Here is a 262,031-nt window from a genome sequence, read left to right as displayed (position 1 = left end):
GACGCGGAGAGGGAGGCGGGGATGATGGAGAATGACGAGATTTTGATGGCGTATGCGGCGTCTTCTTCGTCTTCGTCTAGGCCCAGCAGCCAGATGGAAGAAGTGGATTACGACCGAGAGGACGATCGGCTCGAGCTCAATTTGGCTTGGGACCTGCCCGAGGATGAGAACGAAGCATCGCCGACGAGTCCCATCAGCAAGGCGACGTTCTTCTACGACCAGAACAACCAGTCCCAAGTAAACATCAGCGGCAGTGGCAGCAACAGCAGTGCTAGTAGCAGTAAAGCGCCCGTCATCATCCCCGGCCTGACCTCCCCACCCGCCGTCGACGCGACCAAGCTGACCCACGACGAGCTCTTCGCCCTCATCGACGAGGACGACGACATGATGGCGTACGAGGACAGCCGGGCTGGGAAACGGGAGGGCGCCGGCAGCCGGCTGTCGGTGCGGCGGGATCCCAACCACAACCAGACCGAGCTGGTGAACTGGGCCGACTTGGACGAAAGCAGCAGTGACAGCGAGGGCGAGGAACACTATTTCGAGTGTCGTGAGAAGCCTCGGCGGCCTAGCTCTAGCGTCTCCGACTCGTCTACGTCATCGACGGAGTGGGAGGATGTGGATGAAGACGAGGAAATGGTGGACACTGCCGCCGCGGAGGAAGAGGCGGCGCTGCGGGACTTTAGGCGGGTGAGGCACACGTTCATGATCGAGGCGTAAGCCTCGAGGGTTGGGATTGGATGGTCTGCGACCTCTTTGTTTGATTAATACTTAATTATCTTGATATATACTTTTGTGCTTTGTAAGGCGTTAATGTAGCATTGTCTTCACTGGTCACTTCCATCTCAGATGTCTTGAAGAGTGTATTGGTCCCGCGAGCCAGCATTACGGTTTACAATGAAACTCATTGAACAACGCGCAATGTCTAGGTGTCACCTATGAAGATATGAGATACGGCGAATAAAAGAAACCTAGGATATCGATATCGCTGACTGGCAAACGCTGAAACCATCCCATCGCAGAACTCCGACATGTTCCACCGACCTTTTCCAAACTTTTCCCCATATCATAATTCATAAGTGCCCTAATTGCATACTCCCATCTCTGACCGACGACCTCCAACTACTAGCAGTATGTGAACATATCTACTGAGATCACATGGGCCCAATGTCCAATGCCCGCAGAGGGCCGGATACCATCTCCCCTCCCACCACCACGTAGAGACGCCATCCCTTGCCACACCATCTTCATTTCACCACTGCCGGCCTATGAAGCCCCGTCCGTTTCCCTCGCGCCTCCAGATGCTCGACCTGACTAGCCTGCAGCACCGGCCGAAGGTTATTATCGATCTTGTCCCTTAGTATCCCGTCCACATGGCGACTCAAATCGCTCATCTTGACGGTGAGCTGGCTGTAGTGGTGCTGCTGGTCGCTGCTCAGCGACTCGCTGACGGCGCGCAGGGTGGCGACGAGCTGGTAGACGGACCCGGCGTAGGTGTCGCGGTTGGGCATCGGCCAGAGCCGGAACTTCTTCATGCTCCGCAAGGTGGCGCCCAGCATGGCGTCGACGTTGGACGTGTCGGAGCGCAGCTCGTGCGCGACGTCGGGGATCAGGGTCTCGACCCAGCTGAGGAGCGGCGTCAGGAGGCGCGAGACCACCTTTTGGCGCGTGGCGTGGATGGTTTCTGTCGTTGGGTCAGTGATGATATTCTTCGTGTAACTTTCAGCTTCAAGCTGTTATTGCCCACTAACCAAAGGCCTCTTCGGGCTCAAAAGACTCGTTGAAGAGCACCGCCTTGGTGCCGTGTGCCGTCACTGGAGACCACAGGCTGCCGTTGTCGTCCAGGCGACTACACCAGGCTAATTCAACAATGATCCTCTCGAACTCGGCCAGGTTGCCCAGCTCCCACGTGATCCAGAGGCACTTCTGCAGTCCCACATAGCTCGACGCGTTATGCGCGCCCGGCTGCTTCCGGTTGTTGAGCTCGGTGACCTGCTGCAGCCGCAGGGCGCTCCACAGATGGGCCCAGGGCCGGAGGCAGTGGGTCAGGTCGTACTTGTCGGTGGTGATGGCGAGGTCATAAATCAACTGGATGCGCGACCCTTTCAGCTCGTCCTGTGGCACCTTCTCGAACTGCGTGTGGAAGATGCTCAGCAGGATGTAGAAGGTGCTGGGCGAGTCCTCGGGCAGGCGGACGACCCAGTCGCCCCGCGCGGGCCGGTGCGATTCGGCGAAGCCGCCGTGGAGCATCTGCCGGAAGACGGTCGAGGGGCGCGTGAGGGCACGCGAGTCGACCCGGAAGGTGGCCGGGGTGGCGCCTGGGTACTCCTCGCCGATGGCCAGCAGCAGGTCGCCATCGGGGTCGATGTCGAAGCGCCGTTCCGGGAGGGCCTGGTGGACTTGGGCTGGAGCTTGGATCTCGGTTTCAGCTACGGGTTCGGCTGCTTCTGGTTCAGAGCCCTGCGCAGGGACAGGGGGCGGTGACCACGATTCCAGGGATTGTAGTAGTGGTGGTGGCGGCGGCGGGTTCAGTGCGCAAGGCCGGCGCGGGCCTTTCAGAGCCCGATTCGGAGGCTGAGCGGCTCCGCGGGCGCTTGGTACCCGAGGCGCTCGCCTGTGCCTGTGAGCCAGTCCTGTTGCGCAATTCCATCTTCAAATGTGTGGCTACCAGTTGCGAAGATGATTACGATTAGAGAAGAAATAACATTATTTCCGGCAATGCGCAACGGGCAGGGCTGCGAAGTATTGATGAGATGAGATGAGATGGAACGTTCGGCGTCTGCTGCCTGAGCAGCGCAGTGAGTGCAGGTGTACCTAGTAGTAGGCGTGCTACTGTGCCAGCGAGGGGCAGCTACCTAATGTGCCAATGCGCCTGGCTTGGGGGCCCAAGCACTTGACCATCCATTGCCCACCACCCAATTAGCAGACTGCCTGTCCGACATGTCGTCCGACCTCTCTGCTTGAACGGAAGTCAGAATCACCGACATGCTTCGCGCAAACCTTTTGTGGCAAGCTGACTTCAAATAAAAATAGGAAGGAAGTCCGCAATAAATTGCAAATGGCTTTTAAACATAGGGAAGATTACGATGCCTTCGCGACGGGGGAAAACGTTTCTATGTTGCACTTGACGTGGTGCCCACTTGCTTCAAGTGCCGCGACTAACATCCAGTAGCATTAGCATGGCGATGAAGGCACCCGTACCTGATATACTGGAGATCGCGGAAAGCCCGGGTATCAATGCCGACATGCAAGCAAGCTCTCGTGTTTGATGCGCATCGTCGCAATGAGGCTATTCACCGTATGCAAGCCACCGAGTTTGTCAGCAACCACCCCCATGCTTCGTTCCTTACTCCGCACCCCAATAACCGTATGATGTCACCGATCTGGCAGGTCGTATTAAACGTCACAACCTCCACCGTGACATCGTCCATTTTCATTACAAATTGAGGGGGAAACCACATGGGAACATCTCGTCGTATTCCTCACCATTCATCTGAATCTGTTCTGTGACGGAAGATAATCAACCATCCCGTCCACTGAGAGAGTGAGACACAACATCATGTCGTACGTCGACGGCGCCGGTCGCTATCTCGGCCAGGTGGGCAACGAGTCCGGCCGCATTCTGGACTCGTCCCCGATCCCCTCGGCCGTGAAGTACCACCACGGCCTGCGGCGCGAGCTCCTCGACGTCGGAATATTACGAGACACCATCCTGCCCAGCCTGCAGGTGCACGGCTCGCTGGCCCTGCTCGCGTACGGCGTCGCCCGCGCCACCGACAGCGTCGAGGGCAAGGACTTTCTCTGGCCCGTAGCGCCCATGGTGAACGGCTGGTGGAGCGCCGTCGGCCGCAAGGTCTACGCCAGGGCCTGACCCTCCCGCAGGCCTTCGCGACGCTCTCGCGGCCCGAGCGGCTGCTGCTCGCGGGCGTCACGCTCTGGGGCGGCCGCCTCTTCTACCGTATTGCCAGCCGCTCCGCCCGCCGACGCAAAGGCGGCGCCCGGCTCCGACGACGCGCGCTACGAGGAGGCCAAGAAGGAGCCCGGGTTCTGGAACAAGGCGCTCTTTACCCTGTTCGTCCCCGAGGCCCTCATCCAGACTGTCATCTCCCTTCCGTTCACAGCGCCGTTCCATCACCAGGGCGCGGTCCTCACTGGCTATCACCCCGTCATCCAGGCTGTTGCCGTCGGTCTCTTCTCTGCCGGGTTCGCGCTCGAGGTTCTTGCGGATAAGCAATTGGAGGGGTTCAAGCAGGACGACAAGAACAAGAACGCCGTTTGCAAGGAGGGAGTCTGGAGCCTCGTCCGACACCCCAAGTAAGTCACCGTCTTCTCAAACGCCCCTTTCGAAGGCATGACAGCAAGCTAACCTCGTGTTACAGCTACCTGGGCGACTCTCTGGTCCACTTCTCGTTCCCGCTGCTGCTGTACGGCTCGGACATGCTGGCCCCGATCGAGATCCTCGGCTGCCTCGCCAACTACGCCTTCCTGCGCTACATTGGCGGCGACAAGCAGACGGAACAGCACCAGGAGCGCCGCTACTCGCAGACCAACCTCGAGAAGCACGCCGATTTCAAGAAGTTCAAGGAGACGCACAACTCCGTCTGGCCCCGCGTCGAGGTCGTCAAGAATAAGTGGCTGTGGTATGTGCTGGGTGCGGGTGTTGTCGGTGCGGCTGTCGAGCAGGCTGTTCACCAGCTCTTTTAAGGGGTGGTGATTCTAGTATGAACCATTTATCGATGTACACCAATGTGCGTTTTCGTTAGGTATGGCGTTATTGGCTTGGTCCGGGAACAAATTTGCACAGTCTAGTTATATCAATGATAACAATCCTTATACGCAGAACAACGAGCCCTTAAATTTGCCCGTGGGACTTGATAACAATACCTATCTGAATGCATATCCTGGTCTGAACTATTGTGAAGTACCTGTACGGAGGGGTCTCACTCCTGCCCGGTACGGAGCTGGTGTTGAGAAGCTGAACCCCCGAAACACGGGGCCCGGCATGCTGTGGCCGTGAAATTGACCCCCGTGGTGTCGAGCCCGGGCCGCCCTTTTTAAGGGAGTTTAGGCACCGGTGGTATCTCCTACCTGCTCGGCGTTCCTTTCCAGCCGCATCGCCCCTCATCGCCCCTCCGTCCTCCGTTTGTCACGCAGGGACCCGTGTTGCTGCGGCTGCCGAGCAAAAAAAAAAAAAAAAAAAACGCACACCACCCCAGGCAACGGTGAGCTGAGGCACCCACCTTTGGACTTTTCTTTGATTCCATCCCGAAATTTCCGCTGTCAATGACTTCCCATTGACACTGGGATTCGACCATCACTCACTCGCAACCATCAGATTGCCTCCCTCCTTCCGGGATCCGGTCCTTGAATCCCTAACAGAGATTCCATCCCTAATTCTATCCACTGGCCATTCATTCCATCACCTTCTTCGGTCACTGCAGTTTGATCTTCAAGATGTCTTCGGCCAACAGATTTGACTACTACGCTGAGCTGCGCATCGAGCCTACCGCTACGTCGCAGGAGATCACGGCGGCCTACCGTCGCCTGGCCCTGCTTTGCCACCCTGATCGAAACCCCGATGATCCCACGGCCACTGCTTCCTTCCAGCGTGTAAGTTGTCTCTTTGTTCTCTCATTCCCATAAGTATTTACCATGTTGTATCGTGGTACTGACTCGGAGACATCGGAAAACAGCTTCAAGAGGCATACGAGACCCTCGGAGACTTTGACAGAAAGGCTTCCTACGACGCCTCTCGCCTCCGCCCCGGCCAGCGGCCCGCTGCATTCTACGAAGACGACGACCACGAGAGCTTCGTCGACTCCATCATCCAACGCTACTTCGCTGGCGTCCAAGAGGCCATGGCCCGAGAGCGGGCCGCCTTCGAGGCAGCCACCAGATTGTACGAGGCCGAGACCGAGGCCCAGCGCCGCCGCGAGGAGGAGGAGCGGCGCACCGCCGACCGGATTCTCCGCGAGGGACGGGCACGCCTCGCGGCCGAGCAGCAGCGCGCCGCCGAGAGGAAGGTGCGCGCCGAGAAGAGGAAGGAGGCGGAGCGCGAGGCGGCGGCCCGGATGGCGGAGCAGGCGCGGCAGCATGCGGATGAGCGGGCGCAGCAGGAGCACCGATGGGCCCTGCACAAGGCCGTCACGAGGCCGGACAAGAAGAAGGCCTGCCTGCATTCGCAGTTTGATGGCTGGGTCAAGCACGGCCACCGGCGCAAGCCCCGTTGCGAGGAGTGCGGTGAGAAGCGCAGCATGACCACGTTCGGCTGCCCCTACTGCGACATCATGGTCTGTCCTATGTGCCGCGATAAGCTGGTTAAGGCGAAGCGGGACTCCAAGGAGTAAACTGCTGCTGGAGATGAATGCACTGAGACTGAGGGAATGGGATGGATATACCATTGGAATGGATGGTGGGAACCACTGATCGATTGCCTCTGACTACATACTTGCTAGGACCTAAGGCTGAGGCAATCCGAGTAGGATGAGTTGATCAGAAAGACTGATGTAATTCTGCCATAGGCCGATCAACATGAACTGAGAGAAATTCGCTATAGGAATCATTGAAGGACATGATGAAAAACGACACCTACAACTTCTGTAGAATTGACAATGAGGTTCTGATGTATCATACACGGTATCTGGTGAAAGGTTGGGAGACAGGCACTGAAGCCACAGAACCCCGCTGCTGCTGCTGCTGCTGCTGCTGGCTGCCCGCTAAACTAAAGCGATGTCCAGCCACGGGCGCCCAAAACGCGTCACTAAATCAATTTACGCGTCTTCTCGCCAAAGCTGCCCGGCAAAATAATTGATTGCATTGCCAACCCAATCGTCTCCCATTCGTCCCGACGTCACGAGCACTGCGACAGCCACATCGCCTTCAACTACGTGAAAGACCTCTTTTTTGAAAACCCATCGCATCCATCAATTGCCCAGCATGTCCGACTTCGAAGATGAGATGGACGTGGATGCTCCTCCCTCCAAGGAAATCATGTTCTCGTCCGACAACACCACCAAGGGCAAACGCAGCGCCGCCAACCTGCCCGTCGAAGCCGAAGACTCTCTGCCCTGGGTCGAGAAGTACCGACCCGAGACCCTCGACGACGTGTCCGGCCACCAAGACATCCTAGCCACCATCAACAAGTTTGTCGACTCGAACCGGCTGCCGCATCTGCTCCTCTACGGGCCCCCGGGCACCGGCAAGACCTCGACCATCCTGGCGCTGGCCCGGCGCATATACGGCGAACAGAACGTGCGGCAGATGGTGCTCGAGCTCAACGCGTCCGACGACCGCGGCATCGACGTGGTGCGCGAGCAGATCAAGACCTTCGCCTCGACCAAGCAGATCTTCACCATGGGCGGCGGCGCTCTAGGTCGGGCGGCATGGCCAGCTTCAAGCTGATTATTCTCGACGAGGCCGACGCCATGACCAACACGGCCCAGATGGCCCTGCGCCGCATCATGGAGAAGTACACGGCCAACACGCGCTTCTGCATCATCGCCAACTACACCCACAAGCTGTCCCCGGCGCTGCTGTCGCGGTGCACGCGCTTCCGTTTCAGCCCGCTGAAAGAGAACGACATCCGCGTCCTGGTGGACAAGGTCATTGTGGAGGAGAACGTCAAGATCTCGGCCGACGCCACGGATGCGCTCGTCCGGCTGAGCAAGGGCGACATGCGAAGGGCATTGAACGTTCTGCAAGCATGCCAGGCATCAAGTAGGTTATTTGATCAGTTTTCTCCTGTTACTGCTACGCTTTTCTTCCAAGTAAACTAACATGCTCGAACAGGTACCCCGCTACGACTAAAGGACGAGCCCAAACCCCAAGAAAAGGACATTGTGCGAGAAAACATCACGACCGAGTCCATCTACAACTGCATCGCCGCGCCCCCGCCCGAGGCGATCGAGAAGATTGTGCAGACCCTTCTCAACACGAGCGACGTGACGTCGTGCCTGTCGACCATCAACACCCTCAAGGTGGCCAACGGCCTGGCCCTGGCCGATATTATTACTGCCCTCGCCGAGACGCTGTCGACGCTCGAGGTCAAGCCCGAGGCCATGATCCGCTGGCTCGACGGGCTGGCCGAGATCGAGTACAGGGTTTCCGGGGGCGGGAGTGAGGCGATTCAGACTGGCGCGGTGGTTGGGGTCATTCGGGAGGGGTGCGAGTTGACGGGTTGAAGAGTTCATGCAGTTCACAACCAACACTCTGTTCCGTTACTGGTAAGCCCGATACGAGATGCAGCCAGTTCTGGAGGTTACAAAGAAAGGCAAACGGCCAAGGTTGCTGCAGCTACCTGCCACACAGGCGTTTGAAAGGCTGGGACGGGCAGCAGTAACGAGCACACGGTTTAGGTGCATTGGCGGCATGCGACACCCAGTTGCTTACTGCTGTTACTTGGCGATCTGCCCTGGATTGGGCCAATAGATTTAGCCTTAAACTGAAGCTTCGTAGCTGGATGGCTGTGCATCCGACTGCAGGTGCCAGCCTCTTGTTTGCTGCCCTGCAGAATCGGATAGAATCAGTCCATCAATGATAAATGAAACTACTATTCATCTTCCATCCGTATTCTTTTTCGACTGTTGCATCGTGGCCTGGCTTTCATGGACTAATTTGGACGTTGGTTTTACATTGCGCAGGCACGGCGTTTCATGCCCCGCTATGTCAATTAATTGCGCTTGCCAACGCAGTAACCGTAATAGCTGAAGGCGAATCGAATTGAAACCTCCACTTCCGAAAGTCGGTTCAACATCGTCGGCCATCCCACTTTCCTCACTAATTGCCCATCCACTACGTCGTCGACATCAGTCGCAGCACCCAAAAATAACAGTTAGAATTGCGTGACCTGACCAGAGGCACACCAGTCTCGTTGGCGCCCCGTCAATTGCCCAACATGTCTGTGCATAGCGCCCTAGCTACACCCGAGATCCTGCATATCATATGCGACTTCTTAGAGACCAAGGACCTCTACTCATTCCGTCGTGTTTGCAGCAAATTCGCAGATGTCGGCGCCTGCTACGCCTTCCAGGAACTCACCATCCACTTCCACAAGGATGATTTTGACATGCTGCGGCACTTCGCAGAGTACGAGGCTGTTGCGCGGAATGTGCGGTCCCTCATCTACATTGGCGACACCTTGCAGGACGACACTACCATCAACTTCCCGGAGTTTGCGGCGCACTACATGTTCTCCCAGATCAGCAACGACGCCATCTCCGCCATTACTGGCGGCCGTGGAATTTCATCCCTCATGAACATTGACGGCCTCAAGCCGTCCTACGACTGCTACGAGGAACTGCTGGCCACGCAGAAGCGCATGCTCCAGGACGACGTGGACAACGCCGTCATCAAGTACGCCATCTCCAAGTTCCCGCGACTGCGCGACATCACCATGTCGCTGGGCGGCGACACGTACGAGATTGACTACGTCAAGGGCAAGACGCCCTTCAAGAATTCGCTGGTGAAGCCGGGGACCTCGCCCGAGCCCGTGGGCTGCCGCCAGCTGGGCACGCTGCTGTCGGCCATCGGGGACAAGGACATCAAACTGAAATCGCTGACGGCCGGCCACTTCAGCTGGAAGTTCTTCGAGAACAACCCGATGACGGTGCTGAGCGGCGCGCTGGCCCCTGCGCGGGGCTGACGTACCTGGAGCTGCTGATCGACACGGGCGTCGAGGACGCGCACGAGGAGGAGCCGAACCTGGGAAGCGAGGTGCACAAGTGCCGGCCCGTCATGGAGCGGGGCCTGCTGCGGGACTTTATCGCGTCGCTGACGCAGCTCAAGACACTGTCGGTCATGTTCAATTTTCATTCCTACGAGCACGGGTTCCCGGCCGCGCTCGAGGACGTCATCAAGCCGAAGCACAAGTGGGAGCATCTGGAAGACCTGAGCCTGGGCAACATCGAGTGCGAGCGGCAGGAGCTCATGTCGGTCCTCAAACGGCACAAGGACACGCTGGACTCGCTGGAGCTGCAGGACATCCGGCTCAAGAGCACGTCGTGGCTGGCGCTGCAGTCGTCAATCCGCAAGCACTTGAATTTAGTTGATGCCATGGTCACGGGCGAGCTGTACGGCGTCGACGAGGAGATGATGATGGATGAGCTGTTCATGCTGGAGCCAGCGGATCTGCGGGACGAGCTGCGGGACGATTTGTGCGATTATCTTTGTGGAAAGAGGCGGCGGGGGGTTGACGCGGGATGATAATAACTTTTTGCTGTGAGGGCAACTCAAGGCGGTCTTGCTACGTGGACGACATTGATCTATGATGCAGATCGGGGTGTTGCGTTCGGTAGACGGTTCATCAGCATCACATAGTACGAAGCGCTGCACGCTGGGAGGTGTTATTCGGCCGGGAGGAAAGGCTTGGCCGAATCGATTGCGGAACGAATACAACGGATTACGAGTTATTCACCGACATGAGTACAGGATATAGGACTCTATCAGCTCTGACGGATCTGAGATAGGGTAACATCGAATGCGAATACCCGACTCCGAGATTCTGGCCCACCTGGGACCGGTCAGCAATTGGAGTGAGATCAGAGTCTAGATTCGAATGTTCCGGTGCTTTCCAAGGGAGATTTACGTGCTACGTTCATCCAGGGGGGCGATAGATTAACTGGTCTCATTCTCATTTGCACGCCTGTGGCACAACTCTCATTTAGCCGCAGAAGCGACCTGGACTAGCTGGGGCTTTTCTTTCTCTGGCGACAGCATTGCCTAATCTAGAACATTTTCTCACGGGATACGATCAATTGCATTGGTTGCCGTCGTGCTTCTAAAAACAGCGACACGATGTACGTAGGTGTCCATCTCCGTCCTCTTTTCGTATTTGAACTGTTCGTCTGCCACTTGTGACTTGTTCGACGTATCCGACTAGATCTGTTGATCCGGCCTGCTGTGACAGGCATCCTACGATGAAGCCCATCTTGGTTCTCTTTTATTCTCTTGCACTGTTCATCTCTGCGGTCTCTTTGACACCGCTCCATCATCATGGCTTAGATAGTCCCGGCCCCGATTTCTCCTCGTCGACCAAACGGGCGATTCCGGATGATCATGTGAAGCATGAGAAGCGAACCGTTGAACAGGGGCGGCGATGGGTCAAGCTGAAGAGGGCGGACGCGCGGGCGACGCTACCTATGCGGATTGGCTTGAAACAGCATAACCTTGAGAAGGGGCACGATCTGTTGATGGATATGTATGTGTATTGGCTGCTTGCTTCCTTGTATCAACTTTGCTAGCATATGAGCAATCCGTTGACCAACCAGGTAGGTCGGACCCTGCATCGAAGAACTACGGCAAGCACCTCACTTCAGCCGAGGTGGCTGACTTATTCGCCCCGTCCGATGCGAGCGTCGCGGCGGTCAAGGGCTGGCTGGTTGGAGCTGGCATCCCGGCGTCGGCCATAGGTCGGTCTCTGAATAGGCAATGGATCCAGTTCGATGTGCCGGTCCGTCAGGCTGGGGACCTCCTCGCGGCCGATTACCACGTCTATGAGCATGAAGACAGTGGGGCCCAGACTGTCGCTTGTGAGGAGTGAGTACAGGAGCTTTCTCTTGAGAGGGTGGTAGAGCCAAAGTCGTTCAACTGCTGACTTTTTCGTAAGATACCATGTCCCCAAGCATATCCAGGAGCACATTGACTATGTCACTCCTGGCATCAAGCTCATGAGCCTAGGCGAGAGCCATGAGCCACGCGGCCAGGCCAAGAAGCGAAGTACTTATCGAGGGGCCGAAGGTATCGACAGGTTCATATTGCCCGTAAAGATGACTGATCCCGCGAAGAAGTTGAAAATCACGGCGAACCAAACGACCTCGCCCAACGACGGGCCAAGCATCCCCCTGGAACATCCCGTTTCCGCTGGATGGCGACTGCGATAAGTATATGACGCCCGAGTGCATCCGACGTAAAGTTTTCTACACCCTAACTCATCTCTGAATACAGGCGCTGACAAGTGATAAGGGCTCTATCGTGTACCTAAAGGCACGAAAGCGCACCCCGGTAACAAGATGGGCATATTCCAAGGGCTGGGGCAGAAATATACGCAGCACGACCTCGATACGTTTTTTACGGGATTCATGAAGTAAGACAAACCCTTAAGAAAAAAAAAAAGGAGAAAGCAAACCGACTAACAACTCCGGCGTAGTGGAATCATCCCAAACGGAACGCACCCCGAGCTCCGGTCCATCAACGGCGGCCGCGGCGTGACGACGGATCTGAGGCTCGCAGGAACGGAAGCCAACCTCGACTTCCAGATGGCGTACGGGCTGATCTGGCCGCAGCAGACGGTGCTCTACTCGGTCGACGACGAGTACTACCAAAAGAACCAGGCGGGGGCTGATTCCCCTTATAAGGGCTTCTTCAATAGTATGCATGCGCCCACTTCTTCCTAACCTACCAATATTGGGAAGACTAAAATTATCATGGGCAGACCTCTGGAACGCCATCGACGGTAGCTACTGCACATCCTCCGCCTTCGGCGAGACCGGCAACTGCGCCCGCCCCGAGTGCCTGGACCCCTCCTTACCCGGACACCCACGCCGACGACGGCTACCGGGCCCCCTCATGTGCGGCGCCCACGCCCGCACCAACGTCATCGCCATCTCCTACAGCGGCGGCGAGGCCGACCTGCCGTACTCGTACCAGCGGCGCCAGTGCGCCGAGATCCTGAAGCTGGCGCTGCAGGGGACGACGGTGCTGGTGGGCTCGGGCGACGACGGCGTCGCGAGCGCGGGCAACGATCCGGCGCCGAATGGGTGTTTGGGTAGGGACCATGAGGTGTTTCATCCGCAGTTCCTCTCGACTTGTCCGTATGTGCTTTCGGTAGGATCGACGCTGCTGCCGCCGGGACGGAAACCCGACGGCGACGATGGCGGCGACGACGATGACGATGATGGATCGGCGTCATCATCGGCGCCAAGCGGTTGCGGTGCGGAGAAGATCAAGAGGAAGGAGAAAAGCAATGCGAACCCGGAAACCCCGACTGTTCGCTTCCCTTCCGGCGGCGGCTTCTCCAACATCTACCCCCGGCCGCCCTGGCAGGACCGCCACGTCGAGGGTTACTTCGCTCAAGTCAATCTCTCCTTCACGGGCTATAACGGCGGCCGGCCGCGCGAGGGCTTCTTCATCGGCGACCCCAGCAACCTGATGACTTTCAATAACACCGACGATGCCAGTGCCCATAACAGCAGTGCTGCTCCCGGAGGCATCACCGCCCCCGGCCGCTTCAACCGCCTCGGTCGCGCCTACCCCGACGTCGCCGCCAACGGCGACAACTTCGTCATCTCGCACCGGGGCGCCCTGGCGCGCATCGGCGGCACGTCGGCGTCGTGTCCGCTGTTCGGCAGCCTGCTGAACCTGATCAACGAGGAGCGGCTCGCGGCGGGGAAGCGGGGGCCCGTGGGGTTCGTGAACCCGGTGCTGTATGCGCACCCGGAGGTGTTTCGGGATGTTAGTACGGGCGGGAATCGGGGGTGTGGCGCTGGGGTAGAGGGGCGGCAGGGGACGATGAAGAAGCCGATGGCGTTTCCGGCGGCGCCGGGGTGGGATCCTGTTTCGGGGCTGGGGACGCCGGATTTTCCGAGGTTGTTGGAGTTGTTTATGAGTTTGCCGTAGTCGGCGAGGTGTGTTGTGTGTGGGTGGCCGGTTGTGTCGTCAAGTTGGCGGGTCTCTTTATACTGCATCTCATGAGTTCCAATGGACCAAGTACTATCCTTTATTTGATCTTCTATGTTGTCTGTCCAATGCTACATGATGCTTAAATCATTGCTTTACAACTCGTCATGTGTACTTCCCCCATTCTCCTTATGCTTCCCCTCCGCCTCTGATTCCATCGGAGAAGATGAAGCAGTCGATCCAGCGGCCACCGGCGGCGGCGGCGTCCCGTCCCAGGGCTTCACCTTGCCCGACGCGATCTGCGTGACGAACTGCTCGATGGCCTGGGCCGAGAGCTCCTTCTCCTGGTCGAAGGGGAAGACCTGGCCGTACATGGGGTTCTGCACCGCCACCGCGGGCAGGACCTCGGGCCGCAGCCCGAGCATGGAGACCATGTCGGCGTACTCCTCCGCGTCCACCGTCACGAACAGCAGGTACTCCTCGTACTTGCGCGCGACGGCCCGCATGGAGGCGGCGTACTCTTCGCGCTCGAGGGCGTCGGGCGAGAAGTAGTAGACTAGGGATTTCCCCGGACTGTACATGTCAGTAAGCCATTGCCAGTCTAAAGGCTATATTGAAAGGGAATGAGAGATTACTCACCTGCAAGTACTTCCCCTCCGTCTTGCGCGTCAACTCGCCGATCAGAGGCGTCATGCACTTCTCGACGAACTTCTGAATCGCGTCAACGGCCGTCATGTCCGAGAGAACCGACGGCGGCTCCCCGGCGCGGTCGCGGTTGCTGTAACACACTATAGCGGCCGGGCTGATGCTGGCGATGGACCCGAAGGAGGCACGGTCCCAGTACCGGTCCGCGACGGCCGCGAACAGGGTCTGCAGGTGCGCGTCACGGGTCGGGTGCAGCTGCGCCATGACCACGACGTCGTCGACGGACTGGAAGGCGGTCACGGCCTGTTCGTCTTCCAACTTGGTGACGGCGGGGCGCGAAGCGCGTTTGAGGTAGGATATGATTCTGCGTGGGGATGTGTGAGTGGCCAAGGTCAGGCGTGGGAGGATTGCGGATGTCCAAGTACTTACGCATTAGATGTCCTTGGGCCCCGGTACGGCGTCATCTTGCCTTCGCTGTCGAGGAGCCGTATCGCCGGATAGGAGATGACGCCGTAGTCTTTGCACATCTGCTGGTCTCTCACGCAGTTGATGCTGATAGCCCAGTTCGAGGCTTCTTCGACGCGCTCCCATACTAGCCTCAGGGCGTCGCATGCCGCTCTGAGTAAGTTGTCAATCGTCTGTCTTCTTGTCCACGGCAAGCTGGAGAAGGGAACTCACGTTGTTGGCTGTGGTCATTATGAGTGACATGTCAGTTTTCAACTATCCCAAACCCGGAAATCTTATAAGAGGCAATATACCATACCTCTATAACTGTTGCGGTGGAATGTTAGCAAATGCGTATAATAATATTGTCGATGCCTGGCTCTTTGGCTTTGGCCGGGCTCACTTACATGCTACCAGCATATTCTGGCCCTGAGATTGCCTCTTCCCTTCCCAATTTGAAGTCCTTCTCCGAGATATGGCTCCAGCCGTGTCTCCGGCCCATCGTCGCCGACGCCACCGACAAGGCGCATAACGAAACTAATAGCTTCATTTTCGGAAGGCTATACTATTGGCATATGCCTTCTTTTCTTCAAATTTTTGAGGAAAATATCACAGTATGGTATACTTCTACGTAGACAATGTGAACAGCTAGCAACGCGGGAAAAGTTGCTGAAGCTCGCTAATGACTAGCTTGCAGGCAGGGTCCCAGTTTAGAGCTGGTGAGCTTGGCGAGGTGCCATTGCCGATCAGGGACGAGCTGCAGGGGCTTGCAGCTTGATGGTCCGACGAGAAGAGCGCTAACGATCCCTACCTCTGCCCAGAACTGCCAGAATTGCCCCTCGCTAGCCCTCCATCTTTCCCAAGCTCCCCGCTGAAACTCGAGCCGGACACCTGTGCGCAGACAACTCGCGTTTCAATCCTGCAGTCGTGGAACCTGTAGCCTCAAGGTCATGACAATGGGGAAAGGAATGGATTGTCCCGATACCTTCATCAGGTGATCATTGGTCTACCTGGCTCTCTAGATAGAGAGAATGCCTTTGTCAGTACTGTTCTCCGGCTGCTGATATTGATGCAACCACCATAATCCTACCTATCAATACTATGGCGCCATTCAAGGACCTGCTCCTTTTCGCGATCGCGACAGCGACCTGCTTCGCTCAAAGCTCCGGAAACGGCGGTGCCCAGCAGCCGCTGGTATCGAGCGATGAATGCAGCCATCCGGCCTACCAAGTTCATATTCTATCCAAGTCGCCCTTGGTCATCTACCTGGAAGGCTTCCTGACCCCCGAGGAGCGGGCGCATTTGACAGAAGTCACGTAAGTGGACGCAGACCGAGACAGGGCACCAATTACCATGTATTTCTCTTGCTCTCGAAATACTGACCTTTGCCGCCACGAACTACAGAAAAGACACATTCACCCACTCCGCCGTCGCCGACGGCGGCTCCGAAGGCCTCCGCAAGACGCGCACCTCGCAATCGACCAACGTGCCCCGCGACGCCGCCGTCCGCTGCATAGAAGACCGCGCCCTGCGCTTCCAGGGCTTCGACGTGCCGCGCGCGCACCTCGAGCCGGTCCAGCTCGTGAAATACGGCGCCGGCGAGCACTACCACTTCCACACCGACTGGTACACGGACGGCGCGGCGCACGCGCGGACGGCCGCGACGGGCGGGAACCGGCTCAGCTCGTTCTTCGCGTACGTCGCGGCGTCGGACGACATCACGGGCGGCGGCACCAACTTCCCGATGCTGGACGCGCCGCGCGACGAGCGCTGGTGCAAGTTTATCGACTGCGACGAGCCGTGGGATCGTGGGGTTACGTTTCGTCCGGTGGTGGGGAATGCGGTGTACTGGGAGAACCTGCACCCGGACGGCACCGGCGACGAGCGCAACTTGCACGCGGGCCTGCCCGTCACGAGCGGCTGGAAGATTGGCATGAATATTTGGACGAGACAGGGCCCTCTGGGCGAGGATATCCGAGGTCCTGACGTCTAGATACATGCAATTGGATATCAATAATACAGCAAGTCTTTTAAACACTTTGACAACTTTTGGGATTGGTCTGCTAGTGCTCGTGTGTCTACTCGCAGCCCCCGTAGATCTCCGTCCAAAGCTGCTCTCCCGGGTCTTCGCCCAGGTCCGCGACCGCTTCTTCACCGCAAGGCCGGTAGTTCGCGAGCCAGACGGCGTCGTAGTATTGGTCAAACACGACTGTATCTCTGATTAGAAAAGGGAGTAGAGCAGATGCCACTGATGCCAAGACGAAGACTGGGTAGGACAAGGAATAGTGTGACGTACTGTAAGCTCCCCGGATGAAGGTGTCCCCCAGGACCCAAGTCGCCGCCCCCACGTCCGCCGGCTGCACCCCCAGCGCGCACCGGCCGCCGAGGTCGATGATGAAGTCCTCGTACTTGACGTCGATGACCACGCCGCCCTGGTTGAAGCCAAAGTGGACGTACCCGCCCCCGCCATCGTTGAGGTAGGAGCAGGATACGTAGTAGACGCCCTGCTCGTCGTCCAGGGTCGCGTCGAACTGCTGGGCCAGCGCCGCGACGATGTCCGAGTCCATGTAGCTGAAGGTCGAGCCCGTGTCGAGGAGCATTATCTGCGTGAACCCGGTTGGAGTGAGCTGCTCGGTGGCTTGTTGGTCGGGGCGGGTGTGGCCTAGGGAGGTTAGGTTCACCCAGTACCTAGCATTAAACCAGTTGTGTCAGTATCATACCTCATGAATTAACATACCTAAAACGATGTAGGTGTTGCATACCCGACTTGGCCGAATTGCTCCATTTGTTCCGCCGGCGAGGGCCAGATCTCGACGGGCTCCATCCAGCCCTCGAACTTGTGGTAGTCCACGCCACCGAAGATGATATCGCCTAAGATTTAGTCTCAGCTTATGTGTATCTCCTCAACCTAGGTACTGCGAGTCCTCAAGACTTACTGTTGCCGCTACCCTCACCTCCCAGTCCCACGCTGAACACTCGCTGGCTTATGTATCCGTCATCCACGAGACGGTCCAGCATCGTGGAGTACGGCGTATTGTACCCCTCGCCGTACCCGAGACCCATCATGCCGGCCCAGACGTAGGCGCTGGCGGTGGCGACCCCGAACTGCTGACTAGTAACTGGCCAGTCTGGAGGGCACGACAAAGTCAGTGTCACAACACGCGGAAAATGTAACTGGTACCTCTTGCAGAGGCTCCTCGGTCAGCCTTACGTCCCCATTGGGATGCACTTACAGTCGTCCCCAAGCGTCAGCACGTCGCTAAAGTACGTCCCCGCGTACCCGCCCGTCCCGAACGAGACGCCGAACCGCGTCGTCAGGTTCGCCGACGTGCCGGACTCCAACGCGTCGTACCGGCCCGCCGACGCGCAGAAGGTCGGGTTCGCGGCGCGCGCGCAGTCTGGGTTCACGTACAGCTCGTACGAGGCCGTGTCGATGACGACCTCGATGATCTGGCCGGGGCTTCCGAGGTTCACTGAGTATGCGAACTGGTTAATCTTTGAAAATCATGTTTCATATGCTTGATTGGCTAGACTGGACTTGCCGTCCATGAGGTAGACGATGCCGCCTTCGTAAAGGGAGAGCGGGAGCCGGCCCCAGCGCCGAGATAGAGAGGTTGCCGTGGTCACATTGCTGGTGCTGGTTACGTTGTTGGTTATCTGCACTTGCTCCTTCCGGAGGGCCGCCTTGATGTAGTTTCCCTGGCCTTGGTGTCGAAGTCGGCCGCGGTGGTCTTTCCTGCCCGCTTGTTGGGACTACGCCGTCGGGCCGCACCAGGTCCGCCAGCGAGGCGGCAAGACCCAGTCCTGGGAGCAGCAAAGCAAAAAGGACTCCGCACACCATCGTTCTACTCAGCGTGTTGCAGTCAAAAGGATTTTGCAATGAGTGACCGTGCCGTTTCGACAGTGTTGATACTGGAGGCCCACCGGACTTCCGGCTCTTGTCTCAGCATTGCCGGTTGGATCCTAACGGTTGAAATGAGACAACAACGTAAACCTCCAAAAGAGACGGGGTTGTTACATGTCAACATGGTTGCTGGGGCTTTGGCTTCAATCGTCATTCCTCCGCCAATCCAATTCGCCTCTACCCCCTCTCCGTGCTCTCCATCAAACCCGATCTTCTCCATGATGATACATTTGCTGGCAATCAAATGCAAAGTGCCGTTATGAAAATCTCGGTGAGTACGCTTTTGCCCACTGTGGGTATTGGAAAAAAGCAAAATCCATCCTGCGTGGTCTATGTCCGAGTATCGGCGGTGTCCTGAGAGGGTTGGGGGAAGGACGCCACATGATACAAATAAACAGGTTGTCCCAGAGTGCGGCAGGCTATAGAGAGGGAGTAGAGAGGGCACTTTATCCGTCACAAGAGCGTAAGGGGTCTCGACGTGGTTGGAGCAAAATCCGTCGCGGGTAAATGGCAGTACTCCAACGAGCGATATATCGCGGAGCGGGTAGCAACGTCAAGGTTGTTCCCGAGGACCCGGCCAGCCGACGGTCGGACGCCGGAGCAAGTCCCTATTCGGACGAGGGTTGAGTATAGGCGCGGTAACGTTACAAGGAGATACATTGCGTGATCTCGCATCAATTTTTGTCCTTATCGTAGGAAGAACGGCAAACCGTCATTCTCTGTCTCGTATTCACTCTTCTCCAGGCTTAGGGGCTACGGACTCTTTTGGTGGGTGTTTCCTGGACTCCGTGGAGTTTCCATTGAGACTATAGAGACTATGTGGCCGGCTGAAGATAATATAGAGAGGGAAAGGTTAGGATGTTGTAAAGATCTCAAATCTGGTTTGATTATATTACCAAACTCGTGATTCTTTCGCTGTCCCAATTTGCAATATGAGAGTTCATATGAAGCTCATTGACTAATTCAAAGTGACCACCTCCATTTTCGTCGCAGAATTGTGAAAAGATCTGTCACACCTAACACCCAGCGTTTTGCTTCATGGTATTTTATGCTGCAACCCCTGATCAGAGACAGCACGTACGTCATGAGCTAAATAAGAAACTGCACCCGAGCAGCAGTATATATCCGAGGCAGCTTGCTTGCGGCCGTAATTTATCTGTACAAGCCTCTGTATCCCATTTCCGCTACGTATCATCAAAAGGTTTTGATGAGCAGCATCCAGGGCGGAGTCTCTTTAGTTAGGGGTACTTTTGCAATACCACGGGTGCTGTCTCGGTTTATTCAGTTATATTATTGAGTTGCTAATTAGGTAGCTGTAATCAAAGCTTGAAAGTAATGGCTATTAATTTATAGAACAAATCAAGGATAGTCAGTAGTATCACAAGAGAGCATGTTCAGTGAAAGAGGAGAGAAGTCTTGATAATATATACGAAGAAACATATTTGAAGCACACCCTTATTCTTTCTCGCAACTATCCCAAACCTCCATATGAGCGGCAGATCTACGAGTTGGGAATAAGCTGACTAGGTAGCTTACCACGCTTCGAGCATCAGTATCATGAATAGCTTTTCAAACTCCATACCGTGGAATTTGCTTCATTAGTATTTCTCAAATTTGTGTCTCCTTCTTTCCCAGTGAGGCTGGTACATGCTTTAGATAACAGCATGAGAAACCATCACGGTGCTTCCTGCGACGGAAGCATCCTCCGGTTGTCATCGACATCAAGATTCGTACATTTCGCCGCTATGACGTTGGCAGTGCGATGGACTTAATGCAGGGACCGAAATTCCCGCCCGATTCGGGGAGTTTGGCGCTGCATATGCAGCGGGAATAACTGGCAATTAGGTTAACGTTCACTAGTCCTGCCGCTTGATGGGCTCCAATGGCCGTTGGGATGACACTAGTTTAGAAGCAAGCCTCATCGTTACGCATGGCCGGCATGGGTTTTGAGGTAGCATGTTCGCGCATCGACTCACGTCCAATCGCCGCCACGTATCTGCCACTAGAATCAGTGTTTCTCGCTGTCACGTCACTAAGCATGACAACTTCGGAAGACTGTCTAGGGTAACCAAACAGGCCACTTTCCACCCCGCCTTGCCGCTTGGCAACGTGAAGCTTTCTGCAGGCAGGCGATCATGGTGGTATTCCGTACCACTCGAACCACGAGCAAAGCGGGGTTCATCTGCAAACACTCTGTGTGCCACTCGACCATTGGCTGCTCACCTGGGCTACGCCTGGAGCGAACACTAACAACAGCATGGGGAAGCTCTGGAAGGACAGGGATAAGGAGCTGATATCGGGATCAGCTTACCTTCAGCTTATCCCCAGCTCCATCTCTAAGTCGCGTGGGAAGCTGCCCATCCCCTCCCCCGCCTTTCGCGGGCAGTAGATGCGCTTCTTCCTGAGCGCGGTCCCAAAGCAACATCAGTGTTCCGTCACACGTCAAATTTGAGAGCTGCATGCAAGCCAAGCCCAGCCATGATAGGCTCTGCCCCTCTTTCTGGGTGCACAGCCAGAACGTTCGACGGGTTTGCGAGCTGTCATCGGAAGAATGACATCTAGGTAAGGCTGTCATGCTGCATGCATTTTGGAAAGGTAAGTAAAGTAGAGACGGTTCGTCGCTGATGTAACCTTCCTCACTGGTATTTCATATATGCCCATCAAGTTGCTGCGCTTCTTGCATGTGTTCGCACTCTCTGATCTCCCCCTTCTTCTACGGTCGCCTGAGCTCCTTCATCTAGCGATGAACCATATAGGCACATCCCGCTTAGAAGCAGTAACCATATCACCATGGCTTTCAAGAATACTTATGCTCTAGCAGCATTGCTGCTGCTGGGGCTGGAAGGGGTAGAGGCAGAGCAGATTGTCTGGTCCTCTTTTGCTTACATCCTCCATGGCGAGACCACCCCCCTCTCCACCAGCTCGCTCAGTTCTAGCCTCACCGCATACGGCGCCCAACAGATGTTTGCCCAGGGACAGATGTTCAGATACCGCTACTTGACAACGGCTAACACCGGCGATGCAAGCGATGACGACGCCACAGGCAGTTTTCCCATCGTCGGTCTATCGCAGAGGGCTTTGGATAACAGCCAGCTTGACATTGTCACCAACGCCGACACCTACAATGTGGCCTCCGCTATGGCCTTCTTGCAGGGACTGTACCCGCCAACACCAGGGGCGTTTGTTGAGAACGATGGCGACCTGAACGCCTCGACTCTATCCAACGGCTCGATGGTCGAGTTCCCGCTGGACGGCTACCAATACCCCAACATCCAAGCAACTTCCATACTAGATGAGAAATCCTACCAGTAAGCATAATAAAAAGGCCCAAGACATCACACTGCGAGTTCAGTTGCTGACTGAGAAGCAGGATCCAGGGGCACGTCTCGTGCTCCACCTACATGGGCTCGCAGCTCGAAGCCGACTCCGACGAAATCATCCGCCGGAACCACGACGAGAGCCGAGAGCTGTACGGCAAGCTCAGCAACTCGTCCGTTTTGGCCGGCACCGAGCCCTTCCAGCCGCGCCGGGCCAGCTTCGACCACGCCTACGAGCTTTGGGACTACGCCGCGTACCAGTACAGCCACAACGCCACGGTCCGGGACGCGCTCGGGGCCGAGACCTTGGGCCGGCTGGGCCAGCTGGCGAGCGACCAGCAGTTCGACTACAACGGCAACCTCTCAGCTTCGGGGCTCCAGAAGGGCGACATGATCCGCGCCATCGCGGGGCGGACTTTGGCCGGTCGCGTATTGGCGCAGCTGCGCTCGCAGATCGCGGGAGAATACCCGCAAAAACTGACCTTGATGGTCGGGTCGTTCGAGCCGATGCTCGCCTTCTTCGCGTTATCGCAGCTATCTGACGGCCCATCCGCACTGCGGTTCCGGAACCATCCCCGAGCCCGGGTCAGCCATGGTCTTCGAGCTCTTCAGCGTCTCCTCCTCTTCCGACAATGACAACAGCGGCAACGACAACTCCTCCTCCCACGGCGATAGTGACAGCAGCAGCATCAGCAAACGCCAGCAGCAATACCCCACCGAAGACGACCTCTGGGTCCGCTTCCTGTACCGGTCCGGCACCAACGCCAGCAGCGAGCCGTCCCTGACCGAGTACCCCCTCTTCGGCCGCGGCAACTCCCAGTCGAGCATGAAGTGGCAGGCCTTCCACGACGCCGTGTCCGACATCGCGGTCGCGGGCCTTTCGGACTGGTGCCGCCTCTGCAGCGCGCCGACGCTGTACTGCATGGCCGCCGAAGCCAACAACAACGACGGCTATGGTGGTAGCAGCCCCTCCTCCTCGTGGCCCAGTACCTTTGGCGGTAGCTTCCGCAGGCGCATGTCGCCCACCCTCGCCGGCGTCATCGGCGCGCTCGTGACCCTGGCCGCCGTCGCGCTCGCGGGGATCGCAGCCTTTGTTATTGGTGGTCTCCGGGTCCGGCGTCGTCGTAACGAACGTCGCGATGCCGCCGTGCAGCGGAGCAACAGCCTCGGCGGGGGCGGCTTCAAGGGGGCCGAGAAGATGGCTTCGGATCGGGATCTGGCCGTGGCCCGGGGCGGCGGCCGGCACGAGCGCGTCGGCAGCTGGGAGATGGGCGCGCCCGCGACGCCGCCGAACGTGGCCAGGCGTGGAGAGGCCGCGTTCGGCGCGATGGTGGTGCGGGAGCTGGATGATGATGGCGTCAGTATCCTGGAGGAAGAGCCTGTGAAGCCTCGCGAGACGGTCTAGCGACAGCATTGCTTCGACGATCGGATCATAGGCGCAACCCAGTTTGACTCGGATACTGGGGTCGGGGCCATTCACTCGAGTAGATCTGTATTGGGGATCATCATTTTGAGGGATTTCCATGGTGCTTGGGATTCGATAGCCTCTCGTTTCTACAATCGCCCCCAGTTAGCCGTTCTTGGTAGCAAGGCTTAACTTGAGAGAGGGCAAGGCCGACAACTCTTTGAGGTGTATATGAAATATGAACACATATAGACGAATGATAAGATGCAGCCATAAGTCCATCTACTCTCTCGAGACATCTCAGACACACTCCTACCAATATTGTACTTTAAGCTCCAGATCATGAGCCCTCGCAAATGCGCTGCCCCAACATGGCTCCCGCGATCCCGTAGCCGCTCGCGTGGATGCGCGCAACCATGTCGTCGATCCCGGCGATCTCGCGCGCCGCCAGAACCCCCGCACCCACTTCAGCGGCGGCAGCACGCTCGCGGGACCGAGCCTCCGGGCCGTGTCCAGCAAGAAGCACTCGGCGGAGTGGCAGACATTACAGGCGGTCGTTCGAGGCCACGCGGATCGTCGCTCGAGGTGGGGCAGCCGGTTCGGGAGCAAATGCCGCAAGCAGCGGGCGGCAGATCCGGTGGCTGCCGTGGCGGCTGTCTTCGTTGCCACCGCTGGCTTCGGACTCAGGACTGGATGGCGCTCTTCCTGTCTTGTTTCCAAGCTCACGTGGCAGCTCTTATCGTAACCACACGTGCAAGGCCACTTCTCGGCCGCCGAAGCTCTGGTACGCTTTGCTGGTCTATCCTCCGCTGACGGGAACATCGTTCTCGACCATCAAGGATACGAAGCGGCTCCTGTAAACCTGGTGAGTGGACACTTCATGGGGCAGACGCACGGGCATAGCCGCCATCTCCGGCATCAGATCAGGGGGCTCCTTTTCCGGTCCCTCGGGGGAAGGACTCGCTCTTCTCTGCACGCCACCGGGAGATCATGACCGATCCTGAGCCCGGCTCGAACAGCAATAGTACCGATTGATCATCCGACGGGGTGCGCCCATTCTCTAAGATGAGTGCATGCTGGCGCTGGTACAATTCCGGCATGCGGGAGAGGAGAGCGATGAACTGGATGTTATGAGCAAAGCTCCTGGCTACAACCCAAGAAACCGGTGCAGTATATGGTGTTACTACCTGTCAGCTCGGGTTCGCGCTCGGTTTCGTTCCTGCTGGCGAGCTGCGTTGGCACTATCCCGCTTCGGGTCAGAATCCGCGAAAGCAGCTGCCTGGCGTTCACATGCTCATTGGTCCAAGTCAACGAAATACTCGAACTCGCTCAAGATAAATCGGTTGGTTGGATATAACGCAAATCAGGTGAGGTATTTTGATATGTCATGTTTAGAAGCGATACCGAAATTTCGCGGATTCTGATCATAAACGGCATGGAGACATCGTGGCCACTCCCAACTTGCGTCTCTGGGCAATTGTTTGATTTTGGACACTGACGAGCTCGCGCCAAGAGCATATATAAAGTGATGGGGCTCCCACACCAGCTATGATGAAGAGTCGACGAGAGCAAGACGGGTTAAGCACTTGATCGCTTGTCTGATTGTCGCTCTCCCCTTTCACTCTTGACCATCCTCGTTCTGTCGCACCTACCCAAGCGGCTTTACGGACCAAGCCACAGCACCTGCTATGGATAACGCACACAAGGCATCTGCCATTGCGCAGATCGTCTTCTACGCACCCATAGTGCCCATCACGCTCTACGTCGGAGTCCGCGCTTGGAAGTACGGGCCCCGCCTGGCGTGGTATCCCGCCATGGCGTTCGCCTGTGGTGAGCATGGCCCGCCTTGCGATGGTCATGAAGCAGTAGCTGACCGGCACACACAGTTCGGCTCGTCGGTGGCGCCCTTGCCCTCGCGAGCCTGATCGATCCCAAAAATATGAGCCTGATCATGGCCACCATCGTCCTACTGAACATTGGCCTCGTCCCGCTCATCATGCCGTTCCACGCGCTCACCCGCATCGTGTCAGTCATGCCCCTGCAACGCTTTCCCGGTCTTGACATGCTTCACACCTCAAATAAGACCCGCTAACAGGTCTTGGCCTTCTGAAGATTGGAGGAGAGCTTCCTGGAAAGCAAGAGGAAGAAATGGTTCATCACCGTTACCAGGTGGCTACTTTTGGTTGCGGTCGCACTCCTCAGTACCGCAGGAGGCCTCACAGGCAATCCCGAGATGGCCCCGACCCAGTCGATCCTCTCCAAGGTCGCATACTTTTAGTTCGTCGTGGTTCTTCTATCGCTGGTCGCGATGGCGGTATGGTTGAACTTTTGGCGGCCTGACCAGATCAAGAACGGCCAGCTTGTTGTGAGTAGCCAGTGATTTTCCTCCTGTTCCATATATATCCCACCTCTTGCCGTTTTGGGCACAGGCTGCGTTTTACTTGGTCTCGAACCCGCCGACGGAGGCGGGGGCTCGAACTGCTGCTCCATGGTTGTTTGGAGCCCAAATACCGGATGCTGGTATCCTCCTTCCCTTCGACTGAGCATCGCTGTGTTGGGTTTCAGACCTGGCAGCGGGATTCGGTGTCTGTAGCCTTTGCTTCTTGGCTCCTGGGGCTCGTCGCTGAGCAGCAGTCCCATCCTCACCTCTGTCGTGTATGGACCTCCTCCTCTTTCTGCTGCGCTCAACCACTGAGTCATGATGGGCGGGGCGTGATTGATCTTGTTCGGCCTTCACCAATGCATATTGCTTTTCAGCCCAATCCAGTTGTCTCCGGAGCCGTCCCACATCATCTCGAGTGCTCTCGTAATCCCGGGTCGCCTGATAGAATTTCGCGTAGTGCCCGTCTCGCTCTTTTGCTTGCACCAAAGCCGCTTGGGCCTCCTTTACTCGCTTTACAGCGGCTGCCAACAGTCGACGCTTTGGCGGCGGTGCGCGCAATCTCGACGCTTCCAGATCCGACGGGTCGAAGTCTGACGGGACCAGCTTGCTCAAATCCATCTTCGCTGCCTCGAAAGCCGCTGCCGCGTCGCGTACTGCAGCAGTCTGTCGGAGCTTAGCATCCCTGGAGGAAACATAATCTCGGGTCTCGAACGGTTTCAGCTTGACCGATGATTCGAAACTATGCCACGCTGCGTCGAGTTTTATTTGAAGATTTTGGGAAGTAGTGGCGCAATGAGTGTAGAGACTTCTCGCATAGACGAGGTACTCGGTCCAAGTAGACAGCTGATCCTGTTCCTCCGTGTTCGGCCGAAGCTCGAAGGGAATAAAGGGTGTTGTCGTTTCCATGAGCTTCTGCGCAGCCACAACGTAGCTTGAGAAGCCAGGCTTCCGACGGCGATTGAAATCGCTCAGTGCTACTCTTACAGCCCGGAGGCTCGACTCCCAACTCTCATCTCTGATTGCCTTCTGCCAGTCACGGAAGCCTTCCCAGTTCGAAAGCTGCCTTTGAAATACCTCCCATTCGGATGGGTTCATGTCCTCGTGGTACACCCAGGGACGCAGCACATCGCGGTATGCGTGAGGATCGTTCATGACATCGTCGAGCTCCTCAATTGGGTAACACGGCCGGCCACCCGCGCGAACCAGCGCCTCGTAGTGTCTCCTCTCGGAGGAGCCGGTTGGGGATAGCGGCGCAGTAGGGGAGCGATCGCGTTGCGCCGTGTCGGTCTCGGCGGATGCTGCGAGTAGTCGAGTGGTGACTTGGTCCAGGTCGATAGCCTGGGAGCGGGCAGGCGCATTTGCGCGATCCCTATTATGTCCCGATTAAATCATTGAAAACATAGAGAAACGAGTTGAAAGGACCCATACCTGAGGCGAGTGATGAATTCGTCGGGGATATTCTCCGGGTCTGCTACGTCGACCACATACGCGCCGTGCCTGCGTTTGCTTTCCTCGAGAAAGGCGTCCAGCTCAGCATCATTGTACGCGGCAACGTCGCGTGCGAGCGGCGCCTGCCATTGTTCTGCACTGGGCGCCATCTTGTAGGTGGACTAAATGGTGGGAATGGCGATGGCGATGATGGACGCCTTACATCCATGTTTATAAAAGGGGCATCGTTACGATATTGGACGAGTGGCCCGTATCAGCAAAGAGGAAGGAATGTACTGTAGGGCTGTACGGAGTAGGCGCCGCGTCGCCAGTTCGTAGAGGATGCGGGGTAGGAAGACGTTGGTTGAAACATGCTGCACAAAGGATGTGATAGGCAGCAAAAAGGGAAAAGTTTGGGATGAGAACAATCTAAATAGATATATACATGATGAAACAAACGATGATAATTTTGCTTGCCGGCCAGTCTCTTGACATCTGCCAATATATACTTACATGTAAAATTAAGTAAACTCGGGTAACGATGGAGCCGATGGACGACCCGGACCTGATCGCCCGCATCTACCCCGGAGACTACCCCAGCAACACCGACAGCAACTGAATTAGCCCACCACCGCGAACGCACGCTGTAATAGTCCAGGCCGCTCCATCCCGCTCCCAGAACCCACCAATAACGACAGCCTGGCCACTCCCACCGTGGCACGAGCTGAATACGAGCCCTATCTCGAATTCCGCTCTAACCACGGACTGGCCCCCCAGGGCTGCTTCGTGGCGGGACGCGATGCGAACCAGTGCCATTTCCTGATCCTATCCTCGCCATTTCCTGATCCTATCCTCGCCATTTCCTGATCCTATCCTCGCCAGTCAGCAGTCGCCGTTTCGCCCCTCACGGTCAAGTAGATCGGCGACTACTACCGCCTCGTCACCCAAGACCTGAACCGCACCCACGGCACCAGCATCTCGTACGACGCAGAAGAAGGGGGCGATGATCCCGCGCAGCTGCGACAAGACCGTAGTTGACGGGCTGGGACCGGAGACCGCCCGCAAGAAAGCCCGGGAGGTCCTGGTCCAGCTCCGGCGTTTGCCCGCAGTTCCGCATCGTGCCCGCGCGGCACTATGTCGCCTCGCCGGCCTCGGCACGGAGCTCAACACGAATGATGGAGGTGGATGGGCTCACCGTCATGGGGCTGCGACGCCCCTGGACGACGATCTCGTCGAGTTCATACCAAACCAGATTTCAGAATTTCGAGGCGCGATTTCAAACTATGTACTTCTTGCGAAAAAAAAGAAAAAAGAATATGATTTAGCAAGTGTTTCTATCAGCTCCGAATGTCAGGACGGTCGGGGGGATCCAGGGAAGGAAGTTGCTCCACGGAGACAGGGTTCTGGGGATGCCCTTCCTTTGGCAGTGGACGGCTGGAGCCCTGGGGGAACTCGCCATCTTTTGTGGTATTCAGCTGCTTCTTGGCCTTTATTACAGCTTCATGGGTCTCATCTTCCTGCCGATTGTTTCGGCAGCCTCTTATCCTCACGGCTTTGCGAGCGCTGCCAGTGTCGCCTTGGGGCAACACTTTGAGAAAGGCATCGAGGTCGTCACTCGGCTTTGGCGCGCTCCCTCGCAGCTGGCAAAATGTCCGTTTCTTCCCTACCCATGTGAGCATGACCACGGCTGTGTTATCCTTCCGCGGCGCTTAGTGAGCCTGGTCGTTCAAGAAGTGACTCGTACGGTATCGCAGTCGAAGACATCAACGCCAGTGAAGCTAGAGCGCGATGCCGGGTTCTAGCTTGCTTACACGCCGCAAGATCGCTGGCGAGTTGTGACTTTCATTCGTCTCGGCCGAGACCGTCCCCATCGCGAACTCGAATGCCGGGCTTGGCATATTTCAAGGTATGAGCCCAGGTCGGTGTGGATGGTGCGTTCGTCCAGAATGGGTTGCTTCTTTGTCCGCCGGGGCTCTACGAAGCTGGGTGCGTGGGGTCTTGACCACCCCGCACTTTGGCCAAAGCTCCCCAATCTGCTCTTCTACTGTTTACTTAGACAGAGGCTGTGTTGGGTTTGCAGTGCTCGCTTTACAGTCCTCGTCATCTTTCCTAGATTCGAGTCAGGATGAAGAGAGGGAGGCAGATGGAACACTCCTTTTTGTCATGGATGCCTGAATGGCTGCAAACGCTGAACAAAGGCCTGTCGTGGTTGGGGTCTTGGGGTCTTGGGGTCTCACCCCGAACATCTTCGCGCGTTCGAGAACAGGGGTATGGATTCAATATTTCTGGGCAACGGAATACCTAGGAACGAGTCATGGAATCGGATGACGGGCGTTTCCATCCATTCGGATTCAGCAGCCCTTACTGACTCGCTTGGATATGCTCGTTGCCCTGTTTGTGATGTGCGTAGCGTAACCAAGGAACCGGGTAACTCTGAATAGCCAATAACTACCACATTTGGACACGGTCGGCCAAAAGAGCGCCGGGGAGCTCTTGGCTCCCATTTCTCCCCGGGCCCCCTTCGAAATATATCCGGTACGTTTCGGGCAATTGATTGCAGCGCGATAACAGGTCCCAGCTGTCTGTAACCGCTGGAGTAAGCTCGGCAACGGTCAACGGTCAACACGGGCACTGATCGCCAGGGTCCGGCTCTCGCCCGGATCTACCCGGCTGGAACAGACCGCTACAAGGGATGACAGACAGCCAGCCAGCCCTGCTGCTGCGGCGCAAGAAATTTGGTACTCCTCCTTCATGGCGATTGCCATCACGACCCCCGGCTCGCGACCCCAGCTGCACACTGGGGACCCCAAAGTTGGATCATCAGGGGGAAGTATGAAGAGCGGCCTCTTGACGAGTAGGACGAGAATTCAATAGTATCGCGATATCACAATTGAGCGAGCCCACGGGTCAGACGAACTCTACTGTTCCTGCGTGTTGGGCGGGATGCGGTGCCGGGCCAATCCCAGTTCCAGTCGCTTGGTTGATGCGTGCCACGTCACGTCACACTGGCTGCCACAGGCGCATAACAAGCATTGACTGCATGTAGATTGCCGACTGTACGACCCGGCGGACTGGACGGCTCCCGCAGGTCAGCGATGACAAACATTTGCCGATGCAACTTGGACATGACCTAAGGCACATTACATAAGTTTGGTAGACTTCCCGAGGAATAGTTCCCGAGGAAGTGCGAACGATCGTGTCATGTTGCCTGTCGATAAGAAACCGAGACGAAAAAAACAGCACTGGACCGACCCACTGAACCGCTTCCAACGGTGAGGGTCCGGCAGCAAGTTTTCTCGTTTTGCCGTTTTACTAGCAACGACAACTAACTCGCCCTGGCCATTGCTGCCCTGGCCATTGCCGCCCTGTCCTGGGCAGAACTAGGCCTGCCCCTGAGCCTAGCGGACCCGGCAATTATCGTTAGCGACCGAGCCTCGGCAAATTCCATCGCATCGTTCGTCTTTTGTTGTGGGCGACGTTCGAACAGGTCCCACGAACCTACTGAAACAGCACCGCGAGCGCCGCCCCGAAGTCGCATTATTGTCGAATGATCGTCGCCGTTGAGCCAGATTAAAGGGGAACTTAAATTAGTTCCCGTCACAATGGCACGAGAGGAAGCCGGCCTGTTATCGCATTATCTGGATAGAAGATAGATAAATAAGTAGCCGGCCAGCGCGCGCTCTCAACCAGCCGCAAAGCCCAAAGCCAAAGCGCAGAAAGACGACGAGCCTGTATTTTCTTTTTCGACAACAGTTTTTCTTCTCAATACCGCCCAAAATGCCGCACAAGAAGGCCGACGTCGCCCAATTCGATTGGAGAATGGACCCCAAGGCGACAGTGGAGGAGAGGGTTCAGAAGATCAGAGACTACCTCGAATGGGGGCGCGGACATCCCAGAGACCCTAAGGTAAGCCAGAAGAAGTCGCGGTGCGCAACTCGCGAGATCCGGAAGCGCGTTTTGCCCTCGCGCACCGCTCGCCGCCGTCCCCGGACCCGACAGGCCGACTAACCCTCCGCGCAGGACTGGCAAACCTTCATCGAGCCGTACCTGACGGTGCACTCGTACGCGACGACGCCCTACCCCTCCATCACCTTCCGCCTGGCGACGCAGCCCGTGCACGCCAACGGCAGCGGCAACCTGCACGGCGGCTGCACGGCCACCCTGTACGACTTCTGCACCAGCTGGCCCCTGCACATCATCGCCAAGCCGGGCTTCTGGCAGCACCTCGGCGTCAGCCGCACCCTCAACTGCACCTACCTCCGGCCCATCCCCATCGGGACCGTCGTCGACATCCACTGCGAGGTCATCCAGGCCGGCGCCAAGATGGGCGTCACGCGCGGCGTCATGCGGCGCGTCGAGAAGGACGGGTCGCTGGGGCCGGTCCTGACGATCTGCGAGCACGGCAAGTTCAACTCGGACCCGCCGGCGCCTAAGTTGTAAGGCAGTGTCGACTTTGGAAACCGAATTTAGACAATGGCTGCCGGACGTTTATTAGAGAATACGATAAGCGACTCCGCGGAGCTCAGGATACCCTGTTAGAATAGAGGTCGCATCATTCGGATCGGAGCAGCGACCAGCGTGGGCTTAGATAAAAGGTCCTAGAATCAATCAAGCGTTTTCGCCAATTTCAATAACATCAGACTGAAGTCAGATACCAATGCCGCCGTCTCGCAACCATTTTCATTCGCCCTCGCGAACTGGAGCAAATTGGACTTAGGATACAGCCGGGCCTACGACAAGACCGTCAAATTGCGATTGCGTCGTTCATGGCCACGCTGGCCAAGGTGGGTGTTCCGGGCAGCCGGTATCTGGCTCGAGTATCGGTAGAGTGCGGATGGCGGGATGAGAGGAAGGCCAAGAAGACGTCGAACGATATGGGATTTACGGGCGTGTGTCGAAACGTGTCAAATGGGTTGAACAGCTACCCAAACAGCGTTTCGGGGTGCGCGGTTCAGTCAATCTGCCCATGGATAGTCTTGATTGGTATCCCTTAGGTGTGTAAGGTTGTTGAGCCACACCGTTACTTCAAGCCCCTTGCTCTCTTGGAGACTTCTCGACTCTTATGTAAGCTTAACCAAACGCCACTTCCAATATGGCTGGAGCCTCTATCCGAATGTACCATTACTGCAACGGGTTTACCGGTGTGACCCGTCAATCCCAATGCGTCTGCGAAGATGATTCCATCAGTGAAAAATGGAAGGGCGGGCTTTTTCTGACAGATGAGAGGCGGGTTAGTTTGAACATGATGCGCCTTCACCGAACAAGCCAAGCTTACTGTGATTGATGAGGGGAAACTGAATGCGATTTACCAGAGGGCGAGACGAGACGGGACTGTCGCCATTTGGTATTTCTCTCTTGAGTTTTCATCCCGCCACGACCCCGAGCGCCCGAAATATGTCAATCGAGCACCAATCCTTACCCGCAGCCTGATGGCCTTGCAGGTTACTAGATGCTTTGGTCCGCACGCAGTACAGTACGAACAGGGCATAATGCGCCACTGGTTACATGGACTAATTGCCACTTGGAATCAAGAAGAGAGCTGTGGTAAGTGTTGGTCGTAAGAATGGATGTTGGGATGCTACATGATGCCGCTCTCTCTGTGTAATCTTTCTCAAAGGTCCGGTGGCGGAACTGAACGAGGCGACCATCAAGAACCAAGTGCGAAGGGGCCAATAGAAAAAACGACAGCCGGTCGCGCGTGTCATCTCGGATATGGGCGGCCGCGCGCGACTGACACTGCTTCCAATGTGAAGTCCTGCTGCTGGCATGGATACTACAGTATCCCCCACCACCCGCCCATAACCACCCAATCAATCTGTCATGCCGTTATTGACCCATCTGACTCCTTTGTCACCAAGTCACTCGTACCGGTAGCGCCATGCCATGCTAGCCTGAAGAGGCGCCACCCTGGCAATTGAGCTTGGCAATGCGGCGAGGGCCAATGGGAACTCTAGGAAGTCGACATCGCTCTCCCAGACGCAACACCACCCGTTCGTTGGAGATTCTGCCTGGCTGCAAAGAATATGCATTGGAGTAGGTGTAAGCATCAGAGAGCATGGAATGGAAGTGAGGAAGAAGCATGGCACACACCAACCAAAAGGTGTTCCCTTCCTCTTACCACCAATCACTGACTGGGGTGGCGTGGCGCAGCTGCCAACAAATGCTGACCCTGATGTGGGAGATTAGGATGATGTGCACCACCACCAAACTGGTGAGAGGAGGGCGCCTATCACATCTTCCCCTGCCCCATGTCTGCTACAAACGTGCTGAGTAAGCTTGTCCAATACACTCAGGCAGATCAGTCCTTTCACCACGATTGGCCGAGCCCGATTTAAGCTTAAATTCTATCAAGTTCGACGGGGTCACTGGAACATGGATCATTGACGGGCCTATCCTATTAGCGTCCTGGCATGCACCGGTGCTGCCGGGCTTCCATCGGCAGCCGTACCCCCCTCGATCGTGATCACTTACAAGAGCGACACTCGATGGTTGACACGTCACTCGTAGGCTGACTTACGTTGATCGGTTAGAGTTACATCAAAGGACTGAAATGTCTGATTTGGTGGTGTCGTGAGCTTTCCCGAACCACGACGCATCCATGTGAAGAAGATCCTAGACTCGCCAAGCTATACGGCAGGTTTGCTATTCGGTTGTGTTCGCGTACGACCAGGCAGCACAGGTGCGAAGGCGGTACATGCCCGTACATATTTAGTCATGCAACTTAAAACATACAAGATCGCTGGGTGGTATATAAGGGTATCCATTGGCATCGTTTCCCAGCAAAACATATAAGTCATAGGAGAGTAGGAGATGCGATAGCAGTCCGGTGCTGGCGGAGTGCTAGCGATAATGGAAATAGTAGTATGATACATTTCATCTGGCTTGTACCTCTGTAACTCGGATAGTTATCTGTTTGCCGAGTCAGCGTGCGGATGTTTTGTACGAGCTGACTATTTCCCATTCGGGATCAAATTAGAAATAAAACGTCCCATCTGATTGGATCGCATTTCCATAAAGTAGTGACATTCTAATTTGTACACACTGGGTCGAATCAGGGGTGTATCTTGGTCGAGGTCTCTTTACAGGTGGTCGCGTTGCACTGCATATCAGTGCCTAATAACACAACCCACAGGCGGCCGCAGGCGGCCTGCACACGGATGACGGACGACGGACAATCTGCCTACACCAACTACTTAGGTGATGCTTAGAGCAAGATCCACCGGATGCCGGGGTCGAAAGATACCTTGTCCAAGTAACGCTTGGTCCAATACGGGGAACAAGAAGAGAGAAGGCCTAGTGCTTCTTGTGTCGTTCGGTAGACAAGACTGTAGGGCGGCAAAGTGCAAGAGCAACCCGCGCTTCAACCACACCTCACCGAGATCATTCTGATCATGCAGCTTTCCCTCGTTGCGTTCAATTTCACTGCGCCGTCTAATGCCCAAACAAAAGGACAGCCAATGCATATATAAGCTCTGACGACTTCCCCAGCTTCTGCTACAGATATCTTCTTGAAATTTTAGTATTGAAAAGTAGAGGGAAACCAAAGTTTCTATCCTTGTTTCTTTCTTGATATTGAAGAATCTTGTCTCCTCTAGCTACTATATACTACAACCACATTGTTCCCTACCTCATACGACAAAGTCGATGATCACAAGTTGCCACACAGCTATATCATCTCGCCTCAAGCTTCCCCTCATCGTTACGAACCCATCATCCCCGGGTCTCCCCTGTCTGGTGCTAATCTGCCTCCACACGCTCTTGCTCTACAGATGTTGACATCCAACTCTGTCGTCCTTGGCCCCAAATTCAAATCGTTGTAATGAGTGGCCAATCTGACCGTTGTGTCTACGGAGGGTATGTTACTTGAATCTTGTCTCTTCGATTATCCACTGCATGGGCCTACTTCCTCCTTCCTTTCCTTTGGGGAAATTGTACTGTAATGCCTTCGCCACGATATGTTCCGAGCAATACAGGTGCCAGATAGCTACTCCGCGACCTCCCGCACTGTGGGCCGTACTTAGTCTTTTGGGTCGCTTACGGGCTACCAACCCTTCATCCTGGAGCTTCACTGATCCTCACCTGGCAATTGGCAATTGGCAATTGGCAATTGCCTTGTAGCATGTTACAACACTCCCCAAGTCGCCATTTCTGTTCCCCTGTCATCCAATACACTGATACTTATAGAAACAGCGAACACCATTCGAAACCCTCCCACTTCGTTTCCGAGAACACCAGATCACCTTCAAAGTCTTCAATATCGCGGAAGCACGTCAATTCGTACATGAAGTCCAAGAACGGCGGCGGTGACCCGGTCACAGCTCTTGCTCTTCGTCCCACTTCATCCCAGAGTGCTGCCGACCGCCAGGCCAAGGTTAAGCGCGAGATGTCAGCTTCACTAGCTGTACTCAACAAAGCCCAGTAAACCCAGTAAACCACGTATATCGAAAGCGTTTCGAACGAGATGTAAGCGGCATTGCCGTAAGTTGAGATCTCAGCTCATCACCTAACACCATTGTTGGCTAATAGAACTAATAGGAATACAGTGCAAAGTCCGTCGAAGCAAGCACAGTCCCCGCACTGAATCATTTCGGTCGGTGCATATCCCCGCTATTTAAAGCTGAGCTTGGTGAGGTCTGTCATCGCGCGACTCAGCGGGAGCAGCCGACGGAGCCTAAGCGAGTGGGTATGCGCTTAGAGACAGGGTCACTAGCGTCGAGGTTCCTGTGTCCGTCAACTACTGCGCAATCCATGTTGTACCTAGTGGATTTAGGATATGAGGAACGCTTTGGCTTACAACCGCGGTGCTTTGCTGGACAGATCATTGTCTGTCTCGGGTCGCCATGAATGCAATCGTACGCGTTTGGGCTCTCCTTTGTTACTTATTGCGGGTTGGGATGGTCAGGTGTTTCGTTACGTTGAAAGGTTGCGGGATCAGTTCGAATATACTCTCTCTTCTATTCGAGCTCAATTGCACCCTCCCAGGTGGCATCCTTACTGCCCTTCGGTATCTTCTTCGGACTCTTTTACTTAGCTTATGATTGCATGGAATGGAAGTCTGCGTTCTCATTTGATTTCCTCTACAGTGCTTAGATACTCACTTTGTGGTGGGGGACGACAGCATTCGTCCCCATGAGTTGGAGGTGTCGATAGCACCCGTTCCTGTGGAGCTGGGTCAAGGCCGAGAGAATTCGTCCCTAGGTTGATGGGTTGGAGGGGTTAAAAGCATTCGACGGTGCTTGGCGGCTTGGCGTCAAAACTCGTCATCGCATGGGTTCTAAACAAGCGACTTCCCGAAATGTATTCCACGATGTTGCCGGGTATTGTTTATTTCCACTCACCAGGCACATCCCTTTAGATATACCAGAGTGGAACTATCCCAAGAGATAGCCATCTTAGAAGCTCCCAGGCCCCCGCCTTAGACAGGGGGAGAAAGACTATAGCCTGATTAATGCGGGCTGGGGTGAATATACATACTGACCAACTAGCAATTAGCACGAAAAACAAATGGGCTAGAACGGATAAACATATATAATATATATTCTTATACTATAATATATATTCTTATACTATAATATTAAATCTTATTTAATTTTTAATACTATACTTTATTATAAATTTTTAAAAAATAAAAATATAACCGAAACGTTATGTCACGGCGAGCATCAGCGCAGACTGGGACATAGCCACAGCGATAGGCATGTGCATCTATTGACGAGAATAACAGAGATAGAGAGGAAAGGAGAGGCTATCTACGGTAGGGACGGAGGCCGCACCTATATAAGGTCCCCGGACGGGGTTCGTGTGACCTGGGGATAGCCGTTGGTCTGTCGCTAGCTGGTGTAAGGCCTAAGCTTCGTGCTTAGCCGTCACACGTATAATCTTTATTGAATATACACGATATAATATAGATTATTTTATAATATTTTTACTTTTATATTATATACCGCCCGTATATAAAAAATTTAATACCCCTAGTAACTTTAATACCCCCGGGGCAACTGTAACCTCGTGGCCTACACGATTAAAAAATTACCTGAGGGGGGGCTAGAAACCTAGCTGGCTGGGATCGGCTGCTACACAGATGTGCCCTGATGCATGATGCAAGCTGCGACGACTTTGCAGGGATCAATAGAAAGGTAGCCAACTCTCCCCGGCTCGCCGTTCGGCCACCCTTATCTATTATTAAAAGTGCGTGCAAGCCGAGTACACGAGTTCGATGTGACGTATGGTGCCAGACCGAAAATGATGGTCTATAAGACCAACGCTCATCCCATGGAAATAAAAAGAGAAAGTAAACAAACAAGGTCAGGCAAGAGTACCTAGCATCTCCTGTTGAGCAAGCTAGCAACTCCTTAGGGAACTCCATATCACCGTCGTTCGATCCATTCTCTCTCACGGGCACCATCTGCTGCTTAAGTACCTGTCCAGCCCAAAAGCACCTAATCATTTCACCTCTTTCCATCACTTCTCTGTCTTGCCGGGGCAAACAATGTCTGGTGCTTCTGAAAAAGTGTTTATGGAGGGTATGTTACATTATCTCGTGGATTCACTATCCTCAACTATGTCATCTCAAATGGTCAAACAGTTTCCCTTTATGGGAAGTCCTGTCATGTCACCAAGCAGACGTCGCATCTATCCCACCATTGACTCAAGTGGTTCGGCCTATATCTCCAATCGGCACACAATGGTGCTAGACCTGCTGCCCGCCCCCTATTCTGTGCCCCTTGGCAGTACGGAAAGCAACCGGCTGCCTTGCCTGATCCTGATTTTGATCAGTTTCTTAGTTTCGCCTTCTCCCCATACTCAGTACCTACCGGGTACAACGGTGGACTTAGAGTCTCACTGTCTAGCCTGGAGGGAATTCTCTTCTTCCACTGGCTAAAAGCCTTGATCTATAGTTCACTCGTCACAATAGAGCTTGTTTATCCAAGTTTACATATTCTTCGTTTCGTTCTTCCTAGGGGTATTCGACCGATTCTTACATGGCACAGTGCGACTCCAAGCAAGCCCTCCCACGCCATCACTCCTCAGACTAGGTCACCTTCAAAGAGGTCGATGGCCGAGAAGCAGACTAGATCATACATGTCAACCAAGAACGGCGGCGGCGACCCGGTAACCGCGCTGGCCCTTCGGCCTGAGACCTCTGCTCAGAGCACTACCCGGAGACTGGAGAGAGTCGCACGCGAGATGAATGAAGCAACTTCCCAGCTGTAGCCACCTCGGAACCATTCAAGCTCTCAAGTGTAAGTGGTTTGGCCATATGTGTTCATGTATGAAAGCATGGCTGATGAGATTGCACATTGTCAGCTTTAACTAACAGTCATCTGTAGTTTAAGCAACCCGAGGCGATCTTGGTTCATCCCACCATTGACGATCTACAAGCACATTAGCGCAATGAAACCCTGCAACAGCCAACCAGGGGCTGACGCCTGCAAAGGCGCGACCCACTGAATGAGCTTAATCCACTCAGTGGTGTCTTGGTTTGACAGCTCTAACAATGGGTATTGTATATAAGAACTATTTCGAATCTGCTTGGCAGATAATCACAGGGATTTGACCATGTACGATTGGTCGAGGGCAAATAGCAATCAGGGGCTGTGCTTCTCCTTTGTCCCAACTGAGGAATGCTGGATCTTCCCGTGCTTCCCAGCCGCTAGATACTTTGCAATGTATATAAGTATGAGCTACGTCGACTTTCATCTACCTACTCTGCTTGACCCCGATTCTTTCCAAGCTATCACATGAGACCGACAACCGGCACTCTCTCAAAGTGAACGCCATAATCCCAACAGCCCACAGTCTGTAATCTCCAAACCATGCCTTCCACCATCTACATCATCATTATCTATTACTTTGCGCCCTTGATCTTGACTGCATCCTCCTATGCTATCAGCTTCAAATTGATTCTGGACTGCTTCGATGGCTGTTCATTACGACCCCCGGCTGCCTTCATGACGTACCCGTGGCTTTTCTCCTGGGTTGGCATATTTCTTATATGCTACTTGGAATCGTACCTTCGACTGTTTGGACGTGGAAGAGCCTCGGCCTCTTCCACAGTCTTCTGACTTGTTGGCCGCCTTTGGCAGGTTACATCGGCGACTGCCAATCGCTTCCCCGTAGTTCGAGGGTTTCCAACGCCTGGTAGACAGCCGCAGCAAGCCGCTCGTTGCGAAAGGAACATTCGAGCTTGTATAATTCTAGACCTAGACGTGCTGCAAGAGCGGAGTGGAGATGCGGTATAATTTCTTTTTGGTACAATTGCCGGCAGCATCTTATCGGAGTGACGGGTGAGAAGCACAAACTCGATTGGGCCTCCGGCGTCGTGGCTTGTCTTTCCGTGCTGAAGCTGCGTGTGGGCCGCGTCCGCTTCGGTAATGCTTGCGGTCGATTCGTCGTGACGAGCCGTGTATGACGTTCTCTGCTTCGTCAGAGTCCCTTTGGCAGAGTCACGATGGACAAGAAGCCTGGATCTGTTCTCCCAAAACTAATTGATAGAATGGACCACGGTATTCGGTGTAGGAGTGCGCAGTCCGACGGTGCTGGTATCCATATATATATGTGGTCTAATACTGCTCCGATACTATTTACTGAGGCCTGACAAGCTCGATTCTCACCTACTACGCCCTTCCGACACTGATCAACAGCTACGATGCACTTCACCAATCATTTCGTGCCCGAAAGCAAGGCTTTGCTCCAGGACATCAGGAAAAGACTGAAAGCTGGGCCATTTGGTTCCTTCTCGACGTCCATATACGACACCGCCTGGCTCGCTCGTGTCCGCCAGCCGGACGACAAGTCCCAATGGCTATTTCCCGAGTGTTTCGCGCACTTGCTCGAGACGCAGAGCGAAGAGGGCGGCTGGACCGTCCATCTCACCGAGGTGGACAGGATCCTGAACACCATGGCGGCCCTCGCGGCCCTACGAGAACACCAGGTCCAGTCGGGCCCGGATGGCGATGATGCCGCCGTCGTCCCTTCCGGCCTCGTCGAGAGGATCGCAAAAGCCGAACAGCTGCTCCGGGCATGGCTGGGGGAGTGGGACGTCGCCTCGGCCGTGCACATCGGGACCGAAATCCTGGTACCGGCGCTGCTGGAATCGTTGGAAAGCGACGGCACCACCAAGTTCGACTTCCCCGGACGCGACCACCTCATGGCCTGCAACCAACTAAAGTTGAGCAAGTTCCGCCCGGAGATGCTTTACGCTCCTCACCAGACCACCCTCGTGTTTTCCCTCGAGGCCCTCATCGGGAAGGTCGACTTCGACCGGGTGTCTCACCATATCGACCAGCGGGGCTCGATGATGGGCTCCCCGGCTGCCACGGCCGCGTATCTCATGCACTGTTCCGTTTGGCATGACAAGGCCGAGGGGTACCTCCGGACCGTCGTCCGAGAAGGCAGCGGGAACGGCGGCGGCGGAGTGCCGTGTGTGTTTCCAACATGGTACTCCGAGATACCATGGGTAAATCCGCCAATCCGTTTTGTTTCCTGTCATGCACACCCCTTCTTTATTATGGCTGGCTGACCGACATCTTTGCCGTGCGTGGCCAGGTCGTATCGACTTTGTTGAGGGCCCACTCGCCCACCGACATCCTCGAGCTGCCCGAAACGGTCGAGATTCGCACCTTCCTGCAGTCGCTGTACGACTCCAACAACGGGGTCATTGGTTTCGGTGAGTATACAGAACGTCCCCCCACGGTGCCTGGCCGGAGAGAGAGAGTGCGTGCTTGACCTGCTCACACGCAAACTCGCAGATTCGGGCAAGTTCGAAGATGCCGATGACACGGCCAAGCTGATCCTGTGCATGAGCCTGCTGGGCGTTCCTGTCAGTCCGGAGCGCATGATCCAGGAGTTTGAGTCGCCCGAGAGTTTCCGGACGTACCGGCACGAGATGAAAGGGTCGTTCAGTGCGAACTGCAATGTCCTCGACGCTCTTGTTCACGTCCCCAGCCCGGGCGCCTGTTCCAGTCAGATTACCAAGGTCGCTCGGTTCCTTTGTCGTGAGCCTGAATCGGGACCAATCCACGACAAATGGGTAGGTGGTCTGATTAGGTTCTGAGATGTCAGAGCTACCTTGCTAATTCCATAGCAGAATCTTTCAGAAAATTACTGTCTACTTTTAGCGACCGGGGCCTTTGTGAAGCTGCTCCAAGTTTGGGGGAACGATAAGCTGGGCGACGAGTTTCCACAAGACCTCGTGTCGGAGCAGATCCCGTTCGTCCTCGTCCAGATCTGCATGCAGACCATGCGGACCCAACGGCGGCACGGCGCTTGGGTTCTCCACGGCGCGTCCCACGAGACGACTGCCTACGGCGTGCTCATACTGAAAGCCCTGGTCTCGCTCCCGTGGCTCGCGCAGTTTCGCCCCAGAATTGAGAAAGCCATTCAAAGGGGCTGCGACTACCTCGTCCTCCGCAAGAGCCGCTGGGACGAGCTCGATCGTATTTGGGTGGCCAAGACAACGTATGCGTGGCCCACGGCGTCGAGAGCTTATGTCATCGCCGTTCTCGCCGCGGACTCGTCCTATGATTGGACCGAGAAGGTGCAAAACCTGGTCGCGGTGCCGCACGACCGGCTTCGATACATGGCCAAGTTCTTCTCCAGCCTGCCCATGTTTGGCCAAGATGACCTGTGGGTGCTGGAAGGGGATATTCTGTTGGGCTGGTTCTATCAGCCCCGACTATCCCGTGCGGCCGCCGACATCTTCCCGCAACATGCCAAGGAGACCGGGAACAAATATCTCGAATACATTCCCTTCACTTGGATAGCCACCAACAGAAGACAGGGAAGTCCCCTATCCAACAAGGCAGTCTTTGATATGATGCTGGTGTCTCTCTACACCTATCAGCTGGATGAATTCATGGAGACTTGCTTCGACAGTCGCGTAGGGTTGGAAGACGACAACGGGGCTAGGAGGATGCTGAAGGAGCTATGCGAGTTTGGCAACGGCCGACAGGAGAATGATGATGTCGGAGGCACATCAAAACAGGAGACGAATGGGCACCAAGCAGGTAATGGCACTTCAGCATCGCCCTCGACGCAAATTCACGAAGTCAGGGCAGTCTTGCACCGCTTCACCTCGTACCTCCTAAACCACCCAGCCGTCGCCCAATCGCCGGCCCACGTCCGCCAGCACCTCCATAGCCAGCTCGCCTCGTGCATGGCTGCCCACATCGACCACGAAGAGGACAGCCGCCGGTTCGCAGAGCAGCAGAAGCGGCAAGCTTGCAGCGCCGCTTTCGAGTCCGCCCGGCACCCGACCTACTACGCGTGGGTGCAGGAGCTAGGGGCCAAGAAGATCGAGGCGCCGTGGGTCTTTCTCGTCTTCTGCTGCTTGGGCGCATTCAGCGCCGGCTCCTCAGGCGGCGAGCCGTTCTTCGTGGGCGCGCGCCAAAACTACCTCGCCAACGCGCTCAGTCAGCATCTCGCGGCGTACTGTCGCCAGTACAACGACTACGGGTCGGTCGCGCGCGATCGCGCCGAAGAGAACCTGAACAGTTTGGACTTTCCCGAGTTCTCGACGTCGCCCCGGGGAGGAAGACGACAAAAATAACAAGGCCGATCTCTTATCCATTGCCGACTACGAGCGTGACTGTGTTGACCACGTCCTGGGTAAGTTGTGTGAGGAGATGCGGCAAGGGGGGCGCAAAGGCGAGGGGAAGATCAAGGCGTTGAATGTGTACGTTGACACGGTCGAGCTGTATCGCCAGATCTATGTTGTGCGGGACATCTCCAACCAGAAGATGAGATAGGCTGGCTCGGTCCCATCAAAAACATATCTTAAAGAAAACGTACAATCTCAAAACAGTAGTCGATGCCATCTGTGCAATTCGAAATCCCCGATGCTGAAGTTGGGTGCAACAAGGTTAGACTTGCTATCCCTGCTAGAACTTCGCAGCAATAGCCGGCGGGATCTAGCAGAGCAAGCACCTAACGGGTACGTCACCACATCTGGGCCATCCCAGAGATGTATGTATGTACCAGCTGAGATACACCTGTCACAAGGGGCCAGGCATATTCGGACATGTATCCGATCCCGCATATGTTTCTTCTGCGGGCCGTCAATTCGGCCGCCTCGCCCAACGTGTCGATGCACGCAAACCTCAATACAAGCCACTCATGCTCTGCAGGTTTGGCGTGCGAAATTACGTGCCGCACCATTCCCTAACCCGGGCCATGTTAAATCGCCAACTACTGCAGAGTACTCAATACAATCGAAGTGTGTCCTTCACAGCCCGTCCGATGCCGGCAACCTGTCACGCTACGACAGAGGTCAGGGCCAGCTCTAGAAACAGTTTTTGACCATCAGCCAAGCTGGGGGAGGGGGTACATGTACTACTACTGCTGTTGGTAGGCAAGTCAAGCTTACGGGATTTGTACCTAATACCACACACGACCTTCCACCCAGGCTCGTCCGAATTGATGCTACTTTCTTCCGAGTAACCATTGGGCACGTTTCTTTTGCTTCCAAACAATCGGTTCTTCATTTCCCTCATGGCCAAGCTTGGGAGTCGAACGTATGAGGCGGGGAGTGCCCGGTCGCTCCAGCATCCGTCTTCCAGACCTCGGTCCTGGAACCGAGAGCCTGGTTCTTCTTAGCCCCAGCCAGTCCCTGTGCCTACTATTGGCTGTGCGGTACAAGTTCAGAGCCGCAATTCCCAGGCTCTCAATAACTGAAGGGATGCACACTTATGGTGGTGACAATATTGAACTGAGGGCGGCTGGCCATGCACCGAAGCTTTCGTCTGCGTCAACCGGGGAGACCACCAACCGGGGTCATGACGTGCAACTGGCAGTACAGCTTTTCTGGCATGGGGTTGACTTGCTGCAGGGGCTGCAGCCAATGGCGACTGGCAAGGAGCTGGGCCCGGACTCTATAGTTCTCCGTTCCCATCGCCTATGAAGTACGCCTTCTGCTTCCCCTGGTGCCTGGCTTTCTCGACGGAGAACTCCGAGGCGGCCTAGATCGCCCCGAACACGCCCATCATTGACAGGGGTCCATGGACACAAAGTGCGCGGTCGCGTTACGTAGCAAAGCCGGCAGCCTGTCGGACTCATTGACGGCGCGGGGTGTTGCCGGTGCGTTAGCACCTGGCAACTGAGAAGGGAAAAAAGCAATTTTTTCCCAACAACGTGACAGCAAGCGAAAGGTGGGCGACTCTCTCGCTCTCAACAAAACGTTCGGATTATTGGTGCCTTCTCAATTGCACCTTTATTTCGTTTCATTCTGAAGTGGTGGTACTCAGCCTTGCCTCTCTGCCTTTCCTCTGACACGACCTCACGGCCCGCCGCCACAGGAGGCCTGGAGCCACTGACGATCCTCCGCTCCCATCTTGGGACGGGCACCAAACTTGCTGAGACAAATGACAAGGGGGTGACGGTGCACAGTTTGACATCTCGTTGACGTGTTCCAGTGGCTGCCGGTACATACTATTAATAAAAAGCATATGGGATAAATTGGCTACTGTTCACTGGAATACGGGATCGAAACAGGGTCCCGCAAATCTGGCAGTCAGCCTGTGGCCGACAGGCCCTCGGCGGCTTGGACGTACATGCAGTGAATCCCCGCGTGGTTTGTGTCATCGATCCAGAACGGCAGGCTTGCCCACACATCCGCCCCCCATGTCGTCAAAATTAGGATTTGTTCCACCGACCTCCAGCTAGCCACCCAACTACTGGATGACAACAGTCCTTGGCGCCAAATGGAATAGAAATGGAAGGACGCCACGGGGCGAGAAAGAGACAAAGCCTAGCTACGGATGTTCGGGCAATAGCCTACTACGGCGGAAACAACTGATTGACTTCATACGATTGACATCCATCATCACGAGTGAGGGGCTAATTGACCTCCAAGCCTGAGATTTCGGGGATGTTGATGCTGTCTTCCGGGCAGATCTTGGTGCCTGGGGGAAATGTAACAAACATACCTTCCACGCAGGCTTGCAGAGTCCTCGACTCTAACAGCCTTCATAAAACAGCTGCCAAGACTTAACAAAGTCACGACGGTCAAGTCGTTCGATTGGCTTTGTTCCTGCATGAGTAGTGCCTTTTCGGTGAAGACCTGTTGAAGACCAAGCGGTGTTTTTGGCAGCCAAGGAAGGGCAGAGGCAGGCAGTAGGTGGAAAGTGACATGGGCTATCCTGGCTGGCTTGGCTGGCCTCGCAGTGCCGGTCGGGGATCTGACTGCAAGCCCGAATAGCGGACATTTGGATCGGATGGTACTTGTCATCGTCAGACTAATTTTGCACCAATGTACCACACGCTTGCGGCTTGCAGGGCAATGGTCTTGGGCCGGGGAGGAGGAAAAAAGAGCAGTACCAGGGGGACCCCTTGCTCCTGTTTTAGCTCAAACCCCGCTGCATGCGCCCGCCTGGCCGCGTTGACTTTGCTCCTTTGCTTGCCAGGTGGTTCCCGGCGCCAGGCAGGGGCTTGTGAAGAATTCAGCGCCTGCGCACATCTCGCATTTTACGATCTTATCTTGTCGTCCCATCAGCCATCATATTGAGCCAGCCTGAGGACGTGCGGACAAACATGAAGTTTCTGGCTACATATTTCGAGCACTATGGCTTGCGCATCTCCCCTCACATTGCATTGGCAAATGCCTACGCTGGAGCTTGCGGGAAGGAGTGTGTGGCCCTCATCTTCCGGAGACAGAACCAACCGGGAGAGCATAGCAGGGCGGGTTGGGCTTCTAGAAGAGGGTGCTAGGGCAAGCTCACAACTGACAATCTTCATTGACTAAGGCCTACCTCTGTCTTCGCCAAGGGCAGACGAGTACATGGCTTTGTGGTGGGGTTAACGGGCCTTGACGTTGACGTTCTGCCGCAAGCCGTCGATCTTCCTTTGGAATCGAACATGGGCTACACGCCACTAGGAGCCAAGCACGCCTTCCCTTGACTGGCAGCTTGTTCGGCAGTGATACGGCGGTGTTAGTGTGGAGGGCATGCATCTTGGCAGCAGCTGGCTACCCTCCTTGGCGGCTTCCAAAGCTCCGGGAAGAAAAAAAGGTACTTAGGGGCTCCTCTGGTACACCGCATCAGACCAACGTTGGCATGTACCGAACGCCCCAAACGACCTAACAGGGGCTACCAATGTACCCGCGGTTGACTTAGCTTGTCAGAGTGCTTCCCTACGCCGGCCAGGTACCTGCTGACTGTCTAATTTACGTGGATGCGGTTTGAAGCCTGGTAAATGAACCACCCTTTTCCCTCCCCTTGGAAACGCACACACACACACACCCGTCAAAGGCCAACGCCATTGTCTACCGGTCCCGCTCCCTTCTCGTATCACAAGGACCAAACCGGACAAGCCAGGACAACACTCTACCCAAAATCAATGGCAGAGATACCCCTCTGATCAAAACAATTATTTGAAATACACCCTGGGAATCTCGACTTTAGCGTGCAACCCCAGGCGGAAGACGACGATCTGCATATATAACCGCCATGCCCTCCCCCGTTCTCAGCAGAGTCGAAGGGCAAGCAAGGTCAGACCAGAGCAAGAACCATTTACTTTGAATCCCGCCCTCAACGCCCTTTTGCGAATCGTCTGTCCTTTGGGGAAAGCCCTTCTTGTCTGCAAGCAACGCATCTCTCTCTGCTATTCGTGCATTCTCCCACCCCCTCTCTTCTTGACCTTTGTTCAAGGCCTGCCTGCCTTACTGCACAGACTCTTTCCTACGTGCCAAGTCCCCTCCTCTATTTCCCGTCCCTCGCACCTTTGTGCTGTTTCTTGATCCAGCTACGGAAGTTGTCTCTCTCCTCTGCGTGTCTCTGTCTCTTGTCGGCACCACGAACCCTTGGCTCATCTCAATACCTCGACCCGGACAGATCAACTCCTTTGACCTTGTTGCTACTAGCTACTTGTCTTCCACCCCGTCGACTTTTTCTACTACATCTGAACTCGAAACGCCTTTACAGCTTAACAATGGCTGGTTCGTCGAAGCAGAATATGTATGAAGGGTACGTTGCATGTTCGTCTTGTCTTCTCACCCTCTTGACCATTTACCTATCCGACCTTTCAGACTGGAAGGCACTTGAGATGCAACTTCGTTCCGTACCCTCCCTGATTATCGCTTATACCGTACTCTTGGAGAGCCATAGGGTCTGCTGGTGTCAACCACCCCATTCGGGACACATTTGAGGTCACCTTGAATATTCCCCACCCAGCACACATACAAAGTGGTGCTTGGTCTATCACCAACTCCTTCTCCTTCTGCGTGCTCTTAGATACCTAAGTATCGAGGAAGGCAATCACACACTACACCTCATCGTTGCCCTCCTGCTTCCTAACCTCCACTCCCTCTTACCCAATGCCTAGGTACCAAGTACCACGGCAATGTTGGGGGTTCAACGTGCGGACCAGGGGCACCCCTCTTACCCTACTGGCCGAAGCTCAGATCCGTCCACCCACGAAGGAAAGCGCACGTTCTTCCTCTTTCGTTTTTCTCTTCCCTTGTTCTTTTGGCATCGTTGACTATCAAACATCTACCTCCACTCATGGAAAGAATGGGGCAGCTCAACAAGTGAACTGCTTCTCCATTCGCTGTGACCCTTGTTGTCAAAACATACTTTACTTTCCCTTCCCTGCCATATTGCCACATAACTTCAATCTCATGCATCACAGGGAAACCCCATCCAAACCCTCCCACGCCCATAGCGAAACGACCAACTCCTCCTCGGACGGGTCAATGTCGGAGCGCAGAGTCGCAGAATTCTTGGTACCTGAGAACGAAGGCCCAATAGCAACCATGGTGGCGGGACCCCAGTCCTCAGCCCAGAGGATCGCCGAGCGACAGGCCAGGGTAGAACGCGAAATGGCCGATGTCTTAGCGAAGTTACGCTAATCCCTGGCATGCCATGTGGGACGCACACACATAATGCAAAGCTGTAAGTACCGTCCGTCGTTCACTTACACAAGTCAGAGTCTCCCACTATATCCATCACACGACAAGCGTACCCTACCGGCGCTATAGTTTAATGTGAACCACGAATGATCTGCCTGTTCTAATCAACTGATACATGTATCTCATGCAGGGAATGCGGTCTCGAACTGCCATTGATCGTCCATCCCATCTTCCCTTGGGAGATAGCGCAGTTCGAAGCTTTGACGACTTGGGTGGGCGGGATTCAGCCCCCACCTGCCTAATATGGAAGGTTTTGGTTTGATTGACGGCTACCCGCTCCATCTGGGCGGGTACGACCTAAATCTGAGATGAGAACCTGGTTCAACCCAGGACAGGCTCTAGAAGAGGTGGGTATTACATGTGGATGGGAAAAGGCGCACTGGTACGGAGTAGAGAGAGACTAAAAGATCCGGGAAACTTCACCTTTGAATTTTATTTCCTTCTTGGTCGGAAAATGGGTATTGTTATAGACTTGACGGAAATCTTCTCAGCTGGATAAACAGGACGCTTGGGCTATGGGTTTAAAATTGGTGTTGGCAATATGCAGAGTGGCGGGGGCATCACTGGCATTGAAGAACAAGAAACCATGGCTATTCTCCAAAAGGTTGCTACTCAAATCCCACGTCGAGCCTCGGATGATAACTCGAAGAAATCGGCGGTACTCCATTAGGTGGACAACGGTCAAGTGTGGTTGGCACCGGCACTGGGTGAGCTGTCGGGCGTTTGTCAGTCTCAACCCACGATCAGTCGCGCGCAAGCTGCCCATGCGACATCACCCCGCATTGACACAAGTTGACAGTTGACAGTTGACAAGTCAATCGCCTGGGGGCAGTGCATACTCCGGTCCCAGTTGACATGGTAAGTGGACCGATGGGACGTCTATCGTAGATCGCATGTGAGTTCGTATCGTTTGATGAGTGGGGTGGGGCATGCCTGGCTGGTTCTGCCCGTAGAAGTCGCCATCACCTTGTGTAAGCACATAAGGTAGGTCGCCCAAACCAAATCCATATCTGCCGAGACACTGGGACCAAGCCTTGCTCATCAAGGTTAAGCTTGTTGGCCCTCCCGACAAAACTTTTGCGCGGCCATGCACTACGCCGAGTTTTTCCTCTTTGGTAGCTGGCATGGGTGCCGAAGAGAGACATTGTGAGCTGTCAGTCGTCCGATCTTGGGTGGGCTGCCCACAGCCCACCAGGACAATGGCATTGGGCGTTTCAGTCCTTCAGGCTACTACATCTTCTTATATAATCTTGGAGTTATAGCAGCCGTACAGGGCCTCAAATTATCATGTTACCCGATGCCCCCAGCTTTGGCTCAAAATAGTGTCTAGACAATGGCGAAATTATTAGCGTTTCCGCCTCGGATCTTAGCGGTACATCCACGGCAGCGCGGTCTGATGATACGGACAGGGCATGCACTTAGTCTTAGTGGCCGCTGGAACAACACTCCTATCACTCGGAGCGGAACACTCTCACCCCTCTGCCAGGGGACAGTGACCGTCACTTGTCGCCTTGTTCTTCGCATCTCTGACCTTTTGAGGACAACTGGACCGAATGCGCCCCACCGAAACGACGAAACCAGTCCACTCTACTTGAGCGAGACGAAGATAGCAACAGGCAATGCGAGAGAAACCTCGACCAGGGTGTTCAAACATTTCGGAAGATTTCCGGGCGCAGACGATCCACATGCGAGATCCGAAGGATGGGTTGCCAGTCTGGCGCATACAATCCGAGCCGAGAAGACAGCCCACTGGGGCGAGGACCAATCAGTGCATGCGTGGAGGTACCGTACATACAAGGCGTTGCCAAGCCTGGCACAGGAACTGCAAGGAACCGAAATGCATGCGACAAGTCGACAGCCAATGGTAGCCCATCCAGCCCGTGAGAGGCTGACCCGTAGCGGGCATGACATGTGTCCCGGCATCGGGTTGATCTCCACTAGGACGCAGCCGTTGCAAGGGGCCCTTGTGTGTACTCACGAGGGCAAATGAGAGAGAGGATCGAGTTTGAGGATCAAGAGGCATGCGGCGTGTAGGAGTTGTTGAAGACTTCAAGGGAGCAGCCTCAGACCGAAAAAAAGCTGATGATGGTTACGTATAAGACCCCCATAGGTTTCCATCTCTCTACCGCCATGTTGCTGGAACCTTTCATCGATTTCAATCGACAGACAAGCAAGGCCAAGCAGCAGCAGCCGGCTTCTCTCCCTAAATATTGCACATCATTCTATATTCTTTCCTTAATACGAGCCCTCTTTTACCTTACGCCAGCACCTCTTGTTCTTTCCGCTTGACTGACTTTGAGCGTCGTGCACATCGCTGGCTTGTCAATCACAACTAACCTCACCTACCCTCGACCTCACCAACGATGGTCGGCTCATCCGATAGAAGCGTTTCTGGAGGGTACGTGTGCATGTTCTCGTGGCCCCTCTCCCCTCGCCTCTCCGCGTGGCCCGTCGTCCAATCTCTCCGAGTCGTCGCCGGTAGAGAAGTTGGTTTCTTGCCCATTACTGCACCGCTACCAGTATTGGCGTTTTCAAAAGCTGTCCATATCCCGCACGATTTTCTTCATGTACCGCAGTCCCGGATGCCTGGTCATACGCCCCTTGACATCTTATTGGTGGGGGGCGGGGTCACTCCCTCCTCCTTCTAAGCAACACACAATCGATTCCTGATTTGTGTTTGCTCGCCCAGTCCCATTCCATCTCCTCCTCTCCTCTCCCTCTTCAGCACCGCAAGCTACGGAGAAGGGCGGCCGATCACTTTGGCTCGTAATTTTTCTTCTTCTCTCCTCTTTTCATATTATCTTGTTATAATGGTGAAGGTAGGACTCTGCGACATTGCTTGGAAGATTCCCTTCCCCTTATCTTGTTGGCTGGAGCCTCAGCCCCTTCCCCAATAGTTACTTCCTTGCCTTTTCTTCTCTTCACCGTTGATATCCCTTCTGGAATACAGAGTACCAACCTATGTAGCCCGCAACCCACCCTTGACCTTGAGACTGTATATTGCATTGAATTCTTATCGTATTACGCCACTTGGGCCTGTCATTTCTAACTTTGCCCAATAGTGCGGCTCCAAGAAAGCCCTCCCACACCGTGAACGACAAAATCAAATCCCCTTCTCGACAGTCGCTGTCCAAAAAGAAAACCGAATCCTACATGTCGGAGATCAACGGCGGCGGGGATCCTGTGACAGCCCTGACTCTCCGGCCGGGATCGCAGAGTGCAGACGAATGACGGGCCAGGGTTGAGCGGGAATTGGTTGCAGCCGCTTTGGCGCAGCTGTAGGCATGGGCTGCAGTCTTGGAGAGCTCTCTCGGGTGTAAGTTTTATCTTTTCCGAGCTGTCAATCGAACTTTGGACCTTTTTCAATCCATCTATGGAGCGATCCATTCAGCCAACCAACATCACGCTGCAGATGCGACCGTCAGCTACTGCAAGTCTGACCTGACTAACACCATCAATGACAGTGCCTGCCACCCTGTCACGTCACTCTCCATCTCAAGTTTGACAACCTTAAGGCGGATTTGGCGTCCATTAAAACTCCGCCAACGACCGGGGGCTCGCAGGTGGCATTGAGGCCCACCGTCTTAAGGCTGAGTCCGCCGCCCCAACGCTCAGCTACGAAGATTAGTGGTCTCGGCACGGCCCCGTCGTCGCCAAAACAAAAAACAGAAGGCTCCAAAACGGCGCAGCTGGGATCGTGGGGGTGGATGCCCGTCCACAAAAGAAGCTGCAGAAGAACAAGAGTTTAGCCAACGGCTTGGCTGGTTCGCATATGGTTCCTTTTTTCATCGCTCTTTCTAGACTCTTCCGACTTTTCTCCCCGAGAAGATAGTCAGACAATCGACGGCACGTGGCAATCAGAGGGCAATAACACTTCTGACCCCGACCCCGACTCTTTTTGTTACTATCCCCTCATCCTGTCACTTTTCTTCTTCTTTTGCTTGATAAAAGCTCTTACCATATTTCACTTCAAAACACCCCCGCAAAGCATTACTGTTGGTCCTCGGCAATTGGACGAAGAAGCGGACACCCTTTCCCCTCTTTTTTTCTTTTTCTTTTGGCTGATATGAAGGGATCACGATATTATAGATTGCATAATGATAATATGGTTCGCATCACGAGATAACGCTGGGTATGAACGAGACCTGTATAGAGGGAGGTACTTATAGAGGGGACGGAAAAGGAACTGCGACTTTAGGGGATTATATAGCTTATTACTTTCAATGCCTGTTAAACGGTAGAACCAATACTGGTCATTTTCAAAATGCACATTCTGTTCCCCAAAGCTGACCGAATCCTCACCATGTCAATCCCGAATGATCTCCGTGGTTCCAGGTCAACAATGGTACAGCGGGACTCGGCAAGGGTCAGCTCGTTGTCGCTTGGCCGACAGTCTCCAGTAGCAGCCGACGGGATCTCGAGAGAGTGGATGTCGCACCTGGCATTCGCTTCTGCGGTGCAGATGGGATGAGGCTACCTGCCGGGATGGGCTGGTTCAGGGCGGAACGTTACCATCTGTGCGGAACCAGAATGGCTGCGTCGCAGCACTACCCTAGCTTATCGCATCCTGTCAGTTGCCCTGAACCTGCCTCGTGGCTCGACCCTTGTCTTCATTTTTGCTATTTATGTATGTTGGACCTTATCTCTAGATAAGGCGTGGCGGTGAAGGTGCCAGTGAACAGAGCAATTTCGTTAGCGCAGAGACAGCTCCGGCTGTTCTGTTTGGGCTGTACGAGCAACACAGGACAGACTGACAGGGAGCCATTGCGTAGAGTCGCAAAGCGATGCTGGGGTCTTGTCCAGTTTCAGGGATTCGCTGTCTAGGGTAGTCTCTTTGCCAGGGCGGCTCTTATCTACATATGCACATGTTATCGCTTGGCCGGCGATGGGTAATCGGCATTCAAGACAGTCTTTCCATGTCAATACTTGTTGAACCCCTAGTCGCACCGACATGCAGTGCCTCATTACCTACCAGGTAGGCAATACCACCTCCCTGCAGCCTACCCACGTGCAGTAAGCGTTCAGAAAGCGTTGTCGTCCCTGGGGCACGGACAACGGTTCTCCAGGCCTCCGCCTCAAAACGACGTCAAAAAGAATCAAGGGGGCTCGGAGCCGACAGGCATGATGCTTATGCCCAGCCGACCATGAAACTAATCGCCATCTCAAAGGACTGCGACCACTCCCCGAATTCTGATTGGTGCCCCACCATTGCGCTTAGCCTGAAGGTGCCCAATTCCCTAATCGAGAGATTCCTTGGGTCCTCAATCAACGTCATTTTGGAGCTGGTCAGGCATTCTGTTTGGGATGCTTGACTTTGCAAATCTCAAATAGGATGACATAAGCATGCCTTGCATAGATAGATCTAACGGGGGCCTGCGCTTAAGAAGCTATAAAAAGAGACTTGCCCCACCAGACAAGGTACGCCTTCGAGCAGTTCCTCTGCCCATTGTCGCGACTCTACTATTCGTATCACCAACTCGCCCTCGAATTGCTTATTGGTCTGATCCTTGTTCAGAGTACTCTTAGATGCTGTGATCTTTGAGGGGGTTTTTGTCGACCAGCCTCAGCCGGCTACGTAAGCAAAGGGAAGCGACGGCGGTGATTGGCCTGGCTCATGATTCTTCTGCTCTGCAGGATCCCGTTCTGTTGCATCTGAGACCCGCTGGGGTCTTTGAATGAACAATGGCAAGGTTTGGTGTGCTCGTCGACCGTAGAGGCAATGCACGACATCAGCAAGCCCGAAACAATGCCCTTTCACGTGGTTCGATATGGTTCGTCCGAGGAATCGTGTACTTCTAGAAATTGCAGGTGTACGTCGTACCAACTGTCAGCTTGGTCCACTAGATGTGGCGGGTGAGATGAAGCTTGCATGTCACGGGAAGCCATGCAAGATATGCCGTTTTTGGTAACTTGAGGGTTGTAGCTATAGATTTGGACGTCACCCATCACTTGTTAGCGACAACGGTCGGCGGTAACCGAGTCCTCGCGAGATACGACTTGACCCAAGTTCTCTGGGCCTCTGCCTCACAGAGAAGAAAGAGAATTTATATTGATGACAGACGGCATTGGTAAGGTAAATTTCGCACCACCGCCAACCCCAGTCCGTTATTCCTCGTCCCAGGCCTGTTGCGACGCCGTATTTTGGAATTCCCATAACGATGCAGTGCTCCAAGGCCTGTTTATCTCAGGTCGGCTATTTGATCGGAGGGCAATTGAGACTACACCACTCCTTCTTCCTATGCTACTACGGAGAGAGGCGACTGGACCGGACAGCGGGGTGGAATGGGGGGTACCATAGCATCACTCCCCCATGCGCCCAGCCCCATTATGATCAGCCCCGTCTATCCCCATTCGGGGTGTTCGCTACTTGTAGATGGTGTGATGCTTGTTCAACTTGAGGTTCATGAGTGGGTGTGCACCTGGCTTCAATATTGCTCTTCTGAGCTCTACTGTAGGTGCCTCTTCTTGCTCGTTACATGGAAGCCTCAATGACAGCGGTTATTCAACTGGGTAGCAGATGGGTCGCAACCCAGCCAAGGGTGCCGACGATCATACGCTAGCTGGCAGTCAATCCAGCCACAATCGGTTCTTTAGAGGACGAAGAGAGGAAAAAAAAAAAAAAAGGCAACGGTGGTTTTATTTGGATTGACTCGGTCTTGGGAAGATGGGATCTGTGGGGATCGCATCGGACCCCACTGAAACGGATGCTCTCTCTGAATAGTCCAATAGTAGACAGTGTTTTCAGTGAACCCCACCTGGGAGGGAGCTGAGAACCTCTAGATGCTCCAATAGGGTAGGGGGTTGAACGGGAAAGGCCTGGCGCGATCGTCGTCATGGCCGGTACGGTTGCTCCTGTTGCTACACAGCGTGCGTCTCTTCTGACATCCGCCTTCCTGTCTCTGCAGCCCCTACAAGGCCGATTACCGGTCCATAGAAGTATCCCTGTTTTGGCCTTGTGTTGGTATCCCCTTACTAGAAGCCCAACCTGCCGCGCTCCCATATCTGGGGATACCCCATATGTTGATATGTTAAAAGTCGACCATCGAGGCTCCAGGCCAAGGACGATGGTGTATAAAGTCACCGTGGCCTCCCCAGGCCTTCTTACTCTATCATTCCTAGATTTCTCATCGAAATCCAAGGAACCACCAGCTTCTTTTGCTACTCTGCCCACCACCCATTATTCAATTACCCAGCGCGTCGAGACCGTAAAAGCTTAGTCCCAGGGCGAGAATACCGAGTTGCATCCATCCGACACTCGTCTCTCTTTCCACTTAGTTCAAGGTGATCTTAACGGTTCTGTACATCGCCTTCCTATTTGCCATAGTCGATCTTAACAATGGCCGGTTCATCTCATCAAAGTGTTTACCGGGGGTACGTTACGTCTTCTTCTTACCTCACGATCTTCCTAAACTTCCATCTACCGTGCCAGTGTCGGAGTCAGCCCGGCTGCGGTCTGTTCACCGTATTTGGGATATTGCCCATACATTAAATGTTCATATGCTCTCTGTTCCTACCATAATCAGATCCCGTTTTCCCATGTCAGTGGTGAGAGGTTGTTGCTCCTTTAGTTTATATGAGTCGGCAATCCCGACCATTGCCCCGAAGTACCCGAGTACCTGTCGCAGTGCCTTATCGATTAACCACTTATACCTTCGCTACGTTATTACATAATCTTCAGCTGCCCCAAGCATCTTCCATACACAAATGACCATGGCAGATATCGTCCAACCACATTACATCCTTTCGATTGCCGAAATGTGTTAAGACTTACACGAAACAGAATGACACCACCCAAGACCCACAACGTTATCACCGCAAGCATCGAGTCCCCTTCAAAGACCGAAACCTCTCGCGACAATACACAGTCGTATATGGCCACCAAGAACGGCGGCGGCGATCCCGTGACCGCCTTGGCTCTGAGATCCGAGTCCGCGTCTCAAAGCACGGCCGAGCGACAGGCCAGGGTTAAACGCGAGGTGACTGCATCATTGAAACAATACAGACCTTCGTGAGCTGTACGCGCAATGTAACTAGAGAGCTCAGTCGTAAGTAGCATCCGTCTGTAGTGGAATGCGAGGCAGAATGATGCAAGGTTTGACTGACACAAAGGATGCAGTGTCGAGACATGATTGCTTGTGCGTCCCATGCTTGACAAGCAGATCGGCGCTACTCAAAAAGTCCCGACGGCGGACAGTGGGATATCCGCTAATTAAGGTTAGCTTCAACGGCGGCCCGCACTGGAACCATCTAGTCGGGTGCCTTAGTGTGGTTCTATTTTCAGGGTCTTCCCTACAGATTGATCCAGGCAGCTGAGTGCTCACAGATAGCTAACAAAGAAGAGTAAGCGGCATTGAACAGTGGGTATAACAGCGCAAGCCAGGAACGTGCCTTTTTTCCTCCTCTCTGATTTCCTGTTTCGAAAGTGGCAGGTCTGGTCTCTCAAGGCACAAGCTACAATCTAACCAATAGATTTTTGCGATGCTTGAACAGTAACTACAGCCAAACACCCTGTCTCACATGTCTGTCGTCAGCGACCTTTCGCCCCCCAACTCGGCTCTGGTCGCCGGGTTTTAATCCCGCGAGCAAATATTTCTGACCCAGATAGCAGAAAGTATCAACATTCCTTCGTGTTACCATTATTGTGCCAACTACGTCAAATATTCCCGGCACATGACCTTGAATTGAAATTCAATCTATCGAGATGGGCGAAATAGATGCCATGCTAGATGCGACCTTGGCTTGTGGTGCGTCGTTCTGGAGTGGTATATTGTGTTTTGCCCTGATCGGGCCACCCATTATCTGACAGTTGTCGGTAACGTTTGGCGCAGTTTAATTAATGGTGACGCACCCCGCTCAGCCATCGGATCGACGGTGCACGCCATGATCTCAGCGGTGCTTTCATCGGCATCGCAAGGAGAACCGGTGGAGCTGGTCTGCAGACGCCGCTATCGGGCGAGGCTACGGAAACCAAAGAAGGAATGCAACATTGTCGTACAATGTCATGCACAGTCGCAGTGACTAAAGCTGTCAATCAACACGCAAATAGGGGTTTTTGCGATGCCATTGGAGGAGATCCTTAGCTCCGGTGGTCATACGATGCGCCCGGCATTGGCCTCTTGTGTTGAAACAAAACCCGATCTTGGGCAGAGGTCCAGATGTCTTGACTTCCAACCCCGGGGAAATGGCTCGGCCCCTCGCCCCAATTCATTGACTGGTACTATCTCTTGCTTGATCCCAAGTGTGTATACACGCAGCTGCAGGCGACAGATATCAACGAAATCCGCGTTCCAATGTACATATGGCAATCGTCGACGACCCATACAAGGGTGTAATCCAGCATGGGGTCCGAGATCGCGCACATGATATCGGAAATGCTGGATCTTCGATTTTTACATGACTTGAGAAGGCCTCGCGCGCCAACCCCGTCCAGTATGGACTATTGACCAGAGTACTAGGGGTCAACATCGTCAGTCACTACCTTCCGGTGAGTGTGTCAACTTCTTCGAGATTGCTGTGCTGGACACATGTATGTCACACCGCGCAGCAACATGCGCAGTATAGATTCCAAAGCAAGGTACACCTACTTACTCTTTGAAGGTCCTAAGTCCATGCGGTCATGTGGGAAAAAGGGTCTTCGGAAAAGAGAAAGCCGATCTGGGTGGGTACTGTAGATTTCGAGTGAGTGCTTGTGTCATCTACCCAAGGGAAGGTCAAAAAGGCGATTACAATTTCTCAGGGTCCTTTACAGATGCAGGGCGCATCGGCATAGCGGGTGATGGGACAATAGGATGGGGGTACCGAGTAGTCCTCCCATCGTGGCCTCGCGGGCACGCTGCACCCGCAGTACCTCCGGGTACATATGTGGGGAAACACGGAACAATATGAAAGTTGAACGGCTGAAAGGCGGTCGGCTCCTGTCAGGCCAAGAAAAGAAACCTGGTCATGCGGGCGATCTAGACCCCTAGAGTCCTCCCAACGCGGAGATGATCTGCCCTGGATCCAATCCACATGGCTGATTAATCGTGTGCTCATCGCAGCGACGCCTGAACCCATCGTCGCATCCATCAACGTGCTGACCTGCTATACCACAAGGGAAAAACAAGCAGCGCCCATAAGTTCGACACGTCGTGGCTTGCACGAGCTTCTTTTTCTTCTTAGCTCGCACTTACCGGGGTATAAGCCGTCGGTATAAACTGAGATTAAGCTCGAGATGGCGTGATGCTATGTCTTCCTTGAGGGCATCGTGTAATGAATGAACTACGATCGTGCGCAAGGCGATTGCAATCGCTGGATATCTCATAAGCATGCGTACGGCGTTGGTATTATTTTCCAGCCAAGCATACATTTCGTGGTGGTTAGGCAGTCAGTGTCGGCCGGTCGGTAGTTTGATACACCGCATGATACGCCCTCCGGGGTGGCACGTTGTGATCTCATTCGGCAAAAAAGAAAGCTGGAGGCAATCTAAAAGTGGCTGCTCCATCCCCAAGGTACTTACATACTTAAGTACCGCGAACGTAATATAGTAACGGGGCCTAAAAGAATGCGCCGACTCTTAACGTGCATCGACTTACAGCCATAATCTTTCGGGAGGCGACTCATGCCTTATGGGTTGCCAAGGTTGCCTAAGTACATACTCCAGCCACACCGAAAATTTTCGTTCGCGAACTGAAGTCATCTACTCTGAGCTCGCCTCCGTTTTCCTATTGTTTCTGTCTTTAATCTTGCTCGCACAGAATATGAATATTCATTAGATAGTCTACGGCCGTATATATATCAGAAGCCATGGGCCTCTCAAGCTTCACCACGAAATACAAGCGAGGATTCTTAGACCTACCAAAGTATTAGCGAATAAACCCTCCTCGACCTCCATTCACCAAGACTGACCCCGCCACTTCATCTCCAGCCAACATTCCCCCCTTGCACCGAACACCGATATCAGCAATCGGTACGATCTGCATTTCAAACCCTTTTCTCTTGCACCAAAACTATATACTAGCTTGTCTATCCTTTCATCGGACCTCTGTTGATTTTCATAAGTCCTGGCCATAAGAGACTCCAGCAATGGCTAGTGCTTCAGACCGTTCCGTATATGACGAGTATGCGTGTACCCTAAGGGACAGGCTTCGTCCCAGCTATCTTCACTCCCTCTTATTCAAAACGATTTATATATCTCCAGACATAATCTCAAAATACTGTCCTTCCTCCCAGTAATGGGTCGCTAGGGCCAGTGGCTCCTAACATTATGTCTGATCTATCCACGTTTTCCCTTAGGGGGTGATGTTGTCTTTGCTGCTTGGACGCCAATGTCTTCCTGACCACCGTTGCTTCCAGAGAAACCCCACATAAGTCTTCGCACGATGTGGCCATGAAGAGCGAGAAGTCGCCATCCAGGTCGGCAATGTCTCGCAAGGCAGTCGGGTCCTACATGTCGACCACGAATGGAGGCGGCGACCCCGTGACTGCCCTAGCCCTCCGTCCTCGCTCATCCTCGAAGAGCAGCAGCGCCGACCGACAGGCCAGAGTTCAGCGCGAGATGAACGCATCCCTGAAGAAGCTATATAAGTATTGATGAGCTGCCGGCGCAGTCCAATGAGCTTATACGTGAGTATCAACCGAGCAGCTTGTCTCAGATGAATGATGCAAGGTTACCTGAATAGGCATGTAGACTAACGCAATGGAAACAGTACGTACTGTACACAAGTTAGTGGGTAGTCCGCTCAATAAGGTTAGTTTCACCGGCGGCCCGCAATACACCAAAACCACCTGATCGGGTGCCCTACAATTAGCTTGTTCTCAGCTCAATCTAGCATCTTCCCTACAAAGTTGGGCGGTCGAGTGCTAAAGACAGGGTTACGAAGGGAAAGGAGAAGAAGAAGTGGCACCGTCAGCCCGTTGTATTAATATCCCAGCTTTGAATTGATTTGCTCCCCTCTGCGTTTGTCTACCTCAAGAGTGACAAGTTGCACACGCGTTGACTCGATTCTCTGAAGATTCACTGTGAGGTATAGCCAGCGAATCTGTAGCAACGACCAATTACCCTGTCGCACCTGGCTGTACATAGCCAGTTACCTCGGCCACTACCGCTCACTCTCCGACTCGGAAAGATCTAGCTGGTTGCACAGCTTGTCGGGTGTTGCCAAGTCCACACTGCTTGCGCCGCATCGTCAATTGAATATAGGGTAAAATAGCACATCTTTGATGCGGCCGATTTGAGCGGTCCGGGCTCTGGATTTCGAGCATGCGCATGCAAGCGATGACTCTCGCAACGCTTTTGGGAATGTAATGCGTGATCTGTGACAGAACGAGAATTGCAGTGAAAACGATGGGCACATCGTGCCTTGTCATCGCAGTTTCCCATGACTGCCAATGACGTACTGTTGATAATGTGTCGTCCTCGAATTATTCCGAAGTCTTGTGCGGCAGTGAATTGCTCCGACTCCGGTATCGCACTTGCATAACTCATAACGGCAATGAGGAAAACACGCCAGGCAGGGAGAGTCTGTGGCACACAAACACCCAGGCCAGCCGAGAACCGGACCATCCAACCATCTTGTCTGAGATGTCCCTGCAACAACTCAGATTTGCATTAAGCTTAGGTATGTAGCCAGCGTTTCGGACAGTCAGTCCCCCGCCCATATGGAAAAACCTGGTGGGAATGCATACGAGCTGTCATCGGCCAGTTGTCGTTTTAAGGCTGCATCATACGATCTGCCATATTCGGTACCCTACATAATCTTGCTCGCTGGATACGTCACTCTATAGATCGCGAGCAGAGAGATGGTTCATGTATCCCTGCGGCGCTGCTCCATATAGGTTGATCCAATGACTGGAATCAACCGTGTATGAACGCCATCCTCTTGAACACGATCTAGTGGGGTTCATTATAGCTCTGTTATATGAAGCCGATGGCATTGGCGATATGGACTGCCAGCCTACTCGTCCGAAATCCAGACGTAGGATAAGGGAACGAAACTAAACAATGTGCTAGAACCCAAGAGGGTGTCACCCTTGAGAGTCAATAGACTGTAGTGCATTATAACACCATCATGTGTCGGCAGCGGCATATCTAAGCCGCATGCATCGGAGTGATTATGAGCCGCATCCGAACTTGTCTCTTCGTCAATCTTTCGAGCGAAGTAACGGAGAACGAGGAGGGAGGGGGAGGGAATAAGATCTGGGGGCGACGAATTGTCTATATCTTCTTGCGGCTCTGTGGTGCGCGCGGGTGGTTCGCCCACAAACCATAGATACTTAGGCAACCGTCACGTAGGTACTCCTAACTTGCGGCGTCGTCGCAATACATTGTGCCATGTGCGGACCACACGTTGGCGAATCGCACCTTGACGGTTTTACGGGAATGTACACATCCAGCAAAATACTCATCCCAAGCAACCCTTCTTAAATATAAATAATTCGTAAGTTCGTCTTCCTACTTCTCAGCATTTCCGTCACAAATATCTTCCTCACAGCTTACAGAGTCTCCTCTATACAGTACAAAGGCTACATTCTATTCACATATATCTACTTCCTGAATACCCAATCCCAGTTTGATACGGGAATGCTCGTCTCTCAGTCCCGACACAGTCATTTCAAGTAAATTTTGTTCTTACCCTCCTCGATACTGCCTCGGCTTTCTCTGCCAGTCTCTCGAATCTACCGACGGAAACTTCGTCAGCCGAACGATTCCCAAAAGCATCGCCGGCAATGGGTGCCTCTTCGGAGCGCAGTGTGTACGGAGGGTACGTATGGTGAATTCGCGTTTCGTTTATTTCTTGTCGAACCTAGTTGGACAATTAGGGTGAGGCTTTACCTCACTTGACTTGACCTGACCCTTCTGCTACCTCGTTGGATATTTAATCTGATACTGCGACCTTTCTTTTTGACAGAGAGACCCCACGCAAGCCATCTTATGCTATCGCAACCTACACCGAATCCCCGTCCAAGGCGTCAATGTCCAAGAAAGCCGTTAAGTCGTACATGTCGAAAAAGGACAACGGCGGAGATCCCGTAACAGCACTTCCACTCCGTCATGGCTCTTCTTCGAAAAGCGTGGCCAAGCGCCGGAGCAAGGTCGAACGTGAGATGGCAGCATCCCTTGCAAAACTGAATGGGAATCCGTGAAATCGAACATCACACCACAAAGTGAACCGAGAAGCCTCAAAATTTGTAAGTTCTATGCCGTAGGGAGAAGCAGTCCACTTCTTCTATGTAGACAGGTGTTACTGACCGTCGCATGCATCGTGTGAGTGGGGATTCGTTATACCAACACTGATACGTCACAGTGCGAAGAAGGATATAGATTCCTGCGCTTTAGTACCATCTTCATGGCACAACTCGAAGCGATTTGGACAGGTGGGGCTTAGCGTCTCAGCCCAACCCATTGAGGACAAGCTCGGACGCCTGACATAGATGACCATACGCTACAGGGCATCATCCTTGGAATGACCCGTCAGCTAACGGTTCACCAACCGAGATTTAGTGCAGTCATCTGCCGCCCCGTTGCAGTTCGTGCCCTGCGACTGTGGGAGAGGCCGCCTCGGTGAACAAAGGCTTAGCGACATGCACAATCTCATCTGTCTCCCCTGTTCTGTTCCTGTTCGCTGGCACCTACTCGGCTGCCTTGGAGAGCTTGTTTGATATGGATGACGAGCAACACTGATTTATGGGGCAAGTCGTTACTATAAGCGCATCCGGTCCCCCCATTCCCCCTCCTATCTTTCCCCTTTTCTCATTTCTTCTCTTCCTGTTTCGCCTTTCCTTACTTTCCTGATTATGTGCAAGAAAATTCTCTGCCGGGTTGGTAGTATACCGAACACAACGTGTATTCGACCTTTCCCCTTTCTCTCCGTCGCCCTCACCTGGCTGCCACATATCACGACCCTCTCAGCATAGGGACCTCTCTTACATCGTCAGTGGATTCTTGATGTTGGGTGCGAGGCGAAAGGCCCATCGGATCCCCGCATTCATGACTTGGTTTTCGTCGATTTTCCTTAGATTTTCGTTCCTTGGCTGCTTAAAAGAGGGCAAGGCATCATGATTCACGTATTGGGAAAACGATGGGAGAATACGACCTATGAGGAAAAGAAGGAAAAGGACTAGATATTTAAGGCATTCCATTTCAACGTTGGGTATGGACGGGTTTCAATGACTCTATTCTTTTCTCGAATCCAGCTCCAGCCGTTCCAATTGCTGCCTCAGACATGAACCCCGCATGACTTGGAAGCTACAGTAACAGGCGGATATGACAAGATGGTTCTGTCGACCGCTGCGGACCAGAACTAATACTTCTCATTCATTATTTTTCTAATAACTCAAACTATTTTAAGTGCCAGTTCTAGAAGTGCATTTTATTCGTGGGTTTGAACACATGCGCCAACATTATCACTTATATGTGCTGCCACGTAGCTCACTTTGAGGATTAGCATCTGTCCTCGTCACATACGACCATGTTGAATAAAGAGTCGACCCTAGGTCACATAGCTCGAAACCGACAGAACACAATGAATCAAAGAGAGAGAGGAGAGAGAGAGAGAGAGAGCGCGCGCGCCTCCGGCACTTGAAAATTGAACCAGCAGATTGTCCACCCAGGGCTACGCAGATGTCTCGCCAAAGGGTGGGAGTACGCCAGCACCCTTGGCAGCCGCACCTTCAGCCACCAGTACGAGAACGGGCGCGCCACGGTCCTCTTTCATTTCTTCGGCGGCCCGCCGTGCATCGCGCCACCGCTACGGCGGTGGACAACTAGTGCGTAACTGAGGAAGACTTTGGAAGAAAATACTCTGTCTGGGGCGCGGCCAAGTTGAATGGGACGGCCAAGTTGAAGCCTTCATCGCCCACAACAAGATCGAGACCATGCCCCGCCAGCCAACAGAACCATTACCGTCGTCAAACAGCTGGTCGGCTCTCCGTACTACTTCTCTGTCCGTTCGATGACTTCAACAAGTTCCCGAGCTAAGATCGCGGACAAGGAGTGCGACGATTATAACATAAGAGCAGTATATCAAGCGACCATCGCTCAGTGCTGTGCGATTCTTATCAATAATGCTCTGCTGGACAATTTTGTGTCCCAGCTCGCAGCATAATGCTCTTGTAGGCAACGGTGAGTTGCTTACGGGCGGCAGGCGCAAGCAAGCAAGCGTATCACTCAAAATGACATATGACTCCGGCAATACTGGCATGTCTTCCGCGCTCCCCACACCCCGAGTTCTGGCCCCCGAATAGGTGGGCATCAGCACTAATAAGAATTACAGACAATGATGCAGGTGCGGCAACGTAGCCGCCGCGTCCAATGATTGTACTGCTTCGTGCCCTGCGTCAGAGCTAATTCAATGATTCGGTGTGAGTTGGGTTAGACCTTTGTTGGTAAATTATTGCCGTTTCCTGGTAGACGGTGTCTTCTTCACCACGTTTTTGCGCATCCAAGTTGGGAAGGACAAGCCCCGCTCCCCGAGGCCAGCTTTCGAGCGTTGCGGGAGCTTCACTCTCCAGCGTGGGCGAGCGTTCGTTAACCTTACAACTCTTTGCCCAGCATCACTTCATTCCGGAGCCGGAGGAGGTGAAGTTGGTGGTTGTCCAGGTAGCATGTAGAACAGTAAGGCATTAATAAAAACTGTAGCTATATTATTGCCACAAACGTGCTGAAGTAAAAGAAGCCCTGATTTATTCTGGTGTTGTGCTAAGGTGCCTTGGACTGGTGTAGCTTCAGGGCTTTCCAACGGGGTTGAAATTTTTATCGGTCCCAGCCCACCGTCCCAGGCTATCGGCCCTTCGCGAGAGCATTTTCTGCCCATGCAACTTGGTATTCGAAGGTACTTACCCAAAGCAGATTTATACCCCTGTATGTGGAAGGTCTACCGAGCCCACTAGATAAACACAGCGGCTGGCGCCGCAGTTATCGGCAAACTTCCGACGACAGGACCCACCTGCTGTTTCCCCGCAATAACCTTGCGCTGACGGGATGTTTGCAAAACGATTAGACGCAGGGATCTAAGGCGAGGACCCGGTCTTGTACCACTCAAAATCGACCGTAGATTCCGTCCTCCTCCTTGACTTGCTCTATTCAACTCACAGTTATATTAAGATGCCATGGGCTGCCATCTTAAACTGTTCCCCTCCCCTTATATCTCATATATTACACGCTCTGAGCTACGCACTGACTAGCGCCCCGGTCCCATCCGTCTTGCGCTCACCAAGGCTCGCCCCGCTACACCACCTACACATTATATCAGGAAGCGATACAGACTGCAACTCAGCCCTTCAACCAAGACCCCTTTCTCAACTCTCTTGTATCTATCCCTGAGTTTCTTGACAGCGGAAACTTCAGCAAGCCATGGATGCCGCTTCGGATCGTTCCGTCTATAACGGGTACGTGTACCATGCGAGTCATATGTCCTACCTATCTTCACCTAGTCTCCTTACAACCCGTGCCACCGCATGCCTCGTCAAGCCCTCCCTGTCCAGTGCACCACAACGAGACTCAACCGTTCAAGCCAGTAGCTTCTATCTATTTGGTTCATCTTTGGTCTGTGAGGTCATGTTTCGTTTGGTACTTCGGTATCACCAGAGCTGCGAATGACACTCCATCTGAAAGTACCCGGAAGTCACCATGTCAAGTGCACCCAAAGTGTCCGACTCTGAAGGGTCCCTATCTGACCACTCTTTCCTTCAGCGAAACCTCCCACAAGTCCTCCTCGGGCTCTGCCGCTGCGAGAATCAAGAAGTCATTATCTCGCAACGCGGTCGCGTCCTACATGTCGACCAAGAACGAAGGCGGCGACCCCGTAACCGCCCTGTCCCTCCGACCTGACTCCCCCACCAAGAGCAGCGCCAACCGGCGGGCTAAAGTTGGGAAAGAGGTTGAGGCAGCGCTCAAGAAACTGAACGGGTCGTCGTAGCTCAAAATGATTACCTGTTGAACCATGTGGAAGTGGTGCCTCGCCCTCTCTGTGTAAGTAACAAGCAGCGTTACTGAAACAAGAATTGTGACCCAGTGCGATGAACCTCGAACGCCCCTTTACCCAAACCGTCGACAAACCCTTGTCTGATTCGTTCCCGCGACCCGACGCTATGGTTACGTGGGGTCAAGTCCCACCGGATAAGGTTAAACTGGGCTTGTTCTCCTCCATCTAACTAGATCGAGTCAAATGGCCCCTCAAGTTCCAACGGCCGGCCGTCAGACACGTTTGTGCCAGGTACATCTCAAATCTGCACTGCGGGAGTCTACTGCATGTCGCTGCCAATACCTTTCAGAACTTCAGGGTGATTGGACGCCATGACCAGACTCGGCAATTGGAGAACCCCCCGCGATTCTTTGCTTTCCTACCATCCTTGGCTGGGTAGACTCTGGAAGATGGGCATTTGAAATTGTTGGTACAAGAGATTTGGAGGGAAAAGAATACATCTGACCCTTCACTTCCCCAATCTCCTTTGTCGTCATAGTTTCCCAATTGCCCCAACTTCTTTTCCCTGCCATGATTTCTCAGTTGCATCCACAAGCACCCGCAGCACTGCACTTCCAACCATTGCCGGCGTCCCCGTTGGTGTTTTTATATGGAGGAAATGGGGCGCATATATGCATCAGTTCCTGTTTTTCCTCGCACACTCCTTCTTTCCCTCTTAGTTTCCTTGCTTTTCCTTGGCCGGGGTTTTTGGAGGAGATTCACGATGTCACGGTTCATGGAAATGGGATGTTTTCGCACAGGAGACCAGTGGCGTTCGAGACGAGCAGGATAGAGATCACCCAGAGACATCTGACTTCCTGTCGGCCGCTTCTCTTCGGCTGAGCCAAAAAGGCCACGATACAACGATATCACGATTCAAACGATGCGAAATGCTGGTACGCATGGGAGTCACGAAGGAAAAGGAAAGGGAGATCCCAAGGATTGAATACATTATTTTATTTCATTTTGTTTCTAAAAGGGGGCCAGACCAACACAGGCCAGTCGGGTGGTTCTCAATATACATTTTCCCCTGTTCCCTCATCCAATTCAAGCCTGAGCCTGTTCCCCAAATATCTTCAACTTCCAAACCCGCACAATCGGGTATATCTGGGGTATCTATCGTATCACCAAAAACGCCATGCCATGCCATGCCATCCAAAGTGCTCTGGTCTTTTTGACAGGCTCATACTGTAGTGCCACTAAAGCCGCCTTTTCCTCCATGGGTATCACAAGGTGTAGCCTTTTCATCGTACACAATATCTCATCTTCGTCAATCTTACAGTAAAATGCTTAAGAGCCTCGAGCCTCATCAAAACGAGTCCCCAATCCGCAGCACATAAGGCAAATCCACCCCATCCTCCCGCCTCGCCAGCCGAATAACGCTCCCTCCGCTCGCCTGGCTCGCCGACCGCCGTAGACTACTCCCACCATCACTCCCATAGCTGCTCGCGCCATTGCCGTTACCGTACACCGGCCGTGTCTGCGCGAAGCTGCCGCCGCTATTACTGTTCGTGCTTGAACTCCGCGCCGAAATGGCCCGGTGTAGTCTTCCACCAACGCCACCACTGCGACCCGTTCCCGGCGTTCGCGGGCCGGGCGTGCGGGTAATCGGCGTCGACGGCGCCGTGCCGTACTGCTGATGCCGCCACGACGAAACTCCTGATGGAGTCCGCTGCAGCATCGCGGGCCGTTTCGACAGGATGCGGCTGGCGGGCGTCCGCAGACTCAAACTGGATGAGCTCGCCAGGCTGTGTATGCTGCCCCCTCGGGCGTCGTCGGGCTCGACTCGCGCGGCGCGTCGTCGTCGATGTTGCTGCGGCTGTCGGTGTACATGCTGTTCATGTCGGCGAGGTCGTGGTCGCGGTCGCTGTCGTTCATCACGTTGAGAGTGGACGGGTTCAGCGGCTGCATAGTACGCAGAACCTCGGCGAACAGGTGCATCAGGTCCCGGAACGCCGCGTTCGACATGGGCCTCGGCGAGAAAGCGGCCCCGCTCGTAGGCGTCGAGGAAGTCGGAGACGGTTCGGCTCGTCGCGGACGGGATGACGCCCAGCGACGTCAGGTGGAGGACGTAGTCGCGCAGGCCCATGTGCGGCGCGCGCTGCAGCATCGAGACGGCCTCCGGGTCGAACGCGGGCTGGTCGGGCGAGGCGTTTCGGTCGACGGGGGCTTGCGAGACGGCTTTCGCCTCGATCAGGTTCGGCAGCTCGGACAGGACGGTGCTGTACTGCAGGTTGGGCAGGTCGGGCGAGTTGGGGCTGCCCCAGCCGTTATGTTCGATCTCGCCCCAGACGGGTTTGGTGGGGGCAGCGCGATGCCCATCTTGCTCTCGACCGTCGGCGACTTCTTAAGCGTGGGCCAGGAGAAGGGCGATCGGCGCAACTTCTCGTCTCCGATCTTCTCGTCCGGCAGGTGTTGCTGTTCGTATTCGTTGTCCTCCTCCGCCACTATGCCGAGGGTATGTGGGTTTGCGTTGGGACCGGTGACCTTCGGCCTCGCCTCCCAGGCGATGGCGGCGCTCCGCCCGAGGTCCTTGGCGATCATCTGGCGGACCTGCTTCTTGACGTCGCCCTTCTTGATCGGGATGGTGCTGCGCGGGATGCCAGCGAGGACGGTCCGGGTGATGTACAGCCTCAAAAAGTAGACGAACAGGACGATGATGACGGACAGCAGATAGACGCCCGAGATGATGATGATGTTGGCGTACTGGAAGGTGTACAGGTAGGCCTGCCGGATGATGTCGCCGGGGACCGCAACCAGCAGGGCCAGCAGGATGAGGTGGAAGAGGAAGTAGACGGAGTTGTAGAAGATGCGGAACGCGGTGTGCAGTTTTGCTTTTGGATGCGCCATGGTTGCGGTGCGAGGCTGGTGGTCGGCGGCGTCGTCAACATATTAAGGTAGGAGGGAGGTATTCGCAAGGTGTGCGTTCGTTGGGTGGTGTGGTGGCAACACTTTGCTTTATTTATCATTAGTAGTAATAGTAGAAGGACTGGACCGGTGGCACGCTGTCAGAGTCAATGGTCGTAATTGAAAGGATGGAAATCATCGCATCCTCTCAATTATGTGAGCGATTAGAACCATGACATTCTGAGCCGCACGCACGAGGTCTCGCTTCAGGCGAAGGCAAAGGGCGATAAGCAAAAGAGGGACAGGAAGGGAAGGGATGACGAAGCCGTGGAAGCAACAGAAGGGAAGGGGGGATCTTGGGCTGGGAAGGGCGCTGGGGGGCTTTAAATTAGATGCTGGGGTGCCCGGAAATACGCGCCCCGCTCAGCATGCAGCACCTATGCAGGATGCCTGCAACTGAGGTCAGACCTGTGCAACCGGTTGCCTTGTCCTTCTGCCTTATCTGCTCGTGTTGTGATGGGTTGGATTTTGCTGTATTTGTGTTGCACTCGCGATCTAATCTAGGAGATAGAATCGATCGGAAGCCTCAGTAATCTTGGCATGGCAGGCGCATAGTTCTAGAAACCGCCTTCTCATATTTGCTTCCCTTAGAAATTATCAAGGAGGCTGCTGTGGCAACCCACTAGAACATGGCTATGAGGGCCATCGTGTTCCACACCTACCGTTCCAGAATTAGAACAACGGCTGCCAACTTGTGCACAAGTATAATTCAGCATTCGGTATTGGGCACCAACAACCTGAGATAACTATTCACTTCAGTCTTCTCATTACGAATCGACAATTTTCGTTCGTTTCACCACCAACTTCGAACTGTAGCCACTAACTATTCCGCGACTATCTGCTGACATGTTACAGAATGCTGCACTCTCGAGGTGGCCATGTACCAAACAAACGCCTCTGCGTTCTGTGTAGCCATCAACCTGGCCTAGTGAATATTTATGCTGCCATTCTATCGGCTACCTGCAACCCGACATATTATGAACCTGATGTTCGACGCCGATACTGAGCCAGCCGGTTGCGGCAGGACTGCTAGATCCTATAGGCAAGCCTCGAAGCAGCATCTCTCTCACTGTCGGGCAGCTCCATCTGCCGGGTCGGCGGAACGCTATTGCTCTGTCGCACGAAGCGCCATAACTCGGGCAAGTGCGGCGATACCGTCGTGTGCCACTAGCCCACTTGCTGCATCTCCGGCTGTTGCTGTACCCTTTCTGCCGCTCGACTCTGCTGCCTCGGCTGCCTCTGTTCTTGTGGCCTCTCTTGCGGCTGCACCTCCGGAACGGGTGCGGCCTTCTTCTTGGCCGCCTCCTTGGCCAGACGGAGATCCGTGCGGCTGAGACGCAGATCCGTGCTGTACTGCTCAAAGGCCATCACGACCCGGTCGAGGGCCTCCTTGAAGGCCTCCAGCAGCTCCTCCACCGGTCCGCATTCCCGGCTGCCTTCCAGGTCGGTCCAGTGGATGGCCAGGTTGTCGCGGAAGATCTCCAGCTTCTTGATCACCGTTGTCAAAGTCCGGATGATGGCCGGCACATCGCGGTGCACGTTTCCATAGTTATCCTCGCTCAAACTCGACACGGCCAGTTGGGATAGCGTGTACGCGGCGTTGACGTAGATGCTGACCTCGCCGTGGGGAGCTCCAAGGACGGCAGTGGCAAGGCGGCGCGAGAAGAACTGCTTGAAAGGCCATCCAATCTGGTATTGCAAAAGCCACAAGAAAATGTTGGTCCACATAGCGGCAATGCCATTGGGGTTTGCGTAAAACTGTTGCTCCTTGGTCAAAGGTGGTCCCGGAGTTCGGTCACCGTCTGCTTGGCCAGGGGCCCGATCTCGGCAGGTTTCCTGCCGGGGGACCTCAACCTGTTGCTAACATAGGTGCCCACAGTGTCCTGGAATGTCTTGGGAGGTGGTGCATCCTGCCAGACCATGGCCGACTCGGGAGGCTCGACAATGCGGGCTCGGGGTTGGACAGCAGCAGCGGCTGCGCTTGCGGCGGCGGCAGGCGGAGCAGGCGGCTTGCCGAACTCGTCGATGCGCTTCTCGATCTGCTTGATGGTGTCGAGGCAGATTACGTAGACCTGCGACCACATGGGGCCATCCTTGCGATCAATGTCCTCGAAGATGCCCTTTCGGCGAGCCTCAAAGTCTCGGGCAATCAGGGCGAGCTCCCACATAGCAAATGCCTAATCATCATGTTAGAACCCGTAGGCAAAACAGTAGTCGCAACATTCGATACATACCTGGTTGCGGGGCTTCTTCGCTTTGAGGCCATTCAACAGACTGCCGTTAGGGTCCTTGGACTCGGCGGTCAAGGGCTGCCCGTTCTTGAGGGCTCCTTGGACAGGCGCAGGGTCAAGGTCGCGTTGCCAAAATTCCACAGCAAACACAGGAGGAAGCCGGCCAGGATGGATCGGAAGAGCATCCAGACGCTCCACGGGCCGCTGGCGGGAGGGATGTTGGTCTTGGGAAGGTTGTAGAGCGGGCGGAAGAAGGTCATGGTCCACCACCACGCGGTACGGCGGAAGAAGAGGCTGTAGAGTGTGAGGTAGTTGGCCAGACAGACGCCAATGGAGGTCGTGAAGGCACGCATGACGAGGCGCGGGGCGCATTTGATCAACTTCTCGAAGGGATCCTCCTTGGATGACTGTTGTGTTGTCCCGTCTTCCTTCTCTTCCGACTTGGCCTTGACGGGCCCCAGCAACAGCCGGTCGTAGTCGAGAGCCGTGTGCATGACGCCTTCAAAGACGCCCAGCAACGTCAGGCTGACGGTGTAGAACAAGGCGCGCTCGTTGAGGCGCGCTCGGCCGCTGTGGTAGGTGATCCATTGGAGCCCGGCATGCTCGCCCACCGAGTACAGGTAGATCTGGCTAAAGAAGAAGGCGGAGATGGCGTAGGTCAGGATGTTCTCGCACGTCTGAAGGCTGAGCGCATACTGGCGGAAGGTGTGGAAGCCCGAGTTGGAGGTACGCAGGCCGATGTGAGGGTGGGCTATCCGCAGAATGACGATGAGGAGCGCCGAGCCGAAGATGGCCAGGGTTCGCAGGCCTGCTATGCCCAGCGGGAACCAGGACCATATGACGGAGTTCCAGCTAGAGAGGGTGAGGGCTTCGGCGTAGGCGACGACAAGCACGACGAGGAGGGTCGAGGCGAATCGTCGTTGCAGGCAGGGCTGCAGGAAGTCCTTGTAGGGCTTCCTTCGCACCACCGGCGCAGGCATGGTGGTAACTGTCTATCTTTCGCGTTCGATTGATTATCGTGGGTTCATATCGGTCGGTCGAGTCGCGTAAGGAATGCAGTAGGGCAGACTGGAAGCCGGGGGTGGTCGAGTCCGGCTGTGGGTTTTTATACAAATCAATCGTTGACAACGGGCAGGCCAAGATGGACAAAGTAAATAAAGATTCCAGCTCCAGCAATGGAGCTTTCAAAATGTTAAGGTGCAGCTGCAGCAACTGCTAAGAACTAGAGCTAAGGCATGAGCGCCTAAGCCATAAACGGTTAGGTCTTTCAATGCTGGCGGGTTTGATGATGTGGCTGACAGCGACAAGGGTCAATTGCAGCTGCCTGGACAGAAGTGCCTCTATCAACATCAAGACTCCGGACTGCCCAGACAGATCTACCATCATATGCTGTTCAATGCGGTAATGCCAACTCTCGCATATACTCGAACTAGAACCACAATCGCATTCCTACACAATCAACAAACAGCCCAATAAACCCTTCAAGTGCAACAGCCGGATTTCGTGGCCGTTGTTCCGACCCTGCTGTTTTGGGTAGTCCGGTGTTGGTCACCAGTGTGGCCGTGCACATTACGTAGCGTTTCACTCTCTCACCTGAGCCAACCCGAAGATAGAACATTGATTGAATCAACTTTCATCAACGACCAGTCCAAAACCCCATCTCTCATTTCTTGATACCCCCTCATTCCACTCACTTTAGCGACGCCTTCCATCGAGATACCCCTCAATTCAGCCAGCCAGCCACCACCACGATGTCCTTCGACCAACTCTCCAACATGGAATCCGGCGGCGGCAGCCGTCGATCCGGCAACAACAGCCGCAACGGCGGCGGCTCTGGCGGCGCCTACAGCGACTCCCCCGAGTTCTCCCGCCTGAACCAGACCCTGACCAACGCCCTCTTCCACCTGCAGGGCAACAACGACAAACTGCGCACCGAGATCGACCGGCTGGGGACCCGACAAGACAAGCCGCGCCTGCGCGAGCGGGTGCAGGCCCTGCTCGAAGAGTCGCGGGACCAGTTCAAGGAAGTCGGCGAGGGCGTGAAAAAACTGCAAACATGGGACGACCCGGCCGGCATCACCCCGACGCAGAAATACCAGCAGCAAAAACTCGCGCGCGACTTCGGCGTTAGCCTCCGCGAGTTCCAGGGCCTGCAGCGCACCGCCCTCGAGAAGCTGAACGCGAGCGTCACCGCCGCCAAGGCCGCGGCGCACGACGAGGCGGCGCAATCACCGAGCGGCGGCGACTACTTCCACGGCGGGGAGCAGCTGCAGCAGCTCCAACAACAAGAGCAGGCGCACCTGGCGGCGCAGGACGAGGTCGACTTCCAGGACGCGCTGATCCAGGAGCGCGAGGATGAGATCCGGCAGATCGAGGAGGGCGTGACGGACCTCAACACGCTCTTCAAGCAGGTCGCCCAGATTGTCGGGGAGCAGGGCGAGCAGCTCGAAACCATCGAGACCAACGCCATCAACGTGCGGGACGACACCCGCGGGGCCGATGTCGAGCTAAGGAGCGCCGCGAGGTACCAGAAGAATGCTCGGAGCAAGGCGTGCTGTTTGTTGCTTATCTTGGCCGTCATCTTGACAATTGTGCTGTTGGCCGTGTTCTTGGGATGAGAGGAGAGAGAAGGGGATGATGGATATTATACCCGCCTAGTGCTGGTTGGACGAGACGGAATGGCATTATGGCATCATCAATAGGGGCGTTTTGGGAGTTCAATCAAGTGTGTGCACTGCGTGTATACAGTGTGGCTGTTTTTATTTTATTTATTTTTTGATACTATCTCGACTAGAACAACTTTTCCCAGTCCTTCTGTCCCGGCTTAGACTTTGGAGATATTACCATGCTCGATATGCCCTTGCACTTCTCTATGGGTTTCTGATCGAGCGGCATCATCCTGTTTAATATCTGTCCAAATACGAAATGTGCCGCCGCCGACGAAAGCCAGTACAGGTGGAGCGCCGCCGGCATGTCCATGAGGACAAACGTCCCGAGCGGCATGACGTAGATGACACCGCGGTACAAGCCTCGGGTCATGAGCCGTGGGTTGAATTTGGTCGTGTCTTCTTCAGGTTGCTGCCGCCACCACTTCCCAAAATGGCGGACCGCGCGGCCTGGTTCTTGGGAATGAGGTTGAGCATCAGCATGCCCACGAGGGCGACGGGCAGGATATGGTAAGGGTCGGCCACCGTCAGGTCTGTGAACCAGAGCATGCCCTCGGTGGCCAGAGAAGGGTCCACGGCGGAGGTGGTAGGTCCAACGGCCGTGGAGGCTGCAGAAGTAATTTCGGGTATAGTTGTATCGACGGCAGCACTGATGCTCTGGGCCACGGGACCTCCTGTGGTCGGTGTTGCGACTGCGGCAGCACTGCTAGCATCAGCACCAGCTTGACCAGCAGCTGATCCTGCCTCAAGACTCTTCTCGCCCGTCAACAGTCCCAGCAGCACACCCTTCTGCCCGCCGCAAACCCTGCGAATCCCATCGAGAGCCAAAAGCCAAACCGGAAAACTGGTCAAACTGAGATAAAACCGCCACTGCCGGAGCCCCAGCGCCGAATACACCCGCCTCTGGATCGTCTTGAGCCGGTCCTCGACTTTAGCCTTGGCCTTGGCGGGGTCCGTTCGCTCGCGGACGACGACGTCTTTAATGACCCGCTCGCGCCATGCCTGCAGCAGCGGCTCGACCCGCTTACGCCGCTGCAGCAGCTTTTGGGAGTAGGCGCTGAAGGGGAGGCGGAAGACGGCATTCACGGACACGGCGATCAGGGGGATGACGGCGGCCCAGGGGAGGCCGGTGGCGGCGTGCGCGCCTAGGATGAGGGCCTGGGAGCCCTGGACGGCGGCCTGGACAGACTCGGTGAAGAGGGTGCGCCTTTGACTGCCATGTTGTTGTTTTTGTTGTAAGTGAGGTTGCAGTCGCTTGAATGATGAGTTTGAGTGTGGATGGATGATGAAGCTGCGCTTGAGCAGGGCAGATGAAGTGGTCGCCTGAGCGAAATGTCGATGGAGATGAAGACTCATGATGCTGCTACATCTTTCGGGGCTGGCCTATCAATCTCACAGGTGCTGCAAGTATTGGCTGATTTTGGGAGCTGGAGGCTCAATTCGTCGTCGTCACAAGCAAGATTGAGGCAGCTGATCCTCCTGCTCCAAGTAATGAGATCCTTGCCCGTCCCAATTGCCAGGGTCCATCCAGCTTGAGGTTGATCTTTGATTGGCCCGAGCTTTCTCGAGTTCACAACCGCATCTCGACATATTGACATGTCCGCCTTTTGGCAGAGATATCTGCACATGCCTCACATAGTAACAAAAGAAGATCTGAAAAGAGAAAACTTCTCACATATACCTGTAACTCCAAGTATGCCGCCGATGGACTACAAATATATCGTCGATGCCCAAAAGACAGTGTCCGTCTTGATAGTTGCAAGGCCAAGTGCATTCAAGCCACAGCCAGCAACCACCCCACCACACACACACCACTGGCAACGCAATTGACATCCATTAGCGAGCAACCTCCCCTGTAGCTCCTGTAGCCCAATCTGCAGCAGGCGCATACGTAGTGGGACTGACAGAAGCCGTGACGTGTGAGTCCAGCGAACAAGAGGTAGAGAATGGGGGCTTTCTTGGGGCAGGCAGTGACACACCATTTTCGTCCGATCCTGGCCCTTCGTTAATGACAGCGTAGACCTCTTTTTTCTACTGACCACTTCCCTACCTACACTCGCTCTCTTTGCGACTTGCCTGTCCACTTCTTCATCTCTTTACTTTTCTTTAAGTGTGCAAGTTTCTTTTTCTTCTTCCCCGGTACACAGCATATCTAATCGATGGGTGACAGCGATCACTGTACCCCAGCCTGAACAGGCACGAGATCCGACCTAATCGTCCACCCCGCCTTTTTTTCCCGTAGGCTGCGCCACGAACGAACCTCACGATCGAGCGAGCGAGCGAGCCGCCACGCACCGACCGCACCGCACAGGATCCATTCGCTAGCAACAAAGGTCATTCCTCCAGAAAACCCCGCCGACAATTCCCCACCGCATGTGGTGGTTAATCAGGTCTACTATACATACCCCGGCAGAAGAAGAAGAAAGCATACAGAAGCAGCAGAAATGGCCCTCGCGACGGCAGTCTACACGCTCCTGGCGCTGGCCTGCACGCCCCTTGCCGCCCTGCTGCTGTGGAACTACGGCGTGCCGGTCCTATTCCACGCCTTCGCCAACACCGTCGGCACGACGCTGGGCTGGTACTTGCGCAAGAAGACGGACGGCCGGCGGAACCTGATAATACGCATCACCGACGAGGACGAGAAGGCCCATGCCGCCAACAAGAACCGGTCGCGGAGCAAGAGCAGCGGCAGCAATGACAGCAGCAACAGCCACGGCAGCAGCAGCCTCGACAACGACTGGGAGAAGCTCGACAAGTCCGTGCTCGGCACCTCCCACAACGGCGAGAAGGGCGAGCAGGACTGGGACGGCATCGTCGGCTTCTTCCACCCCTTCTGCAACGCTGGCGGCGGCGGCGAGCGCGTCCTCTGGGCCGCCATCCGCGCGACGCAGAAGCGCTGGCCCAAGGCCAAGTGTGTCGTCTACACCGGCGACCACGACGTGAACAAGGAGAAGATGCTCATCCGAGTCGAGAACACGTTCAGCATCCACATCCACCCGCCGACCGTCACCTTCCTCTACCTCTCCACACGCCACTGGGTCCTCTCCTCGACGTGGCCGCACTTCACCCTCCTCGGCCAGTCGCTCGGCTCGCTGGTGCTGGGCTGGGACGCCTTCTCCCTGCTCGTGCCCGACATCTTCGTCGACACCATGGGCTACGCCTTCGTCCTCGGCCTCAGCAAGATCCTGTTCCCCCAGATGCCCACGGGCGCCTACGTGCACTACCCGACCATCTCGACCGACATGCTCGACTCGCTCGACCCCACCAAGGCCGCCGGCGACCAGGGCGTTAACGCGGGCCAGGGCGTCGGCTTCCGCGGCCAGGCCAAGATGGTCTACTGGAAGCTGTTCGCCGCCACCTACTCCTGGATGGGCGCCTCGGTCGACGTCGTCATGACCAACTCGACCTGGACCCAGGACCACGTCCAGAAGCTCTGGGGCCCCCGCCGCCAGCACCGCAAACAGAACCACCCCATCGCCGTCGTGTACCCGCCCTGCGCCGTCAGCGAGCTCGCGGCCCAGATCGAAGTCGATGCCAAGAGCGAGAAGCGGCGCGAAAAGGTGCTCGTGTACATTGCGCAGTTCCGGCCCGAGAAGAACCACACCCTCATCCTCAACGCCTTTGCCGAGTTTGTCAACTCGAAAACGAAGGCCTCGGAAGACGCCAAGCTAGTCCTCGTGGGTAGCGTCCGCGACGACACCGACTCGAAGCGCGTCTACCAGCTGCGGCTGCTGGTCAATGAGCTGCAGATCAAGGATCGCGTCATTTTCCAGCTCGACGCGTCGTGGCCCGACATCCTCATGTGGCTGAGCAAGGCCTACGTCGGCGTCAACGGCATGTGGAACGAGCACTTTGGCATCGGCGTCGTGGAGTACCAGGCCGCCGGGCTGATCGCCGTGGTGCACAACAGTGGCGGCCCGAAGCTGGATATCGTCATCAAGGTGGATGGGAGCCTACAGGTACAGTCCTCCCTGCATTCTCTGCATTGATGTCTTTTCTCCTGGAGAATAGCTAACACTGCATACTAGGATTCCACGCCACTACTGCTACTGAGTTTGCCCAAGGTTTCGACAAGGCGCTGTCACTACCGGATCCCCTCTCCGTCCGAAAGAGGGCCCGGATTTCGGCGACCCGGTTCAGCGAGGAGGAGTTTGCGAGGAAGTGGCTCGCGCAGATGAGCCTGCTGGTAGATATCAAGACCAACAAGTCTTGAGTGGGCGAAAGGTAGAAATCATTGCAACGATAAGCAAACAAGCAAGTAAAAGAAGTGTGTTATTTTGATCTGGCCAAATGTGCCTTTTCCCCCAATGCAAAAAGATAGAGGATGGTGCTGGGCATTTTGATACCCCGGGGTTTTGCATCGGCGGAAAATAGATGCAAGAGATGGATGGTTTAGAGGGCGGCGGGCTGCAAGATACATTAGGTCGAAATATAGATCTTTCACAACTCAAACAATTGGCGTTTTCGGAATATGCAACGTGAGACCGATGCTGGCTATTTACCGTGTCGAATTTCTTACATGTATGAGGAGTTTGGGGCTGCTTGGGCCGTGTACGTTGTTGTTGAATTACCCAGTGATGAGCTGGACCTGAATCTATTGTCTCCGAGTTCCAGCGTTTGGCTCAATATGTCAGATGTATATTACGGCACTGGGGACAATGCGGGAGCGCTCGCTATGGACCAGGTATAATGTGTAAGTGTGTACTTAAAGAACTTCCAAGCCAAGGGTGGCAGTAGAGAAGACGACGCCTGTCCCAAAGGGCTTGGGACTTTACTGCGGCCTGCTAGTGAGTCGATTCAGTCTCAGAAGGAGGCATATTGAACGTCTCAAGGTGTTACAAGTGGCGATTGGATCTTACAGTAAAGACATTGGGTGTCACTATGATACGGTACGAGCACAGGGTGGTCTGCTAAATAGTCCTCATTCTTGTTCTAAGCTAGTAGTATGATACTGGCTGGTGTAATTTTCGTGAATGTCCGTAGATAAGAGTCCCTGTGGACGTAATGTGGACGGCTTCGCCATATCGTGCAAGTCTTGCTACTACTCCTCCTGATCCGTATCCTCCTCGGCCAAGGATACCATCGCGGCCTTCATCTTGCGGTATCTCGCCCGGAGCTTGCGGTAGGTCTCCTCCACGACGCCGAGGCGGCAGGTCTTCTGCTCCAACTCGCGGGTTTTGGCGCCGAGCTGGCGCTTCGTTTCCTCCAACGCCTTGGTTCGGTCGGCGAGTAAAAGATTCTTGTCCTCCAGCTCGTTGTCTTTGGCACCGAGCAGGAGTTTGGCCGCCTGCAACTCCTTGGCCCGGTCTTCGAGGAGACAGCCCTCGCTTCCGACTCCTTGGTCTTGGCGGTGAGCAGAGGCTTTCTCTCCCCGAGTTCTTTATCTTTGGCGGCGATGCGCCGGTCCTTCTCCGCCAACTCCCTGGCTCGGTCCTCGAGGAGACGGCCTCGCGACTCCGACTCCTTGGTCTTGGCGGTCAGTTGGCGATTTCTCTCCTCGAGATCCTTGTCCTTGTCCGCGAGGTGTCGGCCCTGCTCCTCCAACTCCCTGACCTTGGTACCCAGGAGACACTTCGTGTTCGTCAACTCCGCGTCTCTGGCCTCGAGAGTCTGTGGCTTCTGGGCAATCTCGACTTTGGCCTTGTCCAAGCTCTCGGAAAAAAGGTACACGACTTTGGCCTGGTACGTCAGGGCGTTGGTCTCGTCCTCGCTGAAGGAGGGGCGGCGGTGGTGGCGGTGGTGGTAGTGGTGCTAGGCTTCGGTTTCTTCGAGGGGGTCGGCTGGGAGGCTGTCGAGGCGATGCTGGGGGCCCGTCTCTTGCGGGTATCTTCCGTCGGGCTGGGAGAAGGGCTTGCGTAGTCGGCCGCCTTCTTCGATAGAGATTTGGCCCACGCGGAGTCCGGACGGGTAGGCAAGCTGTTGGTGGTACTGACTGCGGTGTGAGGGAGGGTAACGTGTCGGTTTCGCGGGCTGCTGGCTGCGAGGGCGTTCTTGACGGGGGCATCGATGGATGGGGCTTCCTTCTTGGCCAAAAGAGCGCCGACGCTGCTGGAGGTGGTTGAACCCATTGCGATTGGGTGACGAAGTGATCGAAGAAAAACGGTTAGGCTGTTTGGGTTGTATCCAAGGGTGACGATACGTTTGGTTGCCGATCGAAGAAAAATGCCTACACGGCCGGCTATGTTGTATCGAAAGGTTACGATACGTGTTTGGGGTTCGGTGTCTGTGGGATGGGCAAGCTCTTTCCTGGGTTTCCAATCGGTCGTTGCAGAGGACATGTCCTGGCTATGCTTCTGGCTGGTTACGGTTAGCAGGCGTCGCGGAATATTGCTTGAGATGGCAGTTTCGAAAGCGGCTTGTGCGGTTGTGGACGTGTCCAATGCAAACCTCAAATCCATCCAGGCAGGACGGTGTATCAAGAGAGCCAGGAGAAGTCACTTACTTGGAGGCTATCTTCCATTGTGCATACCAGTGGAGATACTTGGCTTGGCAACATGAGAGATCCGGCTGTCGGAGCTATAAGAGTGGTGAGAGGACAAGCTCCAAAGACGAGAGGAGAAAGATGAAGAAGTAGAATGCCCAAGGGAAGATATTGCGTGAGGTAGACCTGATGGGGGAGAACCCATCGACAGGACAAGAAGAGAGGGTAATGGATCAATCACAAGAGATTCGCGGAGGAAACTGCAAACATACCTCGAGTTCTGTGGCAAAGATCCGTCTGTCAGCCGAGGAAGATGTGATAAACTCTCGTGAGATAACGAGGTGTCTGGCAAGTGAGACTACCTCAAGATGGTGGGCTGAAGAGGTGATGTTGGAATGCAAGTTGAAAGGTCAATGTTTGATAGCTCCAAGAAATCTCAGAACACCCAACCTCAGTTGGAAGCTTGGATGAAGATTGACGATATGTATGCTGGGCAAGAGATATGTCTTGATTGACGCCGAAGTAGATATGCCACAATCGCGGAGGTAGACAAGAAGATGGTATGGAAGATTAGAAGAAGTGGTTGTTCGTGAGGCACCCGAAAATATGCTGTATTATGGCAATAGGCACAGGAATCGCGGGCTGCCCCTTGCATTTCCGGGTTACGATGTAAGTACCGGGTCGCAAGGAAGGTTCTCACATGAAGAATATGAAGGTGTGAGTAATATGTGAGTGATGCTAGATACCATGGCCTGGAGATATGGGAAAGCGATTGTTACGTGGCTGCCAAATCGAAGTTGTGGGAGTCGGATGCTGTTAGGCATATTGAAGCTGCAAGAAATGAACATCAAGATCAGAAATGGACAAGCTAATAGTATGTAGATGACAGTGATCAATGCCCTGCTTCCTATTCCACAGCATCGATGGTTGTCGGGAGGCTCGTGTACTGACGAAGCCGTAGGCGGCTGGAAGAATCCAGGTACGTGAGGAGTACGTGATTGAATACGCCACAATCAAATGCAACATACCTTGAATGAGCTTCTTAAGATATGGTCCGTCACTCTCTAGTATTCATCAATACTCCTAAGTAGCCTACAAAATGGCAAGAGCAAAACTCGACTTCACCACAATCGGCGGATTCACTCCATTTCTTATTGCATCTGACTTCGAGACATCAGGTAAGACGATGCTCAGGAATGTTCTCGTATCAAGTAGAGGTATCAGCCAAGGTGAGGTTGCGACTTCGAGGCAGGAGAGATGAGTCGTGATGGTACTCGGCAACCTGACACGACATGATATATCGAGGAGTGATCACATTGGGTATAAAAGTCTATGTAACATTCAAATTGCATGCGCGTCAGCCGATACGCAGCAGAGCACCACCTAGTGTACATACACGGGAACCACCCATTGAGGCCTTTTCCAATCAAATCGAGCCCCCCGCAAACTACTTACACTGAATGACTGTAGAGAAGCAAGGTCCGCTTCTTCTTCATCTCCCGCCCTTCTCACATCTCCAGGCCCCAGCGGGGAGCGTTGATGATGAAGCCCATCAAGCAGCCCGAGATGATACCGGCACACGGTAGGGTGATGATCCAACCTCCGTAGATCCAGCCGATCATGCGCCAGTTGAGGGCCCTCCAGTCTCCATTACATAGACCGACACCGACGACGGCACCGGTGATGCACTGGGTAGTCGACACGGGCAGCTCTGTACGTCCAGAGAGTCAGTAAATATTCACATCAGAAGCAGCAGAGGATTAGGGCAAGTGGTCACATACTGAGACGCGTAGCAATAATAATAGTAATGGTGCTGCCGAGCTCCATCGAGAAGCCGCGCGAGGGCGAGTGCAGCGTCAGCTTGTTGCCCAGGTTGGACATGATGCGGTACCCGTATGTCCAGAGCCCGATGGCGATGCCCGCGCCGCCAAAGACAAGGATCCAGACGGGCACGTTGGACTTCTTGCCGGGCACCTCGCCCTCGTTCCAGATCTGGTAGATGGTGGAGTAGGGGCCGATGGCACTTGGAACCAGTGTTAGTCTCGTATACTGGTAACGCTGAAACGGAGAAGAGAGTGAGAATAAAGATCCAGATCAAGGGGTACTCACTTGGACACATCATTAGCCCCGTGCGTAAACGACGCCGCGCACGCCGTCAGGATCTGCAGGAACGTGTACATGAACTCGGCCTTGTTGTTGTAGTGCGCCGAGCGCGCGTGCGTCTCCTCGAGGTCGCCCGACAGCAGGTCCTTCTTGTGCTGCATGCTGACGACGTCGCGGTCGACGCCGTTGAACAGGAGCTTCTTGACCCACCAGAACGCGACGGGCGGCGTGTACCATTTCCCTTCGGGCTTGGGCCCGACCAGGCCCTTCTTCAGCATGGGGTGGTCATCTTGCGAGTGTGTTTCGGAGGTGTCAAGGGCGGTGTCGATGACTTTTTTCTCGGCTTGGGTCTCGCCGGCACGCGTGGGGAGGCGGAGGCGGACTCCTCGTCGCCGTTGGGGGCGCGGTGGGCCATGCGCTTGGCCTCGAGCTCCTCGCGCGTCAGATGGCCCTCGTAGTAATTCTGCACCGGTCCCCCAAACTCAGCTGGGGGCGGGGGCACGGGACCCCGCCGCAGCAGGAGCGGGCCCTGGGGGATATGGTACCAGCGCAGTTGCCAGTCCTCGAGGACGACCACCCTATAAATCCAGGGCAAGATGAAGACGGACGCCAGCACGGCGAACCCGGCCCCCGCGCCGATGATGGTGCCGATGAGCTCCGAATCGGTCAGGTTGATGGTGTAGCCGCCGCCCTTCCACAGCAGCAGCATGCAGATGAGCGACGCCGTCAGCCAGAAGTAGATCGGGATCGCGAACAGCGCCATCTTGACGGGGTCCTTGCGCAGCATGACGCCGAACTTGGTGATGAGGAACATAATGGCGCCGAAGATGCCCGCGATTCCGGGAGCGATGATCCACGCCAGGAACACCTGCACCACGCCGCCGTTGATGACGGCGGTGCCCGAACCCTCTTTGACCCAGATCACGCCGTCAGCCCCCAAGGACGCGACGCCCATGCCGATGACGCCTCCCAAAATGGAATGCGTGGTCGAGACGGGCAGGCCGATGCGGGTCGCGATGGTGAGCCAGATGGACGACCCGATGACGGCACAGGTCATGCCCAGCATCAGCAGGCCCGGGTTGTCGACGAACTGGTCCGTCTCGACGATGCCCGTGCGGATGACGTCGGTGATGCGGGCGCCGACGCCGACGGCGCCGGTGAACTCCATGATGGCGGCCAGGACCATGGCTTGGATCAGGGTCACGGAGCGGGACCCGACCGAGGTGGCCCAGGAGTTGGCGACATCGTTGGCGCCTGGTTCATTGAAGTGGTCTTGTTAGTGGTCGTTTCGACCATTGGGGTTATATGACTTGTACGAAAAGTGAATGGAGGCATACCGATATTCCACGCGTCGAGGAAGGCGAAGATGGTGCCAATGGCAAAGAGGTAGTCGAGCTGATGCAGCACAGGCATCTTGTCGGTGGTGGGTGAGCCAGAAGATCCTAAAGTCTGTAGGGCTGGCGTCTCTTCTTGGACGACAAGTAGTGACACAAGGTCCACTGGCTGAGTTGCGACTGGGGGAGAAGAGCAGAACTCAGCTGCAAAGACAAGGCAACGGGAGAGTTCTTATATACATGCAAGTTTCTACGTACTACTGCACGGGATGGTTACATGCCACGGGTGGACCAGGCTGCCGATCCCAGCGCAGTGGTTCTGGAAGAAGACTTCGGTGCATATTCCTGGGCAGCTTCAACGCAGGTTCAGCAGCGCGTAATTGGCAACGCACGATGGTATGGTTCTGGTTGCATCCTGACCCTCGGTCGTCCCTTTACGGACATGAGTGCACATCAGAAACTTCGACCAATGATACTGATCAACAAGAGGGCGTGCTCGACAGGATCAGTAGTGAATGCTGAAAATCTGCATGTTCTAGAGTCTTGGTGGTTTCTTGGAACATATCAGCCCAGACGTTAGACGAGTGGTCGCACCCGCACTAGGCGTGGACGTTGGATGCAGCTCCAGTGTCCAAGTGTGTAAGTATTGCATCTTGCGGCGGGCTGAAAATCCATGGGGTCTTGGCTCCTAAGAAGGCGAGCTCTTTGGGTTGGTTGCATGCCGTTCTAGCCGTTCATTCGCCAGAGTTCGTATGCATGGTCAAATACCAAGATATCAGATCCGAATGGGTTCCCACAGCCAACCCGCGCATATAACCGCATGCACTGACCGACGGCGATGAAAAGAGTAAAAGGCCCGTTTGGAAGAGAAACATTTTGCAAGGCTTCTTGCATGCAACAGCTTCCAATGGGTCGCGGCGCGGGGTACCGAAAGCGCGGGACACTCATTTCGGCTCATCCTAAGAGGAAACATGACTTCCGGTGCTTTCTGGGCAATGGTCGAAGCATCGTAAAGTGATAGCAAAGAGTCCTTGAACCTGCTGATGGTTCTGGTCTCGTATGCGTTCTTCATAATTCTCCAATGGTCAATCAATACCGTGAGCACATTGAAAGAGCCTGGTCGTTTCCTGGGATGGGGGTCGCTTTCTCATGGATGGTCCCTTTGCTCTGGAAGGTAATATGCCTGTTGCACCTTGGCGCGACCATCTTTCTTCGTTTCCCTCCCGCCGCAAATGGACATAGTCCTCGTCAGCTTGCTTGCTTGCTTGCCTGCTAATGTCGAGCCGAGAGAATTTGAGGAACCTGGGAGCCTTGGCCGGCGGCTTGGCGAATGCCTTTTATATGTGATCGTGTGGTCTTGTTGACGTTGAAGGGCCAGTTGAGGCTCTTGGCGGGTCCATATTGCCCAGACCCGGCACGTACCCTATGAGAGAGCTTGATCCCACCACGTGTGCTCGGAATAAGGTCTCATTAGTGGGCTGCCATCCGTTCATGGTGTGTGTGTAAGCCAAGCGTGGGGAGCGAGCAGCTACGCACGAGGGGCCGGGGGTCAACCTAACCCCTGCCTGTCCTTGTTTTACTCCACTTCCCTCTTCACCCGCGTCTGCGCATCTGCGGATGTTCAGGAACCATTATCAACTCTGCGCAGGGTTGGCTCTCGTGATATTGTCGCTGCCAGACATCAATAATCAGAACTCGATTCATTATACTTTGTTTCATTATTGATCTCGACTTGATGCTAAACGAGAGTCCCCGTGATATTCGTGCCTGACGCATTCCTTGTCTTCTTCACCACCATCGGGAACCCACCAGGCCTCTCCTCCCCCGCTCAGATCAAGATGCTGACCGCATTCCAGCTCGGGCTCAGGACGTCATAGGTAATCGTCTGGTGATCATCCGTAGCCAGCCCATACCCCTTAAACTCCCCCTCCGAGTTCGCCAGCGCCTCGTAGAACCGCGCCGCGGCCACCTTGATCTTCTGCGCCCGGTCGCCCGCCTTGTACTTGTAGACGTGGTACTTGGACGCCGCGTAAATAATCAGGGACTCCTTGTCACCCGGCTTGAAAGACAACAAGTAGGGGATGTGCGACGCCAGCAGCCAGTCCTGCGGGTGGTTCATCGGCAGCGCCGCGACGAGGTCCGACTCTTTGTAATTGAGCAGCTCGTCGATCGACGTCGGCGGCGGCTGGTACAGCGCGGGCGGCTTGTTGACGACGAAGGCTTGGTAGTAGTTTTGCAGGTAGTTGACCGACGTGTGCTGCGGGGACGCGATGTGGATGCACATGGTGACGCAGTCGACGAGGGCCTCGAAGGATTCGAGTTTGGGGAACGTATGGAGGTTCGCCCCTTGCTCCTCGACGGGCGCCCGCATCTCGCGCGACCAGGCCTGGATGTCCTCGTCGGCCCGCACCGCCTGGTCCGCGGCGGCGGCGTCGAGGCCGTACTTGATCACCAGCATGTCCTGGACGTACTGGCGGATCTTGTACCACATGCTGTGGATACAGCGCGCCCAGGCGTAGTTGTGGTACTTGGGGTCGTCGTAGAGCTGCTGCCCGGTCGGGAAGCCGCGGGTCTTGAGGTCCGTGGGGGATGTAGCTGCCCTCGAAGTCGTAGGTCTTGTACTCCGACTGGAGGAACTGGCAAACATGCTCCTTCTTCATTCCCATGATGGGCACGATCACGTTCGGGACGAGAACGGCCCGGGCCGCGGCGTTCAGCGACAGGGTCTTGAGACAGTGCGGGTACAGGAGCTGGTACACGTCGTGGTCTTGGGGCAGGGTCCGGTTCGCGGCCACGATGACGGCCTCTTCGACCAGGTGGGTGCGGCAGAGATGAACCGTGATGTTGTGTTGAATCCAGTCGCTGGCTTGAACACATGTTTTGGCTTTAGGAGATGACGACGATTAGTTTGGTTTGGCAAGGGGATTCTGATGTTAGAAGGAGAGGGGCGGTGAGTTTCTTTCAAGTACTTACCGTATCGCCATGGCCAGTCATACTTCTGCTCCTCTACGGTCAGCTCCTTGTTATAGATGAAGACTCGCTCGTCGTTGTTTTTGACACTGTCGATGAGGATTGCTAGAGGCTCAAGCGTGCCACTGTCTGTCAGATTAAAGAGGCAGACCGAGGCAAGGGCATACCGGAATCCCGCCGGCACATCACCACCCCCGTAGGCACAGCGAAATTCTTGAGTCCCGGCCGCACCGCGAAAGTAAGAATAGTCCTGGACGTAGAGGGAACCTGGCGAGTTCTGTACTCGCTGGCTGATCTTGGCCTTCATCTGGCTGTCTCTAGGATGGGTCGCGGCGTCGATAAAGGTCTGGGCCCACGACCCGGCTTGCCTGATGGTGGTCGGGTTCGTGCCCGTGAAGTACTGCTGGGCGAAGCGGGCGTCCGAGTACCAGTCCGGCAGATTCCCGATGTTGGGCAGGTCGAAGATGTCCTTCTGGTACCAGAACTTGCTGGACTCGTAGTTGTTGTACTCCTCGACCTCGGCCAAGGTGGTTCCCTGATCCGGGCGGCCCATGCTGCCGTACGCAACGTAGGCCGGCCCCCTGGCCAATCTTGGCCTTGGCTTGGTCGATAAAGTCGTCGGGGATCAGGCCCGGGAGCAAGGTGGTCAGTTGGGCCAGGCGCAAGGCGCTGAAGATGTCGTCCTTGTCCAGTCCTGAGCCTTGCTCTTTTGCACCAGCAGAATCTTTGGGCTCGAGCTGGTTGGCGCCGAGATTCAGGTGGGGAGGATAGTTGTCCGACACCGGATCGGTAAAGACGAAGAACATTTTCTTCTGGTTGGGGGTCAGTGGCGAGGGCATCGTCGGCTCGAAGTTGGCCGTGTCCATGAAGGCTCCATACCTGTTTTCTCGTGTCAACATTTATTTATTTATACACCTAATATAGTGGCCGTCAGTCCGTCCAGACACCAAGCCTATACGAACTTACTTCCTCTCAATGAGTTCGTAGACCTTGGTGATCGCAAGCTGAGTTCCGCGGTATGTCCCCTCCTTTAAGGGCTTGGGGCGATTCTCCGCTAGCCTGGCCTTTTCGAGCAGCACCTCCGGGTTGTCGTCGACGGCGGACCGTTCTTCCGCCGTCAACTCGGGTAGCTTCTTGGGCAGGAGTTTCTCGTTGGTGAGCTCGGCGATGAAAACGCCAGTGTCAAAGGCCGGGATGGGAACCTTTTCGACATCAGCCGGCCAGTCGCCCTCGGTCCGCCTTCGCACAACCACGGGCCCTGAGGGGTTCGTGACGACGGCGGAGCCTGGGTTCAGGACGATGGGTATGACTTGGGCAGCCATACTGTCTGTGCTGGGGCTTATGGAATCAAGTATGGGTTCTGGATCAATGGACTGTGGATGTGAGGAGATGGACAAGGTGACTGGTGGGTGATGTAGGTGGTACGAAGACAAGTCTTTTATACTGTGAGACGACCTTGTTCCTTAACGTTCTTCGCAAGAAGACCTGAAGCTTTGGACTCTAGCTGAGAAGATATATTGAACAGGTGCCGAGCAAATGTGCCGCGACCGTTTCAGTTGTCAGAATCCACATCGTGGCTTGCTTAGTGGTATCTTGATTCCTGCCGCGACCCAAAAGCAACTCATAATCTTTGAAGCCTTCAGCCTTGAATCGAAAGATTTGCGCATCGTGGCCAACGATCTAGACTTTCTATACACGAAATGCGGCTGACGCTGTTTCAGCCCTATGGCGTTGCCATGGCGTCGGGTCGCAGAAGAGATCTTGCCCCCAGATCACCCATATTCAACCCAGTTTCCTCATGGCTCGTAGCTGACCATCATGCACCGTAAGCATGTCTCCGCATGTGGCTGAACTGCAATTCACCGGCAGTCAAGCGGTGTGGGCCTCCATGTCTTTGAGCAATGTCTTAGAGACAGACAGCTACTTACTTGGTGGCGCTCAACGTGCGGGATCTCGACGCTGGGTTGGTTCTAGATCTGCCGTGGCAGCAAAAGGAAACCGGCAGATACAAATGTGAGGCTGGGTGGCTTTCTGATATCATTCACCGCCAAACAGACCTTTCTAATTCGGCCTCTTGTCATTGGTTGAATGGCTCAACGCATGCGCATGGAGATCAAGGGGGTAGAACTAAAGCCATCCCGAGATATCATTTTGACGCGGAATGCTACTGCATATGAAACGACAGCCAACTTGACGATTGGTTACGGTTTCTTTCTTCTCAACCCACGCAATATTCATCGACTGGTCGCTAGTACGAAAATGAAGCCCGCCCCCACGTCCACCACGTCAACCTTATCATTAGCCACCCGTATGACCTTTTCGGACAAGTCATCTCCCACAGGCTTCGGGTGATATAGAATAGACCAAGTAATGTATTAACGGTACCCGTTAGGTAAGTTCTAGGTAGTTCGACCTTTTTTTTATCCCGAAGCCCGTATTGACGAGCCCCTGAAACTTCCTCAAGTGGCACCAAGCCTCTGCGATGTGATACAATAGAGATACACTGGGGCGCCGAAAAGATATCGCGCCCTTTCCCAATACCAAGTCCAGCCCCTCCCAAACTCCTTTCGCTTTTCAAAAGGACCAAAGCAATGAACGACCAAATACACACCCGTACCAGGACATGTAAGAACAAAGAAGACGACAACACCATCGCTCATGTCTCGATTTCCGATAGCTCGTCATCCATAAACAACTTAGGAACCCGCATATGCAGCAGCCCATCCTTGACTTCCGTCGTGACATGTCCCTGGTCGACATCGACATGGAAGCTGAACGCGCGAGCAAAGGCGCAGTCGCGGCGCTCTCGCATGAGGAAGTGGAACGGGTGCTTCCAACTGGTGTTGCTGCTCGCGTCGCTGTTGTTGCCGTTGTTGTTATTAGTAAAGGCGAACATGGAGCTCCTCCTCTTGTGAAAGCTTCCGCTGTTGTTGCTGTTGATTTTGTTGCTAATCCCGTTCCCACCACCAAACGCCCCGAAGCTCCCGCTCCGCTTGAACTTGCTGTTGTCCTGCCTCTGCAGCAGGTACTGCTGCTGCCCGATATTGGACGCCGTCCGGTCCTCGGGGTGGTACCGGTGGTGATGGTGCCACTGCTGCGTGCACTGCCGGCAGTTATCGTCGTGCGACCAGACCCGCGTCAGCTTGCCGCCGTCCTCGGCCTCCTCCTCCTCCTCGACCGTCTCGGGCGGGCGCTGGGCGTCGGCCTCGACCAGGAGCACGCGCGAGTTGGTCCAGTTGAGCCGGATGTCGTCCGTCACGACGCCCGGCAGCTCCACGTCGATGAAGTAGGCGTCGTCGCTCTCGCGGATGTCGGTGCAGGGGCTCCGGACCTCGGTGGTGCTGCTGGTGCTCAGGGCGGCGCGGGGGTGCATGAGGTCCTGGAAGAGGTGGTTTACCTTCTGGCTCGCGGACGAGAGAAACGGCATGGTGTTGCTGTGCTGTGATTGCGGGTGGTGAGAGTGGTGGGGTGGCTCGGGGAACGTCTCGGGGACGCCTGTGACTGAGTAGTGGTGCGGCAGTGGTGACAACATGAAGAAGACTGACATAATCTGTCCGAACTCATAAAGTTTTGGGGCCGATATCTGTGGGTTGCAAAGATCAAGAAGATAGCTTTGACAGAAAGACAGAGAAGTCTGTGTAAGTGAAGTACCAAGAGAATCATGTCAGATGGTGGTGGTCAGGCCTCCTACAAATTTATTTGCCGTCATCTCCTCGACTCCGGGGTCACACTGGGGTAGCAGTAGTATCATGTGAAAAATATGGAGGACATATCAGGATTTCCTCCCTCTCACCCCCGCCACCCCTCGTAACCGGAACCGCGATCCATGGCGAGCTATTGGATGGCGGATGGGATGGGTCATTCTTATCATTCTCACTGTGCAGTTTTCTCGTTTACTCATTGCTCTGTTGTCAGTTGTCGGAAGAGTCTCCTGATGGTAGGTTGGGGGATGGGTTCGAATGGCCTGACCAGGATCCGGGAGTGGCACGATGGCCTCCCCGCTAAAACTCCCCAACAGGGTGGTGTGGCCGGACGCCGCCGCGCGCGGGAAGATCCCGGTTGGCGCAGCTGCCAGCACGTCAAACTCGTCTCCTCATCTGGTAGTGCGGTGCCATCTTATGTACGTGCCGTCGTCGTCATTCTATTTCACCCCAATCTATCGTAAATATGGTAACGTTTAATTCGATAGTGATTGCGCTGACTGATGTCAAGATTGCGGCGATCAATCATCAGGGTCTGCCAAGTCGTTTGTGCGGTGGTAACCGGTGCCTGATTATTTCCGCTTGTGGTTCATGCATATGCAGGTTGGGTCAGCATGGCGCAGCCCTCCTACCCAACCCTACAGTACATAAACAAAAACGTGTTCAAGTCTATCTGCCAAAACCAACACGAGCAACTTGGGAAACAAATTCGCAACACAGCCTCAGCATTTGATGAACCGTGATCTGATATTCCTTCGTCTGCGTATCAATCGATGGACCACTTTCTTCTTCACGGCCCCTCTCTCGGTAAATCTAGCCGAAGCGGCCGAGTCAGTGTCAGACAGCGACTCCACCGCTCGATCGTGGTACGGGCCTGTTGGTCGTCTTGACGTCCAAATAAGGTTTCAAAGGGGAAGAAAAACGTTGGTACGATAATGAACAGACCTGGGAAGTGGAGAAACAAAGAGATAAAGAGACAAGCCTGATGTCGCTATTCGCCGAGATATGGGCGAGGCCATTCGGGGACATTCCGGGGTAGCGGCATGTCAGCTATGCCGCATCAGATTGGACGGCGAGAGAGTTGGCTCCGATTCGTTCGTCTTGCGGCAGTCCTGAGGGTAGAGCATAGTTACTGCATTAACAGTACCTGTACACATGAGATTCTACATTTGATTGTACGTCAAAAACGAAAAATAGTCCTGTCGCTTTTCGGGCGTTGCCGCTCAGTCACGGAGTAATGTGATGAACGTTTAACGTTTATCTGGAAAAAGATTGAGGTTCATTCATCATTATCTAAAATCATTACTTTGTGGGATGCCACCACCATTCAATTAAAATCCGGCGGATATTTCTGTTCGACGCACTGCGGATACGTCCAGTATATCAAGCCCGTTATCAGGAAGTTGAGCATGCGCCGCCGCAGTGGTATCTCGGGCATGTAGTGTTTGGTTATATTATACTCGAACATTAGGAGGACGTTGCCGATGCAGTTAAGTAACCGGAACAGCCTGGGCAGTAGAAGTCAGTAAAAGGCTCGTTGAAATGTTTCGCTGGTTGGGCGAAGTGGCTAAGTAGGAAGAGCAAGCCACTGAGAGAGAACTTACATATTTATCGTGAAAAACACCAGTGCCGCAATGGTAGCGGCGCGTATCGGGCTGCGAAGATGGATATCTAGGTCCTTGGCCACCATGTAGAGGGGCGGTATCCATAAGCCGAGGATCGTGAGCTCGACCAGCGCGACCCAGTGATACGTCCTCACGTAGTTGCCCCTGAGCACGAGGAACGCCATGCACACCCACAGCAAAACGAAGTTGATCTGCAAAATCCAAAATCGTCAGTAACAACGTTCCAATCCGGGAGAGAACGACTTGCGACATACCACGGCCGGCACAAACACCACCAAGTCCTGCCGGAAGTACGCCAGGCTCAGCGCCCCCGCCACCACGCCCACCGAGAACTGCGCGAAGCCCAGCAGCAGGAAACACCAGAGCACGCGGTAGTAGCGCTCGTAGCACGCGCCGTGGAACTGCTCGCTGGCCCAGCTGTGGGTGCCGCCGACGACGGGCCAGCCGCACCAGCGGCAGATCCAGGCGCGCCCGGCATTGGCGAGCACGACGGCGTCGCCCACGTGCAGGTCGTGGTTCTGCACGCTGCAGCGGAAGCATTTCGACGCCAGCGGGTGCGACCCCGGTTGCAGGATCAGCGCGGGCGTCGTCTCGTTGGCCTCGTCGTCGGGCATGAGTGGCACACCTGGCAGACGCCCGCGAACTGGCTGGCGAGCGCCTGGGGCCCGCCGAAGAGCTCGCGCACGAAGTCAGGCGTGAGCAGGTCGTGGTAGAAGCGGCACGTGCGCCGCAGGCGCTCGACGTCGCCGAAGCGCAGCTGGTCGATGATCATGTAGTGCAGCTCGAGCGGCAGGGCCATGAGGCGGCTGGGCGCGTTGGGGTCCGCGGCGGCGCCGTTGGCGGCCTCCACTTCTCGCGCATGCGGTCGGCGATGCTCTCGAGCGGAACGATGGCGCTGCGGAGCAGCGGCGACCCGGGCGGCGGCGGGACCAGGTTGCCGTCCTCGTCATAGATGGGCGAGGGGACGCGGTGCAGGCCCTCGACGCCGCGGCGCACGAGGAACTCGAGGCCGCTGGTGGGCGTGATGGAGTTGAGCGAGTTGCGCTTCTCGATGACGCGCAGCTGGTCCCGGAGCTCGACGCGCAACGAGTCCCGCTTGTCGCCGGGCTTGGACTTCCACGAGGCCCGCCGCTCGCTCTTGAGCGAGGTCGGGCGCGAGAGGCGGAAGGAACGGCCATCGTCGTAGTCCATTTCACTGTCCTGTCCTGGGTGGAGGTGGAAATGGTGGAAATGGAGATGGGAAATGGATCACTTAGCGACAGCGACAAGATATCGCGAATTGTCGACAATTCGATCCCCAGTCTCAAATGCGGTTTTGATTGTTTAGGGGATGGGCAGATAGTTAAATGATGGTTTTGTTACCAAACGATTGGTCACGGGGGAGGAGTGTGGGACACTTTGCGGAGGGTTCTAATGCAGGTCAGAGAAATTTAAATTTGAACTGGCTACTTTAGGTTACCATCGCATCGCATGTAACACCATCGCCTCGTTGCGGGTGGTGGTAGTGGTGGTGGTGGGTGGATGGCACAGGGTGTTGGGACTTTTTTTTCTTCCTTTCCCTTTCCCCTGGCAGCTAAACGGCGCCCCCGTGAAACTCCAGATGTAAGAGTGCAAGGGGTGGGGTAGTTGAAACGGGATCGACAGGACGTTAGAGACGCGATCGTAATTTAGGACGTTGTTGTTTCGATGGACGCCCTGTTCTGCCTGTTCATCTGCTTGTCTGGTCTTGGGAATTGATTCACGTTGACGTTGCGTTTGCATACCACCTGCCTCGAGACGACGACGACGACGACGACGACATGTGAAGTGATATGTTCATCTGTTGCCTTTTCATTTAGTCGGTCAGGTGATGACTGGTGCCACGTTTCAGAATATGACCCCGCCATCAGCTCGGGTTTAGGTAGGATTGCTGGTAGGTGGTGGTAGGATACCTATTCATTTCGCCACGGTGAATCCCTCTCCAACCTGGTAAGTGTCCATTATTGGGACGAAATCACAAGCTGAAAATCCGTTTCAATTGGCTCAAGCAGGGAGGTGAAGGCCAGTCCCTCACCGACACATCACTTTATACCTGTCAGCCAACTTATTGATGTCGAATGCTTTGCGAGGAAACGAACGGCCTGCCATCTCAAGGTCGTGATGCTTAGTCATTCGACCGGGATGCTGCTTCATCTCCAACATGGCTAGCTCAATTGGCAAGCCTCATTTACCACACCCCCTGCAATACGCACGTGCAAATGGCCGTGCCGATATATCGGGGGCTGGAGCTGAACAGCTTCAGCTGTCCCGGAGCACACCCCTTGGCACTAATAGCGTCTCTGCCGGCTACTTACTAAAAGCACTCGGCAATGCCAGTAACAGCACGCCGGCCTCGATAGATATAGCCCGGTGGATACAGCTTATTACAGCTCCGTCGCTTTGGATGGCCTGGAAATGAGCTATAGGACAGCAAGCTCTTGCCGGACACTGCAGTCGAGCTACGACATCTCAGTCCTATCTGAATATGAGATCCCTCAAGGTGCTCCGTCTACACTACTCTACATGCCTACATGTACTCAGAAGCTCTTATATGATAGTAATCCGATGTCCCGTCAAGGTATATCTCGGCAATGCCTATCTTGCCAAGTTTCCGGGCGTCTGGTTGAGTTTGTGGTGCATTCTCTAGAACAAGTCGGTCCGAACTCGAAAAAGTCAATTCGGAAGCTTTTGGTTTGCTAGATCGATCGGCACTCATGGTGAAGGTATACTCATGACTTATACATCAAGGATGCTGTCATACTATACAGGTTGGTCTGGGCCAGGGGTGGCTTGAGGGATAGTTCGCGATTCTGGAATGGCGTTTTAGGCCTCATAGAAGAGGAAGATACAGTCAACACGTAGTAAAGGTTGACATTTGATGGAATCGTTCTATATGGGATCGAAAGCAGTACATAAGGGGATCATATCCCGATGATGAATGAATCCTTCCATCTCCTTGACTCATAAGCTCTTGCAGTATCACCCCTGAAGCAGAACAGACAGCAAGCAGTAGCCGCAACCAGCAGAGCACCATGAAGTACCAAGCAACCCTCTCCATCCTCGCAGGGACGGCCGTCCTGGCCAGGACGCCGCCCCCTTGGATGCCAACGGGAAGCCCTTCCCCGCCGTCTGGGTCCAGGTCGCCGAGACCTCGTACTACTGCTACGCCGACAACTGCGCCCGGGCCGTGACGGGCACCCGCACCGCCGCCGACATGCCGAACCAGTCCGTCCGCATGGCCGACTGCTCCAGCTACATGACCACCACGGTGACTCCTCCGCCGACGTAAGGCGATTTCTCTCCTTTCACCCCGTACGTGACAGGATGTTGGTGCACTAACATACGGGATGTAGGACCACGACCACGACCGTCACGGTCACAGCCGCTGCGCAGAACAAGCGAGTCGCCGCCACGGCCGCGGGTCGTGGGGCTCCTCCGGCGATGCAGGCCCGGGCTCCTCCGGCCATGATCCCCACCTACGCGAGCTTCTGCACCGAGTCGTTCCCCGGGGCCACGCCGCACTACTCCTCGGCTTGCAACTGTGAGATCTGGCCCCCTTTTCTTTGCCTTTGTGATAAATATGACCATGCATGTACACACAAGCAGACAAGCTGACTTGACACGCCCACGCACAGGCTGGTCCATCACCGCCAGCACCACGACCCTCCCCTCGAGCACCGTAACCGTCACCAGCACCGCGACCGCGACGCCCTCGCCCCCTGCAAGAACCCGCAGACCTGCCAGACGTTCGGGACCACCTACTGCCCCGGCAGCAGCACCGAGTTCTGCTACTGCGTCAAGGACACGTCGGGCACGCCGACGTGCTACCACTACACCGAGGGCCGGTCCTGCTCGAGCTTCGCCAAGTGCACCTCCAACGCGCAGTGCACGGGAGGCACGTCGTGCAGCACCGACTGGTGCTGCGGGTACGGCATCTGCATGGACCACACGACGTCAGCGTCGTGCCCGAACGGGCAGAGTGCGCGGAGTATTTTTTGCGGCGCGGAGGCAGGGGCGGCGCGTGACGCCGTCGTCGCCGCCGCCGCCGCCGTTGATACTGCTACTACTGCCGAAGAAGATGAGGGCGAGGTGAAGTCGCTGCTGCTGCCAACGTCGAGCCTGCCGTCGTCTCCGTCATCACGTCCGTCATCATGTGCCCCCACGGACCCTGCGGCACCACCACCGTCACCGCCAGCACTACTACCACCACCCCTCCTCCCGCCAAGGCCACGACGCCCATGGCGTTTGCCGCGCGCGGAAGAAGAGGAAACGCCGTCACCGCCGTCGAGGCCGCGGCCATCTCTATTACCACGTCCGTCATCACGTGTCCTCATGGGATTTGTGGCACCACCACCATGACGATGACCACGTCCAAATAAATAAGATATCCTGCATGTCGAGGGGGTGAAGAGGAAGAGGGAGGGAATGCCAGGAAGAGGGGGCAGCTGGTTGAGTGAGTACATCAGAGCAGATTGAAGAGAAAGAGGGATCAACTCAAGGGTTTGATTAATGGATTAATGGGAGGGGGCTTGTATGCCGTCAAGTGGCACCTGAAGATGTAGGCAGAATGAACAACGCAGGGCAGTATATAGATACGTGGGTAACTTGTAACGCCATACGGAACTTTGCACAAACATATACTCACTTGCGTACCACCGCCAACATATCACGATACTGTACTTTGTGACCATAGACTGATCAAGCCTCTCATCACACTTTTCCTTCCAGTTCTGGCGTGGGTGTCAAGATAAGCCGCGAAAAGTCCGGCGCTGGGCAAGATCATGAAACACCTGATGAAGGCAATCATGTTTGCCCAACTTTTGCCTAAATTCAGATATGAGGCCGACGTGTTTCTCATGAATATATGCCGTCATTTCACAATAATCGAGGTTGTACGCGGTCCGATCGACTTGAAGCGAAGCGGGAATAGGTTGAACTGCCTGGTCCTACGACGAGAACATAGATGAGGTAGTAAGTGTGGCCATCGCCAATGCACGTGAAGGTCCGAAACCGCTGAGATAGGTAAGCAATAAGTGTAGATTTATTCAGAAAAGTGCAATACAAGGATCGGATTGCATGCATCACGAGGAAACAGACGCAGGAAAACACAAGAATAAAAGGGCGAAAAGTTACAACACTCGGTCCCATGGCAGCTGAATGTCGTCGTAAATTGATCATGGTGTTGGTATTCTCCACCGGCTTTCTCCTATACATGAAGTTTTTATAAAACCGTTTCGCCAGTGCAAGTAAAGGGAAATCTAAGAGCCACCCGGACCTCCAAGCAAGGCAAATCGTCTGACGATACTGGGTCCATATTCTTGGTACTGTCGTGCGCATGTCAGTAACTGGCCACCAGAAAACACAGATGGAGCAACTTACCTCGGCCTTCGTGTGGCAGTACGAGCGGAACTCGGGCGTCTGTCCCAACAAGCTGCCTCCGAACCAGGGACCGTGTCGTTGACGCTTGTGTGTAATGACCTGCACTTCCAACCCGCCACTCCGCGCGCCACCACTGCGAACCTCGCTAGCACGAATGCGGGCATCGACCAAGTGCTTGATGTCTCGCTGTAATCGGCGACCGAAGTCCTTGTAGAGGGTGCTGCCACCGGACAGCACAATGTTCTTGTAGAGACCCCGACGCACATCGATGGGGCTCTGTTGGATGACCGTGTCCACGACCACGGGCAGAGGGGTCAGGAAATCGGACGAGTAGATCTCGGGGTTGAAGAAGATCTCGGGCGCCAAGAAACGCTCGTAACCGACATCAACCGTCACCTCGCGGCCACCGGGCTGCCTGACGGTGTGCTTGGCGAACTTGGTCGGGTCGCGGTCGTACCGGGAGAACTCCTTGACGATGTCGGGGCAGACGTAGCAGTGCTCCTCCTTGATTTCCTGTGCCGTCTTCAGGGAGCTGTCGGCCTCGCCTCGGTCGCGGAGCAGGGATTGGACGAAATAGGTGATGTCTCGACCGGCGATGGGGATGGACTTTATCGAGGAACCGATGACATAACCCTCGGCGACGGGGATGACGTGGGTGACACCATCACCAGAGTCGATGACGGTACCGGTGAGGGAACGATCCGACACCTTTGCTGACGTCCACGAGGCAGCAAGCGCCAGGACGGCCTGGACGGCAATGTAGAGACCGGCGCAGTTGAAGGATTCGAAGAAGATTTCGGCCGTGTTTTCTCGGTTCTCGGGAGGGTTCAGAGGCTGTGGGGCGGATTGTCAGTACCGCGGTCAGGGGCGACTTTGTTCGAGCATCTGCCAATCTGCTAGCACTCGGGACAGAATGAGGGCTCAACTCACAGGCTCCGTCAGCAGGAAGTAGTGGTCCTCAGGCTCGACTCGTAGGTATTTGAAGATGGAGTTCGACCAAAAGCGCTCCATGTGATCCTGTTCTGGCATCAGTTGTCTCTTCCAGCCCGTTAGTTCGTTGTCAAGGAGCCCATACCCAGTTTTCTATTTGACCGTGTCGGATGGGATAGTGCAGTCCGTATCCTGGGCGCAGTCTGGTTCAGTAACCGTCCTCGTCTTCGTTCTCAATTGGTTGTTGATTATTGGCTCTTACCTGGTCCTCCTGAGGCCGCGATGGCCTCATCGCCAATGAAGAAGTCGAGATCCTCGGTTCCTCGCTTGCCAGACAGATGGCCAGAGGGGCCGGCGCCTCCAGTCAGGAAAGTGGGCTTGTTCGCGACAGCTGGTCGGCCAGAGCCTGTACCACCGCCGCCTCCTCCGGCACTTTTCGTTGCGATGGCGGTCGGGAAGACGAAGGAGGGAGAGTCGTTACCGGCGAAACCTAGAGACGCCCAGGGCGCAAGGTAAGCAAGGGGAGCACGCGCGAGGAAGTGGTCGGATGGGAGAGGATCTCGTACCAAGCTTCGAAAAGCCCGTACCGCTATTGTTCGAAAATCAAGTCAGCACAACACACGGGATTCCAGCTTGGCCGCTGTCGGGATTGCGGGGTTGGGGGAGGTGAAGGTAGAACGTACTTGTCCATGACAACGGCCGGCGTTTGGTTCGCCATCTTGAAGGAGAATACAGCGCTCGGCGATTAAATAGCAATTGTGGAGGGATTGGGTGTTGAGCGCGGAGAGCTGGTCGACTTTTGGGGAGGGTTAGTTGGGAAGCTGGCGTCGTGGTGCTCTCCCAACACTGGGAATAATTACGTTGCCTATCACCAGAGTTGCAGGGAGCAGCACGCAGCTCGACGTTCGGGCTGTGATGTAGGGGGTTGTGGCGGTGCCATGCCCAGGCAGCGGGACCCGCGCTGAAATCGGCGTGGCTGGTGATCTGGTGGGGTTATTTTCTCGGGGGCCAGAGCCTGAAAGCTGCACTGAGCTGCTGCTGGTTGCTGCTGGTTGCTGCAGGCTGCAGGCTGCTGTCCAAACCAAAGAGCTGGGAGCTGGGATCAATTGATGCTCTCTGCCCCACCACGATCAACTGGGCTTAGGTAATGGGAAGTCAATTGCTGTGCATCCTGACAACTGCAGGTGCGTGCGATATATCGTTGAAGCTCAATGAATGCAAGCAGAGCAGGCAACAACAGCTATCTTTTGCAGCACGATCATACATCATCACATGTGAGTTTACGAATTTGACTACTGAGACATGGCCATCAGAGCCTAGGAGCGTCACAAAGTAAATCGCAAGTAGTAACGCCTTTTGTTCGCCAGGTAGTGAAACAATTCTTGTACATGGTGATATCGTCGAGAGTATTGTAGAAACGCCCAAGTAAGGAAGGCACTACATTCAACACCCACTTCCCCGAAAGCGGGATCAAGGAAGGAAGCCACGCCCGACTGACTTGGATTTGAAATCATCCACCCCAGGCCGAGCAGTGAAGTCATCCCATTTTGTGCCGAACCTCTGCCAACCTCTGTTCTTCCTCCATCATCAACTCCGTCTAGGAGTTGGTCCATATCGTTATATCCACTGGGCACCATCCAACGCAGCATTTCTGGTCATCAACGCCTTTACACTGCATCATTCATAGAGGTCTCGTCTCCTCCAGTGCATGGTTCGCACCATTGTCTCCTCCAAATCCAACTCACCTCTCTTCTTCCGTGTGTCAACGGGCGACGATATCCGGCCTCGCTGCAGCTCCGGTCTTTGTTGTTCATCTTCGGCGAAAGGGGCCAGTTGAGCGAGCTGCTTTTCTAGCCTTGATACAGCACTGTACGGCCAAGGGACCCGTTGCCGACGACATTTGACCCGCGTCTCAAGTCTCTGGTGCCATTGCTACCTGCAGCTCTGGTGTTATCAGAAACTCCTTTCGCGATCCCTCGACCAAATCCTGAGCAAGACCTGGAAAGGTTGCTACAGTAGGATCTCGTCCACCACTCCAGTTCGATTATTTTTCGGAGCCCTGGAACTTCCCAACTGCCTTCTCTTGCAATCTCTTCGTCGTTGTTTTGGTTGACAATCCACCACGCGGGTCCCACAAACAGCCACAAATCCTCAACTCCTGCATCAACGTTGCAACAGGGCCCCCAAACCAAACCGATTCAGAGCCATATACATGGTAACTTTTCCGAGAGAATATATCTCTGGCATGCAATAACCTATTCTGCGGTGGAACGATCTTGTTGCTTGACCAACCGCATATTCCAGGCCTCAAGCAGATGTGAAGGAAACCCGCGACATCCCAAAACACAACACAACACTTGGGGTTTCTCATCTCTTGACCACACAAGACGGTTTCTTGCAATTGAAAATCACAAGCTCAACGCTGGCAATCATCTCCATGTCTGACAGCAAGCAACACCTTCCCCAGGAAGGTGGGCAAACTATCAACCATTCTTACCACTTGGGCAAGAGGAAGCTCGGGCAAGACAAGCCTGGGTCTTCCCAGCCGTCTCGCTCACAACGGGTTAGTGGTCCTTCCATCATGAGCTACGACGGAGACTTTGACTTAGATCCTAACGATGAGTTCAAGACCGACATCTTCCCGGAAGGTACTGAGGTACCTGAGTGGCACAATGCCCAACCCGTGTCAGACCCAGCATTGACAGCCTGGCTGGACGGCGCATCGGATCGTAAAGGTAGACGCTGGAAGCCGCCAGTTACCGCCATCTTCATCCATGCCGGCGCTGGTTACCACAGTACTACCAACGAACGAATCCATCTGCAAGCTTGCAGCGAGTAAGTGACCACTGCCCCAACGTGACGGATCATGCTTACACTGACAAATCCAGTGCTGCGCGCGCCGGCATGAGGATTCTCAAGAACGGCCATCCGGCTACTGAAGCGGTTGAAGCAGCCATCAGAGTGCTCGAGGACAAGGAGATCACCAATGCAGGTTATGGCAGCAACCTTTCCATAGATGGCACGGTCGAGTGTGATGCTACTGTTGTTGACCACTACGGCCGAAGTGGTGCTTGTGGTGCTGTTCCCAGTAAGTAAAGGAGTCGTCGATGCTCCCTGTTTCTGCATGAAGCCGACTGACACCCCTCTCAGACATCAAGAACCCAGTCACCCTGGCCAAGATTATCCTCGAAAGTAGCATCGAACCCCTCTCTCTTCGACGAGTTCCTCCCAATCTTCTGGTCGGCAATGGTGCCAAGGACTTTGCGTGGGACAAGAATGTGCCCATCATACCCAACGACCTCCTCATCTCGCGAAATGCTCTGGATCGCTACAATCGCTGGAGAGAGGATCTTGAACGGGCCAAGCTGGGCGAGAAGACTGCTGAGCAGGTCAACGCACGCACCAACAAGAAGGACCAGCGAGATCACACCAACGCCATCATGACAGGAATGTGGAATGAGGGACAGCCAGACTCTCCGGGTCAGCCTAGCACGCCGTCGGAGAATGGACCCTCCTCCTCTCCTAGAAACGCCTCGAACCCCCAATCTCCTCTACCCAGCCCTACTCGACACTTGCCGAAGGAACGCGGTGTCCTGAATCTACACCTCCTTGGTTCCCTGGCAGCACCAAAACCTGTGGCTCCCAACCAGTCCGTGGATGCATCTGTCAACAAGCGACCACGTTTCATAACCCACCACAGCAATACGGGCTCCCAGGACTCCGATGGCCAGGAGGACGACAGAATGGACGTGGATAAGAACCACAACTCTCCACTGCGGGAATCAACGGCATCTCTGACTGGAGATACAGGTTTGCCAAACCAGAATCGGCCTGCCGAGCCTTCCAACAATGTCGGTGCTGAATTCCGAGATGACCTCATTACCGACACGGTCGGCGCCATAGCCATTGACCAGAACGGTTTCATGGCCGCTGCCTCTTCTTCTGGTGGCATTGGTATGAAGTTTCGTGGCCGTGTCGGCCCAGCTGCTCTTGTTGGTATCGGTACCGCTATCGTCCCCGTCAGCGAGGACGACCCTGACGGGATCACGGTGGGTGCTGTGACCAGCGGCACTGGCGAGCACATGGCCACGACTATGGCGGCCCAGAAGTGTGCTGAACGGCTCTATCATGGAACCAGACGAGGACCTAGAGGGGTCGATGTCCCGGAAGACGACGAGAGCGCCATTCTTCAGGGGTTTGTGGTTAATGACTTCGCAGAGCACCCCGGCGTCAAATACTCAACCAGCACTGGAGCGATCGGTGTTATGTCTGTCAAGAAAGCCCCCAGAGGCTACTACCTGTACTTTGCCCACAACACCGACAGCTTCGCTCTGGCAAGCATGAGCAGCTACGACCGCGAGCCATACTGCGTCATGAGCCGACTTCCCGAAGGCAGCTCTAGAGTCGCTCAAGGCGGGAGGAAGATTTCGGTGGATTGACGGAATCCGCCAATCTTTCTTTCCTGTCCTGTAGACTTGGTCTGAGTTCTGTCTATCCGATGATGGAAGACTTTGTTCGGATTGCACTTCAACTTTGACGTGCCCCCGAAGTCCTGAAGGAGTCCCAAGGGTTTCTCGCAGAAAACTCTCTCCGATTCTTCTTCTTCGACGAAATCGTCTCGATTCCGCATTCTCGGCGTTGAACTTGATACCCTAAGATTTTGGTTGTTTGCTATCGCCCTCTTTATTCATATACCTATTTCCTCCGGGGATGGTTTTACATGGCCCAAGCACCCTCTGCAGCTACGAAAGTGTCGATAAGGCCTGTTCGGTCACGATACTGGTTGGTATTCTCGTGGCAGTCGGTCGGGGCGCCAAATGCTGGATATGACAGATGATGGACCCTCTTACCGAGCCTCCAGATTGAGCCTGCACCAGTTCTCGGCATCAAGACCTCACTAGATAGACCCATAGAGCAGTATTCGTAGCATGAATTGTTTTTCCTTTTATTCTCTTCTCTTCTATTCTCTTGCGCCCAGTGCAGTGTTAAACTAGCAAACGATGAAAATGCCATTGCTGAATCCTAGAATGCTTCCGCGTCTCCCTTAAACGCCGAACCCTGGTAAAAAGCCCCATCCTTCCTTATCGTATGACTGACTGCTCAGCCTCTGTGGTGAATCCTATAACACAAACGATCCAATACTACATGCTGCCGCCCCCAACTCAACTCGAGTGAAGGCTCTCAAGGTACCGGAGTACCCGTCGCGCTGCCCGTCTCTTCCCTGCCGCTGACGCCGTTGACGCGCTTCTTCTTCTTCTTCTTGCGGGGCACGACGGCGGGCTTGTTGCCGTAGTTGCCGAGGGCGAGCTTGGTGCCGCAGGTGAGGCAGCCGGCGTCGCCGGGGGGCACCTCGCAGAAGATGGACAGACAGACGCTGCAGACGAAGCCGGTGTCGACGACGTCGCGGTGGCAGAAGCAGGCGGCGCGGAAGTCGACGCGGTCCTGGGTGGCCTGGAGCAGGTGGGCGCGGGCCTCGGCGTCGGGGAGGAAGCCGAGCATGAGGTAGGTCAGGAGGCCGCGCGGGTTCAGGCTGGCGGAGACGTAGCTGCCGCCCGTGATGAAGGCGGCTTGTTGGAGGAAGGTGGGGGAGGCGTGGGGGGAAAGCGACAGAGTGTCGATGGGGATGCGGGCGTGCGAGGCGGCGAAGACGGCGTTCATGGTGGCGATGTACTGGGCGGGTTCCGAGTCCGAGACGGAGAGGACGAGGATCCTCGCGTGCAGGGTCGGGGCTTGTTGGGCGCCGGCTACTGCCGCGGCGGCTGCGCCGCCGCTGCCGTTATTGTTGTTGCCGGTGGTGTTGGCGTTGGGGTCGGTGGAGGAGGGCTTCGCGGGCGCGAAGGAGAGGGCGGTTTTGTTGATGTAGGAGAGGGCCGTGGTGAGGGCGCCGGCGACGAGGGTCGTGTAGGGGATGTCGGCCGCGTCGGTCTCGGCGATGAGGGATTGGAGGGAGGAGAGGATGGAGGACTCGATGGCGGCGAATTGGGGGGTACTTGTTGGCCGAGGTCCCTAAGGGAGCGGCTGTGTTCTTATGACTGTTTCCGTTTCCGTTCACGCCGGACATTTCGACGTCCCCGTCTCCTCCCAGACCGGCCTTCTTCTTAAACGAAGAGACTGCATTCTTGGAACTGTTGTTGGAGTCGCTGCTTGGGGGTTTCGGGTAGAGCCAGACGGCGCGGTGGCTGTGGGCGGCGAGAATGGCGACCTGGTTGTCGTTGCCGAAGGCGAGGTGGGCGTTGACGAAGACGAGGATGTTAGCAAGGGCGGCCGAGATGGACAGGGTCGGGCCGAGGGCCTGCCAGGCGCGCGGGTTGGTGTCGAGGATGATGGTGAGGAGGGAGGGCGTCTGGCCCGTGGCCGTGACCTCGTAGTGGTCGGAGGCGTCGATGCGGTTCATCTTGAGGAGGTCGTGGAGGGTTCAAGAGACTGGAGGGTACGCAGCGCGCAAGAGACTCAGTGACGCATCAAGAGCCGGGGATCGTCGTGCATCCGGCCCAGACTGGACATAATAGCCTGGTGTTTGTGCAAGTCGATCGTGGTGATGTGGTGTTGCGCGCACTTCTTCAACCTCACGTTCAACTTTCGCGTAGCACACTTTCCCACCACACTGTACAACCTCTTGGTGGTTGTTGCCTGACTGACGTCTTCTTCACCGAAAGCTCATCCTAGGTAGGACGAGAGTAGATGTGGTTTGGAATGGTCTTAGCTCTCTGCGACAAGGGAGGCCAGGCATTTGAAGCTTCGATAAATTTAGTGGCCCGCTGGTTGTTTTAGCGGCTTGGCCCCATCAGAAATAGGCACGTCGACGGGCTTCTTCCAGGCCAACCAGACCGGCAGAGCAAGTTGAGCCGTCTGCCTGGCAATTCCGCGGCGGACGTGCCAAGAGCTGGAATGCAACAATGCCAACCCTTGGTGTCGCAAAAGGAAACAAACGTCTGGTTGGAAGAAACCGCCAAAACAGTTGCACCAAGCCCCTCGCGCGTCTCCGTACTCCAATGGCAGGGCGAATCGGGCCTCAACATTCCACGGATCTGGACTCGGATGCGGGAGCGTAGGTTTGAGACAGCAGGTCTTGTCACAACTCAGAGGGCAAGAGGGCCGTGAGGCTCTTGGCATATGGCATTGCTTCTTTTTATTTTGTTCTCGGTTCTCTCCGAGCTTCATCAGTTTATAGGTGGGTGCATTCTCGCATGATTGTGTCCAGTGACCGATTCCAATATATTTGAGCTTCACAATTGAAGGTGAGGTTCATGGGATGCCCCTCCATCAAGTTTTAGGTAGAGGCAGAGGCGGGGCAGGATGCGCCGAAGCCAATTGGTCTCGACTTGACCAGACGGACTTTCCCCGCGACGCAAAGCTCGCTGCTCATGTACTCCAACACACCTGACCAGATATTGGGATTGGAGCTGGCGCCAGCACCGACAATTAGTCAAAACATCGTAAGGCTGAACTGAACGGAACGTCCTCGCCAACGACGACAAGGCAATCAACTCATTCAGACGGGCTGTACAGACCCGGTCCAGACCTTTTACACTTTTCTCCCTGTTCGCTCGCCCTTTCATCCTGATCTTGATCTTGCTCTCTCGATCTTGATCCCAAGCTTGATGCCACCACATCCCATTACGGCATTGTAACAACCCCGCCAAACACCGAGCCGTACGTCCATATCTCGCTTCACATACACATCCCACGCAACCCCCCTCCGAGGCAGCTTATTAGAGCCAACCGCCCGTACCATCCGAGAAGGCTGCACGACGCATGGTGAGCATTGCATTGCCTTGTGCCCTGTGCCGCCCCGGATTCGCCAATGGCGCCCAGCACGAGGGCCATGTGAACAAACAAAGTCATCCCGCGCCCTCTGACTGTACCCAGTACCTGCGACTATTGCCTCATCCATACTAACTCCTAACTCCATCAGGCATACCACAGCCAGTATATCCCGACAAGAAAATAAGGAAAACCCGCGCGCGCGCATACTAGCATACTACGGCTGGCTGGCTCTCGCCCTGCAGGTGAATTGAAGCCAATCCCCTTCTGACTTTGCCTACTGCTCCCCCCTTGTCGCACATCCAGGCAGCCAAGCGGCAAAAGCCCAAGTGTCCCGGATAGGTATTATCTTGGCACTGCTTCTTATTAGACTCGGTCTCTTCTCTTCTCGTCGAGCCTCGCGCCTCTGTTTCCTCCCATCTCCGCCTCCTCTCTCCTCTCCTCTACTCTCCTACCCAATCTGAGTCAAATCTACTTCAGAACTTGGCCCTTCTTCTGTGCGCCACAAGCCGTCTTACAAAGCTCCAGAGGGATAACAAGATTGACAAATACCCCTTCAACTGACGAATACAGTCGACCACAAGCCACCACCACTTCTACTTATTCTTCTTTTATTTCACCATACCTACATCACATCGTCCACGCTCGTCGATTTCACCCAGCCATTCTTGCATACTTGACTCAATCTGCTACTGAGAGGCACTGCCCCCTGTCCGTCCATCATGGAGGAGGCACAAATCGCCATCACCTCCAACAAGGAGGAAATGGCCAAGTACAGCAACTTGGACCAGGCCCAGCTCCTTCTCGCCCGCCTCATGCAGGGCGGCCAAGAAGACGTCGACACCTGCGAAGCTCTGGACCTCCTCACCAAGCTTCTCAACGATGACTTTACCGCTGGCCAAAAGGACAAGTCCCACAAGTCCATATGCAAAATCTTCGACGACGACTGCATCGACAGCGTCTTCAGCTATCTCGACATGAGACAAGCCGAACAAGTCCGTGGCCACGCCATCTTGACCGTTTCTGCTTACCTGAAGGCGGCTGGAGATGACGGGTCCAAGGCTCTGACTCACTTCTTCTTCGACCGCATGAAGCGCGGCACTTACGACGACTACATTGTCGCCTTTTGTGTGGCCGCTGCCGTCTTTCCTATCGCACCGGATATCACTGCCGAGATGTTCCTCAGTGAAGGCTTCCTGGGGAGCCTAGGACCCTTGATGCGCCGCAAGTGGAAGAGTCGAAAGGTCGAGACGGCGTGCCTGGAGATGCTGAACGCCGCGTCCATGAACGCAAGCTGCCGAGAGGCGATTATCAAGTACTGCACGGAATGGCTGGAGGAAGTGGTCGACCAGGACCCGAGCACGATGTCCTCGGCCGTCCACTCGGTCGACACCGAAGTCGAGGGCACCCACGGATCCATCGCGATGCGGCGCCATTCGGAGGCGGTCCAGAACCTGGCGGCGGTTATCCTGGCCAAACTGAGGGTAGGCACTCTGAAGCTCCCGCTCGCTTCGCCCCCGGCGTTCGAACACCTGTACTGGAAGTGAGAAGTGGGGATGATCGTAGGATGGGCTGGCTGACCTGAGGCTTCAGGCGGTACCTTCGGCAGCACAGCCTGCGGGGGAGGGATTGGAGGGTTCGAGGGTCTCGCTGGCCACCACCAGCATCGAGGACCTCGCCACCAAGTTCACGACTATGATACTAACCAATGCAGACCACGGGAAGAACCACGCCGTCGAAGGCCTGGCGTACGCCACAATTCAACCGGCGGTGAAAGAGGAGGTTATCAAGAACACGCCGCTGCTGAAAAGCCTGGTGGATATTTTGAAAGAGGCGACGCCCAAGTCCACCACGACCTACGGCGCGCTCAGCATTTTCGCGAATCTTACAAGGTATCAGCCTACGTTATCAGATGAGGAGAAGAAAATGAACCAGCTGAAGGCGTATGCCAATGCTGGAGGAAAATCGGCGACATCCAACCCACTCAACGACGATGAGCATGTCGCCGGCCGGTGCAAAGCTGTATTCAACGTCGGTCTCGTGCCGGTTCTCGTTACGCATAGCAGGAATGGGTCACTCGCCTCCTTGGCCATCATTATCAACATCATATACGCTCTCTCTGTTTCCGCCCCGCTTCGAGGACAGCTGGCGCAGCAGGGTGCAGTCGTTCTTTTGATCGCGGCGTGGTCTGCCTTGCACACGACTGAAAACTCGGCAAAGAGGACAGCCGCACAGGCTTTGGCCAGGATCCTAATCAGTACAAACCCTGCGCTGGTATTTGGTGGCAGTCGTGCAAGGCCACAGAGCTCGGCCATCCGTCCTTTGGCTTCGATCATCAAGCCAGACCCCGCAGCAGAACGACGCGACCTTCTTCCCACCTTTGAGAGTTTGATGGCCCTGACGAACCTTGCATCCACCGACGATGACACGCGAGTTACCATTATCCGCACCGCCTGGGAACCCATCGAAGAACAGATCCTGAGCTCGAATAGCAAAGTGACCAAGGCCGCGGTGGAACTGGTCTGCAATCTCGTCCAATGCTACGACGGCGTCGAGCTGTACGGCGCCGACAACCCGCGGGCCAAGAACCGGCTGCACATCCTGCTCGCCCTCGCCGACGCCGAAGACGAGGGCACCCGCAGCGCGGCGGGCGGCGCGCTGGCGTCGCTGACGGCGTACGAGCCCGTCATCAAGAACATCCTGAACCGCGAGCGCGGCGTGGACATGATCCTGGGTCTCTGCGCGGACGAGAACGAGGACCTGCGGCACCGGGGCGTATTTGTTATTTATAACATCCTGTCCTGCGAGGGCGAGACGGGCAAGGCGGCGCGCGCGAAGGTGCAGCTGGCGGACGGGTTTGAGATTCTGAAGGAGTGTGCTAAGAAGAGTCGGCGGGCGGAGGTTGTCGAGGTTACGGTCAATGCGTTGAAGATTTTGGTGGAGGATGGGGGGTCGGCTCGGATCGTGGAGGAGGTCGATTGATTGATTGAAAGTCGGCAAAGTTTACTTACGCATATGGCTTCAGCTATGGGGCTGATGAATAAAACAGCGTATATTTTCCTATGCTCAAATGACTGGTTACATTTCAATGTGCTTCGTGGACGTCTCTTTGTATGCTGATGTAAAGGGGTAGCATGTGAGCCGCCGCCATCCTAGACCAATGAAGCAGAGATGCCTAGAGATCCGTCGGCTGTAATTGTGACTTGGATTTCAAGCAAATAAACAAAACTCCATTTCATTTTCACATGCTCGTGCGACTATTTGCCATAGTGATGTTTGAACAAAAGTCTATTTCTTGAACATCATTAAACGAAGAATAAAATCATTCGAGCTGGCCTGATCCATCTATCTATATCTGTACCGCAATTCTCAAAAGTAAACAAGTAACGCCCTCCATCCCTACTCTTCCTCCCCATCTCGCTCACGAAGTCAGCCCGCCACTGTTCTTCTGCCTCGTCTCCCCACGGCCTCGAACCCAGCGATCGAGGTGTTGTCGTCGTCCTCATCATCTCCGTCATCGCCCCGGGACAGGACGCGAATGCCCTGGACGGAGCTCTGGCCCTCGCGGACCCAGGTGACGTTGTGGCCCCGCGCGGCGAGGCCGGCGACGGTGGCGTTGTCGAACGAGTACTCGAACACGGCCGTGTTGGGCATGAGCTGGTCGTGCAGGCGGGGCTCGCGGATGGCTTCGAGCATCGTCGTCGCGTTCTTCTCCTTACTTCCTTGGTTTGCAGCAGAAACGGCGGCGGCCCCCTCGAGCAGGCGCCACGCCACCTGCGCCGTCGAGCTGATGATGCGGCTCCCGCCCGCGGCGCCGAGGACGGCGAAGAGGGCGCCGGTGGAGGCGTGCTCGATGATGACGGGGTTGATGGAGCTCAGGGGCCGCTTGCCGGGCCAAACGAAGTTGGCGGGGCTGGGCGCGTAGCCGAACTCGTTGGAGACGCCCGGGATGCTGAAGTCGTTCATCTCGTTGTTGAGGATGACGCCGGTGGACGGGACCATGAGGAGGTTGCCGAACAGCAGGTTGACGGTCGTGGTCGAGGAGACGGCCATGCCGGAGGCGTCGGCGGCGACGACGTGGGACGTGCCGTGGGAGGCCTGGGCGTAGACCGGGGTCATGGGGACGGGGTTGGGGAGTTGGTGTCGTCGTCGTCGTCGGTCGGGAAGTAGGCCGCGATGGGCTGGGTCGTGTTGTCGAGGATCTTGGACCGGGTCCGCGCGGCGCCGGCGTCGGAGAGGAGGTGGCGCTCGAGCCGGGCCAGGTCGGCGACGGGGAGGAAGTCCGGGTCGCCCAGGAGCTGGTGCGCGGCGTAGCCGAAGCGCATGGCCTCGTCGAGGCGGTGCATGGTCAGGTTGGTGTTATTTACGAGATCGAAGTCGTCGCTGTAGCCCTCCATGGTCTTGAGGGTGCCGAGGCACATGGCCCCGCTCGAGGCGCGCGCCCGTCGAGAAGAGGCGGTGGGCGCCGTACGTGATGTTGATGGGCTCGCGCAGGACGGCGCGGTAGTCGGCCAGGTCGGCGTGCGTCATGGTGCCGTTGGCGGCGCGGAGGGCGGCGATGGTGGCGTCGGCGATGGGACCCTCGTAAAACACGTCGGCGCCGCCCTCGGCCACGGCGTCCAAAGTGTCGGCGTAGCGCTGGCGCGTCATGGTGTCGCCCAGCCTCACGAGGGCGCCGCTCGGCGCGAAGTCCTGCGCCCAGCTCGGGTCCTCGACCAGGAAGTTCCAGCCCGCGTACTCGACGCCGTACTGCATGTACCGCACCATGTCCTCGTTGACCTGGAACCCCTGGCGCGCGACGCGGGCCGCGGGCCGGACCACTTCCCGCCAGGCCAGGCTGCCCAGCCGCCGGTGCGCCGCCTCGAGCCCGCGCAGCTCGCCCGGCACGGCGGCGGCGAGGCCGCCGAAGACGCTGGCGCGCACGTTGTCCTTGAACATGTCCTCGTAGGCGGCCGCGGGGGCCGACTCGCGGTAGTCGATGACGGTATAATTACTGCCCGCGGAGGAGGAGTCACGGACGAGGGCGAAGCCGCCGCCGCCGATGCCCGAGTGGTGCATGCCCGTGACGCCGACGCAGAGCTGGGTGCCGACCCAGGCGTCGACGGCGTTTCCGCCCTGACCCAAAAGGTCGATGCCGATTTCGCTGCAGAGCTTGGACTCGCTGGCTACGGCGCCCTTGGTGCTGTTCAGCTTCTGCTCAGAGGGAGAGGATGACACCAAGTGGTCATGATGAGAGAAGACGGCTTGGCCGGTTTGGTAGTCTGGCTGGTGCCATGATGGTGGTGTGGCAAGGGCAGCAGCTGGAGATGAAGCAGTTAAAAGGAGAGCGACGAGGCTTCCTGGTATGGATTTGAAGATGGCTGTGACGGGTTGTTAGTTTGATGTACTCGGACATTTCTTGAATGCAATATTGAATATGTTGGTTGCAGCAAGCTGATGCGCGCTTAATGTGTTACCGAAAGCATGCATGTACTTACCCATCTCGAAACCCCTGGCAGGCAATCGAGGTCAACTTTCGAAATGTACGGCAAGATGCAACAATAAACGAGAAAGGAAAAAAGAACCGATGCTGACGATTGTTTACCAAACTCCCAACGACCTGCGCTCTTACATTCGGAGATAGATACACCTCACCCTGGGCCAGGTTGAAGATGAGAGCGGATGACAAATAGCTTCCATGCTTCCTTCCCAGGTCCCTTTCCCTTACCACTTGAACGGCAAGTACCATAATCGGAGGTACACCCTGAGGAAGAGAGAGATAAGATAAGCCCCAGTCTCGAAAGCTTGGCCCCCACTAGATTAGCTGTGCTCCAGTTATGCAGGCACCCGCCCAATTACAGCGCCTGCATTGGAAGCATTTTATTTCACTTGTCGCTTCAATACGGTCCAATTTACAATTCAGATCCAGATCCCAGGCTCGGTGAAAAGTGAATGAGATTGACATCGACTTGACAAGACTTGGAGATTCAAGACAAGACAACAACTTGTTGGTAAACAAGACCACCAATCAATGCGAATCTCTCACCAAGGCATATCGCGTCTGTTTCTGGGGGGCCGGTCGCTTCTCACTCCTTTGGCATCTCGGTCATATTCGTTCAAAGTAAGAAGAGTTTGGAACATGTCGGGTTCTCCTGCTGCTGCTGCCCCTGCGGCACCCGCCACTGCTTCTGCGCCGCCACGACAGGCAAACCAAGGGACTGCCGCTGCTGGCGCCGCACCCCGTCAACAGGGTAAGCGGCCCTTTAAGCAGAATGGCGGCGGTCAACAGAAGCACAACAAGAAGATGCGCAAGCGGGAACGCGACATGAAGTCCGGGTCTCACGAAGAAATCCTCGCCCTGGACATCAAGGCCCTGCTGGAGTCGCAAAGGAAAACGAGAGCGAGGATGCTTCAGCCGCCGCGGAAGAACCTCCTCTGCCCGAGCAGGGCAGCCACATCGACGTCGAAGTCGTCGAGCTCTCCTCCACCGGCGACGGCCTGGCCCAGCTCAAGGGCTCCAAGCAGGTCTACGTCGTGCCCTTCAGCGTGCCCGGCGACGTCGTCAAGGTCAAGGCCTACCGCCACATGCAGGAGGGCTACACCATCGCCGACTTCATTTCCATCGTCAAGCCCTCGCCCCTGCGCGACGACTCCCGCATCAGCTGCAAGTACTTCGCCACCTGCTCCGGCTGCCAGTTCCAGATGCTCGACTATGCCGAGCAGCTGCGCCTCAAGCGCCGCATCGTCGAGAAGGCCTACCGCAACTTCTCCGAACTGCCCCCGAGCTCATCCCCACCATCCAGGACACCATCGGCAGCCCGCTCCAGTACGGCTACCGCACCAAGCTCACCCCGCACTTTGACGGGCCCTCGGGCTGGTCCCGGGGCAAGAACCCCTTCACCAGCCGGCCGCCTATTGGGTACATGCCCAAGGGCTCGCGGAAAACCATTGATATCGAGGACTGTCCCATCGGCACCGATGCCGTGCGGGTGGGTATGAAGAAGGAGCGCGAGCGGATGGAGACCGAGTTCGGCAAGTACACTCGTGGCTCCACCATTCTCCTTCGCGAGAGCACCAAGCGCATACCGAAGGATGCCGCCGCTGCTGCTGCCCCTGAGTCTGAGTCCTCCTCCATACCGTCGGATGCGGTCGTAGTCGAGTCGGATCGCCATACGGACTACAAGACTTGCGTGACGGACAACAAGGGCATGTCGACCGAGTACATTGACGACTTCGTCTTCCACAACCCCGCCGGCTCCTTCTTCCAGAACAACAACTCCATCCTGCCCCCTTCACCGACTACATCCGCCAGCACATCCTCCCCAAGTCCAACTCCGACTCTTCCTCCAGTCCCATCAAGTACCTAGTCGACGCCTACTCGGGCTCCGGCCTCTTCACCATCACGCTGTCCTCCCAGTTCAAGCAGAGCGTCGGCATCGACATCGCCGAGCAGTCCATCGAGTACGCGCGCAAGAACGCGACCGCGAACCGCCTTCCGGACTCGCAGGCCAAGTTCATCGCGGCCGACGCCAACGAGCTATTCCAGAGCCTGGGGAGCTACCCGCCCGACGAGACGGTCGTCATGCTCGACCCGCCGCGCAAGGGCTGCGACGCCAACTTCATCAACCAGCTGCTCCGGTTCGGGCCGAAGCGGGTCGTCTATGTGAGCTGCAATGTGCATACGCAGGCGCGGGATGTGGGGCATTTGGTCCGGGGCGAGACGGGCGAGGCGGGTCAGGAGGTTGTTGGTGGCAAGAAGGGTGGGAAGAAGGTGCGGTATGATATCGAGAGTCTGATTGGGTTTGATTTCTTCCCGCAGACGGGGCATGTGGAGGGGTGGCGGTGCTGAACCGGGTGGATGTGGAGGAGGGTCAGACTACTACGGAGGAGATGAAGGATGCGGAAGGCGAGGCTACGGAGGAGGCTACTACGCAGGCATGATGGGATTTGCTTGTGAGTGGCTAGATGAGACATGGTTAAGATGCGACTCAACAGTAATAGAAGTTCCTCGCTACATATGAGTCTTCAGTATCAATGTTTGTTTAAAAGGTGATATTATTGTACTCCTTTTTAATATTCTTTCCCCTCGAGGTTGCTTGCTGGGTACTTCAGCCTGTGACTATACACCGTATTCCTCCCCCCTTGCAAATATTCGTGTATCCAAAGATCGGGCCATGACAGTCAGCCTTGGGACATATTCGTTGACTAAAAAACACGCAACTGGTCAAAAGTGATGTATAATGTTATCCCACTGAGTCACTGTCGAGGAAAACAAAGAACCGATTTCACGTACAATGACCTTGTTTTGAATTTTCCATTATTCGCTTAAATAGGGAATCTCGGCCAGATGTCGCCTCAGGGCTTGGCTGTCCACCCAGCAAGACACAGGAAAATTCCAGCATAGTTAACGCCAAGAAAATGGGGCTCATACGGAATATCTCAAGATACTCCCAGCACACACAGACACACACCAGCCTTTATTCAACTCGCACCAAAAATCACACTCAAACACCGAAGCGATGGTGCCGCCACTCCCAACCACCCTCGCCGTGCTGTGCTTCTTCATTCCCGGGTAGGGGCTTCTTCTCGGCGTAACGAATTGTTCGTGGGTGGAGAGAGCGGGCTCGAGGATAGTGACAGTAGCAACGATGAGTATCTTCATGGGGTTCGGAACTACCACGCCTGGTCCCATTACACGTTGGTGCCGGATACGGATGGGGACAGCTTTTCTAGCGACTCGAGTTAATGGCAGGTAGAAAGGAAACAATGAATTTATCTAGGGAGTTGGAAACCAGAGAAACTTTGAGTTGAGGCTTGATCGGACTTGTTGTACGTAAGACGGTGGAAATAAAAGATATTCGAGAACTGGTTTCCAGACTTCTTTTGAATTTTAGTTGTTTGTTCGGTTCCTTTGCGTGCTGTATACAGTATGTGTTGTATTGCGTTTCTAGCGGGTTGAGTCCCTCCGAACTGAGGAAAGGGGGGATATATGTTCATTCGGCTAGCTGGCAAAACCAAGGATGGCCCTTTTTATAATATCTTGCGCATCAATTATGTCCGCAGAACACATCTACTTCCCGTCGTGTGGCGAGCATCCGTATTCTGTCATGAGCTTTTGCTGTTTATTCTGTCTGCATGGGCTGGGAGAAACAGATGTCGGTGCTGCTGCCCCAGTCCAGTCCAGCATCCGCTTCAGGGCCCGTACCCGCCCCCGAGTATCATGCTGCTGAAATCGTTCCACTGTCCCTCCCGGTACGTCCAGGAGCCGTCCGGGAACCCGAAGTGCGCCGCCATGTCGGCTGGGAACTGCATGTCCGACGGCGTCTCCGCCAGGGTCATGTCGTCACCGACGTCCGGGTGGTGAAGTCCAGTGTCTTCTTGGAAGATCGTCGCGGGGTCGATATCCATTTGGGAAGCTGCCGGATTGCTGCTGTTGGTGTTGTTGGAATCATGCATATCTTTGTGGTGGTGGTTATATGAAGGCTGTCGTTGTTGTTGTTGTTGTTGTTGGTGTTGGCCAACTTCCTCGGCAATCGGAAAGCAGGAAGAAGAGGCTGATGGCGTGTTGGCGGTGGTGGCGGTCGGGTCGCTGGCCACGATACGGTTTCCTACCGCCGTCGGACTCCGGATGAACTCCTCCACCAGCCCGACCAGCTCCCCCACCACGACCGCGAACCGATGAATCGTGCCCGGCACCAGCGGATTTCGCACCACCCGCCCCGCGAGCTCGTCGCAGCTGCGCAGCAGCGCCCGCGACGCGTTGAACCGACCGCTACCGCTGCTGTTGTTATCACCACCACCAGTGGCCTCCTGATTTTGATTTTGACGATCTCCACCGCGCTTCGCGTCGTACATGACCCCCAGGACCAGCACCTGCGCCGCCTGGTACAGGAAGTAGAAGTCCCACCAGGTGACCTGGTCGAAGAGCCCGTCGGCGTCGAGCCGGAGGAGCAGGCGGGCGGACGCCTGCGCCGCGTCGAGGCAGACGTCGGCCAGGAAGGCGTTGCAGCTGCCGCCGCCTTCGGGGACGCCGAGGTTGTTGGGGCGGGGCTGCTTCAGGTCATCGTTCTTGGTATTGGTGGCGGTGTTGTTGTTGTCGAAGAGGCGGCTTGCCAGGGTGAGCATGGGGTTGCGCGTGATGACGCAGAGGATGTGGTGGTATTGGACGTGCATCAGAAGGAGCGTCCTTCTCGACCGCGGCGTCATCAAGTCGCCTGCTTTTTGTTTGTGGACGTTGCTTGCCACGGTGGTGGCAGCCTGCTGGGAAAGCTCACGCGGGAGATTGTCCTTCCACCTCCGCATATCCCGGATAAGACTGGCCGCCGGCGATAGTGGCCCGTTATGTGTATTTTCAGCAATCTCCCCATCAATGGAGCTGCTGCTGTTATGCATGATCCGCACCACCCGACAGGCCTGCGACAGCATCCTCAGCAGGCGCATCGAGCAGTACTCTATCGTCGGATCGGCTCCGGGGTGTTCCCATTAAGAGGCTGGATGGAGGCGCTACTGGTGCTGCACGAGGTGTCGCAAATCGCGCTCGGGCGGTCGAGCGACGCAGCTTGCATCAGCTCGAACTGGTACAACGTCCACCAGAGGCGTATCCGCAGCAGCAGCACCGGGTTCCGGGGCGTTGCTTCTGGTGTTGCTTCCGACGTATGGGAGAGACCATGCTGCCGCCATTGGAACTTGGCGTCGTCGCGGTGCAGGCCGATGGCGACGGCGATGCGCACCGCGGCCCCCGTCAGGGTCCAGCACACGTCCTTGTTGTTGGTGTTGTTCAGGTGCAGCGCGGCGAGGAGCAGGGCCTGCACGGCCGTGACGCACGACGTGAAGATGACGCTGGGGAGGAGGGCCTGCACCTTGCGCCACCAGCGGTCTTCGGCTTCCTGGCCCCGGGCCGTGGACAGGGCGTCATCGGGAGGGACCGTCCGCCGCGCGAGGATGAGGATGCAGAGGAAACTGCAGATCCAGGGTGCGTCGATGTCGGCGCTGTCCAGCTGTGATGGGTTCTGCTGGTGACGGAAGCGCTCATACTTCCGGCGGAAGCATTCCTCAGACAGCACGGGGAAGTCGGGGTGGATGCGCTCGAAAAAGGCGTCGACGAGGCGGCCCGGGATAGTCCCAGATAAGAAACTCTCTTCGGCCTGCACCGACGTATCGCGCTCCTCATCATCGCCCCCATCGCTACTGATGCCATCAATCTTGCTACCATCTTCCGAACCCGGAGACTCCCCCGTCCCCTCCCGTAGGAGTCAACCCAGCACCGTTCATCTCCCGCCCCAGATCCGCCACCCTGCCCACCCAGGCCCTGTCGGCCGCCGCGTTATTGGCGAAGAGGAAGAACTGCCCCTGCTGTTGCTGGCAGCGCGAGTCCCGCCCCGCGAGGAGGGCGCGCATGCGGATCTGGAAGATGTAACTGCTGGCGGGGCCGATGTACTGCATCTGGCCCTGCTGGTCGCGCAGGATGGGCATCTTCTCCGCTTCCTTTTCTTCGTGCGTGGGCTGCGTCGGAACAGCACCCGGTCGCCTACCGCTGCTCTCGTCAATCTCCCCCGACTGGCGGTCTGTTGACGAAGACACCTCCGCGGGCGTGCCTCTGCCGCTGATAACTTGGTGGTTATCAGAATACAATTGGTCCGGGATGGTAATCCCCAGCGCCGCCCCCAGCGCACGCAACCCCTCCACGCTCGACAAGTCGGCGGCGGTGGCCGCCGCGTCGGGCACGAGGCCCCTGACTAGACACTCCAATAGGCCGACGCGCGCCCTCAGGCTCTCCTCGACGCTGGCGAAGACGCGCTTCTTGCGGGCCTGCGTCGTCACGCACGCGAACCCGTGCGTCTGGCAGTACCGGCACGGGGCGCGGCTGTCGTAGTTCCCCCCCATTGGCGTCCTGGCTGCTGCTGCTCAGCGGATCCGACGGCGGCAGCTGCCGGTGGCACTTTTGTTTGCGGGACTTGCATCTGGGGTAGGGTTAGTAAGTACTTATTCGAAAGAAGCAATGCGATGGTGAATAAGATTTGTATATATCACTGCAGGGAGCGGTACAGAGATAGCCATTGTAGAAAGGGGCTGAAGAAGAAAGATAAAAAGCCAAATACGCAACTTGATGAAGCTACTTACTTGTCGCAGCTAATCTCGGTGCGCTTCCGCCGCTCTGGCGGAACACGACGGCTCGGCATCTTCCATAGGGCTGCATCCGAAAAGACACGATCCGATCTGTGCTGTGTTGCTCTACCTATGGTTTCGCCAAGTATGAGCGCAAAAGCCTCTCTCTAGTTTCTTTTTACGTTGGCTGTGGGCGCCGTTTTCTTATTCCCGCGTCGGATGATGGTGTGTCTGTGTGTGTGTGTGTCTGGAGCTAACATTAATGGCAGGACTTCTTCCTTCCAAGATATTTCGCTTGCACCAACACAGCGAGAATTGAGAGAAAAGGCGCATGCAGCTAACCGACAACAAGTACAGTGAGCCGCAGCAGCAGCAGCAACATGCATGATTTGTGCCGCCGGCTGCCGGCTGTCGAGCCCCCAAAACATTTGTGAAGATCCTTGGGGCTTATCATTGCTCGAATGGCACTCACTCACTATCCCCGGACCGTTTCCCCGCATCTCATCGCATCACCAATCGCTGCTTACTTACGTTATCCCACCCGCAAGCAACCCCGCGGAAAGGATGTTGATCACCGACGATCTCTGATCAGTAGATTGTAAAATCCACGACCTATTTCCATCCCCTTTCAAACCAGGGAATCATGGAAATCATTCGTCCGGAGTACCAGGAATAATATGAGAACTTGCCTTTCGGCTACTCAGGTGGAAGCTCATTTGGGTTCCACGGTTGCCATCTTTGCAACATGTTCCATCTCATCACAAGCCGACCATGCTCATAGTAGAGTTGTGCAAGTCACACCATAAACATAGAATCCCCCAGATATATGCTGGTAATTATATAATTCTAGCCAGGAAAGCCAGATCAACAAGTCACATACAGGCGGTGAGAAGACGAGACGTTGAACATCAATTGGTTTATTTGCATTCAAAAGTATCTACCAAAAATGGCCCGATATACAGTTACAGACCCGATGAAAACTAGTATTCTCATCCAAGCTTTAAGAAGTTACAAAATAGGAGTGTACACGAATCGAAAAGAAGAAGGTACTACAATATGCTGCTGGAACATATCGAAAGTGTCCAAGAAGCATTGCTGCTCATTGGGGGTTGCGTTCGGTGCGCGACTGTCAAGAAAGACAAGACAGGATGCTACATTTACTGGCGGGCGGCGCGGGCAGCGCGGGCAGATCGGCGCTTCTTGCAAGGCTTCTTGGCCGGGGCAGAAGGCTTGGCGGCGCCCGAAGAGGCAGCCGGGGCAGCGCTGGAGACGGGAGCAGCGCTGGAGGCGGGAGCAGCGCTCTTGGTGGCGGCAGGGGCGGCAGCGCTGGAAGCGGGAGCCGAAGCCTTGCTAGAGCCGGCCTTGGGGGCGGCGGCGCCGGCAGCGAAGGCGAGCTTGGGGCCGGGGATGGGGTACGAGTCGATCTTCTTGTAGATGTCGAACTTGATGCCGGCGTCGGTGGGGGTGTAGAGCTTGGTGGCGGGGGTGCCCTCGGGCAGGTCGGAGCCGGAGCCGGTGACCTCGAGGTTGATGCACTGGGGGTAGTTCTGCGCGCCGTTCTCCTGGCCGCCGGCGTGGAGGGCGATGATCTCGTGGCGCAGGACGTAGTTGCCGGCCTTGAGGGTGGCGGGGATGGTGGCGACCCAGCTGTTGTTGTTGGCGACGAGGTCGTCCGACGCGAACTTGGCCGGGTTGGACGAGCCGTCGACGAGGCCGGCCTCGGCGATCTTGAAGAAGTTGAGGCCGGCGGCGGTGGCCTTGGAGCAGTCGCCGTCGCAGGCGGCCATGTAGTCGATGACGGGGCCCTTGTGGGACTCGGGCCAGGTGTCCCAGAAGAGCTCGACCTTGTCACCAGCAGCAACCTTGGCGCTCAGGGCACCGGGGGCGCCGCCGCGGTGGCAGGCGATGTCGCTGGTGCCGAAGGCCTCGGGACCGACGAAGCCGTTGTCGGTGGCGGTGTCGGCCCAGGCGATGCGGTCGACCTTGGGGTTCTCATAGGGAGCCGACGAGGCCGGGTAGCCCTGGTAGGACTTGCCGTTGATCTTGATCTCCTGGACGTGGCCGTGGGCGGCGACGAGACCGGCACCGGCAGCAATGGCCAAGGCGAGGGGGTTGAAGGAAGGCATTTTGTTTGTTTTTGATTCGGTAGTAGTCGAAAAGTTGGATAGTGTTGCAAGGGGCTGGTAAGTGAGCAAATTGGGCTGGTTGGCTAGTTGGTAGACAAAGTAATAGGTAGTTTGCTGTCGAAGTTGAGTGGCCGGCTTGCGGGTAAAAGAATGTGAAGTTGACTGCAGTCGATACAGGAGCGAAAGAATGAAGCTCAAGTGAGTGAAAGCGAATGAATGCAAAGGACCAATGATGCTTGTGATGATGAGAGAGAAGGGAAAAAGCTAATGCATCGTGAGGGCATTCCTGCCTTTAAGTACAGACATCTTGGCAACTCATCCCACAACTTGGGTCCAGGCACGACACCCTCTTCGCCATTCTTCCGGTCCTCCTACTGGCACGCTTACGAGGGCAAGGGGAGGCTATCCCGGGACCTTCTTGCGGACGGGACCTGGTCAACCCCCGCTGGCAACCCTAGCCGAGACAGCAGACAGGAGGGCGGAATAGTGGATTCGCTGTCCACCGTCGATGGACCTCGCCGCCTCGAGATGTCAGAAAACGCCAAGGGTTCCGGGGGCGTCAATCAATGTGACGAGACCATGTGGTGGCGGGCGCAGTCGTGTGGGCAGATGGAAATTGAAATGAGCAGGGGGCGGCGGTTGATAGTGTTCGGGAATCCTGTCAGGACTGTTGTGTTTCATCGTGGTGGACTCGCCGTCGAGGAGGGGCCGATGTCAACTCGGACTGGGCCGATAATCATGAGAGTTCAGACGAACACCAGTCCAGAAAAACAATTGACGAAACGCTCGAGCAATTGCTTGTTCCAACTACTGCAACATCTTGGAAGACCGAAGCAGACACACCCCCTACAGAGGATGCCCGAAGTGACTTGCCGGCACCGATGGTATGAATCGTTTGGGTTCAATCATCACACCATTTCCTCCTCTCTTTTGCCATCACTGATGCTTGAGAGCTGGTCATGAATGCACTCTCCACTTCAGCCGGGGCAAAACACGACTGGGTTCCGACAATTGAAAGGATTGATGGCAACGTGCAGACAGAGCGACTAGAGCCTTGGCCGGCCAATCGCAAGTCCCGTCAATATGCGGCGGCATGAAACGGACCAAATGAAGGCATCGTCACCGCTGTGCCAGGGAGCGGGAGATTGTCGAGGGGTGGTCTGGGTAAAGGCAAGCGAAAGGGTTTCCATGGGTTCTACCATGGGATGCTTGCATTTCCAGTGGGCTTCTTCACCGCGTTAGCAGGGTGCAGGCGGCTCAATTGATTCGAGCAGGGGGTCCTACAGGGGCGCTACAGGGGTCCCAGGCGGGAACTTGGGCCGAAGAAGCCTAGAACCGGCCTAGCGCCAACCCGAAGTGCTGGATTTCAGAGGGTCCCCAGGGGCTACGTCGCAGATATATAGCGAATCCTCCAGGATCTTGACACTGGACGAAAAATCTACGAAAGCAAAGCACAACCAGAAGGTCCTCAGATCTCAAGGAGGAGCGGGCCTCTACCAGGAAAATGACTCTCTTTCTCTCGGCATAATCCGCTTCGATCCATTGCGCTTTCGCTGCTGCAAGGCATCTCTCGATCGGAAGCGCCGGGGAACAAAGCAAAGTCGAGGTAGGTACATGTAGACAATGCTGAGGCATTTGGAGGGAGGGTTTTCTTCGGCCTCGATGACGGAAGCTGCCATTGGGAACATGGGCAACGTCCAGAGACCTACCGGAGAAACTCATACGTCGCCGCCAAGACAAGATTAGTACGAATGCTGTGCAATTGGCGACACCCGCCATCTACGTGGGCCTACGATCCTCCTAGAGCAATCGTGAAAATATCGGGCCTGCGATGCCTCGGGATTGATACCTCGGCAGAATCGAGCGCCAACACCTTCATTCACCGTCGAGCCAGGGTCTTTGCATCCACCCAATTTACAGCTGGCCGGGTCGGTGACAGGAACAGGGCTACAGGTACAGAGGTGTGTTGTCGGTGGACCACCGGCTCGTACTTCTTCGCAAACGTTTCCTAATGCTAAACTGCCGGCAAAGCTTGTCTTCGTACTAAATGGAAGGACCCGTTCAAATCCTCGGTTTTCCCACCAGTCGCAGCCGGCAGGAGACCACAGTTGTTCCGTCAGTCGGGGAACCGGAACAACTGAGCACGCAATTTCCATGCCGCATGCATGCGCACGTACGTACTCTGAAGGGATCCAGCAAAGTCCAGGCCCGGGAAGGAGTCTGACGACGACTCTAGCGATAGCCGCCGGAAAAATGCTAGCACTCGCCGTTGACAGTTGTCGCCGGCACAGCTAGCTATTGCCTGACTGCTTCTGCTCTCCGCCCTCTACGACTGCCATCCCGTTGCTGGCCACCTTGGTATATTTGTTGTTGTCATCCACGAAGTCCTTACTCGGCGGTTCCTTCCCCTCGCGCCCCTTCCTGTACGTCGCCATGCCCTTGAGCCGCTCGCACATCTGTCGTCCCGGCGTCGACCTGTCCGGCCCGTCCAGGTCCATCATGTACGCGCCCAGGCCCGACACGTGCGGGCACGCCATCGAGGTCCCGTCCAATAGTCTCGTCTTGTTCCCCGGCCAGGCGGAGAGGACAGCGACGCCTGGCGCGTAAAGATCCTGTGTGGCGGCAACGACTAGGTTAGACTGGACTTACAAGGGGAGGCACAAAACGAACAGGGAGAGGGGAAAAATTAGTTGAACACCTGCGGCTCAAACCACAGCTTCCACTTGCGACTTACCATCCCGGCACCGTAATTGCTGAACCGGGCCACCGCGTCATTCTTGTCGATGGCGCCGATGGTGCAAACCTCCGGCTCGGCCTGGGGCGTGTATAGGTCTACATGCCTCCGATCGTTGCCCGCGGCCGCGACGACAAAGATGCCCTTCTTGGAGGCGATGCGCGACGCCACCATGTTGACGTCGGACCGCCCTTCTTTGAGGAACTCGGCCGCGATCAGGCCGCCGAGCGACATGCTGATGACCGACTTCTCGAGGCCTGCAGATCCCCCCCGACCAACACGTTAGCCTTTTCCAATCTGAGTCTTATTTGTGTCTTCCGACGAGGGTTTGATGGTGGTAAGTGGTGAAGGAAGTGAAGTCCTGTGATTTCTTGGTTTCGGTTTCCCACGTACGGTTATTTGCGGTAGCGTCGTTGATGGCCCATTCCAGGGCCCGGAGGACATTGCTCGGGTGTCCGCTGCCTTTGCGGTTGATCACCTTCAGGGCCACCAGGTTCGCCTCCCGGGCCACGCCCAACGTCGCGCCGCCGATGGTACCTGCGCAGTCTTTTGATAGCGCAGCAAACGCATCCGATTAGCGTGAGATCAACACACATACACACGCATACAGGCGCGATCTGTCGGTTAGAGGTGAAAAGGAGGGGGAAAGGTGAGAAGAACTTACGTGTGCCGTGACCGTTGTCGTCGCCGCCGGCTGGCATCCATGACTGGTCGCTGCTGCGCAATGCATGTCAGTTTAAACAGCGCCCCTTCGCTTGGCAAGACGTGATAGTGTGAAAGCGTGCATATGCCAGTGTATCTGTGTCTGCATGTGATTTCTTCTCTACCACTTACATTCCTTGCAAGAACGAGCCTCCCCACCGGGCCCGCCCGCCGAACTGCGGATGGTCGAGGGTGATGCCCGTGTCCACGACGTAGACGGCAGTGCTGCGGCCCGTGGAGTTGGCTCGGTACTCGAGGGTCGTCGTGTTGGGCGTGAGCGGCCCGTGGGAGATGCGGTGGAGGCCCCACGGCGTACCGTCGGAGCCGAAGGAGGGAGGCGGTCCGGTGATGGTGCCGTTGCTGTTGTACGGGGCGGCGGTCTCGTTGTGGACTTCGAAATCGTCGAGGGTGAAGGGGGTGTCGGGCTGGATGAAGGCGATCTAAAAGAGGCGGGACAGGTAAGTAAGGATGCATGTGTGTGTGTGTGTGTGTGTGTGTGTGTGTGTGTGTTCAGCCAGCTCCAGACTGGCTGCTGCGAAAATACACGGGGTATGACGAAGGAGACAACTCCTTCTCTGCGTAGGTATATGTAGCCTTTACTCACATGCTCCGAATCTGCCATCGACTGCACCGCAATCTCCGACCCTGGCCCTCTCATGACATGCCCCCGCAGCAAACCCTCGCCGAAATCAAAGGTATAGCGCGGTGCCGCACCCGCCGCCATCGCCACGTCGCGCGTGCGCAGGAACTCATGGTGGGGTGCGTCGTCCTTCATGACCACGATCCAGCCATCCTTCGCGGCCTCGGCGGTGAACTGGGTCGATCGGGGGATGAAGGGGGCTGCTAGGGCAGCGCCGGCGAAGGCGGCGGGCACGGGGAGTCTCATCTTGGCGGCGGTGCAGTGGTAATGAGTTGAGAGGTGAAAGATGGAATGAATACTGCTATGGGCCGCCGGAGAATTAGAAAGATGTATCTAAATAAGTGAATTATATAACTGTGTGATATCTAATGTCGTCTTTTGTTTATCTGTCTAGATGGATCTGAAAATTGAGCATGGGTTTTTCTATTCGGGCTGGATCCTGCTCGATCGGGTGTTGAGGACAAGCCAATCCCATCAGATCCACGTCAAGTACCTGGATGGCCTTTTATGGGAGCATGATGCGATATGTGTTCTATTCTCTGTCTCTTTTGTTTAATGATCAGGTTGGGCCTTGGGAACCGAAAATTTTAATAGTGGTTAGAAGTAATTTATTCAATTTGAGCATATAAACCCATCAAGACTCTCTTACATGCTAGAGAAGATTTCAGCGCCAAAGGCTTGATACGTGCTTGAAGTCGAAAATTTCGCTGTTGGCAATTCGCATGATATGCAGTTCCATCTACCTGGTTGTAGGTACGGGCCCTTAGCCTGGGGAGGTCGAATAGTAATCAATCAGGCGTCTTCTTATCACAACTTTATATACGCTTTTCTAGACGCATGGCGAGACACATCTAGCTGCAGCTTCTTATATGCAAAAGAAAGGTTTCAGAATGTGAAGATACCAGTGGCGCTGGTCGGGCTCGAGTCTATCTGCACTTCACCCATTGCGTCTCTCCAATCTACTGGGCTAGTGCAGTCCGCGACCGCGCGTCCCTGGATTGCGCCATCAGGCCCTGAGGAGCGCCTCTGTCGGTTGGTCCTGGAGTCTCACATTGTCTTTTATCTTATACATCCCCCCAACGGACCCCTTATCCGTATCAGCGACACAGACCACTGATTTCCTGCAGCCACTTCCACATCCGAAGTATCCTCGTCCTATCGAGTGGCTGGATGTCCCGCATGGTCCTCGACGCCGCCTGCGTGCGCTCGAGGTCGAAGACGGGCCCAGACTTCTTCGTCGCCGCCGTGGCTGCTTTCGCACGGCCCGAGCCGTCGCCGCCACCCCCGCTGCTGCTCTGCCGGTCTTCGGAGTACTTGCCTTTCCAGAGGTCGAGAAGACCCTGCGAGGAGTGTCCCGACGTTCCGCTGTTCGGACTGGCTTCCAGCCTTTTGACCCAGACCGATGGAGGCACGGTCTCGAAATTAAAAGCTGACTGCTGTGGCTGCCGGCCATCGCTGTCACCACTGGACGAGATAATGTCGAGCATCTCGCGCCATGTAGGCTGGCGATGAGGATTAAGCACATGATAGACCGGGATCCCATCATCGTCGCCACCACCTTCGCGTGACTCCCCGCCATTCGATCGAGAAGGCGCGACAGAGTCGTCCCCCGGCGTCCAAGCGCAATCTCAATGACCGCCTGTGCCGCCAACTCGACCGGGAGCCAATTGAGCGGCGCGTCCCCGAGGTCCGGCAGACAGCCCGTGAAGCTCGCGGTCGACAGCATGAGCGGGTACGCCTCGCTCTCGTTCCAGATGCCCAAGTGGTTCGCGAAGAGCTGGCCGACACGGATGATGGATACTGGGGGCTGACCAGTCCTTCGTTCTTGGTCATCGACCGGATGGTTCCCGCTTTCTCCTGCCTTGGCCTCGGAGATATACCGTTCATGTGCAGCGGCGCATATGTTCTCGGCCACCCACTTGGACTTCGAGTAGCCGAGCGGTGCCGCGTCGGCCGGGTTTACCGATACCTTCTCCGCGATCGTGCCCGAAGATGACGACGCGTTGTGGATGACTGCAGCCGTCGAGCTGACAAAGTAAAACCGCGCCCCAGCCTCAGCAGCGAGCCCGATCAAATTCCGCGTCGCCGCGAAATGCTGCCTGAACGACCCGATGCGCAAGCTGAAATTGACTGTCCAAGCCGAATGAATAACGACCGCCGGTCGAGCCACCCTGATGCTTTCGAGGAACCGCGGCGCGAGCCCGAAGTCCGGCCGGTCCAACTCGCTGGGCAGACAAACGATCCGCCCCTCGAGCCAGTGCGTCTCGTCCCAGGCTTCTTCGAGACCGGCCAGGCCCCGCTTCGACAGCGCCCTGGCGACGCGCCCGTGGGCGGCGGAGGGCGTTGGCGCGCGGAGGAGGCAGTAGACCTGGCGGATGCTGGGGTCTTGCAGGAGGTGGTGCGCGATGTGGGCGCCGAGGGCGCCGGTCGCGCCTGTGAGGATGACGGTGGTACTGCTACTTGTCGTCCCTGGTCTCGGGCGAAAACGCAGGTCAGCAAAGTCGCTGTTCTGTTGCACCAAGTCTCTCATCAATGCCAAGTCGGCATCTCGCTGCTGTTCTTGATTGCGGCCCTGTTCCATTCTGCCGGACGATGCGTCTTCTTGCGACGACTGCTCCCGCCGGGCTCGTAGGATATGATCCACGAGCTCGTGGATGGTGCCGCAGTCGTAGATGACGTTGATGGGCAGAGATCCCGAACTCTCCGGCAGCAGATCGCGTTCGATCGCCTTTCGGATCTGGATGCACGCGATGGAATCCACGCCCTGCCCGTACAGATCCTGGGACGGATTGAGATCCCGACCCAGCAGTTGGGCGAACTTCTCCGCCACAGCTGAAGGGACGTCTGCATCATCCGACACGTATTGCAAATTGCCACTGCCCGATCCTGCCTTGTAAGCCTTTTTAATCAGATCGCCGTATTGTTCCTCGGCCTGGCGGCGCATAATAGTGCCCTTGCTGCTTTTCGGAAGCCCTTTCTCCCCATCTGCCTCCGGCAACACTATTACCAGCATGGCCTTAGTAAGTCCCGCATGGCTCGGCGAATTCTCGTTGAGCTTCTGTATCGACGGCCACACCGCATCAATGACCTCAGACGCCGATGCCCGACCGTCACTCGGGAATAATAGCGCGCCCGGGTAATCTCGCCCTCCCCCAAAGACCAAAACATCGCGCAAGCGCCGCGCCGAGGCCGCCACGATTGCACCTTCGAGCGGCGACGGATCGAACTTCTTCCCGTTCGCCAGCGTGATCTGCGCGTCGGACCGGGAGTGGTACCGCCACGCCCCCAGGATGGACGAATGCGGCACAAAGAGGTCCGCAGTCGCGTACGACCCGTCCGCGCGATTCGTCTTGGCCAGCAGCGGCCACCTGGGGCGCGCGACCAGCTCCGAGAGCCCATCACTTCGAGGTTCAAACGCGAGGATGTTCTCGGAGACCACGCCCGCCGCGGGCCGGAGGAACTGCCACTCCTTGTCGTTCGTGTAGTCGCGGTCCGAGGACAAGAGGAAGCCGCACTCGGCGCTGCCCATGCGCGACACGAGCTTGACATTTTGATCAACTAACTTGTCGCCCACCGCGGCCGGCAGCGCGGCGCCGCCCACGCCGACGAGGTCCATGGACCGCAGCATCCGGATCCCCTCGTCGGACTCGGAGAGCATCTGCAGCACGTACGGCACCGAGGTGAAGTAGCCCACCTTCACTTCTGCTTTGGCCCTGGCGGCCGCCGACGTGGAGGAAGAAGAAGAGGAAGAGGAACACTGGACCCTCGCGCACTCGACCACCTTGACGACGTTGGCCCCCGTGACGGGCGCGGCGCCCTCGGGGAAGAACCAGGCCGCGGCGCCCGCGGCCCAGGCCCGGAAGCAGTCGGCCAGGCCGCCGTGGTAGAGCGGCGTGGTGGAGAAGGTGGAGGGTCTGCGGCCCGTCGGGGGAGGCGGGGGAGGATGCCGACGGCGCCCCAGTGGGATTGGTAGATGGGCTTGGGCAGGCCGGACGAGGTGCCCGATGTATGTCGGAGGTATGCGACGTCCTTGGTCTTGGGAGAGGCCGCGGCCTGCTGGTATGAGGCATCGGAGGAGCTGGCTGATCTGTCGTATGAGGGAATGTCGAGTATCCTCAGAGTTTCCCTCAGACCTTCGACCTTGTCGTGATACATTCGACCCACGAATATGGTATCAGCCCCCGCTGTCGAGCACAGATGGCTGATTGCCTTTTCTTCCAATTGAGGGCTACATTGCATGATTAGAATAGTGAATCATATAGAACTTGTCCGAAGAGGCAAAACTTACGCCAGTAAGAAGACTTTGTAGCCCAGCCGCATAAGACCCAGCCAAGTGAAGAGGAAATCCAGGCTGCTCGCGCACATCAATCCGACAGTCCCCTTCTTCGCCTCCAGATTTCGCGATTGCCTCTGCCTCAAGCAATCGGCCAACGTTATCGATGCGGCTTGTGAGAGCTCTTTCAGTTCCTTGAAGGTCACTTGCAGGGGGCCTGGGGCGGGAGACGGTAAAGTCTCCTGCCCACTCTGAGCTGCTCCTCCATGTTCACGATCATGGCTGAAGTCGGCAAAGCCAATTGCTGGTTCATCTGGAATATCTCTTCCTTGATCGTCTATCAACTCCAGTACGGTGGCGAACTCATTGGGTTGCTGGGCTGATTGGCTCTTCTTCCAGAGCGCTGCTTGCCCGAGGGTGCAGGTGAAGTAGTTGAGGTCCTGGGACTCCATGTCTGCTCACGATATTCACTCAAAAGAGTCAGCGGAGGTTCAAGCTTGGACTTTCGAAAAGCCAATTGATTCACTGGTGATCTGGTTCCATTAAAGATTATCTGGCTGTCGCGCGAGGAGGCGTCGCCATCACTCTTCGTAGTGCTGGTGTGCCTTGGGGCGTATACACCCCACCTGCCACCTGCATCATGGCCTAGACCAGGACTACTTCCGAAGCCACATATGAATTTCCTTTCAAGCCGTCATGTAACCACCAAGATAGGAGCTTGAAGATGGTCTAGAAGGGTAGAGGTTTCCTTCGGCCTAATACGAATGCTGGGCATGGTTATGACGTAATCGACTCGCATGCGGTGCCTCACTCACTCCACCGCACCTTCTGAAGCATGCACATGCAAGCAAGCGCGTACATGCACGGAAACTGAGACACAAAACACTCGGAGAGACGGGAACCGCGACACGAAAGCGTTGGGGGCCTGAAACTGAAATTGGACATATTCATGCCTACGCTGCCAAACTACACCACACCACACCACATCACACACTGACACTAAACCCCAAACCCCTCCACAGCAACGAACCAAAACCACCATGGCCAAACGAACCATCACCGACACGCTCCGCCTGTCGAGCTCCCACCCCATCCCCCAGCTCGGCTTCGGCGTCTACAAGTCCCCGCCCGAGCTGTGCATCCAGTCCTGCCTGACGGCCCTGCGCGCCGGCTACCGCCACATCGACACGGCGCAGTACTACGCCAACGAAGCCGAGGTGGGCGAGGCCATTCGCCAAGCCGCCCCCCAAGTCAGCCGCGCGGACGTCTTCCTCACCACCAAGATCCTCAGCCCGGAGGCGTCGGCCGAGGAGAATTACGCCAAGTGCGTCGAGAGCGTGAAGAAGCTGGATGCCGGGAGCGAGGGAAAGGATGGGTACGTGGACTTGTTCCTGATTCATAGCCCCAACTGCGGCGGCGCGGAGAACCGCAAGATGCTCTGGCAGGCGCTGGAGCGGCTGCATCAGGAGGGCAAGGCGAAGAGTATCGGCGTGAGCAATTTCGGTATCCAGCACATCGAGGAGCTGAAGGCGTTTGCCCAAGTCTGGCCGCCGCACGTCAATCAGATCGAGGTAGGTCCCCAGTGGTTCAACCAACTGCCCCATGATAGTATAAGTACAATAACTAACGCCTCCGCAGCTGCACCCATGGTCCCAACAGACCGAGATCGTCGCGTACTGCGAAAAGCACAACATCGCCATCGAGGCCTACTGCCCGCTGGTCCGCAACACGAAGGCCGCGGACCCGACCCTGGCCAAGGTGGCCGAGAAGCACGGCGTCACGCCGAACCAGGTGCTGGTGCGGTACTGCCTCGAGCGGGGCTGGATCCCGCTCCCCAAGAGCGACAACGAGGGGCGCATCCGGAACAACGCGGATGTCTACGGCTTCGCGCTCGACGAGGGAGACATGGAGAAGCTGAATGGGTTGAACCAGGGGGCGGAGGGGGCGATTGTGCAGGCGGTTGATAACTAAGTAGAAGACAGAAGGCCTTTCGGGGACGCGAGATGAAACCAATCAAACCACTATGAGATATACAATGGTTGATCGTATGGGTTAAGACTGAAGATAATACATGTTCATTCGATACGACTGTATCTACATTACTTTTACTTGCTATGAGGAGTTCTGATTGGTAAACTCAATCAGAGGAGGGAACATGTGGTTCGAATCAGTAACGCGCCGAGCGCGGACGCCATAAAAGTTCTATTTACACTACTGACGACTTTGATATCTGTTTATGGCCGTACACGATTGATGTTTAACAAGTAAATATCTTGGTAGTGCTCACGTTGACCCTGCTCCACCGCTGCCCCTTCCACCAAGCATCAACAATGCTCAGCGGCCAGTATGCATGATACAGTGCGACCGCCGGCCACGGGTCCCAAGTTTCCCACGTCCCTTCCTTCCAAGTAAGAACATGGGTGAAGAAGACAAGAAGACCCGAGAGGAACTCTTGGACGGCGATGCGGCCGGTGGCGACTCGGTACGCCGGATGGACGACGAGGGACACCAGGTCGTGCCCGATCCAGTACCGCGGCTGCGCGTCCGACGGCGGCGGCACGACCAAGTTTCCGTCGTCATCGTTCGCCCGCGACACGGGACTGCCATTGGCGGCGCCCTTGGGCTCGAGAACCGACAGGTACGCGCGCACCATGTCCCGCATCTCCGGCCCCGGCTGCGCGAACAGGACGACGGCGGTGTGGGCGCGGGGATTACACTCGATCGCGTACATGCTCCTCTTGAACCCATTTTCTGTGATCTCCTCATCCTCCACCATGAAATCGAAACTCAAATGCCCCGTCATCCCCTCTCCCCCATCCAAAGAAGAAGACCGCGCCACAAACTCCCGCGTAAACCCCAGCATCGCCCGCGACAAGGCCGAGTCCGCGGGCAGGGGCCGGTAGTGCATCAGCAGCTCCGCGCTCGGACACGCGACGAAGCAGCGGACCTGCCCGCGCACGACGAGGGCGTGGGTGCAGTACTCGGCGCCGCCGGGGATGAACTGCTGCGCGATCCAGGGTTGGGCGGCGGAGATGGCGGGGAGGCGGGACAGGTAGGACTCGGTTTCGGGGCGCGTGGGCAGGGGGAGGAGGGTCATGTTGCCGCGGTTGGCGTCGTCGACGCCGATGGGTTTGAGGATGAATTCCCTCTGTTTCTTCTTCTCCCTCTTCTCCTTCTTATCGCTGTCGGGGTCCGAAGAAGAGGAAGAAGAAGAAGCAGCGTCGTCGAGAATGCGCAAGATCTCTTTCTGGGACGTCACCGTGTGCGTCTCCGGACACGGCAGCCCGAGCCGCGCCGTCTCCGCCATGAACCGGTCCTTCTCGTGCAGCCGCATCGTCGTCGCGAGGTCGAACTGGACGCAGCGGCACCGCGTCCGCCGCTCGATGGCCTCCTTGGCGACGGCGTCCTCGGCCGCGCTGGCGACGCCCGAGCACGAGACCCAGAGATCGACGCCGTCGGTCCGGACGATGTCGACGAGGCACTCGACGTAGGCGTCGGCGGCGCCGTTTGCTTTATAAGGGGTGCTGGAGTTGCTGGAGTTGGAGTGGGAGTGGGAGTTGGAGGAGTGGTCTGGCTTGGGCATGCGGTAGAAGGCCGACAGGCTCGAGGACGAGCGGCCTGAGCACGGGATCCCCGGCGCCTCGAAGTCGGCGCCGATGACGCGGTGGCCCGACAGGTGGAAGGCGCGCGCCAGGGTCAGGCCCTTGGCCATGCCGACGCCCGTCACCAGGATGGTGCGGCGGTCGCGGGCATCTTCGCGGTGGGCGGGAGAGGGAGAGGTGGATTGGGGGAAGAAGTATTGAGACGCATAGCCGAGGGACAGGGTGAGTAGGGATAGAGGTAGGAGTAGGATGCTGAGCATGGTGAGACTGAAGGTCCTGATGATGTCTGAGAGGGGGTATTCCGCCATGGTGGCTGAGGGTGAAGCTATTCCCAGCGATGTTGCTGTGAGTGTCGCAGTTGCTTTGACAAAGTCAAATAATATGCTCAACCACCAAAACCCGTCAATGATGCTAGCAATCTACTCTAGCTTATCTTCCCTACAGCAAGTACCGACCACGTATATCATCCACGAAGGAACGGGCCCCCTTGTTTGGACTAGCCCGTGAAGCTCCACGGGTTCAGGGGTGACAACCGGTCGAGTACCCAGCTTCGAGCTAACAGAATAGTTGTTGGGGTCGCTAGGGAGCGCAATCGTAGAGGCTCTGCAGTATCTCGGAAAAGCTCTAAGCGACAGCTCTAGAGCCGCCTAGTGAATTGCCGGGCCCAAGACGGGGAATAGCGCCCTTCGGATCTGGCCTGATGAATCATTACCGTAGCGGAATCTGCCTGGGCGCGGCCCGCACCAATCGACATTCTTTCGTCAGCCGCAGGAACGGCTCGTGGTCGAATGGTGTACTACTTTGCTGGCACGCTTCTCGGTTAAGAGAAATTGCAGTTATTTTTCAATCAAGGAGAACGACCTGCATAGGTTTGGCTTGGCCGGTTGGGATGTCATGCAGACGCCATGCGTGTGGAATACGTCATGACTTTATTCTCACATGCCAGTCAAGAATGGGGGACTTGGACGCGTGCATCCGGAGCGAAACTTCCTGATCACCACAGAGGGACTTGAGGGGTAACGCATCTGGCCATTGACGAATAATAGGTTGGGTGTTACTTGTTGACATGTGCATATTCACAGAGAATCAGGATTGGAGAGACGGTTGATATGAATGTAGCAAACATTTTTTTATCTAGAATTTCTAGCATCGACCGTGGTCGACGCGACTAACGCTCTAAACACTATGAAAATCGTATCCTAATACTCCAGAAACCGGTATTTCCAAAACCAAAATCATGGTTATGATCGCTATGCCTTTTCATGTGAATACTTCATGTCCATAATAACAAGATTTTATCTACGCCTGCACCTTGATGCCGTTAGAGCCGTTAAGGACCCCATTGATACCGTTCTTCGCTTTCTCCAGCAGCGAATCATTGCCGTTAGTGTGACCATTGGTGTGACCGTTGGTGTGACCATTAGTAGTCTTGCCGTTGGTCACGCCCCGTGACTCGGAGATGACGCCGGCCTGCTTCGCAGCGGCCTCGACGCCAAGCTCCTCAGTCGCGTTGTCGGTGTAGCCAGTATCGCTGCTGTCGACGTAGGCCTCGAGCCCGGCGCCCTCGCGGGGGTAGGTCTTGCACGCCTCTTTGTGCAAGCGCAGCGCCTCCTGGAGCTCCTCTACGGAGACATCGTTCAAGAACGAGCAGCTGCCGAGGGGGTTGGGCACAGCGAGGCGCAGGAGGCCGTCGCGCGTCTTGAGGATGGCGGCGGTGCCCTTGTCGAGCACGTCGTTGTCGAACAGGGGGTGGTCGATGGAGAGGCCGGCCCGCGAGAACAGGGTGAGGAGGCGCGCGTGCTCGGCGCCGGAGAGCAGGCCGCGCTTCTTGGCCAGGGTCGCGGTGAAGGCCATGTCGATGGAGATGGCGTGGCCGTGGCGCAGGGGGTCTCGGGGATCAGCTCGTGCAGGGGGGACCAGGTGTGGCCGTAGGCGATGACGCGGTCGAGTCCGATCTCGTGCAGGTTGGGGGACTCGAGCTTGAGCATCTCGTAGATGGCCTCACGGTTGATCTGAAAAATCGGCCAATTAGCAACGGCAACTTGGATCATAATGAGACATCAATGTAAACTTACAATATCAGCAGCCGTCTTCAGCTCGCGCGTAGCACCATCACCGCGCCCGAACTTGTGCTCAATGAGCTGCTCGCAGAACTTGTCGAGGAGGTCAAAGACCTGGAGGTGGGAGCACGACGAGATCTTGATGAGCTCGGCGAAGCCGTTCCGCACCTGGGCGACGGGCAGGGTGCGCAGGAAGGTGAAGTCGAGGAAGGTGTGCGTGGGGGCGTGGTAGGCGCCGAGGCGGTTCTTGTAATTGCCGTAGTTGACGGCGACCTTGATGGAGACGCTGGCATCGATGAGGCCGATGACGGTGGTGGGCACGCGGATGAAATTGGTGTTGCGGCGGTACGAGGCGCACGCGAAGCCGGCGACGTCGGTCACCAGGCCGCCGCCGACGACGAGGACGGGTTCCTTGCGGATGATGCCGAACTCGGTCATGGAGTCGCAGATGCTGAGGTACGTGTCGATGGTCTTGGCCTTCTCCCCGATGGCGGTCTGGTGGACTTTCAGGGTGAGGCCGTAGTGCTCAAAGTACCGCTCCATCTTCTTGCCGTACATGCTGAAGACGTTCTTGTCCGTCACGGCCAGGACGCGGCCCCATTTCTTGTAGCAGTCGGCGAGCCCCGGGTTGGCGACGTCGAAGACGCCGTCCACGAAGGTGAAGTCGTACTCGATCTTCTCGTAGCCCTCGACGTGGAAACCCGCCTTGGTCTCCGAAACGTTGGCCTTGAGATCAGACATCTTGTGCTTGTGGTGTGTGTGGATGGGGTAAGATGGGGTGGTTTGGGTAGATGGAGGAAGGTAAGAGGAGTGAATGGAGGCTTAGGAGGTTGCTAATACACCCTGTTGTCTATCGTTTTCTTCCCGGTATCCGATAACAAGGGCTGAAGATGAAAATATGACTGGATTGGAACCGGTCAAAAGCCATGTTGGAGATACCGGCCATGGCGGCCTTCAAGTAATGGTAGCCAGGCATCCCAAGAAAGGACCACGTCGACCGAGTCAATTCGTCATGATCTCAAGTCGTTGACATAACGACTTCTTTGTCCTGGACGGGCTGCAAGCAGCTGCAATGGATGGTTAGTGCTACGCGCCGCCAGCGCCGTTGGAAACGATGATCTGATAGGTTCCTGTCACAGTTTCATGCCAGAATAGTGTTGAGACATTGCTTATTTGGCATGGCATTCGCCAATGTAGATATGATATGTATGGGCGCCGCCTCCCTGGCGCTAACATGAATAGGGGCTAGCATTTGGAGGCGGCCAAGGCCAGGCTAGCAATGTGGCCCAAGATCCGGAATGGCACGATGGGAAAGTCGCCCAAATGCCATTTACGAAGCAGATCCAAATTTTTCTCTCTCCGCACCAATGCCAATCGCCCTCGGACCACGCACCGGACCAAGCCCCCGCCATCTCGCCATCTCGCTTATCTGAATGCGTTCCCCTAGACCCGTGGCGCTAACAAGAGCTGGTCATCACGACGTATGGCAGGCTACAGGAAACAGGTGGGTGAGCTAAATTCCACCAGTCAAGGGGCACAGAGTCAATGACTTCAAGACCCCAAAATGGTGACACCCTCGAACCCGTTAGTTGGGAAAAGGAAAGAAGAAGAAAACATACGTTCGACTCCTCGGCTGCAAGCGGGGTCATCTTTCATAGGCAAGCCAAGGGCCTGGATGGTGGTGTAGCTGCCGGGTGCCGAACTGTTGGCTGGGAGACTATGGGCTCGAAGTAGAATAACTAAATCTGCCAGTTCTTTGAGCGTGGAAACCTGGAAGACACGTAGAATCCCTCGTGAAAAGATATCGTCTGCTACCCATCCACCTGGGGATATTTGCAATTCGGTTTCACCATACTCCATCAGACTCTCAAAGAAACCCACAACAGCTCTATCACAATGGGCAGCACACTGAAGCAGTCCGACTTCGAGGGACAGGCGTACCAGCCCCAGGAGGATGTCTACGTCAGTATATCTTACCAATCGCATTGGCGACTTTTCTTTTGGCTTGGCACTCACTGATTCTAATGATGTATCCAGTTCGACGACGGGCGCGAGATCGCGCTGCTGCACTTCATGTACAGCCACCCGAAGCTCGAGGAGCTGCGAGGCAAGCCCCAAAAGGTCCTCGCCGCCATCGACGAGTACGGGCGCACCCAGAAGTACCTCATGAACATTGGCGAGTACAAGTCCAAGACCGTGGTCGAGCTCATCCGGAAAGAAAAGCCCCAGATCATGCTGGAGCTGGGCGGCTACGTCGGCTACTCCGCCATCGCGTTCGGCGCCGCCGTGAAGGAGGCGGGCGGGCAGCGGTACTTCAGCTTGGAGAAGAGCCCCGAGTTCGGCGCGGTCATCGCCATGCTGGTGGACCTCGCGGGGCTCGGCGACGTCGTCAAGGTCGTCGTCGGCGGCAGTTCGGACTCGTTGAGGCGGCTTCACAGGACGGGGAGCTCAAGCGCATCGACCTCCTCTTCCTCGACCACTACAAGCCTCTCTACACCGAAGACCTGAAGCTGTGCGAAGAGCTCGGGCTGGTGGGACCTGGGTCCGTCTACGCGGCCGACAATGGTGAGTGAGACCTTTCTGAAATCTCCCAAGCTACGAGTTGATCTGTGGATGGCTAATGTTGAGTGCGCCCAGTTGTCAAACCCGGAAACCCTCCGTACCTCGAGTACGTTAGAAGCACCGTCGAACAGAAACGCGAGAAGGCGTCCGGCGCAGATGACAACGGCCCCAAGGGACGACCCGAGCTCGTCTACGATAGCAAATTCGTCGAGGGCTGGGAGCCCAGTGGTGTACCGGTAAGACGACGGGACCCGGGTGAACTAGATAACGCGGAATCCTTGCTAACGATTTCACAGGATGCGCTCGAAATCACACGATGCGTGCGGGTGGAGTCATAGTCGACGACGGGCACACGAAATTCATCGGATGAAGGATACTGAGTCTGGTAAAGAATAGTCATTAAGGTTACGATGTGATGATCCCAATGAATCGCGAGTGAATTGGCCACGATAGCTTCAATGGACATTGTTGGCTGTAATGGTGTGTCTTGCTTCGTCCTTGTGTCGGACAGCCTCCGGGACCTGACACCCCAAGCACCCCTGTAAGCAAGTACCTGATGGGCCTGTAAATTAGGCCTGTAACCCCACCACTAGCGCTACAGCTAGCACTGTGCAGGGGGAGCTCAGAGCTGATCTACTTGGGCCGATCTCCCCAAGGCTTCTGTAGATTCATCTCATTTCAGTGGAGCTGGCGATTGAGTCGCGGGAACGAAAATGTCGGATGAACTAGAAGTCTCAGATCAACTAAACTAAATTAGCGTCAACGATTGGCGGCGCAGTTTCGATTACATCTTCCATTTATTCTGGCCAAGCCAGCGTTCTGTTAAACATGAAGCCCAGTTGTAGCCGCATTGTCTACCGAAGTACTTGGACTTGGTGACAGCGGGCTGGAGAAAGAGGGGTACATGAAGAGGCCCAGACTCTCACACCTTCAGGTGTCATGAATCATCATCCCATTGCCACGCTGTCGAGTACAGCGCGGGGATCATGACGTTTCCCTCCCAGATATGATAGATCATTTATCACTTATATTGTCTCCTTTATCCTAGGCGTCGGACTGTTTCCGCCATCGATACTTAGGCAATCAATGCGCTCTCAGGAGAGCTACTTACGGGGCGCCAAGCGCGGCTACTTCATTCCCATCGACCCTGACGACTGTCGCTGCTAGGTCCCGGCAAGTGATGTGTCCGCAAACACCAACATGGCACCTCCTCGGTCATCATCATCATCATCGCCCCAGCGATATGCTTACGTAACCCTCATCACCCGCGCCAGCTACCTGGCCGGCGTGGTGCTCCTGGCCGACACCCTGCGGCGTCACGGCAGCCAGCACCCCCTGATCGTCCTCTACACCCCCAAGCTGTCCCCCGCCGCCGTCCGAGCCCTCGAGCTCGAGGCGCCGCGGCAGAACCTGATCCTGCGGCGGTGCGAGTACCTGCTCCCTCCCGGCGACGCCCCGATCACCCTCATCGCGCAGCGCTTCGAGGACACCTGGACCAAGCTCCGCGTGTTCGAGCTGTGTGACGACGGCTACGACGCGGTCTGCTATCTCGACGCCGACATGGCCGTCTTCCGCAACATGGACGTTATTTTCGACAAGGTCGCGCGCGAGCTGCCGGAGGGCTGGCTCGGCGCCAATCACTGCTGCGTCTGCAATCGGGACCGGGACCCGTGGGCGCCCGCGGACTGGCGCCAGGAGAACTGCGCCTACACGCCCGTCTCGCACCCGGGCGGTCTCATCCATCCCACGCAGCCGCCGAGCGGTAGCGCCTGCGACGGCGCCCCCATCGCGACCCTGGTGCCGGGCCCGTCCCGAACGCACCGCCTCCTCAACGGCGGCATGTTCGTCTTCCGCCCCACCACCGACCTGCGGGACTCTGTATTGTCTTTCTTCTCGGACCCGGACAACGGGCCCCTCCTGTCGACGTTCAAGTTCCCCGACCAGGACTTCCTGGCTCACTACTTCCGCGGCCGGTGGCGCGCGCTGGGCTGGCAGTTCAACGCGCTCAAGACGATGCGGTACTGGCACCCGGCCCTCTGGCGCGATGATGAAGTGGTCTGCCTGCATTATATCGTCGACAAGCCGTGGGCGCGGCGCATGGGACAGGATGGGGTCGCGGGGTATAAGGGACGCGATGGGGTGACGCATCGGTGGTGGTGGGATGCGTACGAGAGGTGGGATGAGGAGCGACTGCGACTGGGCGGAAATGGCGGCACAGCGGACGATGATGTTGGCAAGGAGGTGGTTGCGCTCGTCCGCAGAGGGGTAGCTCCTCCCCTGGGGGCCTCGGACGGTTGGTGCGATGGTGTCGATCCGGATATGCAGGCCATTGGGGCTTCGGCTCAGGGGGTTTGCGAACAACCAGGCCCAAGTCCCCCCCGCCGCCGTCCGAGGTCGAGACCAAGGCATGAACAGCCAGATCCTGGGGTTGCGTGCGGGGATATGGCAGCTTGGGGTCTCGTGGTCTCATGGGCGCGGATAGTGGTAGGGAGTTTGACCTTGTTCAATTCCTGTCCTATGGGTTCCTACTTTGTGTCACGTGTCAGTTCTTATCGGTACTTCCGTGCCGCGAAATCTAGAATAGATATAAAAGAATGGACGAAAGTATACTCTAAAAAGTGTCCAAGGCTGACCAGTTGATCTTCGTATCATTCATCGCCGAGAACATAGGGGTGTCGTCCGGTGAGCTGCGGTGGCCGTGAACTGTAATTGGCGAAGGCATCATCCTGGTATTATTTCAACCTGTCGATGCATGTTCTTGGACTTATATACCGTCCTTGAAGAATTACTTCATCTGGATGTAGGGCCGTGATGTGAATGAGCTTATGCAGGGGAAAACGAAGAATTTCCAGAAGCAACAAACAACGATTTCAATGCCTGCTTCCAATTGGGCCGTAGGCCACTATCGCCGTGGCCACTACTTGCTTTTCCCAATAACCGTGGTTCCTAAGACAGGCGGTCCTGTGCGGGTGGGATTGATGTCTCAGTAACATTGGCCCGCCATGACCTTGGCATCGCGACTACAGTCCAGCGGTGGTTGCAGAGAAAGAAGACGACACACCGAGCCGAAGGAGTTGAACTAACGGCGGGGCATTGCCAGTCGAGGTCCAAAAACAAGGCAGGGCCGTACCAAATCCCAAGTTCTTGTCTCGCAATTTCCGGCTTCGCTAGGACCGCAGGACGGAAACAACACGATGAGACAGCGTCCGTCCGCACTTGCTTATGTTTGTCAGGTGTGAGACGAAGCACTCTCGATCGCGGGAGATGTGATTTATATATATCCCCTGGGAAGAATGAGCCTGGGGAGTTTACCTAGCTGAAACAGCAAGTCCATTCGCTCTCTGGCCGTCAAAATTACCACACTCATTCCGAATCGGCAGGCCGCGCGATAACCCAACCCACGACTCTCCTTTTTCTCGAACGACGACTCGATTCTAAGAGCTCGATACTGCGAACTCGATATACCGAACTAAACAATAATCTAATCTAATACCAACCAAACATCCGTCAATCAAAATGAAGTGCTCCATCCTCCCCCTCGCCCTCCTCGCCAGCCTCAGAGCCGTGTCCGCCCGCACCAGCATCGACAAGCGCACCACCTCGACGACCCTCCCGGCCGCCATGTCCGACGTCCTGGCCGCGGCGCGGACCCTGGACCACGTGGTCGGCGCCTACGCCGGCGGCGAGGCCGAGGACGTCGAGTGCGCCATCAACACCGCGGTCGTCGTCCTGCGCCACGCCACGCAGCTCGCCAACGACCTGCCGGCGGGCCCGATGGGCGCCGAGGACGCGGCCGCGTTCAAGGCTTCGAGCGAGTCGTTGGCGCACGCGGGCGAGGGGCTCGTGAGCTGCTTCGCGGCCAAGATTCCGGCTTTCAACGAGGCGCGGATCTGTAATAGTGTTACGACCCACGTTACTGACCTTGGTAAGTGCTAGAGGGGGCGCCTTTTCATTGGTCCATTGACGATGCAATTCGTCTCTCTATCTCTCTCTCTTTCTCGGACAAATACTTCTCCTGTCATGATGTTACCATTTTGCTGTCCCAATTGCTAATTTCTTTACCAGACGACGGCGTCACCGCCCTGTACAAGGCCGTCGGCTCCAAGCTGCCCGCCGGCAGCGAGGCCATGGTCGCCGACACCCACAAGCCCTTCGGCGACCTGAAGGACAGCATGGGCGATTGCAGCGCGTGCGGCCTCCTGGACGACGCCCCCCGACTCCGGCGTGCCCCTCGGCGGCAACGGCACGTACAATGCCGGAGCCTTCCCGGGCCCCGTCGGCACCAACGGCGCGTCTGCCGCCACCGTGTCCTGCGGCGCCATGTTCGTCGCGGCGGGTGTAGTCGCCTTCTTCATGTAAGGAGGGACCAAGACATCGAATGGGCCGACCTGGCACGCGGTGCTTATCTGTTCAATCTGTATTTATATTATAATGTGTAACATAGGTATGGGAGGCGAGGGGGTGGTAGGCTTGCATGATACCTCGCTCAGGACGAAGCTGGAATCGCTTCACCCCTTACGAGCTTCCGGGCACCCTAGTATCCCAGACTGTAAGATAGCTGTATAACTGCGTATATATTCTAATGGAGAACCGCCCGGTCAGACCCCCGGTCGCCCATACATACCTATGTGCTTTCTACATCCTGCCCTTGTCTGACACGCCTCAATGTCACCGTTACGATTGTGGTGAAGTTGCTGCATATGCAAAACGGTGGATTCCATCAAATGCCATGCCGGACGCTTCTCCCTAAAGATTGTGCGCAGCAAACCTGCGTACGTCAAAATTTACTGGAGCCGAAAGACCGAGTGGCCTGTTTGTTCCAACTCGATAGTTTAACCATCCTGAAGGCCACGATACAGCCTCTACAAATCCAGTCGGCCTTGTACAAGGTGAGCCGATGAGGTCAAACCTCACGCTCTGGATTTGGCATGCGCGCAATTTGAGGCAGAAGTGAAGCACTAAGCAGACACCAGCGACAGCAAGATCGCATTGCTGGACTGGAAGACACGGGAAACCAACCCATAAATTAATAATACTAACTTGCCGCTGATTAATAAGCTATCAAAAGGCATCCCGGACCAATACGGCCTAAGCATAACAACTCTGCAGTTCTCAGCCCAGAACCTTCACGGCACGTTCATCCTCCCAAGGGAACAAGATGCTTCCCGCCAACCCTGGGCGAAGGCCTGGTAAGTCCTCGTCGTACGTAGCTGACCTAACATGGCGTCTGGTAGTCGCCGATGGTCGGGCAGACCCTCGTGGTCTTGCACGCCTGCAATGGCCACTCTGGAAACTTCTCTGCACAGCCCGAGGCCGGGAAGGCTTCGTCCATACGCTCCGACCAGGTAGCAGCGGGGAAGCACTGGGATATGCGAAGCAGTGATTAGTCACGGGCTGGCGATGAAAGGAAGTAATATGGGAGTCTTGGAAAGGACTGATACATACGTATTGCTGGCCGTCGATCTCGATATAGCCTCCGGCGTAGTACAGGCAGATCGAGGGAACATAGGTCTCGCCCGATGCCTTGGCGCAGGCGCATGCTAGCACCTCGTGTCCGCCATCCTGTCTAGCATCGATCGCAGGGGCCGCGAAGGCGGCAGGCAAGGCAGCGAGGATGATGAAAGAGGCCTTCATGTTGGTCTGCTTGGAAAAGTAGAGGCGGCGATGCTGGAAAAGGTTCGACTCAAGATATTGACACTGGGATGGGTGACGGGCAGAGGAAGAAGGATAAGATGCAGAAGCGGAAGAGTGGCAGTTAATATATCGACTTCTGACCTCAGGTGCAGCCTATAATTACGTTACTATAGCCATTGCATAACTTTGAACACCTTCGCAGGAAGCATCACATGTTACTGGTGTAAGCATCAGTCAATCATCAGTAATCATGTCGTAGCAATGCAGGAAACCGGTTGGGCCCTTCATTTGCCGGGACACCTTCCAATCCAGTGTGCTTGGCCCGGATATTTTCTCTCGGCCGAATTGGGCCAGGTCCCTACCACCCTGCGTGCCACACCTCTCCTGAGTCTGGCACCATCTGCCGTCGAGTGTGGGGTCCGGGGTGGTGGCCTATGCGGGGAGACCTTCCAGATCCGTGACCTGCCCGCCGCGACTGCTACCCTGCCGCATCGTAAGGTTTCGTCTTCCCGTGGATGCGCCGAATACGATCTGCGCTGCGGCGGAACCGACCCAAGATGGCTCCGACTGTCATGCGTAGCACGGATGCATTCCTCATCAGTCGCCTGCACCGGCACGATACTATCCAACAGAGGAACCAATCTAGCATAGAGATACCTGCCATGGTTCTCCGCAAATTCCCGTGTATTTTCCGATGTTGCCTTGTCGAAGATCGATGAAGGTTTTAAAGCCAAAATCCCGACCCTACCCAATTGGACAACTTGAAGTTCAGCGATGGGGTTGTGGACGCGGCCGTGGCGCCCGAGAAGAAGTACCTGGCTTGGGGCATCCTCGCCCTCACCGCCATGCTGGCTCTAGTACCCACTTTGGTCCTCCCGTTTCGGCGGAGGGCGTACGAGGCGTTCCTCGCGTCCCACGTCGTGCTGTCGGCCATGGTGCTGATCGGCTCCATCTTGCACATCATCTCGGGGTCTGGGGGTTCGACCGGCTGGTGGCGAGACCGGTTCGGATCGTGAGGGACGGGCTCCGGCGTGAGGCCGAGGTGTCGGTGCTCGATTCCGACTACCTGATGATCCGGGTCCCCGGCGTGAAGGACGCGGAGGGGTATGCGTATCCGTATTTCCCGTCCTTGAGCTGGCGCGTGTGGGAGAATCACCCGTTCTCCGTCGCGGCGGTGGGAGGATACCACCCCGGGAAAACCCGTGCCTCCGCGCTTTCAAACTGGGATTCGGATTCTTCGTTACCTGGGCCCGGAGAGAACAACGGACCCAATGCCGATGAAGCTGCGACAGAACAAACCGACCCACCAAATGAACCTGGCGGCATCGTCTTCTTCGTCCGGAGAAGAGGCGGCCAGCGATTGCGCGTCCTGGTGAAGTCCTCCTACGGCACCACGGCGTCCTCCTCTTCCTCAGGCCCGCGGTTTGGGCTGGGGCTGGGGCAACAGCGCCTCCGAAAGTCTTATCCGAACTTGATCTGCGTCGCGGGCGGGGTGAGGATCACGGCGTTGCTGCCCCTAGTTAAGGGGAGCTCGGCTTCGTCGGGGAATACGGAGCTGTACTAGGGCGTGCGGAGCGCGGCCCTTGTCGAGGCGGTGGCGAGGGTGGTGTTAGGGGAACAGGCCGGAGTAATGCCCACCACCTCGGGAGAGACGGTTTGGGGTCATGCCAATGTGTCCGTCTCCGTGGGCAAACGCTTCGACTTCGGATCTGTCTTGGAAGCGGCTGTGGGACGGATGAGTGGCGGCACGACAGTTGCTGTTTGTGGGCCGCCGGAGTTGGCGGATAAGATTAGATGCATCGTCGTTGGGCTCGGGAAAAGGGGGCTAGTAGTAGATCTTAGGTAAAGAAGCTTCGTATGGTAATGCTAAGATCGTAGAAATAATTTCAATTGTGCCATGAATTAGCTGCATACTTTCTTCAGCTCGGAATACATTTTCCCAGTGACTTGAGCTGTAGCGGTAGCTTCGTGGCCCTTTTCATGTCCTATATGGCCATGTCAACCCCGAATCTACTTTGGGCGGACAAACTGGCTCGTTCCGGCTTTTGGCCCACTCCTCATAAGTTTCGGGATATAAGTTATCAAGTTCTGCCAAGGAGCGCGCTATGCTATTAGACCGTCAGAAAACCATGTTGTCTACTCTGATAGGCCCCCGGCATGCTCCGAGGTCGTCACTTACTCATCTCGGTAAATAGGGTTGTCGATTTTTGTTGCTGCTATCCTTACATTGAATGCCCTAGTACTAGGTTATCGACATTGCATACGACGGCCCTGGGCCATTCATTGAGAAGATTTGGATGACTACTTACAGAGTATATAGCAGAATGCGGCCATATGAGTCTTCCTCCGGTGCTGATCGAGGGAACAGACTGTGGTATTTATTGATGAATGGCATTCCGGTTTTCTGACGGGCATTGTTCCAAACTCCGATGTCCACTGCATGATAATGATTAGCACAGAATGACATCTCCCTCGACACATACCTACTCTCGTTGTGGCCATACATGGACATTGGATCAAAGACGATGGCATCCCCCTCGTCATTGACTCCCAGGTTACCCGTCCAAAGGTCGGTATGAAGGAGTCTGGGGATGAGCTCTCGGCCACCAGTTTCCAGCGGTCTGAGCAGGCGAGGTATGATCCTGTTGAACAGCACCCCTGTAAGACGCTCGATCTCTGGGGTCCGTGGGCCCTGGGTGATTTCCTCCGCACGAAACATGTACCGCATGTATCGAGTAAACAAGTCCTCCCAGGAATGGCTTTTAGCGACTATCACCGGCATCTGGCCGCCGGCGATGGGCACGTGCCAGCCGAAATTTCCGTCTTTGGCGATGGCTCGGTCGTGCAGCTGCGCCATACGGGCTGGCAGCAGATTTATGCTGGGCAAATCGCTGAAGATGTGCACGAAGTGGCACAGCAGGAAGAAGACCGAAGGATCGGATGCGTAGTGACCCCAGCCAATCGGCTCCGGACAAATGCCAGGCACCGCGTCATGGATGGCTTTCAGTGATCCGTACTCACTGTGGTACATGATTCTCCCGGACCTATAGTCCGTGGCCTTAATGAAGTACGAGACGCAATTGCCATCGAGTTCGGTCTGCATATTGGCCGTACGTGACCAGGTACTCTTTTCATGGGGATGGATGGAAATAACTTCAGTTCCAGCCGGCAGTACTGGACAGAGTAACGGTTAGATATATGTCAGCGTCCCCGGAGGAGAAGCCAGTGCAAGTGAGTTAGGTATTTCATACGTGCTAACACATTCTCATCGGCTTGCTCAATGATGTGTTGAGGGATCGAATGGGTGCCCATCATCCACCAAGCCCTTGTGCCGTCGCCGAGAGCGCTGAAGTCATCCTTGGCTGGTACTTCGGCATTGACGATGAAGGCTGTTTGATTCCTGGCAATTAGGGTTCCCGGTGTCGACAACTCGTTCTTTTCTTCTTCGATTTCTTCCTTGGCGCTAGTGAGTTCTTCGCTTGTCAGTGGTTGTAGTCTTGCAGACGGGTTTGCCATCATGAACGAGATAAAAGATAGCAAGCGCTTAATAGTGAAGAAAACTGTATCGGAGCAAGTTGCATCATGATGGAGCAGGTCATCCCTGACCAGAGAGGGGGCTCTTTTTATGATTGGAAGGACTATATTGCAGGCACAGGGGTTCGCACCGTGATGTTGGTTGGTGGTCGAGCCAATGGCAGTGCTTCGCTTAGAATCCGGCATTCGCCAAGATCATGAGAGTTGGATATATCGCGGTGTGAACAAGACGCCGGCTCGGATTGATTCTCCTAGAATATTGTCTGCATGTATCAAGCCTCACCTCTTTACATATTAATCATACCTGATTGCTTTAATCCCCGATAGATTATCAGACGCCAGTCTGTGGGCAACCAGCTGGAAAAGGGGGTTATTGAATTTCACGATAATAATACAAATCAGGGATTTGGTATATACAAGGGCCAATCTAGTCCGGTCGAATTTCTCGTTCGGGCTTTGAACAGCACCCTACAACAATGGAGTCTGCGAGCCCGTCACCTACACCCGGACGAGGACCCTACTCGATTCTCACCTCCAGGCACCGCAAAGTCCTCACCGTTCTCCTCGGACTGGCGAGCGTAACCTCCCCGCTCACCGCCAACATCTACCTGCCCCTACTCCCCCCTTCTCCAAGAGCAATACCACGCCTCGGCCCAAGCTATCAACCTGACCATTACGCTCTACGTGGTGGTCCAAGCCATCATGCCCATATTCTTTGCCCCGACCGCCGACCAGTACGGACGCCGCCTCGTGAGCCTGGCGAACCTTCTAGTGTACACCATTGGAAGTATCGGCTTAGTTGTCAACGACCTCACTGGCAGAAAGTACGCTGCGTTGCTGCTTCTCCGGGCTCTTCAGGCTTTCGGGTCCAGCGCGTGCGCGACGACCATCTGGGGCGTGGTCAGTGATGTGTGCATCCCCGCCGAGCGCGGTGCCATGGTCGGGCCTGTCACCAGCATCCCGAACGTTGGGACCGTCATTGGTCCGGTGGTGGGAGGGCTGGTCGCCTGGCGGACGGGGGATGCCACTTGGGTCTTCGCGTCCATAGCGATCTTCTCGGCCGTGACCCTGGTGTCGATCACGGTATTGCTGCCCGAGACCGCACGCTCAGTTGTGGGTAACGGGGGTCAAGGGAAGAGGCTGACGCGGAAAGGGGGCTCGCGGCTGGCTGACTCTAGGACTACAATGGGCAGTTTCAAGTTCGGAGGGAGCTAGTATTGGCAACAACGATGAGCTACCACCTCGTGAGGTGAAATCCTCAGCCGCGACACCCAGTGAGAAGCCCGGCACCCCATCCAGATTCCGTTTCCCAAACCCCCTTTCCAGTCTCACGATCATCCTCTCGAAAGGCACAGCCCTCATCCTATGGCTCGGCAGCTGCACCTACGCCGAGTGGTACACGATCAACGCCGCCTGGCCCCAGATCTTCAAGCAGAACTACGGCTGGAGCGAGCTCTACATCGGACTCTCGTATCTCCCGTGCGCCGTGACCATCATCCTCGCCGGCTTCGTCGCCGGGCCCTGGATGCGGGCCCGCTACCGCCGCACGGCTCGCGAGGCCGGGTTGCCCGCCGACGGACACGGGGTCGACGGCTTCCCCGTTGAGAAGGCGCGTATTCGGGAGATGTGGATCGTGTACGGCGTGACGCACTTGAGCATCGCGGGGCTCGGCTGGGCGGTGCAATTTCGTACTCACCCGGCCGTGATCTTGGCACTGCAGGGGGTCGCGGGGTTCGTCAAGTCGCTGCTGTTCTCCTCGTTCAACACGCTACTAATAGACGTGCACCCGGACCGGCCGAGCACCGCGGCCGCGGCCGCGTCTCTGACGCGGAGCGGCTTGAGCGGTATCGGGTTGGCGATTCTGCAGCCCCTGGCCGACTCATTGGGCTGGGCCTGGTTCTTCACGCTGCTGGCGCTGGTCGTTGGGGTAACTCAGGGGTTGGCATGCTTGTGTTGCTGAGATGGGGGCAGGGATGGCGGGAGGCGAGAATGCGTGCGAAGCCGCTTACATAACAGGCCATTTCCTTATGTTTCCCGAAGCCTGTTCAGCCAACAGGTCCCTCTTCCTCTTCGGGTACCTTTCTTTTGGCAGCCTGGCTTCGGGTCTAAAATTAGAGCAGGACAGCAATTCCCAACTGAAATTGCGAAAACACCGATTTGGCATCGGTTGATTAGTTTGAAGTTGTCCGTGAGCTTTTCCTCGGAGCCGCTCGATTCCTTTCCGAATCGCTTTATTATTACTCCTTTTACAACGAGGTCATGATACTGTTTCCCACGGCGCGGTGTGGATGTCTAGAAAGGCGAGCTGGCCATCGCTTAAGGCTAAAAGCGTGTCACGTACGGCGACTTGACCCTGGAGTTCCGTCGACTTCGACCTGGAATTCGTTGATTCAATTCAACCCGTGAGACGCAGCAAATACGTTATTATGTAAATTTGGCTTCTGTGTGACCGCTATAATGTGGTATGTATCGACCTTTTGAGACGCGGCGTTGCAGTCTTCTTCCGAGGTTGGGTGAAGATTAGATACAGACGAGCCGAAGTTGGAGGAAAAAGAATGAAGGTTGGTTATGGTTTTCGCATCGATATAAATGTTTCTTTCTACTTTTTCGCGTAGTTGGGTTTCGAAATTGTTCTTTTCCTCCTCCAAAACCCATGTATCGATATGTATATCAAGATAGCACATTGCTTGGGAGAATGATGAAAGAATGCGCAGTGGTGAGATGCGGTATAAGCGCGTATGGCTAGAGTGACTGTACCATCAGTCGTCTCGACGATGCCGTAGGTGACCTGGCCAGCTACCAGCAGTCACCTAGGTTGGCAATCAGTACTTGCATCACGAGACTCATACAATACTCGGGTTCACTATCAACATAACACAATATGCGTATACAAGTGCTTATAATATGGTTTCATTATTAGAACTCAGTTGGCCTCGCGTTTCCCAGCAGCTCATAATATATTGGCCCACCCACTTGCATCTCCGCGGGTTGTACATATAGCTCGGCGGCCACCTGTTTGGGAGCATCCTCCTCGGCTTTACGGACGTTTTCCTGATGCGCCACATACGCTGGCGCAGCTTGTTCGCTCTTCGATCCCCTCCTTATGCCGTACCAAAAGGCAATGAACCCAAGCATCACAGCGCCGGCGACGGAGCCAATGGCGATACCAGCGATGGCACCCGGCCCAAGCGTTGCATCTCCGTTTTCCAAAGTGGGCGTGTCGGAGATGCTTGCCGGGGAACTACTAGTAGTCGTTGGTGAAGAAGATGTGGTCGGTGTTTCGATGCTTGACAACGAAGGTGAGGAAGAAGCGCTGGATCTGCTGGGTGAAACCGGAATCGAAGCAGTTGTGTTGCTGGTCGAAACTGGAGTTGAACTGGATACCGCATCTCTATTGACGAAGAAGCTGCTGCTCCAGAATCCGCGTTGCGTCTGTTCTTCTGTAGTCCCGAATGCATCCACGATCCGGAAAACATAGGGCTCGGTTAGGTTCGTTTCCTGTACTCGCACTTCCCACTGAAACCACCTGGCTGCTAGGTTGGCTGCACGATATTAGCGGCGCGATGCGGAAACAAGGACATTCATCGCTTACTCGAGATCTGCGTCGAAGCACCAACCTTGCCTCGCTGGTAATAGTAGAGGTTGATCGCATCATACTGCGTCTTCCAAGAGATGTTGACAGAGGAGGTCTCGCGGAATCGCTCGGCGAATACCCGAGGATAGATAAAAGACCCGTTGACGGAGTCTGCCGGGGTTTCATAGACGAGGCCGGTGTTCTCTTCCCTATGTTCCAGCATCATGGATGGAATTACAATCAGATCGATCGTCGAAAATAGTAATCCGAATACTGGAACATTTACACGCTGCAGCACGCACTAGTCGGGAAGGAATTGTGGGATATAGACGACGAGCAAGATCAGATCCGAGGGGTGCAAAGGGTTAGCATGTGGGCTTAAACGCTTGCCTAGGCGCCGGCGACATCGGTTATATCTGCTATTAACTGTTCTCTACCGTAGCATTGCAGCAAGATCAAACACCCAATCGCGAACAGTTGAGCGAAAGAGGCAAGCCAACCGTTGCATGGCCATGGCCCAACGGGCCAATCAAGGGGTTTCGCTTAGCAACCCTTGCTGCTCTCGTTCCCCCGCGGCGGCTAACACTCACTCACTCGGGTGTGCCGCGCAGTCAGATACGATTCCCCAAGACTTAGATTGTGTTCTAAACGACACTCATTCGGTTTGTTCCATCCTATTCAAAACGTACAAAGCAGAGGGCGTCACTGACTCAAGTCCAATATTCATGATCATGGGGCATTCTAGCAGGCTGCGACGAGTATTCTTCGTCGCAGTCGTTTTTAGTATGTGCCTCTACATCACATTCCGTCGCTCTTTCCACCACGTCCGGTTGGCCGCTCAGCCGAGACCCCTGTTTGCCCAAAGTCCCCTCTGTCCGACGACGTCCTGGTAGTCCTTCGCACGGGAGCCACCGAGGCCCGCGAAAAGCTTCCCATCCATTTCCAGACGGTCCTCACCTGCATTCCAGACTTTATAATTTACTCGGACTTTGAAGAAGACATCGCCGGGCACCGTCTCCACGACGTCCTCAGCGAGGTGGGCGAGGGCCTGCGGCAGTCCAACCCGGACTTCCAGCTGTACAACCAGCTCCGCGCCCACGGCCGGGACGGCCTCGACTACGAGACCCTGTTCGGCAGCGGGGCCGGCGGGGCCACGGACAACCCCGGCTGGAAGCTCGACAAGTGGAAGTTCCTGCCGATGGTGGACCGGGCCCTGCGCCACCGGCCGGGAGCGAAATGGTTCGTGTTCGTGGAGGGGGACACGTACCTGGTCTGGCAGAACCTGCTCGAGTGGCTCGCCAAGTTCGATCCCGGCCAGCCTCACTACCTGGGGAAGCACATGTACATCGGCCACGTCCTTTTCGGACACGGGGGCTCTGGGTTCGCGCTCTCCAACCCGGCCGTGCGGAAGGTGTCGCAGAGATGGGGAGAGGCCCAGGCCGAGATCGAGGCGTACACGGCCCAGGAGTGGGCCGGTGACATGGTCCTCGGCAAGGTGGCCAAAGACGTCGGGATCGACATGTTTTGGGCGTTCCCCCACCTCCAGGGCGACAGCCCGTCCACGATGGACTGGAACGTGTCCAAGCTCGGCCGGGAGCCGTGGTGCTACGCGCCGGCGACGTTCCACCACCTGAACGGCGGCGAGTACGAGGCGCTTTGGGCGTTTGAACAGCGGTGGCTGCTGGACCATCGTACATCCTGGACGTCGCCTCGTTTCAGAGACGTAATTAAGGCGGTGGTCCTGCCCCGGCTGCGGGAACGGCGAGACGCGTGGGATAACATGGCGACCGGGGCCGAGTACAGCACCGAAGCATTTGCGAAACTTTCCGAAGAGGACCGCCGTGCCTTGTCCCCAGCCGAGCGGCAGGCCCCTGGCTCTTTTGAAGGTTGTCGGGCCGCATGCGAGAGCAAACCAGGCTGTATCCAGTTTTCCTTCTCTCCGGGCAGGTGTACTACCTCGACGGAACTCCGTTTAGGCCATGCTGCCGATGCGCCTTGCCTGGAGTACTCCAATGCTGCTGCCAAGTGCCTTAGGCCCGCCGGCCCCAGAGTCGATAGCCTGAGCAGCAGTCCAGAGGAATTCATCCACGCGGGATGGATCATGAGTAGGGTTTCTGATTATGTCAAACTGCTTGATGGTTCTTGTGTGCGTATCAGTGAGGAGTGGGTAATATAATATTCATATGATGTTGTTTTGTAGCTCTTGTGTTTCCCTACGGTTGGTTTGGTGTAAGTCTTTGCCTGACTTTGATCGGAGTTTGATGTATTGGCCATAAAGCTAATCATTCTTACCCAAGTAAGAAGCCCGAAGAAAAGTTCATTCCCTGAGTGTCACGACAATGGCTGATGAGTGGTGACCCATGCCTATGACGTTGATGCAATTGTCCAAACATCGCTACTTGCGACACGGCATGGGAACTGGATGTTGCGCATGTATTGATTTCGCCCATTTCCTACGACATAAGCTGAAGACGATGGCTTAGATCCTCACAAGAAGAAGTGCTACCTACATTTGTGTAGTCAAGGTATGTCTTCAAGTTGGCTACACGGGATGTAGTTCCCCATCCACCCGTATCAGAAGAGATGTGGGGGTGTCTGGAATCATGGTTGCGCCCTAAGACAATCGACAGGAACCAAAATGCAGATGGGGCAGGCGCGGGCTAGCTCGACAAACGTCCCAACTTTAACACGACGACATGCGATCAGGCCCGGCCACACATCGAGGAGCCGTTAGAAGTAACGGAAGGCTTATGTCGGCAAGAATAGGGTGCCGTATTGGGAATGCCGGGCTGTTTAGACACAAGAGTGGGTGGAGGGGTGTTTGGTAATCAGCTACCACTATGACTTGAATGGGTAGCTCTCCCATCCCACCGTGTAACTGCAAGCAAATGTGAGCGACAAGTTGGCAGAGAACATACGTAAGCTGTTGATTTGTTTGGAGATGGAAAGTGCACTCAACTGACACAAGGGCTCATGGCTCCAGCCGTTGATCGGAGCGACGGCAGCTAGTTATTTTTATTTTTCAGGTTTCAGGAGATTGCCCAAGCACCCAACCCCACGTTTCTCCAGTCTCGGCTTATCGGGTCACCAACCCCCGCCATGCTTACCCGCCGTGGGTGTTGCTTGGTGCTGCATGCGACACTGTCACTTCGAGTCAAGCCTGCCACCAAAAGATGCTTCTAGATTCATCTGCATACATGGCATCTCGGCATGGTTTTTAGCTACCTACATATCGACATTATCCGAATAGAAAAATCCAGAAAGCGGTAGCAAGCTTGGCGTTCTGATCGACCCACCGACCAACACGAGTTGAAGCTTGATTGCTGCCAAGCAAGGAGATTTGATCAGCACGGCTGATGCAGATGAACGCGTACAACGGGCGGCTCGTGCCCTAATTACGTATTCACCCCTCCCTAGACAGCTAGCTAGGCAGCCGATTACTTGCATCAGAAACATCCGTTGCGTATTGACAGGCGGCATGACTTATGCAGACAGATGACCAGCAAATGAAAGAAGACAGTATCCGAGGTGTCGCATCGCGTCCTTCCGATATGGTTCGCCCTAGACTGCTAGAGTCGTCCCAGCCCACCGGCTCGGAGGGACTGCAGTTACTCCAGAAGGCATAGTTCGTGCATGGCAGACTCTGCAGTGCACTACACCAAAAGCTGTCAGAACGTTGGTTAAATGGTTTAGCAGCACTTGGCACATCAACCCATCTCGTCCTACGTGACATCGGAACCGGCTGTTCTCTTCTTCTCACGGGGCTTTGCTCGGTCCAATCAACATGAAGGTGCTGGTACGAGACCTGCATGTAGGAAATTGATTGATGTAGCCATCGCCTGGCAAAGTGGTAATTTGCTTGCTTGCTGGATGGGAAAGAATGTGCAATTCGAGTGGCGTCAGCAGCTGCACAGATCGTATCACATCGCAAACAGCCACCAGCCAGCGTGTGGTGGTAATTCAATTTTGCGACGGGTAGGCCGGGGGTTCCCTGCGCCAGATGATCGCTCTATCGACGCCATCCCGCGCCGCGCAATTGATTTGCATGATTCCACTTGCACCACCATCCACCATCCACACTGTTGGGCGTGCTGTACCTCTTACGTTACGTACGTTCCTAACATTAGCGGCCCTGCATACACACACTCAGCCCCCGGATGCATCAGCAAGGGACACTCGTCAAACAAACGAATGACACACCACAACCAAGGGCCCTTTTCCTGTGCCCGGATCCGTCACACTAACTAAACAGCCAACGCCTACCTACCTACCTCGTGTTACGTCTTACATTCCTTTTCTTTTCATGTCCTCCCTCATCCCGTCCGACGTTTCTGTCCTTTTTTGAGTTCCTGTTTCGCTCCGCCGACATGTCCCCTTTGCCAACATGATTCAATCGCGCCGCTCCTTCACGGCAACCCTGCTCCTGGCCATCTTCCTAGTCGCCACTTTTTACACGGCCGCCCGCATCGGCATTCTCGGCCCCTCCTACATCCAACCACCACTTTCCATACCCTACTACCACGGACATGCGCATGCGGCCACCGGCGCAAATAACAACACCGACCCCCAAGATGGCGCTGCTTCAGGTGCATCATCATTGTCATCACCGGCCAAGGATCCCGCATGCGCCTGGATGCCCGACACCTCTAACATCCTCGTCGTCATGAAGACGGGCGCAAGCGAGGCCTATGCGCGGGTGCCCACGCAGCTCATGACGACGCTGCGCTGCGTCCCCGACTACCTCATCTTCTCCGACATGAAGCAGACCCTCGCCGGCGTGGAGATCCACGACAGCCTGGACACGGTCCTGGAGGAGGCCAAGAAGGACAACTCGGACTTCGTGCTGTACGACTACCAGAAGGCCTGCGAGGTCGACCTGGAGAACTGCAACCGCGAGGGCGGCGACGCCGCCAAGGCCGGCTGGAACCTGGACAAGTACAAGAACATCCACATCGCCGAGAAGGCGTTCGCGCTGCGGCCCAACTACGACTGGTACGTCTTCATCGACGCCGACACCTACGTGCTCTGGCCCAACCTGGTCCAGTGGCTGAAGAACTTCCGGCCCATGAGCAAACACTACTTCGGCAGCATGACCATGATCAGCATGTTCCCCTTCGCCCACGGCGGGAGCGGCTACGTCATCTCCAAGGCGGCCATGACCGAGTTCAACGGGCGGCCCGACGGGAGCGTCGCCAACAAGTGGGATACCAAAATCCACGACTCCTGCTGCGGCGACTACATGTTCGCCAAGGCCTTCAAGGAGGCCACCGACGTGTCGGTGAAGAACGTGGTATGTACTCTTTTCCTCTTGTAGCGTTGCGATGAAAGATTGGACCAACTAACACATGCTTTTAGTGGCCGACCATCAACGGCGAGAAGCCCTACACGCTGCCCTTCGGGCCGACCCACTGGTGCCACCCCGTCGTCACCATGCACCATCTGAACTCACAAGAGATCTCCTCCTTCTGGGAATACGAGCGCGACTTCTTCCAGCCGCACGACTCGTCGGCGCGCTCCTCGCTGTCGACGCCGCCGCAGCGCACGCTGCTCCTTAAGGACATCTACACGCACTTCTTCGCGCCCAAGATGCAGTCGAGCCGCGAGGACTGGGACAATCTAAGCGACGACGTCCTGTACGTGGACCTGTCCACCTCCACCGACTCCAAAGGCAGAAAGCTCGAGACCTGGGAGCTCGATCGCGCGAAAAAGGGGCCCATGACGCAGGTCGAGCGGAAAGCCCACAAGAGCTTCGAGGACTGCCGCGCCATGTGCGAAGCCGCGAACGACTGCTTCCAGTTCCTGTACCACGCCGGCGTCTGCGCCAAGAGCTTCTCGTTCAAGCTCGGGCATCCGAACCGGAGCGAGCAGAGCCCCGCGTACCGGTGGCGGAGCGGCTGGAACGTGCCCAAGATCAATAAGTGGATTGAGCGGCAGGGCGAGTGCAAGAAGCCCATTTGGCCTAAGGTGCAATGATGAGAAGGAAAGTTGACGATGTGGTTCTGTCCTCCTACCTGTTCGACGCGAGGGCGCGGGAGTTGGGAGTCCGACTGTATATTACGAAAGCTCTGGGATTACGGGACAATGATTGACTTTGGTACTTCATGGGCTATGCTTTGGAGCAGGCGAAAGGGGTCAAGGGGTTCCGCATACGGCGCATTGTCATTTGGGGGATATACCTACTTTGGGCATTTCTTGCCAGGTACTAAAAGCATTTCTATAGAAAAGAATAAACTATTGAACCAAGACAGAGCAGTGTCGTGCAATTCGAGTCTCGATCCATGTCACACCACACTGCATGCATGCACGAACCCCACGCCCCGGCTCGTTCCCCGGTCTTGGATGTCGGTGAAGGGTCCTGTGGGTCGGCCGCATCGCTTTCCCAAAAGGAGGGCGACCAGCTGATGCGGAGGCGGGCCAGGTACAAGTATGGAGTATGGGGAAAACAGACCGCTCCATCATTCATGCCACGCAGAACATCTGATGAGACCAGTCCCGGTCTCAATCAAGCCACCCTTCGCGGGTAGGCTAGTAGGGATACGCGTCGTTCTCCCCACAAGCTGCATGCAGTCGAAGCTTCTTGGTCGTTCTGCGACCACCCCGCTTTCAGGAGAAAGAGGCGGTATGAAATGCCGGTCAAGTTAGACTAGGGCCCGGGGAAGAGACGCGGAGGGATGGCGGCTGCATATCATCAGGAGAGGTTGCAGTTTCCCCTGCGTGTCTCTGATTCACCGGAGGGCCCCGTTTCCCCTCGGCAAAGACGGCCCAAGCGATTAAGCTTTCACCCCTACTGTAGAGTTGACCTGAGAAAGATCAATCCAACCAGTGCCAGGGGGTTTTACTCCGCAGTCTTCTCCTGCAGCACCTGGCACAAGAGCTCGGGGTTCATGGCGATTCCCCGGACATTCTCCGCGAGATTCTCGGGCGGCGACGCCGCGATGATGTTCCTCAGCTTGGTGGAGCTCATGTCGGGGTCCAGGGTCGGGTGTTTGGTCCGTATGTACCGGATGCTGTAGTCTTGGCCTTGGACCTGCTTGTGGCACATCCAGACCTCGTCGTCGCTGTCGTCTTCTTCGGTGGCACGATTACGCTCTTCCACCGCCTGTTGTCCCTCCTCCTGTTCCTTCAGCTGCCGCCGCTCCTTCGCCCATGGTTCGAACTCGACCATTTGGCGCAGCGCCTGCCCCTTCCCCGCGTCGAAGTCCGCCGGCCGGCAGATATTCGACGTCACGACGCCGTGCCACCCATGACACTGCGGCCTTTCGGCTTTGACATAGTCCGGCCCCAGCAACTCGTGGAACTCGAGCGCGAACCCGTCTTTCGCACAGGCGTCGTTGAGCTTCGTCTGGAACACCCACCACGCATTGACGTCGCGCGGCAGGACCCAGAGCCAGCGGCGCCTCTCGGCGCCCAAACCGTCCTCGAGCAGGCGGCGGCGCTGCTCGAACTTGAGATGGACGGGTTGGGGTTCGTTCCGGACTTTGCGACGGACCCAGCTCTCGCCGTGCGCCATGACGAGGACGGCGACGGCGTTGAAGCCCGTGGGATCGCGGGAGTGGTGGTAGATGTGGTCGAGCAGGGCTACGTGGCCGGCGTGTGGGGGTTGAAGCTGCCGATGTAGTAGATGATGCGATTTTTGCGGTCTCGTCTCAGGGTTGGCGGCTCAATGTCGTCTGTACCACCCCGGTCTTCGGTGTTGAAGGGTTGGACGGAGGGGTCTTTGGTCCAGGCTTTGCGGATGTAGTCGTCCGGTCTTGCCGTCTCTGGCGGCGGGGAGCTTGATGGCATCATTTTGTCCAGGCACTTTTTGAACATGGTCCTCCCTTAGTTCGCGGCTGCTGCGTTCTCCGTTTCTGTCAGTTTAGTATAACATGGAGGGAAAGAATACATATTTAGAATCAAATGTCATCTTCGCCGCAAGAGCCATCGTGGATGCCCTAGGAATTAGCGATTGATGCCTGGCCGCGGTGCTAGTTAGAGTTGTTTCATTCGGCGGATTGATACATTGCTGCTGCCTTGAGTGAGCACAGGAAGTTGAAAAAAGTGGATTGCGTAATTGCCTTTCCAAGATGGATTCCAGCTGAGCTTGTGTATTTGACCAAACCGGAATATTGTAGAGGACGGTTTCGTCGTCTCGCGACATTCTTGCCCGGTTGACTCGAAGCCTTTGCCGTGTGAGCCATCGGCCAGCGGGTCAACGACGAAGCTTTTGGCCCATCTTGGATGCGAATGGCGCGAGTCGGTGGCGCCAGGGTGGTTACATCAATATGTCCCTATCAATTGATATTCAGTTCATCCTGGTAGGCTTGGGCTTGGGCAATCAATTATGATCATATGCGATCGAGAAACTGTGATATAAGAAGATGGATGTTTTGGCTATCAGCAACGGGATCTACCCCTCGCTGTGCACGAAGAGAGAATTGCGCAAAGCTTCGTATATGAATTGGCGGGGTTAGCGGTTCGAACCTCAACATGTGACTCGCCGAAATTCCTTCCTGGTCGAAATAAGCTTGCAACATGATTTCATGTTGATAGTATTGAAAGCAAGGACTTGAATCAACGTGCAGGAACTCTAATGGCTTTTGAAGATCAATTGACGTGCTCTCAGATGATACCTACCTCCGTATTTAGGACGTCGAGGAAGATAGACTCTACGCTGCGATGTCCGCGCGTCGCCAGCGCCATCTTCAAGTTCAATCTTCAACGGATGACAAGCCACGGCATTTCAAATGAGGGAGAAAAGAGGAACTACATCAACCAGGAGAAGTGGCAGCCCAGCTGGAATTCGAGTATGCCGCATTGAGAGGCGCCCTCAAGTCATTCCCGGCAGCTCAAGTCCGATGACATGTGTGTGTGCTCTTTATGAGTGCTGGATGCAATTGCCGATCCTTTTATGCACCAGGGCATGTTTCCTCCTAGATACCAAGCCGCAGTGATGCAAACTTTGATATCAGATGCAGGGGGAAACTCCGGGAAAAGTCACGGCAGAAACAGGTATTGAGATGACAGATTGTACGGAAATTATTGAGCAAGCAAGTCACAGAACCCTGCGCCAGCCTAAGAGTTCCAAATGTCCGTCAAGCCGTTTCCATGTCGCAGAATTCCCCGAGCCGCAGGCTAAGGTTCTCACCGGGCGAAGATATGCTTGGCCGTCATACTGCCCCTCCACGGCCTATGATATGAGACCTGCACTGCTGAGACGGTGTTCTTGATGGTCGGAGATAAGCATCGGCCGTGGAGTGGGATGAACGCATGGTCCCTGGCTTATCGGTCATTGCGGGGTGCCAATTGAGCTTGAGCCGCAATCTTGACGTCGCCATGAGAAGTTGGACTCCATTGCAGCCCTTGCAGACCCAGTTCTACGGCCATCGTGGAATCGCATCGTCGGGTCGTGGAAACAAAAGAATCAAAACGATCGCCCTCCTTAACTCAACGGCAAGATGCAGTGGAAACACGGGGGCCCAATCTGACGTAATTTTCCAGCGAGCAGGGCTGAACTACGATGAGTCCGACGAAATGGTGAGCTGCGACCGCGAAAGCTTAGGGAGCGCCTCTTCAACCGACATGCGTATGCCAATCAAACGTTGTTCCCACTCCAGGGAGAGACATAATTGATTGCCATGGAAGTCAAGGGGCATTCGGCCCTCTGCAACCCCCACGCCCCTCTCCTTTCTATCGAGCTTTTTGTTGGCGAAATAGATTGAAGTCGAAAAGGGAGACAATACAAGGCCACGGAGACGGACCTAAATGACGCAAGCCTCAAAATCAGTCACACTAGCAAAAATGTGATCCGGGCGGACCGGATCCAGGACGCCAGGGCGGTTGTTGGTGCTGTGGGGGTCCAATGCTTCCAGGTTAGCCTGGCCGGTAGTGCAAGGTAGCCTGAGTTCAGGCTGATGGCCACTGGATGGCCTGGACTAGCTGGGCATCGCCTGGACACACCCTGGAAGCCTGGGCAGCCTGGGCGAATGCAGACGCAAATGCGGACGCAAATGCAGACGCAAATGTTTGCTCGAGTCAGGGGTCCTAGGTTCAACAGGCCAAAGGGGCTGGAGCATTCCGCGAACCGGACTCAGGCCCCAAACTCCAGTTTATTGTGCCCAATCCCACCCAGCAAACGCTCGATCATCGCTAGACATCGTCCTTTTGAATTGGCGAATGCATGCAGCTGCAGTCTTGGAAGGTCTATCTGCCAATGGTGAACATTCCCGGCGCCAGGCCTCGATTCTAGGCTCTTGTCCGGAGAGACAGAAAAACGGAGCACGGGCGCGTACACCGATTGACGGCGTAGCATTCGGCATCCGGAATCTGTCCCGCACTGCGTCTTTGTCTCAACCCCCACCACCTGATCTGCTTGCTCCCTTTGTTCTGTCTCTCCCCACCGCCAACAGAGAGCGAAAGAGAGATGTGCCTGGCAGCGAAGTCGCTTTGCCAGCAACCGCAGCAAGGCCAGCCAAGTCAGGCGTTCTTGCGACAGAAGATGGTCTGTCGTCACTCGATAACCCACAGAAGAACCCTCCCGCGATGCCATCCACAAATATGACAAGTGTCTCCAAAGGTCTCCAAAGCCCCATCCAGACGCTACAAGTACACGTATCGCATTAGGTGGATCCCCCGTCATCCACCGCTCTTTGCCACACGCCCAGACAGCCCTGGCCCCGGTTCTTATCAAGAAAATCCTACTGCTGCTGGCCTGCTAGATAAGAAGAGGGCGCAGGACGTCAGCTTCGAGGGGCAGCTTGTAGCGGTCGTTCTCATTTTCATTCATCCATCTATCCATCTCTCCTACGTCGAAACCGTTCTTGTCTTACCCCTCAACGTCCTCTCACCCCTTGACCTTCATTCACCTAGGACGCTATACCATCACAGACACAGACACAGACAGACAATATGCCTCACAGCCTCTCGCCCGCCGCCCTGAGGCTCAGCAACAAAAACCTGCCCGAGATATGCTCGCGCAACACCGAGGTCGAAGCATGCAGCTACTCTAGGGACGACCTGAAACACGGCATCGTCCACGTCGGCGTCGGCGGCTTCCACCGCGCCCACCTGGCCGTCTACGTCGATCGCCTCATCTCCCAGTTCGACCTCAAGGACTGGTCGATATGCGGCGTCGGCATCACCAAGTGGGACGCCCCCCATGCGCGACGCCCTCAAGCCCCAGGACTACCTCTACACCGTCATTGAGCGCTCCGAGGAGGGCAGCGTGCCCAAGGTCCAGGGCGTCCTGACCGACTTCCTGCTGGCCGAGGACGACAACGAGGCCGTCATCGCCAAGATGGCCGACCCCGCCACCCACATCGTCTCCATGACCATCACCGAGAGCGGCTACTACTACAACGAGAACACCCACGAGCTCGAGGCCCACCGCCCCGAGATCCAGGCCGACCTCAAGGGCGACGGCCCGCCCGCCACCATCTTCGGCTTCCTCTTCGCCGCGCAGGCGCGGCGCCACGCCGCCGGCCTCAAGCCCTTCACCGTCATGTCCTGCGACAACATGCAGGGCAACGGCACCATCACCCGCAGCATGCTGCTGTCCTTTGCCAAACTCAAGGACCCGGCCATCCACGCCTGGCTCGAGAAGGAAGGCGCCTTCCCCAACAGCATGGTCGACCGCATCACGCCCCGCACCGTCCAGGAGCACAAGACCTTCCTGGCCGACACCTTCGGCGTCCAGGATGAGTGGCCAGTCGTCACCGAGCCCTTCATGCAGTGGGTGCTTGAGGACCAGTTCAGCGACGGCCGCCCGCCGTTCGAGAAGGTCGGGGTCCAGGTCGTCAAGACGCTGCACGAGGTCGAGCAGTTCGAGATGCACAAGCTGCGCCTGCTCAACGCCAGCCACTCGGCCCTCGCCTACCTGGCCTACCTGTCGGGCTTCGAGTACGTCCACGAGGTCATCGCCGACAACGTCTTCCGCTCCTACATCATCAACATGATGCAGAAGGAGGTCCGCCCCCTGCTGCCCGAGATCGAGGGCGTCGACATCGAAAAGTACTGCAACACCCTGCTGGCCCGCTTCGGCAACCCGATCCTCAAGGACGAGGTCACGCGCCTCTGCCTCGGCGGCTCCGGCAAGTTCCCCCAGTTCATCATGCCCTCCATCGCCGAGCAGATCCGCCGCCTGCCCGACAACCCCACCGACGGCGCGCCGCTGCGCCGCCTGACGCTCGCCGTCGCCGGCTGGTTCCGCTTCTCCAACGGCCTCGACGAGGCCGGCAAGCCCATCAAGGTCGACGACCCCATGGCCGCCGAGCTGCAAGAAAAGGCCCGCGAGGGCGGCCACGAGCCCCATGTTCTCTTGGGCATCAAGATGCTGTTCGGTGACGACCTGCGCGGCGACGAGCGCTTCGTGAAGGAGCTCACCGACGCCATGGAGAGCCTCTACACCGTCGGCGCCCGCAAGACGCTGGAGAACTACGTGTAAACAACGACAAGCAGCAACAAGCAACAACAAGTGAAGATGTGGTGCTGTGTCGATGACGATTTGATGATGATATCCAAAGGCACGTTGGCCTTGTAATGAGTGTGTTTGATGATGATCTGGAAATTTGAGATTGAAAGAGAAAAAGTTCAGGAGTTCTGGGCGGCTTTTTCTGTTTTATTCCAAACGACATATATTTAGAGATACTACCTACATGTACGGGCTTCGGTTGCCCATAGATATAGATACGACATAATGATATGACCGTTGAGCTACGGCTCGCGAGCAACACACTATCGCGCCTCCTCAGCCGACAATGTCATCATCGCCGTGATCCCTGCTAGTGCAGTTCACTTCCCGCCGGTGCTCTGCCCCGCCACACTGCGATCTTCTTCTGCTTGGTTAACCCCACGATGCACTTGGATCGCAGATTTCGGGAACTATCCGCGCGCTTCTTGGGGTCCCCCACACTTCGCCCCTATCGCGGTTCACAATGTGTGCGCCAAGTTAGAACAGAAACGTGTCGAAAGGGGCTGATAAGTACATAGTCATGTACAGTATCCAAGTACCTTCCCGATTAACAATGCATCAACACGATAATTTCCTTCCAATGGAATGCGGACAGTGACCCAAAGAGTGATGCTATCGGCGGTAGATGACATGAGGTGACACACCGATTCTTCGTGTTGAATGGTTTTGTATTGAATGTAAAGTCAGTCAGAAAATAATAAATTACTGGCGAATGTTTCCAGTGTTCGTTCAACCAGCCATCCCCATCCCACACTACCTCCAACGATCACCGCACCAATGGAAACCAGCAAGAACCCTCCTGACTCGGCGGCTGTCCTGTATGCGGTGCGGGCCTTGGAGATGCGCTACACTGATTCGGTCCCGGGAAATATGGCGATGCGTGGAGGAGTCGAGCAGATCGTTCATTTCCTGCAGCGAATCTCTCCCCCCGCCAACTTTGTCGCCCAGGCGACCTGGGGAGAGACAGTTGTGAATATTTGGGGACACTTGATGGATGTTCTGACAGTACGTATGAAGCATCCCCTACCCAATCACAGTGCCTATGCTCTCTTTGGCTGATACAACTGAACCATTAGGCGGCCGGCTCATCAATGTCGCGTTTCTGCCTCATCAGTACCCATATCGCAAGAATAGGCGCCATCCTGCCCATATGCGAGCAGTGGGACAATACACTCGTCACGAACTACAGAGAGGTCGCCACCGCGCTGTGGTTTCTCCTTCTGTGGACAGACGCGTATCTGAAGCGGGTTTTTGACGTAGCCAAGCGGAACGGTATGTGGTTGTATATCAAGTCACTTGGTTGACAGGACAAGTGTTAACAGGAAGTATGATAGCTTTGAACCGAATATTCCGTAGCTTCTTTTCTTCCTCATCCGAGAAGAAATTTAACCAGATGGCCGAAGATCTACGGTTCAACGCCGACAGCCTGGAGTACAAAGTGTATCTGGCGTACTTGGAGAAAGTGGAGGCCTGGCAGCAAGACTTGGAGAGATCCGCATCCAAGGTCGATAAGACGACGTCGGATTTAAGCCACCTGGTTCAACGCAGTGATACTGAAGGTATGACTCTACGACCATTGACCGAAAAATAATACATTATACTGATACATTCATACTTTCTTCCTTGCCAGCTAGTTCCTGATCCATCGTATGGATCAAACGAGTCCTCGAAACCTCCAGAAGCCGGCCTAGCCCTTTCGCGACGCCTCCCTCAGCTTACGCTTGACCTGCTTTTTAAGTGGACAGACGAACGCCATAGCAAAGTTCTTCATATCCCCGTCCCCATCATCCGAGAGGGTAAAGCGGTATCCAAGCTCCCACAACTCGCGAGGCTCGCTCACGAACTGTGCCGTAGGGACCCGTCCACGGGATATCATGAGAGTGGTAGGACAATAGTCCGGCTGCGCATGCGGCCCTCCGCCACCGACTCTGTACCCTCCCAACCCCGTCTTATTCTTGACCCGCTCAACGAGCTCCTTCTGGCCCCGCACCTCGTACGCGGCCTCCAAGTTGCGAGGCACCTGGCCGCCCCAGAGACTGATGACGGCGCACAGGATGCCGATGTTGGCCGGGTTGGCGTAGGCTTGGATCTTGTACCAGGTGGGGCCGTGTTGGCACGAGTAGATATTCACCTTCTTCTTGAGCCGCTTGACTTCGTTCCGGATGGCGGGCGTACTGCCAGCTACCGATGACGGCACCTTCCGGGCTCTTTGGGACCGGAAGTGGGACTTGAGGAACTTGCGGGCTTGGGCCAGGGCTTTGTCGGTCCAGCCTTCGTGTCTCATCGCCTCGAGGATGGTTTCGATATCTTGCCGCGGATCGGGTCGCGCACGGTCGTGACCGGGGTTGGTTGGGGCTTCGTCCGCTGTCATGACGGCGTCAGCCAGCGGAGCTTGTGCCATGATGTTGGCGAGCGACGGGCTGTCAAAACCTTGAACAGGTGATAAGGTCCTTGTGACTTCGGGGATGGCTGCTGGTATGAGAGGAGTGCGAAGATCGCCAATGGGATAATTCTGTTTCTTCTATAGGAGGTGGAAAATTGAGAAGGAGGTTTGTCAGAAGATGCAAAAACCAGAGGGTATGCAAGCAGATTCCGCAGTTGTTAAGGCAGTCAAAAAGAAGATGGCCCAATCGAAACCTGGAGAGGAATTAATTGTCAAGTGTGGGTTGGTACAAAGTGGCAGGTGAAGAATGGATTGGCAACCTGCCTGGCAAAAATAAGGGCCTGGGGCGGTATCAATTCGGAACATACACAGAGGCCCTACGCGTCAGATAACTAGATCTTGTTTCGGAACGCGTATACCGGTCAGTCAGAGCAACGTGCAGGTTGGGTGACCTGGATGTTCAACTAAACTGGCTAGGTGGGCGGGTTTGGCAGTGACGGGGTCAGTACAGCTGGCGATTACAGAGACGTTGGCAACACATCGGCTGAGGGCAAAGCTTCCCATCTTAGGATCTGAACTAACCACCACCCTTGAAGTGGACGACACAGCATTTAGGGACATGCAAGATTTCCATGAGATTAGAGGACTAACCTCGCTGCCACCTGTCATAGTTCTACTCAAGTATGCATTTTGGTTCATGATTGATTCGCGTCGCATTAAGATGACTATGATGAACTAAAGCAATATGATCCTGGCTCACGGCACCTATCTGCCTTATAAGGGCCTGATTGCTGCCACGCGCCAGTCCACGGTTATGTTATGTAGACCCAATGCCAAACGCTATTACTCATAGCGTCAGATGTCCCATCGTTTCCTTGGAGGCCAAGAGTAAACGAAAGAGAAATGACCCTGTACAAGATCGGAAGCATGAAGCTCAAGAGCCCAAACCGACCTTCAAGGGCCCCGATTCTACTGACCCATCTCACTGCTGTTGTCCTAACCTTTGCTTCCTTCGTACCGAGAGATTCATCCAATCAAGCGCGCAAGCGCGTTCGCCTCCAGTCCTCTTTCCATCGCCAGCAGAATCAATTTTGCCTTCACTATGTCCGCATGGGCCCAGTCCATCGCAGATTCATGACCAGCATCAGTAAGTGGACGGGCCTTGGTGGGTGCTGCGATTGCCGTCCAACTCAGCCTTCAATCGCGAGATTTTGGCATGGCTCTCTGCCAGCTGCTGGCCGAGTTTCTCTAATTGTTCCTATACAATCCGTGCATGTCAGAATGATGGGCTCGCTGCGAATAAATCTTATCATTTATAAGCAACTCACTTTGTGCTCCATCTCAAACTGGCGATTCATGTCGGTTTTGATGTCAAGAGTATTATCTTGAGAACGTTTGATGTCGTCGGGGACTTGGGCGTCGTCATCCTGCTCAGACTTGATGCCATTGATCTTGGCATCAACCTCATCAAGGCGTCTTGCAACATCTGGGGTCGTGCCCTTGCCGGATTTGATGACCTTGATGATCTCATGGATAGCAGCCTCTTGGTCGGCCATTCGCTTCTCCTGTACAGAATATATATAATGCACCTTGTTGCCCGACATCATCAGGAGTGAGCCCATATTGACGTTTTGCTCCGCCAAAAGTTTGATCTTATCGACGCCTGATCCGTCGGAAAGGGTTTCAGGCTCGTCGACTGCGTCAGCTCCCAGCCGACGCTTTTTATTGCCCCGGTGGGCGGTCTCCTTGGGAAATCCAGACATTGCGTAGTCCTTTTCGAATGGGAAAGTCAATGTTTCGGGATCGTGATGTGTTGGTAATGGAATGGATCAAGCGAGGATGCAGAGTACCCAAGAGTTGGGGCTGGGATTGCAGGTGGAGGGGTTTGGGCTTGGATTCGGTAGTTGTAAAATGGGAGAAAGTGCCACAGCAACCTCTGTGTAGAGGTAGTTCGCGGTAAAGGAATAGATTTGATGCAAGTACCCACGAAGATGGAGCGTTGGGGCAGTTGATTGTCACACGAATCGACTCGAGGCCACCAGGCAGGAAGGGCCCTGGTGATTGTTAAATGGAGCCTGTAACTTGTCCGGGCTTAGGTTTTGCAAGAAACAAGAAGCTGTTTCGCACTGGCCTGTGAACTGACAGGAATTAAAAACAGCCAATGGAAATGGTGCAGATTGTGCAATGGCATTGTGAGACTACTAAGGCTTCCACAACCTAAACATTCACCGTCCGCCTATCTAAATATGCCACGGGCCAGAGTCTTTCCGCATCTACATAATGCCTTCCTTCGAACGCCGTTGAAATGATGTAACCAAGTCCCCCAATTGTAAGCCGCCATATCACGTTTGCTTGTACCACTCGCATTGCGTTTACTGCGCCTTGGCGAAGGGGAAGCACTCAATCCCTTGATCCTCCGCAAGCATGTAGACTGCCACTGCCCACCACTGGCCCTCGTTGCCCTTCGTCATCTCCCCGAATGGCGACATGGGCGAGCAGATATCCCATAGACAGACCCAGATTCTCGTGGCGCATCACGACGACCGTAGCGGGCATCGGGCGATGGGCGAGGATTTTGGTAACGGCCGGGTCGCCGTGATCGATGACGAGGGTGTCGTGGCCGTGCTTGAGCTGGTCGCCGTGGAGTTCGGCCTTGTAGCAATCCGGGGCGGTCCCTCCGTGGTTGTATTGCTCCCTGATGCGCTTCCCGACGTCGGCGAACTTGTCATCGGGCCATTCGTTGAGCCGGTCCTCCCCGTTTCCGGAAACAAGGATCGGGCCGTTCAGGTTGCGATGAGTGAGAAACGTGTTCCATTGTAAGTTGAGGGGACCTTGCAGATACACTCCCATGAGCCGGTAGGGACCGGTCACTTCGAAGTCGCTAGGCGTGGAAAACAAGGTTAGCATCCAACAAGAGCGAGCGGTTGGGTAGGTAGCTACTCAGCATGTGCGTACTTTGGAAGAGGGAGAAGATTCTGTCGCTGCTTGGGAGGAGGAGTCATTGCTTCTGATGTGGACAACCGGATGGGAATCCAGGTGAAGGAAAGGTAGGTAGAGTAGGAAGCCATTGCAAGTGAGCAAACCTCACTGTACGTTTTTTCTGACTCTGGGGTTGGGTATTTCAATCAAGGAAGGTGCAATGAATGGCCTGTACTTGCATCCATTTTTCAGATGGCGACTGCCGTCCTTACAAAGCTTTTCTGGCACCACACCACCTGCGGACGTCTTAACACCATCAACACCATTTCACCAGCCAATCGATCTATCAACATCGCTTGTCACGAGTAGCAATCACCAAAACATCCATAATCCGACTGGAAAGAGAAGTGGAGTAGCCTCGGGTAGCCTCCATCAACCGTCACCCGCGTCCAGCTTATCGGCCCATTCAGGCGGTGCGGACTCCCACAGCATAAAGTCCTTCCAGTACATCAAGGGCTCAAACGTGAGCAAGGCCATACCTCCCACACGGCTGATCACACGCCCGAATTCTCGTTCAGCAGCTTATCGAGAACCTATCCGATTCAACCAGTTTCCGGCGACTTGACGAGTTGATCGTGGAAATTCTCTTGGTCACCATTCCGACGCAATAAACTGCAATGACAGCCATTCCCGAAAAAGTGCCTGGTCTTATGGGCCTCGCACCAGAATTGCGCGAAAAGATCTGGAAGGAAGCACTCGAGCTGGAAGCAGAAAATCGCGTTGTTTTCTACGACCACACATTCGACAGCCATGGCCCGCGGATCATCCCCCGCAAGCAGCTGGTCAGCCCCATGATGGGAATCTGCCGTGAGACGCGACGCTTCGCCCGACTGTTCTACCCTGTCCAGCTCAAAGTCTACAGAATGCGTCCTATCACCGTCGAAGTCTCCGACGTATTTCCTATCCCCGACGGTAGGTCGTTCAACCATGTTGCAGCCGAGAAGATCAGCTGTGAGATAGAATGCGCCGAGAATACACCAGTCAGAGGCCGGCGCTGTCTACCTGAGGCCTGAGTCGGACCACTTTGTCACGATTCAAAAAGGGTTTGCGGCATCTTTCCTACGTGTGCGTGATGAAACGGAACCATTTGCACAGTACATCAGCTCGCGTCTCGACGGGGACATGCTCGCCATGGTCCGAAACCTGGTGTTCGCCCAGGTCTACGAACCCTTGCTCAGACCCGACGGCCTGAGCGACGGGTGTGGCGATAACGAAACGACGTCATACCAACGACGTGTAGCTGACAGATATTGGCGACAACACGAGTTTCCGAACGCCGATCGCTGGCTGCATTATTGGATACCCTACAAGGGCGGAGACGCAGGCTATGCCCGTTTCGTCCCCCGAACGGAGGTGATGAATCAACAGCGATGAACATCCTGATTTGACCTCAATTTTTTGCCGAAAGTAACAATCAATGGAGTCAAGGACACTGGAATAACACTCTCTCGCCATTGAGCAAAGAGAAGGAGGGCTGGGGCAACGACCAGCGTGGGTCGTACAGAGTTGCCGGTGTCGGCGGGGTTCTCGCTGGCGATGAGGGCGATGCGGATCAGCGTCTTGCCGAGCCTCATCCCGTAGGCCAAGATGCCGCCTCGAGAGTTTGAGCTGCTATCCGTCAATTGGATGTGTACCTAGTAAAGACCGAGCAAGAATCAGTGCAACGATGTCGCGACGTGAGGTTGGAAAAGGGTTTGGTGGGGAGGCCGTAGCACCGCGCTTGGTTTCGACCCGGGAATCGGGCCAAAACCCCCACTGACTGGGGAACTCGAGGCGCAGCTAACGTGGACATGGAATCTAAACCGGGACCTGACGTTGATTATATCTACATGTTGAACGGGCCAGATACTTTGGCAAATACGAGCAGGACAACCTAAAGCAAGCGAGGAAAGAATGACGGAAAATAGAAACAAAAAGTGGACTTGGGCGGGTGCCTCTGACGTTAGATCTGATACGGCACAATCAGGATTTACCCCTTGCAGCTCATCCCTGGCCCCCACACAGCCGATCATCTGGCTGTGTTTGTTGCAATACAAAACCCCCTCCATCCCAGGAATGCTATCTGACCCCAGGCAAATTCAAGCAGTCTGAGTAAAAAAACCGAGATCTTAAAGTTGTTGGAACCCGGCCGACTTCTTAAGTAGGAGACAAGGATCAAGATATCATGATGTTGAAACCAGCGGCTACCGCGGCAAAGACACCAACCGTGCCTTCATCTTCCTGCCCGTCCTTCGTCCACCCGGACTACTGGCAGCTGCTAGGCAGCAAGCCGCCAGCCCCGCCACCGGTAGTCACAGACCTGCACGTCCTCCGCGAAACGACAAACGCCACCACCAAGACGGTCTTCGACGCGATCCCTCTCCCGGACGGCATGGATATCACCACCAGCACCGCAACCTCGGCCGACGGCACCGAATTCGAAATCACCCGCTTCGCACCTCTGAGCACCCAAGATGAGCAGACGAAAGACCCGGACACCCCGCAGAGAGCGATTGTGTTTGCCTTTGGCGGCGGCCTCGTCGCCGGCACCGTCCCCATCTGGCGCCACGCCATCGCCGACCTCGCCGAGCGGGCCGGGACGCAGGTCTTCGCCCCCGCGTACCGCCTGGCGCCCGAGGACCCCTACCCGGCCGCCATAGACGACGCACGCCGCCGCCGCGTGGGTCCAGGCCCGCGCCCCCGAGTTCCGCGTCGACCCGGCGCGCCTCGTCACCTTCGGCGTCAGCGCGGGCGGGAACCTGGTCGCGGCCGCCGCGCTGCGGGCGCGGGACGAGGGGCGGCTCGACCCGCCGATCGCGGCGATGGTGCTAAGGTACCCGATGCTGGATGATCGGACGCGGGTGGAGGAGGGGGATCCGCGTTTGGCTTACTTGACGTGGCGGCCGGAGGCTAATGAGCTGGCTTGGGAGGCGTATTTGGCAAAGGTGGAAGCAGGAGGAGAGTCGGGTAGGTTACCTAATCTATCAGTCACGCTTCCGCAAGGGCCTACTGACTTACCGTGTGTTTGAAGCAGACGACAGCATCCCATACACCGCCGCACCGGCCCGCGCCCAGGATCTGCGGGGCCTCCCGACCACGTTCATCGGCGTCGGCGACCTGGACCTGTTCTGCGACGAGTCGATGGCGTTTGCGGAAAGGCTGGAACAGCAAGGCGTTCGGGCGAAGGCGGTTGTGTATCGTGGCGTGCCACACGGATTCGACATGGTCCCGTCGTTCTCGTCAAGGCAGGAATTATGGAATGACGAGATATCATTCATTCAACAGTTCTAGTGGGCTACGATTAATCACTAATAGTACGCAATGGTCGTTTATATTCGGTGACACGATTAAACTCCAGAGTGTTGCTGGAATCGCCGAGATACATCTTTCAGATGCCATGATAGATCCGTGCGGGAAATCATGTTTATTGAGTGATGCGATTTGCATCTATTTACATTCTCCCGTTGTCTCTAGCCTATTTCTTGATGTAGTCTTATGGTCGGCTTGAGAAGTCTTGGGAGAAATCTCGAAGAAATCAGCATCAGTGGTCCTAAATTGCTCAAGAGGCTGTAGTTGACTAACTAGTGACCAGGCACGTTCTCCTCCTCCTACTCATCAGAGACAGACCCAATAGTAGCCCCAGTCGAACTGCGGCCAGGCGAAGCGACAGGCGAAGCGACAGGTGAAGCAATAGGTGAGTCCAGAGCCGGGACCGGGGGCGGAGGCGGAAACAGACCCGGCACTCTAGGAACGTGCATCCACCGCAGCACCTGAGGGAACAGGTGGCGGGTGGCTGCAGGGCCATTGGCGAAGATAACAAGGGCCCATCCGCCGTGGCCCATCCGCTGGAGGGGGTGGTCGAGCTGAAACGCGAGGATGCCTCGTGGACGACCTGAGCGACGCGCCGGAACTCGGCCAGGTCCTCGGCATCGGCGTGGGGGAGGCTAATCAAGGCGAACATGACGGGGATGCCCTGCAGCTCGAGGAGTCCTCCTCCGGCAGCAAACGCGGCGTACGCGCCGGGATCGGCAACGGGTTGGGCCTGCTGGCCGGGGGCGATGCGGAACTCGGAGTAGAGGACGCCTGCGCTGATCTGCCGGGCTTGCATCTGGACCATCTCGAACTCGTGCTCGATGATCAGCCCCTGGACGAGGAGCTCTGCGTCGGTGAAGCGGCAGGGAAAGGGACCGAACCGCTGGGCGAAGTCGATGACGTAGGCCCCGTAGCGCCGGTAGCGCGGGTGTTCGCGGGCACCGGGGAGCAAGGTGTCCTCGGGAAAGTGCTCGTTGAATTCCATGGTGCGGAGGTCGAGAGCATGCTGCCACAAAAGAGGCGGCGAGGCCATTGTCGCGGAGGGTCTGGTTTTGTGCACATTGCGTTAGCAATTCGGATGAACTGTCTTATTAGATGTAATAATGCAATGGAATAACTCACACTTGGGATGCTTGCTAGCCTTTTGTGATGGACTGCTTGGTGGTTGGTGAGGGAAGCACGAAGTGGTCAATCAGCGCTGATGAGAGGGATACGCTTGTGCCCAAAGAGCGAGAGGGAGAACAAAGTCCCATTTTGGGCTCAGCTGTTGGATTTATAGTCACGAGAACCACTCCACTGCTAAGCCGCGTGGAGTCTGGCCAGCCGCGAGTCGTCGATGAATCGCATGATGTGCATTGAACGGCCTTGTGGTCAACCGCATGTCGTCGATAAGGTACTAGTTCCCAGACCCGGGGACCTTCGGCGATGAACAGAGTGGCTACAAGAATCTGGTGCCGGGCTACCCGCTTGTGACTATGCAGTATTACGCCAATGTAGAAAGAAGTAGCCAACTCTGTTTCCCTCGAGAATCACCAGCACATATGCACATACAGCTACGGTGATGGATTCTCATAATGCTACTGCCAACTCCTGCTGATAATGGGCGCGGAACGATGCAGAAATACTGACATATTGGGAATGGCATAAAGCTTAGGCTTGGGATCATTGCAAGCCATATTGCTATGGTGGGTGGTATTGAAGTATAGAATTAACGGCTCGGAGGCCACCAATAGTACTTCCTTTCTTTGCATGGTACCGAATCTAGGGGGGATCTCCTACCGAGTTCCGGAAAGAAATAACCTTGTTGACTCGCTAATTACAGGAATTTCAAGTGAATAGTAACCAGGTTGTAGTCTTTCTTTGAAAAATAGAAAGAAGTAACTAGTGAATGGTAAATTAAATATATTAAATGCGACAAAAAAAGAAATAAGGGGAACTGGTCGAGATATTTCGAATCATCAAAATTGCCGTACTCAGTTGAAACTAATACACCAAGACTTACGAGATGGCGAATCCTTCAGATTAGGGGTGAAGACACTTTTGCATTTACTTATACTAAGTGGCTATCTCGGGAATATGGCTATCACAAGGAGGCAAATAAATCATACCACAAGCCAGCTTAATGCGTATGTGCTCCCACTAGGTTCTCTTGTATAGTGATTGATCCATAGGTCACTTGTAGAAGATACTGTTCGGGTTATTACATAGTAAATACCGCAAATCAATGTCCTTTAGGTATGTTAGTGTCCATCGGGGTCTTGTGTGGATCGCCTTGAAGTGCTCTGGGTGACACTGACGTGCTAGGAGAAGGGCCCTCTTCAGTCAAGTCGATCATAGATGTTCTCTGCCTGCTGAGGAGCGACTGGCGCTTTCTGAGCCTGGGAGGCGCCTTCATTGGTAGAAGTCTCGGTCGTGATCCCACCCCACTGTGCGGTTGTTCGCTGGACTCTGGCTGGCAGCTGGATGATTTCCGGGGTTCCGTCAACAAAGGTGGCTGGAGCAAGCGTTGCGTAGTTTATCTCTACGTGTTTACCGACATTTGCGATGCGTGAAGCAATCGTGGCTGCGTCCCTCTGGCATACTGTGATGTTGTGACACATTTGCACGATGAAACGTGCTTGCCCGGCTGTCTTCGCGTGGTTGGTATGCAGGCCAATCTCTAGATCCGAGATCCGGGCTTGGAATTCGTCGAACACGTCGGCCATGGCGTCGATGGCGCTCCCCGCAAGTCTCTGGATTTTTTTGAGAGCTCCAATATCCGTGATAACCTGCCTCATAAGGCTGTATAGGTTGCCGTCGTCGTTCTGCTTTCCGGTTGATTGAGACATTGGTGCAAATCGAGGGGTGCGCGTAAATATGGTTGCGAGTTGCGTATTATGGCCGCTATTGTGGCTGTTAGGTATGAACGAAACGTAAGAGGAGACGAGTATATCAGGGAGTGAACGAAAGTAAAGCATATAATACTATTATATTTGGTATTCCTTTTTGACACGCGATGTTCAAGTTATATAGCCCCAGTATACTGGTGAGTGACTGGTTTCCAACATATGCTCCTGAATTCCATTCAGTTCCCCAACGTCGTAGTGCCTTCCAATATCACCTGTGATGTAATATCTCATAGAAGGGTCCATGCATTGAAACCTGATATTGGGAGTTTCTGGCTATATCTTATATTTTATTCACTCATTAACTAGACGAGCAAGATTCGGAAGATCTTGATATCGCCCCCATACTCTTAAACGCCCGAAGCCCTCACCAACGGACCTATGCTCGAACAATGGGACAAGTACTACTTGGGCATGGCAAACATAGGTGTACTTGGCCCAGTCGATACAATGATACCTCAAGCAATACCCGTATAGTTGTGAGGAGCCTTGTGCTGGAGTGTCCATTCGACAGCCTGCTCCCAACTACGGCATTGATGGGTTGCACCCCAGCCATCGACTCCGGCCGGACCGACCTCGCCATTTGGCAGCAGCATGGCCCCCTCCAGCGTCATGTCACCGGCACACATGACCGCCTGTCGAAGGTAATCAAAGCAGTGGCCAATGTGGGTCATTTGCTGCTGTTTCAGCTCCGCCCCCGACAGGGACTCCTCGCCGTACACGTCGGCCTTTGCCCCGTGCATGCTCGCAAAGTACATTTCGCGTATCATACCCTAGTGCAGGCATATAGATGTCAGTCAGATTATGTTCCAGCCCTGGGGGCTGGAGCAGGAGCAACTTACTAGGCAGTGAAGCTGGTGAAACATGGAAATGCTATATCGGTCCGGGCCTACATCTGTCGGGATGCCTGGGCCCAGATTGTACTCGGATGGGTTGTCGACAAGAACGAACCCTCGGCCATCTTTGTTCATTTTTAGCCACGTCTTCATAGTCTCAGAGTTCCTTGGGGAGTCAATACCTGGCATAAGACTATCCCAAGCAGCATTGCTTTTCGGGGTAGGCTCGGTCTCGAAGAGCTCATTAGGCTCAAAGACGACAGGAACGGTTTGTACTAAGAGGGACTGTTAGGGCTGGGCGTAACTATACATACGCTGGCCAAACCAGAGAGAACGTACGTGTAGGGGGAAAGTGAGGCGGGTTATGATCGCGATCCAGGACCATCATAATCACTGCGAACACAAGAAAAAGTCCGACTCCAGTGCCCAGCATGGTCGGCCAAAAAGGAAGACGGCAGCCCTGCGGGGTCCTGTGAGGTCCTGTAGTGCCGCCGCCTCCTTCTTCATCATCGTTTTGGGAGACTTGGGAGTACCATGTCCATGACTGGGACCCCCGAACGTCTTTGGAACAGCCCCAAACATGACTTCTGGGCTCTCATTCAGAGGTTGGATGGACTTCAAGTGAGTATAGGAAACAGCACACAGCAAGCTGGTTTTGAGAAGCTGGAATCAAGAGCAGGAATGTACACATCGACATGGGAATGTGCCTTGTTTCGCGTCGGCCGCGGTATCCTGGACGGATCCTACCCGGTCTGGAACTTCAGGTCGCTACTTTAGAGTGCCATCTACATCAACATCTCAGCTCGTACATCTTTCTTACCGGCTGCTGTCCCATCATGCAGTTGATATTGCCTACGTCACGACTAACAGCATTCATTACGTCTTCCGGAGTACCCGGCATGATCGATGGCGTGATCCAAATATTTCGAGCAGGCTGTGGTTGATCATTTGACGTTATAGTATCGAATACAGTCAATATGTCTCAGTCAGGATTCCCCGCATTCCCATCCGGCTGCGTCTGGACCAAGCTCTCCGCAAATTGTTGCCGTCCGGCTGTGGGAGACGTTCGTTTGTCTGTCTTTTCCCGGAACAGTCGGCATGACTGGCTCATGATGTGAAAACACATCTGAAGCCCACAGACGCCACGCATATCAGCGTACCTGTTGCGCTATTGGTGCACGATCCGTAGTACGGTCCAGGGGTACGATTCAGTGCTCCAAGCATGCCAGCATCCGAGGCACGGCCGACAATATCGCTTTGTTGCATAATGTGTACGTTGAACTTGCCTGTGGCCCCTTTGTACGTCGCACCAATCTCACTCGCATGAAACGGCAACCAGTAATGTGGGCGTGCATAAGTGCTGACCTAAACGGCAGCCTGCCGAATGCTTAGACCGCCTGGGGCAATTCTTGCTCGGACTTCCTTGCCTTGCCAGTTACCCTGTCGTCTGTATTCGGCTTGTTTCTACGTGTACTCGTTGCCATGAGCACACAAGTTTTGCTCCTCCTTTTCGCTCACAATTTGTTTTTCGAAACAGCTTGCATTGAGCCTTTCTATTGAGATTATCCCTTGTGCCTTTTCACATTCACGAACAACAATGGGGCCTTCTGTCAGCTCTTTTGAGGGGGATCAAGAAAGCTCCGATGTGCCCTTCTTGCATCCTATGGGACGCGGAATATACGATACCACAGAGTCCGAAACCAGACGGCTGAAGCGGACCAATCTTATATGCACACTACTTGTATTCGTGCTGGCCTTCATCTGTCTAATGCTTTCGGCAGGGCTGTGGTCAACTGATAGGCCCTGTACGGCAATCAAAAATGAGGTCTATTGTGAGTGAAGACGACGCAAACGACTGACGTGAGAGTTATGAGCCCCAACTGACGCAGTATCAGCGCCGGTAAAGGATCTGATTCAGTACAAGAACATCGTCTTCACGGGCGGGTTTGGACATGAGCGCTCCCCCTACCAAGGCCCCCGACGCCCGAGAGGGATGCCCAATGGGATGACTTGTACGGCTGTAAGTCCTGCCACAAACATCCTCTTCGATAATGCATGCCTCCCCATTGACGAACTCTACGTGTAGTCGGCATCAGCCGCATTCCCATGGACAAGGCATCGCAGCTGGTCAACAAGACGGTGCCGATCCCTGGCGAGCCGGGGCAATATGTGATTCAGCTCAATGTTTTCCACCAGCTTCACTGCCTGGTAAGTTCATTCTTCTGCGCCAAAAGATCTCGCAAGCGGCCATAGCTGATACCAAGTATAAAAACTCACCCAGAACATGCTCAGGAAGCGCCTGTACAGCAAGACGGACTATCCGCCTGACCACGAACTCATGGGCATCGAGCATTTGGAGCATTGCTACGATGCACTCCGGCAGAGCTTGATGTGCTCCGCGGACATCACCCCGCTGCCCTGGCGCTGGGTCGAGCAGATGCAGGAGGCGAAGGAGGTCGCCCAGGTCGCCCACACTTGCCGTGACTTTGACGTGATCAGGGAATGGGCCAAGCGAAATGCGGTCGATCACTTCGACAGGAAGACATATGTGCCGGACCCCCTCCAGAATTAGCATGTAGTCCATAGTCGTAATACTTCTAATGAACCGGCTATCCTTGCTTTCCCATGCTCGTCATTGCCTACATGAATTGCGACTCGCGTGGAGCTCAGCATATTGATTTTCATGTATGTAATAGTATGTTTGTTAATCACTGCAAGCTAAGATCATAAACCTCCAACCCCAGTCTCCCAGCAAGTCCTCTTTTTCTTCGACCCTGGCCGACAGACAAATGAGATATTGAAGCTATTACCAGTATCCGTCCCCTTCGACATACTCTGCCCCCTCGGGCATCTTCAGCTCCGCCCACCGCTTCGGCAGATCACGGACCGCATTCCGCTGCGCCCAGCCGAGCAGCGCCTCAAAGTCGCGGCACTTTTTGATCACGTTGAAGTCGGCAAAGGGCTCGGCGGCCGGGCGGTTCGGCTGGTCCGGGACGTCGTAGTGCATCCAGTTGTGCGTGATGACGTCGACGTCGGCGTGGCACATGAGGTTCTGCAGCAGCATGTGGAGGCAGTGCCGCTTGTGCTCGACGTGGTCGGCGGGCGGGCCGCCGGGGCGGTTGAGCCGGCCATCGGCGCCGTAGTAGTAGCCGAAATTGATCTCCTTGCGCAGCTCGTTCAGGCAGTGGATCTGGTGGAAGACGTCGACCTGGGCGACGTAGGCCTGGTCCCCGCGGCCCCAGCTTAGGGGCGCCTTGACGCTGAGGCCCGGGGTCTTGCCGGAGAGGACGACGGCGTCCTCGTCGACGGTGATGATCTCGATCCCCTCGGCAGAGAGGCGGTCCCAGGCAGCATCAACCTCGGGAGACGGGTCCTGGCGGTATATGGAAATGTTATCGTGGATGCGGCCGTTGAACTTTTGGTACTGCAGTTTCAAGTCCACTTCATCGAAAATGGGCGCTGAGATGGTCAGAAACCTGACGGGAATGTTTGAGTGGATGGTGATACATACAGTAAGATGCCACCGCTTTGAGGTCATCATTCATACCACCCGTTTCATGATGGGTGGGCGATGATGCCGAGACCGGTACATTGCAGCTCTTTGTGAGAGCCCAGACTAGAAGAGTGATGCCAGCGCATATCTGAATGGCGTTTAAGAGAAGAGAAGCGGCAAGCAGACGTCCCAGTTTGGACTTCAAAAGCCAAGGATATGGAGTGGAGAAGTCATTCTTGTGTTGGTTTGGATTGAGGAAGACCTGGACCTCTTCTGCCCTTTCTGATCCTGAGGAGTTCATGGTGGCTGTGTTCGGAACGCGTACAGGTAAATGGAGTTGGGGTTCAAAGAGATACCAGGTAAGGTGGTAAGTAGAAGAGTAGAAAAAGCGTGTGTGATTATTCATTTTACTGGCCGTTACTAGCGGGCCTATGGGATAGGCGTGTCGTACAGGATAAGATGGTTGACGGTGCTCAAGGGTGCAGGGCGCCTTCCCCCCCACCCCCTCACCCGTATACATGATGCATGGGCAGCAGCAACTTTTCATTTCTAGCAATAGTTCCTATCATACACTTATTCTTGCTTCACCTACTAGATTCCACCCCTTTGTCAAGTCCACCAAAGATCATTAAGCACACTGCTATCCTAAGCAAAATGCCCAATCATGTTTCGTTCGTCTCTCAGGAATATTCTCACCCACTCGAGCCCCAAGGTGATAATGAAGGAAAGGAAGCCCCAGTCATGATTTCCCCAAGTGCCCGATCACACTGGCTCTACGTCATCATTGGTGTCTCGACCATATCCATGACAGCTGTCTGGCTCATCTTTGCCTCAAGCATGCCTCTTCTGGAAGACGATCTAGCGCCCAAGCGGGCACTTTCCCAGTGTGGCAACTCGTCAGTCGAAGCCGCCGCCCTAGGCTGCCACTTTGACATCATGAGCTTCTCGTGGCTTCCGCCCGCCTGCTTCGATGAGCAGCTCACGCACGACTTCGAGACTACGGAGGACTGGCAGTGGTTCCTCGACCAGAACGGGACGCAGCCGGTGTCCAAAGAGGAGGTCCTCTTGGGCGAGAGAGACCTCTTTGTGTCGTCTCGGTATCACAAGCATCACTGCACGTTCATGTGGAAGAAGTTGCACCGCGCGCTGGGAAAAGGGCACTTGATCGACAGCTATATCGGGAACTACAACCATACCGTGCATTGCGAACATATGTTACTGATGGAGGACGCGGACTCTGCGGTATTGAACACTCGGATCTTGAGGAAGTTTCCGTCATGCTTGTCAACTAAGGTACAACCAGCGACTTGATCAAGATAGACCGTTGATGTTTCCGTCCGTATACCCCTGTGCCCTTCAATCTGTGTCTATCTACAGTGCTCCAGGGAAGTGATGCCATGCAAATCCGGCCCGGTTTTCCACCCACGTTCTAATCGCATCGATGTCTTTGCACTGATGGATCGTGCCCCAACCTATGCCATAGCCTGTCTGGCCCTCTACTGTGGTATCGGCCGCGCAGAGGAGAGACTGTCTCAGTAGATCGAAACAGTGCGCGTCGTGGTCCAGATCTTCAGGCGTCTTCCCTCGATCACGGCGTGCCCGTACGAAGTCATCAGAGTGGACTGTGCACACGGTGTTAGCCAAGTGTGCGTTGGGCGGGTAACGTCTACGGGGCATGCAGTACGTACTAGACAATGTAGTTGGTGAAACACAGCGACCATGTATACTTCCTCTTTGCTTCGACCGTCCTCCTTGCGTTCGTGCTCTGGGATGGGAATCTCATACGGGTCCGACAGGCCCGACCGGTCGACGGGATCGACGACGATGGCGCCGCGGCCCCCTGCAGCCGTCTGTCATTAGCAGATGGGTCTGGTACACATGCACCGACAAGTAAATCGTATTGGTAGGCACTTACCGACTGTCATCTTTGTCCAGTACTTGCGCGTGTCCTCGAGAGCGGTGAGGTTGGCAAAGCTGCCCGCACTGATGAAGTTCTCGTCGGCTTGGAAGAGAACTCCCTTGGTCGCGACTGCGGGTTTTGACGTTAGTATCTTTGGATTATTATGGACCAGCCTTTTTGTAGGAGCGGACGCACAGTGAGGCATGATGCCCAAGTTGCTGGAAGGAGCATGCCAAAAGCCTGGGTCCGGGCCATTCCGAGAGAAAATAAGAGCTAGAAGAGACAGAAGGAGGGCTGTCTCGAGACCGACACGAAGAATTTGAAAAGCATTTGCACATTGGGCAGCCCACGATCTTGGCGTAGGCGCCGAGGACGACAGGGTCTCGGACAAGTTGTCGCCGTCGTGAGCGGACAGTTTGGCATATCTAGGAGAGTTCATGATGGCGTAGTGAAGTGACAAGCGAGTCAGATGCGATGGGACTCGGCGTTCTGGGCACAGGGTAAGGAATGAACGGAGAAAGCCTGGAAAATGGAGGGCCCAGGTGAAGTGGGAGTCTCGAGATACCAGAGCTTGGCGCTGTTCTCTCCTGGCGATTTCGGCGTGTCATGGTCCTCCAGGCTCATACCGTATGCATACATCTCCCTTCGTCGAATGACGATCTCCGCATCTCCGCCAACTTCGGCCTTTGATGTGCCTGCCGGCTATCGCTAGGTGGTACGGCAGCTTAACACCCCGTCCATCTCACCTGCACCATGATGTGATGGTTCGCCATGGGTGTGAGTGACCATCGTGACAACGGTGGGAGCCGCATTCAGCTGTCACAGCACGAACTGGCCGTTCTACGTGTGTGTGCGTGCGCGCGTGTGTGCATACCCGTCAAGAAAGCCAATCGGATGCCCTCTACGGCCCCCCGCGTAATCTGGGAAACCGGTGGGTGTCTTGCCTGACGCCTCTGTCGATCATTCCCTGGTACAATAGGGGTCAGACAGAGTACATACCGGCTTGGCAGATTCCAATGCGCATATGCAATAAAACAAGCTTTTCTGTTTGCCTTACTAGCTAGTGCTGACCCAGGCTTAATATATTTTGTACGACAGACCTCTGCAGGTCGATCTAGACTAATGCATTGTAAATTGAGCCTCCGCTTTCCATTACTAATTTGATGGCGGCGTAGGACTACAACGACTGGCCATCAGGGTTCCTATCAAATTCATTCATCCGATGACGAGTGGACGTAGTTGAGATCAAGTAAGAGAAGTTCTTCCTTGGTTAGTAGACTCATCGGGCCTCGCCGTCCATCGTCATCTGCTAGTACCTTCGTTTCCTCATCATAAGACATCTTCATTCGTGCCCCAGCAACATAACTACACTTTTTCTCATATACCACCGCTTCACTCAAGCGCGATGGCGGACTCTAAATACTCCAAGCTTGGTGAGACTCACCAGGACAGTGAGAGGGCCCCTCTCTCAGAGGCCTCGTCAGACACGTTTCATGACGAGCCGCTGGATTCAGAGGACAGTCTTTCGCGCAAACGACGGGCTGGACGATGTCAAAGGCCACTGCAAACCCTCGGCCTAGTTCTTACGTCCGCAGTGTCCTTCGCCATTGGGTTTCTTTCTCACTCTCAGCTTCAAGTCGTTGACGAACGCGCGTGCCTAGATACGGCCTGGGGTGAGTAGCACCAAGCAATTTCTGCGGTGCATTCTTGGCTAACGTTCTGAGGCAGATGCGTTGCGGGAACCTGACGCCGTCCGGTTCGAGACGCAACATTTTAATCCCCGTTTCACGGGCGCCCCGTCTCCGTATATGGGGCCTCCCAACGAGCAGGTCGATAAACTTTGGTATGACCTGTCTGAGTGTACGTATCCGGGACACTGCTATTTGAACTCAAACTGTCCAAGTACTTATTGTGCTGATTTCTGCTTGAAGTGCGCAACTTCGGAGTGGGTCGATCCACGTTGGAATCGATGAACAAATCCCGTGGGGCGGTGGAGTTCATGAAAGATGGCGAGCACACTGGCCTCTTCGAGGCTGGTATGGAAGTTTTCCATCAGTTACATTGCCTCGTAAGTCTGCCGATGATGTTTTGTTCTGCTACGCCCTAAAAGGCAGACGTCAATGATACCCCAGCGCACTACTAAATGAGTTCGCAGAACTACGTGCGGATGTATTCCTACATGGACTACTATGAAGTTATCGACTTTGACATGCTGGCTGAGTCCGCCGAGAAGCGGCAGGAGCACAAGGACCACTGCATCGAGACGCTCCGGCAGAGTCTGATGTGCCACCCCGACCTAAACATCTACTCGTACCACTGGGTGAGCCGGCACGATCAGGCCTGGGCCAACCTGCAAAGTCGCCACAGATGTGTGGACTGGGGTCACTTCCATGACTGGGCTCAAGACAACCTGATGACATACTACCCACCAAAGACCAGACCGGAAGGAGTCGAAGTTTGGGAGTAGTTGGCCGTTGTTCGCGCCGAGGAAAACATTTGCAATTATTCTCATGTTGATTCTAGCTAGTTGTACTTAGGCCCATTATAATCCTGTTCGCCTTCACTCCAGCCGTAGTTATGGCACCTCTAGGCACACATTCTGTGCCCGTACCTTGTATTCTTGACCATAGGATGAAATTTGTACATGTAGATCTCACGCGTAGTTTGCTGATTTACGCGGGAGGAAACGGCGAGCAACCATTCCGGCTGCAAGTACGTAGAACGATCAACGAAGGATTGGTCTGGCCATGGCATATTGCAGAAGTTGTTGCCACAAGGCTAGCCAGAACGATGGCTTCCACATCAAGTGAACCATGCAGTCCCTCACACAGACGGGGAAAGTGGCGGGCTGACCGGTCCCGGATGATGCGAGACACAATAGCCTACCTGTACCTTCTGTATAAGTTCAAGATCACCTTCATACGCAATATTGCCTCATTACCAATATCGAGACATGCAGGTAATATACTTATTACAACTGATCCTTACGGCATGCGTAGCGCTACCACTCGTCTACCCCGCATCCATATGCAAAGTCATACATTCAGGTTTCCTCGGGAGGCTTGACGTTAACATCTCGGTAGACGCATAATGCTTTCTCGGTCACGCATGCAGAGCCTTGTAGATGGACACTTTCTGCGTCTTTTACATGGATAAGTGCAGATCATATTGACTTTTGATCATATGACCATCAGAAATTCACCACAGGTTGATCAGCGAGTGCCCGTGCTCTGAGACTGACTGGGTGGGCGAAAAGGGGGAGGGGGCTGCATGTTTTGGCCAACCGACCCGACACTGTCGCAATACACCGGTCCATTTTCCGTACTCGAACCTAATGTCGTGATTGGAAGATGGGCTTCATGTGCAACTCTGCGGGAGAAAACGGGACATGGACTCAATATACACCACTTTGAAGTGCCTCCGATAACGAGACAGATGGCTATAAAGATCAAAGATCCACGGCGATCCCCAGAGAAAATAGGGGTATCTTCACATCACATCACAACTCCCAAGCACAGACGATTACAGTTCAAACAAGCTCATTTGCATCCACAGCCACCATGAAGTTCACCGCTGCCCTCGCCATTGCCATCCTCGGCCTGACTGTCACTGCTCTGCCCCTCGATGTTAGTGCTCTATTTCCGATACCCCCCTCGACCTAGCTGCTCTCCGTAAGTATTTCTAACGAATAACCCAGGACACGAAGCGTGACGTCGAGCATGCTCACTTCAAGGAGGTCCAGGCCGAGCCGGCCGATAACAATGTCGACGCCGCTGCCACTCGCGCCGGCTGGCTCTACATCAAGGAGCGCGACGTCGAGGAAGCCCAGGACAACAATGTCGATGCGGCCGCCACCCGCGCTGACTGGCTCTACATCAAGCGCGATACCGAGGCCGTCCACGCCGGCAAGGCGGTTCCGTCCGCCGAGCCCGCCGACAACAACGTCGACGCCGCTGCCACTCGTGCCGGGTGGCTCTACATCAAGGAGCGCGATGTCGAGGAAGCCCAGGACAACAATGTCGATGCCGCGGCTACGCGTGCTGGCTGGCTCTACATCAAGGAGCGCAATGCTGCTGAGAAGGCCTAGATATAGGTTCTACTCAAGGAACAGGCTGTCGTCCTGGCTTGACTTGGGCATCAGCAGGGGATGCCATCGGAGGTCGAAGCTGAATCATCAAATGGATGGGAAGATTGTGGGATACACTACTCTGGTACTTAGGAAGGGTATTTCTTATTAGGTACTTCGTAGTAACGCAATAGTCGCTCATTATCCCAGAAATGTCACTCATTGTCTCCAGACTAGCTATTTGGGAAGGAGTATTTCTGCTGCCGTCACCGTTCGGTACCCATGTGTTTCTAGTAAACTCCTCAGTGAGTGGCTTCTTGAGAGTCTACACGGTATTCATCGACTCCGGATTTCTCGATACGTACCCTTATACATCCACAAAAGTAAAACGTAGGAATTGCACATCTCAGACACCCCGTGCCATAAATTCATGTATGTGTACGCGTAAGCTGGTGCGGATGAAAGTCACTTATGATCGTGCACTGGCAGTGACAAACAAAGGGCTTCCAAGGCAAACAGAATCCCGTCAAGTAGCAGGTGAGCTTCTCATTGGAAGAAGAAACAGCTTGAAATTGCGGGGTTCATCTGAGGTGACACACACACAGTTGGCGTGTAGTGTGTTTGCTGTCAGGTTTTCTTAGCACACTTGAGACATGGGTATTAAAGCGTGGCTTGAACCTGCCAAACTATTCCAATCTCTTCCTTGTTCTCATTCTACTTCGACCTTCGAGTAGATATCTGCCACACCCGCTTTGATCTTTTCCGATCACACAACAATACACTTTCCCCATACTGAATTCAGGCCGTTTGCCATCTAGACACCACCAAAATGGCCAACACGCGCCCCAACCAAGAAGGATTCCATCGCCGCCTCGAGGCCGTCCAAGCCATCCTGCGTCAGTACGGCCTGACATCGGCACAAGTCACTCCCGTCGCCTACGTGGAGCATTGCCCCTTCATGTTCAACAACTACATCTTCAAGGTCGATCTGGCCGCCCCCGCCACGCCATCCTCATTCCCCGGCAACCAGCCCTGCACCACGCCGCCCCCACCCGCCGGTGTTTCGAGCCTGATCGTGCGCATGAGCAACCCGCTGGCCGAGGGGCTCAACAACGCCAACCGGGTCGAGAACGACGTGGCGGCGTCGTACCTGATCCGCCAGTCGGTCACGCGCGCCGGCCTCGCACCCGTCGTGCCCGCCGTCTTCGCTTGGGCGCCGAACCGGTTCCCCGACGTTGCTGGCGAAGCCGGCTTCGGCTGGACCATGGCCGAGTTCAAGCCGGGCGCGGATCTGGACGCCCAGTTTCCCACGCTCGACCGCGACGCCGTGAACGCCGTCCTGGAACAGCTGGCCGATCTCGTCGTCGCCGTTCAGCGCGTGGACCTCCCCTCCGGCGCCGCCCGCTTTGGGGCGCTGACTATAGACGCGCAGGGCGCCATCGTCAGTGGCCAGATGCCCTTGCTCAAGGGTGGACCCTGGGATACCTATGCAGAGACCTGGGTCGCCAAACTCAAGGATCGGCTGGCCGAGTCGGACCAGAGCTCTCTGCTGAAGGGTTGGCGGGAGAGCGGCATCCGAGAGCGGATCGATAAGTACATTTCCGCCGGTGGGGTTCAGCTGATACTGGAGCCGGTCGATAACAACCAGAAGATCTTGAACCATGGAGACTTGAGTGAGTATCTCTTCTTGCACTCCCCAGTCCGAGTCCCATGTTTCTAGGTTAGAGGAGAGGAACTAACCAAACGGATCAAGCTCTGAACAACCTCCTGTACGATAGCGACACCCAACGTATTACCGGCCTGCTCGACTTTGACTGGGCGGCGGTGACGCACCCCTGTGACGAGTTCCTCTTCGGGCTCTGGGACATTGGCGGCGGGATTCACGAGCGCGTCGGTGACCTGCAGCCCTACATCATCTCGGGTGACTTTAGCCAGCAGCCCGACGGCCTCTCGGAGGAGGAGGTGCGCAAGTGGGAGACGGCCAAGGCCTGGGACGGCGCCCTGGCCCGACGGGGCGCCATCCGCCCCAGCTCGATTGCCGGCGTCGACCGCATCCAGGCTCTGCGGGGCTTGGAGGAGCTGCTGTGTCCGTTTGCCTTGGCGAGCGAGGTCATGCTGGGTCGCATTTCGGATGCGGAGAAGGTGGCGAAGAAGGAGGAGGCGGGGGTCAAGATTACGGACTGGCTCGACCGGTGGGCTGACTAGTTACCATTATACAGTCCTTCAAAGATGATAGGGCACCACGTATCAGGGAGTGACATAGTGGTCGGCTTAGGACTAGATGATATGGCATTACTCATGTACCATGCCCAGTATATTACCCCTGAGTCTCTCGAGGCCCATCTCAGCGATCTCAGGGAGTATTAGATAAATATGACAGTCCCTTTGTAAGGGTGGTCCCGTAGCTCATTCAAAATCTGTGTATAAGAGCCAGTGCCCCTCATCGGCGACTTCGACTTACATCGACGACTCGTGCGGCTGTTGTAAATCTTTTCAAGCGCAACATGAAGCTAACGCACGCATGCTGCGGCTGAGCCGTGGAGTGATTCCCAAAGCCAAAATTGCAATAATCAAAAAGCTGCGATGGTTCTTTGTTCTCGAGTTTTTTCTCTGTGCAGCTTCATCACCACAACTGAGTGCTCACTACTCGCATTGCATGTATTGGAGCAAGACGCTTCATACGTCCACCCCAATACCAGTAACCCATAGGTCCATTAAATAACCCTAGCAAGCGTCTCATCTGTAAGTGTCTTCACCATTGGATTTATTACAACATATCTAACCTGCTGATCACGTGTAACAGGCCCCGAAGGGTCCTGTACAATAGCATCGCCGCCCCTTTCGGAGGTCGACATCCGCACCATGGATTTCCAGGAGCACTTTCCTGCCGCCGTTTCCCATCCACTTCGAGACCGCTGCCCTCTACATTTCATCGACTTCAACGAGCGAATGGGACCCACGTCCGCATGCTTCGCAAATGTAGAATGGGACATGTACACTGCCTTTCTTGAGATGGAATTCGGCTTTGTCGACTTGGAGATCACCCAGATGAGCGAAAGCGTCCTTCGGAGCGAATCCTGGGTGGTTCCTGGCCGGCCCATCAACCCCGAGGGCGAAAGGCCTTATGACGACCTGCAGGGCATCCCCGTCCTATTCGTCATGGTAGCCCTCCGCCACCCTAACAATGCCGAAGAACAAGCCGACTTTCGACGTGCAGCGGGAATGGTTCACGATGCCATCATCCGGATGTTGGATCTGGTCCATCCGACACGCGTGAACGTCGGATGGGCCCTTTGCATCATGGGTAACGGCCCAGCAGCTGCCTCGCACTCCCTGTCACCGCGGGTGGCTTTCCAACTCGGTCGTACGGCGCAAGGCTTTGGGATGTATTTGTTCCAGGGCCCTGTCCCGCATGTTGCTTCCCCAGCCCGTGATTCTTATGCGGCTGCCGAGTCCGCTTCTGAGGATGACGACGTCATGGCCAGCATTGTTGGTAACATGAGCGATTAGCGACGGGGAAAGAGAATGAATATCCATGATTGGTCAAAGGACATGGCGCAGCAAGGAAAAAGACATCATGAGTGTCTACAAAGCCCCTCTTCCCATAGCAGTAGATTGCCTCCTCTATGTCCCGCGTCTTCGCTCATGAGACTTAGGATACATAGGTGAATCAATAGATACACAAGGCTACTGACACGAAAATGAAAAATCTAGAAATGTGTATAAAGCAGCACGAAGCGCCAAACCTTTGGTGACATGTAGGAAACTAAACCATGTTAGAATTGTACTGTAGTTCGTTTTGGAGACGTTAATACGCGACCTATACAACGAATTGCTCTTGTGTATATGATAACTTGCCCTACCACTCCGGGTCTTGTAACCCGCGTCTCACCGACTTACTTGTCATTCCCAGTGAGAAGTATCGCCGAGTCATAGTGTCTAACCCCACACAGCCTCAAGCGGAGGCCGCATATCGGTCTAGCTCAAAGCGGCCGCCTGGCATAATGTTTTCAATACTTTTCTCTTATCATTCATACCTGGGTTACTTGATCCAAGACCTTCCTGAAAGCCATTTTGGTTCAGTGCCACATCGAAAGCACAGCTGCGTCGCACTGAAACTTGCAGCGTTACTCCCCGGCATCTCCGCGATCAGAGCGAGTATGGCGTCGCAGTCGCATGCCCTGAGCCCTCGGCTTCGTTTTCAGCCAGCCAATGTTTTGGAGTCTTCATTTGATGAGACCGCAGCCTTCCACACCAAGCCAGGCGACACTCGGCTGACGGTACACCCCAAGATCCATGAGAAGCTGTTTACCATGGCAGCATACCTCGGATACACTTGTACCAGACCGTCTTAGAGATATTGTTTGAGCCCTCGCGTCGTACAAGTCACCCGACTGCTGTATCCCCTCCTCGCAGATCCCTCTAGCCAGAAGAACCTCGAAAAGGTCTTTGCCTGGTTTGTGACGTCCGGGTCCGATGTCCAGTTCGACGCCGAGTTCTCCGGAACTACAAGTCAAGTCCTAACATGTCTACACGGAGTCGGGGCTTCTGGTACAAAGGTGGACGTGTCTGATCGCAAGGATCGCAAGGCTACTGCAATAGCCTGCTTGCTGGTTTGGGCTTCTGGCGTTCTACCATTGGATGGCGAGAACGACAATATGTCGAAACCGGCCAATTTGTCAAATCCAGCCGCTTTGATGGGAACAGGCCTTTTGGTCGAGGATAGCTACCTGATCACTTGCATGCTAGACGCTGTCTATGCCTCCGTCGATCGCGCCAACGAGGAGCGGGCAAGCCGGGAACAGACTCTGGAGGAGGCCCAGGCCATATCTATCCGACTCATTCCCAAGGTAAGTTACTACGTCTTCACTCTCATTCCGGTTTCCATTTAGCTGCAATTCTGGCGTGCTATTGTACTAATCAGAATTAACAAACAATATACATGGCCCGCAAAGGATATCCGACCCAAGATCTGCCACTACCCCCAGTTCGACGAACACGAGTTTGAAAAATACGCCCGCATCATAGCCCTAGTACGAAACTGTGCCCAGACCATCTTCGAGATCGCAGCCCAATTGAAACACATGGATAAGCATCACCCCGAGAACGGCGATATCATGTTCCCCGACGGCGAAACCGTCTTCGACAAGCAAAAGCGCGTACGGTTCAGGGACATCTACGTGTTCGGGTCACGCACACCCGTCCGGCTGATCCACAAGCCAATATGGATGCAGACTGTGGATGTGGAGTTTCTACTGGTGCCCACCATGGGCAGTTGCGTTCATGGGAGGGCAGGCCTCTTGAGCCAAGGTGCGGATCCAGTCGAGCCTGTCCAGGGATGCTTATCGGAGCACAGCCGCATTGTCGGGAAGATTCGCGGCACTGTGGACTTTGGCAAGTTCAGGAAGCTGTCGAAATTGGTCGATGAGCTGTGCGTCAGCCTCCGCTTCACCGACCCGACATCGCCTAGGCATCTCTCTTCGGTGGCCTACTGTCATGGGATCTTCCAGGGAACCTCGTTCGAAGAGCTTGCGAAGGTGAAAGCCTGGTGGAAGCCAGTGTACTCCTGCCGACCCCAGGACATGCGTATCCCTCTTTCCCACATCCCCTGGCACGATATGAAGGGGCATTGGTCGCACATGGATGTCCCGAGAACCGTGGTGGTTGCCCACAGCCCTTTACCCCAGCAGGAAACTGAGAGCTATCCATTCTGGACTGGCTCATACCGGTTCTTGCAAGCCCATCTTCTGTCGACTCAAGGTCCGAAATCGACTTTGACCCCTGCCACGACTGTTGTTTTCCCAGCCCATGATGTTGAGGATGAGGAGTCTATCTCTGAGGATAGCGACCCTTGAACAACATGTCGCTAATGCTCGATAGCAAATGTGGATCCTGGGATCTCCCCCAATGTTTCGTAATGGACCAATAAGATAGAGTCTTAGGGCATTGCTGGGAGCGGTAGAATGTAGTAATAAAAGATTAAACAAGCATAAATATACACTTAAAAGTTCAAGGGCTACTTAGTCTGTGACAACGTCCGTATGACGAGACTACCATTATCAGTTTGCCCAAACTCATCCTTCTGCTCCTCCACGTTCCAGTCCAAGGAATTGACCACCACCAAGACTCTTAGCTTCACTCCCAGCTCCCTGTCCTCCGCCAAGCTTACCAAGCTCTTGAGCACAGCCTTTCGGTGGAAGTTCCTGCTCCCCCGTGGCGCATTGGCATTGGTCCAGCCGATCGAGAATGATCCAGACCGTCTGCCCTGGCTCAAATAGGTCGAGGACGGCGAGGACCACGTTCCTGAGTGCGCGGTGCACCTCGTGCCTTCTGGCAGACTCGTCCGCTTTCATGTTGCGGTAGTCCTGCAGGGCCGTCCAAAGCCGATCGTATGCCACTTTGTTCCTAAGGACCCCGCGGTGCCGGCTCAGTAGGCGATACGCGATGGTCGAGAGGGTGTGATCAAACGTATCATCCATACCTCGCTCCCCCACCATGAAGAACGTGAACAACTCCGGCGTCGATGACTTGCTGAGCCTTTTCACTAGCTCAATGGCGATAAGAGACAACCAGCAATGGGCTGCTTCGTGGACCTGGTTACGTCCGGCCAGCACAAGTACGCAGGAACGGGGAGAGTCCAGCCATGCGTGGAATGCGGGTTGCGCTTCAACTTCGGCTAGTCGGTCGACGACGTTCGACCCAAAAGAATAGGTCTGACGAAACTGTGCCGTAACGCTTCCTCTGCGATTCTCTAGGCGTTGAAGCTCCGCTTCCAGAGAAAACGTACTATCCAGTCCCAGGGCTTGACGTATCCTTTCCAGGTCTTGACTGTCCTGACTCTGTTGTAGATCTGCGTCATTCTCACATTGTTAAATGATATGTTCACAGCGGTTCTGAATGGTTAATCAGAGTCAGGCATTACCTTGAATTCGCTGCTTGAGTTCTGGACGGTGGTGAGCTCAAACTGAACTAAAGAGTCAGGGAATGGTAACAGGAACCTACCACTGATCTCCGCGAGTTGGCCTATGATGCAATCGGTGAGCATGCGCTTCGCAAGGTCATACAACTTCACATGTATCTTGAAGGACGCATAATGTGATAGGGGTAATATAGCTCACTTGTATTGATCGCTTCTAGATCTGTACCCCGTCAGTTGGTCTTCGCTCTCCAATTGCGTAGATGGAAAGGCGGTATCCTACTTTTGTTCATTTGCTCGACAGATTGTAACTTTTTCTTGATTTCCGCGGCACTCTTGTGCAACAGCTCTTCTCCAACTTGTCGGACAGCCCCGATAGCGCCCTGCACGCTGGCGGCCTTGTCTTCGAGGCCCGTTGCGTGGGTCAAGGATAACAGCCACCGCACTGGATGCAAACTGTCAGCAGTGACTATTAGGTCGGGATAGAACATACCGAAGCCTCCAAGCTCATAATATTCCACAACAGCTGTACAGAAGCTGACAAAAATGTGGTAAGCAATGAAAATCTTGGACTGGAGCTGCTGGTCTAGCCCGTGTCTTCCGGTATAGATGTGACTGTAAAGCTTCAGGCCTAAGAGTCTGTCTTGTATGGCCAGCAGCATCACGTTGATTCGCTTCTCACTTTCCTGCCGATGCTTCGATGCCTGCGGAACGCGCGCATTAGTCATCGTGATATCAAAATTAGTCGTAGAGAATGGCAGCCTACTGCGAAAACAAAGGTGATTGTGCCAACGGCTATCCCGGCGTACGGAAAGCCAGACTCCTTTATCGCGTCTATTATGGGACTCAGAGCTTGCAAGACATCGTGTACAGACGCCGCCGCATCGTTCACGTTTTGTGCCACCAGCCCAGTTCCATGGGAGTGCTGCATATCAAAACGGCTTTTGGCAGTCAAGGTATTGCCAAATTGTTGTTGAAAATAGGCTTCGGCGGCGGCGATACTGTCTAGTTGCAGTGCCGACTTTTCATCCTGCCTGAATCGTCTCGATTTCCTTACTTTGGCATGCAACTCCTGTTGAAAGCCAATGGACCTTTCGACTTGATTGCTGCACCACCTGTCAGAATACTAGCATGAGCCCGGACGCCAGCCTGCTTACCGATCATCCTCCCTCAGCTGCATGGAAGTAGATGCGCCTCTACTACCGATAGCTAGCTTTGCCATTCCGTTCAGTACGCTTGGCGTTTGTGAGATTGCGAGGGTTCTAATGAAGAGAATTCTTGGCTAATGTGACATCGATGTTGCCGGGCATCTTGCCATATTTCGTTGCCATGCGAGCCCTGCTTACAAATAGAGCAAGGAACGTGGATCGATGGAGAGGACATGCCGGAATCAGGCCACAGTGCTGCATGAAAGAGGGTGGCGGGCTTGGCAATGGTATCCCATAGAGCAATTGGCCCAAATATATTGATGCCAGCAGCCCCTTCTAGATTGAACGGGAATGTAATACAACGTCTTGGCTAGCAAGTCGGTGAGAATCTGGGGGCTCAAAGCCGCCACCCTCTGGTGTTGGCTCCATTCCTATTGGTACGCTTGGACGCTGATGAGCCAGCCTGATTGTTGAACCGCTGCTTTGGCATCAAATCATGCACCCCAAGACGAATTGTTCCAAGACATGTGGCCGATCTTACTGCAGCCCTCGGAAATTCATCCCATTGCTATTGTGAGGCTCCCGGGTCATCCCAGACCCCGACCCAACCCCCTCACCACAAGTCGGTGAGGCCGTCGAAAGATTAACATCATTCAAGCCTGACCAGTCTTGACCCGAGTTACCGCTCCCATCCGTTCTGGGTACTCTTGCTGAAATAGCAGACAGATACCGGGCACCTGTGCTCGCTGTCTGTCGTTGCTTGCACTCGTCCAGGCAGTCGAGAAACAAAACACTACGCTTGCAACAATGGCATCTGAAGATACCCATACCTTGCTTGGAGAGCTTTCTGCGTTGAAGCAAAAGCTTGCGGAACTAGAAGCCAAGTACCAAACTCTTGCCTCTCCTACAGGTATCGCGTCAAACGAAGCCTCATCCCCATTGGACAAGCACAACGAGAACAAGGATAAGGTATGGCAATCATGCACCTCGCAATCATAGCCATGTTCTGATTTATCCAGACGGCTGGGACTCAAACAGTCGGGACAGGAAATGGCATAGGCGGCGAAGTGAGTAGCCTTCACCAAACGACCAATCTATGTGCCGTATATCCTGATTAATTTCGCGTTAATAGACCGGCGAGAAGAAGCCAGCTTCGCGAGTGAAGATTATCAACTTCAAGCGGAATGCCGACGGTGAACCCATCGAAACCGAAGGAGAGGTGCAAAAGCCTCCGGACTCCCAGGAGCACGCATTCACCCTCAAGAAGACCGTGTACCCGAAGACAACCCCTGGCGAGGACTCGGGAATTTCGGAAATAGACGTTGTGAGCCTCGATCTCTGGGAGCTGCTGAAGGAGCACCTCGGATGGTACCCCTACCACGTATTTCGAGATGCCCCGACCACCATATATTCTCCTTACGAGCACATTGTCTTCGAGTGGGACAGACTCCAACAGGCCGCCGCTCAGTCTCCAGAAGACGAAAAGGACAAGCAGGCCCGAGAGGACCTCAAACTCCTCCTTGACACCATCAGCAGTGGCTCCTCCGGGGATGCTAAGCTGGACAAATACTTCAAGGAGCGACGGAATAGGAAGCCTGGGGCGGACCTCATTCGATACGACGATCTATGGACCGTATTCCCGCCCGGGACACTTATCTATGGCAAGCCGTTTCAGGGTCAAGACCAAGTGTTTGTGGTGAGGGACAACCTTTGGCCATGGCCCAGTAATCGAGGGGCCGGGGAGGACCAATCCTGGAATCTCGAAGTGTGGTCCTACGACTGGAAGAACACCACATTTGGGCGTATCAGCTTCTTCCTCACTTTCAAGAAGTTCGACGGGCTCGTCCCTCTCACTACGCTGGAGTACTATCCCTTCCAACTCCATCGCGAATACGATGTTGTATGGAAGAAGCTCGTGGAACGCGGCAAGAGGTTCAAGAGCCTCTGCAGGGCGGAGACGCGGCTGTTCGAGTATGACGGGAAAGCTGTGCTGGAGAAAAAGGGGTTCTCTCGTCTGACGCAGGAAAACAACGTATGATTCCATGGTTGATCTACAGAGTATGTCTTGCTAATCTCCACCAGGTTGATAATCACGACTCCACCGAGGACGTTCTGTCTCGCACATCCACAGGCTTGGGTCCCGGATCACAGATGAGAAACAATGAAGCCTCCCAAGCGAAATCTACCAAAGTAAGTTCGCATTGGTATATCGCTAAATCCCATCATCGTAAGACGCACTTTCTCTAATCCCCCGCCAACAGGTCAATGATCGCGTCATGGTAGACTTCGAGTCCTACTTCCGGTACGGGCCGAACGACGGCCGCAACGGGGCTTTAATCCCAAACGACCAAAGCCCCAACTGCGCGTGCGCCGACTGCAGCAACAATATGGACCTGGCGAGACGCTTTCGCGTCAGGTTCGACGAGACCGCCGAGGCCGCGGACTGGGCCGAGGAGCAATACCTCATATGCCCTCCCCGCGTGCTCGGGTGCACCCTGCGGAAGATGCAGTGGGCGCAGCTGCAGGTGGACAACATCAAGACCATCGCGCACGACGAAAAGTACGACGCGTGGCACTCGCGGCTCAAGCTCGCGAACGAGGAACACAAGAAGATGCTGTTTGACCTGGTCCGGAGCCACTCGGGCGAAAGCAAGGATGACGAGGACGAGGACGAGAGGAACAAACTCGAGGTCGACGATATTGTGCCAGGCAAGGGGAAGGGGCTTGTGATCCTGCTCTACGGTAAGCTGCTCCATGCGGGCAAATACTATAGAAGGCCCAGATGACTAAAGCAGGGGAAACGCTATAGGGCCACCCGGCGTGGGAAAGACCACCACAGCCGAGACCATAGCCGTGGCTGCCAATAAGCCTTTGATCTCGGTCAGCGTGGCCGACGTTGGCACGAAGGCGAAACATGTCGAGTCAAACCTCGAAATCGTTTTCGCCTTGGCCACGAACTGGCAAGCCATTTTACTGATGTGAGTCCATCATGAAGCAAGTGTGGTGATTCCTCGAGTACGAACTAACACCCACATTCAGTGACGAAGCCGATGTCTTCTTGGAGAGTAGAGGCCGCGGCGGCGTCGTACAGTCCACAGACAAGAACGCACTCGTATCCGGTGAGTCTCATTTCATCACAATTACCGCGGTAGTGCTGCAAATGACTGAAACCGCCTATAGTATTTCTGCGCGTGCTCGAGTACTACCAGGGCATCATGGTCCTCACGACGAACCAGATCGCCGAGTTCGACATCGCGATCCCGTCGCGGATCCACCTGGCGATCCAGTACCCGAGCCTGCGGGAAGACCAGATGCGCGGCATCTTCCAGGGCTTCCTGGCCCGGCTGCACCGGAGCGACCTGGTCGACGACTACGGCCAGATCGAGGACTGGCTGCAGGAGGACGTCTTCCAGGAGGGCTTCGACGGCCGGCAGATCCGCAACATCGTCACGACGGCGCTCGGGCTCGCGCGCGCCGACAAGGAGTACCGCGGCGGCTCCGGCCGGCTCACCAAGGCGCACATGAAGAAGGCCTTCAACAACGTCAAGCGCTTCAAGACCGACTTCCAGACGCAGATGGAGCGCTACAAGGAGGCGCAGGGGAAGATGATCAAGTGAGGGATGTGTCTTTTATATCCAAATAAACCTTAGCAGCTGAATTGGTTGTGATGAAACGAGTTATAACAGGAATAAACCACTCATACAGTTCCTATCATCTACCCCTGAAATCATTCTTATCGCAAGTTCTTAACGTTTCCGGGCTAGTTTACATGCGTTGATATTATGAATTTATATCAATTTTCCTTTAATAATAGTTTTGAACAAAAATGGTTCCATAATACTCACTGCCCCTGAGACCTCGACTCCACACATCGTCATACACCTTATAATGTATATCCTCATGCCCCTCGAAGTTATCTGTCGTATCAAACAACAATTTCCTGATAGTGCCAGCAACCAGCATATCCCATGGGATCTCGTCCCCTAGAGCCTCGGCCATCATGCCGCACCGCATCAGTACCTCCCAACACTCTCCCAGGTACCGGTCCAGCTGCTCGCGATTCCGCTTGTGGAATGGATCGTGTGGAACATTGAGTGCTCGGGTTTCTTCGTACCCGGTAAAGCCCAGGACCAAGCCGACAAGCTCCATTGGGAGCCCCATTTGGAAGAGCACCGACCGGATCTCCTCGAGTTCCTCGGCCGAAGGCATGTACGGCGGGTCGATCGGGCCACAGGGCTTGTATAGTGAGCTGTAACATTGATCATCTTTGATGCCGACAAAGTGCCTGTGCAGGTAATGCGGTATGTGCGAAGCCAGGTTGGAAGTCGTCGCGAATTCCACCATATCCCCGTACGCGATAGTAAACCGAAAGTCGGGCGAATTGCCTTCCCCATCCGCCTGGGCAAATAGGTCCGAGAACCTACGGATGAAATTCAGGCCAATATACGTGTGCAACGCATATTTGCAAACCATATCCCAACCTATACTACCCGGGTTGCAGCAGTCGCACGTCGGAGTTGCCCACCCACGGAGGATGTCCACCCTGGGGTGTGTGCATATTCGGAACACGGGATTCATATCGCCGTAGATGAGAGTTGCTTTCAGAAACTCCAGTCCCAGGAAAGCGTCTCGGAAGCTTTCATCGAGATCATAGCAATCCTCCTGCTCAAACGGGTAAAGAAAGGTGGACATGCGTCTCTCTTCGAATCGCAACGCACACCGGCAGTCGGTGGTATCATCCACATGGGCACAGGGACGCAGCTGCAGTGGCTTCTTTTTGCTTTGGCGGTAGCGGCGTTTATCAAGCTTGGATCGGGAGTGGAAGCGACGTAAGTGCGAGGCGATCACGACAGCATCTGCGTCGGGTATCACGACCTCGTCGTTGTCGGCGACGGCTTCGTGGTGCTCTGGATACTTCTTCCGCTCATGCGCGGTGGAGTCGGCTAAGATCGCCGACAGCACCTCCACGAACTCGTTCAGGTCTTCTCCCTGCTCCGGGTGCTTGCACGGGAGGAAGTAAGGTCTGTGTTGGTGCAGATCCGCAGTCGGATAAGCCGACGGATGAATTGAGGCGCACGCGAGGTTCGCGATGAGAAGGTCCCAAGGGATATAGGCTTCTGAGTCTGCCATGGCGGAGGGCGAAGAGGAAGTTAGTCGATGGCCGAGTTTTTCGGGGCGCGGTCTTCAGCTGGTTACTTGTGTTGAATGGTGGCAGTGTGGAAGATATATATGTATTTGGTATACTTTAAGTTGAGATGTGTACTGGATTGTGACACTGTAAAGAAGTTAAACCAGCGTGACTCAATGTCGACATGAGAAAAGTATGCTCGGTAAGTTCTGAATTTAGAATGTGCTTTACCACAAGTCAACAGAAAAGATCGCTAAGCCAAGCTATGCATTGAATTTGGATGTGAGGCAATAGCAACTTGAAGATTTTTAAATCTGATAACAAGTCTAGTATATTTGCTCCCATGGTTCGACAAAACTTTGATCACAGCCCAAGAAGACGATTCCGAAATTTTCAATAGCTCACGATATAAATGAGTCAGCGAGTCCCTTTCTTGGAAAATGGCATTGATTTCGCGTTTGTTTCTCTCGTCCTCGGGCCGGGCTCAGCCGCAACTCAAACCATCGTGCACGTATTATACTGGACATTCGTAAGCCAGCTGCCTGTCAGTCTGAATTCATATTTAGTGGCGAATGTACTTATCGTATGTCGGGACTTTGATGGTTACAATTGTTAGAAAATCATGACTAAGCGACTTGCCCAGGTCGTTCGACTTTAAAGCAGTACTTCCATGATCATCCATTGGAAGGAGAGTACACAAAGCAGATAATAACTACAATGCAAGCGCGATGTTGAAGCGACTGGTCTATATGCAGCACAGTATCCCATCGCGAAGATTTCCACCTCGCCGTGATTCATCCGTTAAAATCCTTATTATGTGACCGGCGTAGAAAAGCACGCTATAGCGACAAGCTGCCGAGTCCAATTCCAAATGTAGACCACCTGAGCCTGAATGACTCACACCCTGACGTGCATTATCCCTGTAAAAGAGAGTCCGCAGAGCCCCGTCTTGCAAGAGAGTTCGTGTGAAAGATGCCAGGCATAGATGCCACTGGCTCTCCTGTCTCAGTGAACATGATACTCCGATTCAGTTTCCGTTGAGGTCTAGGAACTCGCGGGTAGAGCTTGATGGACCGCCACATAAGCAGGCAGTCCAGTATACTAGAAGATAAACCGGTTAAAAGAGTAGATGGACAGGGTGTTGGCTGAGATCCTAATGTAGAGATAACTCACAGAATCAACACCCATAATGATAGGTGAGTTACGACGGACCACGTCCCGGACGACGACCCGTCGTCATCATTTATGTGGAATATAATGATATAGCCATATTGCGCATAATCAAGATAGAAATACATTCCTATCGTTACTACACCGCACCATATCAATACTACTTCAGCGGCTATGTGAGATGCGAATCCGATCTCGGGCGGCTGGCCATGGAAGTTGTCAGCCAGTTGGACCAAACACCAAGCCAACTTCAAAACTGGCTGGTCATTAGTTAGCGTGACTATCAGACGTTCCAGAGCACTTTGGACCACCTACAGGCAAAAGAAGAAGCCTCTCGTACCCCAATATATAAAGAGCTACCGGGATTGTTGCAGCAAGCAGGCATATACGGGCGTAACGAATGAGTCCCGTGAGAGGGATCGATGACTGGTGCATTTCGTACGATCGTAGATGTTTCTATGTGAAAGGATTCATCCGCCCAATGCCTTTAAAAACGTGAGAAGCCTGAGTTGGTACAGCCGGAACTTTGGAAGGTGGTGTACCCCCAGAACTGTCAACTTCTGGGCTAGGCGTCCTGAGCTGCGATGTTTGCGCATCTTCAGGAACCGGGACTGATGGCAAAAGGCAGCCAGAAGTGTCGTGCTCCCCTAGTTCCATGTCGCGACTGTTGTCCGCATGTAGACTGTCAGTGGAAGCCATGGCTCAGGTGAGGCGTGTGGAAAGTAGATCAGATCTGGTCAGGCCATGATCATGAGTGTTTTGGACTATCTGTGACATTATATGTTGTAGCTAGGCTGCCTTGGGCCTACGTCATAGTATTTAATAGTTGGGCGGAGATGGTCGCCCCCAATGTAACCCAGCCACCAAAGCGGTCCTCGGATCAACGATCCCCAATCAATAACATTGCTGACATAGCGAAGCAAATCAGAACTTTGTGCAACCCAGCACCCTCTCTCGCTTACACGTCAGTCGTGGGCTTGTGCGAAGGCGCAGGGCACGCTATATGACGTAGGAAAGGCAGAATCGTTCAGATGAGCTGCTTTATTCATTCTACTAGAAGCCCAGCTCTTTGATATCTTCCCGCTGTTTCTTGGTCTCACAAAAGCCGCCGGGCTCCTTACATCCCGAGTGTTACAATACTTCTAATTGCCTATCTAATGCTTCCAATATGCGTTTGGTTCCCCTCCGAGATCACAAGCAACGGTCGACTGGAGTTCTCCGGTCCTTGCGGTCAACTGGATGGAGAAGGACAGGAGTATGGTTTGTCCTGGCAGCATCCGTTGCGGGCATAGTTCTGCTCTGCTGCTTCGTGGTTGGCATTGCTTGGCCTGAGTCGTCTCTCCAGAGAGGAACCGTCATTTTCCGGGGCAGTTGCGATTACAGCCGCAGGCTCAACGTCGGATTGCACCTTCTAATTAACCTTGTAGCCAGCATAGTGCTGGCCTCTTCGAACTACTTCATGCAGATACTAAATGCACCGTCCCGTCACGAGATTGAACGAGCGCACCGCACTTTGTCATCGATGGAGATAGGCATCCCGTCTCTCAAAAACCTTTCGTTTCTCTCCAATTTCAAGCGCTGTTTCTGGGCAATGCTGCTTATTTCCTCTTTACCAATTCATGTATTCTTCAACAGTTCTATCTATGAGACGGCCTTTGCAGGATCATCTTGGCAGCTGACAATTGCGGCCGAATCGTTCGCCCAAGGGTCGCCATTTTATCCACCCGGAGCAAGTTTAGCGCCTGCTGGAAGCCCAAGTCCTATCGATTATGAGTCGGCCTACGGCGAAACTACATATCACTTGCCGGATTCTAAGGGCCCCTACGGCGAGCATACTAATTTAGCTGATTACTGGAACGCCTCTTCTTCCATTCGCCAAAAGCTAGATCAGGTTGCCAGGGACGCGGGAAAGGCGGAGGGTGACCATCGCTGGGAACGTCTGTCAAGTAGGGATTGCCGCGAGGGATACAGTTATCTCAAGCCCCGTGAAACATACGGGGATGTGGTGGTGGTTGTCGAAGCTGGCATGAACAACACTGGATGGACGCGCGCCGAGGTCTATGCCGATCCCCAGGGCAAACTCCCCGACTGGACCGACCGTATACCCCGAGACGAACTCAACACCCTTTGGTATTCGACTGAGTGTATTTACGAAGAGTACCCAGACTTTGACATGAGTAAAGGTTACAAAGGCTCTTTGGCCCCCAACGCCCCGTGCGCGAAAGCTCTGGGTTATTACCGGATCGCGCTATCTGGGGGCAGCTTCGAAGATCGAGGAGATTGGTCAATTGCATTCAAGAACCTGCATGGGACCGCCGAGGATCTGGAAGCATCGGCCGGGTACGACAACAATTTCAGTTCTCTTTCTGTCAAGTATTGCCTGGCCGATCCCACTCCAGGAAGATCTTGTAAAGTCATCCTGTCAAACTACCTGATCCTGGTAGTCATGCCTTGCATATTGTTCAAGATCATCACATGCACCGTCGTTATTGGCCTACTCCCAGCCGAGTCTCTTGTCACACCAGGTGACGCCCTGAATTCCTTCCTGTCCGAACCCGACCATGCAACCCGAGGCCTCAGCACTGGCGACGTGCACGATTTCCACCGGCTCGAGTACTCGTTACCATGCCCTCTGGCAAATACATGTGAAGAGTACGGCCTCTTATCAACACTTCAGCTAGCCAGGGCGTGGCGGCAAAAGAGGCGCAGGATCATATCCGTGATGCCTCGATCGGCGTGGTGGCACGCGTACGCGCCCATCTTGACCTTCCTGTCAATACTGACATATGTCACAATCATGAGCTTTCGGCAAAATAAGTACAGCTTGTGAGTGAGCTCTCTCTAACCAGATACTTTGTATGCATGCCTGACCGAGAAACAGCGGGAAAGCGTTTGGCGGCTGGGGACCGCCGCCGCCTCTCTGGTATTATTCGCACTTTTTGAGGGGCATAATAGTGGCAAATATAGGGCAGCTCATCCTGTCCTGGTGCTATTTTGCTTACAACTCTCTCCTCACGCGGATTCACGTCGAAAAGGAGCTCAATCTGTACGGCCTGTCATACAAGCCCCTACGCGTGTCCTTCCCAAAAGGGGAACAAGTCGACACATGGAGACTCCAGCTTCCGTACAAAATCAGCATACCGCTTCTTCTTATCAGCATACTCCTCCACTGGCTGACCTCCAATGCTTTCTTTGTCATAGCGAAAGAGGGCGGTAAGTGCTGAATCCCCACCCAAGGCCATGATATGCTGTGCCCAGTTATCGAAGCTGAGTCTGAATCGTCTAGGCTACTTTACCACATTTGCCCAGCCGCAAACCACAGACTATGGGCTTGCTGAGGACTCCATCGTGGCAGTTGGATATTCTCCTATTGCGATATTTACCATACTGATCTTGGGTGTGGCGTTGGCGTCGATTCCCTTCCTCGTGAGTCTCTATACGCTACCTGGCGATATGATCGCCGGTGGCAGCAACTCGCTTGTCCTCTCCGCTGCCTGCCATGCGGTCTGCCCGAACCGTTGTCTTCGGGGCGGCGCGAACCGCGATGCCGCCAGAACTGCCGCCAGTGCCAGTTCTGCAAGCTCTGTCAGCTCTGCCGCTGTCGACACAGATGACGAGAGTCTAGGCCAAGTCGGCGACCAGAGGACGATAGAAGAGGAGGCGCACCCAAATCGCCACCACCACGACACGGCGCCGCAAAGTAGTATGTCGGAGTTGGAAGAGGGGCCCTTGCAAGAGGACGACGCGCTTGTCAAGCTCGCGCAGTCGAAGCTGCGCTGGGGCGTCACGGCGCTGACCACCGAACTTCACGATATAGTACAGGAAACGGGACAAGAGGCGCTGCACCTGACTTTCGCGACAGAGGAGACCTTCATCGCACCACCCTCAGAAGGCGAGCTGTATCTATAACATGTGTCCCAATCGGATCAGAGGCATTGGGGTGGACAGGTTTGTAGAGTACCTCTTTGATGGCGAGATCACTACTTTTCGTATAATACTTCCCTTGAATACTTGACAAGCGGGTTTACTCCAATCGGACCATCTATCCGATGAAATAAACGTACGGAAAGATTATTCTGAGGTAGACTAAATTATTCCTGATTTATAAGTTCGCTACGGAATAATCTGGCAAGAGCAGCGCTTTCGCTATGGAGGTGATATTATGGAAGAGTTTGGTCAACGTGATTTAAAACTGTAGTAGTAAGGACTTCTATGTCTATACTAAGATGTTACATCATCCACGCGAAAAAGAAGGCTATTTGGATTGTAATTGTTTCATATTATTGTTAAAGCATTATAGATGCATCCCTTTTTGTGAGATAGATGCGTGATACATGTATAACATTAGGGTCATAAGTTGTGGTCTTCCAGATCGTAAAAAGTCATAGTCATCGGCTTAAGCGCAGAGCTCGGCGGTGACGTTGAGGGGAAGAGGGCAGCCGTAGACGCGCTTCTTCTGGGGGGTGCTGTAGCAGTCGGCGGCGTTGGCGTCGCAGTCGAAGAGCTCGCAGCCGTCGCCGGGGGTGAGCATGTTGGGGTACTTGGCGAAGGGGTTGCCCCACTCACTGTTGTCTATTAGCATATTGCCCATGACTGACTGTCATATGGGGGTGAGTAATGTAGGAACTTACGTGCTGAACTCGTAGTAGGCGTAGTCCGGGTTGGTGGAGAAGGAGTAGCCGAAGAAGAGGGGGCCGTCGAGGGTCTTGGTGGTGGCGACCTTGACGGTGGAGCCGGCGGTGCGGAACTTCTCGGCGAAGCTGCCGCCGTTCTTGGCCAGGGTGGTCAGGGGGCCGGGGGCGGAGCCGTCAAAGGGGAAGGACTGGACGTAGACGGGGAAGTCGCAGTTGTTCTTGACGTCGGCGTAGCCGTCGTTCTGGGCGGTGGCGGCCGAGGCGAAGAGGGCGGTGGCCGTTGCGAAGATGGTGGAGTACTGCATGGTGATGGTGGTGGTGGTGGTGATTTGGGGTTGGGTGGTTATTATTAAGAGGAGTGGAAGAGTGATAGTAGTAGTGACTGGAGTGAGTGAGGTGGTGAGACTTCTTTCTGTATTCTCGAAGGGGCAGGAAGGCCGCTTCCTTTATAGACGGCTCGGATCTCTACGTATCTGCTCGGCTGGGCTGGTGGGTGTCCACCGAGGCATACCACCTCTGCATACCGCAGGTCACTATGGTCCGGTCTTGGCCAGCAAGGGAGAGAGAGAGGGCTCTCTCTCACGGAGTATAGTTGCACTAATGGATCGGCATCGGTTCATTCCTTACCATCCCCATCCCTGAACCCTCCCATTCCTCTTCTACCGTCTGCCCAACGCATAGCAATGTCATAAGACGTGCCGACAAGGCCGACTGGTGTGTGTGTGTGTGTGTGTGTGTGTGTGTGTGTGTGCGCACACACGGACACCTCATACGAGGCGGGGCCGGCGCAGTTCAGCTCAGCTGTTAGTGAGTGGGAGAGGCAGAAGCGGGCAGGCGGGTTGCGCTGGGCTGTCTCCGCACTGGGGCGAAAACCGGTTATACGAGGAACTCGGTTGACGGAGACAAAATCGACAAATCGACGACGGACAGCAACGGGAAAAAAGGCGCGCAGGCGGCACATAGCGGGCCATGCAATGCAATGCAGGGCCAGGGCTGCCAGGCAGGGCAAGTATCGGCGGTGTGGCTCTGGACGGGACATCCATACTTATTATGGATCAAGTTGTGACATAGCAATGTTGTAAACGGGTTGAACTGACTAGAATGGGCAGCAGAAATGTTACCCGGCTACGCGCGAGATCTCGTATTCTCGTTGCACTAAGCAAAGTCAGCCAGGGAGCCGAGGAATTATGCTATGTCACACTGCAGCAATCGCTGGAACTGGCAAAAGACACGGCCGGAGATCGACCCGCCAAGCAAGCCCCCAAGGAAGATCCCCGCTCGATCCGACGGCACTCCCAGGCACAACACAGTCCAGTGCAAATTGCTTTGGGCAATGGGCATGGGTGCAGTTTATGCAGCATGCCGGTTCGTCCCACGGAGCATTTCCGCATACGGATTAACCTTCTGATCTTTCTCCTGTTTGTTCATCCGAAGAGACATAACCTTGGCTGCGAAGTCTGTGCGAAGTTTGCATTGTTGTTGCTGGTGCTGCTGTGTAGTTCATGAGTGGATGCGGGTCTTTCAAGACTCTTGATCATTGGTGGGAATTGCCCAGAATAGCAACCGGCTTCAGTGGACCGTTGTCAGCAGCGCTGTTCAAAATGCCGCTAGCGAGTCCTCAAGCTTGTGATGGAGGGGCCCCCTAAAGCCCGTTGGCCGCCTAGCCGTGTGTTCGCCTGCCTGTTGGGGCTGGGCAGTTGGCAGCGCAGCAGACAGCCTAGACAGCGAACAAGCGAGCCACCCAAACCAAACCAAGCCTCTCTCCCCACTCGTATATTGACGTTGCGACTCGCGACCTGCATCATTGGAGTGTGCATCCAGATGCTAGGCGAGTAACCAATCAAGAGACCAAAAGCAACACAAGCTGAAAAAGCAGACCAACACACGGCGGTCAGACACTCCCAAGTCCACTTACACCGATAGAAAAATGAAGATTATCGATCAATGATCATCGAGAGACGATTGATCGATAGACTGCTGATTGTCGTGCTTGCTTGCTGGATCCTGGCAAGGTGCGCCCATTGTACAGTGCTGTTGGGGCAGGTGGTATTGTGGTTTTTCCAGGCCTTACCAAATACCCACCACCACTGGTCCACTACCGGTAATATTAGATCCATGCCATCATCGATGCGACCTCGAGAAGGCATTCGAACATCTTCTAGCTCTGCCGGTGTGCAATGCGAGTGCCATCTCACCGATACTATCTGCACATGTGGTACGAGCGTATTGCCGAGGGGTGCCGGCGGCATTGGTTCTCCGTACCTTGCAGTTATTTCTGCGCTTCATGCGAGCATAAGGGGGCCTAGAACAGTTGCCCTGCTGGTAGATGCAGGGGCAGGGTTGGAGAATTGCCAGCGACCATGTTCAAATTTGAGCAGGCAGTTATCCCAAGGACAAGCAACAATTGGCCCGTCGGCAGGAGAAGCTCAAAGTCACCTCTGGTCGTATTCGTCATAGACGGTAAGCTTGCTGCCGGGATCTGGTGCAATTTCTGATTCCGTGGGATAAATGCATCAGATTCGCCGTTCCACTTCACCGAAGCTCGGCAGCCTATATCCTGATCTATAATGTACAAACGCTGTTTACTCCTGTGCTGCCGGCACCTTGCCACGAGGTTCTATGGGAATATGTATATCCAGCACGGCATCAGGGCGTAAGTCCCAGCGTGGTGGGCATTCCTCATTCCCAAAAACGATCCCGTCGTTCATCAGTCACGTACCTACGTAAGTACCTACGCGGATAGACGGGCCATCCACGTCAAACCAAGAGAAACCAAAACGCCGTCGGTGGTATCATTTCATGCTCATCCGTATAAAACATCTTACAAAAAGTAGTCCGAGGGCCCCCTACGACCCGCCGGAACGTGGCGCATGTCGTCAGGCACGGCCGAGAAGATGCTGAACTTGGGATCCAGATTCCGGTCAACCGTCATGATGGACGCCACGTTGCCACAGCGGTAGCAGTAGTTGGGCGCAGACCACACCGTAACGACCGAGTTTTGCGGGAAGTGGTACTAAAGCAAACGTCAGTATGCCTGTTCCGATCGGGCCTAAGATAACCAGCACATACCTTGTAACCCTCGTTGACAAGCTGGTGAGCTCGGGCAATGAGCTTGAGGCCGTTGACGTGATTGAACTCGGTAGCTACCTTATCACCGAAAAGCCATCCTGCGCCACGAGGGCTGATGGCCCACGTCTCCACGTCTTCCGGGTCGCTCCAGACGAGGTCACAGAAAGCACCCTCATGAGGAATTTCCTGAGCACGTGCAACTACCCGGATCTGATCGATCGTTCTAATCTCGGGACTCAGACCGCCGTGGACGCAGAGGATCTCGCCGTCGACAATCGCGGCCAGTACGAGGAAGTCGAAAACTTGACAGCAAGCCTTCCAGACAGACGCATTGCCGTACTTCTGCTGGCATTCTTCGTAGAACCCGTATACTTGGGTAATTTGTCGCGACTCGTGGTTTCCGCGGACAAGCACTATCCGGTCAGGATACCTGTTGCTGTTATCAGTATGCGCAGCGTGAATTTGATCAGAGTGTACAAGGTAACATACTTGGCCTTCAGACACATCAACAGGGTAAAGGTCTCCAAGCTGAAGTAGCCGCGATCGACGAAATCGCCCAAGAAAACAAATCGTGTATCGGCGTTGTTCACCGGCGGAGTGATCTCTTGGGATCCGGGTTGCGACGAGTTCACAACTTCTGTCGCATCCTCATCCTCGTCGTCAATTGTGGACTCCTCGCCCTCTGCCTTGGGCACCCCTTCTGCGCTCTTGATCTTCTTTTTCAGTTTCGGCTTAGTAATGGTAGTAGGAGGCTCAATCATGTCGGCTGTGATGACGGGCTTGGCGCTCAGTGGGGGTCGAGGGCAGGCTCGCCGGGCATACCGCCGCTGACACGGAAGAGCTCGAGCAGATCGTAGAATTGGCCGTGGATGTCGCCGCATATGGTGACGGGGGTAACGACGGGCTGGATGTTGCTTTCTGTGGTACGCATGTGTCAGGCAAATTACGTAGATGGGCAATCTCGCAGCGGGCGCATCATACCCTCCATCAAGACCTCCTTGACAATTTCGCACAGCTCCTTCATGACCGTCTCGGGCAGGTAGTGGCATTGTTTGGCTTCCTCGAGCCATTCGTCAAGGCCAGCTCCGGGCCGCAGCTTAGCCGGGCCAGGCTTGGGCACTCCGGGTCGGGCGGGCATGGTCGCTGCTGGAGGTTATGACACTTTGGTATTGGTGTTGGTACGAATGAAGAGGTTCGAATTCCTGGAATTGGAAGTTGGCTAGGCGCCCCCGCTTTAGAAGTGGGAGGATTTTGGGGTGGTAGAAGCACCGACGACGTGACTGTACATAGACCAGCTCGAGTTATGTCCAGTCAAGTCAATGATCCGGCCTTGGATAAGCCCCGAAAGGTGGATGAAGGGGGTGCCAGCGTCAAGGCTGCCAGAGGTCACCACCTTCCCGGTACGGTTAGTTTCATTGTGCCTGTTGCTGACTTAGCTAAGGTTCAGGTCACCTAGAGGCTGGAAAGAGATACAGATAAGGCTGATGGGGCCTGTGCTGGCTTGTGAATGACGGACAAGGCCAGCCTTTGAGCCCAGCCCAGCCTGCCAGCCAAGCACCCAAAGCTCAGGTCAATCAGTCAATCAAGACTGGACGGGACTGACGACTTGGATTGCTGATGATCAAAGGACAAAAGAGAGGTCCCAACGTCTCCACTCCCGGGCACTCGAACTGCCATGTGCCTCCCGTATACCCGTATCCGACCCGGTGGAATGCATCGCTGCCATTCCCGTCTAATGGTGGGGGAGCCGACGAGGCCATTTTGAATTCCCTCTCTACAAACATCCCGACCTGCCATCAGTGGACACATGCATCCATCGCATCTGCATCTGCTGCAGACTCGAGAATTGCAACCTAGTTTTTCCCACCCTAAATTGCAACAACCTACTTACCTACCAAGGTACCTAGAGCTGGGCCTTTCTGTGATTTGATTTGCGGTCGGGATTGTCTGCCGACTCACTGAAACGGATGGGGACGAGGTTCACTCTTACCAGTGTACGCCAGAACAATCCTCCTAAACCCCCTCCCCCATGCTTTGCGCTCAAACTGACCAAGTCTTATCAAAGACATTCGTCCATCACCACTCCATGGTGAAGCCGCTGCGCTTTCCGAACCATGACATTGACCCTCACTTCGACCCAACCTTTTTTCTCGACGTGCCGCCGTAGCATAATTTCCGCCCAAAATACACCCAACCGATTCTTTCCGATTTCCGACTGCGCCCTTCTCACCCACCCAGCCGCATTCCCCCCAACCGCAGTCACCACAACACCACCACCACCAGCCATGGCTTCGGTGGCATCCTCGCGGAAGGCCAATGGCACCAATGCTACCGAGAATGCCGGCAAATCCGATGCGCCAAAGAAGACAAAGGCACCTTCCACCAGCAAGAAAGTCAAGATTCGCCGTCTTCCGCCTGGCATAACCGCAGATGAGTGCTGGAGCATCCTGGGCGACGAATGGAAGGTGGACAGCGGCAAGGTCGACTGGATTCGCTTCGATCCCGGCAAAGTCGCAAATGGTCCTTTCAAGGAATCGAAGCCCGCTACCGCCTACCTTCGCCTTATCGACGCTACACAGGAGTTCGCCAACCTCCAACAACTCGTCCGAACCCCGGAGATATGGCGAGATGCGAAGGAAACATTTAACGACCCGTGCCTCCGTGCCCCTCCAGAACTCGTCGTCGCCGAATTCCAGAAGGTCGCCATGGGCAAGACCCGGATTGATCCCAGACAAGGCACCATTGACACAGATCCGACATACATGGCCTTCCTGCAGCAATTGACGGAGCCCATTACGAGCATCCGCGACGCCGAGATCGGTGCCGACGACGACGCTACTGCGAAGGACAAGCCCAAGGTGACTAGCACTCCCTTGGTCACTTTTATTAAGGAAAAGAAGGAGGCCAAGGCAAAGGAAGCCGCTGCTGCCAAGAGTGCGAAGCAGCACGCTCGCCAGGAATCCTCAGGGGTCGGTAAGAACAAGGAAGCTGATGATGGCAAGAAGAAGGGCAAAGGAAAGGAATCATCCAAGCCCTCGGAGAAGACGGAGAAGGCATCTGACAAGGGCAAGGAGAAGGACAAGCAGCCCGTCAAGATCATGACCAAGAAGGCAGCCCAGCAAGAAGCAGTTGAAGCCGCCAATGCTGTCGCCGACCAGATTGCTACGAGCAAGGCAGTCGACGAAGGCGGGGCTCCGAAGAGCAGGCGCGCGGGCATAGCCGCGGCGGCCAAGCTCCTACAACGAGATCTCGGCCTTTCGCCGGGCAGCGCCCATAGAAGAGCCCGCCAAGACGCTGCTAAGGCGGATACCACCACCAAACCTGAGCCCGCCAAAGCCCCGGAAAAGGAGGAGGAGAAGCCGAAGGAGAAGGAGAAGGGCAAGGAAAAGGAGAGGGAGAGAAAGGGCAAGAACGCTGATAAGGAGAAGGAGAAGGAGAAGGAAGAACCTGCGGTGCCTACCGGACCCAAAGGACAGAGCACCGAGGGCTCCCGACGAACGCGAGGCAAAGGCAAAGCGGCCGCCGCAACGGAATCGACCAAGGGCAAAGCCGCTGCTGAGACCTCCAAGCCTACCACGGGGCCCATCATTCTCCTTAAAAAGGAGAACACCAAGAAAGAGGAAGCTGCCCCCGCTAAACCCGCATCTCCTACCGCGCCAGCCCAGAGCTCGACGGCCTCAAATACGACACCCGCACCACCGACCGGTCCTAAAGCAGCCTCGGGTGGTAAGGGCGCCGCTTCGTCCAACAAAGCGAACCAGTCCCAGAAGAAGGGCGCGGCTCAGCAACCGGCGGCCGGCGCTACGCGCGCCTTCGTCAAGCACGCCAACCCGTCTCAGGGAGTCACCGAGGCCTTGCTGAAGCAGGCCATGGAAGGGTTCGGCACCGTCACTTTCGTCGAGATCGACAAGCGCAAGGGGTTCGCCTATGTTGACTTTGGGGACGCCGCGGCGCTCGCCAAGGCTATTGCGGCCAGCCCGGTCACGATCGCCCAGGGCACCGTCCAGGTCCTGGAGAGAAAGGATAAGAAGCCCGCTGCTGCTACACCTGCTGCTGCTGCGACACCGGCGGCTGCTCCATCGACTTCGGCGGAGAAGGCTGCTCCTGAGGCGCCGGCTGCGGCTGCGACTCCGACGGCCTCAGAGAAACCTAAGCGGGGAAGGGAGGCCGCGGTCGACGCGGCGGTGGTGGTGGCAAAGATGGGGCAAATGCTGCCGAGGGGAAGGGATCTCCTGCTCCTCCTCCGGCTACCTGAAGAGTTACGGACTGATCTTGATTGAGGGCACGGTGTGTGACTCGGGACTTACTACATATTAAGTCATTGCGCGTGTAGCACTGAGCTGGCCTGGGCCCTCTTATTCCCAACGGTGGAGTTAATGGTCTCAAGAAGCCCTGCTGCAGCATCTTTACGCTAGGTAGCATTGTTCACCAAGCGCATCCATCCGAGAGCTGCGTTGCATATCGACTGAAAGCAGCAATGTCCCGTTTCAGGGAACATGGATCAGCTGCATACGGATACGGATACGGGTACTGGCATGGCTGCTACATACTTGACCATGTGCGGTTCGCATTGGGCAAGCTGCATGCAGGCAGCCGCTCCAGGTTGCGTGGGCTCTCTCTGGAGTACATAGACAGGCAGTATTGCAAGAGACGCACTTCGCCTCAGTAGTTTGGCTCTTCAGAAGTGGCCTGGATGTGGCGTAGATAACATCTCAAGAATTCCGCTTACTGGACATGCGTCTTTGTTTTGTGATGCGGTGACCTGTATTTGCTACTTTTTTCTATTGGCTGTTTGGCGGGGTTCACTTGAGTTGAGTACAAGGCACCTGATCACTTGGACATGCTGCATTGTAACGCAAGTCCATCCGCCAAACTCCATCTATTCATAGGATAATTAAGCATCATGATCCAGATAGGACAGGGTAGGCAGGTAGGTAGGTAGGCGAGAACCTAACATCGTGCTCGATTATTGGGGTCTGGTCATCTTTTAATTGATCCTGTTTTGGACCCTCTTTCATCACCAATATGCATTAAACAGAACTATTCATTTACTAATGCTACCCCTATTCCCCCTGATTGACTCAGGATTGTCAGCAGCCAAAGACCAAATCACTGTTTTCGGTTTGTTACGAGTAATTTCTCTTCGTCCTTCTCTTTACGTCGCTTGGTCCGATAGCCACCTTCCCAATTTGTTGTACAGCTTGCCCTCTTGTTGAGGGGATTGTACTTTATGGGGTAGTGTTGTTGTGAAATTGATTGACTGACTGGAAGTAGGTTCGCTGGTGAGTATGCTGCATCATCTAGGGGAAACTATACTTGGTGTGGTCGTGTGTCAACTTACAGTTGCTCAGTCTTGTCTCTCAATTCCGAGCTGATCTTGGCAGCTGCGGTACCTCTCGTCTGGAGCAGGGTGTGTTGGGTGTGTTGGAGCTCTCGCTCGTCCTGTCGTCTTCAGGAGGAGGTCCGTGGCGTTGATCTCGAGGTTCTCGTGCAGCGTTCACGCGATCGAACGTGGGTTTGGTCGTAGGCTTCGTGTAGGTGGCCCCTTCGAAGATGAAATCGGCGAGATTGGTCTGGTGGAGGATTAGTATGGGCACCACACAGGCACACACACACACACACACACACACGCACAAGATGGGGAAATGGGGTGAGTTACGTACCGTTCTGGTGCACGCATGAGATGGGTTGAGGAGCGTGTGTCTGCTTCCTCTCCCAGAAGCAGATATGCTGCTCATTGTGGCGGTCGTCGCGACCCGCCTGCTGACTCACTTCCAGTGCCGGTGTGGTTGTATACCATGACGCGCTTCAAGGCGGCGCCTGAGTCGTTCAACAGTCAAAGCTTCTGGTGATGTGATGGCAAGAGCACCGGGTTTCGTCTACGTCTACATAAGTAAGGTCAGTAAGAGGAAACGGCGCGCGATGTACGCGGGGAGAGCAGGGTAACGTACCAAAGGGTGGAAGGTGGGGGCCGAAGCTCGGTCTTAAGTTGACGAGGGAGCGGGCGTGATGAGTGCTGCGGCTCTGGCAGCCCGGCATATTTACCACCGCTGCTGCTATGAGCCGGGGTGGTATTTCCTCAAGCGAGGGGCTTCGAGCTATCTCGGTTTGGCCTCGATATCATCGATGCTTCTTTTGCGAGTACTTCATCAGGAGCTTGTTTTTGCTCTTCAGCTTGGCAAGGAACGCGTGCTTGGGCTTTGTGTAACCAGGCAAATGAAGCGCCGACGGAGCGCATGGGCAGGTGGTTGACACAGCGCACGCCAATACTCGCTTCCACGTCCTCCAGTGCCTGGCAATACCCGTTGCGAATGTTATCCTGCGGGAACGCTCTTGCGCACATCTCGACATTAGCAAGGCCCCAAGGCATCCCATTTGACTTCATCGTGCCAGTCAAGGCGGATCTGTCGCGCCGACTGTTCATGAAGATGGTGCCTGTGAGTTTGCTGCTTCGACTGTATCCCACTCGATCCATCTTCTTGGGCACTGTCTGGAGTAACTTGGTGACATCGGCTAAGTGGTTGAGACCCCCTTGATGGTAGAGTGGCCTCAATATCATCGATGTTCTGCGAACTTTTCATAAACAAAAAGAGGCCGTCTTAGGTAACGGCGAATTTTATCTAACAGGATGTAAAAAGAAAGAAAAAGTGTCAATGATCTCCAAGAATTGAGCAAAGGCCAACTACTATATACAACACAGACGCCCGAAAGCGCCCTATTACGGCCATGGTATGTGGTATACGATATGTACGTAAGTGCCCTGCAAAGTCTGTTCGTATCTTCTGACTGAAACGTCATCATCTCATTCCTCGTAAACATGATCCATAATTCCGTCTCCCTTAATGCATTCGTGGCGACCTGCCAGATTTCGCAGCTCGGGCATCTCACTCGCTTCTATAGGTACACTATTCCGACAATCATCTCGTCTGGTCTGGTGATGAGATGGTAGACGACGCAGGACTTGGCTAAACGCAGGATAGTTAGTCTGTGATTCCAGCTGTTCGTCGAAGGAGCTGATCGTAGATCATCACTTACACTGATTAACCTAGTCTGCCAGGCTGGCTCCGTTCTGGCGCTCCGCAATACACTGATCGCAGTTCTCATGGGTCGGAGGCCAGTGTACTGGAGTAAGTTAGCCAACGTTCGGAAGATTGGGTTGTGGCTGACCAAAGGCCATCCCCTCATTGGTAAGACTTACCAACAATCTCATCCTTCACGTGCTCGTCGTCAGCCTCGGCTTCCTCAAGGTGACCATTGTTGCACAGGCACTTGAATGTAACCCGCCCGTCTTGGTGCTCCACCCGCTCCCACTCGATAAGCTTCTTGGGTCCCTGGCCATACTCGGCTGGGATCGAGAACATCTGATCCGTGTAGATCTCACGGGCACCCTTAAATGTGCGACGCCTCCAGTCCTGGTCGTCGAATGGAGCTTCACCGCAAACATGTCCCAAGATGTCGCCTGTCTCGCACCGCTTGGCCTCAGGTAGGTGCACGATCCGCTGGACTTGCTGGATGACGGCCTGTGGCAGCCTGACCGTGATATGTCCGGCCAGGAGCTCTCCGTCCGGGTCGGGAACTTGGTTCTCTTCGGGAAACGGACGGCGTTCCATGTATTTGGCGTAGGACCGGAGAACCTGGACGAAGTCCCGACACACCTCCTCCCGAAGGAACGCTCTCTCGCACATGTCGAGGTGCCAGTAATTTGTGGTTCCCCGCTCCGAGAGCGTCCCGGTGGTTCGGCTCAGTGTGACGTGGTCATGTGCGCTGCTCAAGAACACTGTGCCCCTGAGAAATCCGGTCATTCTATCCTTCGCGACTTGCTGCATGGCATGGCCGGGTGTGCGAAGCAGCTGCGAGACGTGGCTGCGAAGCTTGTGCTTCATGTGGTCGGCCCAGAAGTCATAGGCAAATTGGGCTCGCAAGGGTTCGCCTAGTATCCGTTGTACAGGGCCAAGAGGTCCATTCCCCGGGTGAAGCGAGGGTGGTTCCAGCCGGACGCCTATACGTACGCGGCGAGCTCGGTGCCCATGTCGAGGTCAGGAGCGACGAGGGTGTGGACGTCGAGCTTCACGTCGTAGAATTGGTTCTGGGCATAGTTTCGAGACTCTCGGTTGGCGTTCATGACGTTCATGGCGAGGCTCGGGTGTGGCATCACCCGCATGCTGACGCGATAAACGATGACAAGGCGGGATTCCACCTCCTCGAGCAGAGCCTCCCGCCAGATCATCTGGCGCAGCTCGGGTGGGAGCAGCTTAAAGCAAGTGAAAGAGGCCATATTGGCGGCTTAAAGTATGTCGCATGGCAGAATGATTGTGTTGCGGGCTGTTTGGTTTGAGGGTAGGGCGCTGCTTCATGAAATCTGGTTGCACAGCAATGTCTTAAAAGCGCAAGCAACTCCTACAAGAAAGTCGGTCGTTAGATCCTGCTTCTAGCACCAACGTTGCCTGATGAAATCAGTGTCTGCTTTTGGTAGATTGCGCTTTTAGGCAAGTGATTGATGTGTTGCATGTGGAAGGGATGCGTGATGGATGTCCTACCTTTGGATCTGATGCAAATGTGTAAGGGTCTCCTGTTGCTTCAGAAGGTATTCATCAAACACAATCAGTAGTCCAGCAAGTTGAGAGGATGGATCCCGTCGAATAACCAAGAGCAACTCCAGCTGTTGGTATGGATGAAGGTGTAGATGAAGGTACGGGTGAAGGGTTAAAGGTAGACACTGGGGGTTGTGTCGAGGGTCGGGTTTACAGATGGGAATGACGATGTGCGGATGTTGGTAGGTGTTTTTTATCTATTCACTGCAGAAAGGAAGAATTTATAAGCTGTACAGCTAGTGTACCTACTGAAATTGAATTCAGTGAGGCAGGCGTCGACTAGGTACGTGAGAAGGCCCTGGCCTGCAAAACGGAGGTTTCTGCCGCCCTGTAACAGGCCCTACGCCCTGAGCCAGCACCTACTGATAGGCCGCACTGCATACTTTTATAACCTCACCGAGCAACACCCCACCTCGTCAATCGTCTTGATTGTTTGAATCTGCGAAGGAAGTGCTGGTTGATTGAGGTCACCACCTGCTGTCTCTCGCACCTGCCTGGCTGCACCTCAAGGTTTATTTTCCTCTTGCTCTCGGCACTGAAGCATCCTCCTTCACCACTGCCAACCCATCCGACACTCGCACATCCAGCCTATCCTTCATTCTCTCCTTCATTTTCTCCCGCATTATATAGCGATTCCATCATCATCATATCCTCCCGCTCATTTCCATCAAGCCGCTTGTGGTTTTCCAGCAATCATCAACAACATCCACATCGATTGCCAAGATGCCTACCTTCACTTGCTTCAACAAGCTTCCTCCGGAGCTTCGCCACATGGTCTGGAACGAGGCGCTCCTCGAAGAGGTCGAAAGCCGCTTCGTCCTCGTCCACCGCGTTTCCATGAAGGTCCTACCTCACAAGAAGACCAACAAGAGCGCGATCCTGGCCGCCAACCAGGAGTCCCGAGGTCGTGCCTTGAAGTTCTACGACATGCAGCTCGAGGTCTGGACATTCGCACCAATCGAGGTAGACCACAAGCGCGAGCTCGACCTCTTTGCCGAAACCCACTGAACGGCCTGAGCCTTTACTTGGACCGAGGAATGAACGCCCGGTCGATGAGCAAAGGCGTCTACGGCGCCGAAAAGCTCAAGGCGTTCAACGACCGTTTCTGGGCATGCTCGCTGCGGGGCCGGACCCACGAACGGATCTACAACCAACTCAAGAAAGCGCCGCAGCACACCCAGGGCAGCCGGCTGGTGGGCCGCATCTACCTCAACAGCGAGCTCGACAAGTTCACCCTGTCCGACAGGATCGCCCATATGGGCTGGCGTGTCGACCTGTGCCTCCACAGCTTCCTGCGGGAGCACGAGCACCGCGTCCGGGGCACGACTCGGGACCGCAACGAGTACGAGAGCCCGCACATGACGGTCCGGATCCCCAAGAACGCCCTGGAGCGGATCCGGCGCGTGGTCAAGACCTACTGGGTCACGAACCCCGGCATGGAGCTGCACATATGCAAGAAGGTCAGCAGGAACCACCGCCACTGGAAGCTGGGCAGTTTCAAGGGTGCCACCGAGCTCTACTCCACGAACATGACCCGCATCCCGGCCGAGGGCCTCAGCTTTGAGCAATCGCAGAAGCTCATAGAGTGGAAGCGAGCGGGACCGAATGACGCGCGACCCTTCGTCTGCGCATGCGGAGAAGCCAAGGTTGCGCAGCAGGGCGAGGAGGCTCCGGCTGATGGAGAGGCTAGTCCAGACGATCTGTGAGCCGGCGAGCCTCTAGAAAAATCCATTGAGCAGAGAGAAGACATTTACCGAGAAGACCGTCGTTAGCCATTGCGAATGGCAGAATCGGCAAGCTAGAGACGTAAGTGCCTACTCGTGCTACCCCAGACACGTTGCTAGCTAGATACTGACCAACATAATCCAGGTTTTCTATTGAAGATATACGACCACCATACACGAGAACATCTCCCGAAGTCATCAACCACCCATCGCTGCCATAAGGGAATCTACAGGCAGTCCACATTGGACCACAAGGGGAGGCATTGAGGTATGGATCCAGGATGAGTCACTATGGGCCTAACGTACTCCATGATCCCTGGTAGTGAATTGGGAGGTCAGTTGATAGTGGAGAGGAAAGGGATAAGAATCGGTCCATAAGCTGGACAACACATACTCATGGGATCAAGAGCCCATTCGGTGTGTAGAGGATCTGACATCCGAATCCACTGGGTTGGCAAAATTGCGATGATCACCTTGCTTTCTTGGACTTTAGTTTGCGACGAGCAATAAGACAGAGACGACTCCCACCATACAGTTAATTGCTTTTACTGGACGTGCATGTGTGATGTCAGCTTGTACACAGGGGAGACCCGAGCTGGTGGGATATTTCCGGGCGTCATGTTCATCTTCGCAAGTGGGCCATACCAAAGCCCATATGAACTTGGATAAAGAGGGGCTAGAAACGAGGCCTAGGATGAGGATTCGACCACAAACGAAGATGCCCTTTCCCATTGGCGAAGTAGAAAGTGACAGCGAGCATGGTTCTCTAGATAAACTACGTACCCGACATGGCGTTCTTGTTCGAATGACGCTCCCCACGCTGTATTGCTTCAAAAGCAGATTTCAGTACCTCGTCTTCGCTTCTCCCTATGCCAGAGTGAACTTTCTAAGCGGCTGCCAAACCACGCCCAGCTCATCCTCAAGCACGCCATCCAGCGCAACACGCAGACGGCGACGCCCCCGTGGGACCTTGAGCCCGTGGGCCGCAACGTGGTAGGCAAGGTCGGACGGCTCATGGATATTTGGCGCCTGGTCGCGGCCGTTGGGCCAGATCGGCGAGGGCACGCGACGGGAGCTGAAGAGGGCTGTGGCGGCGCTGTGGGAGCAGGAGGCTGCCGCCGGCGGCAGCAGCAACGAAATGGGACTGCTCGAGAAGGATAACAAGGCTCCAAGGACGCCGACGTCGTTGCCACTATCGAGACCGCTTCTGGCCGTTTGGAACGACGGCTTCGCGAGTGGTCTCGTGGAGACGTTGAGAGCGGACGAGAATATGTCCTTTGGCATCACGGGGGAAAACGATCACAATTTAGGGAAGCTTTTCTTAACGTACCCCGAGAAATTCGAGGCCGTGCTAGACAACATCTATGCAGTTCTGCTGAAGTACGGCGTGGAACTCGGGTATCCTGCCGGCTGGAGCAAGGAATCGGCGAGGTAGGCATTCCGGTGAAGATAGGGAGCGAGAGAGAGAGTTGTCGTTTTCATTTCTTTAAGTCATGTCACCTTTAAATATGCCATGGTTAATAACATGATATCAGGCGTTGTTGCTGGTAATGATAGATCAATAGTGCGTACGTGCTTCGGTTTCAACTACACAAGCTCAGGTTGCTTCAACAAACGAGCGCAGCAATTCAATCTTCAAAATGTTGCAAAACGAGGTCAGTAGAAACCGCGGCGCACCTGAGCATCAATTTCATTGATCGCTTGCTGTATCGATAAGATTGCGCAGACTACAAAACCTCCCATCAATTGCTCTACATCCAGCAGAGCTCAAATGCCTAACCAGAAACCTCGGATGCTTCTATGAAAGCGAAATCGACTTTACATCTTTCATGGACCTTCTGGAATTAGAAGGGGCATTGATACTAAGCCACTTACAGGCCGACAGAGAACGGGAGGTCACAAAAGTCAATTGAGAAATGTAACACAACGTTTCAGATTTAGCTGTGGCTGTCCGCTGGCTGACCCTTCTTAAACAGCCTTGATGACAGCAGTGCGCGGCCAATGACCACCATCTGGGCGTATTGGGTGTCAATGGGATTGCTAGTACTGGCAAGCCTTCATCATTCGAGTGTGAATCGTTCGAAGTTCTTCTCCGGTATACGACGATATATATATGCGGACAACCGAATATTTCATTTATGTGTTTTATGAGAGGAGAGTATGTCTTTGAACATTGAGCGCCGTAAGATCTCGTCACATCGGAAAAGAAAGAAAAGAAAAAGAGGAATCGCCCATAACGAACCATAAGCCTGTCTTGTTGTACATTGCTGCCTCTCAGAAGGCAAGAGTGGAGATGAGACGGCCTCTCACACCTTGCTTTCCAGCATATCTATATCAGTAGCTGATAATCGAGCATTGACTGACAACGTGACCAGAACCATTAAACATGTATGATATCCCCACCAAACGTCTGACAGCGCAGCCAACCGAGATCGAGACCCGTATCGCAGTCTCGGCCTACTCGTGAACTCTTTTTTGGGCGGTGGCCTAGCCGCAGCAGCCTGATTTGGCGCTGACCTGGCGCCACCCTTTTGCCACAACCTTTCACTCCATGAAGCAGAAACCTGTTCCCGCGAACCGAGACCAACCAGACAATTCAGATAATAACACCGGAAAACTCAGGAACGAGAAAAGTCGAAGAAGATCTACACTTCCTGGGCCTTGGCCTTCTTCTTCTGCTCAACCTTGAGTAGCAGGGCGCGGTTGATGTGAGGCAAGACACCACCGAAGGCAATGGTAGCCCGAATAAGGGTATCCAGCTCTTCGTCGCCACGGATGGCGAGCTGCAGGTGGCGAGGCGTGATACGCTTGACCTTCAGGTCCTTGGCCGCATTCTGGAAATCTCATTAGCTTTGTCCTACGACCATGGCATCATGTCACGTGTGCTTGTTTGTTATGGATGGCGAGATATGGGATGAGCAGGATAGGCAGCAGTGCGGGTAAAAAGAGGTATGACTCACTCCTGCGAGCTCCAGGACTTCGGCAGTCAGATACTCGAGCACAGCCGTGACGTAGACTGCAGCCTTTGCACCAACGCGCATCTTGTTCTGGGTGTTCTGCTTCAAGAAACGCTTGACACGACCGCAGGGGAACTGGAAAAGGACTGGTGTTAGTATTCGCCGTCCATATGTCATATCTGCAACGTTTCAAAATACTCCGCGCATCGTGTAGTTTCGTAGATTCGGCGACCGTAAATAGCTTCGCGCTGCCCAAAGTCTGTCGAGAAGCGGGGATAGCTCCAGTTAAGCTCTGGTATTAGGCGGTCGGATATCGCTCTCGGAAGACCGGTCAGGAAATCGTATGCAATGATGCAACAATTGCATATACGCGACACGGCGGGTAATGCATTCGGTGTACCACATTGTCGAGAGCAATGGGGTCGAAATATGGACGCGTCGTTGTCGGCGTGGTCGTGGGGTTGAGGCGCAAAGTTGTCGTCGAAGCTCCGGCAGCTCAAAATCACGATCGCAAGGGCGCAAAAAGACCCAAGATGCCGGGAAACCTCATAGGAAAGGCGCGAGAACTAACCTGAAGACCGGCGCGAGCAGAGTGGCTCTGCTGCTTCTTAGGACCCTCGACCGCAGAAGTCTTTCCACCCGAGCTCTTTCCACCAGAAGACTTGCCCTTTCCGCCCGGCATTTTGATATCGATATGCGCGTCGAAAATAAAAGTTGTATGGGTTGGAATGGATTTGTGAAAATCCAATAATCGAGCTGGTCGGGACGGATGCGAAGTCGATGGGGAAAAAAAATTGGCAGAGAGAATGTTCTGTTGTGGTGGCGGTGGTGGTCGGGAAGGCTCTTTTTCGTGGAGGCCAGGCGTAGAAGTCGTCAGAAAATCAGATGGCGGCGCGCGTAGGAAAACGTTGCTTGCTTTGCGTTGTGTCGAGCTCGCAGGTGCACGCCGTTCGTGGATTGGCCCGTTGTTATTATGGGAGGTCGCTCCCCAATCGTGTTCCACCAAATCCCCCAAGACCCCCAAGCAGGCTAGGCGATTAGCAGGTTGGGCGTTCACCTTCAGCAGGCTCGCTGCTGGGCACGCTGGGCTGGGCACCTAAAAGCACCGCAAAGAGGCCTGGCAGATAGGCAGACAGGCAGGCACCCGCTGCTGGGCTGCTTGTCAATCCTTCGGTGGATTTTGGGCCAATGAGGGGTCAGGCTGGGGAGAGTGCTGTTTGCCTGGGACCTCCAAAAAAAATTCGCTTGGTCAGCCGGATAAACTCCGGCTGCCGAGATGGGCCAAGCGCGCAGTTTGAGGAGAGAGCACAGCATACGAAGCCATGTATGCCAGAAGGAAAGGGCTTCGCTTGAAGCCAAGGGTGAGGTAAAATATGCAAAATGCGCTCGGCAAAGGAAACAGTCGTAGGACTTTCTGTTTCCATCGTTCCTGCCCAAAAATAGGCCGAGAAGGGGGATATGCAACTGACCTTGTGCTTACCATCGCCCAGGGAGGCTCTGGTGAGGGCAAACTCAACCCGGCAGTAGCAGCCCAACTATGGGGTCTGGGCCGTTCTGGAAAGATTGCATGATGCGTACGACCTGGTACAATGCCATCAGAGGGCTTTGCAGGGTGTCAGGAGTCGTATGTGAGAGTTATGCTGAACGGCGTTGGTATCTCAACTGCCAACTTGACGTCGGCTATCTGGCTTGGAGCTCAGGCGCTGGAAACTTGGAGGCCGAGCTGTGGCTTGGCCAGGCTAGCAGACAGGGCAGCCACAATCCCACTGCCCCACATCAGCCTTTTACCCCAAAAGCGATCTTCGGTGTGGTTCTTGGCAAATCAAGGTGAGACGGTCCGGTCACTCCAGTGGAGTTAGTGTGTAATCGGGCCCATAATCCTTAACCCAACTGCAAGTCGTCTTGCCGCATCAATTGATCACATTTGAACTGAGAAGCAATTGCATGGGACTACACTAGGTATGTAGCTCTTGATTTAATACTCATACTAAATGACCTCTCACAATGCATGATTCCTTCGCCCATTTTTTCTATGAACACCACATCATTCACTCGATTCAAGTGCGCAACACCTTGAGCGCCGTCATCAGGCTCTCCTTCTGTCGCTCCAATGCCATGCGCTGCTGCTTCGTGTCGACGTCTTCGCCCGCAATCAGCTCAAGTTGATCCTCCGTGAGGCTCATCACCATGTCGGACCCCATGACTTTGAGGGGGCTCACCTCGCCCTCCAGAAGGAAGTACAAGATGACCTGCTGACAGATAACGTCCACAAAGCGCTTGCGAGAAATCTTGTAGTAGCTCATCAGGGTGTCGAGGATGTCCTCGCACACTTGATGCGCGTTGTCCTTGTTCTGCGCGTGGCTTTTGATGTTCTCGACGTCCACGTAGCGTCTATCCTCGTGCCCGTGGAGCTCCACTGTTAGCTCCTCCAGAGCTTCCACCATCCGCTCGCCGCGCTTGCGCTGAAGGGTGGCGTTGAAGTAGTGGTTGAAGGTAGTCGGCCGACCGCCGCGCTCAATACCCAGTAGCCAGTGGGCGTGCGACATGGCACGACGGTACGCGTCGCACAGTCGATCCATTAGAATGCCGTCCCACAACTGCTCTCTGACTTGCTCCTCGGGGCACAATTTGGCCAGAAGCTCGAAAATGAAGTCGTGAACCACAACGATGGCCTTGCTGGTGTGTGACAACACAAGAGGCTCCCACTTTTCGGTTTGCTCTTCGAAAACCGTGGCAAGAACGGCTCCGCCAAACTACGCTATGGTTAACAATAATACAAGCCATCGGTACAGCGCGCACTTACCGTTCCAAGTTCTGGACCGCGGCTAGAGGCATACACATCCTCAATCTCCTCCATGATAGGGCTCTCGGAGGATGAAGGACACTCATAGTCGTCTTCCTGAAGGATATCAAGAAGCTCGGGATACTTGGCCAGAGGAACCTTGAATGGAAGGCTGCCCGTCTTACTTGCGAACGAACCCTCCTCTTCTTCATCGTCAGACCATTTGGGCCCGAAGCCCAGTTTGTGGCCTCTATCCTTGAAGAGGTTCGAGAAGTCCTCATTCAGCTTCATCATTTTGGTCACTAACTTCAAACCCGGGTCGTCCTTGAAGAGCTTGTCGCTGGCATAATATCCATTCAAGGCGGCTCCGGTGACCTCTTGGAATCTCGAGGCTAACTTTCCCAAGTATTGCCGCTGAGACTGTTCACCTGCCCGAGCTGGGCCCATGGCGTCCAACTTGCCCTTGCACGCCTGGAGTCTGTGCTCGATGTCAGTCTTGACGTGCGGGATCTCTTGCTTGGAGATGTTCATGAGCAATCCCCGCAATCTCAGTTTGAGGGCAGTAATGCCACAGTGTTCGGAAATGGCTGACCACGCATGATCCATGAAGAAAGCCTCTTCGGAAGCGAAGCGCTGCGAGAGTGTGGAACTGTGGTCATCTGCGCCACGGTTCTTGACCACGTGGTATCCCAACTTCAAGTTGCTACCTTTGCCCAGAACAAGGTCGCGGATTGTATCCTTGGATGCTTCTTCTGTGGCAAGATCAGGTTTGGTGAGCACACCCATGGTTCTCACTCCAGCTGGGTCAGCAGTTTCGGCAAGCTTCAGGATCTCCTGAGTGGCCAAATCGACGTTGCAAGGGACAATAGCCAAAATTCTACCGAGTCATTAGCAGCGATGCGCCGAGATGGAAGTTGCATAGGTACCCACATGGTTCTTCGATCATTCATGTACGATTTGACCATATTCTCGACGAGGACAATGTCGTTCTCAGTGGTAAGTCCTACGTGAAGTTAAGCCAATTGAACGTTTCCTGGTGGTCACTGACGTACCAGGTGTGGCTACGCGGAAGATGCCTGGAACATCAATAACGGTGAGATGTTCTTGCTGGATAGAGAAAGAGAATATAGTCAGCATTGGTACGTGTCGGTATCTAAGGTCAACGTACATCGGGGCCACAGATCTCGATCTTCAAGATGTCCTGGCTGAATGCAGAGCGTCCGTCGTTGGTGTCGGTCTTTGACATTCGAATGCCCATTGCGACGTTGGCCTAGAAGTTCAGCACCAAAATCGTCGAGATGTGGGGTTGAAGCGCCATACCTCCTCGAAGACCTTGATGAGCTCTTCGTCGTTCATCTCTGGAAGCTCGTGCTTGAAGTCAAGCAGCTGCCTCTTGGTCTGCTCGTCGGCATTGGGGCGGGGGATAATAGAGATGAAGATGCGCTTCTCCGCAGCGCGGCGACAGGTGATCTGAGTCGCATAGCGAGTGCAGAGTCCTGCGGCGCGAGGGAACGAGAATCTGGTGACGCTCTCCAAGACCGAGCTCTTGCCACTGGACTGGTCGCCGACCGCGACGAGCTACTCTATGATCAGTATCATGTGGGACCGCGTCAAGGATGGATGGCATTTCTCACCTGGGGCAATGGGATGAGGGCGCCGACGTTCAGTTCTCGCAACTTGTCGATCTTGGTAAGTGTGGCCTGGTTCCCCAGACCAACTTCGCTTTTAGCCATCTTGGCTGTAGTCTCGCTTTTCATGATTTTCATGAAGTCTCTAAGAAATGATTGCAAGTTGGTTTGGAGAATGGAGGGAAAACAGTCCGACTTGAAGGTGGGCAATCTCTGTTTATCTATCTTAAAAATCCTACCTGGTCAGCACAACTTGGTGGGTGAACATTGCCATTAGGGTATTTCCACAAGTACTCGAAGGTACTCGACAATGTTCAGGCCGCGTCCCTCGGCAACTCAATGTTTGGTATCCTACCAAGTCATCTACAAACGGATTCGGTTGCCTCTCTCAAGTCAAATAGGCGTTTTGGCTGGTGGGCCTCCTCGTTGGCAAACGGATCTGTAACCCAACGTCGCACAGGCGCTGTTAGTTCCCGTTATGACAGCATGCTAGTACGCTGACCAATGCCGCGACCTCCAACGGGTATTGCTGTTTACACCTTATGAGTCACTGTAAGATACGGGGTTCAAACGAATGCATGCTTATCGACCGTTGTTTTCATGAAATGGCACACGGGACTCCAGTACTTCGTTGTTGACCCGGTGCTGTCCCCATAGACAACCCCATGTCGAACCGATGTTCGGGAGCCAACCTGACCATAATAGTACATAGATACATAATATACACACCTTGTACTAAGGCGTAATGCTGAAACCTGTAGACGGACATGGCAGTCAACATCCGATCCGCCAACGTGCATGAAGTACGCCCGAGCCATGTGCTGGTACCATGCCCATACCCTGCCAGCTATCTTGCAATATCCATCTATGAGTGTCCGTTTGTGTCTCACATAGTTGAGCCTTCGCGGCCACGGCTCAGTACAGCACCCATGCTGCCAAGAACGTGTTTACGGCAAAGGCTCTGCCTAGGTACCCTGTCTGCAAATTGGGCTCCGTTGGCATCTCTTGCAGATTCTAGTCTCTGTTGGGCAAGATCGGGATTCTCCTTTCAGGTGAAGGGCTAGACTCGTTGCGTCTATTTTGTCAGGTTTGCCCCGCCCAAATAGGCTGGCGAAGGGTGGTAGTACCCTGTCCGCAACAGGGCTTCTCCGATTATATAATGATTCTTGAGTCTTCCTATGTGGATCGTGTTGGGATCTTTGAGGATTTAAAGTCCCTCGCCTGGATAAATCCGTCTCTTCTAGTCCCGATGCATCATGTCAGCTGGAATATAGTAGTTAGTTGGCTTGTAAAAGGCAGTAAAATAGCCTGGGAGAATTACCATATCTCTTGTCGGTTCTCCATGGCCTAAAAGACTATCCAGTGAGAGTCGTCGCGGATCCGATGACCCCCATTGCTTTTCATAACGTCGTTGACGATGACATCCCCGAGGGCCCCGAGGATTCTTCAATCTTGGTCGTGGGAATTTCTGGTAGCATAGAATGCGGTGCCCCCTTCTTCGCCGCCCGCTCCCGCTCCCTAGCGGCCTGCCACCACGTCTGCTCATCTTCCCATAGATCCCCCGGGAAAAACGTCTTGATCATCGAGCGGCCGCATCCCGGGTACGACTTCTCCAGTTCCTGCAGAGTCTTCATCACTTTGGGCTGGGCGAACACGTCTCGGTACGTGAGATGAATGCCGAACAGCCCCGGCTTACGCGGCGCCCCGGCGATGATGATGGTATGGATCATGCCGATAGTGCCGACCGCTAGGAGAAACCATGTCAGGTTCTCGATGCCGCACACCGTTGCGACAATGATTCTTTGGCACTCTATATGCAACATAGTATGCCACCAACACCAATTACATATCAGTTTTCCCGAGAATTCCAATGCGAGAGTCGTAACGGTTACCGAGAAACCAAGTCATTCAATCCACATCCCCATGTTGCATCGCGCTCTGGAATGCCAAAGTGATGAGCAGGACGCACCACAGGACTGCCAGGCCAGAGTATATGATGGGCGTGCTCTGCTTCCCCGGCAGTCCCTCCGACGAGGTGGCCAGGTCTTCGAGGTCGAGACCCCGCCCGGCTCCGATAATGACGATGGCGTGTTGAGCCCCGTTGCCCCGAGTTAGGACGAATGTCTTGTTCGAGTTCTTGTTGCAGGCCCACCGCTCTTGGGTCCAGTGCTGGAGGCTCGCGGTCAGAAAGGCCAGCGCGGTACCGAGGGCCGTGACGGCGAACTCTTGCCACACTCCGTAGAGCGCCCATGGTATCGACGCGATGGCCAGCTGCAAGACCGCGACCGCATAGCCGGAGTACCAAAGAAGGTCTCTATCGGGGACACCTGCTATCTTTTCCGAGCTAGCCTCGAACACGGAGACGCATAGGCCAGCGCGGCATCGGCCCCGGTCACCCGCTTTCGCCAACATCTGCGTGAGCCTTTCTTTCACCTGCCTCGGCATCCAGTACTCTTCGTAGTCGCGGAGGAGCCGGTTTATGACCCATGAGTTGTTCGTTCGGTGATAACTCCATTCCGTGCTCATCACCACCGCCGGCAGCTCCGGGGCCGGCAGGAAGGTCTTGTCGCCGACGGCCGCAAGGATGCCGGAGAAGCTGTAAGCGACCCATCCGAAGGAAAAGACGACGGGCGGGGGAGCCAGCTATCACCGCCCGTTTGTTGCGCGAGCGCTCCCTTGGCAACGTCGGCGCCGGCAAGCAGGAGCAGAGACATGATGTCGGACGGGTCTGCCCATTGCGACCGAATTTGAGAGGATATGCCAAGCTCTTGTCGGGCAAGGATCGAGACTACGGAGAGAGGCGCCATGGTTTTAGAGAATATAAACTCCAGAAATGCAGAGCCTATCGTGACTAACTGTTCGGTGCCTGCCCTCTTGTCATATATAATCAAACTTCACAACTTTTCCCATAGCCACTGCAGGCGAGTGGGCTGTAAAACCACCTGCAGCTGCCATTAGCCTAGAAAGTATGTTCTGCCTTGCAAAGCCACCGCCTGGCGAACCAAAACTAATACACGAATCATATGTACCCATGCATGTCCATGGGCGGTGCCCAAGTCTGCCGTGGGCGCAGTACCCCGCACTTGCTTTCTTGTTTCTTGAGGACTTCCGTACCGACCATGCAAGATTCCCTCAGTAAAATCAGACTCGGGCTTTTTTCCTGGTCAACCTGTCTTACCTTGCCGGGTACTGCCACAGCCAAACAATGAGATGGGTGTACCAACTGCATATGAAGACTGTCTTGGTTGACTCTTATCAGGCAACAACTAGTCGATGAGCCACGGATCCCAGCCTATGCATGAAATAGCAAACTTCTTGATTTCGGGAAGTCGGGCACCGATGGTGCACTTGGCGGCCAGGGAAAGCCAAGCAAGGGGCATTGTCGCTTCCACCCCACCTAATCGAGTGGCTTCCGGACAGCACTACGTTTATCACCCGTGACAGCGATGTCCAATCCGAAGGTTACTGCCTGCATTGTTTTGAGACGTTTGCATTATATAATACGATTATATTTCACCTAATCTACATTTTCTCATTAGTTTTCTCTCTAGGTGCTGTAACCCCTCCTTATGTCCAGCATCAAGGCGATCTGAACTATTCGGGATCTCGATGTGGCGATGCGTGTTCTGAAGGCTTCACAACTCTCCACTTCACGCCCCCCCTTTCCTGAGTCACACCACGTTGGCCCAACGGAAACGAAAGACTGATGGCTGGTCAAGGGTTTAGGAATGAGATTCTACAAGCATAATAGTCTACTGAAAATAGCTATATAAGCTGATCACCAGACCGAGTTTGGCTCATACTCATTTTCCTTGTTTATATCCCTGCATTCATCCACCGAGATCCTGTGTCTTACACTCTCAACAATGCTTGAGTGACTTGGTGACGGAGGCTCGTGGGTAGAAGAGGTCGCCAGTGCTTCCTTCCACCCATCTAGCTCCTCTTTCAACTGGTCCCGTACTCCATCCTCGTGTCCCATCCTAGAGATCACACTTTTCAATATGTCCACGGCTTCTTTCTGTTGCCTGCTCGCAGTCTGTTTGGTGAAGCCCGGTACAAACTCGCTGGTTATATGTTGGCCTGCCTCCCACAGGGCCACTGCCAAAGTAACCGAGACTTTCTCGCTCACCTCCTCATATTCCCCATGCACCGACTTGAAGAGGTCAGAAAAGAGACGGAGACTCTCCACTGCATCAGAGAAGCGGTGGTTCTTCCTAGACTGCTCGGCCTCCTGCCACTGCTGATTTAGTACTTCCCCCACGATCCTGGAGGTCTCTTGATCCAGCCTGATCTTGATCTCTTGGCCTTCATCAAAACTGGACAGTAGTGCTCCCTCGCCATTTCGCAATGACTCAGCCAGGGCGGCAAATATCTTCGCCGCCTCGGCTCGATTCTTTAGCCGGTAGTGGATCAACCCCAACTTTTCCTCAATTTTGATGCACTCGACCGGTCGCTGGGGCCGCACTCTGGGGTCATGTAAGCGTTGGTGCAGCTTGACTGACATCTCGACTGCACGGCCTTCGTCGAGGCAAAAGGTGGGCGCAAGGGCAGTCAACATTGCCTGCAGAGTATCGGGGTGTCGACTACCAAGACGGTGGCTGATGAGCTTGGGGATATCGAGGAAGCGTTCTGTTTCTTCCTCGGAAGTCTTCTCTTCCTCGAGGTCCTTGTCTTCCTCGAGGTCCTTACCAGGGTGCATTATCTTGCTGAGGTACTTGCCCTGCTCGGCAAGTAATACAATAAGATCACCCTGGAGCGCGATACCGGAGCTGATCACCTCGCTATAATGTGATTCGGCCTCGTGAGAATTCTTCAAGTCTGGATCAACTCGGAGGGTGTTGGCCAGGTCTAGACCGGCTTGTAGTGTAGCATAATGGCTGGGTCCGAAAGAAGGAGATCTCTTTCTATGTTGGAGTATTGCCCTTTGCGCCTGAATCACACGATCGCGTTGTGCATCAGACCGGGTGAGTTCGTTCTTTGCCCAGGCACCCAAAGCGTAGAGAAGGCTAGGGTGAACCTCGACAAAGTCCTTGGACTGATTGGGTTTGGGAGCAAGACACTCAAGCAGCCTGCTGATAAGGTCGTCGCCGTCGTAGTCATCGATGGCAAGCTCAAACAATCGACACTGGATGCGAAGCACATCCTCCAGGTTCTTCTTGCATTCTCCACTTCGCCCAGATAGAGACAGGGCAATGGATTTCTCGATGACGCAAGAGAGAGTCCAGGGGCTATCATCGCCCCATCGATCGCTCGATGTCAAAGCCGCGTCCTCGAGCTGTTTGAGGCCATCGACGTGATTCCCCATCCAGAGATTTAGAGCGGCGACTTGGAACTCGTACCGAAGCGTCTGCCGGTTATCGGTGCCCAGCAACTCTCTTGCCTTATATGCCAAGTTCTCGGAGACTGTGAAAGCTTCAGAAGGGCAAGAGTCAAGTCGATGTAGGCCCACCAGTGCAGAGGTGGCCTTCAGGATCAAAGGATGGTCTTGATCCAGGTACTCGGCCATCAAGTCTATGGTTTCCACGCACTTGACTTTGGCTTGCCCAAGCTGACCCGTTTCGGTGAGGAGACGACACAAAATGAAGCGCGTTTCCAGGGTCAAAAGGTGCGAGGTGCCGAAGCTCTTTTCCGTGTCTACCAAAAGTGGCCCCACGATGGACATGCCATCTTGTGCCTTTCCCTGCATCAACAAGATCTGAGCTTGGCTCAATCGCACGGCCGCCTCGAGATGAGACATACGCGGTGCCTTTGTTCCACCTTCTCTGATCGATGTAGCGCATGGTACCGTCTCTGGAGACGCAGGTCTGCTTTGGTTACAGTCTTCTTTGACCTTTTCCATCTTCGCCTTGGCTCTGTCTATATAGCGGGATGCCTGCGAAAAGTGACCGAGATAAGCATTGGCCAGACCTAGAAGTCGACTGCAGTTCACCTGGAGATAGCTGGCCTCCCCAATTTGTGAACTGGCGTCTATGCCCCTAAGTTTAGTGATAGCGTCGTTAAAGTTGCCGACCCTCGTGAGCACGACGGCGTAATTGTAGGAGATCTCGGCAGAGATCGGGGAATCCTTGCTGTCAATCGTACTTTGACATTCTTCATTGAGAATAACAAAATCGGCAATGGCGTTCTTATACTGGCCACGGATTGTTTTGATAACAGCCAGTTGCATTCGGCTGCGCAGTACAATGTTGCTGTATTGGCCAGGGAAGTCGTGTACCATCGTGAGGCATGACTCGTACAAGGCTGTGACGTTATGGAAGCTGCAGTTCCGAAGATATATCTCTGCGCTTTTGCTGCGCTTGATCAACGCTTTCTCAAACTCCTGGGGCTCCCGAGAAGCATCTTCATTAGAATTGAGTATCTTACGTACCCCTGGAGAGAGCGCTCTTTGGGGTAGCAAGGGATTGTTGAGCTTCGTGCCACTCGATCCGGTTGCTTCGGCTGACCGCGAGACCACCATATTCGGGACACCAGCCTTGGTCGTCTCAGCTGGCCGTGATGTCTCGGGATTAGAGTGAGCCTGAAAGTACTCATAATCAGCGAGACGTTTTCTCAGCTGGGAGGCGTCTCTTTCAGGGAGATCCCGCATTAGCTTAATTAAGCTCGACACCCTGTCAATGCCCCCCCTAAATTTGATGGGCAAATGAGCCAATGCAGCAATAAATTAATCAATTAATCAACACATACTTCATTTAAATACACAATTTAACGCGTGCGAACGCGAATTGAATCTCTTTCACGATCGGCTCGATTTTGATTAATTGCTGGCCCTTCTGCAGCCTTCTTTTTCGGCCTCTTCCTTGGCCGGCCCTCCTTTACATCGGCTTAGACCTGCCTGATATCTGCCAACGATACGAAGCCTTCATTAGGGTCCTTATCGACCTTCTTTCTTTTTTGAGCCCTCGTCTTCTCCAAATCGGCCTCTAGACCGGCTTTTTTATACTCCAGCCGGCCGATTCGAGAAGTTAAATCGTCGATACTCTTCCCGAACTTCGCCCATAGGAACTAGCGTATTAAATCACCGCCGACGACATCCTTCCCGAGGTAGGTAACTCCGAGATCCTTTAACTGCCGGCCGGTCTTAGGTGTCTCGATCCTTCCGAGCTCCGGTTCCGGCGGCCGGCTCGCCTCCTCGGCCGCTAAGGCCTCGTCGACGGCTCGGAGCGTGGCGGACCTCCGGAGCCGGTTATTTATCGGCTTCTGGATATTAACGGGCCAAAGCCCGGTCATAAACCAGCCCTTAGCGATATATATAAGTGATAAGCCGATCTTCCGGGCCCTAGCCCAGGCTTACAGGAAGTCCCCTTTCCGGACGTAGCTATTATTAGAGAGGGCACACGCCAACTCTAGCTCTCGCCGGAACCTCCTCTTTAAATGGGCGAAACAGCCCATATCTAAGGGCTGGAGAATGTGGCTACTATAGGGGGGTAGGTAAAAAAGCTAAACCTTAGCCTTTAAGGCCGCTAATATAAATTCCTCGGTAATATAATTACTATAGCTATTTAAAATAAGGAGTCTCTATTGTAAAGGGTTAACCGGCTAAGTTTAAGGGATAAAGATTTTCTTAAGCCACTTAACGGCGATAAGGTTAAAAGTTTAGCCCTTAAAGGAGGCTTTAAACGCCTAGTCTTTATAAAGGGCGTTGACTTTATTATTATCGACAGGGAACTATTATTACTAGACCGATTAGCCCTTAAGAATTATTATTATAGGGAGAGCATCGCCGACGGCGTTAATAGTCTTTAAAACGGTGGCCCATTCGTAATTAACTAAGTTATTCGTTATTAAACTTTTAATTTTAGCCGGTCTAATAACGAAAAAGCCCCTCTCGATCGTTATAAAAGTTCCTACCTTATCGGCGTTAAATCGTAAATATAATAGGATCCTTACGATTTATAGGCTAATAAGCCGGTTAAAAAATAATTATACGGCCCCGTTTAATATACATACGAAACGCCGAAAGTTTATCGCTTAAAACCGTACGGACTTCATTGCTTTATAACGACGTAGAAATCGGAATAGCCACTTTAATCCGAGGGTATAAAAATTACCCTTCACGATCAAGAAACATTAGGCGTATATATAGAATAGCCGGTGCGTTAATACGTACCTTAAACTAGCTTAAAAAAAGGCCTAATAAGCTAAAAAACGCTCCTTAGCACGCGTAAACAACTGCCGGTCTTTATTAAACTCTTGCCGGTTTCGACCCCTTTAAATCCGGCGGCGGGAAAATGCGCTTCGCGACGTTATTCCTCTTATAAACTTAATTAAGGGAGTATTTATCTAAAACATCCTAGATCGCCTACTAGATACGCTCTTTTTTATTAAGCATAATAGTGTTAAAAAAAAGGTTTAAATTAGTATATTTAACTTTTAGATTAAAGAAGATTTAACCCCCTTTATATACGATTAATGTGGTTCAGGGGCTGTATAATCGTTTGATCTAAGGGGGGCATTGACAGGGTGTCGAGCTTACAGCTCAGGGAGCGATAGACCAGCAGAATCGAATGATGAAAGATTTCCTGCAACTTCTCTCGAGGCATTTTCCGGGTTCGATTCCTGCCGGTATTCTATTCCTCCGTGGAGAGAGACTGAAGCTACCAGGCTTCGGGTGGGCTCCCGCCACCTGGGCCAGCGGTTACAGCGAAGACTACCCTTACCCACTGAGCCGTATGGAACATGGGACGGAACTGGTGCCCGAGGGCCTTCTTGTTCGATATCCCGGCATCATGCTCCATTGCGAAGAGCCGAAAACAGTCATGAGCTATGCGCAGAGCAAAGGGTTTGATTTCCCGGTAGACCGGGAGCTGAATGACTGGTACCGTGTCGAAATACTGTTCCAGGAGAACAGACTACCGACAATTAACGACATATTGACGAACCGTGCCAATAAAAAGTTCAACTACATGTTGGCGGTGATTATTTCTCGTCCACAGCCAAAGGAGCGTCTCGCGGAGATTGGACTGCTCGTGGAGATCTACGACAGCCCTTGGAGACGGCATGAGAAGCAGGTGCGACCTGAAACCATCCTATACTCGCGAGTTCTTAGCCGCATACGCATATCTCGTATTGGGCGTACTTCTTGGAGGGAACCCAAGGACCAAGTCATTGGTGAGAGAACGAGAGATGACCAGCTCTGGTGTGTGGATGATTATTCGTCCAACCTGACACGACTCAAGGAAATTTCTAACAAGGAAAGGAGAAGGGGGGACGCCGACGGCAAAGCAAAAGGATGTCGAACTCACCAGATGGTGAAGTCTGGAGTATCGCAGGGTCAGCGGCCGCAACGCCGCCCTCGAGAGGATCCATCCCTCTTTTCAAAATGGGTCAAGAGATCCCATGAGCAGCACGTCACCAAGAACTTGGGGAGATATTTTGAGCTCGATCAACCCCCTCAAGAAGCCTGCGTAATACTGTCTCTACAGCAATGGACTCGATCAGCATCAGAACATGTTTCTACCCTAGCTATCATATCCAATTTGGCGAAGCAAGTTCTATCAGATCTCTAGTTAGGCACAAAGTAAGCCCAACAAGAAAAGTACTCGTCGGCTGGTGCCTAAAGCTGCCCGAAGGAAACATTGTTAGATATTAAATGAAGTGGCGTGGATAAATCCATAAGCCAAATAGCGCGCCATACATTTATATATGTAGTTGAACGAGTATTGGTTATCATAGGCAGAATTCCAACCACTACGGGAAGGTAGATGCGGTGGAAATCTTATTGAAAATGCTGTCATGTTCAGGCTTCGTGACGCGCCCCCACGATGCATCCATCAGCTCGTGTAGGGTGGCCTTCTCATAGGTGGCGTCAATTCGTTGGTCGTGCTGCAATGATGTGACGTGGTGTAATCTATCGGACAGGTCCGATGATCCGATGGCAAAGAAGGCTGAGTTTCTCAAATATGCCAGCCACAGCCACAATTGGGTATTCCATTTTTTCCAAAGGGGGCGGGGTCAGCAAAGTCACCTTGCATTACTCATACCTCACAGCCCGCAGTCATTTGAATAGCCCTGACGATTGTACACTTCAAGAACACGTTGAATCGCTGCCACAATACCGCTATATATAAATAATCAAACCCAATCTCATGTATTGACCACACGCATCTCCAAAGACGCCGACCAACGAAGCCCGGCTAGTCACCATCATACAGATAGGGCACCCTTCATATACTGTGGCGTCATGGGTACAATCGAACAATTGCGGGATCAGTGGATTAATCCGTCCGATGTCTCGACTATACTGATGGCCATTGGCGGAGATGTCGTCCAAAATGCCTTCGCCCAGGGGACGGGTCAGCCCTATACGCCAGTTTGTTTCTCCTTTGGCTGTGTTGCCTACGCTTTTACCACGTTGGTCAACATAATTGGAGACGGCCGTTTACTCCCGAGCCCGGACTACCCCGTTAAGGTGTTCAACCTCGAGTCTGGGTATGCCCGAGAAAACAAGAACTGGGTCGTGGGCCGACTGCTTCGCGACATCGAGTCACAAGTTTCGCGCATGCGGCCCTTGAACGATAACACGGGTATTCGCATATCCGTCTTCGAGGCGATCGAAAACGAGAACAACCCAACGCAGTTTTCTTGGAGTTTCATGCACATTATCGGAGCCATTATGACACTCCTCCAACTGGGCGTCGCAACCATCCCCATCGCGCTAGATCGGCAATGGGGTGTCATGTTCATCACCATTATCGGCACCCTGCTCATTCAAATCGCGGGATTGCTTCCGCAATGGAGAGCAGAGAAGCTGCCTAACGGGCAGAAATCGAAGGACTGCTATGCTCTCACGTCGGGGAACGGGTCGACGGACATTGTGGTGGTTCTCGGGAGGGGACTCTGCTTGAACCTGGAAGAGATGTCGGCTTCTCAGTCACCCCGGATCAATCGCCCCTGGGAAAAGTTTCAGCGTCTATCGCAGCCTCTAGACCTGGAGAAGATGGCAGACTCCAACCGTCTAGGCACTCGGGGGCGGAAAGCAAAGACCTTCCACGGGTTCCCCCTCGGGTTCCGTCTGACGCAAATCACCTGCTGGGTGCTGTCGGTCCTTTGGCTTCTTCTTCTGGTGAACGTGGCTGCGTCAACCGATTATACATGGTGTCTTCTAGGTATAGGTGCTATAGGTATGTTCCAAAACGCTTGGCTGGCCGCTGTGGAGCTGCCGTCTGCCGAACGGAACCTACCTCTTTATCACTGTGACACTATCATGACCCACAAGGTCATGGACGGCATCATGGATTTCGATATCACATACGGTCGTGGTGTGCCGCTCATGGAGGAGTTCTTCCCCGGCCGTCTGCACGACGAGGAAACCGAGTGGTGGCGAGGCAACAAGGACCCCTACGATGACATTCGAGAGAAACATTCGGCCTTGCGTGATGTGCCCCGTAGCAGGAAGCGCGCAATCCCGACCTCCACGCTGGATCCCAGTCTAGAAGAGAAACGGAAGTCTTGGTTCGACGTGGACCAACCAAAAAGCCTGAGTCGTATCAACTACGAGCCTTCTACTAGATGGGACGACCTCAGAACCAGAGACAGGCCAAAAGGATCGACAGCTTCGCCAAGGAAACAATAATCACCGATGACTCCGACGGTTCAGAAAGCAGCGCAGTGCGCAGAACGGATACGCATGCCGCAGACGTAACACGTCCAGAACATCGGCAAATCTACGAAAAGGCACCAGACGAGAATATGACCAGTCCATTCAAGGACCCAGCGCCGGAAAGACCAAGGGGCCAGCGAGTGACGTTTTCGGATAGTGTTGGCATCGATTCCAGTGACGACGAACGCATCAGGGATTTACCCAAGGACCCAGCTTGAGCATAGTCGTTTGTCGATTGCCAGAAAGCCCTCGAAGCCTTCCTTCCATGACATTGGGATATTCAATTTGGTGCCCCGTATGTTTGAGAATAAAACAGCCCTTGGATGGATGTTTCTTGTTGGTCACAAATCGGTTGTACCAAGTGTCTCTTCGGAGTGGACACGACTTGAATGGACATATCGCTCTCCTTGTTTCATTATTCTAGGTTGTGGGGTGGAAACGTGGAATATGAGCCAATATTCTGCCGGAATGGTTCGCGTACTATCTTTTACATATTTACTTGTCTCGTTCGCCTGTATTTCTTTGATAGTGGCGTAGAGAGGAGGTCTCACGAAGTTGAAGTTATGTTCTACAAAACGTTAAAGTCGACAAAGTGCAGTCAGTTTTATAGCGACTTAGATAGGCTAGTACTCCTCATGAACTGGGATATCTTCCCAAGCTTCGAAAAGGGTTCTCTTTAGGATCACAATCGCCTATTCGTGCGGGTGTAGCAAAAATGGATCATTGGTAAAAAGGAGGAGGCTAAAGGGGCTTGAATGGAAAAAATAAGGCCACCAGCAGCAAAAAGTGAATCGTCACAATCAGGAGCGAGCGTGGATCGAACACGCGACCTTAGGATAATTGCGAATCTTGACTGCAATCCCACGCTATACCACTTAGCTACCGCTCCGTTGACGTAATGATACGATGGTTGGAGTCCGACTTATGCACCCTTATCAAGTGGGCTGACACACCGCCAAAGCCGGGCGGGGACAATGTCTATCAGAGCATAACGCAAGTCAAACTTTCAACTGAGTGAGCACCTGCCTACTCTGGATTCCCTCAGAGTCTCTGTCACCTCTGTATAAGTACAGTAGCATACTCATCTGCATATTGGCATAGTATACATAGCACCACCCACTCATATTGCGGGATCACCCAGCTAGTGAACTAGCTGACCGACATGGCCGAGCTCGTCACCCTCCACGTTGTATGCTTTTGTAAGAGGTAAAACATCATCTGAAGCAAGGCGCGATGGCAGAGTGGTCTAATGCGATAGACTAGAACTGGATCTCCGATTCTAGGTATCTATTTCCTTCGGGAGCGCAGGTTCAAATCCTGCTCGCGTCGTCATGATTTTTTTTGGCAATCCTTTATGTTATGCTTAGCTTTTCTACAACATTGACGACAGTCTTATGGATTTCGACCCGGAATGGCAACATTGCCAGAATGGGCGGTGGTATATTCCTTTCTATGGGGACTACCCTCATGGATCACAACGCGCTGCACATGGCCTCTTCATTGAATGTTGTATTGAATCACGTTCCACATCACAACTGTTGTGCTAGTTCTTATTAAACTGGAACTGCCATCTAAAATTCTCTCGAGCCTGACGATTTATGTAGCCAATCCTCATATTCATGTTAAAAGTGAAATGGCTGCATCAACCTTGGTTCGACGTTTGTTGGAATCCAGAAAGATTGGAAGAAGATGGAGCTTTGCCATTTCCGCTTTGCACGCCGGGGATTGATCTAAATAGTTTGGTCGTACCCCACTGCCGGATGCAAACTTTGATGAGACTGACGTGAGTGCAGCCTGGTCGTTCGAGTATATCTTTCGACACGGGGTGGGAGAGCAAGCCGTAACGTGGGACTGGTTGACCAATTGGGCATACCAGAACTTGATGATAATATGAATGCGGACTAGTCCCTAGGCTCGTACCAGGGGAGACCGCGATATAGCCGTATAAGCGTATAATGCTACAATTGGTGACATGTTGAAGACGATGTGTGTTGAGTTTGCTCGGTTTTGAGTCAGTTGCTTCTGCTGGCCTGCGCCGGTATAAGTCAAAACGCAAAAGAATAAAGAATAAAAAATCTTAGTGTTGAAGAAGATATAGGCGTAGAAAGAATCAGTGCTTGTCCAGATCAAGATAGCAATGAGGATAACCAGGGATGAACATGCATCTCATGATGGCTATCTTCATCAATCCTTCTCATTTGCCGTCAAGCCGGCGACACCTCCAGCTGTGGTTCGAGGGAACTTTACCATGGGATTGGGATACTCTGAAGTAAGTTTAAATGGACAGTGGATAAGAAGACTGCGGGCTTTCCTCGAGTCACGAGACCTTTTCAGCAGGTAAACCCACTTCGAAGCGATGGTATATATAAGCCTTCGAGATTCTCGTTCTTCAGACTTCAATCAAAACTTCACTCAAACATCACAACAGTCAAGCAGCAGCACCAGTTTCTCTGAAAACATACTCAAGATGCACTTCTCGTCCATCCTCGTCCTCGCCGCCCCTCTTGCGGCCTTGGTAAGTCTTTCCGAAGGAGTTTTTCCAACCCCAGACTGCTAACAGGAACGCCCCTTCAGGCCGCAACGCTCGAAGCCCCCATCCCCGGGTACCGCATCGTGCCGCTGGAGTGGGAGGTGGAAATGGCTCCCGGGCGGACCGAGGCGCTGAACGGCACCATCGAGGAGGTCTACGCCCAGATCCTCCGGATCAACCCCGACTTCCAGCTTGCTGCTCCCGCTCCCGCCGCCGAGGCCCGTGGACTGCAGCCGGAGAAGCGTAACCAGGTGGTTTGCGGAGCATTCTCCCGCGCCAGCAGGCGCCACATCAGAAAGGGCATCATGTATCTTCACGAGGTCGCCGGCAGGCCCGCCAACGGGCCGGGGCCGCGCGCCTGCGGTCAGGTCAGTTGATCGTACAACTCTGGGATCTTTTGGTGCAACCATGTAAGCTCTGCCCCAATCCTTCGTATATACGCAAACACACACACATACAGAGAGAAAGAGAGGGAGAGGGGCGATCCAACCCAACAAGATATAAATGGGGCACAAATACACATAGTCAGGGACTTTGGCGAGTAGGGTTGCTAATTGCAATGATTCTTCGACAAAAACAGGACGACGTCTCCAAGGAACTTGAAAGTTTCGACAAGATCGCCTTCAGCGCGATGAAAATCCTCCAAGGGTGCGCCTCCGTCAGGGCAAGGTCTCAGGCCTGAACATCGAGGAAGAAAATTGGAGCACCATCGTCATGGAGTCAAAGTGCTAGAGGCATCTGTTGGAGCTTGTAAAAGATATTTCCGGTTGGAAATACTTCGGGGACTCTGACGCGCTTGGGCTGAGGTGGATGGCGAAGTGTGTTTATCTTTCGTCTGCATTCTTTTCTACGTTGGGTCCCCTCTTCAATAAAGGGGTCATCTATTATCTTTCATTATGGGATATCGCCTTGCGGGAGCATCCTCGGCCTTACTGCACGGTATGGTCATTTGTGCCTTGGTGGATTTAGTACAGAGACAATATACTTTGTTTAGTACTGGGAGTCAATAAATTGCTGTGTTTAGATTGCAATATGTGTGCGCTTGAGCTCGAAGTGCTTGAATTCATTCCTAGACGTCACGATATAGATATAGTAGCGAAGATTTTAGTCATTATGTCACTCATCGTCATAATCGACATCATCCTCCAAAAGATCCGGATACTTCTCCCGGAGAGTGTTCCGCAAAGCTTCCAAACACTCCCCTTTCCTGTACCTGTCGAGATCCGGCCATCCATGATCCCGGTACAGCTTACGCATGACATCGGTCGAACCGTCACCAGTTTCGCCCGAGTGGTTGGAGTAATCATCATCAACCCTCCTCGGGCCGACCGGCACGAAGTTGAGCTGCCGAAACTCTCCCTTGAGCAGCTCGAAGAAATCGGGCACCGCCCAGGCCGGCCCGTCGCGCCGCCTCCCGAGCTCTTCCTCGGGCGTGTAGTCCATGGCATCATCCAGGACCGGCTCCACCCGTGTATCGCATTCGATGGCATGCGGACACTTGATCCAGTAGATGACGCCGAGCTCCGTGTCCAGGTTGAAGCTGAAAGACCACCGGGCCTCGAGCGCCAGGCCCACGACGTGCGGCGGCACGTGCTCCCACTCTCCCCCGTCCGTGGCCAGGAGCATGCTCTCGCGGTCCCAGTTCCTGGTCGCCAGGCGTGCCCAGTCGACGAAATGGGTGCCCGGCGCGGCCTGGGGCGTCTCGACGTCCCCGTCGTTGCGGATGTAGGGCAGGTGGCGCAGCAGCTCGATGACCTCGTCGGTCTTGCCGAGGTATCCCAGTTCTCCTTGGTGATCTGGGGCCAGCCGCCCTCGGGGGCTCGATGATGCTTGATGGGGGCAGGTAGAGCTTGCTGAGGAACTGGTAGTAGTCGCGAACGGCGGCGATGGTGGCTTCGCGCGAATAGCTGATATCGGAGAGGCGAGGCATCGTGCGAAACGTCAATGAGGCGGTGTGGCAGTGCTAGCTTGGATGTTTTATATGATGTGTGATGCCGAGTTGGGGCTTATTTGGCTTATGTAGCGGCGTCAGCATAGGTGCCTAGATGTCCTAGTAATTACTCCGAGCAGGTTCCCCACGTCCATATGGTTCGGGGAGGTTTCTGATTGGTCCGTATATTGCGTTCATGGGATAAGTTCATGTTCTGTATTAATGGTATCGTAACGCCCACTAATTAACATATCGTAACCCAAGACATCTCCGACTCTCTCCAATCGATGAGGCACCCGTCAACGTAACCAGCGCCGACCCGCTCATAGACATCGTTCATATTCAGCCTCCCCTCCGTCAATTGGACCACCAGGACGTAATGCGTGATGTCTGCTTCGGCTTTGCCTCGCACATCCTCGCGGCCCATCGCCACACAACGCAGTCTACTGGGATCCCGAATACCTGCGCCCGGGTCGTCGTAGATGATCTCGGGCCGGCGTCTGGGTTCGCTATCTCCCAAAAAGCCGAGGCCGAAGGGTCTTGCAACGGCCTTAAGCTCCATATCACGAGGCGCGGTACCAACATCCAACGCGATCCTCGAATCCAGCTCGTCGCTTCTCCAAGGCGCCTCGACCTGGCCCGCCTTCCACAAGACCCCGCCGCCCCGCGGCAAGTCAAGGTAGTCAATACCCCCGCCGTACGCCATCCAAGACCAGCTCGGCACGCGGCCGACGAGGCCCGGGACGCGCGCCAGGGACGCGACGTCGCGGCCGCGGCGCCACAGCAGGGTGTGCTGCAAGTAGCTGCGGCGGTCGTCGAAGACGCCAAAGGGTCCGGGGACGCCGAGGCTGCGGATGAGCCGCCTCTGCAGGCCGCGGATCGCGACGGGCCGGTCCGTGGCCCGCGACAGGGCCAGGCGCGAGTACCGGCTGTAGAGGCTCTCGTAGCCTCGGATCGTCTCGAGCCGCGTGACGCCGTCGGCGAGGCGGGACGGGAAGTTCGGGTCGCCCATGTACGAGGCAAGCAGGCTTTACCCGAAAACCTAAGTTAGATACGTTTTTCTTCGAGTTCGAAATTCCAGGTGGAAAATAATGTTTGGGAAGCTCCGGTTGGCGAAGCTGGTGGACTTACTTGGACGTCTTGGTCATCGTTTCGCAGCGGACCCCATGGCCGCACTCCCAGTACGTCTGACCCTCGGAAAAGAAGATGGAACGCCGGGCGAGCGCGCGCTCCTGGAAGACCCAGCCGCGCTGGCTAAGCGGCCCTCCACGACGTCCTTCTGGAAGTCGTCGATGAACTCGCACACGTGGAAGCGGGGCCGGCCCTTGTAGTGGCTCTCGACCGTCACAAAGTCCCGCTGCTGGGTACGTGGGCGGAGGAAGCCGTCCGTTTGGGAAGTGGCGCTGCTCGCGACGATGACGCACCAGGCGTTGCCGAAGTAGTACTCCATGCGATCTGCTTCGGTGTCGAAGTCTCCCTCGGGCCCCTGGACGATGCAGATCGAGTCGATCCAGAGATAGGATATTCCCAGCCTGCGCGTCACGATCACGGCGTCCTTGAAGGTGGCGGGAGACTATCCACAGCGATGCCCTGCTTATGACCGTTGAGGTTGGAAGGGAGGGTACAGAAATGCGGCCCGGGGCCCCAGGGGTGCGACAGGGCAATGTATCGCAGCCAGGTGGTGCTGCTGATGTCCAGTAGCTTGATTGTTGGATCCCCATCCGATCCTATGTCTAGCAGTCGTGATGGCACGCAGATTCCAGATCTCTGGCGGACTATAGGTGTAGCACAGTCTGCATGGCTCTTCGTGCAGCTATCAAGCCATGATTGTATGATCGCAAAGTGGCTTGAACTCCCCGCATCAGCCAGAGCCGGCATTCCGATCTGGAAGTCTTTCGGGATTCGCTTAGTTTCGCCTGTTTTTCACCTGGAGTCAGCATTCTGGACTCATCGGAATCAAGTTGGAATGCCATAACTTACCTGGATCCCAACAAATAGTCAAGACTGGAGGATATTTGCCGTTGAGTAGTATCATGGAGTCTCTGACGTCAAATCGTGCGGTTCTATCCGTGACCCCTCCGCCTTGGTTACATACTTTCATACGGAGCCTGCAAAACCCACAAGACGAGGCGGAGTGGTGTAAATCAGACACATCATCCGTAAAGAAGGGTTTGATAGGCATTGTGCAAGGAAGGCAGATGGTACCCGGAGGGGTTCGGCTTCCAAACTGTGCCTCCTCGCTATAGAGAAGCCCACTTTCGACGACAAAGTCGTTGTCAACCGGAAAGAACCATTGGTCATTCACCTATACAGTTGTGTGAGTAGAGACATATCTCAAACCGGCCGGTTGCACCATACCTTGGTACCTTTGATCTCGACTGTGTTTTCAGTAGACTGCATGTCCTTGACATTTGACGTCATGCCTTCAAGTGGAAACATGCGTTTTTGGATGTCGTAGCGCTGCAGGTTCGTGTACCAATAATAATGGGCAACTCTTCCACGTTTCTGTATAGTTCCCAGGGCCTTGCGGAACGTATTAGCATGACCACGACTGCTTAGGACTTCGTTGTCGCCATAAGGCACTTCATCGTCACTCTTTCGTGGCCGTATTTCGGACGAAGATCTTATTGAATGAAGTACGTCGTGTGGCTCCTCCAGCCGGGCAGCCAAAAGCGAGTTCTTGACCAGTCTCAAGAGATCTCGCATGGCCGACTGGCTTTGGCACTCCTGGTCGGCTAGGATCGTTTCCATGGCACGATTGAGCACGGGTTGAACCAAGGTCTTCGAGCTTCCGCCTCGTGCACTTGACCTGTTTTCCCACAATGTGTTGAGCCGGAGATAACGAAACTGATCGAGCTCAGTTCGACCATATAATATCCAGATCATGAACTCGATGACGACGCATCCAAAAGACCAGATGTCGCTGCGGCATGATATGGCATGGCCCTTGGAAAATCCACCGGACGATACACTCGGGAGCCTGGTACAGTAGAGGGTCCCCGGTGACAGCGGTCAGTCGAACCTCGGGCGAGTCGTTCTCCACTTGAGCAAGGTCGAAGTTTGCTATCTTCATTACGCCGACATCAATTTCACGATCAGTCTTAGGCCTCGTCCGGAAGCGGAGGATAGTCTCGGCCCTAAGATCCCCATGATGGAAACAGCTGCTGCCGTCCGTAGAGGTGTGTAGCGTATTCAGTGCATCCGTGAGCCCCTTGAGTTGCCGCACAACCCGCCGCATGAGACCAGCAGTCATGCGCGGCTTGGGATGGCTTGACCAAAACTCGGATAGATTGCCGCCATCCGCCCAAGGGAAGACGAGATAGCACATATCACCACGGGTGATGACGGCGAGCAGCTCGATGCAGTGACGGGCTCCCATCTCCTTTGCCTTCTTCAAGGCTTGAACTTCTTTCCCACGGGGCACGTCGCGGCGGTACTCTTTAACGGCCACAACCGGTTGGGTCTCTTTTTCTTGTGCCTCTTCTTCCTGGACGTCGCTCTCTTCCGCATTCTCGTCTTCATCTCTTTTCTCCTCTTCCTCCTCACCAATCTGGAATCGAAGCTGCGAGCAAGTCCGGAGCGGCCGTTCTGGACGTTGTGGTCGTGGCTTAGGGCGGTTTGATCATGTACTGTCTCGTGTGAGTATCGTTTTACTCATAAACAGGAGCGTTTCTAATGTTTGGCGTACTGGCGATATGGCATCCGGATAGTATTCTTTGAGGACCGTTGCTGGGCTACCAGATAGCCTGCTACCCCCTTGGCTATCCCCATGGCTGAAGTCACGCACCACGCGGAAGGGCAGGATATGTTCTGGGTCCAAATCCCAATCCAGGTCGCTTTTCGAAATACCACGGACCAGAAACTCCCATTGCTTCTCCATGAACCTCTCAGCATGTGCAGAACTCCATGGCGCACTGACATCGCGATTATCATGTCCGAGGCTGGTAATCATGTGCCGGTTACTGCTTGTGATGGGTAGAAACTCATCGGTAAAGCAGGCATCCTTGAACGCCATGGTCGTTTCCAAGAGAGCATTGCCTCTCAGCCACTGACAATGGCTATCGCAAACAGCCTTTTGGCCTCCGCGAGTACGAAAGCGATAAGGCTCTCATCGGTGTCATTGCCCAGGCTCCGAAGGACATTGGGGCGCGTGACCACCTTGTCGAGGCAGCTTTCCGGATAGAAATCGCGAGGGTCGTGGAGATTTGCATCGCACACGCGTGTTTCATACAATTGGCTCGCAATCAAATGGGCTCCCTCAACTGTGGTGCCCCCAGAGGCTGATGGTTCCATCTTTGATTGTACCGGGATGTATTATCCCGTTCAAATGAGAATGATGAGTTGGCATCCGCAGGGGATAAAGTCGTGCCGGGATAGAGCCTCATGGTCGGGCCTTTCCTTTCCCTTCCCCTACGCGCCTACTTACCTAAGCATCTGACACATGGACAGCGGGGTTTATGCAGGTATGCTTCTTGGGTCTCATTGACAGCAATACGGCAAGGGTAGCCATTGGCCAAAGAGGGGTCCATCAGCTGATCGCATGAAAAGGCGACCGTTCACACAAATGATCCATTGACTCTAACAGACGGGTCAACGTCAGGATCACGGCTTTTAGACATGAAATTGTACTAGGGCCATGGTTACGGAGGATGATGTTGATGTTCAACGCCCAGAGTTGGACTAATCTAGACTATTAGCCTTTAAGGGGCGAGACTGGATACAGGGGTGGCTCGATACAACGGTAGGTGGAAGCCTATTAACTCTGGAAGCTCACTCGCCATCCTTTTGTTGGTTGGCACCATAGCATTAGGAATGGGATATATATTGTCCATACATGGCTCGGGGAGACTTCAACGTATGTTCCTATCTGCGAAACGACCGGTTAGGCTCATCAGATGAACGATTGGAAATTGGATGCTTCAAGCAACGCGATCATGTCAGATATACGAGCTTGTATTGCATCAGTATCGCACACACCCACCTTCCCTTGCTCGGTCCTACTACTGCTTGTCCGTCTACTATCGCCGAACTTGCAAGACGTTACCAATAACGTTACGCAAGCCATAGGTATCGCTGCGCTTTACGCCAGTACCATAAGGGGTTGGTTCAACCGGCACGAGCCGGATCTGCACGGTACGTCATTCAGTCGCCAATCACCCCGTATTCACTCATGCTAGTTGCATCTTCAGAGGCAGGAAACCGAAAAGGGTAGATGTTGAGTTTACCAGGCCTCCTTGGATGATCCTCGTGCATATGGACATGAACACGGCAGAGCGCCATCGAACGACTTTCACCAACGACTGCATAATCAAGACTGCAACCCATGATCATCGGTCACGAACCGCGCCAACGTGTGTAACGACTGGCCATGCATAGCCGGCGGCGCGTGCCTCTGTGGCTGGTGCAGGATACATGAAGCGGTCAAGTGTTTTCGTTCATTTATCCTGCTTCTTCCACTTCGTTCCTTCGGGATAGACCTTCCCTCTTGAGCAATTAGCCCTGCATGATTAGTATTCAACCGTATGGTGCACGAAAGGAAAAATAATTGCGTCGGTGGCTGAGACTGAAATCACACTGGCGAGGCTCATAAGGGGTTCGGTCAACAGGATCGCTTGATCAGGTGAAAGATTTGGGGAAGCACAATGCAAGCGAGAGGCGGTACGTTGCGGCTGTGTGGGTGGTATGCAGGAAAGCTTATCAGAACGGGTCGCATGTCAGACGGCGGTGATGGTGGCTGGTGCCGATGTTGTTGTTGCTGTTCAGGTGGCTGTCGCGTCTCGTCCAGATGACTGTATTCATCAAGGTAAGTTGGTCTCTGGAATAGGCAGGCGACAAAAGGAAACCCATTTGGATGGCCAATAGTCGCGTTTGAATGTTCAGTTGTCCATACATGATTTGCCCAGTGAAGAGGATGGCTTGCAGCAGACGCCGACCCGTAAGCAGAGCTAGCTGTGTGTGTGTGTGCCTTGCTGCAGATTCACCGCTCTTCTTCACTGGTTGCCAGGCAGTCAATCCCGTGAAATGTCTCAACGAAAGATGATCTATTTGAGAAAACAGCAGGCCTGCCGAACTGGAATATGACAAATCGAAAAAGCAAGCACGAAGTGCGAGGAATCATGGCCGTCTCGACCAATTGGGCCGGGATTCCAAGAGCTCTTGCTGACTGTGGCGCCACTCACACAGTCCATCTGCGAATGGCGCCCGCGCTGACAGGCGGGGCGCTGTTGAGGACGTTGGACTAACTGATCAACAGGGTCGGGGCCTGGCGTTAGTTCTCACTTAATGAGATCTCGATAAACCGCTTGCCTCGATTTGATGAGACGAGGAAAAGGGGGAGGAAGGGAGGAACCGTTCCCCGACCACCAGCACAGGTTGATTGGCTCCCCCAGTGCCTTTGATGAATGAGGCTCTTGATCTGCGCCGCCACGATAACTTCCAAAGTGGCCGTCGGCTAGGAGCGTGTCGGTGGCTGAGCATCGGAAGCAGTTGTAAGCATTGTGCATGATCTGGGGACTGGACGGGCTGGTTTGGAGGTGTCAGAGCCGCGGTTGGGGTATTGTCGGTTCGGCGTGGAGAGCTGTGTCCTGTATCTTGCTTATCTTGGCCTGGCCGGTGTAGCACTGCAGGCTGCATGGAGATGCAGCTGAACGCCACGTCAAGTCATGGGAAATCAAGGCATCTGATCATGAGTCCATAAACTTGGAAGTTTGCATCCTGATTTCATGCGTTGGACTTGCATTGTGCGGCGCTCTCACGCTTGGAACTGCTCCTGGCTGGTTTGTGACGGAGGTCTTGGCAGGGTAGGCCTGCCTATTAGTATTTTCTCGGCGAGTCCCGAGCGCTGGCAGCTGAATTAAGGGTTTGATGAACAGGATAGACGCCACGGTCTTGGGTCCTTGTCGGACCCTTGGCATGGGCGAATTGCCTTTTGGGGGAGCTTTGTAGGAGCTTTAATTGTAGGAAGCGCCGTGGCTGGTGGCTCGGATGACGAAGAGGAAGATGCAAGGCAGCCGTGGTGGCTTCGCACGGCAGCTGCCAGAAATGAGGGGCATCGGTCCATCGATGCTATTGATTGGCTTGAGATCGTCCTACTTAATCAGAAAGAAGAAGCTGCGAACGGACGGACCCCGCAACGGCGTCTTGTCTGAACTCGGGGCTTCAAGTTGGCTGGAAGGTGTTGGTTCTATGATGACTTCCCTTTCCCCCTCCCCCTTACTAAGTGGGCTGACCGGTTGAGTTTTTTGTGCCGGCTTAGTTGGGCTGTTATGGTCTGGGAAGGCACTACCCATAGGCATTTCTTTAGGCGATGGACCACTAGAAGTGCCCTGAAGCGTAGCGTGCCATGACGCACAGGCTGTACTGCTGCACTGTCAATTGACCCCCACCACACGTGTAAGGGAATACCTAGGCCATGGCCTTAGTCGCAACTTATCACCCTTATCCTGAGGCCCTCCTCATCGCCAATCAATTTGCTGTCTATCGAATACGAGAAAGAAAATCCGTGATGCTGCATAACTTCTCGTGTCCTCTCTCCTCCCAAGCAGAGACGGGAGAATTCTCGGCCACACCCTGCTAATCGGCGACCGGCTGCTTCCATCCCACTGGTACAAACTGCAAACCCACCTCGGCACAGCTTACCTGCGATTGACGCTTGCCCGGGATGGGCGCGTGTCCGACTGCATCTTTTGCTTTTTCTTCCCGGTATGGTGCAGACAGACAGTTTAAGCTATCGCCCGACGTTCAATAGTCGATTCTCGGGGACCCGTTTGATTCTGGCTTGCGCGACCCAACGGTGGTGCGTGTTGGGTGCTGATCTGCGAAGGGCGCCAATGCTGCCAATATCGTCTATCGACTCCCTGCCACATGTGGTTGTGCCATCTCGGCTTGCCTAGATGAGGGCTGGCCCCATCCACACCACACTACGACTGCGACGTAGCATCTATCTTGATCACATTGACATTCCTCCGATTCGCCTTCTTCGATCCTGGATTTCCATGCCCAACAAGGACGGTGACTCTTGTAGTGGGCTCCCAGATTGCTCTCTCAGCTGTCACACCCAATCAACCTCCGTCCTGGGAGAGGCGCGACAGGGGGTTCATGCAAGTCCAGGGACAAAGAATGCGACGCCGTACGAGAGAAGAAGAGATTTCAACCACTATCATCCGGATACATGGCACAGACACACGCCATGGCACTGATATCGGCAACGCGTGCCAGCGCCGATCAGCACGGCCTGGAAATAGAACTAGAACCCGCCCATGTGGGTGCGCCCGATATCTGACTGCTCCACCTGAGCTGTCGCCCCGTGGCATGATCCCGGCGGCATGCCCCCAAGTTCCTTCTTAGGCTACCAGCCGGCTGGCCGCGCCAAGGGTAATTGTGGGCTTCATTCCATCTCGTGTAAGACCTGCTGCCTCTGCTACGCGCTCTTGCTTCTTGCAGGTCTGCATGGTCCCCCTTTGCTTCACCGGAGCTCTCGGTACGCTCGATAAGGGCTATTGGAGTGTACAGCCAACAGTACTGGCGGCCCGGCGAACGAACACATGAACCCTCCCTCTCCTGCCTTCCCCAGCTGAAGAAACCCCAGCCAAGCTCTGGCTGAATCTCCACACCAATGCAGACTGCAAGCCACAGGATGTCTGCTTCTTCCTAGGGCTCTTGATGTGCTTATATAGGACAGGGTCTCACCTCGATCCTGCACTTGATCCCAACCTCTGTCGCTCGCTAGGCACACTCGTTCGCTATCTCGCCAGCAGTTCGCTATGGCTTCCCTTCGTTCCCTTGCCGTTGCTTCCGTGGCTCTTCTTGCCCAGGTGAGTCTACTGATCCCCTGGCTCCCCACACATGGCACTGGGACACCATCTAACCAGTCTTGGACAGATCGCTACGGCCGGTATAATAATACCCAGAGCGCTGAGTATACCTACCGACCTCCCCAACAACTGGACTTATGTTGCCTGCTACATGTGCGTCTGCCAGCTACCCCTAACGTAGATGACACTCGAGCTAATCGTCCACGCAGCGACAATGCAGACGGCAAAAGAGCCCTCGGTGGTGATGGGTACAACAACGGAACCAGCATGACGGTCGAGGACTGTGCCCTCTTCTGTATGGACAAGGGTTACTCCATGGCTGGAACCGAATATGGCGCTGAGTGCTGTCAGTTGACCCGACTGCCCGTGTTCCATATGCTTGTCGCTGACCCATTCTCAAGACTGCGGTGACAAGCCCAACGAGGCTTCTACCATAGTCAATGACTCGGAGTGCAGCGTACCCTGTGCTGGTGACGCGACTCAACCCTGCGGAGCTGGAAACAGATTGTCCGTCTACAGCGGCCCAGCGAAGACCCCCATGCCGCCAGCTGCCATTGGCGGATGGAAGTACGAAGGATGCTACACGTCAGTGCTCATTGCCTTATTGGCGTACCGCACATGATACTGACTGACCGGTATACAGCGAAGGAACTGGAGGAAGAACACTCACATTCGGTGCCGGGGTTCCTGGTGGTTCAGCTGCAAGTAAGTACCTTGTCAAGTGCCCTATCTCTAGCCGAGGATAACATGAACTGACTCTAACGAAGTGACCAACAACCTCTGTACTACTGCATGCCGACAGGCTGGATACACCATCGCAGGAACAGAGTACTCGGGCGAGTGCTATTGTGGTAACGAGTATGCCAACGGAGGCGCTCAGATCTCACAGGGCTGTAACATGGCCTGCAATGGCGACTCGACCCAGATCTGCGGTGGCGGCAGCCGGCTCAGCGTCTGGTCCCTGATTGGATCTGGCTCGAACCCGACTTCTACTATCTCGACCAGGCCATCCCAGCCCACCTCTCCCGGAAGCCCCGCCGCCCTACCCGCAGCGTGGGCCTACAAGGGCTGCTATACCGAAGGCAGCAGCGGCCGTGCCTTCTTGAACCAGCAGCCCGACAGCCAGACCCTGAGCGTCGAGTCTTGTGTCGAGAAATGCGTCAGCCTCGGCTACGGCGTAGCTGGAATGGAGTATGGGGCACAATGCTTCTGCGACAACTTCGTTCGAAACGGCGCCGAGCTCGTCAGCGACTCGGATTGCAGCATGTCCTGCTCCGGAAACCCCGCCCAGAAGTGCGGTGCCGGCAACAGGCTCTCGGTCTACTCGAATGCTACCCTTATCGTCTACCAGCCACCCAAGCCCCAGACCGAGAACCTGCCCGCCAACTGGGCCTATGTCGGTTGTATCATGTACGTCGCCCCCATTTCCCGTTCGCTCACATAGACATCTTCATTTGCTAATATCGTTATGTCCAGAGATGACATTGCTGACCGTACTTTCCCTGGATGTCCAACAACATTGAGAACGCCACTATTTCTGAGTGTATTGCTGGCTGCAGTCGTTTTGGATACGAGGCTGGCGGTATCGAGTACGGTTACCAATGCTGTGAGTTGGCACTGACACCCCGGCTCATCTGGTAATGTGACTAATCAGCTCGTAGTCTGTGGCGATGTTCCGCTGGGTAGCAAAGCTACTCTTTTGCCTGAGACTGAGTGCAACGTTGCCTGCCCTGGCGATCCCCAGATCCTATGCGGTATGTTTCCTCTCCCTAGCTATCGTGGTGTGTTCACTCAGTGACTGACGTCCTCTAGGTGGCGGCAACCGGATCTCGTACTACCGGTGGACTGGTCCCCAGCTGACGAAATGGTCGTACGCCTCAGGCCCGGCTGCTGGTCGCTACGACTTCATCATGTCTGCGCCCCTCATTCCCCTGATCAGCACCGTCGGCATTAACGACAAGGTGGTGTTCGTCGAGAAGCACGGCACCGGAGAAGGCAACCACACCGGCTCTTTTGAGTTCGACCCCTCGCTGGCCCCGCAATACGGGACCGCCTTCCGCGAGCTCCAGCTCAAGACGGATGTCTTCTGTTCGGGCTCCATCGTCATGCCGGACAAGGCAGGCCGGCAGATCAACCTCGGAGGCTGGTCCCTGGACTCCTTGTACGGTGTTCGTCTCTTCACCCCCGATAGCCCGCTGGGAACCAACGGTACCAACCAGTGGGAAGAGGACTACACCAAGCTGAAGCTCATGGACGGCCGGTGGTACCCTACCGCTCTCACCCTCTCCAACGGCTCAATCCTGGTCATGGGTGGCGAGGACGGCTCCGATGGCCCCATGGTCCCGAGCGCCGAGGTCGTACCCAAGCCCGCGGGCGTCACCGCTTCCACACACCTCGACTACCTCGCCAACGTCGAGAAGGTCAACTCGTACCCCTTCGTGGCAGTGATGCCGTCGGGCAACATGTTCTTCGCGCAGTATAACGAAGCCCGCCTCATTTCTCAGGTCGACTTCCACAGTGTCCGGTCGCTGCCCAAGATGCCCGGTGCCGTCAACAACCCGGACGCCGGCCGCAACTACCCGCTCCAGGGCACCATGATGCTTATGCCCCAGCACGCGCCCTACACGGACCCCATGACCGTCCTGGTCTGCGGTGGCACAACCGATGGCGCCAACTTCGGAATCGACAACTGCATCTCCACTGAACCCGACAATGCCGGCGCCCAGTGGCGCATTGAAAGAATGGTATGGTCCTTATCTCTTGATTGGATTGACTTGGGCGACTGTGACTAACAACTCTACAGCCTTCAACTCGTGTCGTCAGCTTGATGGTCGCCCTCCCTGACGGCCGCTACGTCATCATGGGCGGTTCTTACAACGGCCGCGCCGGCTTCGGCCTGCAGCCCGACCCGCCGAACCTGTCAGCGGTGCTGTACGACCCGACCAAGCCCCTGGGCGCTCGCATGACCATGTGGGCTAACACGACGATCCCGCGACTGTACCACTCCGAGGCCGTGCTCATGTCGGACGGCCGCATCCTGGTTTCGGGCTCGGACCCCGAGGACGCCAAGCACCCGCAGGAACACCGCCTCGAGTACTTCTCGCCCGACTACATCCTGTCGGGCGCCGCGAAACTCGACCTTCACCATCACGAACAAGGACTGGGCCTACGGCGCCACGGTGAACTTCCAGCTCACTTCGACTTCGGGCGGCGCCATCCGGGTCTCGCTGCTGGCGGCCGTGGGATCGACACACGGCAACAGCATGGGCCAGCGCACGCTGTTCCCGGCCGTCACCTGCAACGGCAACGCCTGCACGGTCACGGCGCCGCCCAACGCTAATGTCAGCCCGCCGTCGTGGTACCAGATGTTCGTGCTCGATGGGCCCACGCCTAGTCAAGCTGTCTGGGTCCGTATCGGTGGCGACCCGGCGCGGTTGGGTGACTGGCCGCAGATTCCTGGGTTCACTCACCCTGGAGTGTAAGGCCATTTCTTCCGAGGGAGATTTCAGAGAAACGAAGTCAGCTGGGACTCCCAACTTGATTTCTCGTCGTCGTCGTCGTCATGGTAATGGTAATGAAGTTCGAACGATGTGTGGTTTTTCAAAACGAACCAGATGACGAAAACTCGCTACTCAAAAAAGGGATTCATCTTTTTATATAACAAGTACTTGCTCAAGTACATAATGAAGTAATGTGGCTCAGGATTCTTGGATAAGCGGGAAGGAATAGATGGAAAATGGACCTTTCATAGTCGGATAGTTATTCAATCCATCAACGTCAAATCAATAAACTTTCTCGATATCACTCGCAATTCCTAGCTGGTCTATGTAATATCCGCGGATACACACTCTTATTCCCTTCTTGTCGCGTCTTCCTATCAAGCGAGGCTGGTTGAACGTCAACTACTCCCTTGCTCAAAGTCTCGAAGTAGTCGTAAGCTCCCCTCCCAGCTTAATCAGAGAGGCAAAGAAAGGTTCGTCCCATCTTCTCCTCCCTTCTCCTTAAATTGATTGATTGACACATCCGTGATCGAACCTTGTTCGCCCCCTTCATCCATACAGAAGCCGCTCTGCGCAACTCAACTCAACGTCCCCCTTAAGCTTCCCGTCGTTTCGCCACACTCTCCAAGCGGCACGCGGGACGGCACGTCATCTCATAGTCTTGAACTAAGCCCAGGGATGGACACTGACGAGGCAAAACTTCAATTCTAACCCTAACTCTGACTGACCGACTGGACGTGGGAAGTTTGTGAAATTTTGACGTGGTGCATGGCATGGCGTGGGCATGTGGCGTGGCGGGGTACATGCAAGCATGCGCGCGCACATGGAGTATCCTCAGTAGGTTGCGATCATTCCTTTTCAAGCTGAAATGCGCAAAGCTGAAGCGGGAAAGAAACACGATTCGCATGAACCTAATCATTTCAAAGCCCCAAAATGCGTTTCTTTTCCAAGTAGGCACGGAATGGGATGGGGGGGGGGGAAGGGCTGGACCGCCATATCACGAATTCTCTGGAAATGCATCAATGTTATTTGTTTTGTCCGCGTCGAACGGCAGGCAGTAAGTAGCGTTTACGATATTGGTCTCGAGCTCGGGCATATGATATATTCGTTCTCCTTCTCTTTCGTTCTCTCTTTCGCACTCTCCACGCGCTCTCCCTCTCATCAATCCCTCCAAAGGCAAATGCTATCGAGCAGACCATCAGTTCACGATACCCTTCCTCAACCAGTCCAGAAACCCCCCAAAGCCGGAAAAGAAACCCCAAGGCCCATTTCTTCCAAGCACATATCCTATTTCCGCAGTTTCAAATCATGCACCCACTAATAAACCATATTCCGAACCGAGAGCGCACCGACGTCTCCTTTTGCTCCATCATTGTTGGACGAAATCCTTCGTGGCGGTGTGGTCCCAGGTGAGTGGTGCTGGGTGGAGGGAGGGGGGCGAGAAGAGGAGTGGAGTTATAAGATGGATGGATAGATGGGTGAATGGATGTAATTATTTTAGACATCAGATTGGACGAGCTGATACGATTTGATGTTGGTGGTAATGACTGAGCGCGAGACCAGAACACCCAAGTATGGCATATGATGGAAAATAGAGAGAAAAAAAACGAACATGGACAAAAACGGTCAAAATCAAAATGCACTGATATACAGAAAGCTTTCCACAAGAGACTTCATACGTTTCCTTCTTCCTCTTCCGCCGAGCCCATACACGGCACCCCTTCTCATCTTCCTCTCCCTCCTCGTCTGACCGTCTTCGTATAAATTTCGGCAGTCCAGCTCAACTGCCACTGCATATTGCCACGTCTCGTCGTCGTCGTCTTCTCCTGTCTTGTCTTCTTCTTCTTCTCTTCATATTTTCGTTCTTCATTCCCAAGCGGAAACTGGTATAGATGCTGCTGCTTCGCGTCCCAAGATGTGTGTGTTCGGGTAGGTGTAATGTTGATTAAATTAGGCATCTTCATCGCCAGCTAGCCAGCCAACCAGCATCGCCTTGCCATCTAAGTGATGTGCATATGCGTCGTAACAGCGTAACCATCGTGAACAGACTCCACCGTACCCTTCGGCCCTTTCAAATCCACGAGGGGGCGACCCAGGGCAGGCAAGGAATCCCAAGAGGGTATAGAAGTTTGATATCGTGATGCCGTGAATGGTCGCCCATATCGTCGCTGTATGTTGTGTGTATCCAGTTAACTTTTTGGTGGTACGCGGTGGCGTCGGTCATCGTAAAAAGGGTATAGTCATATAGAATGAATGGCCCAGCAGGCGAGGACGCATTCCTTTCCACGCAGGTTTGCCCCCCAGATTATTGGGCAACTGCCTCCACCGCCGCCGAACAATACATCCCAACACTGATGCAACTCCGTCCAGCCACGACACAAGAGGTCTGGACTTCCAGATCACCTCCGACATTTAAAAGCAGAACATAAAAGCAAAATCATATTACAAGGCGTTAAAAGCGGGTTGGGAGTCGAATGCCAAGGAGGGAGAGTGGCCCGGTCAGCACATCATCCCCGTATCGAGTAATCACGCCAGCTTCTCCAAGGCCCATCTGGCGATCGGCTTAGGGAACGACGCAGTGTTGGAAGCTTGAAGCATTCTATCTCTAAGTATGTCGTAAATCGTCTCTCGTTCGAGGATCCTTGTGTCGAGGATGCGACAGGGTCGATGGGGCAAGGGATTCTCCCGCGGGCAAAACCCTTAGTGGAAGCGCGAAGCGCCAGAGCTGCGACCAGCATCCGATGAGTCTGAAGTAGTGTCCTCGTATTAGCAGGGATCCAAGAAATAATGTCGTCAACAAACTGGACGGAGATGTCGCTTACCACTGCCTCGCTGCATGTGGCCACGGTTCCGGCCGCTGAACGCTTCACCCCACTCGGGGCCTCGGGGCTGTCGGTCAGGAGCAGCTCGGCCAGCAGAGCCGTTGGCGCCGGGTCTCTGGCTGCCAATAGCGCCAGGAGCCTCGCGGGAACGAAGATGGGCCGAGTCGTAACCAAGGTTCAGGCCACCCATGTTGTTCGCCAGCATGGCGTCAGGGCCGGCACTCGTGTTCTGGGCCGAGGTGGGCGTCAGGTTGGGAGGCGTGGTGAGGTTGTAGTCTCCGTAACGCGAGGCGCCGAAGCCGTTCCCGATACCAGCATAGCTCGAGCCAGAGGGAGCAGGGCTGGGGCTCTTACGCAGATCAGCAAAACTCTTGGCCTTCTGAAGGCTCTGCGGGTTGTTGTATTCAGGGCTGCCGGGAACCTCGAGCGTAGGGCCCTGTCTACCCACGGTGTGGTAGGCACCCGAACCGTCTCTCCGGGCTGCGAAGTCAAACGTGGCAGCTCGGCTGAGGCCTCTGCGGTGGTCTTCCCAAGACACATTGGGCGGCAGCTGGGTCTGCACGTGGGCAGGGGGCGAGTTCTGGGGTCTCTTCATGACCTGGATCTGGCGCCTGTCAGCCTCGCCAACGGAGCGGTGTTCCAGCCCCATATTATGGGCCAGAATATGGATCTGTCGGCGTTGTTCCGGTGCGACATCAGGCGGGAAGATGTGAACCTCGCGGCTGGGGTCGTTCTTGAACAGGGTAAGCTGCGTGTAGTATTCGAGTGTGTCAGGGTCATTCAAATCTACGTCGCGCAAAGGGGATCCAGTGGGCTGCTTGCTCACGCTAACACCGAGGGCTTGCAGAGCGTGCTGTTGATGGACTGGCAGAGGCGCGCGGTGCTGCTCTTCGAGCTGGCCCCTCTTCTCTCGCTTTTCCCGATCGATGCGATCTCTCTCCTCTTGCGGCAGCATCTTCTTGTACTCGACCCGGAGCTTTCGGCCCATGACTTCCATCCCGTTCATCTTCTGGATGACAATGGCGGTGTCCTCGGGGGTCGAGAAGTTGGCAAAGGCCAGACCTCTGAATACGCCCTTGTCAAAGTGGTAGTTGAAAGCGTAGGGCTGGGGAAGGTTCATGGTAGCCATGATCCCTTGCAACATCTCCTTCCGGCACTGAAACTGAATGTTTTTAATAACGATGGCGGTAGGGATGAGCTGCTCCGAGTCGCCAGAGGCCGGGGTCGTAAGGACTCGGTCGGCGAGGTCCATGTCGCTATCGTTCATAGACATGTTCCCGTCGTACATTTGGTTCATAGAGTGCATGCCGTGCGCCGGTTGCTCGGTCCAGTTCTGTGGTAGGTTAGTGGTGTTAGCAAACTTCTTAGGAGGCAAATCCATGGCCATCTTGACTTACGGTAGGCAGAGCAGCTCTGCGATTGACGGGTCGTGACCCGATTCGGCCGTTGCCATTCAGGGGCCCATTCATCGTTGCGGCACCAGCGTTGTTATACCCCCAGGTTTGGCTGTTCTCGAGCATATAACCGCTCTGCTGCTGCATGGAACTCGGGTTGAGGCGGTCGAATCGATGCATCGCGTCGAAACGCTCGTCAGGCGAGTATAGGGCGGAGGAGCCCAAGGGGCCTCCGAGGTTGTCCATAGGCCTTTGGGCTGAACGATGTCCTTGCAGTCCCGAGCCCAAACCGACGGTGGCATAGCCCTGTCTCGTCGAACCGGGCGACCTGTTCGCTGACGGCGGGTAGTCGTAATACATGTCGTGTTGTTGTTGATTCATGGTGGTGAAGCTATTTTGGGGTGTTGATTGCTATTGAGAATAACCAGAATCCACGAGGGAAAGACGCAGCTGCTAGTTACCTAACTAGCAGGCTGCCGATCCCTTCTTGTCCCCCAAATCGATATCTTAGGCCTGCGGTGGGTGTTGTGGCGACGCGAACCAGGCAGGGCAGATGACTGTTCAGGTCAAATGAAATAAGACTGGTCGCTAGGAGGGCGGAGGGGTCTGAAATGATAGGCCAAAAGGGTGCGGCTTTTCTACCCGGATCGACGAAGCGTATTGCTGGAGACGGCCAAGGCGAAGTCGGGAGGGCTGGAGGTGCAGGAGCACGAGGTGGTCAGGTCGCTCGCTTGTCGTTGCAAGTGTGCAGGGCACGGGGTGTGATGGGAAAATGGCTGGGAAGCACAAATTGCCCAAGCAACGGAGCAGAGAACCAGTAAGCAGCGGCGATAGCTCAAGCAGGATTTGAGCAGAAGGGTGGGTTGAGAGGAGAGGGGGGCCAGAGGAAAGCGATGCAAAAAGCCGAAGAAAAAAAACAAGTCGCACTCGGTCACGGGATGGGTACCGAGTTAGCTGTCTAGCGGGCTTCTGGGATTGTATGCAGCTGGGTTGATGCAGGGAGGGCAAGGTGATCAAGTATAGAAAACCAGACAAGGCTTGTCTCGAGACACGCTTGGGGGTAGAGAGAGAGGACCAAGACTCCAACAACAGATCCGTCGTAAAAGAATGGTCTATCGGTCGGTCTGATGAGGTAAGGAAGGACCAAGGACTGGGAGGTGAGGAGGGCGGGAGGAATGGGAAAAAAATGTCGGCGGAGAAAAGCTGAGTTTGGGCGCAAAGACCCCAGAAACCGCAGAAGCCCGATTTTCTTCCTTCTTGCTTTTCGAGTGCGTGGTGAGAGGTTATGGCCTGTAGGTAGCGGGAGGTAAAGCAGGTAAAAATAGCGTGGTGATGGTCTCCGTCTCTCTCTGCTCTCTCGCTGGGTGTGGATGTACCCAAAGCTAGGCAGCTGGGCAGGCGACTTAGGTAAGGCAAAAAGTATATGTATGCGTGTTATGATAGGCGGGGAATGCCCTGCGACCAAATTGCGATGGCGAAAAAAGGCGATTGGGCTTGTTTTTTCTCTCTCTTCTCTCGCTGTCTTCTCTTCTTCTTCTCTTCCTCTATAGCTTTGCTCGGTGAAGCGGGAACAGAAAACAGGAACAGGATACGAGGGGAGAGGCGGCAGAGGCAGGATGGAAAAGGGTCTGCTGCGTCCAGGGGTCCAGATGGGTGTCGGTGTCGGTGTGTGTGTGTGTGCAGTGCAGTGACCTTTTTGACGATGAGTCGCTCCAACGCAAGGTGATGCGCCAGGTGCAGAGTCCAATCCAATGAGATGAAAAAGAGCTCTGCTCAATGCGAGATAGGCCCTCCTGTCTTTCCTGTCGCTCCGTCTATCTGCACTGTACGGTGCACTCGACTCTATGCTGTGTTTCTTCTCTCTCTCTCTCTCTCTCTCTCTCTCTCTCTCCCTACAGCTAAGGGGGTGGTGGGTTGTGTGTCCCAGTGTGGGATGGGGGCAATGAAGAAAGAGAGGGTCGGGGTTCAGCAGTGGAACGCTAACTTAGACTGCTGGGCAACCCTGAAGCCCTCCTTGTCGCTCCCTGGCCCTCGACTTTCCAATCTGCTTCGATGGGGCTTCCTATTGCTCCAAAGTGGATGTGGGCTGGCCAGTGGGCTGGCTTGTGAGTGGTTCGTTCCTGCTGCTTGCTTGCTCCCTATTAGACTCTTCGGTAGGTACGGATATCCTTGTACCTTAAGTACCTACCTGGTAAGGATGGATGGATGGATGGATTGATGAAAAGAACGAACGCCCCCTACGCTGAATCCGATCTTGAATCTGAACAAAACCACTCGGCATCATCGAGTCAGCCGAAGGGCTCAAGTGCCGAAAAAGACCGGTCCAAGAACACCACTTGTATATTTGCGCATCAGGCCAATGTCTGTTCGCGCGCTGCGAAACGAAACGGGGGTTTGGCGATTTGCGAGTAGGGCAGACGATATGCGAGTGTATGATGATGCAGCGGGAGCCAGGCGAGCCGGCCAAGCGCAAACAGAGGTAGCGATCTTAATAAGTGGATGGCTGCCGTTGCCCCTCGCCCAACGTCCGGTATTTCTCGACGCTGCAAACCTCGAATAGTAGGAGGCAGCTACCAAGCAGAAGAGCAGATAGGCTGCCAATATATTTGAGGTAGTCTCATGCAACTGCTTTCTTTTACTTGCTGGCAAGCACGAGGTTCTGAGCCATGCTGCTGCAGCAGCAGCAGGTTTTTGCTGACAGCTGCAGTGCTGTCAAACTCTAAAGGCATCTCAGGTACCAAAGTTTGAAGCTGCATGCCGGGCTGAACATGTCCCAGGACGCCTCTTTCCGATTGATACCTTGCAAGGCTTTACGAACTCGCGCTTGCGGTTTCTGATGCAGCCCACATTCTCTTTCACCATAGGAAGGGTCATGATATTTCAGTAGTTATTCTATACAAGAGGTACCGAATAACGGTCGCCTGCTGTTTTTGGACGTTCCTGAGAACTCAGAACAGGGGGGATTGGATAGCGTCAATGACAATATGCAGGTGGGCGTGAACGGGATAGAAGGGGAAAAGCTTCCAGGTCGGCATCAAAGCCGTGCCCCCAAAGCCGTTAGACCAACTAGGCCATTCATTGGCAACACTGGACGTTTGATTTCCGAGGGTTTGCTACATGCAATTCTCAAATCCGAAGAGAACTGCTGCAACCAGATGGTCTTTGCACAATATTCCCCAACGTGAAAAGAGCAGCGCACCCTGTACTGCCAGCGAGTGGTAGGTGTTGTTGGCAGGTTGCACTGTACGTGGGGTGAACATGCTGTCGATTGGGGAGCTTGCGAGTTTGGGGGCCATTCCAGGTGATTTCGGTCCCTGTTGCATCAATGCCATGTTATGCCGTTTGGCTGTAAGGTACGGGAGAAGTTCGGGCAGGTGCTACCTAAGCATTTACCTGGGTATCTGCGACTGAGCTGTGTTCAATCTGCTCAATCTGCCCTTGACAGAGATCATGACATCACGATACTTCAAATGTTGTGGTTGAGGCTCTTTATCGTGTAGGCACTTAAGCCAATGATCATAGCTTTACTATTATTACCTAGCACCATGGCACTGGCAGCTGACTCCTGGACGGTATAATAAGAGAGAACCTAATAATCCAGCAATGTTGCGAGAAACAGTGCGTGCTGGATCATTGGCAGGCCCATGCACCTCTCTAACTGACCTCTCAGGGGAAGGTGCACGGGCAGATTAAGCACCTGCCTTGTGAGGCTATTCAATCAATTGATACCTCCTGTCCAGAACTTAGCGGCAGCTCTTCATTGATCAAGCACAGGCTGCAAATCGTTGGGTGACGACGAATCGTTTGTGACAGGCATTTGACGCTGCAACCTGCAACCTGCAACGAGCTGTCAGGTCATTGCCCATTTGCAGTATGGTTTCTTTGAAAAGGCTTTACATGCCTCTCTCTCTCGAGCGCGCGTTCGGGGAGTGTGACGGGAGCGCGTTGAGCTGAGTTCCTCCCATCTAGACTGGCTGAGAGTTCTCCTGCTTTGCCTGGCACAGGGGTTGGCCGTCGAACGGATAGGACAGCGCAGGTGCCAGGTGCCCTGAGCAGTCCCTGAGTCTGAGTGCTGCTGCTAAATTGGTCGGCTGTGGCGCCCCCAACCACCCACCAACACGCCGATTCCCGTTGCTGCTGCCAGCTCAAGCCAGCACAAGCCAGCAACGAACAGCGCACCAGCCTCATTCGGGTCCACTGCGGGGACACCGGACAAACTTCTCGCGTCTGGCGTTCAAACTGCTCCTGTCACTGACATGTTCGTCGGGGGGATGCCATTGATTCCAATAATCCATTCGCTCACCTTATCGTCGCAGAGATTATGGAGTCGCGGGACCTCGATACTACACAGTAGCTCTTCGTTCGTTATAGGTCTCTTCTCTCTGTCTCTTCCTCTCGTCTGTCAATCTCGCCTATCGCCAGCGCGGTTCCAAGTCCATGGGAGTCTGGCAATGAGTAACGTTGGCGATTGGGCAGAGGATTCCATGGGTGTTGCAATGACCTCATCAAGCCCGCCCGCACGCACACACACACACACACACACATACACACACCTTTCTGCCGCTATTGGTCTTTTTCCCTCTCTCGTTTGCAAATGCGCGCGTCACACCAAGCAACCAACGCTTCGTCTCGTCACCTCACCTCACCTCACCTGCTACGTACAGTATTAGTATTCATTCTTGGGTTCACAAAAAACAACAACAATATCACGGAAATTGCGTCTATCCACCTTGGCCCCCGTCGAGCAAAAAAAGACGGACGGCCCCCAACGACTGGTTGACGGGGCATCCCTGAGACTTGTCCCAGTCTGGTCAAGCTGCTTCTGTCCGTCCATCCGGCCCGTTACGAAAGGCTCCATCTCCCTTTTCTTACAGATCTCAATAAGGACATGGACATGGACATGGACATGGACGTCGCCTGCCAATGCCGCTGGTGCTGTTAGCTTGTCGGTCAGCTACCTAACCACCACTCTTGGCATTGTCTATTGAAGCAAGTCTCACTTTCCTCTCGCTCTCTTTTTGGTCTTTTTTACCCCCTAATGCAAAAACCGCATGCCCAAGGTGGTGTGTGTAAATTGCCCACCTCGATATTTGCTGTCGCTCAACGTGGGCATGTCAAGTGACCGCTGCTCTAGATTGCGGCAATCGACTATCGCCAGATTTGTCGGACTTCACCAGTCGGGATCTTCCATTAAACCCGGGTGGTGGAGACCCGGGAAATGTTCTCCTGATTGTCATCATCTTCTCTTTCATCATCACCATCAGATCTGTCCGTCTGGTTCTCGGCCAATACAACATATCGTCATGTAAGGACGAGAAAATCTCGTCGATCAGCTTCAATAGTAGGTGGGGACCCATTTCTCTCAGTCTCTTTCTGGCGGAGACAATACCCACGTCGTCTTCTCTTCCGGCCTCTTCTGGCGAATGAGCGCGGTCGAGCCCACACGGAGGCTGTGAGACATACATACATTGGCGGCTGGTTCATATGCCCGTCATGGTCTGTTCTTCGCCGAGTACCCTCGAACCAGCTGGGAGCCGGTCCCGTCGACGGTGAGTGACCGCGCCTCACGCCTGCCGGCATCACCATCAACCAGGCTTCGTCTTCTAGAAGCAATTCCCCCTGTATCATCCCTTGATTAAGCTCTCCTGACTACGCTGGGGATCTGCCGCTAGCCCCCTCACTGCCCCGACCCCTATTTCTGTTTTTCCCCTGGCTTGGCCTTGCTTGTTGCCCCAAGCACACGGTACTATGAGTCACATGACCTCGCGTGGCCGGCGGCTCAGGACGCAGTGCTCCAGGGGTGGCGCCTATTCGCCCAGCCGTCGCTGCAAGCAAGCGCCACCGGCCCAGGCTGTCGTTGCTGGTT

General features: G+C 54.8%; 105 protein-coding genes across 105 annotated transcripts in view; 53 read left to right on the top strand and 52 right to left on the bottom strand.

The window, feature by feature from the left end:
• Positions 1 to 717, top strand: part of PG997_001743 (uncharacterized protein) — a gene marked incomplete at both ends in the record, with an annotated part of 1,299 nt that extends 582 nt beyond the window's left edge. Inside the window, one exon of the mRNA XM_066806058.1 lies at positions 1 to 717. This exon is cut by the window's left edge and continues 57 nt beyond it. Coding sequence (XP_066675831.1) covers positions 1 to 717 — 717 coding nt within the window.
• Positions 718 to 1,244: 527 nt separating this feature from the next.
• Positions 1,245 to 2,647, bottom strand: PG997_001742 (uncharacterized protein; the record flags this gene model as incomplete). Its single annotated transcript, XM_066806057.1, has 3 exons — positions 1,245 to 1,681; positions 1,749 to 2,402; positions 2,599 to 2,647. The coding sequence occupies 3 exons, from the start codon at positions 2,645 to 2,647 to the stop codon at positions 1,245 to 1,247; spliced, it is 1,140 nt and encodes a 379-aa protein (XP_066675830.1).
• Positions 2,648 to 3,556: 909 nt separating this feature from the next.
• PG997_001741 (uncharacterized protein) lies at positions 3,557 to 4,701 on the top strand (the record flags this gene model as incomplete). Its single annotated transcript, XM_066806056.1, is given in 4 exon segments — positions 3,557 to 3,850; positions 3,862 to 4,068; positions 4,082 to 4,311; positions 4,377 to 4,701. The coding sequence occupies 4 exon segments, from the start codon at positions 3,557 to 3,559 to the stop codon at positions 4,699 to 4,701; spliced, it is 1,056 nt and encodes a 351-aa protein (XP_066675829.1).
• Positions 4,702 to 5,451: 750 nt separating this feature from the next.
• PG997_001740 (DnaJ domain protein) lies at positions 5,452 to 6,344 on the top strand (the record flags this gene model as incomplete). Its single annotated transcript, XM_066806055.1, has 2 exons — positions 5,452 to 5,607; positions 5,691 to 6,344. The coding sequence occupies 2 exons, from the start codon at positions 5,452 to 5,454 to the stop codon at positions 6,342 to 6,344; spliced, it is 810 nt and encodes a 269-aa protein (XP_066675828.1).
• Positions 6,345 to 6,933: 589 nt separating this feature from the next.
• PG997_001739 (uncharacterized protein) lies at positions 6,934 to 8,177 on the top strand (the record flags this gene model as incomplete). Its single annotated transcript, XM_066806054.1, has 3 exons — positions 6,934 to 7,377; positions 7,413 to 7,713; positions 7,786 to 8,177. 3 exons carry the CDS (start codon positions 6,934 to 6,936, stop codon positions 8,175 to 8,177), a joined length of 1,137 nt encoding a protein of 378 aa, XP_066675827.1.
• Positions 8,178 to 8,890: 713 nt separating this feature from the next.
• PG997_001738 (uncharacterized protein) lies at positions 8,891 to 10,197 on the top strand (the record flags this gene model as incomplete). The annotated part of the gene is made up of 2 exons (XM_066806053.1): positions 8,891 to 9,601; positions 9,649 to 10,197. 2 exons carry the CDS (start codon positions 8,891 to 8,893, stop codon positions 10,195 to 10,197), a joined length of 1,260 nt encoding a protein of 419 aa, XP_066675826.1.
• A 713-nt stretch (positions 10,198 to 10,910) lies between these two features.
• Positions 10,911 to 11,873, top strand: PG997_001737 (uncharacterized protein; the record flags this gene model as incomplete). Its single annotated transcript, XM_066806052.1, has 3 exons — positions 10,911 to 11,191; positions 11,266 to 11,529; positions 11,600 to 11,873. The coding sequence occupies 3 exons, from the start codon at positions 10,911 to 10,913 to the stop codon at positions 11,871 to 11,873; spliced, it is 819 nt and encodes a 272-aa protein (XP_066675825.1).
• Positions 11,874 to 12,002: 129 nt separating this feature from the next.
• PG997_001736 (alkaline serine protease AorO) lies at positions 12,003 to 13,608 on the top strand (the record flags this gene model as incomplete). Its single annotated transcript, XM_066806051.1, has 3 exons — positions 12,003 to 12,076; positions 12,140 to 12,360; positions 12,425 to 13,608. 3 exons carry the CDS (start codon positions 12,003 to 12,005, stop codon positions 13,606 to 13,608), a joined length of 1,479 nt encoding a protein of 492 aa, XP_066675824.1.
• A 155-nt stretch (positions 13,609 to 13,763) lies between these two features.
• Positions 13,764 to 15,247, bottom strand: PG997_001735 (protein disulfide-isomerase; the record flags this gene model as incomplete). Its single annotated transcript, XM_066806050.1, has 4 exons — positions 13,764 to 14,181; positions 14,258 to 14,617; positions 14,683 to 14,871; positions 15,105 to 15,247. 4 exons carry the CDS (start codon positions 15,245 to 15,247, stop codon positions 13,764 to 13,766), a joined length of 1,110 nt encoding a protein of 369 aa, XP_066675823.1.
• Positions 15,248 to 15,798: 551 nt separating this feature from the next.
• On the top strand, positions 15,799 to 16,690 carry PG997_001734 (Prolyl 4-hydroxylase 1; the record flags this gene model as incomplete). Its single annotated transcript, XM_066806049.1, has 2 exons — positions 15,799 to 16,013; positions 16,102 to 16,690. The coding sequence occupies 2 exons, from the start codon at positions 15,799 to 15,801 to the stop codon at positions 16,688 to 16,690; spliced, it is 804 nt and encodes a 267-aa protein (XP_066675822.1).
• An 85-nt stretch (positions 16,691 to 16,775) lies between these two features.
• On the bottom strand, positions 16,776 to 18,538 carry PG997_001733 (acid protease; the record flags this gene model as incomplete). Its single annotated transcript, XM_066806048.1, has 7 exons — positions 16,776 to 16,906; positions 16,994 to 17,385; positions 17,460 to 17,568; positions 17,634 to 17,825; positions 17,931 to 18,170; positions 18,231 to 18,396; positions 18,455 to 18,538. The coding sequence occupies 7 exons, from the start codon at positions 18,536 to 18,538 to the stop codon at positions 16,776 to 16,778; spliced, it is 1,314 nt and encodes a 437-aa protein (XP_066675821.1).
• A 2,853-nt stretch (positions 18,539 to 21,391) lies between these two features.
• Positions 21,392 to 23,323, top strand: PG997_001732 (Histidine acid phosphatase; the record flags this gene model as incomplete). The annotated part of the gene is given in 3 exon segments (XM_066806047.1): positions 21,392 to 21,909; positions 21,972 to 22,442; positions 22,453 to 23,323. 3 exon segments carry the CDS (start codon positions 21,392 to 21,394, stop codon positions 23,321 to 23,323), a joined length of 1,860 nt encoding a protein of 619 aa, XP_066675820.1.
• Positions 23,324 to 23,739: 416 nt separating this feature from the next.
• Positions 23,740 to 24,183, top strand: PG997_001731 (uncharacterized protein; the record flags this gene model as incomplete). Its single annotated transcript, XM_066806046.1, has 1 exon — positions 23,740 to 24,183. The coding sequence occupies one exon, from the start codon at positions 23,740 to 23,742 to the stop codon at positions 24,181 to 24,183; it is 444 nt and encodes a 147-aa protein (XP_066675819.1).
• Positions 24,184 to 25,011: 828 nt separating this feature from the next.
• PG997_001730 (uncharacterized protein) lies at positions 25,012 to 25,601 on the top strand (the record flags this gene model as incomplete). Its single annotated transcript, XM_066806045.1, has 3 exons — positions 25,012 to 25,153; positions 25,210 to 25,348; positions 25,436 to 25,601. The coding sequence occupies 3 exons, from the start codon at positions 25,012 to 25,014 to the stop codon at positions 25,599 to 25,601; spliced, it is 447 nt and encodes a 148-aa protein (XP_066675818.1).
• Positions 25,602 to 25,760: 159 nt separating this feature from the next.
• On the bottom strand, positions 25,761 to 27,304 carry PG997_001729 (uncharacterized protein; the record flags this gene model as incomplete). The annotated part of the gene is made up of 2 exons (XM_066806044.1): positions 25,761 to 27,075; positions 27,135 to 27,304. 2 exons carry the CDS (start codon positions 27,302 to 27,304, stop codon positions 25,761 to 25,763), a joined length of 1,485 nt encoding a protein of 494 aa, XP_066675817.1.
• Positions 27,305 to 28,137: 833 nt separating this feature from the next.
• On the top strand, positions 28,138 to 28,936 carry PG997_001728 (uncharacterized protein; the record flags this gene model as incomplete). The annotated part of the gene is made up of 2 exons (XM_066806043.1): positions 28,138 to 28,419; positions 28,562 to 28,936. The coding sequence occupies 2 exons, from the start codon at positions 28,138 to 28,140 to the stop codon at positions 28,934 to 28,936; spliced, it is 657 nt and encodes a 218-aa protein (XP_066675816.1).
• Positions 28,937 to 30,911: 1,975 nt separating this feature from the next.
• On the top strand, positions 30,912 to 31,574 carry PG997_001727 (thioesterase superfamily protein; the record flags this gene model as incomplete). Its single annotated transcript, XM_066806042.1, has 2 exons — positions 30,912 to 31,040; positions 31,155 to 31,574. The coding sequence occupies 2 exons, from the start codon at positions 30,912 to 30,914 to the stop codon at positions 31,572 to 31,574; spliced, it is 549 nt and encodes a 182-aa protein (XP_066675815.1).
• Positions 31,575 to 34,953: 3,379 nt separating this feature from the next.
• Positions 34,954 to 35,556, top strand: PG997_001726 (uncharacterized protein; the record flags this gene model as incomplete). Its single annotated transcript, XM_066806041.1, has 2 exons — positions 34,954 to 34,988; positions 35,319 to 35,556. 2 exons carry the CDS (start codon positions 34,954 to 34,956, stop codon positions 35,554 to 35,556), a joined length of 273 nt encoding a protein of 90 aa, XP_066675814.1.
• A 4,227-nt stretch (positions 35,557 to 39,783) lies between these two features.
• PG997_001725 (uncharacterized protein) lies at positions 39,784 to 42,684 on the top strand (the record flags this gene model as incomplete). The annotated part of the gene is made up of 4 exons (XM_066806040.1): positions 39,784 to 40,593; positions 40,683 to 40,803; positions 40,886 to 41,166; positions 41,224 to 42,684. 4 exons carry the CDS (start codon positions 39,784 to 39,786, stop codon positions 42,682 to 42,684), a joined length of 2,673 nt encoding a protein of 890 aa, XP_066675813.1.
• A 13,133-nt stretch (positions 42,685 to 55,817) lies between these two features.
• PG997_001724 (uncharacterized protein) lies at positions 55,818 to 56,048 on the top strand (the record flags this gene model as incomplete). Its single annotated transcript, XM_066806039.1, has 1 exon — positions 55,818 to 56,048. One exon carries the CDS (start codon positions 55,818 to 55,820, stop codon positions 56,046 to 56,048), a length of 231 nt encoding a protein of 76 aa, XP_066675812.1.
• A 3,353-nt stretch (positions 56,049 to 59,401) lies between these two features.
• PG997_001723 (uncharacterized protein) lies at positions 59,402 to 59,605 on the top strand (the record flags this gene model as incomplete). The annotated part of the gene is made up of 1 exon (XM_066806038.1): positions 59,402 to 59,605. The coding sequence occupies one exon, from the start codon at positions 59,402 to 59,404 to the stop codon at positions 59,603 to 59,605; it is 204 nt and encodes a 67-aa protein (XP_066675811.1).
• A 2,381-nt stretch (positions 59,606 to 61,986) lies between these two features.
• PG997_001722 (uncharacterized protein) lies at positions 61,987 to 62,445 on the top strand (the record flags this gene model as incomplete). The annotated part of the gene is made up of 2 exons (XM_066806037.1): positions 61,987 to 62,113; positions 62,351 to 62,445. 2 exons carry the CDS (start codon positions 61,987 to 61,989, stop codon positions 62,443 to 62,445), a joined length of 222 nt encoding a protein of 73 aa, XP_066675810.1.
• Positions 62,446 to 65,365: 2,920 nt separating this feature from the next.
• Positions 65,366 to 65,930, top strand: PG997_001721 (uncharacterized protein; the record flags this gene model as incomplete). The annotated part of the gene is made up of 2 exons (XM_066806036.1): positions 65,366 to 65,400; positions 65,600 to 65,930. The coding sequence occupies 2 exons, from the start codon at positions 65,366 to 65,368 to the stop codon at positions 65,928 to 65,930; spliced, it is 366 nt and encodes a 121-aa protein (XP_066675809.1).
• A 1,354-nt stretch (positions 65,931 to 67,284) lies between these two features.
• On the bottom strand, positions 67,285 to 68,825 carry PG997_001720 (sucrase/ferredoxin domain-containing protein; the record flags this gene model as incomplete). Its single annotated transcript, XM_066806035.1, has 2 exons — positions 67,285 to 68,233; positions 68,320 to 68,825. 2 exons carry the CDS (start codon positions 68,823 to 68,825, stop codon positions 67,285 to 67,287), a joined length of 1,455 nt encoding a protein of 484 aa, XP_066675808.1.
• A 1,224-nt stretch (positions 68,826 to 70,049) lies between these two features.
• PG997_001719 (uncharacterized protein) lies at positions 70,050 to 72,093 on the bottom strand (the record flags this gene model as incomplete). Its single annotated transcript, XM_066806034.1, has 4 exons — positions 70,050 to 70,649; positions 70,682 to 71,059; positions 71,117 to 71,208; positions 71,262 to 72,093. 4 exons carry the CDS (start codon positions 72,091 to 72,093, stop codon positions 70,050 to 70,052), a joined length of 1,902 nt encoding a protein of 633 aa, XP_066675807.1.
• A 771-nt stretch (positions 72,094 to 72,864) lies between these two features.
• On the top strand, positions 72,865 to 73,731 carry PG997_001718 (uncharacterized protein; the record flags this gene model as incomplete). The annotated part of the gene is made up of 1 exon (XM_066806033.1): positions 72,865 to 73,731. One exon carries the CDS (start codon positions 72,865 to 72,867, stop codon positions 73,729 to 73,731), a length of 867 nt encoding a protein of 288 aa, XP_066675806.1.
• Positions 73,732 to 73,903: 172 nt separating this feature from the next.
• Positions 73,904 to 75,135, bottom strand: PG997_001717 (mitochondrial export translocase protein; the record flags this gene model as incomplete). The annotated part of the gene is made up of 2 exons (XM_066806032.1): positions 73,904 to 74,142; positions 74,202 to 75,135. The coding sequence occupies 2 exons, from the start codon at positions 75,133 to 75,135 to the stop codon at positions 73,904 to 73,906; spliced, it is 1,173 nt and encodes a 390-aa protein (XP_066675805.1).
• A 1,088-nt stretch (positions 75,136 to 76,223) lies between these two features.
• On the top strand, positions 76,224 to 77,992 carry PG997_001716 (alpha-1-2-mannosyltransferase alg11; the record flags this gene model as incomplete). Its single annotated transcript, XM_066806031.1, has 2 exons — positions 76,224 to 77,738; positions 77,834 to 77,992. The coding sequence occupies 2 exons, from the start codon at positions 76,224 to 76,226 to the stop codon at positions 77,990 to 77,992; spliced, it is 1,674 nt and encodes a 557-aa protein (XP_066675804.1).
• Positions 77,993 to 78,820: 828 nt separating this feature from the next.
• PG997_001715 (uncharacterized protein) lies at positions 78,821 to 79,847 on the bottom strand (the record flags this gene model as incomplete). The annotated part of the gene is made up of 3 exons (XM_066806030.1): positions 78,821 to 78,991; positions 79,099 to 79,530; positions 79,713 to 79,847. The coding sequence occupies 3 exons, from the start codon at positions 79,845 to 79,847 to the stop codon at positions 78,821 to 78,823; spliced, it is 738 nt and encodes a 245-aa protein (XP_066675803.1).
• Positions 79,848 to 81,708: 1,861 nt separating this feature from the next.
• On the bottom strand, positions 81,709 to 83,716 carry PG997_001714 (phosphate-repressible Na+/phosphate cotransporter Pho89; the record flags this gene model as incomplete). Its single annotated transcript, XM_066806029.1, is given in 5 exon segments — positions 81,709 to 81,911; positions 81,982 to 82,223; positions 82,310 to 82,653; positions 82,665 to 83,575; positions 83,641 to 83,716. 5 exon segments carry the CDS (start codon positions 83,714 to 83,716, stop codon positions 81,709 to 81,711), a joined length of 1,776 nt encoding a protein of 591 aa, XP_066675802.1.
• A 1,749-nt stretch (positions 83,717 to 85,465) lies between these two features.
• Positions 85,466 to 87,473, bottom strand: PG997_001713 (uncharacterized protein; the record flags this gene model as incomplete). The annotated part of the gene is made up of 4 exons (XM_066806028.1): positions 85,466 to 86,209; positions 86,283 to 86,521; positions 86,611 to 87,115; positions 87,171 to 87,473. 4 exons carry the CDS (start codon positions 87,471 to 87,473, stop codon positions 85,466 to 85,468), a joined length of 1,791 nt encoding a protein of 596 aa, XP_066675801.1.
• A 96-nt stretch (positions 87,474 to 87,569) lies between these two features.
• PG997_001712 (uncharacterized protein) lies at positions 87,570 to 87,929 on the bottom strand (the record flags this gene model as incomplete). Its single annotated transcript, XM_066806027.1, has 1 exon — positions 87,570 to 87,929. The coding sequence occupies one exon, from the start codon at positions 87,927 to 87,929 to the stop codon at positions 87,570 to 87,572; it is 360 nt and encodes a 119-aa protein (XP_066675800.1).
• Positions 87,930 to 89,263: 1,334 nt separating this feature from the next.
• On the bottom strand, positions 89,264 to 90,034 carry PG997_001711 (heat shock protein; the record flags this gene model as incomplete). Its single annotated transcript, XM_066806026.1, has 1 exon — positions 89,264 to 90,034. The coding sequence occupies one exon, from the start codon at positions 90,032 to 90,034 to the stop codon at positions 89,264 to 89,266; it is 771 nt and encodes a 256-aa protein (XP_066675799.1).
• A 1,601-nt stretch (positions 90,035 to 91,635) lies between these two features.
• On the bottom strand, positions 91,636 to 93,124 carry PG997_001710 (uncharacterized protein; the record flags this gene model as incomplete). The annotated part of the gene is given in 5 exon segments (XM_066806025.1): positions 91,636 to 91,816; positions 91,913 to 92,124; positions 92,188 to 92,532; positions 92,559 to 92,807; positions 92,822 to 93,124. The coding sequence occupies 5 exon segments, from the start codon at positions 93,122 to 93,124 to the stop codon at positions 91,636 to 91,638; spliced, it is 1,290 nt and encodes a 429-aa protein (XP_066675798.1).
• A 1,859-nt stretch (positions 93,125 to 94,983) lies between these two features.
• Positions 94,984 to 96,330, top strand: PG997_001709 (uncharacterized protein; the record flags this gene model as incomplete). Its single annotated transcript, XM_066806024.1, is given in 6 exon segments — positions 94,984 to 94,988; positions 95,018 to 95,236; positions 95,305 to 95,492; positions 95,587 to 95,630; positions 95,645 to 96,040; positions 96,070 to 96,330. The coding sequence occupies 6 exon segments, from the start codon at positions 94,984 to 94,986 to the stop codon at positions 96,328 to 96,330; spliced, it is 1,113 nt and encodes a 370-aa protein (XP_066675797.1).
• Positions 96,331 to 97,209: 879 nt separating this feature from the next.
• Positions 97,210 to 98,978, bottom strand: PG997_001708 (actin-like protein 3; the record flags this gene model as incomplete). Its single annotated transcript, XM_066806023.1, has 7 exons — positions 97,210 to 97,275; positions 97,331 to 98,164; positions 98,261 to 98,347; positions 98,406 to 98,452; positions 98,523 to 98,750; positions 98,827 to 98,849; positions 98,944 to 98,978. 7 exons carry the CDS (start codon positions 98,976 to 98,978, stop codon positions 97,210 to 97,212), a joined length of 1,320 nt encoding a protein of 439 aa, XP_066675796.1.
• A 1,719-nt stretch (positions 98,979 to 100,697) lies between these two features.
• Positions 100,698 to 102,699, top strand: PG997_001707 (threonine aspartase; the record flags this gene model as incomplete). The annotated part of the gene is made up of 3 exons (XM_066806022.1): positions 100,698 to 101,095; positions 101,149 to 101,348; positions 101,411 to 102,699. 3 exons carry the CDS (start codon positions 100,698 to 100,700, stop codon positions 102,697 to 102,699), a joined length of 1,887 nt encoding a protein of 628 aa, XP_066675795.1.
• A 742-nt stretch (positions 102,700 to 103,441) lies between these two features.
• Positions 103,442 to 104,654, bottom strand: PG997_001706 (uncharacterized protein; the record flags this gene model as incomplete). The annotated part of the gene is made up of 2 exons (XM_066806021.1): positions 103,442 to 104,249; positions 104,320 to 104,654. The coding sequence occupies 2 exons, from the start codon at positions 104,652 to 104,654 to the stop codon at positions 103,442 to 103,444; spliced, it is 1,143 nt and encodes a 380-aa protein (XP_066675794.1).
• A 2,092-nt stretch (positions 104,655 to 106,746) lies between these two features.
• On the top strand, positions 106,747 to 109,006 carry PG997_001705 (uncharacterized protein; the record flags this gene model as incomplete). Its single annotated transcript, XM_066806020.1, has 2 exons — positions 106,747 to 107,508; positions 107,618 to 109,006. 2 exons carry the CDS (start codon positions 106,747 to 106,749, stop codon positions 109,004 to 109,006), a joined length of 2,151 nt encoding a protein of 716 aa, XP_066675793.1.
• A 447-nt stretch (positions 109,007 to 109,453) lies between these two features.
• On the bottom strand, positions 109,454 to 111,505 carry PG997_001704 (gamma-glutamyltranspeptidase; the record flags this gene model as incomplete). The annotated part of the gene is made up of 3 exons (XM_066806019.1): positions 109,454 to 110,322; positions 110,392 to 111,384; positions 111,502 to 111,505. 3 exons carry the CDS (start codon positions 111,503 to 111,505, stop codon positions 109,454 to 109,456), a joined length of 1,866 nt encoding a protein of 621 aa, XP_066675792.1.
• Positions 111,506 to 112,034: 529 nt separating this feature from the next.
• Positions 112,035 to 113,852, top strand: PG997_001703 (tRNA (uracil-5-)-methyltransferase; the record flags this gene model as incomplete). Its single annotated transcript, XM_066806018.1, is given in 4 exon segments — positions 112,035 to 112,384; positions 112,405 to 112,747; positions 112,789 to 113,352; positions 113,364 to 113,852. 4 exon segments carry the CDS (start codon positions 112,035 to 112,037, stop codon positions 113,850 to 113,852), a joined length of 1,746 nt encoding a protein of 581 aa, XP_066675791.1.
• Positions 113,853 to 115,195: 1,343 nt separating this feature from the next.
• PG997_001702 (uncharacterized protein) lies at positions 115,196 to 117,886 on the bottom strand (the record flags this gene model as incomplete). The annotated part of the gene is made up of 3 exons (XM_066806017.1): positions 115,196 to 116,454; positions 116,511 to 117,243; positions 117,305 to 117,886. 3 exons carry the CDS (start codon positions 117,884 to 117,886, stop codon positions 115,196 to 115,198), a joined length of 2,574 nt encoding a protein of 857 aa, XP_066675790.1.
• A 4,639-nt stretch (positions 117,887 to 122,525) lies between these two features.
• On the bottom strand, positions 122,526 to 124,556 carry PG997_001701 (uncharacterized protein; the record flags this gene model as incomplete). The annotated part of the gene is made up of 6 exons (XM_066806016.1): positions 122,526 to 122,873; positions 122,969 to 123,225; positions 123,362 to 123,514; positions 123,567 to 123,682; positions 123,803 to 124,110; positions 124,275 to 124,556. 6 exons carry the CDS (start codon positions 124,554 to 124,556, stop codon positions 122,526 to 122,528), a joined length of 1,464 nt encoding a protein of 487 aa, XP_066675789.1.
• Positions 124,557 to 125,407: 851 nt separating this feature from the next.
• On the bottom strand, positions 125,408 to 129,035 carry PG997_001700 (uncharacterized protein; the record flags this gene model as incomplete). The annotated part of the gene is given in 4 exon segments (XM_066806015.1): positions 125,408 to 125,868; positions 125,880 to 128,224; positions 128,305 to 128,538; positions 128,599 to 129,035. The coding sequence occupies 4 exon segments, from the start codon at positions 129,033 to 129,035 to the stop codon at positions 125,408 to 125,410; spliced, it is 3,477 nt and encodes a 1,158-aa protein (XP_066675788.1).
• Positions 129,036 to 129,623: 588 nt separating this feature from the next.
• PG997_001699 (uncharacterized protein) lies at positions 129,624 to 130,554 on the top strand (the record flags this gene model as incomplete). Its single annotated transcript, XM_066806014.1, has 2 exons — positions 129,624 to 130,154; positions 130,222 to 130,554. The coding sequence occupies 2 exons, from the start codon at positions 129,624 to 129,626 to the stop codon at positions 130,552 to 130,554; spliced, it is 864 nt and encodes a 287-aa protein (XP_066675787.1).
• Positions 130,555 to 130,840: 286 nt separating this feature from the next.
• PG997_001698 (uncharacterized protein) lies at positions 130,841 to 132,493 on the bottom strand (the record flags this gene model as incomplete). Its single annotated transcript, XM_066806013.1, has 1 exon — positions 130,841 to 132,493. The coding sequence occupies one exon, from the start codon at positions 132,491 to 132,493 to the stop codon at positions 130,841 to 130,843; it is 1,653 nt and encodes a 550-aa protein (XP_066675786.1).
• Positions 132,494 to 133,484: 991 nt separating this feature from the next.
• PG997_001697 (uncharacterized protein) lies at positions 133,485 to 134,986 on the bottom strand (the record flags this gene model as incomplete). Its single annotated transcript, XM_066806012.1, has 3 exons — positions 133,485 to 134,074; positions 134,113 to 134,197; positions 134,261 to 134,986. 3 exons carry the CDS (start codon positions 134,984 to 134,986, stop codon positions 133,485 to 133,487), a joined length of 1,401 nt encoding a protein of 466 aa, XP_066675785.1.
• Positions 134,987 to 136,141: 1,155 nt separating this feature from the next.
• On the top strand, positions 136,142 to 137,145 carry PG997_001696 (O-methyltransferase; the record flags this gene model as incomplete). Its single annotated transcript, XM_066806011.1, has 5 exons — positions 136,142 to 136,207; positions 136,283 to 136,645; positions 136,684 to 136,810; positions 136,883 to 137,043; positions 137,104 to 137,145. 5 exons carry the CDS (start codon positions 136,142 to 136,144, stop codon positions 137,143 to 137,145), a joined length of 759 nt encoding a protein of 252 aa, XP_066675784.1.
• An 862-nt stretch (positions 137,146 to 138,007) lies between these two features.
• PG997_001695 (uncharacterized protein) lies at positions 138,008 to 139,218 on the top strand (the record flags this gene model as incomplete). Its single annotated transcript, XM_066806010.1, has 2 exons — positions 138,008 to 139,156; positions 139,180 to 139,218. The coding sequence occupies 2 exons, from the start codon at positions 138,008 to 138,010 to the stop codon at positions 139,216 to 139,218; spliced, it is 1,188 nt and encodes a 395-aa protein (XP_066675783.1).
• A 1,105-nt stretch (positions 139,219 to 140,323) lies between these two features.
• Positions 140,324 to 141,166, top strand: PG997_001694 (uncharacterized protein; the record flags this gene model as incomplete). Its single annotated transcript, XM_066806009.1, has 3 exons — positions 140,324 to 140,732; positions 140,873 to 141,031; positions 141,069 to 141,166. 3 exons carry the CDS (start codon positions 140,324 to 140,326, stop codon positions 141,164 to 141,166), a joined length of 666 nt encoding a protein of 221 aa, XP_066675782.1.
• An 856-nt stretch (positions 141,167 to 142,022) lies between these two features.
• PG997_001693 (uncharacterized protein) lies at positions 142,023 to 142,441 on the bottom strand (the record flags this gene model as incomplete). Its single annotated transcript, XM_066806008.1, has 2 exons — positions 142,023 to 142,169; positions 142,253 to 142,441. The coding sequence occupies 2 exons, from the start codon at positions 142,439 to 142,441 to the stop codon at positions 142,023 to 142,025; spliced, it is 336 nt and encodes a 111-aa protein (XP_066675781.1).
• A 715-nt stretch (positions 142,442 to 143,156) lies between these two features.
• PG997_001692 (uncharacterized protein) lies at positions 143,157 to 144,005 on the top strand (the record flags this gene model as incomplete). Its single annotated transcript, XM_066806007.1, has 1 exon — positions 143,157 to 144,005. The coding sequence occupies one exon, from the start codon at positions 143,157 to 143,159 to the stop codon at positions 144,003 to 144,005; it is 849 nt and encodes a 282-aa protein (XP_066675780.1).
• Positions 144,006 to 144,050: 45 nt separating this feature from the next.
• Positions 144,051 to 145,957, bottom strand: PG997_001691 (Fructosamine kinase-domain-containing protein; the record flags this gene model as incomplete). The annotated part of the gene is made up of 6 exons (XM_066806006.1): positions 144,051 to 144,266; positions 144,471 to 144,549; positions 144,621 to 144,677; positions 144,751 to 144,877; positions 144,929 to 145,615; positions 145,693 to 145,957. The coding sequence occupies 6 exons, from the start codon at positions 145,955 to 145,957 to the stop codon at positions 144,051 to 144,053; spliced, it is 1,431 nt and encodes a 476-aa protein (XP_066675779.1).
• Positions 145,958 to 146,451: 494 nt separating this feature from the next.
• On the top strand, positions 146,452 to 147,935 carry PG997_001690 (uncharacterized protein; the record flags this gene model as incomplete). The annotated part of the gene is made up of 3 exons (XM_066806005.1): positions 146,452 to 146,553; positions 146,612 to 147,092; positions 147,169 to 147,935. 3 exons carry the CDS (start codon positions 146,452 to 146,454, stop codon positions 147,933 to 147,935), a joined length of 1,350 nt encoding a protein of 449 aa, XP_066675778.1.
• Positions 147,936 to 149,556: 1,621 nt separating this feature from the next.
• On the bottom strand, positions 149,557 to 149,772 carry PG997_001689 (uncharacterized protein; the record flags this gene model as incomplete). The annotated part of the gene is made up of 1 exon (XM_066806004.1): positions 149,557 to 149,772. One exon carries the CDS (start codon positions 149,770 to 149,772, stop codon positions 149,557 to 149,559), a length of 216 nt encoding a protein of 71 aa, XP_066675777.1.
• Positions 149,773 to 150,280: 508 nt separating this feature from the next.
• PG997_001688 (uncharacterized protein) lies at positions 150,281 to 151,725 on the top strand (the record flags this gene model as incomplete). The annotated part of the gene is made up of 2 exons (XM_066806003.1): positions 150,281 to 150,332; positions 150,392 to 151,725. The coding sequence occupies 2 exons, from the start codon at positions 150,281 to 150,283 to the stop codon at positions 151,723 to 151,725; spliced, it is 1,386 nt and encodes a 461-aa protein (XP_066675776.1).
• Positions 151,726 to 153,933: 2,208 nt separating this feature from the next.
• On the top strand, positions 153,934 to 155,522 carry PG997_001687 (uncharacterized protein; the record flags this gene model as incomplete). Its single annotated transcript, XM_066806002.1, has 2 exons — positions 153,934 to 154,839; positions 154,905 to 155,522. 2 exons carry the CDS (start codon positions 153,934 to 153,936, stop codon positions 155,520 to 155,522), a joined length of 1,524 nt encoding a protein of 507 aa, XP_066675775.1.
• An 862-nt stretch (positions 155,523 to 156,384) lies between these two features.
• Positions 156,385 to 157,337, bottom strand: PG997_001686 (uncharacterized protein; the record flags this gene model as incomplete). Its single annotated transcript, XM_066806001.1, has 2 exons — positions 156,385 to 157,127; positions 157,226 to 157,337. The coding sequence occupies 2 exons, from the start codon at positions 157,335 to 157,337 to the stop codon at positions 156,385 to 156,387; spliced, it is 855 nt and encodes a 284-aa protein (XP_066675774.1).
• A 3,099-nt stretch (positions 157,338 to 160,436) lies between these two features.
• On the top strand, positions 160,437 to 161,970 carry PG997_001685 (uncharacterized protein; the record flags this gene model as incomplete). The annotated part of the gene is made up of 2 exons (XM_066806000.1): positions 160,437 to 160,627; positions 160,674 to 161,970. 2 exons carry the CDS (start codon positions 160,437 to 160,439, stop codon positions 161,968 to 161,970), a joined length of 1,488 nt encoding a protein of 495 aa, XP_066675773.1.
• Positions 161,971 to 162,774: 804 nt separating this feature from the next.
• On the top strand, positions 162,775 to 163,588 carry PG997_001684 (uncharacterized protein; the record flags this gene model as incomplete). The annotated part of the gene is made up of 3 exons (XM_066805999.1): positions 162,775 to 163,002; positions 163,074 to 163,269; positions 163,320 to 163,588. 3 exons carry the CDS (start codon positions 162,775 to 162,777, stop codon positions 163,586 to 163,588), a joined length of 693 nt encoding a protein of 230 aa, XP_066675772.1.
• Positions 163,589 to 163,684: 96 nt separating this feature from the next.
• PG997_001683 (uncharacterized protein) lies at positions 163,685 to 164,398 on the bottom strand (the record flags this gene model as incomplete). Its single annotated transcript, XM_066805998.1, has 1 exon — positions 163,685 to 164,398. One exon carries the CDS (start codon positions 164,396 to 164,398, stop codon positions 163,685 to 163,687), a length of 714 nt encoding a protein of 237 aa, XP_066675771.1.
• A 1,126-nt stretch (positions 164,399 to 165,524) lies between these two features.
• PG997_001682 (uncharacterized protein) lies at positions 165,525 to 166,143 on the bottom strand (the record flags this gene model as incomplete). Its single annotated transcript, XM_066805997.1, has 2 exons — positions 165,525 to 165,638; positions 165,709 to 166,143. 2 exons carry the CDS (start codon positions 166,141 to 166,143, stop codon positions 165,525 to 165,527), a joined length of 549 nt encoding a protein of 182 aa, XP_066675770.1.
• Positions 166,144 to 166,780: 637 nt separating this feature from the next.
• Positions 166,781 to 167,230, bottom strand: PG997_001681 (uncharacterized protein; the record flags this gene model as incomplete). Its single annotated transcript, XM_066805996.1, has 1 exon — positions 166,781 to 167,230. One exon carries the CDS (start codon positions 167,228 to 167,230, stop codon positions 166,781 to 166,783), a length of 450 nt encoding a protein of 149 aa, XP_066675769.1.
• Positions 167,231 to 167,976: 746 nt separating this feature from the next.
• PG997_001680 (uncharacterized protein) lies at positions 167,977 to 168,966 on the top strand (the record flags this gene model as incomplete). Its single annotated transcript, XM_066805995.1, has 3 exons — positions 167,977 to 168,271; positions 168,345 to 168,593; positions 168,788 to 168,966. The coding sequence occupies 3 exons, from the start codon at positions 167,977 to 167,979 to the stop codon at positions 168,964 to 168,966; spliced, it is 723 nt and encodes a 240-aa protein (XP_066675768.1).
• Positions 168,967 to 169,526: 560 nt separating this feature from the next.
• PG997_001679 (uncharacterized protein) lies at positions 169,527 to 170,629 on the top strand (the record flags this gene model as incomplete). The annotated part of the gene is given in 3 exon segments (XM_066805994.1): positions 169,527 to 170,018; positions 170,029 to 170,283; positions 170,327 to 170,629. The coding sequence occupies 3 exon segments, from the start codon at positions 169,527 to 169,529 to the stop codon at positions 170,627 to 170,629; spliced, it is 1,050 nt and encodes a 349-aa protein (XP_066675767.1).
• A 286-nt stretch (positions 170,630 to 170,915) lies between these two features.
• Positions 170,916 to 171,683, bottom strand: PG997_001678 (uncharacterized protein; the record flags this gene model as incomplete). Its single annotated transcript, XM_066805993.1, has 1 exon — positions 170,916 to 171,683. One exon carries the CDS (start codon positions 171,681 to 171,683, stop codon positions 170,916 to 170,918), a length of 768 nt encoding a protein of 255 aa, XP_066675766.1.
• Positions 171,684 to 172,968: 1,285 nt separating this feature from the next.
• On the bottom strand, positions 172,969 to 173,478 carry PG997_001677 (uncharacterized protein; the record flags this gene model as incomplete). The annotated part of the gene is made up of 1 exon (XM_066805992.1): positions 172,969 to 173,478. The coding sequence occupies one exon, from the start codon at positions 173,476 to 173,478 to the stop codon at positions 172,969 to 172,971; it is 510 nt and encodes a 169-aa protein (XP_066675765.1).
• A 515-nt stretch (positions 173,479 to 173,993) lies between these two features.
• PG997_001676 (uncharacterized protein) lies at positions 173,994 to 174,804 on the bottom strand (the record flags this gene model as incomplete). Its single annotated transcript, XM_066805991.1, has 3 exons — positions 173,994 to 174,308; positions 174,378 to 174,646; positions 174,711 to 174,804. The coding sequence occupies 3 exons, from the start codon at positions 174,802 to 174,804 to the stop codon at positions 173,994 to 173,996; spliced, it is 678 nt and encodes a 225-aa protein (XP_066675764.1).
• A 1,387-nt stretch (positions 174,805 to 176,191) lies between these two features.
• Positions 176,192 to 176,943, top strand: PG997_001675 (uncharacterized protein; the record flags this gene model as incomplete). The annotated part of the gene is made up of 4 exons (XM_066805990.1): positions 176,192 to 176,203; positions 176,278 to 176,383; positions 176,458 to 176,579; positions 176,653 to 176,943. The coding sequence occupies 4 exons, from the start codon at positions 176,192 to 176,194 to the stop codon at positions 176,941 to 176,943; spliced, it is 531 nt and encodes a 176-aa protein (XP_066675763.1).
• Positions 176,944 to 177,177: 234 nt separating this feature from the next.
• On the bottom strand, positions 177,178 to 177,909 carry PG997_001674 (uncharacterized protein; the record flags this gene model as incomplete). Its single annotated transcript, XM_066805989.1, has 1 exon — positions 177,178 to 177,909. The coding sequence occupies one exon, from the start codon at positions 177,907 to 177,909 to the stop codon at positions 177,178 to 177,180; it is 732 nt and encodes a 243-aa protein (XP_066675762.1).
• A 792-nt stretch (positions 177,910 to 178,701) lies between these two features.
• PG997_001673 (uncharacterized protein) lies at positions 178,702 to 179,175 on the top strand (the record flags this gene model as incomplete). Its single annotated transcript, XM_066805988.1, has 1 exon — positions 178,702 to 179,175. The coding sequence occupies one exon, from the start codon at positions 178,702 to 178,704 to the stop codon at positions 179,173 to 179,175; it is 474 nt and encodes a 157-aa protein (XP_066675761.1).
• A 60-nt stretch (positions 179,176 to 179,235) lies between these two features.
• Positions 179,236 to 179,969, bottom strand: PG997_001672 (uncharacterized protein; the record flags this gene model as incomplete). Its single annotated transcript, XM_066805987.1, has 4 exons — positions 179,236 to 179,486; positions 179,609 to 179,704; positions 179,780 to 179,893; positions 179,960 to 179,969. The coding sequence occupies 4 exons, from the start codon at positions 179,967 to 179,969 to the stop codon at positions 179,236 to 179,238; spliced, it is 471 nt and encodes a 156-aa protein (XP_066675760.1).
• Positions 179,970 to 180,229: 260 nt separating this feature from the next.
• Positions 180,230 to 180,519, bottom strand: PG997_001671 (uncharacterized protein; the record flags this gene model as incomplete). Its single annotated transcript, XM_066805986.1, has 2 exons — positions 180,230 to 180,466; positions 180,511 to 180,519. The coding sequence occupies 2 exons, from the start codon at positions 180,517 to 180,519 to the stop codon at positions 180,230 to 180,232; spliced, it is 246 nt and encodes an 81-aa protein (XP_066675759.1).
• A 650-nt stretch (positions 180,520 to 181,169) lies between these two features.
• On the top strand, positions 181,170 to 182,231 carry PG997_001670 (uncharacterized protein; the record flags this gene model as incomplete). Its single annotated transcript, XM_066805985.1, has 4 exons — positions 181,170 to 181,437; positions 181,493 to 181,624; positions 181,696 to 181,832; positions 181,920 to 182,231. The coding sequence occupies 4 exons, from the start codon at positions 181,170 to 181,172 to the stop codon at positions 182,229 to 182,231; spliced, it is 849 nt and encodes a 282-aa protein (XP_066675758.1).
• A 1,093-nt stretch (positions 182,232 to 183,324) lies between these two features.
• On the top strand, positions 183,325 to 183,851 carry PG997_001669 (uncharacterized protein; the record flags this gene model as incomplete). Its single annotated transcript, XM_066805984.1, has 2 exons — positions 183,325 to 183,390; positions 183,471 to 183,851. The coding sequence occupies 2 exons, from the start codon at positions 183,325 to 183,327 to the stop codon at positions 183,849 to 183,851; spliced, it is 447 nt and encodes a 148-aa protein (XP_066675757.1).
• An 808-nt stretch (positions 183,852 to 184,659) lies between these two features.
• PG997_001668 (Protein kinase-like domain) lies at positions 184,660 to 186,035 on the top strand (the record flags this gene model as incomplete). Its single annotated transcript, XM_066805983.1, has 2 exons — positions 184,660 to 185,503; positions 185,584 to 186,035. 2 exons carry the CDS (start codon positions 184,660 to 184,662, stop codon positions 186,033 to 186,035), a joined length of 1,296 nt encoding a protein of 431 aa, XP_066675756.1.
• Positions 186,036 to 186,692: 657 nt separating this feature from the next.
• Positions 186,693 to 187,340, top strand: PG997_001667 (uncharacterized protein; the record flags this gene model as incomplete). Its single annotated transcript, XM_066805982.1, has 1 exon — positions 186,693 to 187,340. One exon carries the CDS (start codon positions 186,693 to 186,695, stop codon positions 187,338 to 187,340), a length of 648 nt encoding a protein of 215 aa, XP_066675755.1.
• Positions 187,341 to 187,990: 650 nt separating this feature from the next.
• PG997_001666 (uncharacterized protein) lies at positions 187,991 to 189,685 on the top strand (the record flags this gene model as incomplete). The annotated part of the gene is made up of 3 exons (XM_066805981.1): positions 187,991 to 188,168; positions 188,247 to 188,680; positions 188,819 to 189,685. The coding sequence occupies 3 exons, from the start codon at positions 187,991 to 187,993 to the stop codon at positions 189,683 to 189,685; spliced, it is 1,479 nt and encodes a 492-aa protein (XP_066675754.1).
• Positions 189,686 to 189,904: 219 nt separating this feature from the next.
• Positions 189,905 to 191,474, bottom strand: PG997_001665 (uncharacterized protein; the record flags this gene model as incomplete). Its single annotated transcript, XM_066805980.1, has 5 exons — positions 189,905 to 190,543; positions 190,618 to 190,680; positions 190,753 to 190,853; positions 191,030 to 191,191; positions 191,240 to 191,474. 5 exons carry the CDS (start codon positions 191,472 to 191,474, stop codon positions 189,905 to 189,907), a joined length of 1,200 nt encoding a protein of 399 aa, XP_066675753.1.
• A 1,227-nt stretch (positions 191,475 to 192,701) lies between these two features.
• On the top strand, positions 192,702 to 195,511 carry PG997_001664 (aaa family atpase; the record flags this gene model as incomplete). Its single annotated transcript, XM_066805979.1, has 8 exons — positions 192,702 to 192,863; positions 192,914 to 192,961; positions 193,027 to 193,926; positions 193,977 to 194,084; positions 194,156 to 194,636; positions 194,704 to 194,872; positions 194,934 to 195,013; positions 195,075 to 195,511. The coding sequence occupies 8 exons, from the start codon at positions 192,702 to 192,704 to the stop codon at positions 195,509 to 195,511; spliced, it is 2,385 nt and encodes a 794-aa protein (XP_066675752.1).
• A 187-nt stretch (positions 195,512 to 195,698) lies between these two features.
• Positions 195,699 to 197,024, bottom strand: PG997_001663 (uncharacterized protein; the record flags this gene model as incomplete). Its single annotated transcript, XM_066805978.1, has 1 exon — positions 195,699 to 197,024. One exon carries the CDS (start codon positions 197,022 to 197,024, stop codon positions 195,699 to 195,701), a length of 1,326 nt encoding a protein of 441 aa, XP_066675751.1.
• A 2,336-nt stretch (positions 197,025 to 199,360) lies between these two features.
• Positions 199,361 to 202,101, top strand: PG997_001662 (uncharacterized protein; the record flags this gene model as incomplete). Its single annotated transcript, XM_066805977.1, has 3 exons — positions 199,361 to 201,018; positions 201,074 to 201,405; positions 201,515 to 202,101. The coding sequence occupies 3 exons, from the start codon at positions 199,361 to 199,363 to the stop codon at positions 202,099 to 202,101; spliced, it is 2,577 nt and encodes an 858-aa protein (XP_066675750.1).
• Positions 202,102 to 202,588: 487 nt separating this feature from the next.
• Positions 202,589 to 203,131, bottom strand: PG997_001661 (uncharacterized protein; the record flags this gene model as incomplete). Its single annotated transcript, XM_066805976.1, has 2 exons — positions 202,589 to 202,757; positions 202,824 to 203,131. 2 exons carry the CDS (start codon positions 203,129 to 203,131, stop codon positions 202,589 to 202,591), a joined length of 477 nt encoding a protein of 158 aa, XP_066675749.1.
• A 2,516-nt stretch (positions 203,132 to 205,647) lies between these two features.
• PG997_001660 (putative cell shape control protein phosphatase ppe1) lies at positions 205,648 to 206,656 on the bottom strand (the record flags this gene model as incomplete). Its single annotated transcript, XM_066805975.1, has 3 exons — positions 205,648 to 205,839; positions 205,896 to 206,325; positions 206,385 to 206,656. 3 exons carry the CDS (start codon positions 206,654 to 206,656, stop codon positions 205,648 to 205,650), a joined length of 894 nt encoding a protein of 297 aa, XP_066675748.1.
• Positions 206,657 to 206,682: 26 nt separating this feature from the next.
• On the bottom strand, positions 206,683 to 207,033 carry PG997_001659 (Metallo-dependent phosphatase; the record flags this gene model as incomplete). Its single annotated transcript, XM_066805974.1, has 2 exons — positions 206,683 to 206,813; positions 206,877 to 207,033. The coding sequence occupies 2 exons, from the start codon at positions 207,031 to 207,033 to the stop codon at positions 206,683 to 206,685; spliced, it is 288 nt and encodes a 95-aa protein (XP_066675747.1).
• Positions 207,034 to 208,180: 1,147 nt separating this feature from the next.
• On the top strand, positions 208,181 to 210,175 carry PG997_001658 (Smg-4/UPF3 family-domain-containing protein; the record flags this gene model as incomplete). The annotated part of the gene is made up of 1 exon (XM_066805973.1): positions 208,181 to 210,175. One exon carries the CDS (start codon positions 208,181 to 208,183, stop codon positions 210,173 to 210,175), a length of 1,995 nt encoding a protein of 664 aa, XP_066675746.1.
• A 1,080-nt stretch (positions 210,176 to 211,255) lies between these two features.
• Positions 211,256 to 211,633, bottom strand: PG997_001657 (uncharacterized protein; the record flags this gene model as incomplete). The annotated part of the gene is made up of 2 exons (XM_066805972.1): positions 211,256 to 211,468; positions 211,559 to 211,633. The coding sequence occupies 2 exons, from the start codon at positions 211,631 to 211,633 to the stop codon at positions 211,256 to 211,258; spliced, it is 288 nt and encodes a 95-aa protein (XP_066675745.1).
• Positions 211,634 to 211,974: 341 nt separating this feature from the next.
• On the bottom strand, positions 211,975 to 212,454 carry PG997_001656 (uncharacterized protein; the record flags this gene model as incomplete). The annotated part of the gene is made up of 1 exon (XM_066805971.1): positions 211,975 to 212,454. The coding sequence occupies one exon, from the start codon at positions 212,452 to 212,454 to the stop codon at positions 211,975 to 211,977; it is 480 nt and encodes a 159-aa protein (XP_066675744.1).
• Positions 212,455 to 213,076: 622 nt separating this feature from the next.
• Positions 213,077 to 213,778, bottom strand: PG997_001655 (uncharacterized protein; the record flags this gene model as incomplete). Its single annotated transcript, XM_066805970.1, has 1 exon — positions 213,077 to 213,778. One exon carries the CDS (start codon positions 213,776 to 213,778, stop codon positions 213,077 to 213,079), a length of 702 nt encoding a protein of 233 aa, XP_066675743.1.
• A 116-nt stretch (positions 213,779 to 213,894) lies between these two features.
• Positions 213,895 to 214,170, bottom strand: PG997_001654 (uncharacterized protein; the record flags this gene model as incomplete). Its single annotated transcript, XM_066805969.1, has 1 exon — positions 213,895 to 214,170. The coding sequence occupies one exon, from the start codon at positions 214,168 to 214,170 to the stop codon at positions 213,895 to 213,897; it is 276 nt and encodes a 91-aa protein (XP_066675742.1).
• A 1,039-nt stretch (positions 214,171 to 215,209) lies between these two features.
• PG997_001653 (uncharacterized protein) lies at positions 215,210 to 215,494 on the top strand (the record flags this gene model as incomplete). Its single annotated transcript, XM_066805968.1, has 1 exon — positions 215,210 to 215,494. One exon carries the CDS (start codon positions 215,210 to 215,212, stop codon positions 215,492 to 215,494), a length of 285 nt encoding a protein of 94 aa, XP_066675741.1.
• A 44-nt stretch (positions 215,495 to 215,538) lies between these two features.
• PG997_001652 (uncharacterized protein) lies at positions 215,539 to 216,192 on the top strand (the record flags this gene model as incomplete). Its single annotated transcript, XM_066805967.1, has 1 exon — positions 215,539 to 216,192. The coding sequence occupies one exon, from the start codon at positions 215,539 to 215,541 to the stop codon at positions 216,190 to 216,192; it is 654 nt and encodes a 217-aa protein (XP_066675740.1).
• Positions 216,193 to 217,077: 885 nt separating this feature from the next.
• On the bottom strand, positions 217,078 to 217,494 carry PG997_001651 (uncharacterized protein; the record flags this gene model as incomplete). The annotated part of the gene is made up of 1 exon (XM_066805966.1): positions 217,078 to 217,494. One exon carries the CDS (start codon positions 217,492 to 217,494, stop codon positions 217,078 to 217,080), a length of 417 nt encoding a protein of 138 aa, XP_066675739.1.
• A 1,361-nt stretch (positions 217,495 to 218,855) lies between these two features.
• Positions 218,856 to 219,849, bottom strand: PG997_001650 (histone H2A.Z; the record flags this gene model as incomplete). The annotated part of the gene is made up of 3 exons (XM_066805965.1): positions 218,856 to 219,044; positions 219,171 to 219,302; positions 219,739 to 219,849. The coding sequence occupies 3 exons, from the start codon at positions 219,847 to 219,849 to the stop codon at positions 218,856 to 218,858; spliced, it is 432 nt and encodes a 143-aa protein (XP_066675738.1).
• A 1,375-nt stretch (positions 219,850 to 221,224) lies between these two features.
• PG997_001649 (interferon-induced GTP-binding protein Mx2) lies at positions 221,225 to 223,706 on the bottom strand (the record flags this gene model as incomplete). The annotated part of the gene is made up of 7 exons (XM_066805964.1): positions 221,225 to 221,920; positions 221,971 to 222,826; positions 222,880 to 222,952; positions 223,002 to 223,056; positions 223,118 to 223,219; positions 223,270 to 223,527; positions 223,584 to 223,706. The coding sequence occupies 7 exons, from the start codon at positions 223,704 to 223,706 to the stop codon at positions 221,225 to 221,227; spliced, it is 2,163 nt and encodes a 720-aa protein (XP_066675737.1).
• Positions 223,707 to 224,977: 1,271 nt separating this feature from the next.
• On the bottom strand, positions 224,978 to 226,291 carry PG997_001648 (uncharacterized protein; the record flags this gene model as incomplete). The annotated part of the gene is made up of 3 exons (XM_066805963.1): positions 224,978 to 225,385; positions 225,495 to 226,173; positions 226,206 to 226,291. The coding sequence occupies 3 exons, from the start codon at positions 226,289 to 226,291 to the stop codon at positions 224,978 to 224,980; spliced, it is 1,173 nt and encodes a 390-aa protein (XP_066675736.1).
• Positions 226,292 to 227,355: 1,064 nt separating this feature from the next.
• PG997_001647 (uncharacterized protein) lies at positions 227,356 to 229,794 on the bottom strand (the record flags this gene model as incomplete). Its single annotated transcript, XM_066805962.1, has 1 exon — positions 227,356 to 229,794. One exon carries the CDS (start codon positions 229,792 to 229,794, stop codon positions 227,356 to 227,358), a length of 2,439 nt encoding a protein of 812 aa, XP_066675735.1.
• Positions 229,795 to 230,579: 785 nt separating this feature from the next.
• Positions 230,580 to 230,804, bottom strand: PG997_001646 (uncharacterized protein; the record flags this gene model as incomplete). Its single annotated transcript, XM_066805961.1, has 1 exon — positions 230,580 to 230,804. The coding sequence occupies one exon, from the start codon at positions 230,802 to 230,804 to the stop codon at positions 230,580 to 230,582; it is 225 nt and encodes a 74-aa protein (XP_066675734.1).
• A 1,277-nt stretch (positions 230,805 to 232,081) lies between these two features.
• Positions 232,082 to 233,083, top strand: PG997_001645 (uncharacterized protein; the record flags this gene model as incomplete). The annotated part of the gene is made up of 1 exon (XM_066805960.1): positions 232,082 to 233,083. The coding sequence occupies one exon, from the start codon at positions 232,082 to 232,084 to the stop codon at positions 233,081 to 233,083; it is 1,002 nt and encodes a 333-aa protein (XP_066675733.1).
• Positions 233,084 to 233,757: 674 nt separating this feature from the next.
• Positions 233,758 to 235,149, top strand: PG997_001644 (uncharacterized protein; the record flags this gene model as incomplete). Its single annotated transcript, XM_066805959.1, has 1 exon — positions 233,758 to 235,149. The coding sequence occupies one exon, from the start codon at positions 233,758 to 233,760 to the stop codon at positions 235,147 to 235,149; it is 1,392 nt and encodes a 463-aa protein (XP_066675732.1).
• Positions 235,150 to 237,643: 2,494 nt separating this feature from the next.
• Positions 237,644 to 238,388, top strand: PG997_001643 (uncharacterized protein; the record flags this gene model as incomplete). The annotated part of the gene is made up of 3 exons (XM_066805958.1): positions 237,644 to 237,691; positions 237,751 to 238,074; positions 238,287 to 238,388. 3 exons carry the CDS (start codon positions 237,644 to 237,646, stop codon positions 238,386 to 238,388), a joined length of 474 nt encoding a protein of 157 aa, XP_066675731.1.
• A 434-nt stretch (positions 238,389 to 238,822) lies between these two features.
• Positions 238,823 to 239,636, bottom strand: PG997_001642 (uncharacterized protein; the record flags this gene model as incomplete). The annotated part of the gene is made up of 2 exons (XM_066805957.1): positions 238,823 to 239,493; positions 239,561 to 239,636. The coding sequence occupies 2 exons, from the start codon at positions 239,634 to 239,636 to the stop codon at positions 238,823 to 238,825; spliced, it is 747 nt and encodes a 248-aa protein (XP_066675730.1).
• A 244-nt stretch (positions 239,637 to 239,880) lies between these two features.
• On the bottom strand, positions 239,881 to 243,651 carry PG997_001641 (uncharacterized protein; the record flags this gene model as incomplete). The annotated part of the gene is made up of 8 exons (XM_066805956.1): positions 239,881 to 240,664; positions 240,768 to 240,886; positions 240,907 to 241,191; positions 241,218 to 241,552; positions 241,842 to 241,941; positions 241,995 to 242,559; positions 242,624 to 243,198; positions 243,325 to 243,651. 8 exons carry the CDS (start codon positions 243,649 to 243,651, stop codon positions 239,881 to 239,883), a joined length of 3,090 nt encoding a protein of 1,029 aa, XP_066675729.1.
• Positions 243,652 to 248,398: 4,747 nt separating this feature from the next.
• PG997_001640 (fungistatic metabolite) lies at positions 248,399 to 251,931 on the top strand (the record flags this gene model as incomplete). Its single annotated transcript, XM_066805955.1, has 11 exons — positions 248,399 to 248,449; positions 248,517 to 248,602; positions 248,659 to 248,795; positions 248,851 to 249,034; positions 249,093 to 249,154; positions 249,217 to 249,845; positions 249,974 to 250,055; positions 250,111 to 250,203; positions 250,262 to 251,193; positions 251,253 to 251,573; positions 251,608 to 251,931. The coding sequence occupies 11 exons, from the start codon at positions 248,399 to 248,401 to the stop codon at positions 251,929 to 251,931; spliced, it is 2,901 nt and encodes a 966-aa protein (XP_066675728.1).
• Positions 251,932 to 254,649: 2,718 nt separating this feature from the next.
• On the bottom strand, positions 254,650 to 256,546 carry PG997_001639 (R3H domain-containing protein; the record flags this gene model as incomplete). Its single annotated transcript, XM_066805954.1, has 3 exons — positions 254,650 to 254,696; positions 254,772 to 256,104; positions 256,169 to 256,546. 3 exons carry the CDS (start codon positions 256,544 to 256,546, stop codon positions 254,650 to 254,652), a joined length of 1,758 nt encoding a protein of 585 aa, XP_066675727.1.
• Between the last annotated feature and the right edge of the window lie 5,485 nt (positions 256,547 to 262,031).

The sequence above is a fragment of the Apiospora hydei genome (assembly GCF_038363865.1).
Source record: "Apiospora hydei strain CBS 114990 chromosome Unknown utg000002l_segment0_segment0, whole genome shotgun sequence".
Classification (NCBI taxonomy): domain Eukaryota; kingdom Fungi; phylum Ascomycota; class Sordariomycetes; order Amphisphaeriales; family Apiosporaceae; genus Apiospora; species Apiospora hydei.
The sequence above is the reverse complement of the archived record's forward strand: the minus strand, read 5'-3'. Positions and strand labels throughout refer to the sequence as shown.